Source organism: Papio anubis, chromosome 17, assembly GCF_008728515.1.
Source record: "Papio anubis isolate 15944 chromosome 17, Panubis1.0, whole genome shotgun sequence".
NCBI lineage: Eukaryota > Metazoa > Chordata > Mammalia > Primates > Cercopithecidae > Papio > Papio anubis.
In genome coordinates this window covers 67,714,392-67,988,399 of record NC_044992.1, presented here as the reverse complement: position 1 = coordinate 67,988,399, position 274,008 = coordinate 67,714,392, and the positions used below count along the sequence as shown (strand labels likewise).

The 274,008-nt window shown below is 48.7% G+C and overlaps 7 protein-coding genes, 1 long non-coding RNA gene and 1 other non-coding gene across 32 annotated transcripts; 6 read left to right on the top strand and 3 right to left on the bottom strand.

The window, feature by feature from the left end:
- Positions 1-27,078: 27,078 nt before the first annotated feature.
- PRPSAP1 (phosphoribosyl pyrophosphate synthetase associated protein 1) lies at positions 27,079-76,864 on the top strand. 5 transcript variants are annotated; one of them, XM_031657786.1, is made up of 10 exons: positions 27,079-27,741; positions 33,303-33,355; positions 39,666-39,732; positions 54,876-55,048; positions 56,664-56,779; positions 57,230-57,285; positions 58,497-58,642; positions 73,914-73,984; positions 74,794-74,940; positions 76,095-76,864. In XM_031657786.1, exons 1-10 carry the CDS (start codon positions 27,572-27,574, stop codon positions 76,251-76,253), a joined length of 1,158 nt encoding a protein of 385 aa, XP_031513646.1. In that variant the 5' UTR covers positions 27,079-27,571; the 3' UTR covers positions 76,254-76,864. The 5 variants fall into 5 exon arrangements, with proteins under 5 accessions (XP_031513646.1, XP_031513650.1, XP_031513649.1 ...); XM_031657789.1 differs by lacking the exon at positions 27,079-27,741 and adding an exon at positions 27,828-28,213; XM_031657788.1 differs by lacking the exon at positions 27,079-27,741 and adding an exon at positions 27,858-28,253.
- LOC116271166 lies at positions 62,391-62,494 on the bottom strand. The gene has a single exon (XR_004179601.1). It is a non-coding gene; the product is annotated as a small nucleolar RNA U13 (small nucleolar RNA).
- Positions 76,865-78,826: 1,962 nt separating the features above from the next.
- LOC116270973 lies at positions 78,827-83,297 on the top strand. The gene is made up of 2 exons (XM_031656975.1): positions 78,827-80,157; positions 82,998-83,297. Exons 1-2 carry the CDS (start codon positions 79,624-79,626, stop codon positions 83,295-83,297), a joined length of 834 nt encoding a protein of 277 aa, XP_031512835.1. The 5' UTR covers positions 78,827-79,623.
- A 124-nt stretch (positions 83,298-83,421) lies between these two features.
- On the top strand, positions 83,422-96,246 carry LOC116270972 (glutamine-rich protein 2-like). Its single transcript, XM_031656974.1, has 4 exons — positions 83,422-83,464; positions 93,402-95,288; positions 95,402-95,590; positions 95,674-96,246. The coding sequence occupies exons 2-4, from the start codon at positions 93,417-93,419 to the stop codon at positions 96,244-96,246; spliced, it is 2,634 nt and encodes an 877-aa protein (XP_031512834.1). The 5' UTR covers positions 83,422-83,464; positions 93,402-93,416.
- Positions 96,247-96,370: 124 nt separating this feature from the next.
- Positions 96,371-115,036, top strand: LOC101019600 (glutamine-rich protein 2). 3 transcript variants are annotated; one of them, XM_031657783.1, is made up of 17 exons: positions 96,371-96,746; positions 96,846-97,208; positions 98,385-98,470; positions 100,531-100,628; positions 101,133-101,247; positions 106,379-106,630; positions 107,857-107,979; positions 108,082-108,156; positions 108,359-108,523; positions 108,656-108,777; positions 109,388-109,453; positions 109,665-109,766; positions 110,613-110,813; positions 111,455-111,602; positions 112,269-112,356; positions 113,102-113,230; positions 114,820-115,036. In XM_031657783.1, exons 1-17 carry the CDS (start codon positions 96,392-96,394, stop codon positions 114,999-115,001), a joined length of 2,670 nt encoding a protein of 889 aa, XP_031513643.1. In that variant the 5' UTR covers positions 96,371-96,391; the 3' UTR covers positions 115,002-115,036. The 3 variants fall into 3 exon arrangements, with proteins under 3 accessions (XP_031513643.1, XP_031513644.1, XP_031513645.1); XM_031657784.1 differs by lacking the exon at positions 111,455-111,602; XM_031657785.1 differs by lacking the exons at positions 96,371-96,746; positions 98,385-98,470 and having other exon boundaries at positions 97,042-97,208.
- A 2,711-nt stretch (positions 115,037-117,747) lies between these two features.
- Positions 117,748-124,198, bottom strand: UBALD2 (UBA like domain containing 2). The gene is made up of 3 exons (XM_003913472.4): positions 123,777-124,198; positions 123,428-123,490; positions 117,748-118,838 (listed from the first exon to the last, which is right to left on the bottom strand). Exons 1-3 carry the CDS (start codon positions 123,894-123,896, stop codon positions 118,527-118,529), a joined length of 495 nt encoding a protein of 164 aa, XP_003913521.1. The 5' UTR covers positions 123,897-124,198; the 3' UTR covers positions 117,748-118,526.
- Positions 124,199-148,345: 24,147 nt separating this feature from the next.
- RNF157 (ring finger protein 157) lies at positions 148,346-245,549 on the top strand. Of its 12 annotated transcripts, none has more exons than XR_004179508.1 (20): positions 148,346-148,576; positions 174,285-174,403; positions 215,615-215,703; positions 221,285-221,431; positions 221,862-221,979; positions 222,600-222,666; positions 223,584-223,627; positions 224,661-224,708; positions 226,849-226,920; positions 227,775-227,934; positions 228,130-228,242; positions 230,566-230,804; positions 231,633-231,741; positions 233,488-233,599; positions 234,074-234,246; positions 234,492-234,557; positions 235,663-235,711; positions 237,533-237,643; positions 244,236-244,884; positions 245,399-245,549. XR_004179508.1 is itself a non-coding variant. In XM_031657779.1 (20 exons), exons 1-19 carry the CDS (start codon positions 148,489-148,491, stop codon positions 242,323-242,325), a joined length of 1,965 nt encoding a protein of 654 aa, XP_031513639.1. In that variant the 5' UTR covers positions 148,346-148,488; the 3' UTR covers positions 244,236-244,333. The 12 variants fall into 12 exon arrangements, 7 of the variants coding, with proteins under 7 accessions (XP_031513639.1, XP_031513636.1, XP_031513640.1 ...); XM_031657779.1 differs by lacking the exon at positions 245,399-245,549 and adding an exon at positions 242,285-242,325 and having other exon boundaries at positions 244,236-244,333; XR_004179509.1 differs by lacking the exon at positions 233,488-233,599 and adding an exon at positions 236,306-236,398 and having other exon boundaries at positions 244,236-245,549.
- LOC103878991 lies at positions 235,382-244,587 on the bottom strand. 7 transcript variants are annotated; one of them, XR_004179514.1, is made up of 6 exons: positions 244,504-244,582; positions 244,056-244,167; positions 243,254-243,317; positions 242,658-242,795; positions 242,001-242,300; positions 240,151-240,888 (listed from the first exon to the last, which is right to left on the bottom strand). It is a non-coding gene; the product is annotated as an uncharacterized LOC103878991 (long non-coding RNA). The 7 variants fall into 7 exon arrangements; XR_002517799.2 differs by lacking the exons at positions 240,151-240,888; positions 244,056-244,167 and adding an exon at positions 235,382-236,868 and having other exon boundaries at positions 242,658-242,826; positions 244,504-244,587; XR_002517798.2 differs by lacking the exons at positions 240,151-240,888; positions 244,056-244,167 and adding an exon at positions 237,375-238,623 and having other exon boundaries at positions 242,658-242,826; positions 244,504-244,587.
- A 412-nt stretch (positions 245,550-245,961) lies between the features above and the next one.
- Positions 245,962-253,434, top strand: FOXJ1 (forkhead box J1). Its single transcript, XM_003913471.5, has 3 exons — positions 245,962-248,703; positions 249,257-249,923; positions 251,680-253,434. Exons 2-3 carry the CDS (start codon positions 249,426-249,428, stop codon positions 252,445-252,447), a joined length of 1,266 nt encoding a protein of 421 aa, XP_003913520.3. The 5' UTR covers positions 245,962-248,703; positions 249,257-249,425; the 3' UTR covers positions 252,448-253,434.
- The last annotated feature ends 20,574 nt before the right edge of the window (positions 253,435-274,008 follow it).

Sequence of the window (274,008 nt, the reverse complement as noted above, 5' to 3'; positions counted from 1 at the left end):
CTCCCACTTCCATCCCCTTTAGTAGCTGAGACTATAGGTGCATGCCACCAAGCCCAGCCAATTTTTTGTTTTTTGTAGAGACACGGTCTCCCTGTGTTGCCCAGGCTGATCTCAAACACCTGGGCTTAAGTAATCGTCCCACCTCAGATGCCCAAAGCGCTGGGATTACAGGCATGAGCCACTGCACCTGGCCAGCGTTTCATGTTTTGAATGAAAAGATGTAACAATACCAGGTGTCTTGATAAAGGATAGTGTAGTCTCCTAAGGGTATAGGAGGAAAGGGGTTTCTGGCTGCCAGGCCTCCATCCTCCCAGGCTTGCCAAGGTGTGATTTACTTGGAGGAGTTGTTTATGCGTGTGCTGGCAGCCGGACTTCCTGTGCTCCCGCTCCCTTGACTTTCAGATGTTATCTTACACCTTGCGTATGGCATTCTCAGCTTCCTGAGCAGATGGGTTTCTTGCCCAGTCTTTGGAAGAGCAAAGCTGAGTGTTGTGTTGGATGGTGTATTAGGTTCCTATTGCTACACACAATTGAAACAACACAGATTTTTTATCTTGCATTTCTGGAGGTCAGAAGTATTAGGATGGTTGCTAATACCATTACTTTTAATGCCAAAAACCGCAATTTCCCCAGGCCAGGCGCGGTGGCTCACGCCTGTAATCCCAGCACTTTGGGAGGTCAAGGTGGGTGGATCATCTGAGGTCAGGAGTTCGAGACCAACCTGGCCAACATAGTGACACCTCCTCTCTGCTAAAAACTACAAAAATTAGCTGGGTGTGGTGGTGCACACCTGTAGTCCCAGCTATTTGGGAGGCTGAGGCAAGAAAATAGCTTGAACCTGGGAGGCGGAGGTTGCCATGAGCCTGAGATCACGCCACTGCACTCCAGCCTGGGCAGCAGAGTGAGACTGTGTCTCAAAAAAACAAACAGGCCGGGCACAGTGGCTCGCTCGGTAATCCCAGCACTTTGGGAGGCCAAGGCAGGTGGATCACCTGAGGTCAGGAGTTTGAGACCAGCCTGGCCAACATAGTGAGTGAAACCCCATCTCTACTAAAAATAAAAAATTAGCTGGGCATGATGGCATGTGCCTGTAGTCCCAGCTACTCGGGAAACTGAGGCAGGAGAATCTCTTGAACCCAGGAGGCGGAGGTTGCAGTGAGCTGAGATCGCGCCACTGCACTCCAGCCTGGGCGACAGAGTGAGACTCCGTCAAAAAATAAAAATAAAATTTAAGGCCGGGCGCGGTGGCTCAAGCCTGTAATCCCAGCACTTTGGGAGGCCGAGACGGGCGGATCACAAGGTCAGGAGATCGAGACCATCCTGGCTAACACGGTGAAACCCCGTCTCTACTAAAAAATACAAAAAACTAGCCGGGCGCAGTGGCGGGCGCCTGTAGTCCCAGCTACTCGGGAGGCTGAGGCAGGAGAATGGCGTGAACCCGGGAGGCGGAGCTTGCAGTGAGCTGAGATCCGGCCACTGCACTCCAGCCTGGGCGACAGAGTGAGACTCCGTCAAAAAATAAAAATAAAATTAAAAAAACCCCGCAGTTCCTTGTGCACCAGCCTAATATAAAATGAACTGCAGGGCTGTGTTCCCCTGACTTTTCTAGCTTCTAGAAGCCACCTGCATCCCTTGACTCAGGGCCCCTTCGTTTACCTCCAGAGCCGGCAACGTAGCGTCTTCTAGTCTATTTCTGTGTGACCTCTGCTCCCATTGACACAACTCCTCTGACTCTGACCTTCCTGCCTTCCTCATATAAGGACCCTGTGATGACATTCACCCCACCTAGAGAACCCAGGACAATCTCCCCTTCTCAAAATCCGTAATCACATCTGCAAAATCCCTCTTGCCATAGAGGGTAACGCGCACTCACAAGTTCCAGTGATGATGACATGGACATCTTCGAGGGGTTTTGCCAACCACAGATGAGTAGGGAAATTTAGCCTGGGAACAGTGGCTTTTGGGCTCCAGAACCTTCATTTCTGACTCCTACCCCCTCCCCAGCTCTACCCAAATGAACACAAACCAGGAACCTGCCTTCCACCAAAGAAGCATTTGTGGAGTGAGGCTGGGGTGGAGACATGTTCCTGTAGACTTTGTGGTGGTTGGTTTATCCAGCAGAAGCCCCTACAAAGAAAATTGGTTTCCATTTTTGAAAATGACCCTAAAGGGAGAAATTGGCAACTTTGCTAAACGTAGTAATTACAGGATCGCAAAACCCCAACTTTGCACCTGAGGAAGGGGTGGAAGCAGAGCAGCCCATCCATCTGCAGCCTGGGAGAATTCCCCACACTACCTTGCAGGAAGGGCTTGCTGTTGGCACAGGCCCCCTGGGCACGAAATGGAGGTGGGAAGTGTGTGGCCCTCCCAGGTCCTGTCCTGTGCCAGGCTGGACCAGGCCGGCCACACTGAGAACCACAGCCAGCAGAAAGAGCCATTCACTGGGAACGGTTCACAGGCCCCCGCTGACATTAACTCCCATGTGGGCCCAAAGTGGGCTCTGGTCTGGTCAATATCCAATCCCACATCCTGGATACTGATGAGGGGTGAGGCGGGTCCCCTTCTGCTGAGGCTACAGCCAGCACCCCCATTCCACCCCACTCCGCTTTTGTGTTTACCCCCGTGGGTGTCCTGGTTCAGAGACCTCAAGGGAAGAGAAGCCCAACAGCTGTGTGTCAGAATACCTCAGGCAGTTCCCAAAAGGAAAGCTAGGAAGCAGGAGCCAGCACCTCTGCACAGGGAGCAGGAAGGCGGAGCTGCGTTGATCTCTTAGCAGCCAAGCTGGAGCATCAGGCTGACGGGATGGGTGTGTGCAGTTTTCCAGGGGCTTTTTGTTCTGCAATGTTTTCCACTTTCACATTTCTGAAAAGCTAAAATGTAACCTTGGGTGGGTCCCAAAGCAAACAGACAGTGGGCTGAATGTGGCCCCGGGCCAGGCAGGGGATTTGCACTAACGGCCTGGGTTGTTTCCACCCACCTGAGGGTGGACCCCCATCTGCGCTAAGGGATGGTGAAGTCCTTTGTCACCCTGGTCACAAACAAGCCCAAGCTTCCTTTGGAGACACCCAGTTGAGGCGCCCGGCTGGCCACCCAGGGGGTTCACTCCTTTCCTCTATTTTTTTTTCCCCCCGAGATGGAGTCTTGCTCTGTCACCCAGGCTGGAGTGCAGTGGTGCAGTTTTGGCTCACTGCAACCTCCGTCTCCTGGGTTCAAGCAATTCTGCTGCCTTAGCCTCCTTAGTAGCTGGGATTATAGGCACACGCGGCGCCCGGCTAATTTTTATATTTTTAGTAGAGACGGTGTTTCACCATGTTGGTCAGGCTGGTCTCGAACTCCTGACCTTGTGATCCGCCCGCCTTGGCCTCCCAAAGTGCTGGGATTACAGGCATGAGCCACCGCCCCCCACCCCACCCCTTTCCTCTTTTACCTAAACATGCAGCCGCTCGGATTGATGCCAATTGGTGGAGGGACTTGGGGGCAAGGGAGGGTGTGGACGTCCTATTTCGACAAGCTGGAAAAAGACATGGAGCCTGGAGCAGGGATTGCCCTCCCCTGTGCTCATTACCACAAAAAATAGAAATTCCCCTTCCCTGGAGGCTTGTCTTCTGAAGGTCAAACCCTTCAATTTTTTCCAGACACAACCCTGGTAATTTAAGTAATGATTAGACAGGATGGGCTGGAGAGCTGGGGCTGGGGAGGGGCGCTTAGGACAAGGGACGCCTAATTCCAGGCTGGTGCCCATGAGCCTTTGTGCAGCTACAGGAGTGACGTTAGGCTGATCTGACAGGAGAGCTGTTTGAGACAGCAGAGTTCCTTGTTCTCTTTGCTCATTGCCCTAAAGTCCCGATCACGGCAACGTGACTGGCATCTTGAGAATGAGTTAAGATGTCATTTTTCCTTCAAGGCACCATTTGATGATCCTAGCAGTCCCTGAAACTCACCATTTTGAAACTGAATGGGTAACCAAGTGATTACCTTTATAGGTGCTGGGAAGTTTGATTTTTTTTTGTTATATATATATATATGAAAAACATATATAATAGATTTTATATAATAGATTATATATATTATGTATCTATTATATATGTTATAAGATATAATAGATACGTAATATATAACATGACATATATAACATATTATATAATATATAACATATATATGCATGCCTTGAGGTATCAGAGACATTAAAAAATTAAACTTGCTGGTCCCCTGAGGTCAGGAGTTCAAGACTAGCCTGACCAACAGGGAGAAACCCTGTATCTACTAGAAATACAAAAATTAGTTGGAAGTGGTGGCAGCCACCTGTAATCTCAGCTACTTGGGAGGCTGAGGCTGGAGAATCGCTTGAATCCAGGAGCTGGAGGTTGCAGTGAGTCAAAATCGCACCACTGCACTCCAGCCTGGACGACAGAGTGAGACTCTGTCTCAAAAAATATATATATAATGGCCGGGTGCGGTGGCTCATGCCTGTAATCCCAGCACTTTGGGAGGCCAAGGCGGGTGGATCACGAGGTCAGGAGATCGATACCATCCTGGCTAACATGGTGAAACCCCATCTCTACTAAAAATACAAAAAAAAAAAAAACAACCCAGCAGTGGTGGCGGGTGCCTGTAGTCCCAGCTACTCGGGAGGCTGAGGCAGGAGAAGTGCTTGAACCCAGGAGGTGGAGGTTGTGGTGAGCCGAGATCGCGCCATTGCACTCCAGCCTGGGCAACAAGAGCAAAACTCTATCTCAAAAAAATAAAATTGAAAGGGCCGGGAGAGTGCCCCTTCCTGAGCAATGAGGAGCATACAAGCAGCTGGAGGACATACCTTTTCTCTTCTCTTTTTGCATCTTCCCTAGAACTGTAATCAGGAAGGTTCTGCACACAAAAATCCTCAAGAAATGCCCGCAGGTGGCCGGGCGCGGTGGCTCAAGCCTGTAATCCCAGCACTTTGGGAGCCCGAGATGGGCGGATCACGAGGTCAGGAGATCGAGACCATCCTGGCTAACACGGTGAAACCCCGTCTCTACTAAGAAATACAAAAAATAGCCAGGCGAGGTGGCAGCGCCTGTAGTCCCAGCTACTCGGGAGGCTGAGGCCGGAGAATGGCGTGAACCCGGGAGGCGGAGCTTGCAGTGAGCTGAGATCCGGCCACTGCACTCCAGCCTGGGCTACAGAGTGAGACTCCGTCTCAAAAAAAAAAAAAAAAAAAAAAGAAATGCCCGCAGGCTGACCTCTTCCATCTGAATCGCTGGCAGATGCAGCAGAGCACCCCAGGGAGGGAGCCGGGTGCACTGCAGCAATGGAGAGCCAGGAAGGGCAGTGTCCCACACTCCAGCTCCTCCTGATGGGTCCCTTGAGGGACAGATGGTCCCGATGCAGAGTTAAAAAGACACATCAGTCTTCCGAATGACTCTGCATGGCCTAGAAAAGTCTATAGCGTCAGAACTTGCGGCATTTGCAAACAAGCACAAACCATTGAAGACTGGGTGTGGTGGCTCACACCTATAATCCCAGCACTTTGGGAGGCCGAGGCAGGTGGATCACCTGAGGTCAGGAGTTCGAGACCAGCCTGGCCAACATGGAGAAACCCCGTCTCTACTAAAAATACAAAATTAACTGGGTGTGGTGGCACATGCCTGTAACCCCAGCTACTCGGGAGGCTGCGGCAGGAGAATCGCTTGAACCCGGGAAGTGGAGGTTGAAGTGAGCCAAGATTGCGCCAGTGCACTCCAGCCTGGGCAACAAGAGCGAAACTCCGCCTTAAAAATTAAAAAAAAAGACTGAGTTCCGATTGCCGTGTGACAAGTATCTGCCATTACTTGACTCTCAGATTGAGAACTTTGAGCTTCTAAAGAAAGAAAACACCTAATAACTGCAAAAGATGATAAACTCAGGGTTGGCTCTGCCTCCTTTCAGCTCTTGGCAGGCGTTAAGTGTCATTCCTAAGGGGAGAGGCAGGCGCAGTCTCACTAGCCGATCTGTTACCTCAATTTGCAGCCTTTAGTAGTGTAGGAGCCACACTGCCTGGGAAAGGCTGAGCGGGAGCCGGGAGCCACAGCCAAGCCCAGGACACAGTGGCCTGAGTCTTTTTTTTTTTTTTTTTTTGAGACAGGGTCTTGCTCTGTCACCCCAGGCTGGAGTGCAGTGGCGCCATCTCAGCTCACTGCAACCTCCACCTCAAATCCCTTTTTTTTCTTCAGATGGGGTCTCACTCTGTCACCCAGGCTGGAGTGCAGTAGCGCGATCTCAGCTCACTGCAACTTCCACCTCCCGGGCCCAGGCAATCCTTCCACCTCAGCTTCCTGAGTAGCTGGGACTACAGTCACGCACCACAACCCCCAGCTACTTTTTTGTAATTTTGTCTTTTTTCTAGAGACTGGGTCTCACTCTGTTATCCAGACTAGTCTCGAACTCCTGGACTCAAGCAATCTGCCCACTTGGGCCTCCCAAAGTGCTGGGATGACAGGCATGAGTCATACCTGATCAATTTAGTTTTTAAAAGCATGGTTGGAGCCGGGCGCAGTGGCTCACGCCTGTAATCCCAGCACTTTGGGAGGCCAAGGCGGGCAGATCACGAGGTCAGGAGTTTGAGACCAGCCTGGCCAACATGGTGAAACCCCGTCTCTACTAAAAATACAAAAATTAGCTGGGCATAGTGGTGCGCGCCTGTAGTCGCAGCTACTTGGGAGGCCGAGGCAGGAGAATTGCTTGAACCCAGAAGTCGGAGCTCGTGGTGAGCTGAGATCGTGCCACTGCACTCCATCCTGGGCAACAGAGCGAGACTCTCTCAAAAAAAAAAAAAAAAGCATGGTTGGGTGGCTGTCTGGGTGATGGCTGCTGCGGAGGGCAGTGTGGTAGGAGGTTTCTCATCTGCAAGGACCCTCAGCAGAACAGCAGGAGCCTAATTCTAGTTCGAAACCAACAGCGTGCATGTCATGCATGTTCAAAGAAGGCTGGCTGGCATGTCACCCGTGAAAATGGTCTTCACAGACGTGGAAAACTAAGCCAGTTTTACCAACCAGTGCTTGAGAAAAATGTCTTTCAGAATGAGAGACTCAGATTCCTTAAAAAATTAAACATAGGATTACTATATGACCTAATAATTCCACTTCTAGTTCTGGTCTGTACCTAAGAGAGATAAAAACATGTCCCCACAAAAACTTGTCCAGGAACGTTCACAGAAGCATCATTCACAATAGTCGAGAGGTGGAAACAACCCAAATGTTGATGGATGACTGGATAAAGAAAATGTGGCCTATTCACACAGTGGAATATTATTTGTCCATAGAAAAGAATGAGGTTCTGACACATGCTACAGCATGAATGAACCTCAAAAACATGATGCAGAGTGAGAGTCCAGATGCAAAAGGTCACCTATTGTATGAGTCAATTTATACGAAATGTCCAGAATAAGCAAATTTATAGACAGAAGGCAAGTTGGTGGTTGCCAGAGACTGGGGAGAGGGAGAATGAGGTAGAACTGCTTACAGGGTATGGAATTTCCTTTTGGGGTGATGAAGATGTTTCGAAACTACATAGACGTAGTGGTTTCACAACATTGTGAGTGTACTTAATGCCACTGATTGCGCACTTTAAGATGTTACGTGAATTTCACCACAGATTTTCTTTTTCTTTTGTTTTATGTTTATTTTCTTTTTTTTTTTTGTTTTTTTTTTTTTGTTTGAGGAGGAGTCTTCACTCTGTCGCCCAGGCTGGAGTGCAGTGGCGCGATCTCGGCTCACTGCAAGCTCCGCCTCCCGGGTCCGCACCATTCTCCTGCCTCAGCCTCCCAAGTAGCTGGGACTACAGGCGCCCGCCACCGCGCCCGGCTAATTTTTTGTGTTTTAGTAGAGACGGGGTTTCACCGTGTTAGCCAGGATGGTCTCGATCTCCTGACCTCGTGATCCACCCGCCTCGGCCTCCCAAAGTGCTGGGATTACAGGCGTGAGCCACCGCGCCCGGCCTGTTTATTTTCATTTATTTATTTATTTATTTTTGAGACGGAGTCTCGCTCTGTTGCCCAGGCTGGAGTGCAGCGGCAACATCTCGGCTCACTGCCAGCTCCGCTTCTTGGGTTCACGCCATTCTCCTGCCTCAGCCTCCTGAGCAGCTGGGACTACAGTCGTCCACCACCACGCCCGGCTAATTTTTTGTGTTTTTAGTAGAGACAGGGTTTCACTGTGCTAGCCAGGATGGTCTTGATCTCCTGACCCCGTGATCCACCCGCCTCGGCCTCCCAAAGTGCTGGAATTACAGGCGTGAGCCACCACGCCCGGCTTTATTTATTTATTTTTTTTGAGATGTAGTTTCGCTCTTGTTACCCAGGCTGGAGTGCAGTGGCTCAATTTCGGCTCACTTAAACCTCCACCTCCCGGGTTCAAGCAATTCTCCCACCTCAGCCTCCTGAGTAGCTGGGATTTTAGGCGTGCGCCACCATGCCCAGCTAATTCTGGATTTTTAGTAGAGGTGGGGTTTCATCATGTTGGCCAAGCTGGTCTCGAACTCCTGACCTCAAGTGATCTGCCTACATGGCCTCCCAAAGTGCTAGGATTACAGGTGTGAGCCACTGCGCCCCCTTTTTTTTTTTTTAAAGACAGAAAAGAAAAAAAGAAAGAAATTGGTTTGGTAATAAATGGCTTCTGGTCAAAAAAAAAAAAAAAAAAAGAGTCTCATTCTTTCCCCAGGCTGGAGTGCAGTGGCATGATCACGGCTCACTGCAACCTCGGCCTCCCAGGTTCAAGTGATTCTCCTGCCTCATTTTCCCAAATAGCTGGGACTACAGGCTGTGTGTCACCATGCCCGGCTAATTTTTATATTTTTAGTAGAGACTAAAACTGGTCTCAAACTCCTGAACTCAGGCGATCTAGCCGCCTCGGCCTCCCGAAGTGCTGGGATTACAGGTGTGAACCGCCTCGCCCAGCCCATTTCTTTGTTTTTATTATTATTATTATTTTTTTACTGCTCCATAGACAGAGCTGTGGCTCACGCCTATAATCCCAGCACTTTGGGAGTCCAAGGCAGGCGGATCACCTGACGTTAAGAGTTTGAGACCAGCCTGGCCAACATGGTGAAACCCTGTCTCTACAAAAATACAAAAATCAGCTGGGCATGGTGGCATATACCTGTAATCCCAGCTACTCCAGAGGCTGAGGAAGAAGAATCGCTGGAACCTGGGAAGCGGACGTTGCAGTGAGCCAAGATCGTGCCATTCCACTCCAGCCTGAGCGACAGAGCAAGACTCCATCTAAAAAAAAAAAACAAGGCCGGGCGCGGTGGCTCAACCCTGTAATCCCAGCACCTTGGGAGGCCGAGACGGGTGGATCACGAGGTCAGGAGATCGAGACCATCCTGGCTAACATGGTGAAACCCCGTCTCTACTAAAAGATACAAAAAATTAGCCGGGCGAGGTGGTGGTCGCCTGTAGTCCCAGCTACTCGGGAGGCTGAGGCAGGAGAATGGCGTAAACCCGGGAGGCGGAGCTTAGAGTGAGCTGAGATTGTGCCACTGCACCCCAGCCTGGGCAACAGAGCGAGACTCTGTCTCAAAAAAAAAAAAAACACAAAAAACAATGCATCCTAGAAACCTCTCGTGCCCCCTACCAGTTACTCCCCACTGCCACAAGGGTAACCACTTATGTTATGTATTATTATATTTGGGGGAAAAAAGACTTACTTAATCAGCCTATAGTCCCAGCTACTCAGGAGGTGGAGGCAGGAGGATTGCTTGAGCCTGGGAGGTCGAGGTTTCAGTGAGCTATGATCCTGCCACTGCACTCCAGCCTGGGCAACAGAGGGAGACCCTGTCTTAAAACAAAACAAAACAAAAAAGTAAAAATAAGCCGGCTGTGGTAACTCACGCCTGTAACCCCAGCACTTTGGGAGGCTGAGGCGGGAGGATCACCTGAGGTGGGGAGTTCAAGACCAGCCTGACCAACATGGAGAAACCCCCGTCTCTACTAAAAATACAAAATTAGCTGGGCGTGGTAGCACATGGCTGTAATCCCAGCTACCCAGGAGGATGAGGCAGGAGAATCACTTGAACCTAGGAGGTGGAGGTTGCGGTGAGCCAAGATCGCGCCATTGTACTCCAGCCTGGGCAACAAGAGTGACACTCCGTCTCAAAAAGAAAAAAATTAAAAAAGTAGAAATGTTGAAAAGCCTTCTTTTCTTTGTGGCTCGGACACGGTAAGTACTAAGAGGACGCCTAAGTGAGTTTGGCCTCGGGCTATTCCTTAAGAAAGCTGCTTTCTGGGGAGAAGGCAACAGGGGGATCAAGCAAGGGTGCCTGCCTAGGGAACGGCTGAGGGCCACATCTACTTCCGGGGTCATTTAGCACTGAGGTTCCCAACTAGGGAGCACGGCAGGAATCACCTGCAGAGCCTGTGCCCCACTGCCAATGACTATGACTTCACTGCTCTGGAATTTTTCATTTTCTTTTTTTTTTTTTTTTTTTTTTGAGACAGGGTCTCTGTCACCCAGGCAGGAGTGCAGAGGCACAAACACAGTTCACTGCAGCCTCAACCTCCTGGGCTCAAGTGATCCTCCCACCTCAGCTTCCCGAGTAGCTGGGACCACAGGGTCATGCCACTGTGCCCTTTTTTTTTTTTTTTTCGTAGAGACAGAGTCTCATTATGTGGCCCAGGCTGGCCTTGAACTCTTGAGCTCAAGTGATCCTCCCACCACAGCCTCCCAAAGTACTGGGATTATAGGCATGAGCCACTGTACTCAGCCTGGTCTGGAATTTTCCAGAGTTCCCCAGTGATTCTAATGCGTAGACAAGTTTGGGAACTACTGACTTAGTATAAAGGAAGGCTGTTTTCCAAGTAGGTGAACAAACTAAATAAGGACTCAGGGAGATTTCTGTAATTGCCTCAGAAAACTTCTTGAAAGGCATCAGGCCGTGCACAGTGGCTCACACCTGTAATCCCAACACTTTGGGAGGCTGAGGTGGGCGGATCACCTGAGATCGGGAGTTCGAGACCAGCCTGGCCAACATGGCGAAACCCCGTCTCTACTAAAAATACAAAACTTAGCCCAGCGTGGTGGTGGGCGCCTGTAATCCCTCCTATTCAGGAGGCTGAGGCAGGAGAATTGCCTGAATCTGGGAGGTGGAGGCTGCAGTCAGCTCAGATGGCACCACTGTACTCCAGCCTGGGTGACAAGAGCAAAACTCTTGTCTTAAAAAAAGAAAAAAATTTTGGCCGGGCGCAGTGGCTCAAGCCTGTAATCCCAGCACTTTGGGAGGCCGAGACGGGCGGATCACAAGGTCAGGAGATCGAGACCATCCTGGCTAACATGGTGAAACCCCGTCTCTACTAAAAAATACAAAAACCTAGCCGGGCGAGGTGGCGGGCATCTGTAGTCCCAGCTACTCGGGAGGCTGAGGCAGGAGAATGGTGTGAACCCGGGAGGCGGAGCTTGCAGTGAGCTGAGATCCGGCCACTGCGCTCCAGTCTGGGCGACAAAGTGAAACTCTGTCTCAACAAAAAAAAAAGAAAAAAAAAGAAAAAAAAAAGAAAGGCATTAGGAACTATAGTGATCCCAGTGACTATTTCACATCTGGAAATGAACCAGGCATAGTGCAGAAATGACACGTACTATTATAATCTCTCCCCACATCCTCCCGGACACCGACGTGGGAATGTGGGAACAGTGACAGCGCTGGCTGCCACCCAGGCTTTACGAGGAGCGAGGCCAGGCCTGGCTTTGCTGTTCCTACAGTGGCTCCCGCTAGGTGGTGTCAAAGCAGGTGCTCTTGTGAATTAAAAAAAAAAAAACTAAATTAAATCCTATTTCCCTGTTGAACAGTAATACAATTTTGAAAATGCATTTTTCTTAAGAGCCAATTGGTATTTAATTACTGGGGGATTCTATTTTCCCTGGTGTGTAAAATGAAGATAAACTTATCTTCCTACCATGAGGACTTTGAGACCGCACCCTGGTGGCCAGCTAGGATGTGAGCCTGGAATTTTCCTGCTGCCTCCGCCTCTTGCCGCACTGTTATTTTCCAATATGGGTTAAGTTTCTAAAAACCTGACCGTGTTTCCATGGTGGTGGTTTTGGAATAGCAGCTTGAAATGTGTGAAGGAATGGGAAAGACAAGAGGAGAATGAAGGAGGAAGGCATGGGCCAGTGGGGAAGGGGAAGGAGGTGCTGGGAAGCTCTTAGGTCAGGGTGACCTGGCTTAGGAGTTGACTCTATGCACAGTCTGGAACTTGGGCTCATAACAGTGTCCGACTTGTGTCTTTCCACCAGCCCTGATATCCCATTTGTGTGAACCCTTCCTGGATAATCACTAGAAAGACAATTTTTCATCCAAGAAAAGAGCATATGTTTCTGAAAGCACTTGACTCCCTGGGGAAGCGTTCACATTATCTGCTTCTGAGTAATGAACTATCCTAAAGTGCAGTGGCCTGAAGCAGTAATTTACTAACCCCCACTGTGGGCTGCTGGCTGATGGGTCTCAGCTGGGTGGCTCTCACTTGGGGTCTCTGGTGGTTGCGGCGTCAGCAGGGTGAAACATCTGAGACGGGTTGCTGGCCAGAGTGTGGCCCCCCGTGTGACATGGCGGCAAGGCTCCAGGAGGGAATGTCCCAGGAGCAGTCAGTCCAGGAGACCCAGGCCGAAGCTGCGAGGCTTCTCATGCCTGAGGTTCAGTCATCCCAGAATGTCCCTTCTGCCACATTTTGGTGAAGCAAGTCACTGAGACCAACCCAGATTTCAGGGACAGGAATTAGAACCCCCATCGCCTTGTGAGGAGCAGTTCATGCTCTGTCGCCCAGGCTAGAGTGCAGTGGCACAGTCTTAGCTCACTGTAACCTCCAACTCCTGGGCTCAAGCAATCCTCCTGCCTCACCTCCTCAGAAGTTGGGACTACAGGCATGCACCACCACCCCCAGCTCACTCCTCTCTCAATACAAGCGGCTAACGTTTATCCAGCTCTTGTTTTGTGCCGGCACTGGCCTAAGCAATGCACATATGTAGCCAGTTTCGTGAAGGACACACGTCCTGTTAAAGTGAACATTAAGAAAAGGTTTAGTTTTCTCTGATAAACACCACCAGCTTTGTTTGTTTGTTCGAAATCCCCATTTCCACGGAGCATAAGATTCCCCGCGAGGGCACTCAGTATGATTCCACATTTTTCTAGTCATGTTTTGCTATTAAGACAGCCAGTCGCAGTGGCTCACGCCTGTAATCCCAGCACTTCGGGATGCCAAGGTGGGTAGATCACTTGAGGTCAGGAGTTCGAGACCAGCCTGGCCAACATGGTGAAACCCCATCGCTACTGAAAAGACAAAAATTAGCACAGGGTGTGGAGGTGCATACGTGTAATTCCAGCTACTCAGGAGGCTGAAGCATGAGAATCACTTGAACCAGAGAGACGGAGGTTGCAGTGAGCCAAGATCGCACCACTGCACTCCAGCCTGAACAACAGAGTGAGACTCTGTCTCAAAAAAAAAATGAAAAAAAAAAAAAAGTCAATCCTGTCTCAAAAGACCCTGATCCCCTCCCAGCACAGGCGCCAACACTGGGGTGAGGACACCGCACGTCTCTGCCCTACCACCCTGTCCCTGTGCTGATTCTGTGAGGCTGTGTCAGGAAGGAGAGAAATGGAAAGTAGACGTGTTTCCCGCGGTTCCTGGTGGGTGGTGGCTCTGCTTTCCCCTTGCTGGGGGCTTTGTTGCAGAGACCAGGCTTATCTCCAGTTCAGCACTGTTGATGTTTGGGGCCGGCTCATTCTCTGCAGCAGGGGCCTGTGCGTGCACTGTTCCTCAGCGTCCCTGGCTTCTGCTCACCAGATGCCAGTAGCAGCCCCCAAGTTGTGACAACCAAAAATGTCTCTGGACCTTGCCAAATGCCCCTGCAGGACACACTTACCACTGATTGAGAGCCAGGCCTCTACTGATTTGTCGTGGCCAAGGGACAGCTGCTCAGGCCTGCTGATGAGAGGCTGTCTCCTAAGCGGCTCCCCTGGGTGACGCGTTCTGCTGACTCCAGGAGGTGGCCTCACACCATATTGCTCTGAGAGGGTACCCCCACCCCCAGTCCCGTAATCCGCAGGACTGGGACTCCCATACTCTGGATTCGACCATACTCTAGACTCAACTCTGGGCCGGAAGGTACAGCGTCCATCTTCTGAAGGGGACCAGGTGCGGTGGCTCATGCCTGTAATCCCAGCACTTTGGGAGGCCGAGGTGGGCCGATCATTTGAGGTCAGGAGTTCAAGACCAGCCTGACCAACAGGATGAAAACCTGTCTCCACTAAAAATACAAAAATTAGCCAGGCGTCATGGCCCACACCTGTAATCCCAGCTGCTTAGGAGGCTGAGGCAGGAGAATAATTTGAACCTGGGAGGTGGAGTGCGGGGTGGGGGGAGGGGGGTCTGTCCCGCAGACCCTGACCCAACGATGGATGAATAATGTACACTGACACAGATATTCTGCTTGTCAGTCCGGCTAAGGGTCCAGGCCAAGGAAGGTGCTGTAAAGAATAGCAGCCATGGTCTCGACTCACTGACCCTCCTGGCATTTATTCAGGACACATTAAATGACCAAGTAAACACCACTAGAAGGTAATTACCGTTGCTGACCCCCCAAGTAGAGAGCAATCTTGCACCCATAGATGGTCAAAGGTTAGTCTTAGGACCACAAGAGTAAACAAGCTATTTAGATAGACTCCTCTACATTCCTATGTTAATTGCCCTTGCTATAGCTCAAAGAGGATTAGGCTGCCTTCAGCCATAACTCTATTTTGAGGCTTTTGCAAAAACCTGCAGGCCTTCCAAGAAAGTTTGTGTTTATTTTACAATTTCTCCCACCATCCTGACTGAACCCCTACAGTGCAGGTTGCAGTGAACGGAGATTGTGCCACTGCACTCCAGCCTGAGCTACAGAGTGAGACTGGTCTCAAAAAACAAACAAACAAACAAACAAACAAACAAAAATATCTTCTGAAGGGATGGGTGGTCCCAGCTCAGTGCTTTCCAAACCTCAGGAGCCCCAGGGCAGAACAGCCAGTGCACAGCCAAGAAGACAGCCAGCTGGGACAGAGGTGTGCTTCCTTGCCCTCCCACACACTCGACAGACAGTGATTCCACTGTGTCCCCAACTCCCACAACCTCCATCTGGTTTCAAGAGAAACCAGTCAAGTCCTCTCAAAAGAGTGAGGCTTCACCGGGCACGGTGACTCACGCCTGTAATCCTAGCACTTTGGGAGGCCAAGGCAAACAGATCACTTTAGATCAGGAGTTGGAGACCAACCTGACCAACATGGTGAAACCCCGTCTCTACTAAAAATACAAAAATTAGTTGGGTGTAGTGGCGGGCACCTGTAATCCCAGCTGCTCAGGAGGCTGAGGCAGGAGAATCACTTGAAACTGGGAGGTGGAGGTTGCAGTGAGTCGAGATCACGCCATTGGACTCCAGCCTGGGTGATAGACCAAGACCCTGTCTAAAAAAAAAAAAGGCCGGGTGCGGTGGCTCACACCTGTAAATCTCAGCATCCCAGCACTTTGGGAGGCCGAGGCAGGCGGATTACGAGGTGAGGAGATCGAGACCATCCTGGCTAACGCGGTGAAACCCTGTATCCACTAAAAATACAAAAAATTAGCCAGATATGGTGCCGGACGCCTGTAGTCCCAGCTACTCGAGAGGCTGAGGCAGGAGAATGGCATGAACCCGGGAGGCAGAGCTTGCAGTGAGCTGAGATCGCACCACTGCACTCCAGCCTGGGCGACAGAGTGAGACTCTGTCTCAAAAAAAAAAAAACAAAACAGTGAGGCTTGCTTGGGCATGGTGGCTCACACCTGTAATCCTAGTACTTTGGGAAGCCGAGGAAGGCTGATCACCCTAGATCAGGTGAGAGAGAGAAAGAGAAAAATGAGGGGCTTGGGCGGGGTGGCTCACATCTGTAATCCCAGCACTTTGGAAGGTCGAGGTGGGTGGATCACCTGAGGTCAGAAGTTCAAGACCAGCCTGACCAACATGGTGAAACGCCGTCTCTACTAAAATTACAAATATTAGTCAGGTGTGGTGGCAGGTGCCTACAATCCCAGCTACCCAGGAGGATGAGCAGGAGAATCACTTGAATCTGCGGGGTGGAGGTTGCAGTGAGTTAAGATCGCGCCATTCATTCCAGCCTGGGTGAAAGAGTGAAACTCCATCTCAAAAAAAAAAAAAAAAAGATTGAGACCTTTTGTCACAGACACTGGCTGTCTCCAAAAGGGGGCCCCTTCCCTCACTTCCCTCCCTCCTTCTTTCAGGGCAGGTGCAATGACATTTGACACCAACTACCTGGGGTTCGGCCGCAGGTGACAGGTGGCAGCCACCTTCCTCCACAGGACAGCCCTCACTTCAGACACCAGCTATAAGTTCAGGGTCCTCACTTTTGACCAGATGACCTCAAATTCAGAGGTTCCCGCCACCCCCTCAGATTCATAATTGATTAGAATGACTCACAGCACTCAGGTAAATGCTGAAGTTTATTTACAGTTTTATTACAGCGAAAGAACACGAATCAGAACCAGCCACAGCTAGGAAGCACTGGGCCAGGGCTGGGTGGGTCCCCGGTGCAAAGCGCTGTTATCCTCAGGGACACTTTAACCCTCCTGGTACCTCCACGTGTGACAATACACAGAGCATCGCTAACCAGGGAAGTCCACCCGAGCCTCTGTGTAGAGTCATCCTTGGGGTTTTATATGCAGGCATGATGGAGGAATCATTCACTACCCACTGAACTCAAACTCCAGCCCCTCTGTCCCCGGAAGCCAGGCTGATAACAAGTGGCTCAAAGACCCAACCTTCTAATTTTTTTGTCTTCTTCTTTCTGCTATTTGTTTGTTTGTTTGTTTGTTTGAGACAGGTTGTTGCTCTGTTGTTCAGGCTGGAGTGCAGTGGTGGGATCACGGCTCACTGCAGCCTCAAACTCCTGGGCTCAAGTGATCCTCCCTTATGATCCCTCTTATGGGACCATAAACGTGTACCACCACACCCAGCTAATTAAAAAAATTTTTTTGAGACAAGGGCTCTTTTGTTTTGAGACAAGGGCTCCCTCTGTCGCCCAGGCTGGAGTGCAGTGGCAGGATCATAGCTCACTGTAGCCTCAATCACCTTCCATCACCCAGGCTCCAGAGCCACAGCCTTCTATTCTCGCAGTTGGTCTTCCTGGACCTTGAGTCATTTGCATAAACGACTGAGTGTCCTCCAAGGCCCGATCATGACTAACACAGACACTACTGTCACTCAGGAAATTCCGAGGATTTAGAAGTTACCTCCAAGGAACCAGGGACAAAAGCCAGTGGAATTCTCAATTCCACACAGGATTGACAGTGTCAGGGCTGAGAGGTACCTCCCAGTCAGCCCCCTCAGTGGGTGGTTCCCTGAACCAATAATTGGGGGTGCATTTTATTCTCAGCAGTGAGCTCTCATAATTCCTGGAAAACATGAAGGACCACACAGGGCACCTCACTCCTCCTTGTCATCCACTCTCCATCTCATTTAGCTCTCACAGCAACCTCCAGGCAGGCTCAGGCATAAGCCACTGTACCCAGCTTTTTTTTTTTTTTTTTTGAGACAGAGTCTCGATCTGTTGCCCAGGCTAGAGTGCAGTGGTGTGATCTCTGCAACCTCTACTTCCTGGGTTCAAGCGATTCTCCTGCCTCAGCCTCCCAGGTAGCTGGGATTACAGGCTCACACCACCACACCCAGCTAATTTTTTGTATTTTTAGTAGAGATGGGGTTTCGCCATGTTGTCCCGGCTGGTCTCAAACTCCTGACCTCAAGTGATCTGCCCGCCTCGGCCTCCCAAAGTGCTGGGATTACAGGCGTGAGCCATTGTGCCCGGCCTAAGGCTTGATTTTATACATTTTAGGAAGACAAGTTACAGGAAAAGACATAAATGGACAGAGGTAAGGTATACTTTGGCTGGGCCCAGAAAGGTGGGACATCTTGAAGCGGGGGGTGGTTTCCAGGTCATAGGTAGATTTAAACATTTGCTAATTGGCAATTGGTTGAAAAGGTTAAGCTCTGCCTGAAGAGCTGAAATCAGCTTGAGTTATGGTAAGTGGCGGGCAGTTGAGGATGCCAAAGTTCTTCTCTTGTAGATGAAGCCTTCAGGTAGCAGGCTTCCGAGAGAAGAGATGTGAATGTCACAGGTGCCAGTCTCTCCGGAGAGACCTGAGAAGGGAAGGGGATTCTCTACAGAATACAGATTTCCCCCATAAAAGAAAGCTTTGCAGGGCCATTTCAAAATATGTCAAAGAAATGTATTTTGGGAGACCAGGCGAGGTGGCTCAGGCCTGTAATCCTAGCACTTTGGGAGGCCAAGGTGGGTGGATCACCTGAGGTCAAGAGTTCAAGACTAGCCTGGCCATCATGGTGAAACCCCGTCTCTACTAAAAATACAAAAATTAGCTGGGCATGGTGGCGGGTGCCTGTAATCCCACTACTAGGGTGGCTGAGGCAGGAGGCCAAGTTTACAGTGAGCTGAGATCGCGCCATTGCACTCCAGTCTAGACGACAAGAGTGAAGCTCCATCCCCCCAAAAAAAAGAAAGAAAGAAATATATTTTGGGATAAAATCCTTTTGTTACTGGTGGAGGGTGTCCAGGTTCTTGGTGTCTTAAAGAATTGTACAAAACTCACAAAAAAAAGAAAAGAATAAAGCAACAAAAGCAGAGACTTATTGAAAACAAAAGTACAGGCCGGGCATGGTGGCTCATGCCTGTAATCCCTGCAGCACTTTGGGAGGCCAAGGCAGGAGGATCACTTGGGGCCAGGAGTTCAAGACCAGCCTGGCCAAAATGGTGAAACCCTGTCTCTACTAAAAATACAAAAATTAGGCCAGGTGCAGTGGCTCACACCAGTAATCCCAGCACTTTGGGAGGCCAAGGAAGGCAGATCACGAGATCAGGAGTTCAAAACCAGCCTGGCCAATATGGTGAAACCCCATCTCTACTAAAAATACAAAAATTAGCTGGGCATGGTGGCGGGCGCCTGTAGTTCCAGCTACTCCGGAGGCTGAGGCAGAAGAATTGCTTGAACCCAAGAGGTGGAGGTCAGCATTGAGCTGAGATTATGCAACTACACTCCACCCTGGGCAACAGACCGAGACTCTGTCTCAAAAACAAAACAAAACAAAATAAAACAAAAATTATCCGGGAGTGGTGGCGATGCCTATAATTCCAGCTACTCAGGAGGCTGAGACATGAGAATACTCTGTCTCAAAAAAAAAGAAAAGAAAAGAGGCCAGGTGCCGTAGCTCAAGCCTGTAATCCCAGCACTTTGGGAGGCCGAGACGGGCGGATCACCAGGTCAGGAGATCGAGACCATCTTGGCTAACATGGTGAAACCCCGTCTCTACTAAAAAATACAAAAAAACTAGCCGGGTGAGGTGGCGAGCTGTAGGCCCAGCTACTCGGGAGGCTGAGGCAGGAGAATGGCGTGAACCCGGGATGCGGAGCTTGCAGTGAGCCGAGATCCGGCCACTGCATTCCAGCCTGGGCAACAGAGCGAGACTCCGTCTCAAAAAAAAAAAAAAAAAAAAAGAAAGAAAAGAAAAAAAAGAAAATACACTCCACAGGGTGGGAGCAGCCCGAGCATAGGGGCTAATTTTTAGGGGTTTAAATAACCTCTAGCAGTTTCCATTGGTTACTTGGTGTACGCCCTATGTAAATGAAGGGATTAAGTAAAGTTACAAAGTCATTCACTCGGTGAGCACCCTTTGTAAATGGAGAGGATATTTCCTGTCATAGCTGAAGTGTTTCCATTTGATTCATTTCTAGGAAGTCCTTAGATTCTCTGCTTCCAGATCCTATTCTCCTGTCTCACTTTTATTGCCCTTTTTTTAAAAAAAAAAAAAAAGAGACAGTGTCACAGCTCACGGCATCCTCAACCTCCTGCGCTCAAGGGATCCTCCCACCTCAGCTTCCCAATTAGCTGGGAATACAGGCATGAACCACCAGCCCGGCTAACTTTTGTATTTTTTGTAGAGATGGGGTTTCACCATGTTGCCCAGGTTGGTCTTGAATTCTGGGCTCAAGCCATCCACTTGCCTTGGCCTCCCAAAGTGCTGGGATTGCAGGCGTGAACCACCATGCCCGGCCTTTATTTATTTATTTTTATTATTTTATTTATTTTATTTTTTTTGAGACAGGGTTTTGCTCTTGTTGCCCAGGCTGGAATACAGTGGCGCCATCTCAGCTCACTGCAACCTCCGCCTCCCGGCTTCAAGCAGTTCTCCTGCCTCAGCCTCAGCCTCCCAAGTAGCTGGAATTGCAGGCATCCACTACCACGCCCAGCTAATTTTTTGTATTTTTAATAAAGATAGGTTTCACCATGTTGGCCAGGCTGGTCTTAAACTTCTGACATCAGGTGATCTACCTGCCTCGGCCTCCCAAGGGAGGCTGGGATTACAGATGTGAGCCACCATGCCCAGCCCATAGCTACCTTTGGACATTTGCATTGTTTGGGGGTTTTTAGCTCTCGTAGTCCTGGACCCCCTTGAACTGACAAATTTGGCACACTTGAGCCAAGAACCTTGTGAGTTCCTGAATCATTTGCCTCCTGAGTTGTTATAATGTCTCCTTAGTGTTTGCCTTCTGCCTTCTCAGCCCCTACGGCCCTGGCCTTTTTCCTTGCTCCATTTCTGCCACTTCCACCCCATCTTGCCAGTGCCGCTATGAATCTGGCCACAGGGGCAAGGAAGCATGTCATTTGACAGGAGCTTCTGCGATGCACAGAGAGAAGGCACTAGAAGCCCCTCGAGGGTTTCCACTTGAACCAAAGTCTTCAGTGATGTTCGGGCATTTCAGACACCCTCAAATGCCTCCAAAGACTCTCACCAAGAGCTACTGAAACTGAGGCATAGGTGAGGTTGAGGGCTCAGTGCCTTGCGATTCCATTTCGGATTTTCCAGCGACCAGCCCAGCAGCTGCTGCCTACCACTGTCCTTGTTGAAGCTGGGAAGGGTCACTCCCAGCAGGCTTGGCTCTGTCTGCCTGTTTTTTGCTCCTGCCCCCAGCATGGTTTCTGGTACCCTATAGAGAGAATCAGCTTAGAGATCCAAGTTGGTATTATTTTTAGAAATAAAGATCACTCAGTCCCAGCTTGCTGAGGCTTGTTTGGAGAATGAAAACAGGGAAAGGCCTCATATTTTTCCAAAGTTCAAGTTCAAGTGGTGCAACGTGGATGCAAGACTTCTGAATTATTGCCTGAAATGTTCCCTTTCCTTGCAAAGACTGACCTTGTCTTCCAATTAGTTCCTCCCTTGGGGACAGGGCTGAGCAACCCTAAACACACCCCTCTTTGTCTTGTCCTGTTTGTTCCTGGACAATATTTCATGCCAAATCTGTACTTATGCCACCGTTTGTCTTCTAGTTTCTAGTACAGAGGAGATCTTTCCATAATTCATGCTGAAACTGGCCCGGTTAACCAGCAGCTCATTTTTTAAAACTGGAAAACTGAAATCGGGTTGGAGATGCAAAATGTCACTTTGTGGAGGCACAGCTGTCTTCAATCTTGCGGGAGGTGTCCAGCGGGTCTGGAGCCTCAAGAGTCAGCCTAGTCTTATAAAGACAAACGGTAAAAAAACAAAACTGGTCAAGTGAAGTCTCACTTCAAACGTCAAAAAAGACATGTTAAGGCTGGGCACGGTGGCTCACACCTGTAATCCCAGCACTTTGGGAGGCTGAGGTGGGCGGATCACAAGGTCAGGAGTTGGACCAGCCTGCCCAATATGGTGAAACTCCGTGTCTACTAAAAATACAAAAATTACCCAGGCGTGGTGGCGCACGCCCGTAATCCCAGCTACTTGGGAGGCTGAGGCAGGAGAATTGCTTGAACCCAGGAGGCGGAGGTTGTAGTGAGCCGAGATCGTGCCATTGCACTCCAGCCTGGGCGACAAGAGCAAAACTTCGTTTCAAAAAAAGAAAAAAATCCCTCACCCATCAGTAAAAATGAAGACTCTGTGAAAGTTGTCAGAAGCAAAATTGAATCACTTGTGTTAAAACAAAACAAAATACTCTGACAAATAGAGCTAGGAAGGCTATAAAGAGAAGATTCTTATGCATCAATGCCAGATAACAAAAACTATCACAGAAGACGCAGCAAAAATCACAACCTTGCACAAAGGCCACTGAAATCTTACACAAAAAATACTTCTGCGAGGACATCTGCCCAGCAACTGCCTGTACGACCTGGCACTGGGTCACACTTGTTGCTGATCCTTGTAGCCAAGGAAAATTATCCCCAAACAATTGTGTAATCCCCCTCAATCTTCCTCTGAAAACGTTTGTCCTCCTTTACCTCGTTGGATACACACATAGTTTACTATGGCACACATATTCCCATTGTCATGCCCAATCCCAGATAAATGTTGCTTTATTTCAGAGAGTCTCTCTCTCTCTCTTTTTTTTTTTTTTTTGAGACAGAGTCTCACTCTGTCGCCCAGGCTGGAGTGCAATGGGGCGATCTTGGCTCACCGCGACCTCAGCCTCCCGGATTCAAGCGATTCTCCTGCCCCAGTCTCACTAGCAGCTGGGATTACAGGCGGATGCCACGACACCCAGCTAATTTTTGTGTTTTTAGTAGAGACAGGCTTTCACCATGTTGGTCAGGCTGGTCTCGAACTCCTGACCTCAGGTTATCTGCCTGCCTCAGCCTCCCAAAGTGCTGGAATTACAGGCGTGAGCCACCATGCCGGGCCATAAATTCTGTTTAACAAGATCAAATCTGACTCCAAGTCCTCTGCCGGGACTGGTACATAAAAGAGCCCCAGGGCCTTCCCCAGTTCCTGAGCTTCAAGGAGAGCCTCTGGTCTTCATTCTTTCCTCATCTTTATGAGAGTCCCCAGGGCACTTGCTAGAGTCCCCACCTCCTCTCCAACTGTCCCTTCAACTTGTGAGGACTCCTTTTCTCCAAAGCTGGGGCACTCAGGGACACTCCAGTTCTTGCCTTTGGGAATTTAGGCCTTCAATAATAAAAGCCTCAATTCCAGCTGCTTGGGAGCGTCATTTGAGCCCAGGAGTTTGAGTTCAGCCTGGGCAACATAGTGAGACCCTGTCTCTTAAAAAATAAATAAATAAAAATAATAAAAGCCTCTTAAGGGAGTTTCAGGTCCTCAGAACATGATCCTGTGGGCCTTCTTTCTCTTCAGACATGCAGGAAAATATGACTCAGATAATGCCTAAGTCAGGTTATTTTGCCACTTTCTTCATGAACATTTCCCCATCATCAATGATTCTTTTAAAATCAAACCTTTTTTTCTTTCTTTCTTTCTTTTTTTTTTTTTTTGAGACAGTCTTGCTCTGTTCCAGGCTGGAGTACAATGGTGTGGTCTCGGCTCACTGCAACCTCCACCTCCCAGGTTCAAGTGATTCTTGTGCCTCAGCCTTCTGAGTAGCTGGGACTACAGGCGCGCAACAGCACACCAAGCTAATTTTTGTATTTTTAGTAGAGATGAGGTTTCACTATGTTGGCCAGGATGGTCTAAATCTCCTGACCTTGTGATCTGCCCACCTCGGCCTCCCAAAGTGCTGGGATTACAGGTGTGAGCCACTGTGCCCAACCTGGTTTTTTTTTGTTTTTTTTTTTTGAGACGTAGACTCACTCTGTCACCCAGGCTGGAGTGCAGTGGCACGATCTCGGCTCACTGCAACCCTGCCTCCTAGGTTCACGCCATTCTCCTGCCTCAGCCTCCCAAGTAGCTGGGACTACAGGCACCCACCACCACGCCTGGCTAATTTTTTTTTTTGTATTTTTAGTAGAGACGGGGTTTCACTGTGTTAGCCAGGATGGCCTCCATCTCCTGACCTCGCTACCCGCCCAACTCGGCCTCCCAAAGTGCTGGGATTACAGGTGTGAGCGACCGCACCCGGCCTGTTTTTTGTTTTTTTTTTGAGACGAGGTCTCACTCTGTTGCCCAGGCTGGAGTGCAGTGGCACAATCTTGGTTCACTGCAACCCCCACCTCCCAGGTTCAAGCGATTCTCCTGCCTCAGCCTCCCAAGTAGCTGGGATTACAGGTGCTTGCCACCACACCTGGCTAATTGTGTGTGTGTGTGTGTGTGTGGAGAGAGAGAGAGAGAGAGAGAGAGAGACGGAGTCTTGCTCTGTTGCCAGGATGGAGTGCAGTGGCATGATCTCGGCTCACTGTAACCTCCACCTCCTGAGCTCAAGCGATTCTCCTGCCTCAGCCTCCTGAGTAGGTGGGATTACAGGTGTGCGCCACAACGTCTGGCTAATTTTTTGTATTATTAGTAGAGATGGGGTTTCACAGCTACCTTGCCGGCCATAGAGTCAGGGTTTCACCATGTTGGCCAGGCTGGTCTTGAATTCCTGACCTCGTGATCCACCCACCACAGCCTCCCAAAGTGCTGGGATTACAGGCGTAAACCACCATGCCCAGCGCGATTTTTGTATTTTTAGTAGAGACAGTGTTTCGCCACATTGGCCAGGCTTGTCTCAAACTCTTGACCTCAGGTGATCCACCCACCTCAGCCTCCCGAAGTGCTGGGATTAGAGGAGTGAGCCACCACACTCAGCCAACACCTGGCTAATTTTTGTATTTTTAGTAGAGATTGGGTTTCACCATGTTGCCCAGGCTGGTCATGAACTACTGACCTCAAATTATCCATCCGCCTCGGCCTCCCAAAGTGCTGGGATTACAGGCATGAGCTACTGCACCCAGCCTGTTCCCCCTGGCTTTTCTTTTTTGAGACAGAGTCTCACTCTGTCGCCCAGGCTGCAGTGCAGTGGCAAGGTCTCAGCTCACTGCAAGGTCTGCCTCCCGGGTTCATGCCATTCTCCTGCCTCAGCCTCTCGAGTAGCTGGGACTACAGGCGCACGCCACCACGCCCAGCTAATTTTTTGTATTTTTAGTAGAGACGGGGTTTTACCATGTTAGCCAGGATGGTCTCGATCTCCTGACCTCGTGATCTGCCCGCCTTGGCCTCCCAAAGTGTTGGGATTACAGGCATGAGCCACCGCGCCTGGCCCGTTCCCCACTTTGAAGAAGGTATCAAGATTTTTGTCAGGGTCCATAAGCTGGACATGTGTGCAGTAGTTAAATAATTCGACCTAGGCTGTGTACACACTGTCCTTCTTTTTTTTTTTTTTTTTGAGACAGAGTCTCGCTCTGTCGCCCAGGCTGGAGTGCAGTGGCGCGATCTCGGCTCACTGCAAGCTCCGCCTCCCGGGTTCACGCCATTCTCCTGCCTCAGCCTCCCGAGTAGCTGGGACTACAGGCGCCCACAACCGCGCCCGGCTAATTTTTTGTATTTTTAGTTGAGACGGGGTTTCACCGTGGTCTTGATCTCCTGACCTCGTGATCCGCCCGTCTCGGCCTCCCAAAGTGCTGGGATTACAGGCTTGAGCCACCGCGCCCGGCCTGTCCTTCTTTTTTTTTGAGACGGAGTCTCACTCTGTCCCCCAGGCTGGAGTGCAGTGGCACCATCTCGGCTCACTGCAAGCTCCGCCTCCTTGGTTCACACCATTCTCCTGCCTCAGCCCCCAGTAGCTGGGACTACAGGTGCCCACCACCACACCCGGCTAATGTTTTTTGTTTTTAGTAGAGAGGCTAATGTTTTTGTGTTTTTAGTAGAGACGGGGTTTCACAGTGTTAGCCAGGATGGTCTCGATCTCCTGACCTCATGATCTGCCCGCCTCGGCCTCCCACAGTGCTGGGATTACAGGTTTGAGCCAACGCGCCCGGCCTTTTTTTTTTTTCTAGAGAGCTATTGGAATAGGGACCAGGCTGCTGCAGGCTCAGGGCAGCTCAACTTCCAAATCCTGTAGCTTCAGGCTTGTGGCCCTTCATGACATGCTGAGTCACAATCTACTGCTCCCTCAAACCCAATGTCACTACAAGCAGAGTCTCTAAAGGACATTCTCAGATGATGGTACTGTAAATGTGTGAGGCACCTCTCCTCCCCTCAATTTCTGGTGCAGCTGATAACTAGAGACCTCAAATGCTTCCCTGGGCTTTACTTTCTACTTCAACAAGTACTGATTGGGGGCCTCTGGAGCCCACACACTGCCCTAGACACTGGGAAACACGGAGCACTCAGGAATACACGATCTTGGCGGGGCCTGATGGCTAAGGCCTGTAATGTCGGCATTTTGAATGACTGAGGCGGGAGGATGGCTTGAGCCCGGGAGGTAGAGGCTGCAGTGAGCCGTGATCACGCCACTGCACTCCAGCCTGGACGACAGAGCGAGACCCTATTTCAAAAAATAAATAAATAAATAAAAATAATAATTTAAAAAAAGGAACTCACAATGTGGCCGTAAAAGGGGTTACATCCTAGTTGGGAAAACAGATGTTTGCAAAGGTGAATAAATATGCAAGAATCAAAATAACAACAACAACAACAAATATTTAAAAAATGCAAGCACCTACTTGTGGCACAGTCCCGCGGGCCGGGCGGCTTCTATGGTTGAGGTCACCCAGAAAGATTGTGGAGCAGACGCATCGCGAGTGGGTCTTGGAGGGGTGGTGCATATGGAAAGAGGGGAAGGAGGGCTTTTTTTTTTTTTTTTCGAGACGGAGTCTCGTTCTGTCGCCCAGGCTGGAGTGCAGTGGTGCGGTCTCTGCTCACTGCAACCTCCGCCTACCGGGTTCAAGCAACTCTCCTGCCTCAGCCTCCTGAGTAGCTGGGATTACAGGTGCGCGCCACCACGCCCAGCTAATTTTTGTATTTTTAGTAGAGACGGGGGTTTCACCATGGTGGTCAGGCTGGTCTCGAACCCCTGACCTCGTGATCCACCCACCTCGGCCTCCCAAAGTGCTAGGATTACAAGCGTGAGCCACCGCGCCTGGCCCAAAGGAGGGCTTTTATGATTGAAAGCGAATACCGGCAAGAGGGCCTTTGGCACGTTCAGGGAATCTTGCCTTACACGCAGACACAGGGTTGGGGATCTGTTCGGAAACGCCTGAAAGATCAAGCTCAGCAGAAGACCACCTTTCAGTATTCAGTACTGACGCTTCAGTACTGCGGTCAACCAGCTGGAAAGAACCCCGCCCTCCACTTTTCAAATTAATCTCAGGCCGGCGCACGCGCCTCGGGGGTCGGGCACTGTGCTACCATAGACATGCAGAGCTAGATCGTCTACCTCCTCGGAGGCGGACATGTTGGGTCCTGGCCAAAAAAGTTGGAAACAGCTGGAGCCACTAACGAGGTAGGAAGCTCCTCCCAAGAAGGTGAGACCGAAAGAGCTCCCGTGGAAGCGGTCAAAGCAGGGGTGGAGCGAACCTGTGACACGCCCCATCGGCGGAACAGGCTTTTAGAGAGTCGCCCGGCTCCCTGCCCTCATCCGAGATGGCTGCCTGAGGGCGCTCTAGCCGACGCTCCTCGGATGCCCGGAGGGGGCGGTGGCCTTGTCTCTGGCTCTCAGGCGGCGGCGCGGGGCGCAGCAAAAGCTCGGCAGCTGCAGTCCGTGGTGTGGGGTACGCAAGGGTGCGGACCTCGGAGCTCTCCCAGCCTGCGCCGTTTCTCAGCGCCTTCCCCACCCGAACCGGGGTCTCGCGGTTGGAAACGCTCCGGGTGCAGCCCCGCGCGGGGCCGGCCGTAACCGCGCCGCGGGCCGGACGATGCCCAAGAAGCTGCTGCTGTTGCCCCCACTCTCCGCGTCCTCGGCTTTCCGTGTCCCGCGCGCCCGCCCCGCTCCCCCGCCGGCCATGAACGCCGCTCGCACCGGCTACCGAGTGTTCTCGGCCAACTCCACGGCCGCCTGCACGGAGCTGGCCAAGCGCATCACAGAGTAAGGGGGCGGCGGGAGGGCCGGGCCAGGGGCGGCGGCGCCTCGCTCGCCTTGGCGCCCCGAGGTACCCACTCTCCTCCACCCGCCCCACCTCCTGCACCTGGGCGGGAGGCGCGGGCCTGTCCTTTCCCAGCCGGACAAACCTTGGAGGTGACGGAAACCAGAACCCGCCTCCCGGTTTTGCAGCTGGGAGGCTTGGGGCGGACTCTCGGTGACCTCAGCCCCCGCCCCGTGACTGGGTCCGCGGCCTACCTGCCTTTCGTCTCCGCACTCCCACACTCCGGGGCGGGCCGAGCTTTCTGGAGCTCCCAAAGTGCGTGCCTTGGGGAGAGGGGCTCTGGTCTTGGCTCCCTTTCCCACGGCTGGAGTTGACCTGGGAATCTGACCGCCGCCACTCTCGAGTCTCCCTGCAGTGAGACTCGTGGTTGTGACTTGGGGGACCCGACGCGGCGGGTGCGGCCGCAGAGCAAAGGTGTGGGGACTGGCAGTGTGAAGAAGGCAATTCCAGGGAGGTAGGTGGGCCGGAGCTGGTGGTAGAAATGACAGGCCTGACCCTGCTTTGCAAATCAGCTCGGGATAAGATCAGTCATGTGTGTCTTTAACCCAAGGAAGGCCCTGGTCTCAAGTCGCCTTTGGGGTCTGACAGCTCTGAGATGCCTTCCCAGCCTTGCAGCTTACTAGCTCTGTCACTGGGCAAGAGACTTGATTTCCCCGAACCTCATCTGTGAAATGGGCATGATTCTGTCTGTTGGCCAAGAATGTTGTGAGTATGACCGGGATAATGTAGTAGTAGTGTTTGGTTCTAGCAGAGCAGGGCTCATAGTGGCCCTCTGAATACCTGTTTATTAAATGGCCTCTTTTCTTTTTATTTATTTCTTTAGTTTGAGATGGAGTCTTGCTCTGTCGCCCAGGCTGGGTGCAGTGGCACTATCTCGCTCCCTGCAACCTCTGCTTCCCAGGTTCAAGGGATTTTCCTGCCTCAGCCTCCCAAGTAGGTGGGACTACAGACGCGTGCCACCACGCCCGGCTAATTTTTGTATTTTTAGTAGAGGTGGAGTTTCACCATATTGGCCAGGCTGGTCTCGAACTCCCCCTGACCTTGTGATCCGCCCGCCTCGGCCTCCCAAAGTGCTGGGATTACAGGCGTGAGCCACTGTGCCCGGTTAAATGGCCTCTTTTCTAGTTGGCTCTTTTGGAGAATCCCAGAGCTCTGATATAAAGGAGGAGCCTTATATGTCCTTTTCACATACACTTGTTAGAAATCAAAGACAAAATGAATAGCTCGTCTTTTAATATTTAAAGTCATTTTCACATCTTAAACAGTTTTTATAGAGTTACTTCATTAAATTTTTAGGGTTGATAAATAATTGCAGGGATATATTTTAAACTTCTGGGGGGAAATGTAGAAGAAAGGGAAAACTTTAGTCATTTTTTTCAGCTCTGCCTGTTTTTTTAATAGTTGGAGTTTGGAGATTGGAAGAATGTTAAAAAAAAAAAATCAATCCTTTTGCAGTCTACTGCCTAGTTTCTATTTCTAACCCCTGATTATTTGTCTTTCTTTTTGAGGCCAGTGAAAACACTGACTTTAAAGGAAGCTTCTGTGTGTATCTAGTGGTTCAGATTTACCCCACCTGACCTCGAGGGAGAGCAGAGGGGAGCAGGGCACATTTTAAAAGTCAGTGAGGGTTTTTTTTTGTTTGTTTTAGATTATTTCCTGGCAAATTCCAGAAAGGTTTTGAATTACTATCAATGATACATATTCATAAATACTTCCCTTATTTTATCTGTTTTATTTATTTTGAGACAATCTTGCTGTGTCACCCAGGCTGGAGTGCAGTGGTGCCATCTTGGCTCAGTGCAACCTCCACCTCCCAAGTTCCAGCGATTCTCCTGCCTCAGCCTCCCAAGTAGCTGGGATTACAGGTGCCGACAGCACACGTGGCTAATTTTCGTATTTTTAGTAGAGACCGGTTGGTTTCATCTTGTTGGCCAGGCTGGTCTCAAACTCCTGACCTCAGGCGATCTGGGATTATAGGCATGAGCCACTATGCGCGGCCAGTAAGATTTTATTTTAAAAGAAGATTGTTTGCCCCTGAACAAAGTTTGATCAGTAGCTTACTTAACCCCTGAAGTTATGATATGGTATTTCCATGATTTTTTTCAGACTGTCTAAACTTCAAGCAAGGATCTTCAGACTTTTTTGATTATGAACTTTAATCAATAAAATAGTTAGATACATGACCTTCCCAGGATATGTGAAAGTTACATGTATTTTGTTACCTGCCCCGCCCCAACCTCGTATCCGTAATCCAGCTTCCACACTTAGCAACTTTTTGGTAATCTTGTCTCTATCGTGCTTTTTTTTGAGGTGGGGGAGATGCTGGAGTATTGTTTGTTTTTGAGAAGAGTCTCCCTCTGTTGCCAAGCTGGATTGCAGTGGCGTGATCTCAGCTCACTGCAGCCTCCACCTCCCGGGTTCAAGTGATTCTTTTGCCTCAGCCTCAGCCTCTCAAGTAGCTGGCACTACAGGCGCGTGCCATTATGTCCAGCTAATTTTTTTTTTTTTGTATTTTTAATGGAGATAGGGTTTCACCATGTTGGCCAGGATGGTCTCGATCTCTTGACCTCGTGATCCACCCGCCTTGGCCTCCCAAAGTGCTGGGATTACAGGCATGAGCCACTGTGCCTGGCCTGCAGTATTTTTAAAAATTGTTATATACAGGCCGGGCGCGGTGGCTCAAGCCTGTAATCCCAGCACTTTGGGAGGCCGAGACGGGCGGATCACGAGGTCAGGAGATCGAGACCATCCTGGCGAACACGGTGAAACCCCGTCTCTACTAAAAAATACAAAAAACTAGCCGGGCGAGGTGGTGGGCGCCTGTGGTCCCAGCTACTCGGGAGGCTGAGGCAGGAGAATGGCGTAAGCCCGGGAGGCGGAGCTTGCAGTGAGCCGAGATTGCGCCACTGCACTCCAGCCTGGGCGACAGAGCGAGACTCCGTCTCAAAAAAAAAAAAAAAAAAAATTGTTATATACATAACATAAAGTTTACTGGTTTTTTTGTTTTTTGTTTTTTTTTGAGACGGAGTTTTGCTCTTGTTGCCCAGACTGGAGTGCAATGGCGCCGTCTTGGCTTACCCACAATCTCTGCCTCCTGGGTTACAAGTGATTCTCCTGCCTCAACCTCCCAAGTAACTGGGATTACAGACATGCGCCACCACGCCTGGCTAATTTTGCATTTTTAGTAGAGATAGGGTTTCTCTGTGTTAGTCAGGCTGGTCTCGAACTCCCAACCTCAGGTGATCCACCTACCTTGGCCTCCTGAAGTGCTGGGATTAGAGACATGAGCCACTGCGCCTGGCCTACCTTTTTAACCATTTTCAAGGGTACACTTCAGTGGCATTAACTACATTCACAGTGTTGCACAACCATCACCACTATTCATTTCCAGAACTTTTCATCATCCCAAACAGAAACTCTGTACCCATTAAATACTAACTCCCCATTCTCCCCTCCCCGCATTCCCTGGTAGCCTCTGTTCTACTTTGTCTTTATGAATTGCCTATTCTCTGGACTTCATACAAAAGGAATCATACAGCATTCCTCTGTTTGTGTCTAGCTTATTTTCCTCAGCATACGTTTTCCAAGGCTCACTCGTGTCATAGCACATACCAGAATTTATTCTTTTTTTAAGGCCAAATAATATTCCATTGTATGTGTATACCTGGCTGAAGTTTTGTTTTTTGTTTTTTTTTGAGATGCTTTGTCACCCAGGCTGGAGTGCAGTGGCACAATCTTGGCTCACTGCAGTCCCCGCCTCCCGGTTCAAGTGATTCTCGTGCCTCAGCTCCCAAGTAGCTGGGATTACAGGCACTCACCACCACACTCAGCTAATTTTTATATTTTTGGTAGAGACGGGGTTTTTCCATGTTGCCCAGGTGGGTCTTGAACTCCGGGCCTCAAGTGATCCGCCCACCTTGGCCTCCCAAAATGCTGGGATTACAATCATTGAACCACTGAGCCTGGCCTGACTGGAGATTTTTTATTTTATTTTTATTATTATTATTTTTTGGAGATGGAGTTTCACTCCTGTTGCCCGGGCTGGAGTGCGATGGTGCGATCTTGGCTCACTGCAACCTCTGCCTCCTGGATTCCGGCAATTCTCCTGTTTCAGCCTCCTGAGTAGCTGGGATTATAGGCGCCCGCCACCACACCCAGCTAATTTTTCTATTTTTTGTAAAGATGGGGTTTTATTATATTGGTCAGGCTGATCTCGAACTCCTGACTTCAGGTGATCTGTCTGCCTCCCAAAGTGCTGGGATTACAGACGTGAGCCACCGCGCCCGGCCTGGAGTATTTTTAAATAGATTCCCTTACATCATATCATTTCTCTTGTAAAAATAGTAATGCTTACTAATCAGGACTTAAAAACTTCACACTACTATTAATTCCTTAATATTACGTAGTATCTAGTCTTTGTCCATATTTCTCTGATTATTTTTTAAAATGGCTTTTTTTTTTTTGAGATGGAGTTTCGCTCTTGTTGCCCAGGCTGCAATGGTGTGATCTTGGCTCACTGCAACCTCCGCCTCCCAGGTTCAAGCAATTCTCCTGCCTCAGCCTCCCTAGTAGCTGGGATTACAGGCATGTGCCACCAGGCCCAGCTGATTTTGTATTTTTAGCAGAGACAGAGTTTCTCCATGTTGATCAGGCTGGTCTCGAACTCCCAACCTCAGGTTATCCACCCGCCTCGGTCTCCCAAAGTGCTGGGATTACAGGCATGAGCCACTGTGCCTGGCCAAAAATGGGTTTTCATACTTGGTTTATTCTAAGCAGGATCCAAACAAGATCCACACCACATTTGGTCAGTGGTGCTGAAGCCTCTTTCCTTCTCTATGCTTTTGATAATTGAGGCATTTATCTCTGGCGTGTGTTACTGAAATCGTTGCTAGTAACCAAGTACTTGGAAGTGATTTTCCAAGAAAATTACTATTCAAAGAACAATGGACCAGACATTAACCATGGGTTGTGAGCTCCGTCTGGTAAAGCAGTATGTATGTTACAACGTGGTGAGCTGCTTATGGAGTGACAGCAGAATTTTAGTTCAATGAATTAGATTTTCTTTTTTTTTTTTTTTTTTTTTTTTTGAGACGGAGTCTCGCTGTGCTCCCAGGCTGGAGTGCAGTGGCGTGATCTCGGCTCACTGCAAGCTCCGCCTCCCGGGTTCACGCCATTCTCCCACCTCAGCCTCCCAAGTAGCTGAGACTACAGGCGCCCGCCACCACGCCCGGCTAGTTTTTTGTATTTTTAGTAGAGACAGGGTTTCACCATGTTAGCCAGGATAGTCTCGATCTCCTGACCTCGTGATCCGCCCGCCTCGGCCTCCCAAAGTGCTGGGATTACAGGCGTGAGCCACCACGCCCGGCATGAATTAGATTTTCTAAATTATTTTTTGGAAAGAGTGCCAGCTTAGTTGAGTCTTTTTGTTAGACATATGCATATAAACTGGAATTTTTTTAAAGAGAAATCTTAATTTCCCTTTTTTGTTCTTTTTGGTCTATAGGCGCCTTGGTGCTGAATTGGGGAAGTCTGTTGTATATCAAGAGACCAATGGAGGTAAGTTAAAATTATTTCTTTTTTTAAAAATTTTTTATTTATTTAGTTTTTTCGAGACAGAGCCTCACTGTGTCGCCAAGGCTGGAGTGCAGTGGCACGATCTTGGCTCACTGCAACCTCCGCCTCCCAGGTTCAAGCAATTCTTTTGCCTCAGCCTCCTAAGTAGCTGGGTTTACAGACACCCGCCACCACACCCGGCTAATTTTTATGTTTTTAGTAGAGATGGGGTTTCACCATGTTGGCCAGGCTGGTCTTGAACTCCTTACCTCAAGTGATCTGCCCACCTCGGCGTCTCAAAGTACTGGGATTACAGGCATGAGCCACTGTGCCCAGCCTTTATTTATTTGTTTATTTTTATTAAGATGGGGTCTCACTGTGTTGGCCAGGCTGGTCTTGAACTCCTGAGCTCAAGCAGTCTTCCCGCCCCAGCTTCCCAAAGTGCTGGGATTACAGGCGTGAGCCACTGTGCTCGGCTTCCACCATGGTATTTCTAAAATGCAAGTATTTTTTCTTACTACTGCTTCCTTACTCCTGCCCTCTAGGCTGGAGTCCAGTCTTTTTAGCAATTACATGGGGCCCTTTGGGAATCCAGATTCTACCCCTTTACCTGCCTCGTCTTTGATCCATCCATTACCACATCTTGTGTGCTCTGACTTGGGAATACTTGTTAAATCTAACCTCTTCTCACAGCCTCTGCTGCTCCCACTCCAGTCCAGCCTGCCATTTGCTGCTTGCTAGACATCTTCCAAAACAGCTGCCGTGGCCTCCCCGTGGCCACTCCTGCCCTGCCATGGTTTTCTTCACACAGTAGCCAGTAGTCTTTTTAAAACAAGTAGATGAAACCCTTCCCAAACTCAAATCTTCCAGTGGGTTTCCTATCACTGTTAGAATAAATTCCATTCTTTAGTGAATAGGAAATGAAATCCAAAGTCCTGCAAGTCCTGGTCCCTTGGCTCACTGACTTCCTGTCTCTCTCTTTCCCCTCAGTCTCTCTACTTTCTAAGTAGACTAACTGCCTGCGCCTCTGCTTGGCACGCTCGGATCCACATCTTCCTGAGTCCTGAACCCCCTTCTGCACTGCTCGTTCTGGATTGCAGTGAGGCCCTTGTTTCCAGCCCCATTGTTCTCTCTCCTTCATCACAGCTATAGCATCTCCGGCATACTGGGCCTGAGGGTTTGCTGGCCTTGGTGTCGTATCATGTCTCTTGAGTCAGTCTTTGTCCTTTCGTCCAAGTCCTGCATTTTGTGGTTCCCAGTACAGTTCCCGACATGGAGGAGGCCTCAGCATTTGTTTAAAAAATAATAAGGATGGCCCGGGCGCGGTGGCTCAAGCCTGTAATCCCAGCACTTTGGGAGGCTGAGACGGGCGGATCATGAGGTCAGGAGATCGAGACCATTCTGGCTAACATGGTGAAACCCCGTCTCTACTAAAAAATACAAAAATCTAGCCGGGCGAGGTGGCGGGAGCCTGTAGTCCCAGCTACTCCGGAGGCTGAGGCAGGAGAATGGCATAAACCTGGGAGGCGGAACTTGCAGTGAGTCTCTCAAGCCAGCCGTACCGTGCCTACTATATTAGATTCGCCCAAAAATAATAATGTAATAATAATAAGGATGTTAATCTTGGCCTCTTTGTTTAAATTTCTTTTATTTTATTTTACATGGTCTCGTACTGCCTAGTGCCGGAGTGCAGTGCCCAGTCTAGGCTCACTGTAAGCTCCATCCCCTCAGCTCAGTCGCCTATTCTTCTGCTCTCCGCTTCTCCCGAGAAGGCTGGGACTACAGGCACTCCACCACCTCGGCCTCGCTACTCCTTGTGGCTTTTTGGGCAGAGACAGAGTTTCACCGTGAGCAGCCAGGTGATGGTCTCTGGACCTCTTGGTCTTCGTGATGGCACGCTTCCCAAAGTGCCGGGATTACAGGCGTGAGCCACCGGCGCTGCCTGCCTTATTTTGATAACATGTTGTTGTTTTATTGTTGCTTTTGGACCCTGAGACTTTATGCTGAACTGTTGGTTAGTTTTGTCTCTATTTTGGGGACTTATTTTCCTCGAAGTTTGATCTATTTTTTTTTGAGACAGTCTTGCCTGTTGCTCCTGCCGGATGCATGAAAACCATCTTTGCTCACTGCAACCTTCAGCCCCCGGGTTCAAGCAATTCTTGCCTGGCCTTCCAAGTAGCTGGGATTACAGATGTTTCACCAAAGACTGCTAGTTTTGCATTTTAGTAGAGACAGGGTTTCAATTCTGTTGGCCAGGCTGGTCTTGAACTCCTAACCTCAAATGATCTCTGCTCGACCTCCGGCGCTGGGATTACAGGTGTGAGCCACCACATCTGGCCCTTATTTTTTTTCAAGTCAAACTGTGTTCAGTTTTTTTCTTTTTTGAGACGGAGTTTTGTTTGTTGCCCCAGGCTAGAGTGCAATGGTGCCATCTCGCTCACTCTGCAACCCTCCACTGCCTGTTCTAGCTGAGCCTCCTGTCTCAGCCTTTCCCCAAGTAGCTGGGATTACAGGCATGTGCCAATGCACCCAGCTAATTTTATTTTAGTACACAGGGTTTCTCCATGTTGGTCAGCTTGCCCCAACCTCGGACCTCAGTGATCTGCCTGCCTTGGCCTCCCAAAGTGCTGGGATTGCATGAGCCACCGCGCCTAGCTGGTCTAGTTTTTGACGGAGTCTTCGGCTCTGTCAGCCTCGGCTGGAGGCAGTGCCGATCTCGCAGCCTGCCTGCAAGCCCTCCCGGCTTACGCCATTCTCCTGCCTCAGCCTCCCCAGGCTGGACTATAGGCTCACCCTGCCCTGCCAATTTTTGTATTTTTCAGTAGAGACAGGGGTTTCACCGCAGTTAGCCAGGATGGTCTCACCTCCTGACCTCCTGATCCCACCTTGGCCTCCCAAAGTGCTGGGATTACAGGCTTCGAGCCACCGCCACCGCCTGTGGCCCGCTCTTCTTAAAGATATTTTCTGTCGGCCGGGTGGGTTCTATATCTCTGCACTGGGAGGATGGCGGACTGAGCTGAGGCCTGTGGCATCATCCTGAGCACCTGGGAAACCGCCTCACAACATAAAAATTGGGGCCGCCAGGGGAGATGCCAGGTCCCAGCCGGGAGGGGCTAGTGAGCCTGCAGTGAGTGCCAGATGGTGCCACTGCACTGCCCTGGGCTGCGGACTCGTTTCAAAAAAAGATATTTTTTTTTTTGGCACTGAGTTCCCTTCTGTCACTCCAGGCTGGAGGTGCAGTGGCACTATCTCGGCTCACTGTAAGCTCACCCGGTTCAAGGCCATTCTCCTGCCTCAGCCTCCCAAGTAGCTGGGACTACAGGCACCCGCCACCATGCCCAGCTAATTTTGTTTTTATTTGTATTTTTAGTAGAGACGGTGTTTCACCGTGTCAGCCAGGATGGTCTCGATCTCCTGACCTCGTGATCCGCCCTCCTTGGCCTCCCAAAGTGCTGGGATTACAGGCATGAGCCACACTGCCTGGCCTTTAAAGATACTTTCAATATACAGTCATGGTATTTCAGGCAGGACATGGGCAGACAATCATTAACAGCATATAATAACTTTTTTTTTTTCTTTTTGAGATAGAGTCTTGCTGTGTCCCCTGGGCTGGAGTGCAGTGGCGTGATCTCAGCTTACTGCAGTCTCCACCTCCCAGGTTCGAGCAATTCTCCTGCCTTAGCCTCTCGAACAGCTGGGATTACAGGCATGTGCAGCCACGCCTGGCTAATTTTTGTATTTTTAGTAGAGACAGGGTTTCGCCATGTTGGTCAGGTTGGTCTTGAACTCCTGACCACAGGTGATCCGCCCACCTCAGTCTCCCCAAGTGCTGGGATTACAGGCACGAGCCACTACGCCTGGCCCAATAACTTTCAAACTCCCCTTTTCAATGAACTACCAAAAATCAGAAAGTCACTGTAAAACCCAGTGAACATTTAGCATGTTTAACAACTTTTCACGAACTGACCCTGACTTTCAGGAAGTGAAATGAAAATGGCAGAATTTATCTGAAGATCCACAGTGTAGAAACGGAACCACTGCTCTTTTGAAGGGCACCATGTCAGTGGCATCACTGGAAGGTGCAGATTGCCTGACACACTGGAAATCAATTATGGGGGGTCAGGTCCCAGCAGTGTCTGGCTTTAAGGGATTTAAGTCTATGCTGAAAGGTGGAAAGGGAGAAGAGGACATAGACACGAATTTGTCTTTTCAGACCACGAGGCTTTTGTGTGCTGAGGTGGCCATGTGTGTCAAACTCAGGGGACCCCTCTTCCTGGGAGCCGAGAGGAAGTCTCAAAACTAGAAGGGGCCGGGCGTGGTGGCTTACGCCTGTAATCCCAGCACTTTGGGAGGCCGAGGCGGGTGGATCACCTGAGGTCGGGAGTTCGAGACCAGCCTGACCAACATGGAGAAACCCCATCTCTACTAAAAATGGAAAATTAGCCGGGCATGGTGGCACATGCCTGTAATCCCAGTTACTAGGGAGGCCGAGGCAGGAGAATCGCTTGGAGCTGGGAGGCAGAGGCTGCGGTGAGCCGAGATTGCGCCATTGCACTCCAGCCTGGGCAACAAAAGCAAAACTCTGTCTCAAAAAAACCAAAACAACAACAACAACAGAAAAACTGGAAGGGAAAGGTGCTTTCCCCACATCAATCCAGCTTCGGAGACATTCTATTCATGACATGTGCCCCTTCCCCCAAAACAACAATGAAGTGTTCTGTGTGCTAACAACATAGCTTAGAAAAAAAAAATTCTGCATTTTTATAAAACTTGATAAAAAATAGTATTTCAAAGTGTACAGTCACCAGACGTACACAGTTGTCAAAAATGCACTCACTTCCCTCGGCATCTCCAGCAGGTGCCTGGTCTGTTCAGGCGTCTCCACTTTGTGTAGAGTCATTCCCCTCCTTGCCAGCGTCAGCTTTTCCCTTTTTCCCTTTGGGTACCTTCTCTCCCTTCTTTGCAGCGGCCTCTTTAGGCCTGGGCTCTGTCTTTGGAGGAGCAGGTTTAGCAGACAGCCTCACGGATCTTCTCTGTGGTTCGTCCTTCACCTTGGCCTCACCTTCCTTAGCATCCCCTTCAGCCTTTCTCTTGGGCATGGTGGCAGCAAAGGCGGCCAGATGCAGGCACTGGGAGCGGAATGCAGTGGCAGTGCACGGACTGCGGTCAGTCTGGGAGTCGTTCTTGCTTCCTCTTCTTCATACTGCTCCGAGATTTATTGTTTTGCACCAGATGAAATGTTGGTTTAGATTAATCTTTACTCCCTTCAAATGTTATCTAACTGTTGCATCATGAGCGCTTTGCTTTTCTGCTTGCTTTCTTTTTTTTTTTTCCAGACAAGGTCTCTGTTGCCCAGGCTGGAGTGCAGTGGCACAGTTTCAGCTCATGCTGCAGCCACGACCTTCTCTGGCTCAGGTGATCCTCCCATTGGGACTACAGGCACCTGCCACCATGCCGGCTAATTGTTTTTTTTTTGAGATAGAATCTTGCTCTGTCGCCCAGACTGAAGTGCAGTGGCACGATTACGGCTCACTGCAACCTCCGCCTCCCGGGTTCAAGTGATTCTCCTGCCTCAGCCTCCTGAGTAGCTGGGACTACAGTCACGTGCCGCCACGCCTGGCTAATTTTTGTATTTTTAGTAGAGATGGTTTTTCACCATATTGGCCAGGCTGGTCTTGAAGAACTCTTGACCTTGTGATCCACCCACCTCGGCCTCCCAAAGTGCTGGGATTACAGGCATGAACCACTGCGCCTGGCCCTTGCTAATTCTTGTATTTTTTATATTTTTTATTTATGTATTTATTTATTTTTGAGACAGAGTCTTGCTCTGTTGTCCAGGTTGGAGTGCAATGGCACGATCTTGGCTCACTGCAACCTCCGCCTCCCAGGTTCAAGCAGTTCTTCCGCTCAGCCTCTTGAGTAGCTGGGATTCCAGGCGCCCGCCACCACGCCCAGCTAATTTTTGTATTTTTAGTAGAGATGGGGTTTCACCATGTTGACCAGGCTGGTTTCAAACTCCTGACCTCAAGTGATCCGCCCACCTTGGCCTCCCAAGGTGCTGGGATTACAGGCGTAAGCCACCATGCCCAGCTAATTCTTGTATTTTTTGTAGAGACAGGATTTTGTCATGTTGCTTAGGCTGTTCTTGAACTCTGGTGCTCAAGTGATCTCCTTTCCTTGGCCCTCCCAAAGTGCTAGGATTACAGGCATGTGCCACTGTGCCCGGCATGAAGTGCTTTTTTTTTTTTTTCTTTTTTCTCCTTTTTACACATAGGAGCTTTTCTTAAAACTTTAGAACATTTTTATTTTTCAGAAACAAGAGTTGAAATAAAAGAATCTGTTCGTGGCCAAGATATTTTCATTATACAGACAATACCCAGGTAAGAGGACTGACTACTTTATCTCTTTTCTGTAAAAACCTTAACAATATAATTGATTATCTTTTCATATGAACAACAACTTAGTGTTTTTAAAAAGTTATACATTCAGACTGGGCATGGTAATCCCAGCACTTTGGGAGGCCAAGGCGGGTGAATCATGAAGTCAGGAGATCGAGACCATCCTGGCTAACACGGTGAAACCCCGTCTCTACTAAAAAATACAAAAAAAGGCCGGGCGCGGTGGCTCACTGTGTAATCCCAGCCAGCACTTTGGAGGCCCGAGGCAGGCGGATCGCAGTCCCAGGAGAATTCGAGACCATCCTAGCTAACACGGTGGAAACCTGGGTCTCTACTAAAAATGCAAAAATTAGCCGGTGGGGTGCTGAAGCCTGTAATCCCAGCTACTCGGGAGGCTAGAGGCAGGAGAATGGTGTGAACCGGGAGGTGGAGCTTGCAGTGAGCCGAGATGTCCTTTCCCTGCACTCCCAACCTGGCTGACAGAGCAAGACTCCGTCTCAAAAATAAATAAGTAAATAAAATAAAAATAAAATACAAAAAAAATTAGCCGAGTGAGGTGGTGGGGTGCCTGTAGTCCCAGCTACTCGGGGAGGAGCTGAGGCAGAGGAGAATGGCATGAACCTGGGAGGTGTGGAGCTTGCAGTGAGCTGAGGTCGGCACCACTGCACTCCCAGCCTGGGCGACAGAGTGAGACTCATCTCAAAAAAAAAAAAAAAAGAAAAAAGTTATACACTCAAGCCGGGCATGTGGCTCCGCCTGTAATCCCATCACTTTGGGAGGCGAGGTGGGTGAATCCGCGATGTCGGGAGTTCGAGACCAGCCTGACCAATATGTTGAAACCCGTCTCCGTTAAAATACAAAAGAAGAAATTAGGCTGGCGGTGGCTCAAGCCTGTAATCCCAGCACTTTGGGAGGCGAGGCGAGGCGGATCCGCGAGGTGGTATCTGGCTAACAAGGTGAAAACCCGTCTCTACTAAAATACAAAAAAAAACTAGCGAGGCCGAAGTGGCGAGCCTGTAGTCCCAGCTTCTTTCGGGGAGGCTGAGGCAGAGAATGGCGTGAACCGGGCCGGAGCTTGCAGTGAGCTGAGATCCGGCCACCGCACTCAGCCTGGGGACAGAGCCAGACTCAGTCTCAAAAAAAAAAAAAAAAAAAAAAATACAAAAATTAGCCGGGCATGGTGGTGTGTACCTATAGTCCCAGGTGTTTGAGAGGCTAAGGCAGGAGAAGTGCTTGAACCCAGGAGGCGGAGGTGAGCTGAGATCGCACCACTGCACTCCAGCCTGGGCGACAGAGTGAGACTCGTCTCATCAAAGGAAAAAAAAAAGTTATACATTCATTTGTATGTGAAACTAAATGCTTCCCCAAATACAATTACTGTCTTCTGGAATTCCTGCCGTTTGTCACGCTGTACTGTTACCTGTGTACTTCTCTGCAGGCTTTTTTTTTTTGAGACAGCGTCTTACTCTGTCGCCCAGACTGGAGTGCAGTGGCACAGTCTTGGCTCACTGTAGTCTCTACCTCCTGGGTTCAAGTGATTCTCCTGCCTCAGCCTCCCCCGTAGGTGGGATTACAGGTGCCGACCACCATGTCTGGTTAATTTTTGTATTTTAGTAGAGACATGGTTTTACTATGTTGGCCAGGCTAGTCTTGAACTACTGGCCTTGAGTGATCCGCCCACCTCAGCCTCCCAAAGTTTTGGGATTACAGGCGTGAGCCACCACTCCCCAACCTTTAAACTCCTCAAGGACAAAGTGTTTTCCCATGGTTTGCACTGACCCTAGGCCAGTGTCTGTCAGCTCAGCTCTGCTGAAAAGCTTCTAGTTGTTAAGTGTGGTGCATAACTGCTCCTGGTTCATGCCCGTCAAGACAGGTTTTTGCACTGCATTTTATCTTGCACTGTGGCCTGTTTCTAGCCTATCTCTGTTTCAGAGAGCATCGTCCTTGCTTCCCTGAGGGCAGGGGACTGACGCCTGGGGAATCCTGGCCTGGGAGCGTCCATGCTTCTATATGGGACTATCTCCTCATCGCCTCACAGGGAGTGGGCAATTACACCATCTGTGTCTCTGAAAAATCCAGACCTTCATGTCCTGATCAGTTTACATTGCCCAGACCATATTAGTCATAAGAATGGCACTGAGTGCCACTAGTGTGCTGGATGCTTTTTATGTTTCGTTTTTGTTTGTTTTGTTTTTTTGAGACGGAGTCTCACTCTGTTGCCTAGGCTGGAGGGCAGTGGTGTGATCTTGACTCACTGCAACCTCCACCTCCTGGGTTCAAGTGATTCTACCTCAGCCTTCTGAGTATCTGGGATTACAGGCACCTACCACCATGCCCAGGTAATTTTTTGTATTTTTAGTAGTGATGGGGTTTTACCATGTTGGCCAGGCTGGTCTCAAACTCCTGGCCTCAAGTGATCCATCTGCCTCAGTCTCCCAAAGTGCTGAGATTACAGGCATGAGCCACTGCGCCTGGCCCTATTCAGTCTTCTTTAGTTTGGAGCAGTTCCTCACAGCCTTTCCTTGACTTTTTTTTTTTTTTTTGAGACAGGGTCTTGCTCTGTCACTCATGTAGGAATGCAGTTGCATGATCATGACTCACTGTAGCCTTAAGCTCCTGAACTCAAGCGATCCTCCCACCTCAGCCTCACCAGTAGCTGGGACCATAAGCGTGTGCCACCATCCTGGGCTAATTTTTGTATTTTTAGTAGAGATGAGGTTTTGCCATGTTGCCCAGGCTAGTCTTGAACTACTGGACTCAGAAGTGATCCACTCACCTCAGCCTCCCAAAGTGCTAGGATTACAGACATGAGCCACCACACCCGGCTTTGACTTTGAAAACTTTGACACATTTGAAGACCGTGACATTTTACCAATTAGTTTGTCGAATGTCCCTCAATTTGGGTTTCACCATGATGGCTCTTTCACTATGATGAGATTCATGTACCTTGGAAGGAAGATGTGTTTCCATTGTCTTCTTGCTGCTTCATGGCAACTTGTGTGGATGCATCGGTTTATTCATTGTCTCGTGTGTCAGTTTCTAGTCTTCTGCTGACACAATAGAGGCTCTTGTGAGCCTCATCGTATGTACATCACGTTGTCCGTGTTTCAGGTATATCTGTAGGAAGATCCTAAGGAATTTCTGATTGTGAGGGTCCATTCCCTGTGGTATTGAGGGAAGGGGCTGCATTGCCCTCATTGAGGATGTACTAATTCACATTTTCTTCAGCAGTTTTGGTTTTATATTGTTTGCCTCCTGGTGACTGGAGTCTTTTTTGCCCAGTGGTTTTGTTTGACTCTCCATCTTTTTTTTTTGTTTGTTTGTTTTTGTTTTTTTTTTTTTTGAGATGGAGTCTTGCTCTGTTGCCCGAGCTGGAGTGCAGTGGCACGATCTCGGCTCACTGCAAGCTCTGCCTCCCGGGTTCACTCCATTTTCCTCCCTTGGCCTCCCGAGTAGCTGGGACTACAGGCGCCCGCCACCACGCTCAGCTAATTTTTTGTATTTTTAGTAGAGACGAGGTTTCACTGTGTTAGCCAGGATGGTCTTGATCTCCTGACATCGTGATCCACCCACCTCGGCCTCCCAAAGTGCTGGGATTACAGGCGTGAGCCACTGCACCTGGTCTGACTCTCCATCTTATAAATAAGGGGAAGACCTGAGGGGCTTGCCCAGGGGTATGGTGCCTGTCGGAAGGGAGCTTTGGCACACCACATAGCTGTTCCCTGGCCGTCTGTGATTATCCTGGGTTTTGTTGGTAGTGAATAGTAAGGTTACTTTGTCATCGCTATTTTTCCTGCATTCTTGAGTTCCTTAGGGCATAGGAAAGGGCCACATGTGACCCTAGGTCCATGGTTTGGCCACCTTAGATGACTGAGAGCTCTCTACTAGTTGGTGGAAGGGTGCAGAGTAATAGACCATGGTCTTTGTAGCCATGGGTTGGCCAGGTTTGTCACTAATCCTCCAAGAAATATTGGGGTCTGATTCTAAAAGCAGTATTGATTGGTGAAGTCTCTTTACTACCCTAATCGAATTTGTGATAACGAAAGGATTTGTCATGTGAAGAGTTATCATTAAGAAATCTCAGGCCGGGCGTGGTGGCATAAGCCTGTAATCCCAGCACTTTGGGAGGCCGAGACGGGCGGATCACGAGGTCAGGAGATCGAGACCATTCTGGCTAACACGGTGAAACCCCGTCTCTACTAAAAAATACAAAAAACTAGCCGGGCACGGTGGCGGGCGCCTGTAGTCCCAGCTACTCGGGAGGCTGAGGCAGGAGAATGGCGAGGACCCAGGAGGCGGAGCTTGCAGTGAGCTGAGATCCGGCCACTGCACTCCAGCCTGGGTGACAGAGCGAGACTCCGTCTCAAAAAAAAAAAAAAGAAATCTCGTTGGCCAGGTACAGTGACTCACGCTTGTAATTCCAGAACGTTGAGACACTAAAGGCGGGAAGGTCACTTGAGTCCGAGATGGCTTGAGAACAGCCTGGGCAACATAGTGAGACTCCATCTCTACAAATAAAATTTGAAAATTAGCCAGGTATGGTGGTGTGCACCTATAGTCCCAGCTACTCCGGAGGTTGAGTTGGGAGGATCACTTGAGCCTGGGCAGTCAGGGCTACAGTGAGCTGTAATTGCACTACTGCACTCCAGTCTGGGCAACAGAGCCAGATCTTAGCTCAAAAAAAAAAAAAAAAAAAAAAAAAGTCAAATTGTTAACACTCACTAGTTTGTCGGTCTGCATTGTAACCTGGAATTTCAGTCAGACTTCTCCAGGAAAAGACTGAACTGAGTCAGTGCCTGATCAGAGCAGTTCTCCTCTGGCACATGAGCAGCTGTGCTCTTGGCACTTTTGTTTTGTTACGTGTATTTAGAGATCGTCTATGAGTCAGGAGAAGCTAAGAGGTTAGAACCTCCTCACGTCTGATACCCCATTTTGTTAGATAGTCCAATAGTCCCCAACCTTTTTGGCACCAGGGACTAGTTTTGTGAAAGACAGTTTTTCTTTCTTTTTTTTTTTTTTTGAGACAGAGTCTCACTCTGTCACCCAGGCTGGAGTGCAATGGCGCACTCTCGGTTCACTGCGAACCCCACCACAACCCCCGCCTCCCGGATTCAAGCGATTGTCCTGCCTCAGCCTCCTGAGGAGCTGGGATTACAGGTATGCGCCACCATGCCTGGCTAATTTTGTATTTTTAGTAGTGACGGGGTTTCTCCATGTTGCTCGGGCTGGTCTTGAACTCCCAACCTCAAGTGATCTGCCCGCCTCGGCCTGCCAAAGTGCTGGGATTACGGGCTTGAGCCACCGCGCTGGGCCATTCGTGGTTATCTCAAACTAGTCAAGCATAGAAACAGCATATTGTTAATGTCCTTTGTGATAAAAAGTTGAATTTTATAAAATTCTTGACTTTGATATTACATGGTAACCAAGAGTGCTCAATATAAGTATTTAATACATGCAATCTAGAGTGATGCTGGGGGCAGTAAAGACTGAACTTGACAAATGAAGGATCATCAGTGTGCAAGTGTCTTCCAGGGAAGGGACAAAAGAAGCATGAAAAAATGAGCTAGTTAATAGCAAATTGGGAAGCACAGTTTTTCTCACTCGTACCTTGAGTATGAGAAAATTCGACCATGGTCAGGTATGGTGACTCATGCCTGTAATCTTAGCACTTCAGGAGGCCAAGGTGAAAGGATAGCTTGAGGCCAGGAGTTTGAGACCAGCCTAAGCAATATACTAAGACCTTGTGTCTATTTTTTTTTGTTTGTTTGTTTTTGAGACAAGGCGTTGCTCTGTTACACAGGCTGGAGTGCAGTGGCACGATCTCGGCTCACTGCAGCCTCCACCTCCCAGGCTCAAGTGATTCTCCTGTCTTAGCACCCACCGTCTTATCCTGCCAAGTTGCTGGGGCTATAGGCACATGCCACCACACATGGCAAATTTTGTATTTTTGGTAGAGACAGGATTTTGCCATGTTGCCCAGGCTGGTCTCGATCTCCTGAGCTCAGGTGATCCACTTGCCCCAACCTCCCAAGGTGCTTGGATTACATGCATGAGGCACTGTGCTCGACTTTTATTTATTTATTTATTTATTTATTTTATTTTATTTTATTTTTTTTGAGAAGGAGTCTGGCTCTGTGGCCCGGGCTGGAGTGCAGTGGCCGGATCTCAGTTCACTGCAAGCTCTGCCTTCCGGGTTTACGCCATTCTCCTGCCTCAGCCTCCCGAGTAGCTGGGAACACAGACGCCCGCCACCTCGCCCGGCTAGTTTTTTGTATTTTTTTAGTAGAGACGGGGTTTCACCGTGTTAGCCAGGATGGTCTCGATCTCCTGACCTCGTGATCCGCCCGTCTCAGCCTCCCAAAGTGCTGGGATTACAGGCTTGAGCCACCGCGCCCGGCCGCTAGGCTTTTATTTAAAAGAAAAAAGGGCCAGGTACGGTGGCTCACGCCTGTAATTCCAGCACTTTGGGAGGCCGAGGAGGGCGGATCACGAGGTCAGGAGATCAAGACCATCCTGACTAATACAGTGAAACCCCGCCTCTACTAAAAATACAAAAAATTAGCCGAGCATAGTGGCGGGAGCCTGTAGTCCCAGCTACTGGGGAGGCTGAGGCAGGAGAATGGCATGAACCCAGGAGGTGGAGCTTGAGGTGAGCCCAGATCGCGCCACTGCACTCCAGCCTGGGCGAAAGGGCGAGACTCCGTCTCAAAAAAAAAAAAAAGAAGAAAAAGGAAATTTTGACCAAAGGAAGAAGTAGTGAGCACTTCATGGAGTTGCAGCAAAGAGACAGTCTTGTATAATAACAATGACAATTTTACATGCATGTCAACATGGAAAGGCACCTTTCCTGTTGAAAAAGGCACATAGGTATAAATGAGTACTTCTGAAAACCAGAACCCTGTCCTGAAGATGGTGAAGTTCCTTTATGTGTATTTGGTGTTGAGATTATTTAAAAGCCGCAAGTCTCTTCCCAGTGGTTCAGTTTAAGAGCATCAAAGCAAAAATATCACCGGGCATTTCCTCTGTCTTTTAAGCTGATAGGGATGGAAGAAGAAAGGAAAAATTTGGAAAAAAGACAGAGGATGGATGTGTTGTTTTGTGTGCGTGTGCAGCCCATAGAGAAGGTTATTAGGTTTGTCACAATAAACTAGTTCTTCTTTGTTGTTGTTTTGAGACGGAGGCTTGCTGTGTTGCCCAGGCTGGGGTGCAATGGCGCAATCTCAGCCCACTGCAACCTCTGCCTCCCAGGTTCAAGCAATTCTCCTGCCTCAGCCTCCGGAGTAGCTGGGATTATAGGCGTGCACCACCACAGTCAGCTGATTTTTGTATTTTTAGTAGAGACGGGGTTTCGCCATGTTACCCAGGCTGGTCTCAAACTCCTGACCTCAGGTGATCCACCCGCCTTGGCCTCCCAAAGTACTCACAGACGTAAGCCACCATGCCCAGCCAATAAACTAGTTCTTGTAGTGCTTGAGTACTGGATACTTTAGTACCAACTAAAGAACAGAGATAATTTAATTTAATTTAATTTAATTTAATTTAATTTTTTTTTTTGAGACGAGTTTCTCTCTTGTTGCCCAGGCTGGAGTGCAGTGGTATGACCTCGGCTTACTGCAAACTCCGCCTCCCAGGTTCAAGTGATTCTCCTGCCTGAGCCTCACGAGTAGCTGGGATTACAGGCATGCACCACCATGCCCAGCTAATTTTGTATTTTTAGTAGAGATGGGGTTTCACCATATTGGCCAGGCTGGTTTTGAACCCCTGACCTCAGGTGATCCACCCACCTTGGCCTCCCAAAGTGCTGGGACTACAGGCATGAGCCACTGTGCCTGGCCCAATTTTTTATTTTATTTTATTTTATATTTTATATTTTGTTTTATTAATTTATTTTTTGAGACAGAATCTTGCTCTGTTGCCCAGGTTGGAGTGCAGTGGCACAATCTCAGCTTACTGCAATTTCCGCCTCCTGGGTTCAAGCAATTCTCCTGTCTCAGCTTCCCAAGTAGCTGGGATTACAGATGCACACCACCACACCCAGCTAATTTTTGTATTTTTAGTAGAGATGGGGTTTCTCCATGTTGCCTAGGCTGGTCTCGAACTCCTGACCTCAGGTGATTCACCTGCCTCGGCCTCCCAAAATGTTAGGATTATAGGCGTGAGCCGCTGTGCCCGATCTGGTTTTTTTTTTTGTTTTTTTTTTTTTTTTGAGACGGAGTCTTGCTCTGTCCCCCAGGCTGGAGTGCAGTGGCGCGATCTCGGCCCACTGCAAGCTTCGGCTCACTTCAAGCTCCGCCTCGTGGGTTCACACCATTCTTCTGCCTCAGCCTCCCGAGTAGCTGGGACTACAGGCGCCGGCCACCACACCCGGCTAATTTTTTTGTATTTTTAGTAGAGATGGGGTTTCACCGTGTTAGCCAGGATGGTCTCGATCTCCTGACCTCGTGATCCGCCCGCCTTGGCCTCCCAAAGTGCTGGGATTACAGGCTTGAGCCACCGCGCCCGGCCTCGATCTGGTTTTTTAATATTATCTGCAGTTACATTGATGAAGGAATATATTTTACAGGTTTTTCTGTTGTTAGGAGGAAGGGGGCATTGCCTAAAGTAATAAGGCTAATTTTAGGCAAACAGACCAAAGCTTAGTCATTAAGCTTATTGCCTTCGGAGCTGTTGTTCTAAAATAACATAGATCCCTTTTTTTGGTTCTGTTTTTGCTTGGAATAACTTTGGAACTACCGCTTCCAAACTTGCAGCATATTTCTTTTGACTGTTCTAATAATAGCAAAGTTTTGGTCTTTGACGATAGGTTTAATTTTTGGAAATGGCAAAAAGCCATTCAGAACAAAATGATTATTTTGGGTAATTGAACTGTGTGATACTCGGAGATTTTCCAGATATACCAAGCAACGGAACTGAGTAAAATATGAAGCTTATAAAGTATATTTTAAAGGATAATTTTTATGTTTACGTACAAGTTCTAGTGTGTTGATTATGAAGCTTATAAAGTACATTTTAAAAGATAATTTTTGTGTTTATGTACAACTTCTAGTGTGTTGATGTAAAGTAAGAAGACTCATTAACATAACATTTACAGCTGGGCACGGAGGCCCACGCCTGTAATCTCAGCACTTTGGGAGGCCGAGGCAGGCGGATCAGTTGAGGTCAGGAGTTTGAGACCAGCCTAGCCAACACGGTGAAACCACGTCTCTACTGAAAACACAAAAAAATTAGCCAGGCATGGTGGCGGGTGCCTGTAATCCCAGATATTCAGAAGGCTGAGGTGGGAGAATCGATTGAACCTGGAAGGCAGAGGTTGCAGTGAGCCAAGATGGTGCTACTGCACTCTAGCCTTCCAGCCTGGGTGACAGTGACCCAGTTTCAAAACAACAACAACAAATTTACAACTGCTGCAGATGATTAATTGTTACAGTTGGGAGGAGGGTAAATTCTCCCCCATTACTTCCAGCTATGGTGTTGGTCTCTCTTTTGCAAGCTTGGCTAGTTTAATGAATGCGTATACATACCATGCCTGTTTCCTCACCTCAGGTTAGTTTTTGCCTATCCAAAATGCTAGAGCAGCAAGGTCTGGGCTTAATCTAGGATATGGTTTTCTTAGGGGAAAGAAAAGTAGTTGATTGGCTGGGCATAGTGGCTTAAGCTGTACTGCCAGCACTTTGGGAAGCCAAGGCAGGAGAATCGCCTGAGCCCAGGAGTACGTCTGCTCAACATGGCAGGAGACCTTTCTATTTAAAAAAAGAAAGGCCAGGCTGTGGCTCACTGTAATCCCAGCACTCTGGGAGGCTGAGGCAGGCGGATCACAGTCAGGAGATCGGTGACCACGGTGAAACCCCGCCTCTACTAAAAATACAAAACAGTCAAAAGCGGTGGCAGGTGCCTGTAGTCCCAGCTACTGAGGCTGAGTGGAGAATGGCTCTGAACCCAGGAGACCTGAGCTTGCAGTGAGCCAGATTGTGCCACTGCACTCCAGGCCTGGGGACAGATGACTCTGTCTCCAAAAAAAAAAAAAAAAAAAAAAAAAGAAAGTAGTTGGTAAAAACAATTGGTGAATGCTACTTAGAGATAAAGACTACAAGAGCTAGCCAGGGTGTACTTGGAACATTCTCAGGGAACAGATAAACAAAGCAGAGACTGCCAGCCAATTTCTCTTCACCCTGCTAGTTCACAGGGTAACTGCCTAGTGTCTGATTTGTCCGTGTCTCTCAGTGAAGCCAGTGTGACAAAGCCCCTTTTGTCACCTTTCTGACCAATAAGGGGTGAGGTGTGGGGCTTTCTTTAGCCTTGGGCTGGAGGATGTTGAATTTTCCCTTGGAAAATGGAAAGTAAAAACCTCATGGGAAATTGCTCTTTTTTTTTTTTTTGAGATGGAGTTTTGCTCTTGTTGCACAGGCTGGAGTGCAATGGCATGATGTTGGCTCACCACAACCTCCATCTCCCAGGTTCAAGCTGTTCTCCTGCCTCAGCCTCCTGAGTAGCTGGGATTACAGACACCCAGGCCCAAGCATTTTAGGCTTAGTGAGGATGGGCTGCTTCTCCATAAGCTGGCTTCAGCTGTCCAACTCCTGACCCAGGTGATCTTCAGCCTGCTCTCCAAAGTGTTGGGATTACAGGTGAGCCACTGCACCTGGCTTTTTTTTTTTTTTTTTTTTTTGAGAAGGATTCTTGCTCTGTAGCACAGGCTGGAGTGCAGTGGTATGATGTCGGCTCACTGCAACCTCCGCCTCCCAGGTTCAAACAATTCTCCTGCCTCAGCCTCTCAAGTAGCTGGGATTACAGGCACCTGCAACCATGCCCAGCTATTTAATTTTTAGTAGAGACGGGCTTTCACCATGTTGGTCAGGCTGGTCTCCAACTCCTGACCTCAGGTAATCCACCTGCCTTGGCCTCTCAAAGTGTTGGGATTACAGGCGTGAGCCACTGTGTCCAGCCCAGAAATTGCTTATTAATGAAAGAAACATTACCCTGAAATCAAGACTTCTCAAAAATTGTTTATCTTGTTCATTAATGTTTTACTATCTGGGCCTCCCTTGTGCTTTGTTCTCCAAAACTCATGGTATCATACACTTGGGTATTTTACTTGATTTTGTTTTTATTTTTTTGTGTGTGTTTTTTGAGAGATGGTATCTCACTCTGTTGCCCAGGTTGGAATGCAGTGGCACAGTCACGGCTCATTATAGCCTTTAACTCCTGGGCTTGAGGGATCCTCCCACCTTAGCCTCCCGAATAGCTAGGACTACAGGTGAGCACCACTGTGCCTGGCTGATTTTTAAATTTTATTTTATTTGTAGAGACAAGGTCTTGCTGTGTTGCCCAGGCTGGTATCAAACTTCTGGCTTCAAGCAATACTCCTGCCTTGGCCTCCCAAAGTGCTGGGATTACAAGCATAAGCTACTGCCCTTGGTCCACTTGTGTATTGTCTATGACAAAGCCAGCTAAAAACCCACTACTTGAGGCTGGGTGCGGTGGCTCATGCCTATAATCCCAGCACTTTGGGAGGCTGAGGTGGGTGGGTCACCTGAGGTCAGGAGTTCGAGACCAGCCTGGCCAACATGGTGAAACCCCATCTCTACTAAAAATACAAAAATTAGCTGGGCGTGGTGGCGGGTGCCTCTAATCTCCACTTCTTGAGAGGCTGAGGCAGGAGAATTGCTTGAACCCGGGAGGCAGAGGTTGCAGTCAGCCGAGATTGTACCATTGTACTCCATTCTGGGTGACAAAAATGAATTTCCATCTCCAAAACAAAACAAACAAACAAAAAAACGCACTACTTGAACAGATAACGCTTACAGAAGCTACTAAATTAACTGACTCCAAACACATTGTGGGTATTGGGATCTGGTTTATGAAGCCACAGCAAGCCTGGGTATGGTGGCTCATGGCTGTAATCCCAATACTTTGGGAGGCTGAGATGGGAAGATTACATGAACCCAGGAGTTCAGCACCAGCCGGGGCAATATATTGAGACCCTGTCTCTTACAAAAAAGAAAAGAAAAGAAAATCTTTTAAACAAAAAAGTCTCGGCCGGGCGCGGTGGCTCAAGCCTGTAATCCCAGCACTTTGGGAGGCTGAGACGGGTGGATCACGAGGTCAGGAGATCGAGACCATCCTGGCGAACACGGTGAAACCCCGTCTCTACTAAAAAATACAAAAAACTAGCCGGGGAGGTGGCGGGCGCCTGTAGTCCCAGCTACTTGGAGGCTGAGGCAGGAGAATGGCGTGAACCCGGGAGGTGGAGCTTGCAGTGAGCTGAGATCTGGCCACTGCACTCCAGCCTGGGCCACAGAGCGAGACTCCGTCTCAAAAAAAAAAAAAAAAAAAAAAGTCTCTGGGAAGGGGACCACACATTCTTACATGAGTCAGATGTGCTCCTTCTTGGGAAGAATGATTACCTCGAGAGTGGTCCCAGATGGCCTCTGGCGTTCCCTAGAGGTGGTTTGCCTTGTTTACCTACCACAGTGCTTGACTGAAGTTGCCCATTAAATATGTGTTGCATGGATGATGAACTAAAATTGACTATTATGAATTCCCAAGTTCCTCGAAAGTGTTTGATAATTGCTTTGATTCTACCAAAGATTATCTGACCTTTTGATGCCAGACTTGGCATTATTAATTTGGAAGGCTGAAGGAGAAAAATGCTCCAATTTATTGAGAGGGGGAAAAAAAAGGTAACTGGAAAATAATGGAATGGATTAGCAGTCTCAAAGGAATATCTTAGTTGTCTTGAAGTTGAGCCCTGCATCAGTCTCCTCAGGGAGAAATGTTTTTTGTTTGTTTTTGGTTTTTTTGTTTTTGTTTTTTTAAATCACAGAATGCTTGCAATTGTTAAGAAAAATCTAAATTACAAGGGTGAAATTGGAAGTTCCAGGAGTTGAACCTGGAAGTGGAAAACATTGTCAGAATAAAAGGATGTCCTTGAAATCGCTCACTCCCACTCTGCCTTAGAAGTGTCAACATAAATTGTAAGAGACTGGGAGGAAATGGCTCGATTAGCCTTCAAGCTAGAAGGCATCGCTTGCTGAGTATTTCATTCAGTCACCTATTCAGCAAACGTTAACTCTGTGTATGGCAGGCTTTCCACTTTGCTGTAATGAGGGCAGCATCACCTACATGTCAGTGTAGAGCTGATAATTGTTCAAGAACGGGTGCCTGAAGAACCTGCTGCCATGGGTATGAACTGAGGACATGGGGAAGGGAAAGGAGATACAGTCTTGACCCCCACCCCCACCCCAAGATGGGGATGTTTGAGGATGCGTGGATAGTCCAGGGAAGAGCAGGAGGAAGCTAACGTGAGAAGTGAATACTGAGAGAGCGTCCTGGAAGGATTTCAAGGCTCTCTCACCCGTTTTTAAAGGCAGAGCCTGACTGGGAATGGTGGTGCATGCCTATAATCCCAGTGCTTTGATAGGCTGAGGTGGGAGCATCACTTGAGCCCAGGAGAGTCACTGCTGCAGTGAGCGATTGGAAATGCCTGCACTCCAGCCTGGGTGACAGGGGTGAGACCATTTCTTTTTTTTTTTTTTTTTTTTTTTTTTGAGACGAGTCTCAGCTTCTGTCACCCAGGCTGAGTGCAGTGGCCGGATCTCAGCCCACGGTAAGCCCACCTCCGGGTTCACGCCTATCTTCTGCCTCAGCCCGAGTAGCTGGGGACTACAGGCGCCTCACATGCCCGGGCTAGTTTTTTTGTATTTTTTAGGTAGAGACGGGGTTTCACCGCGGTTAGCCAGGATGGTCTTGATCTCCTGACTCAGATTCCCATCTCCTGCCTCCCTGGAAGTGCTGGGATTACAGGCGTGAGCCACCACCGCCGGACCATATTTCCTTTTAATAAGTGAGTAAGTGAGTGAATCAATGAATGAATACAGAGCCTGGCTATTTGAAGTTGATTATCTCACAAAGTTAACAATCCAAATTTATAATCACTGGAAGTAGCCTTTCCTTCTACTATCTTTCAGATTCATGTTTCATTTTTTGTCTCTCAGGGTAATCTTTGTCAGGAATTTATATGTCAGGGAAGGAAGGGTCCAGGGAGTTTTGTTTTGTTTTTTGAGACAGAGTCTCACTCTGTCGTCCAGGCTGGAGTGCAGTGGCGCGATCTCGTCTCACTGCAACCTCCACCTCCCAGGGTCAAGTGATTCTCCTGCCTCAGCCTCCCCAGTAGCTGGGACTACAGGCGTGTGCCACTACGCCCAGCTAATTTTTGTATTTTTAGTAGAGACAGGGTTTCATAATGTTGGCCAGGCTGGTCTCAAACTCATGACCTCAGGTAATCTGCCTGCCTCAGCCTCCGAAAGTGCTGGGATTACAGGCGTGAGTCACTGTGTCCAGCATCTAGGGAGGTTTTTGAAAATTAAGTTCTCACTGGGCACAGTGGCTCATGCCTGTAATCCCAGCACTTTGGGAGGCTGAGGCAGGTGGATCACCTGAGGTCCAGAGTTTGAGACCAGCCTGGCCAACATGGTAAAACCCCGTGTCTACTAAAAATAAAAAAGTAGCTGCGTGTGGTGGTGCACGCCTGTAATCCTAGTTACTTGGGAGGCTGAGACAGGAGAATTGCTTGAACCTGGGAGGCGGAGGTTGCAGTGAGCTGAGATCATGCCACTGCACTCCAGCCTGGGCGACAGAGTGAGACTCCGTCTCAAAAAAAGAAAAAAATTATGTTCCAAGACCTCACCACACCCAATGAGAAGAAAGACCAAATCTTTCTGTTAATGGCAGCTAAATGGAAGGGCAGGTGGGTTCTTGGCGTTCATGCTGGCCTAAGCCCAAATCCCTGGGAGGCTGCCAGCAGGTGTTGGGTAACTCTGGTCACCAGCAGTTGCTTCAGATGCCACTGCAGTAACCCGGTATGACACATGAGAGACCCAGGCAAATGTGAGAGTGGGTTAACTGTGCTGTGAATAGGAGTAACCTCAGATGAAAACTGGGGCTTACTCAGCTACAAAAAGTTGGAAAGCTTCCCCTGCCTTCATGAGGTCCCATTGTAAGCTAGTGTGATGGTAAAATTCCCATAACACCCGTCTGGCTGCCCATGTTAAGTTGATAAAGTCAAGATCTTTTCTAAGGGTTAATAAATTGAGTTAATCCCCAAATACAAATTTGGACTGTTTCAGAGATGTGAATACAGCTGTGATGGAGTTGCTCATCATGGCTTACGCACTGAAGACTGCCTGTGCCAGGAATATTATTGGGGTCATCCCCTACTTCCCCTACAGCAAGCAGAGCAAGATGAGGAAGAGAGGTTCCATTGTGTGCAAGCTGCTAGCATCCATGCTGGCAAAAGCAGGTGAGTGTGCGCCGGGGCCCTGGGGTTCCAGCATGATCCTTTAGGGCTCTTTCCTAGTCGGGCTTAGTTCATACCTCAGATACCCAATTTGGGATCTGAGTGTTTGTTTCCTTTTGAACAGTTTTGGCTAAGGATATGTGAGCTTGGTTAGAAATTCTGTTTTTTCCCTTATTCGCTTCGTCTTACTTTAGAATACCATTGCTTTAGTGTCTTCTCTTCTCTGTCATCTGTCACGTATCTTCTGTTTCATCTTGTCATCGTTAAATTCTTAGCTGGCAGTCTTGGCATTCTTATGTGATCTTTTGATCTTCAGGTCTGGATTTCTGTACCTGCTTTGTTAGCTAAATTCCATTTTTGTTCATAGTATTCAAGCTGGATTTTCTTTTACTACCTCTCCCCTACCTTTGCCTTTCTACATAGCAGCTCATTTTCATTGCTTTATTCTCCTTATGTAGCGGGGGCACACTTTCTGGCCTGTAAATCAATGTAGTATTTTACATTTGGGTTTCTATTCATCTGATGTCTATTCTGAAACTTTAACATGTATTTATGTCCTCAGAATGAAATGTATGGTCCTCCCTCGATATCCTTGTAGGATTGTTTCCAGGAACCTATCTCCCCCTTCCCCGGCTCCTCAGCAGATACCAAAACCCAAAGATACTCAAGTCTTTCATATAAAATACCATAGTATTTGCATATAACCAACACAATCATCTGGAGATTATTTATAAATACCAAATACAGTATAAATACTATGTAAATTGTTGTTATAACTGTCATTATTTAGGGAATAATGACGAGAAAAAAAATTTCATACCTGCTCAGTACAGACACAACCATTGTAGGCCTAACTACATTTTCAGTCTGTGTTTGGTTGAATCCCCACGTGGAACTCGTAGATCCAGATGGTCAACTGTATGTGAATTTCCTTCTGTCCAAAAAAGTATAATATTTCTGGAAAGAACAAGTAATACTGGTTCTATGCTCTGGAAGTTTTGCTGTGACCTTTGACCATTTGCAATGTGTTTATATATGTACCTTTTCCTCTTCAGTACTCTTGATTATAAGAGTATCTCTTCACTGTTTTTCTATAAGAGTACTTGAAACATTCTTTATCACATACAGAAATTATTCTAAACTTCAATATCTTTGTGTTATATGAGTTTCTTTTCTTCTAACATGTATATTTGTTTTTGTGTTCTTACTACTTTTGCCTTCGCTGCAGTTCTTTATCCTTTCAAGATTCTTTAATAAAGGCCTTACTGTTTTTTACATCTCTTTGATATTAATTCCATATTCATAGTTTTGCTTCTGCCACATTATTCTTTTCTCAATTTTCTGGACCAAGCCAATAGTCAATAATTCCCACTTTCTCAGCTTTAGTTCTTTGTCCATGTGGAAGGTTGTAGCCTTCTCTACATTGGAAAGTTGTAGTCTTCTCCACATTAAGGCTTTATTAAAGTTAACAATCAAGCCTGTGATTGTAGTGCTTAATCACAGCACCCCCTGCCTTCAGTCTGCTGGCAGGAAGCAGGAGTTGAGCATCTAGTTTAGGTCCACTGTAGCCATTAACCTGTAGGGGTGAACTTTGTAATTTTTTGTTTTAAAATTTCAGGTTTAACTCACATTATCACTATGGATCTTCATCAAAAGGAAATACAAGGCTTTTTCAGCTTTCCCGTGGACAACCTTAGAGCCTCACCTTTCCTGCTTCAGTATATCCAGGAAGAAGTGAGGAACCACCAGCAAACACCCCATTGTCCTCAAAAGAGATCTTATTTAGTTTTTCTCTGGTATCAGATTTCGATATTGAAAGGCGCATCAAATGAGCTCTCCCTTAAGTCGCAATGCCTGAGGCAGCAGACAGGGTCAGCTTTAGTCGTGGAGGATCATAGCTTTAAAAGACACTAAAAATGGATTTTTTTTCCTACGTATCTTTAGCAATTTGCTTATGTTTTCTAAAATGAAGGTTTTAATAAGAATTATTTTTTAAAAATTCTTGATGGAGTGCTTTTTGCAATGATGTTAATTGATAAATATTGAAAAATCTAAAACTTGTGGCTAAAATTCTAGCATATTTGATGACTAGTTTGGATCATTGTTATAAGAACTTGAATACCAGCATCCAGGTGTTATTTTCTGATAACTTTTCAGTATTTTCTATTTTTCCTTCAAATCTAGATTCCAAATTACAGAAATGCAGTCATTGTAGCTAAGTCTCCTGATGCTGCAAAGAGGTAAGTAAGCTAGACATGGGTCCTGATCCCTCCTGAGCGCTCCCAAAGCCAGAATGAGCTGCTTTGGAATCCAGAGGCTGTCACTTGTGGCCTGTGAAAACCCATTGGCTCTCATGTTAACCCCTCCCTCGTTGCCATGTCCCATGCCACACACAGCTTTATCTCCAGCCTCCAGACAACACATATGATTGCTGAGTTGCTCAGCTTTCCTCTGGGAAAACAAAGTTCCTTCAAGTTCCCAGAGAAAGGAAATCAATGAGGCTATGAGCATTTTTCAGCGAATAGTTTTTTTGTTTTGTTTTGTTTTGTTTTTTGTTTTGTTTTGTTTTGAGACGGAGTCTCATTCTGTCGCCCAGGCTGGAGTGCAATGGCTTGATCTCAGCTCACTGCAACCTCTGCCTCCTGGGTTCAAGCACATCTCCTGCCCCAGCCTCCCCAGTAGCTGGGATTACAGGCACCTGCCACCACTCCTGGCTCATTTTTTGTATTTTTAGTAGAGACGGGGTTTCACCATGTTCACCAGACTAGTCTTGAACTCCTGACCTCAGGTGATCTGTCCACCTCGGTCTCTCAAAGTACTGGGATTACAGGCGTGAGCCACTGTGCCCGGCCCAGGCAATGGTTTTTAACGTTGTTCTCTCTTCTGAAGATGACTATTAAGAATATTGGACAAAGGATAGAATCAAAATTATCTAGAATCAGGTCTGGGCGGGGTGGCTTACGCCTGTAATTCCAGCACTTTGGGAGGCCAAAGCGGGAGATCGCTTGAGCCCAGGGGTTCAAGACTGGCCTGGGTAACATAGTGAGACCCTGTCTCTACAAAAATACAAAAATTAGCCAGTTGTGATAACATATTCCTGTGGTCCCAGCTACTTGGGAGGTTGAGCTGGGAGGATCACCTGAGCCCCAGGAGGTTGAGGCTGCAGTGAGCCATGTTGACGCCACTGCACTCCAGCCTGGGTGACAGTGAGACTTTGTCTCAAAAAAAAAAAAAAAAAGTGTCTAGAATCAGATACAATCCCAGATGCTAATTCATGTGCCCTTTGAGGCATTTACATTCTGACTTGGGCCTCACATCCTCATTTATATAAATAATGCCTTTGCATGTCCCTGAAATGTTACATATTTTCATTTTGTGGTTAAAAAGTGATGCAGTAGTGATATGTGGGATTTCTTCCTGTCAGTTTCACCATTTCCCTTTGTCCTTCTAGGGCCCAGTCCTATGCGGAGAGACTGCGTCTGGGTTTGGCTGTCATCCACGGGGAAGCTCAGTGCACGGAACTGGACATGGACGATGGTCGTCACTCCCCACCTATGGTCAAAAATGCGACTGTGCACCCGGGCCTGGAGTTGCCATGTAAGATGAGCTCTGTGTTTTTATTTTAGTTGTAAATTGAAGAAAGTTTTTTTTTGTTTTTACTGTTGTTTTGTTTTGTTTTGTTTTTGAGACGGAGTCTCACTCTGTCGCCCAGGCTGGAGTGCGGTGGCGTGATCTCGGCTCACTGCAACCTCTGCCTCCTGGGTTCAAGCAATTCTCCTGCCTCAGCCTCCTGAGTGGCTGGGATTACAGGTGTGTGCCACCACCCCCAGCTAAAAATGTGTTTTTAGTAGAGACAGAGTTTCACCATGTTGACCAGGCTAGTCTCAAACTCCAGACCTCATGATCTGCTTGCCTTGGCCTCCAGAGTGGTGGAATTACAGGCATGATCCTCTGCGCCTGGCCCTGAAGAAAGTTTTAAGTAGTCTGAATGACTAGGAGTTACCGACTATGTAGATATATGCTGCCTTGTTGTTTTTAAATAATGGAATGGTATTTGCTATCCTCCGCCTTTTTTATGTTTTGAGAAAGGATCTCACTCTGTTGCTCAGCCTGGAGTACAGTGGCACAGTCATGGCTCACTGCAGCCTCGACCTCCTGGGCACAAGTGATTCTCCCACCTCCACCTCCTGGGTAGCTGGGACTCTAGGGGTACACTACCATGCCTGGATAGTTTTCTTTTTTTTTTAATAGAGACGGGGTCTCCCTACATTACCCAGGCTGGTTTGGAACTTCTGTGCTCAAACAGTCTTGCTGTCTTGACCTCCCAAAATGCCAAGATTACATAAGATTATGGATGTGAGCCACCATACCAGGCCCGATTTCCTCTTTTGTAAAAGGGAGTTGTGTTGTACGCATTTGTAGACTGTGTATGGACAGTTCTGCATAGCACTCAGCATTCAGACAATATTCGATAATTTTTGCTTTAGTAAAAAAGTTGTATGTGATGGTGTGAAATCTTAAGCTTTTATATTATGGTAAGCTGGGTGACATCTGTTGATCAAATACCAGGCTTTGGGGATCAGGTAACTTTTATTTGTATTTATTTATTTATTTATTTATTTATTTTGAGACAGAGTCTTGCTCTGTCGCCAGGCTGGAGTGCAGTGGTGCAATCTTGGCTCACTACAACCTCCTCCTCTTGGGTTCAAGTGCTTCTCCTGCCTCAGTCTCCCCAGTAGCTGGAACTATAGGTGCGTGCCAACACGCCCAGCTAATTTTTGTGTTTTTATTATTTATTTATTTATTTATTTTTCGAGACGGAGTCTCGCTTTCTCGCCCAGGCTGGAGTGCAGTGACGCGATCTCGGCTCACTGCAAGCTCCACCTCCCAGGTTCATGCCATTCTCCTGCCTCAGCCTCCCGAGTAGCTGGGACTACAGGCGCCCACCACCACGCCTAGCTAATTTTTTGTATTTTTAGTAGAGACGGGGCTTCACCGTGTTAGCCAGGATGGTCTTGATCTCCTAACCTCGTGATCCACCCACCTTGGCATCCCAAAGTGCTGGGATTACAGGCTTGGGCCACCGCGCCTGGCCTATTTATTTATTTTTTTGAGAAGGAGTCTCTCTCTGTTGCCCAGGCTGGAGTGCAGTGATGCGATTTTGGCTCACTGCAGGCTCCACCTCCCCGGTTTAGGCCATTCTCCTGCCTCAGCCTCCCGAGTAGCTGGGACTACAGGCGCCTGCCACCACGCCCAGCTAATTTTTTGTATTTTTAGTAGAGATGGGGCTTCACCGTGTTAGCCAGTATGGTCTCGATCTCCTGACCTCGTGATCCACCCGCCTCGGCCTCCCAAAGTGCTGGGATTACAGGCATGAGCCACTGCGCCCGGCTGATTTTTGTATTTTTAGTAGAGACGAAGTTTCACCTTATTGGCCAGGATGTTCTCTATCTCTTGACATTGTGATCCGCCCGCCTTGGCCTCCCAAAGTGCTGGGATTACAGGCGTGAGCCACTGCACCTGGCCTATTTTTATTTTTTTTAATTTTGTTTAAGACTGAACTCGTAGGCCGGGCGCGGTGGCTCAAGCCTGTAATCCCAGCACTTTGGGAGGCCGAGGCGGGCGGATCACGAGGTCAGGAGATCGAGACTATGCTGGCTAACACGGTGAAACCCCGTCTCTATTAAAAAATACAAAAAACTAGCCGGGCGAGGTGGCGGGCTCCTGTAGTCCCAGCTACTCGGGAGGCTGAGGCAGGAGAATGGCGTGAACCTGGGAGGTGGAGCTTGCAGTGAGCTGAGATCCGGCCACTGCACTCCAGCCTGGGCGACAGAGCGAGACTCCGTCTCCATAAAAAAAAAAAAAGACTGAACTCGTTCTGTCGCCCAGGCTGTAGTACAGTGGCATGATCTTGGCTCACTGCAGCCTCCGCCTCTTGGGTTCAAGCAGTTCTCTTGTCTCAGCCTCCGGAGTAGCTGTGACTTCAGGCACACACCACCATACCCGGCTAATTTTTGTATTTTTAGTAGAGACAGGGTTTTACCATGTTGGTCAGGCAGGTCTTGAACTGCTAACCTCAGGTCATCCACCTACCTCAGCCTCCCAGTGTGCTGGGATTACAGGTGTGAGCCACCATGCCAAGCCATAGTCTGCTTTTTTAGCTTTTTATTTTAAACTGACTTTAGACTTAAAGTTGAAAGAATAGTACAGATTTCCAGCATATGCTCTTCACTCAGAGTCCCCAAATTTAACGTTTATATACTTGGGTTTTTTTTCACCATTTGAGGGTGAGTAGCAGACGTAATGTCCCTTCATTCTTCAATACCTACATGTATATATATAAAGACAAAAGACTCTCTTATATAACCAGAGTATCATTGTCAGACCCAGGAAGCTAACATTGCTATAACAGTGTAATTTACAGACTTAGGTTTCACCAGTGGTCCCAGCAGTGTCCTTTAGAGCAAAAGAATAAACTTGTTTTCTTGTCTAAGACCTAACCCAGGATCACACATTGCATTTTACTTGTCATTTCTTTTTAGTCTCATTTAATCTGGAATGGCTGCTCTATTCTTTGTTTTTCTTATGACCTTGATACTTTTGAACAGTGCGATCAAGTGATTTTGTAGACTATCCCTTAATTGGGGCTTGTTTATGTCCTCAGGATTAGATTCAGGTTATGTATTTTTGGCAGAAAATCACAGAAAACATGTGATGTGTCCCGTTACTGGTGACGTGCATTCTGATAAGTTGGTTAAGGTTTCTGTGGCAGGTTTCTCCACTGTAAAGTCATTCTTTTTTTTTCCCCCCTTTTTATTAAGACTATGTTTTAACTGTAAATATTCCATTCAAAAAAAAAAATTAGCCGGGCGTGGTGGTGGGCGCTGTAGTCCCAGCTACACGGGAGGCTGAGGCAGGAGAATGGTGTGAACCTGGAGGGGCGGAGCTTGCAGTGAGCCGAGATCGCACCACTGCACTCCAACCTGGGCGACAGAGCGAGACTCCGTCTCAAAAAAAAAAAAAAATGTCAAGCAGGTAATGTGCTGATGTTCTTTTTTTTTTTTTTTTTTTTTGAGACGGAGTCTCGCTCTGCCACCCAGGCTGGAGTGCAGTGGCCGGATCTCTGCTCACTGCAAGCTCCGCCTCCCGGGTTCACGCCATTCTCCTGCCTCAGCCTCCCGAGTAGCTGGGACTACAGGCGCCCGCCACCACGCCCGGCTAGTTTTTTGTATTTTTTTTTTAGTAGAGACGGGGTTTCACCGTGTTAGCCAGGATGGTCTCGATCTCCTGACCTCGTGATCCGCCCGTCTCGGCCTCCCAAAGTGCTGGGATTACAGGCTTGAGCCACCGCGCCCGGCCTGTGCTGATGTTCTAACAAGGTTCAAGGGTAGCACATCTCACGTGTGAGCGTGAACACCCAATGATCACACTTAGGAACTATAAAAGGATCTGTCTGATAGCATTTTACCCAGAAGAAAGAACTACTTTCTCTCTCTCTCTTTTTTTTTTTTAGACAAGAATCTCACTCTGTCGCCCAGGCTGGAGTGCAGTCACCATTTCGGCTCACTGCAACCTCTGCCTCCTGGGTTCAAGCAATTCTCCTGCCTCGGCCTCCTGAGTAGATGGGATTACAGATGATTACAGATGTGTGTCACCATGCCTAGCTAATTTTTGTATTATTAGTAGAGATGGGGTTTCACCATGTCAGCCAGGCTGGTCTCGATCTCCTGACCTCAGATGATCTACCCGGCTTTGGCCTCCAAAAGTGCTGGGATTACAGGTGTGAGCCACCATGCCTGGCCGAAAGAACTACTTTCAAAATTGTAGTTGCTTTTCTCAAACCCTGCCACTGTGTTACCAAATAATTTTTGTAATACTTCTAAATCCTTGTTTTCATTTCAGCAGTGTTCACAGCATCTTCGCCAGCAGTAGATTCATCTCAAAAAAAAAAAAAAAAAACCCACTTTCTTTGCTTATCCATAAAAGCAACTCCTTCTCCATTACAGTTTTATCATAAGATTGAAGCAGCCCAGTCACAGCTTCAGGTTCCATTTCTAATTCTAGTTCTTTTGCTATTTCCACCACATCTGCAGTTACTTCTACCATGGAGGCCCTAAGCTCCTCAGAGTCATCCATGAGGGTTAGAACCAACTTCTTCCAAACTCCTGTTAATGTTGATATTTTGACCTCCTCCCCTGAATCACAAATATTCTTCATGGCATCTAGAATGGTGCATCCTTTCCAGAGATTTTCAATTTACTTTGTCTGGATCCTTCAGAGGAATCACTATCTATGGCATCTATTGTCTTAAAAAATGCATTTCTTTTTTTTCTTTCTTTTTTTTTTTTGATACAGAGTCTTACTCTGTCACCCAGGTACAGTGGTACGACCTTGGCTCACTGCAACCTCCGCTTTCCTGGTTCAAGTGATTCTTGTGCCTCATTCTCTCGAATTTCTGGGATTGCAGGTGTGCCCCACCATGCCCAGCTGATTTTTGTATTTTTAATAGAGACAGGGTGTCACCATGTTGGCCAGGCTGGTCTCAAACTCCTGACCTCAGGTGATCCGCCTGCCTCGGCCTCCCAAAGTGCTGGGATTATAGGAGTGAGACACCACGCCCAGCCAAATGTATTTCTTTTTATTTTATTTTAGAGGCGGGGTCTCTGTCTGCTCTCCGGGCTGGAGTACAGTGACAGGGTCTCCCTCTGTCGCCCAGACATGGAGTGCAGTGGTGCGACCACTGCTCACTGCAGCTTCTATCTCCTTAGGCTTAGGTGATCCTCCCACCTCAGCCTCCCGAGTAGCTTGGAAGCTGGGACAACAGGTGCGTGCCACCACACCTGACTAATTTTTGTAGAAATGGGGTTTTGCCATGTTGTCCAGGCTGGTCTTGAACTCCTGGGCTCAAGCAATCAACCCACCTTGGCCTCCCAAAGTGCTAGGAGTAGAGGTATGAGCCACTGTGCCTAGCACACAGCTAATTTTTAGAAATTTTTAGTAGAGGCGGGGTCTTGTCTTGTTGTCCAGGCTGGTATCGAATTCATTGGCTCAAGTAATCCTCCCGCCTCAGCCTATATTCTTGACAGTGTGGGAGGGTGAGGTGCGAGGACCACCTTACTATTATTACTTTTTTTTTTTTTTTTTTTTTGAGATGGAGTCTCGCTCTGTTGCCCAGGCTGGAGTGCAGTGGCACAGTCTTGGCTCACTGCAACCTCCTCATCCCGGGTTCATGCCATTCTCCTGCCTCAGCCTCCTGAGTAGCTGGGACTACAGGCGCCTGTCACCACGCCGGCTAATTTTTTGTATTTTTAGTAGAGACGGGGTTTCACTGTGTTAGCCAGGATAGTCTCAATCTCCTGACCTTGTGATCCGCCTGCCTCGGCCTCCTCCCAAAGTGCTAGAATTACAGGCGTGAGCCACCGCGCCTGGCCTATTATTACTGCTAATAATAAGACTTGAAAGTTGAAATTACTCCTTGATCAATGGGCAGCAGAATGGATGTTGTATTAGTGGGCATGAAAACAATGCAAATCTCCTTGTATATCTCCGTCAGAGCTGTTGAAAGACTATTGTTTGAGATATATATATACATATATATATATGTTTTGAGATGGAGTCTTGCTGTGTTGTCCAGGCTGGAGTGCAGTGGCACAATCTTGGCTCACCACAACCTTCACCTCCCAGTTTCAAGCAATTCTCCTGCCTCAGCCTCCTGAGTAACTGGGATTACAGGCATGCACCACCATGGCTGGCTAATTTTGTATTTTTAGTAGAGATGAGGTTTCACCATGTTGGTCAGGCTGGTCATTAACTCCTGACCTCAAGTGATCTTTTATCAATTATCTTGGTTAGATCTTGTGAGTAACTTATTGCAGCTTCTACATGAGCACTTACTGCTTCACCTTGCACTCTCTTAGGTTACGGAAATGGCTTCTTTCCTTAAACTTCACGAACCAACCTTGCTCTGGATTAGGCTTTGGCTTAAGGGAATTTTGTGGCTGGTTTGATCTTCTATCCAGATCACTCAGATTTCTCTGGTTCCGTAATAAGGCTGTTTTGTTTTCTCATCATTCGTGTGTTCCCTGGAGTCAAATTTTTAATGTCCTTCATGAACTTTTCCTTTGCATTCACAACCTGGCTGTTTGACTAAAGAGGTTTAGCTTTTGGCTCTCGACACACTAAGCTTGATTATTTGTAGCTTTTGATTTAAAGTGAGAGACATGGGGCTCTTCCTTTCACTTGAACACTTACAGGCCATTGGAGGGTTATTGGCCTAATTTCAATATATTGTATCTCAGGGAATAGGGAGGTCCAAAAACAGGAAGAGAGACGGGAACAGCAGGTCAGTGGAGCAGTCAGAATACACATTTACTAAGTTTGCTGTCTTTTTTTTTTTTTTTTCAGTGACAGAATTTTGCTCTGGATCTCAGCTCACTGCAACCTCCGCCTCCCGGGTCCAAGTAATTCTCCTGCCTCAGCCTCCTGAGTAACTGGGATTACAGGCGCGCTCTACCACACCTGGCTAATTTTTGTATTTTTAGTAAAGACAGGGTTTCACCATGTTGGTCAGGCTGGTCTTGAACTCCTGACCTCATGATCCACCTGCCTCGGCCTCCCAAAGTGCTGGGATTACAGGTGTGAGCCGCCACTGCACCCAGCCAGTTTGCTGTCTTATGTGATCTTGGTTCATGCTGCCCCAAAACAATTGCAGTAGTAATATCAAAGGTCACTGGTTACAGATACCAGAAAAAAACGTAACAATAATGAAAAAAGTGGAAATACTGCAAGAATTACCCAAATGTGACACAGAAACATGAAATGAGCACATACTGTTAGAAAAATGGCTCCCAGGCTGGGCACGGTGGCTCATGCTTGTAGTCCCAACACTTTGGGAGGCCAGAGTGGCAGGATCACTTGAGCCCAGGAGTTCGAGACCAGCCTGGGCAACATGGCGAAACCTCGTCTCTACAAAAAGTACAAAAAATTAGCCAGGTGTTGCATGCACCTGTGGTCCCAGCTATTCGGCAGGCTGAGGTGGGAGGTTCCCTTGAGCCCAGGAGGCAGAGGTTGCAGTGAGACAAGATCGAACCACTGCCTGGGTTATAGAGCGAGACCCTGTCTTTAAAAAAAGGAAAAAAAAAGAGAGAGAGAAAAATGGCACCTGTAGACTTGCTTGACACAGGGTTGCCACAAACTTCAATTTGTAAAAATTGTATTATCTGGTAATATAGCACTTTGGGAGGCCGAGGTGGGCGCATCAACTGAGGTCAGGAGCTCGAGACCAACCTGGCCAACATGGTGAAACCCTGTCTCTACTAGAAATACAAAAAAAAAAATTAGCCAGGCATGGTGGTGTGTGCCTGTAGTCCCAGCTACTTGGGAGGCTGAATCAGGAGAATCACTTGAACCTGGGAGGCAGAGGTTGGAGTGAACCGAGATCGTGCCACTGCACTCCAACCTGGGCAACAAAGAGCCCTGCTCTGCCCTGCCCTGCGCGCAGTGCAGCGTTTGCTTTCCAGGTTCAAGTGATTCTTGTGACTCAGTCTCTCAAGTTTCTGGGATTATGGGCGTGCCCCACCATGCCCGGCTAATTTTTGTGTTTTTAGTAGAGACAGGGTTTCGCCATATTGGCCAGACTGGTCTGCAACTCCTGACCTCAGGTGATCCGCCTGCCTTGGCCTCCCAAAGTGCTGGGATTGCAGATGTGAGCCTCCACACCCAGCCTACTTTTATTTTAATGCTCAGTTTGTCTCATATTTGGCCAGAGAGAACTCCTTCCAGCTGCCTCCTGTGTTCTTTTGGCATGTCCCCATCACTTTTGGAGACTCCCTTACTTTTCTGCTGTAACTACGCCCCGTGTTCATCTTGTAATTTCTTAGTACTGTACTTGGCCATTTCTCCAAGGAGCCCTTATACCTTTAGTTGGAGAATGGTATTTATTTATTTTTAAAAATCAGTCAGGCCAGGCACAGTGGCTCACGCCTGTAATCCCAGCACTTTGGGAGGCCGAGGAGGGCGGATCACGAGGTCAGCCTGGCCAACATGGTGAAACCCCATCTCTACTAAAAATACAAAAATTAGCCAAGCATGGTGGTGGTCACCTGTAATCCCAGCTACTTAGGAGGCTGAGGCAGGAGAATCGCTTGAACCCAGGAGGCGGAGGTTGCAGTGAGCCAAGATGGTGCCACTGTATTCCAGCCTGGGTGACAGAGCAAGACTCGGTCTAGGAAAAAAAATAAATCGGTCAGGTTTAGCAGTGCTGTAATGTATGCCAACTTTTTAGTAACACTAATATTAATAAGTATTGATAACCCATTAGCATCAGACCAGCTGAGAATGGTATTTAGAAACCAAGATTTGGGGCCGGGCGTGGTGGCTCATGCCTATAATCCCAACCTTTGGGAGGCCGAGGCAGGCGGATCACGAGGTCAGGAGATCAAGACCATCCTGGCTGACACGGTGAAACCCCATCTCTACTAAAAATACAAAAAATTAGCCGGGTGTGGTGGCGGGCGCCTGTAGTCCCAGCTACTCGGGAGACTGAGGCAGAAGAATGGCATGAACCCGGAGGCAGAGCATGCAGTGAGCGGAGATCGCGCCACTGCACTCCAGCCTGGGCGACAGAGCGAGACTCCGTCTCAAAAAAAAAAAAAAAGAAAAGAAACCAAGATTTGGGCTCAGGGTGGACATGCTCAGTTGCCAAATGTTACTACCTGTGAGTAACCTTGACTTAATGTCCTTTTGTAAGCGGCTGAGTATGTTGTAGGATAATGACCAAGAAATAGGCTGGTTGTGGTGGCTCACACCTGTAATCCCAGCACTTTGGGAGGCCTAAGCAGACAGATCACGAGGTCAGGAGTTCGAGACCAGCCTGACCAACATGGTGAAACTTGTCTCTACTAAAAATACAAAAATTAGCCAGGCGTGGTGGCACACATCTGTAATCCCAGCTGCTTGGAAGGCTGAAGCAGGAGAATTGCTTGAACCTGGGAGACGGAGGTTGCAGTGAGCTGAGATCACGCCACTGTACTCCAGCCTGGGTGACAGAGTGATACTCCTATCTCAAAAGAAAAAAAAAAAAAAAGACTGAGAAATAAAATTACTGGGTCAGAGGTTACTTTGATAGATGTTGTATTATCAGAGTATTTTATATGGTGAGATTATTTATTCTGAGGATGTTGCTTTGTTGCTTAATGGTCGTAACCATGGTTTCCCTGGCAGTCATCTTTATGAGTCATAGGAAAAGAATGCATTACTTCTAGACATACTGGTGTGTTTACATTGCAGCTTCCACAGTTATCATCACATTGTTTTGTGTGACTCTAATAGGCTTAGCCAAGAAAATTCTGAAAAAATTATTTATTGTATGTGTAATAAATTGCACCTCCTAAATTAAATATGCTTTACATCTGTATGTCAGTTATCCAGTGTGTTCCAGTGGTTCATTTGTTGGTAATTTAGTTTAAGATCTTAGAATGGTTATGACAGAATAAATATTCAACCTGAGAACCTTTGCATTTTTTAGGGAGATGAACTATTTTATTTTCCTCAAATCCATTCTTTTTTTTTTTGAGATAGAGTCTTGCTCTGTCACCCAGACTAGAGTGCAGTGGTGCGATTCCAGCTCACTGCCACCTCCACCTCCCGGGTTCAAGTGATTCCCCTGCCTCATCCTCCCAAGTAGGTGGGATTACAGGTGCCTGACACTGCCCCCAGCTAATTTTTTTGTATTTTTAGTAGAGACGGGGTTTCACCATCTTGGCCAGGCTGGTCTCGAACTGCTGACCTCGTGATCCCCCTGCCTTGGCCTCTCAAAGTGCTGGGATTACAGGCGTGAGCCACCGCACCTGGCCAAACCCATTATTTAGAGCACTACTTCTTGCCCACGGGTGAGTTTTGCCTCACAGTGGATATTTGGCAATGTCTGGAGATGTTTCTGGTTGTCACAACCATGGGAGCTGGGGTGCTGCTGGCATCTCGTAGGTAAAGGCCATGATGCTCAGCATCCTACAGTGCGATAATCACCTAGTCCAAAATGTCAGAAGTGCTAAGGCTGAGAAGCTCATTTTAGAGTAATTTGTTAAAAGAGAAGTTGTATGAATGAAGGAGTGAAACCTTAAATCTTTTCCATCTTATAGGTAGGCTTGGTACAGATGATGGGCAAGGGCATCTAACAAACTTGAAAAGATTTTATGTTGGGGGTTCTGCTAAAGAAGACTACATTTGCCACAGGGGTGAAAAGTAAGAGTTTGGATCACAAAAGTGAGAGGAGGTGACTTTTTGTGGCTTGCTTTTCCTGGCTTGTTAATTTCACAAGTGAAGATGCGGTTTTCACCACTGAAGTGAAAACAGACATTGGCACCTCTTGAGCATCTGTTAAATGTAAATTTTGATTTGTTTGCATGTAGATAGGGGTTGTGAGCTTGAAATCAGTTCATTTCTGTTCTACAGAAGACCTCATTTTATTTCCTCATCTAATTTATTTGTTTATTTTTCTGAGATGGAGTCTCATTCTGTCACCCAGACTGGAGTGCAGTGGGCGATCTCAGCCCACTGCAACCTCTGCTTCCCGGGTTCAAGCAATTCTCCTGCCTCAGCCTCCCAAGTAGCTGGGTTTATGAGCGTGAGCCACCACACTCAGCTAATTTTTGTATTTGTTTTGTTTTGTTCTTGTTTTGAGACGGAGTTTTGCTTTTGTTGCCCAGGCTGGAGTGCAGTGGTGTGAACTTGGCTCACTGCAACCTCTGCCTTTGGGGTTCAAGTGATTCTCCTACCTTAGCCTCCCGAGTAGCTGGGATTACAGGCATTCACCACCACGCCTGACTAATTTTGTATTTTTAGTAGAGATGGAGTTTCTCTGTGTTGGTCAGGCTGGTCTCGAACACCTGACCTCAGGGTGATCCACCTGGCTTGGCCTCCCAAAGTGCTGGGATTACAGGCATGAGCCACCACGCCTGACTGTTTTTTTTTTTTTTTCTTTTCTTTTTTCTTTGAGACAGAGTCTTGCTCTGTCGGCCAGGCTGGAGTGCAGTGGCACGATGTCAGCTCACTCCAACCTCCACCTCCTAGGCTCAAGCAGTTCTTCTGCCTCAGCCTCCCAAGTAGCTGGGATTACAGGTGTGTGCCACCACGCCCAGCTAATTTTTGTATTTTTAGTAGAGACAGAGTTTCACCATGTTGACCAGGCTGGTCTCAAACTCCTGATCTCAGGTAATCCGCCCGTCTCGACCTCCAAAAGTGCTGGGATTACAGGCATGAGCCACCATGCCCGGCCTCTTGTTTTTTTTGAGATGGAGTCTCGCCCTGTCACCTAGGCTGGAGTGTAGTGGTACAATCTCGGCTCACTGCAACCTCTGGCTCCTGGGCTCAAGGGAACCTCCCACCTCAGCCTCCCTAGTAGCGGGGATTACAGGTGTGCACCACCACGCCTGGCTAATTTTTGTATTTTTAGTAGAGAAGTGGTTTTGCCATGTTGCCAGGCTGGTCTTCAACTCCTGACCTCAGGTGATCTGCTCGCTTCAGCCTCCCAAAGTGTTACGTTCACGGGCATGAGCCACCATGCCCAGCCACTCATCTCTTTCTAATGTCAGTTTGTTGATATGGTTTGCCATTTCATTGAACTAGAAATAGACAAAGGTCAAAATGGGTAAGGAATGAATTTGCTCATAGTTCTTTTTTGCTGTTTACTTTAGCAGAGGAAGGTTTAGTTAATTGGCTCCCAGGAAAGAGTAAACGTGTGCACATGTGTGCAGGTGCTTGTACTTGTGATGGAAGCGTTTTCGTAAGGTAAGGAGGGTTGTCAGTGCAGCTTTATTTTACTTGGAAAATGCTACCTTTAAAAGCAAAAGACAACTTCCTGCTTCCTTCATAAAAACATTGGAAATCATTTGATGAATTGGAGACATTTTCACTGCAGTTGATGTAGTTTTCACAGTGATTTCTGGCCACAAGTAAGGTTGCACAATTCATTTTATTCATGGATTAGATTTTGTTTGATAAAACGGACAGAGAGAGCAGAATCTAAACTTAGGGTAGTTTTAGCACTCTATTCTTGACCTTGTATGAAAACTGGAATTTTTAATGTTTTATTTTTTGGGTAAGCTATTCAGAAACTGTTGGCCTGTGAGGTACCAGTCATTTTTTTCTACCCTGTAGTAATAAAGTCTGTCTCTGTTTTGTGGCAGCCACTAAATTATGTGTTCACTTTTATCCAGAACCTAAAGGCAGTTTCAGCAGGGAATGAGTATACTGGGCAGGAAGCCTTTCTTTTTAGCCTTTTTTAGCCTCCCTCCTAGCTGTGCTTAGGTTTTTCGTACAAAACTAACAATAGTTCTTTGCAGGAGGTAGGGTTGCAAAAAAGTAAACACAAATACTGTGATGTTTTCTGTATCAAACTAGAGCTGAATTTCCATTGATATTTGATGGAGGGGTATTGGCTTGCAATATTTCTTTTTTTTTTTTTTTTTTTTTTTTGAGACAGGAGTCTTGCCCTGTTTCCCAGGCTGGTGTGCAGTGGTGTGATCTCAGTTCACTGCAACCTTTGCCTCCTGGGTTCAAGCAAGTCTTGTCTCAGTCTCCCGAGTAGCTAGGATTACAGGCATGTGCCACCATGCCTGGCTAATTTTTATATTTTTATTAGAGACAGAGTTTCACCATGTTGGCCAGGCTGGTCTAGAACTCCTGACCTCAGGTGATATGCCTGCCTTAGCCTCTCCAAAGTGCTGAGATTACAGGCATGAGCCACCACGCCCAGCTGAAAAGGAACCACATCTCTTTAAGAAGCGGGTAGGTTGGTCAGGCACGGTGGTTCATGCCTGTAATCCCAGCACTTTGGGAGGCCGAGACAGGTCAATCAGTTGAGGTCAGGAGTTTGAGACCAGCCTGGCCAACATGGTGAAACCCCATCTCTGCTAAAAATACAAAAAATTACCCAGCTGGTGGCGTGCTCTGTAATCCCAGCTACTCAGGGGGCTAAAGCAGGAGAATCACTTGAGCCCGGGAGGCGGAGGTTGCAGTGAGCTGATATCATGCCACTGCACTCCAGCCTGGGAGACAGAGTGAGAATCTGTCTCAAAAAAAAAAAAAAAACAAAACGGATAGGTCAACATAACTGTCTATTTACATGGTTTAAAAACAGAATCTCAGGAAGCTGCTCCTAATGGTGGTGGTTTGAAACCCCCCTCCCCCCCATTTTAAGTGATTTTATATACAAAGTCTTCTTTTCTTGCCCAAATTCAAGAAGTTGTCTTTGTTTCTACGATGTGAAATCAGGAAATACACGTCTGTCGAGATGTATAAAGTAGTGCTGAATTTCAGCTCAGCTGATTTGCCAATATACAGAGAAAAACACCTGTTCTTTGAGGTACACAGTGCCTACTGGTGGAAATCAGCCAAAATTGTTTTTTGGTAGTTACTAAACTCTGTTACCGTGGATTTTATTCTCTTTCGCTTCCCCCACTACTAGCCTAATAAATATTTCAGAATAATAACAAAGTTTAAAGGAGGAATACTTAGCCTATTCTTCTGAAATAGTCTTTGTTTTTCTTCTCTGTTTACTGACCTCCTTTTGAGGATAAAATCTTATTTCCTTTCTTTATCCTGTAGTTTCCTTTGTACACTCATAGCCTTTCTTCAGATGCAGATTTTGTAGTCAGATAAGAGTCTCTACTTTAAGCACTAATTAAATCAGGAAAAGATGATGGGCCTGGAGTTATTGTCTTCAAGTTCCTGATTTTGAGGAAACTCTGATTATGTCAGTAGTGCAGTTATCTGATAGTAAGGTTACACTGTCCAAATAAGGTGACTTTGGAAGAAAGTAACATAAAGCCATCTCATGATCTGGCAGCCTTTCGCAGTTTCGCTTTCTGCAGAGCAGCATTCCTTCTGACTGTCTCCGCCAGCCTCCATGAGAGTGGGGTTTCTGTCTGCACGGCATTGCGGTGCAGCCTCTCCGTGGTGGCAGAATCTTCCATGCTGTGCTGGTTCATTGTCTTCCCAGCTGTGCTGTGCACTGTGCTGGTTGCTGAGCTCCTGAGACCGGGCTCGTCTCAACTGAGAAGTGCTGTGTGTATAAAACACACACCAAGTAGAGAAGACTTGATAGGAAAAAAGTGTAAGGCTGGGTGTGGTGGCTCATGCCTGTAATCCTAGCACTTTTGGGAGGCTGAGGTAGGAGGATTATTTGCGTCCAGTTTGAGACAAGCCTGGGCAATATAGCAAGATCCCCTCTGGAAAAAAAAAAGTGTAAAACATCTCATTAATAAATTTTTATATCAGGCTGGGTGTGGTGACTCACGCCTGTAATCCCAGCGCTTCGGGAGGCTGAGGCAGGTGGATCACCTGAGGTCAGGAGTTTGAGACCAACCTGACCAACATGGAGAAACCCCGTTTCTACTAAAAATACAAAACTCAGCTGGGTGTGGTGGCGGATGCCTGTAATCCCAGCTACTTGGGAGGCTGAGGCAGAATTGCTTGAACCCAGGAGGCAGAGGTTGCAGTGAGCCAAGATCGTGCCATTGCACTCCAGCCTGGGCAACAAGAGCGAAACTCCATCTCAATACATACATACATACATACATTTTTATATCAGTTACATGTTGAAATTATAATATTTTGGGAATTACATAATCTGTTTTTAATGTGGCTACTAGAAAATTCAAAGTAACATGTATGGCGTGCCTTCTATTTCTTTTGGCCAATGCTGCTGTTTCTGAGAGATTGCAGATTCATGGAGGGGGAATCTGCGTGGTTGGTTTGTTTTTTGCCTGTATAGTGGTTGTGCCACCATTTCCAGGGAATGAGGTTATGATTACATTTCTCTAGTGATACATGAATGACTGAGATCTTGTAATTTGTTTTGTTTTGCTAGTGATGATGGCCAAAGAGAAGCCACCGATAACTGTAGTTGGAGATGTTGGAGGCCGCATCGCAATCATCGTGGTATGGTTATGTGTCATCCATTTGTAGAGGTGACACTCCTGGCTCTTGGTCAGTAGGTTGTCCACTCTGGGACTCTATTTCTAGGAACGATGATCTAAATGGATCCACATATCCTTTCTCACCCAAACTCCCTTGTGCCAAGTGGCAGAACCCTCTATCCAGGTGAACACACATCAAAGTATAACCTACAGATAGGAAATGAGCACAGTACTCCCATGAGAAAATTCAGCACCTTCACCTTCATCATGTGGATTCTAGGTTCTTTAAACCAGCTCACCTAATCATGCTTGAGCATTAGAGCCGAAAGATGAACCGAAGATGAGCTGTTCCATTTTCACGACTAAGAATGGATGTCCCCGTGCAGACTCGTTCTGCATGTTGACATAGTTTTTTTTTTCCCAGCTCTAAATATCTGCTGACTAGTGGGTCACGAGTCCTTTGCTGTAGCACACTTTATTTCAGTTTTCTTCTCATGTCACGTTCTATTTGGAAAAAAAAATAAATGGAACGCTGGCTATGTGGGATTCACCAGAAATGTGAAACAGGAAAGTGAGTGTTGGCAGTCCTCAGCTCCAGCCGTGACGTCACAGGCGCTTGGCTGCGCCCTCCTCTGACAGACACACAAGGTACTGTCAGGTACTTCTGTTACCATTTCTGGATGCTCAGTCTTTGACCTAGGCACACAGCTCTGAATTTCCATCGGAAATCCTCTGAAACTGAGTGCAGGAAAGAGGAGAGCAGTGTGTGCATTGACAGTCTGGGCTAGAGGGTGTTTTCTTGCCTACCAGCTCACTCTGTTCTCCTCCCAGGATGACATTATTGACGACGTGGAGAGTTTTGTTGCTGCCGCGGAGATCCTGAAAGAGAGAGGCGCCTACAAGATCTATGTCATGGCCACCCACGGCATCCTGTCTGCAGAGGCCCCCCGCCTGATTGAGGAATCCTCCGTAGATGAGGTTGGGCTGCTTCTAAATCTTGAGCCAAGATTTGCTGCTGTGTTTTCTGGGAATAAGATTCAGTCAATACTAAATTGCTTAATCTGTCTATAGCTTTTCTAACTTTTGCCAGCTAGCAGTTTGTTGGGACAGATACATGTTTAGGAATACAGATAGTCTGCGACTTACCATGGTTCAACTTAGAATTTTTTGACTTTATGATGATGCAAAACCATCGCAATTACAATGTAATGTGTAGTATTCGTTAAATTACTTGAGGTATTCAACACTTTATTTTAAAATAGTAGCTTTTATTATAAAATGAAAGCCTTTGCCCTAGATGATTTTGCCAACTACAGTCTAATGTAACTGTTCTGGGCATATTTAAGTTAATGATGTTCAGTAGGTTAGGTGTATTAAATGCATTTTTTTTTTTTTTTTTTGAGATGGAGTCTTTGTCACCCAGGCTGGAGTGCAGTGTTCCAATCTCGACTCGCTGCAACCTCTGCCTCCCGGGTTCAAGTGATTCTCTTGCCTCAGTCTCCCAAGTAACTGGGATTACATGCGCCCGCCACCAGGCCTGATTAATCTTTGTATTTTTAGTAGAAACGGGGTTTCACTATGTTGGCCAGGCTGGTGTCAAACTCCTGACCTCAGGTGATCCGCCCGCCTCGGCCTCCCAAAGTGCTAGGATTACAAGCATGAGCCACTGTGCCCGGCCTAAATGCATTTTCTACTTAAAATATTTTCAACTTATAATGATGTGTTTATCCAGACGTAACCCTATCATAAGTTGAGGGTTATGTTGAGAGTCTGTGTGTGTCTATTTGCATAACAATTTGCCTGGGTACTTTAATTTGACACCCTAGGAGCGTTTCTCTTGAGGCTGGAATTCTTCCCTTATGATCTGAGAGTTCTGCATAGCACTGGGGCTCACTGTTTCTGTGTGGAGACCATGTCATTCCTGAGATTTTCGTCTTTTGTTCTGAGGCCATGTAACTTTTCCTTTGCATAAAATTAGTTAAGTTTGGTTTATAAAAACTATACTCAGTGGAACAAGGTTTTGTAGTTTGGAGCTTAGGCTGTGGGGACTCAGTGTTAGATAAACTTTTCTGTGTAACCAGTTTGAAACACACTTCAGTAACAGTGTTTGTTTTCCATCACTGTGTGACTAGGTGGTGGTGACGAATACTGTCCCTCATGAGGTTCAGAAGCTGCAGTGTCCCAAGATAAAGACTGTGGATATCAGTTTGATTCTTTCTGAAGCCATTCGGAGAATCCACAACGGAGAGTCCATGGCCTACCTTTTCCGAAACATCACTGTGGATGACTAACTTTCACGAGGGTCTGGACCCTGGGCCTCCTGAGGGGAACATGGAAAAAGCGGTGCCATGAGTGATACAGTGTTTCCTTGCAAGGGAGGACTGGAAACAGCCTGGAGTTAGATAGTCTCTCCTGCCCGGATTGATGGGTGGGAGGGATTGAAAGAGTCAGGAAGAAGACAGAGCTAATGGATAAATGTCATAACATGGCCTTATATCTCTGCTGTCATCAGCCCTGATCCTTAAAAGTTCTAGCTGCTTTCCTGAAAATAATCTGAAAATCTTATTGATACTAAAGAGGAGTTAAAGGCACATAAAATCTTAACTCTATAATGTTCATTTAGTTGTTTCAGCTCCAGGGAAATGGAGGTATTGATGTTGAACCTGGTTAGGGAAGCTGAGCGCCTGTGGCTCTGTTACTATCCAGTTGGCCTCTCCCAAATCAACTTCAAGTCTTTTATAGAGAATCGTATTTTTCTTTCAGAAATTGTTATGCCTACAGCCATTGAAAAATGAAGCATTCATGTTGTTACATCTTCCAAGGATGTCAGATTAGAAAATAGCATCCCACCTCTGGAAATCTGAGTGGCTCTGAAGTTGCAAATAAAATAATTTGTTGTCTTGCTGGTCTTTTCATTAGATGGCAGTGACAGAACAGCAGTCAGGTCTGTGGCTGGACATACTGTCCCAGGTTCTGCCCTCTTCCTAAGTGTTGAAGCTGAATCCTTGTTGAATACTATATTTTACATCTAAATTAAAAAAAAAAAAAAAATAGGCTGGGTGTGGTGGCTCACACCTATAATCTGAACACTTTGGGAGGCTGAGGCAAGAAGGATTGCTTGAGCCCAGGAGTTTGAGACCAGCCGGGGAAACATGGCGAAACTCCCCCATCTCTACAAAAAGTACAAAAATTAGCCAGGCATAGGTAGTGTGTACCTGTAGTTCCAGCTACCTTGAGAGGCTGAGGTGGGAGGATTGCCTGAGTCAAGGAGGCTGAAGCTGCAGTGAACTATGATTGTACCACTGCCGTCCATCGTGGGTGACAGAGCAACACCCTGTCTCAAAAAAAAAAAAAAGGCCAGGGATGGTGTCTTAACGCCTGTAATCCCTGCACTTTGGGAGGCTGAGGCAAGTAGATCACCTGAGGTCAGGAGTTTGAGACCAGCCTGGCCAACATGGCAAAACCCCATCTCTACTAAAAATACAAAAATTAGCCCAGCTAAGTTAAAAGCGTAAGTGCATAAAAGACTGCAAAGAGGCCGGGCGTGGTGGCTCACGCCTGTAATCCCAGCACTTTGGGAGGCTGAGGCGGGCGGATCACGTGAGGTCAGGAGTTTGAGACCAGTCTGCCAGTCTGGCCAATATGGTGAAACCTCGTCTCTACTAAAAATACAAAAATTAGCCGGGTGTTGGCAGGGAGGTACACACCTGTAATCCCAGCTACTCGGGAGGGTGAGGCAGGAGAATTAATTGGTTGAACCCGAGAGGCGGAGATTGCAGTGAGCTGAGATTGTGCCACTGCATTCCAGCCCAAGCGACAGAGCAAGATTCCATCTCAAAAAAAAAAAAAAAAACTGCAAAGAACTAGTTATTTTGATAACCCTTTAAAGGCCTACTGTGTACCAAGTTACTGGAATATGATGATTGAAAATCCTTCAATTAAATAAACTACTACTCAGGCTGAAGTAAAAAATCTGAACTTGAACAGTAGTTAAAGTAGTACAGTTATTCCTTCCAATCCATGGGGGATTGGTTTCAGGACTCAGCCTCCTGCCCATGGATGTGCAAGTCCCTGATAGAAAATGGTGTAGTATCTGCATATAAGCTATGCACATCCTGGATGATGTATAATACCTACGGCAATATCCATCCTGTGTAAGTGGTTGTCATGCTGTATTGTTTAGAGAATCATGACAGGAATCTGTACGTGTTCAATCCTGGTTGGTTAAATCTGCAGATGCAGAGCTTTTGGAGGAGGCTGGCCGTGCATGGTACACGCTCATAGGTTCTCTTTAAGTAGCTTTGCTGTGCTTCTGTTAGGAAGTTTTATTTATATGTTTTTGGGAAGAATCTGGTACGGGGAAGTCATGCCTCGATTGTTAACACCAGATTTGTCTCGTGCTGTTTAATCCTGCTTTGTAAGGAGCTGAAGCATGGGTGCTTGACCAGGTGAGTTTTTAAAAATTAATTAATTTATTTATTTATTTATTTATTTTATTTTTGAGAAGGAGTCTCGCACTGTCACCCAGGCTGGAGTGCAATGGCGCAATCTCGGCTCGGCTCACTGCAACCTCTGCCTCTCGGGTTCATGCCCAGTCTGCCATATATTAATTGATCTCAAAAAACGGCCAGGCTTGGTGGCTCACACCTGTAATTCCAGCACTTTGGCAGACCGAGGCGGGTGGATCACCTGAGGTCAGGAGTTCAAGACCAGCCTGGCCAACATAGTGAAACCCCGCCTCTGCTTAAAATACAAAAAATTAGCCGGGCATGGTACCACGTGTCTGTAACCCCAGCTACTCGGGAGGCTGAAGCAGGAGAACTGCGTGAACCCAGGAGGCAGAGGTTGCAGTGAGCCGAGATCGGCCATTGCACTCCAGCCTGGGCGACAGTGCGAAACTCTGTCTCAAAAGTAAAAAAAAAAATTATGGCAGCACAGAAAAAAATGGCCACCAAATAGTCGTCCGGTGGCTAATTTGAACTGCCTGAGTAGCAGGTTGTCTTTTCCAAGTTGCTTCGCCTTTGATTGAAGGAAATATGTGGACTGTCTGCAGGGGAACAAGGCCCCAGGACTGCATCCCTTAGACACGGGGTCACCACTGTGGAATGGACGCAGCTGATGACACAAAGCATGGTTGCCAGGAAACCCTCAAGTCTTTCTGTCCTTATGTGGCCCCGCCAAGAGTGAGTGAATCCTGGCCTTTCTAGGTTAAGAGGATGGATGGGGTCGAGCTGGATCTTGGGAGGCCTCCTCGGCCCTTGTTGCCGAGGCTCCCCTTGTGACCCCTGTGGTGGCCTTTGCTTCCTCTCTGGGGCTCGCAGCGAGGACGTGTTCTTAGTGGAATCTTCAGGGCACGCGGGGACCCCCACGTTTCAGACGTCCGCCGGCACGGGGACTGGGAGTCCAGGGCTCCAGCTGGGGGACCCGAGGCCGGCGACAGACAGCGGAGGGGTGGCCATCGCGGACCCCGCTGGGGAACGGAGGCGCGGATTCCTCGGAGGCAGGGGCTCCGCCCAGTGACTCGCCCAGCGCCGCTGGACCCGGGGCAGGGGCGCCCCGAGGACCTCGCAGGGCCCCTGAAAGGCCCCAAGGCGCAGCGCGCAGTGAGCGGGAAGTGGTGGGTCGGCGCCCCGCGGCAGCGCACAGCTCTTGACAGCCACGATGCCGCCCGCGACCACGGTCTCCCTCCGGGAGCTGGCGGACCTCTCCATCGGCACCCCGGAGGTGGGCGCCGTCAACTTCACGGCCCTGCACACGCTCATCGTGGCCATGCTCAAGAACCTCGATCTCCAAAATACCCGGATCGACTTCCAGGCCCCGTCGCCAGAGCCCAGCCGCTCGCTGCTGTCCGCCCGGAGCTCGCTGAGCACCCCACACCTGCCCGCGCCCAAGGAGGCTCCCAAGGGGGCGCCCCGGGAGAAGCGCAGGGGCGTAGGTCGGGTGCCTCCATCAGCACTGGAGAGCCAAGTGAAGGACCTGGGTGGCCAGGTGGAGGACCTGAGCAAGCAGCTCAAGCGCGTGGACAGCCAGATGCAGGGCATTGTCACGCACGTGCAGCGCTTCTCTCAGGCCAGTGGGCTCGATCTGGCCTCGCAAGAGTGGCCGGAGGAGCAGGAGGTGGCCATGCAGGTGCTCGATAGGGTGCGGACTGGGAGTATCTTGAAGGACGCCGCTGAGGAGCTCAGCTTTGCCAGGGTGAGGGCGCACGTGGAGGCACGCGCAGGCCGTCTCTCTCCTCCAGGCCGCTTCTCTCCTCCAGGCCGCTTCCCTCCTCCAGGCCGCCCTCCAGGCCTAGCCGAGTCCCCACCCATCGTGGAGGGGCCAGCGGTGGTTTGGACGGAGGGGATGGGGACCGAGAAGGTGCTAGGCCCCAGTGCGACTGGCTAGATAGAGTGGCCCATGCTCTATCTTGCAGTCCATGGGGCTGCTTTAAGATGTCATGCGCCGGGCGTGGTGGCTCAAGCCTGTAATCCCAGCACTTTGGGAGGCCGAGACGGGCGGATCACGAGGTCAGGAGATCGAGACCATACTGGCTAACACAGTGAAACCCCGTCTCTACTAAAAAATACAAAAAACTAGCCGGGCGAGGTGGCGGGCGCCTGTAGTCCCAGCTACTCGGGAGGCTGAGGCAGGAGAATCACTTGAACCCGGGAGGCGGAGCTTGCAGTGAGCTGAGATCCAGCCACTGCACTCCAGCCTGGGTGACAGAGTGAGACTCCGTCTGAAAAAAAAAAAAGATGTCATGCAAGACCTGAAAACCCTAAAAGAAAGCCACCGAAAGGCGCAGGGCCTCCCCGAGCTGGAGGGGCCTGAGGACCCCACCTCTCCAGCCTAGTGGCCCCATCCCACCCCACTCCTTCCTAGCCCCTGTTTACAAGAGAGGTTTGCCCACCACTTATCAGACATCCAAGGATCAGAGCTGGCCCACAGTGGGGCCCACAACTTCTCAGAAGATTGTTAGAGTGAATTCCCTTTTTAAAAAGAATAAAGACATAAAGAGATAGGCACTGAGGACAAAGGCTCCCAGAGAAGGGGAGTCAGGATGGAGAGTTGGACCTCAGCTCCATGTGGCCATGACACAAGCTACAGCAGGCAGGGGACAGTTTCACTTGGACTTTTTTGTTTTCTTTTTTTTTGAGACAGAGTCTCACTCTGTCACCCAGGCTGAAGTGCAGTGGTGCAGTCTCGGCTCACTGCAACCTCCGCCTACCGGACTCAAGTGATTCTCCTGCCTCAGCCTCCCGAGTAGCTAGGATTATAGGCGCGTGCCACCATGCCCGGCTAATTTTTGTAGTTTTAGTAGAGATGGGGTTTCACCATGTTGGCAGGGTTGGTCTCAAACTCCTGACCTCAAGTGATCTGCCCGCCTTGGCCTCCCAAAGTGCTGGGATTACAGGCATGAGCCACTGAGCCCTACTTTCAACTGGACTTTTGTTTTCTTGGAGGGACAAGTGCATATAATCATTGAGCACAAGTATTATCCAGTGAACAGCAGGAAGCAACGCAGGTCAGCACCGGGAGGTAATAGACACGTGCATGTCTCAGAGCCACCTTAGGTTGGTCCTGAAAGAAAAAGCAGAAGCAACTAGGAAGGCAGCTGGACAGGGAGGCCAAGAGACAGGAGGGGAAAAAGGCTGGGAAGAGGCAGGAGGAAGAGGCCAAGCCCCAGCAGGGGAGCCCTGGCCGCTCATGCCCTCCTGCCATATCACCCCAGGTCTCGAGACCCCAGCACCAATTCACTTTTGCTCTGGGAAGCAAGTTTGCTTTCCTTTTCAAACTTTAAAGTGTGGTAGGGTTTTTTTTTGTTTTCTTTTTCTTTTTCTTTTTTTTTTTGAGACAGTCTCACTCTGTCACCCAGATGGAGTCCAGTGGCGCGTTGTTGGCTCACTGCAACTCCATCTCCTGGGTTCAAGGAATTCTCCTGCCTCAGTCTCCCTAGTAGCTAGGATTATAGGTGCACACCACCACACCCAGCTAATTTTTGTACTTTTAGTAGAGATGGGGTTTTACCATGTTGGCCAGGCTGGTCTCGAACTCCTGACCTAAAGTGATCCTCCTGCCTCGGCCTCCCAAAGTGCTGGGATTACAGGCAAGAGCTGCTGCTCCTGGCCTTTTAATTTTTAGCTAATCTTAGATTCTACAAGTTTGCAAAAGTTATAAAAAACAAGTTTTATTTTTATTAATATATTCTTTCTTAACCCCAAATAAGATAGTAAGCACCTTATGTTATAGCGATTTGCTTTGGTTCTTTTGAGGTGCTTTTCTCTTTAGATAGCACCCATGTTCAGCTACTGCTGAGGTACCTGGCACCACCTGCAAGGCAAGGTGGGCCTCATCCTACAGGCTTTCATGAGTGGATTGGAGCAAACTGAATCCCAGGACCAGAGGATCCCGTCCCTGCAACAGCACTTACTCTTACTATGCTACCAGCCAGGCCCCCCACTGCATCTCACTTCCCTTCCTGCACTTGGCTGGGGAAAGACCCAGGAGCCTGGGCTGACTGGCCAGGTAAAAACCAGGTAGAAGGCAGGGGCTCCTGCCTGTAATCCCAGCACTGTGGGAGGCCGAGGCTGGAGGATTGCTTGGACCCAGGAGTTCGAGACCAGCTTGGGCAACATGGCAAGATCTTATCTCTACAAAAAAGTGTTTAAAATTAGCTGGTTGTGGTGGTGCATGCCTGAAGTACCAGCTACTCAGGAGGCTGAGGTGGGAGGATTGCTTGAGCCTGAGAGGTCAAGGCTGCAGTGAGCTGTGGTGGCACCATTGCACTGCAGCCTGGGTGACAGAGCGAGACCCTGTCTCAAAAAAAAAAAAGGAAACCAAAAAAATCCCCAAAAACTCAAGTAGAAGAAACCCTCCCTTTCCATAAGAGCCACACGCATTCCCCCTTTCCTTGTCTCCTGGCACTGAGTCACTGTGTGTGCGAGTGAGTGTGAGAGTGTATGTGTGTGTGAGTGTGAGAGTGTGTGTGTGCACATGTGAGTGTGCATGGGTAGGGGCCGCTGTCATTCTCCTTTCCTGAACTCTTCTTCTAGGTAATTTTACAGCGGGTTGATGAACTAGAGAAGCTATTCAAAGATCGGGAACAATTCCTGGTAATACCAGCCAGTTCCTGGGAAGGGGCTCTCCAGGGGGCTGGCCCTCTCTCAGCCTGGCCCTCTTTCCAGGGCTTGTCCATCCGGGGCAGGCAGTGTGTGCCTTCTGCCTCTCAAGTCTCTGCCCCTGGGTTGGAGGGGAATCTGTCTCATCCCTGCCCAGCCTATGGTGCCTCACATGCACAGAGACTGTCTCCCTCTACCTGGCTCACCCTGAAGGGTGGATGGACCCTTAAATAAGGAAGGAAGGACCACCAGATCTGACCAAGTTCAACCCTAAAGCTTGGGGACACCCAGGGGGTGGAAACTTGTTCAACAATGGGAACAAATGGAAGCCGGAGCCGGAAGAAAGAACAACGGAAGAGCTGGAGCAGGCAATTACGGACGGCTGGAGAGCCTCACAAGCGGTGAACTAGTGGGGGCCTGGGCCGGGGGCTCCCAGAACCTCTCCTCAAGGCACAGTTGCACGAATTTGCCTCACGGATGTTCATACTTGCACAAGCTTCATTGATAAGGTATTTTAAATGGTTTTTTCCAATCTTAAGAATCATAGAAGCCAAGGGCTCAAGCCTCATCTCTGAGCACTTTGGGAGGTCGAGACGGGTGGGATCACTGAGAAAGAGATCGAGACATCCTGGTTGGTCAGAAACCCGCTCACTAAAAAATACAAATTAAGCCGGGCGGGCACCTGTAGTTCAGCAGGCCGGGAGGTTTAGGCATAATGGCTGGAAATTCTCAGGAGGCTGGAGCCTGCAGTGAGCGAGATCCGTCATTGCACTCCAGCCTGGCGACAGAGCGAGACTCCGCCTCAAAAAAAAAAAAAAAAAAGAACAAGGTGTAACATTCACGTGAATAACATGTATCCCTAGAACGATCGGCGCATCGATTTGCTAGCCATTAGCAAATTGCCTCCATGGCTGCTGTTCCACATAGACCCCTCTACACCAGCAATGGGAGAGAGAGCTTATTCCCTGACATTCCCCCAGCCCTGTATATTGGCACCCAATTTTTTGCGCTATGCCACAACCCACTGATCAACAGAGCAGCTGAAAAGAGTGTAGTTGTTATTTGCTTTTGTAGCTTTTCAAACTTTCTTTACAGTCTGTCTTGAAATGCAGGGATCTTTCTTATTAGTTGGCCATGTGGTGACAGATCCTGGAAATAAAACCTCTGTAGGGGGGCCCTTGCTGGTGGCGATATTTTTTTTTTTTTTTGAGAGACAGAGTCTTGCTCTCCATTGCCCAGGCTGGAGTTCAGTGGCACTTATCCGGGTTCACTGCAGCCTCCCTCCCAGGTTCATGCCATCTCCCGCCTCAGCCTCCCAAGCAGTTGGGATCACAGGCGCCTCACCACTCGTCGCTCGCTAATTTCTTGTATTTTTAGTAGAGACGGGTTTCACCTAGCTGGTGGAAGGTCTCGAGATCCTGACTGCGGATCTCATTTCCTGGGCTTTACTTCTCCCAAAGTATTGGGATTACAGACGGAGCCAAGACCCCGGCCAGCTGGTGGTGACTTTGTGCATCTGGTTCACTTTGAGACTGTACAGATGACCAAATTGTTTTCCAGTCCCCAATCTACCTTCACCTGAATAAAATCAAGCTGGATATGTTCAAATGGCCCTCAAAGATGAGGCTTAACTTCCCTTTTGGTCTTGACATCCATCCCTCCTGCTGGCTTCTTGGGCCATGGTTATCAAACAATCAAGTCAACTTTGACGGCCATTTGAAAATGTAGACAGAAGCGAGGTGAAGAGTAAAGCTTTTGGTGCCACCAAATGGCCATCTTGAGGAGCGCCAAATATCTGGGGACAAAAAGACAACCTGGGATCTCCAGGACGTTTCCTGATTTCAAGGCTCATTCTCAGAGGAAAGTGGCATCAGAAAGATGCTGGGTGGGCAGGGTAACTGGATGGCTCCAGCCTGTAATCCCAGCACTGGGAACTCAAGGCAGATCACTTAAGGGCCCAGAGTTCTAGCCCAGCCTGGACAACATGGTGAAACCCTGTTGATACCAAAAATACAAAAATTAGCTGGGCGTGGTGGTGCACACCTGTAATCTCAGTTACTCGGGAGCTTGAGGCAGGAGAATCGCTTGAACCTGGGAGGCGGAGGTTGCAGTGAGCTAAGATTGCATCACTGCACTCTAGACTGGGTCACAAGAGCGAGAACTCCATCTCAAAAAAGAAAAGTAGGTAAACTGGAATGCAGTGCCTAAGGAGGAAAAAGGGGACAGTGTCCGCTTCCTGTGGCTGTTCCAACAAATGACGAGAGACTGATCTGTGTGGCTTAAATAAAACCACACAGATCTGTTATCTTACAGTTCGGGAGGACACAAGGCCAGTACCAGTTTCACTGAGCAGAAGTCAAGGTGTTGGCAGGGCTGGTTTCCTCTGGCAGCTCTAGGGGGAGAATCCATTTCCTGGTCATTTTCAGCCTCTGAGTGTGGCCGGCAGCCCCTGGTTCTGGCCACATCAGCTTCAGCCTCCTTCTTGTAAGGACCTTTGTGACTTCATCACTGCATCCACCTGGATAATCCGGGATACTCCCTTCGTCTCAAGATCCTTAATTGTACCTGCAAAGTCCCTTTTGCCATGTAAGGTAATGCTCCCAGGTTCAGGGGATGGGCATATGGATATCTTTGGGAGCTCATATTCAGCACACCATAATGACTAAAACCAAAATAATGGTTTTTCAGAACAAACACCTTAAAGTTCTAGACAAATGGACATGACAGCTACAGAGGTTGGCGGGGGGGAACGGGGTCCTAGAAAGGTCGGTACAGTTTTCATTAAGGGTATCAGATGAGACTCCTGTCATTTCTGAGGATGACAGGAATTAGAAATAATGAGTACCCTCATTATGAGCTCAAGTGATCCATCCATCTCGGCCTCCCAAAGGGCTGGGATTACAGGCATGAGCTACCGCCCTGGCCTATCATATACTTTTGTTCAAGATTTTGGCTCATTTGTTGTAATGTTAGGGCATGTTAAAGAAAAAAAAATTATTTTTGAGACAGTCTTGCTCTGCTGCCCAGGCTGGAGTGCCGTGGCACCATAGGGGCTTACTGCAACCTCCATCTCCTGGACTCAAGTGATCCTCCCACCTCAGCCTCCTGAGTACCTGGGACTACAGGTGCATGCCACCACACCTGGCTAATATTTTGTATTTTTGAGACAGAGTCTTGCTCTGTTGCCCAGGCTGGAGTGCAGTGGCATGATCTTGGCTCACTGCAACCTCCACCTCCCGAGCTCAACTGATTCTCCTGCCTCAGCCTCCTGAATAGCTGGAATTACAGGTACCCACCACCGCGCCTGGCTAATTTTTTGTATTTTTAGTAAAGATGGGGTTTCACCGTGTTGGCCAGGCTGGTCTTGAACTCCTGACCTCAGGTGATCCACCCACCTTGGCCTCCCAAAGTGCTGGGATTACAGGTGTGAGCAACTATGCCCAGCCATATTTTGTAGAGAGTTTTCGCCATGTTGCCCAGGCTGGTCTCAAACTCCTGGTCTCGAGCAGTCTGACAGCCTTGGCTTCCCACAGTGCTGGGATTGAGCCACTGCACCCAGTCTCAGTCCTGGCCCTCCACTCATGATGCAGGCACACCGCACAGTTTCCATAAAGTCACCACTGTCTGCCAAAACCCATAACTGTCTTTAACACCCAGTTTCAAAATCCTTATTTTACGTTTCTGCTAAAGGACTCCACCAACCATGCAGGCAGGTCAAATTGGTCTCAGGTCAAATTGGTCTCAGGTGTGCTGTATGTGCTTAACTGGGGCTAGTGGCACTCCCCCACTGCTTTCATCCTGGTCTGTGCGAGGGCTGAACTGGCCACTACCAGAGAGCTTGTTCTCTTGCTTCTCAACAATCTTTTAATATTTATAGTTATCCTCAATTGCTTTTGGAGTTGTTCAGAACATGGTAATGAATCAAACGAGATGCTTTCACTCCGGAGAAGCAAAATGAAGGTGCTTTATGCTATGTGTGCAAGCCTCAAGGTGTCTGCTGCCTGGACCCCGAGAAGATGTACTGCTCAGGTAAAATAGTATGATAGGTCACGCTGCGGCTCACGCCTGTAATCCCCAGCACTTTGGGGAGGCCGAGACGGGCTGATCATGAGGTCAGGAGATCGAGAACATAGTGAAACTCCGCTCTACTGTGGCAACACAGTAATTAGCTGCATGGGCAGTGGCTTCGTGTGTCCCAGCTACTTGGGAGGCCGAGGCAGGAGAATGGCGTGAACTGAGGCGGAGCTTGCAGTGAGATCCCGCCACTGCACTCCAGCCTGGCTGACAGAGCAAGACCGCCTCAAAAAAAAAAACAGTATGATAGTGGCATGCAAAAGTTTGCTTGAAAAAAAGCAGCAGAGACTAATTTTTTCTGAAACGCATTCCTTTTGTGTTCAGGGTCCTCTTGCAATATCGTCTAGTTTTGTTTTTTGAGACAGTGTCTTGCTTTGTTGCCCAGGCTGGAGTGCCGTGGCTCAATCTTGGCTCACTGCAACGTTCACCCACTCTCTGGTTCAAACGATTCTCCTGCCTCAGTCTCCCGAGTAGCCGAGATTACAGGCTCACCACCACTGGCTAATTTTGCATTTTACTAGGGACAGGGTTTCACCATGTTGTCCAGGCTGGGCTCGATCTCCTGACCTCAGGTGATCCGCCCGCCTCGGCTTCCCAAAGAGGTTGCCCGGCCCCTCTTGCAACATCTTTCTGATGCCGCTTTCCTCTGAGAATGAGCCCTGAAATCAGCAAACGTCCTGGAGATCCCAGGTTGTCTTTTGTCCCCAGATATTTGCGTTCTCAAGATGGTTGTTTTGGTGGCGCCAAAAGCTTTACTCTTCACCTCGCTTCTGTCTACATTTTCAAATGGCCCTCAAAGTTGACTTGATTGTTTTGATAACCCACTTGGCCAAAGCCAGCAGGAGGGATGGATGTCAAGACCAAAAGGGAAGTTAAGCCTCATCTTTGAGGGCCATTTGAACATATCCAGCTTGATTTTATTCAGGTGAAGGTAGGTTGGGGATCGGAAAAACAATTAGTCTTCCGCGACCAGACAGACACAGATGCATGCCCAGCCAACGCCACCAGCAAAGGGCCCCCTACAGAGGTTTTATTTCCAGGGTCTTCGTCACCACGGCCTACCACAAGGGAAAGATCCCTGCATTTTAGACAGACTGTAAAGAAAGTTTGAAAAGTTACGTGCCAAATAAAACTACACTCAGGTCAGGTGGCTCACACCTATAATTCCAGCACTTTGGGAGGCCGAGGCAAGGGATCACTTGAGGTCAGGAGTTTGAGACTAACCTGACCAATATGATGAAGCCCCATCTCTACTAAAAATACAAAATTACCTGGGCGCAGGCACGCCTGTAATCCCAGGTACTCGGGAGGCTGAGGCAGGAGAAATCACCTTGAATCCAGGAGGCAGAGGTTGCAGTAAGCCGAGACTGCCACTGAACTCCGGCCTGGGCAACAGAGGGAGACTGTCTTAAAAAAAAAAAAAAAAAAAAAAAGACCAAGAAGTCGGACATGGTTGCTCCTGCCTTAATCCTAGCGCTTTGGGAGGCTTCTAAGGTGGAGAAGTGCTTGAGGTCAGGAGTTTGAGACCAGCCTGGGCACACATGGCTGAGACCCCATCTGCAGCTTGAGACTGAGTTCTAGCCGCTTAGGCTGGAGTGCAGTGGCCGATTCAGCTCACTGCAAGTTTCTCGCTTCCGTCATTCTCCCTGCCTCAGCCTCCCGGAAGTAGCTGGGACTTACAGGCGCCCGCCACCTCGCCCAAGTTAGTTTTGTATTTTAGAGACGGGAGCCTGTCAGACAGCCAGGATGGTCTTGATTTCGACCGTGATCCCACCATCTCGGCCTCCCAAAGTGCTGGGATAGGTTTGACCACCGCGCCCTGCCTACAAAAAATTTTGGTATTAGTTATGGCTAGGTGCAGTGGTACGCCTGTAATCCTGTTACTACTGGGAGTGGGCCGAGGCAGCAGATCACGAGGTTGTGAGGATCGAGATCATCCTGGCTAAGACGGAAACCCTATCTCTACTAAAATAAAAAAATTAGCTGGGTGTGGTGGCGGTGCTCAGGTCCTGCTACTTGGGAAGCTGAGGCAGGGAGAAAGGTGAACCCCGGGAGGCGGAGTTGCGAGTCAAGATCATGCACTGCACTCCAGCCTGGCTACAGAGCCACTCATCTCAAAAAAAAAAAAAAAGGCTGGCTTCCATGGCTCACCAATCAAAGTTCTTGGGAGGCTTGAAGGGCAGGATCACTTGAGGTCAGGAGTCTCGAGACCACCTGGCCAACACATGGTGAAAAAACCCATCTCACCAAAAAAAAAAATACAAAAATTAGTTTGCCCAGGCTGGAGTCCAGTGGCATGATCATGGCTCACTTGGAGCCTGTGCCTGTCCACCTACTAGTTCAATTCAGACTTTAAAAAATATATGTCCCTACCTTGAACATAAGAAGAGAGATATTATTAGCTGCGGGCTCATGATTGTAATTTGAACCCTTTGGGAAGGCATGAGGTCAGAGTTTCATCGAAGCCTGACTAACACAGAAACCGCCTTATCATGAAAATACAAAATTAACTGGCATAGGGAGCAAAATTGTAATCCCAGTTACTCAGGAGGTTGGAGGCAGGAGAATGCTGACTCAGGAGGCAGAGGCTGCAAACCGAAGATCAAGTCATTGCATTCCAGCCTGGGTGACACTGCAAGACTCATCTCAAAAAAAAAAAAGAAAGAAAGAAAGAATTCTAGCTATATCTGTGGGTAGCAGCTCACGTCCCCAATCCCAGTGCTTGGGAGACTGAGGAGGGAAGACTGCTGGAGATCGGTGAGTTTGAGGTCAGCCTGGGCACATAGCAAAGACTCTTTCTCATAAAAATATTTTAAAAAATTAGCCAGTAGGAAGGACCAGGCATGGAATATACCAGAATCCCAGCACTTGAGGCACAGAGCGGCAGATCACAAGGTCAGGAGATCACATCTGATCTTGAGCACGATGGTGAACTCATCTCTACTAAAATACAAAAAATAGCCGGGCATAGTGGGAGGGCGCTAGTTCATTTTCAGGAAGCCGAGGCAGGAGAATGAGAGCCGGGAGACAGAGCTGCAGTAACAGATCACGCTACTGCATCTGTACCATGACAGAGTGACCCGCCCCGCAAAATTAGCCAGAAGGCCGTGGGCACGGTCATGCCTGTAATCCCAGCACTTTGAACAGGCGGGATGGGATCACCGAAGTCAGGAGTTCAAGACCAGCCTGGCCTACGCAGAAACCTCATTGTTGTTAAAACAAAATTAGCCAGGCATGGTGGCGCGGCTCCGTGATCCCAACCATCAGGAGGCTGAGTACTTAACCTTGAGGTTTGGGCGAGTCGGAGATCAGTTACTGCATCTCCAGCTCAAGCAACAGAAGACTTGTCTCCAAAAAAAAAAAAATGGAGACTCCTGGGTAGTCCTGCTACTTGGGAGGCTGAAGGGTGAGGCTTCTGCTTGAGCCCAGGAGTTAAAGGTTGCAGGAGCTGTGATTTCAGCTGCACTCCAGACTGAGTGACAGCGAGACCCTGTGTTTAAAGGCAAAGCCAGTGTGTGGAGCCATAATAACTGTTTCTTTTTTTTTTTTTTTGAGACTGAGTCTGGCCTGTGTCGCCCAGGCTGAGTGCAGTGGTCGGATTCAGCTCACTGCCTGCCTCCGGGCCTCCGGTTTACTTCAGCCATTCTGCCCTCAGCCTCCCAGGGCTGGGACCAGGCTCACCATCACTCGCTAAGTTTTTGTATTTTTTAGTAGAGACGGGGTTTCACCGTGTTAGCCAGGATGGTCTCGATCTCCTGACCTCGTGATCTGCCCGTCTCGGCCTCCCAAAGTGCTGGGATTACAGGCTTGAGCCACCGCGCCCGGCCCAATAACTGTTTTAATAGCCATCTATGTTAATTCTAACACAGATGCCAGTGCTGAGTTGGTCTCAATTGGTTGAGTTATCTCCTCATTATGGGTCATGTCTTCCTGCCTCTTTGTATGCCTGGCAATCTTTGATTGAGTGCCAGCCATTGTGACTTTTCCTTTCCTGCATCGGATGTTAGCTATTTTTGTATTTTTTTTTTCTTTTGAGATGGAGTCTTGCTCTGTCCCCCAGGCTGGAGCGCAGTGGCACAATCTCGGCTCACTACAAACTCCGCCTCCCGGGTTCAAGCGATTTTCCTACCTCAGCCTCCTGAGTAGCTGGGATTACAGGTGTGCGCCACCATGCCTGGCTAATTTTTGTATTTTTAGTAGAGACAGGGTTTCACCATGTTGGCCAGGCTGGTCCCGAACTCCTACACTCAGGTGATCCGCCCACGTTGGTCTCCCAAAGTGTTGAGATTACAGGTGTGAGCCACATTTTCTTGAGCCTTTTTCCCCAAGTACACAGCTACTTAAAAACAGTTTGATTGTTTCAGGCCTTGCTTTTATGATTTCATGATTTGTTAGGTGGGCCCTTAGGTGTGTTCAGTCTAGGGCTGATTATTCTCCACTTCTGAGGCAACACTTTTCTGAGTACACTCTGCTCTGTGCTACTTGAATGATGAGTTTTGCCAAACTGGTTGATCAAAACAGGCACTATTCCCAGCCCCATGGCAGTCGGGGCACTGCTTCTTCAAGCCCTGCAGATGGTTCTTTCCCCAATCTTGGGACGTCTTCCCACATGCATGTGCCCATCAAATGTGTGCCAATCACTCGGAGGGGAACCTCCACAGAGCTCTGGAGTGGGCTTTCTGTCGTCTCCCTTCTTTCTGATTAATTTTTCTTTTTGAGACAGAGCCATGCTCTGTCACCCAGGCTGGAGTGCAGTGGCATGATCTCAGCTCACTGCAACCTCCACCTCCTGGGTTCAAGTGATTCTCCTGCCTCAGCCTCCCAAGTAGCTGTGACTACAGGCATGTGCGACCATGCCTGGCTAATTTTTGTATTTTTAGTAGAGATAGGGTTTCGCCTTGTTGGCCAGGCTGGTCTCAAACGCCTAACCTCAGGTAATCCACCTGCCTCAGCCTCCCAAAGTTCTGGGATTACAGGCATGAGCCACCACGCCTGGATAACTCGTTTCTTTCTGGTACTCTATCCTGTGACCTTCAGTTGCCTGAATCTCCCTGAATGCTCAGTTCTGTCTCCTCAACTCAGAGAGTCTGCTGGGCTCCACCTCAATTCCCCCTCCCTGCACTGCAGTCTGGAAGCGCCAGCGAGGCAGAAAGCCGGGGTGATGCAGGGTTCCCAGTTTTCATGTCTCCACCTCTTGGGGATTACTGTCCTTCATAACTTGATATCCGGTGTCTAGGAAACCACTGTTTCACAGCTGTTGTTGGGGTTTTTTTGGTTTTTGTTTTTGTGTTTTTGAGACAGAGTCTCGCTCTGTCACCCAGGCTGGAGTACAGTGGCGCTATCTCGGCTCGCTGCAACCTCCACCTCCCGGGTTCAAGCAGTTCTCCTGCCTTAGCCTCCTAAGTAGCTGGGATTACAGGCATGTGCTGCTACACCCAGCTAGTTTTTATATTATTAGTAGAGATGGGGCTTCACCATGTTGGTCAGGCTGGTCTTGAACTCCTGACCTCATGATCCACCCACATTGGCCTCCCAAAGTGCTGGGATTACAGGCGTGAGCCACTGCACCCAGCCTCAGTTTTGTTTTTTCTTGTTACGGACAGGAGGGTAAATCCAGCCCCTGTTACTTCATCTTGGCTGGAAACGGAAGTGGTTCATTCTTTTCATGGATTAATAGCATCTACTGTATTGGTGACCAGAAATATCTCAGTCCCTTATTGATGATATAGCTTATCAACGATGCTGCAGACCCCATCATTGTATGTAAAGCTTGGCATCCTTTGGTGAGGATTCAGAGAAAATTCCTATCTGTGGAGTTTCTGGGTCCATCGGTTTGCATGTTTACATTTTATTTATTTATTCTTTTATTTTTGAGATGGTGTCTTGCTGTGTTGCACGGGCTGGAGTGCAGTGGCATGATCTCGGCTCACTGCACCCTCTGCCTTTTGGGTTCAAGGGATTCTCCTGAGTAGCTGGGATTACAGGTGTGCAGTACCAAGCCTGGCTAATATTTTTGTATTTTCAGTAGAGACCAGGTTTTACCATGTTGGTCAGGCTGGTCTCGAACTCCTGATCTCAAGTGATCCACCCGCCTCGGCCTCCTGTCAGTGTGTTTCTTTATGTCAAGCTTAGCTTTTAGGACCAGAGGGCTTTTTTCTCCAGGGTCCCTAAATCATCCTAGTCAGAACTTCCAGATTTCCTTTCTTCCCGCTCTGATAGTGAATATTTTGACTGTTATTGATTTCCTTCTTCCTCTCCAACCAGGGCTCAGAAACGCTTATGGGATTTTCTAAGCGCAGAGGGTTCACTTCCTTAACATCACCTGATGGGACTCTAAGCGGAGCCTCTACCAAGCAACCAAGTATTGACCAGGCTCTGGATTCTGCCGGTGGTCTTGGCCCGGATCAGACTGCATCAGGATCTGGTGGCGCAGCACACCCCTCTGAGGGCGTTATCAGTAGGGAACAAAGCAGGGGCCCCTCTGGCACTGGTAGACAGCAGCAGCCGAGGACCCGTGATGAAGCTGGCATGCCACGACTCCATCAGTCTTCTGTACTGCAATTCAAACCAGACTCAGATCGTCGCAGGAGTAGAGAGAAGCTTACCTCGACACTTCCAAAAAGAGATGAACAAGATGCACGTCCTGGTCCAGTTCAACAGGACTTAACCTCAGCCAGGGAGCAGCCCAGTAGGGTGCCTGCTAGCCAGAGTCAGGTCCATCTAAGGTCAGATCGCCGTGGGTTAGAACCAACTGGCATGGATCAGCCGGGATTAGTGCATGCTGGCACTTACCTACATGGTGTGGTACCCCTCAGCATGGGTCAGCTTCGTGTGCCACCACCTGAAATGGATGATCAGGAATGGGGACGACTTGTCATGGATGAGCAACGTATGTTGCCACCATCAGTACCTGGCAGAGACCAGCAAGGATTGGAACTACCTAGCACAGACCAACATGGTCTGGTTTCAGTCGGTGCATATCAGCATGGTATGGTACTTCCTGGCATAGACCAACGCAGTATGGAACCACTTGGCATGGATCAGCGTGGATTTATAATATCAGGCATGGATCAGCAAGGACTGGTAGCCCCTGGAGTGGACCAGCAAGGATTGATATTGCCTGTCATAGATCAACATGGACTGATTCTACCTTTTACAGACCAGCATGGTTTGGTATCACCTGGTTTGATGCCAATTAGTGCAGATCAGCAAGGTTTTGTGCAGCCCAGTTTGGAAGCAACTGGCTTCATACAACCTGGCACAGAACAGCATGATTTGATCCAGTCTGGCAGATTTCAGCATGCTGTGGTGCAGCCTGGTGCGTATCAGCCTGGCTTGGTCCAACCTGGTGCAGATCAGCGTGGTTTGGTCCGGCCTGGAATGGATCAGTCTGGTTTGGCCCAACCTGGTAGAGATCAGCATCGTTTGATCCAGCCTGGCACAGGTCAGCATGATTTGGTCCAATCTGGCACAGGTCAGGGTGGCTTGGTACAGCCTGGTGTAGATCAGCTTGGCATGGTCCAACCTGGTGCAGATCTGCATGGTTTGGTCCAGCCTGGAATGGATCAGTCTGGTTTGGCCCAACCTGGTAGAGATCAGTATAGTTTGGTCCAATCTGGCACAGGTCAGGGTGGCTTGGTACAGCCTGGTGTAGATCAGCCTGGCATGGTCCAACCTGGTGCAGATCAGCATGGTTTGGTGCAGATTAGTGCATATCCACCTGGTTTGGTACAGCCTGGCATGGATCAGCATGGTTTAATACAATCTGGTGCATTTCCCAGTGGCTGGATACAGCCTGATGTGTATCTACCTGGACTGGTACAGCCTGGTACATATCCACATGGTTTAGTACAGCCTGGTGCAGATCCACGTAGTTTGGTCCAACCTGGTATAGATCAACGTGGTTTGGTTCAGCTAGGAGCTGACCAATATGGTTTTGTGCAGCCTGGCATAGATCAGCTTGGTTTGGTGCAACGTGGTGCAGATCAGCAAGGTTTAGTCCAGTCTGGTGCAGTTCAGTATGGTGTGGTCCAACCTGGAATGGATCAGCATGGTTTGGCACAACCTGGTGCACTTCAGAGTAGTTTGGGGCAACCTGGTGCAGTTCAGCATGGTTTAGATCAGCCTGGAGTGGATCCAGGCGTGGTTTTGGTACAGCCTGAGGTTTAGCACAAGTGTCTTGAGTACAACCTGGTGCAGTTCAGCCTGGTCTTGAAAGTCCCAACCTGGAGTGGATCAGCGTGGTTTGGTACAACCTGGTGCAGTTCAGCCTGGTCTCGTCCAACCTGGAGTGGATCAGCGTGGTTTGGTACAACCTGGTGCAGTTCGGCCTGGTCTGGTCCAACCTGGAGTGGATCAGCGTGGTTTGGTGCAACCTGATTCACTTCAGCATGCCTTGGCAAAACCTGGTGCAGTTCAGCCTGGTCTGGTCCAACCTGGAGTGGATCAGCATGGTTTGGTACAACCTGGTGCAGATCAGCCTGGTCTGGTCCAACCTGGAGTGGATCAGCGTGGTTTGTTTCAGCCTGAATTGCAGATCAAGCGTGGTTTTGAGTACAACCTGGTGCAGATCAGAGTGGTTTGGCACAAGTTGGTGCAGTTCAGCATAGTTTGGTGCAACCTGGTGCGGATCAGCGTGGTTTGGGCCAACCTGGTGCGGATCAGCATGGTTTGGGCCAACCCGGAGCAGATCAGCGTGGTTTGGGCCAACCTGGTATGGATGAGCGTGGTTTGGTCCAACCTGGTGAAGTTCAGCGTGGTTTGGTCCAACCTGGAGTGGATCAGCGTGGTTTGGTCCAACCTGGTGCAGATCAGCGTGGTTTGGTGCAACCTGGTGCAGATCAGCGTGGTTTGGTGCAACCTGGAGTGGATCAGCGTGGTTTGGTGCAACCTGGAGTGGGTCAGCGTGGTTTGGTCCCATCTGGTGCAGTTCAGCGTGGTTTGGTCCAACCTGGAGTGGATCAGCATGGTTTGGTCCAACCCGGAGTGGATCAGCGTGGTTTGGTCCAACCCGGAGTGGATCAGCGTGGCTTGGTCCAACCTGGTGCAGGTCAGCCTGGTTTGGTCCAGCCTGGTGCAGGTCAACTTGGTATGGTGCAGCCTGGAATAGATCAGCAAGGTTTGGTGCAACCTCAGGCAGATCCACGTGGCTAGGTACAGCCTGGTGCTATCCTCTTGGTTTCGTCCAACCTGGTGTATATTTGCATGATTTGTCTCAACCTGGGACATATCCACATGGTTTGGTGCAGCCTGGAATGGAGCGGTATGGTTTGAGACAATCTGGTACATATCAGCCAGGCTTGACAGCACCAGGCACAAAGCTTCGTGGCTCTTCAACATTCCAGGCAGATTCTACAGGTTTTATATCAGCACGTCCATATCAACATGGTATGGTACCTCCTGGCAGAGAACAATATGGCCAGATGTCACCACTTCTAGCCAGTCAAGGTTTGGCATCACCTGGTATAGACCAAAGGAGTTTGGTACCACCAGAAACTTATCAGCAAGGTTTGATGCATCCTGGCACAGACCAGCATGGCCCAATACCATTGAGTACAGGTTTGGGATCTACACACCCAGATCAACAGCATTTGGCATCACTTGACCCAGGTAAGCATGAGCAGGTACATCCAGATGCAGCTCAGCACGGCTGTGCTTTCTCTCTCTCTCTCAGTCCTGATTCAATGTGTCCTGGTTATGGTGGCCCAGGTTACCTCAGTGCTGATCAGCATGGCCAGGAAGGTTTGGATCCAAATAGAACACAAGCCTCGGACCAACCTGGAATTCCTGCCCAGAAGGCCCCAGGCCAAGATGTCACCCTTTTCAGGAGTCCAGACTCCCTCCACCGAGTCTCATCAGAAAGGAGCGAAGTCTCAAGTGAAGTCCTGAGTGAGCGACGCGATTCACTGTATAGAATGAGTTCTAGTTTCCCCACGGCAGTGGAGACATTTCGTCTGCTGGGAGAGCTCAGTGGCCTCTATATGGGGCTGAAGGAGAGTATGAAGGATCTGGATGAGGAGCAGGCCGGCCAAACCGACATGGAGAAGATCCAGTTCCTGCTGGCACAGATGGGTGGGTGCTGCTTGCCGAGAGAGGAGAAACCACTGTCTCTGTTTTCTGCTGGTTTCATCCTTTTCTTTCCCTGGTCTCAACTCCTGGCTGCTACATGTCTCCCTGAGTCTCTGAAAACAGCATGTCATTCAGAGCATGTCCCACAGCCTCCAGAGTCCAAAAAAATGGGTGGGCAAAGGAGAGAACTAAGCCCCAGGAGAGGAGTGGAATGGGTTCTTGTGGCTTTGTCAGGCTCTCTGCACAGCAGCTGGGGAAAGTGTCTGGTTATAGAAAGCAGTAGCATTCGGAGGTGGGCAGGAGAGAATGTTGAAGAATTAAACTTAACATTTTGACTGGGAGCAATGGCTCACACCTGTAATCCCAGCACCTTGGGAAGCAGAGCCGGGTGGATAGCTTGAGGCCAAGAGTTCAAGACCAGCCTGGGCAACATGGCAAAATCCCATCTCTTAAAAAAAAAAAAAAAAAGGGCCTGGTGCGGTGGCTCAAGCCTGTAATCCCAGCACTTTGGGAGGCCGACACGGGCAGATCATGAGGTCAGGAGATCGAGACCATCCTGGCTAACACGGTGAAACCCTGTCTCTACTAAAAATTACAAAAAACTAGCCGGGCGGCCGGGCGTGGTCGAGACGGGCGGATCACGAGGTCAGGTGATCGAGACCATCCTGGCTAACACGGTGAAACCCCGTAAAAAAAAAAAAAAAAAAAAAAAATAGCCAGGCGTGGTAGCACACACCTGTAGTCCCAGCTACTCGGGAAGCTGAGGTGGGAAGATTGTTTGAGCCAGGGAGGCAGAGGTTGCAGTGAACTGTGATTGCATCACTGCACTCCAGCCTGGGTGACAGAGCAAGACCCGGTCTCAAATAAAAACTTAACATTTGCCTGTTCCCAACTCCAAGCCCAGAGAGTAATTAAGATTGTTTGCAGTGGGTGGAATTCGTGAGTCAGTTGTCCCAGAGCCCTTTAGGATGTCAGGCATTAGGTGGATGTTTCATGGGCTAAGGACGGCTCTCTCTCCCTTCTTCCCACCCCGCTTTCCCAGTCACCAGGAGACACAGGATACAGTGATAGGTCCTGCTGTCCTCTAGGGTAGCTTCAGTGTTGCAGGGGCTGGAAATGGAGATTGGGAGCCCATTAGAAATCTAACCCCTCTGATCATAAGGCCTCTGCTTTCCATAGTCAAAAGGACCGTACCTTCTGAACTGCAGGAGCAGCTGAAGACCATAAAGACGCTAGCCAAAGAAGTTCGGCAGGAAAAAGTAAAAGTAAGGAAGAGTCAACCCACTTTTTTTTTTTTTTTTTTTTTGAGACGGATTTGCGCTCTTGTTGCCCTGGCTGGAGTGCAGTGGCACCATCTTGGCACACCGCAACCTCCACCTCCCGGGTTCAAGCGATTCTCATGCCTCAGCCTCCCGAGTAGCTGGGATTATAGGCATGTGCCACCATGCCCAGCTAATTTTGTATTATTTGTATTATTAGTAGAGATGGGGTTTCTCCATGTTGGTCAGGCTGGTCTTGAACTCCCGACCTCAGATGATCCGCCCACCTTGGCCTCCCAAAGTGCTGGGATTACAGGCGTGAGCCACTGCGCCCAGCCCCCACTTTGTCTTTTAATGCTAATAATAGCACTTTCCATTTGTATTTTATGGATTAAATAGTCCTTTCTCTTACATTATTATCTAATTGGATCTTTGCAATCCTATCAGATAGGAAATGCCCCTTGGGTATCATCATGCTCATTTCCTGGATCTAAAACCTGAAGCTCAGGCTGGGCGCAGTGGCTCATGCCTATAATCCCAGCACTTTGGGAGGCCAAGGCAGGAGGATCACTTGAGCCCAGGAGCTCGAGACCAGCCTGGGCAACACAGCAAGGCCTTATCTCTACAAAAAATTTAAAAATTAGCCAGACATGGTGGTACATGCCTGTAGTCTCAGCTATTTGGGAGGCTGAGGCAGGAGGATCACTTGAGCCTGAGTTTGAGGCTGCAGTAAGCTATGATCACGCCACAGCACTCTAGGCTGAGTGGGAGGGCAAGACCCTGTCTCTAAAAAAAAATTTTTTTTAAACTGATGCTCAAAGCTATTATGATTCAGCTGAGCCAAATAATGATGGCTTTGCTCTTTTCATTATCTGTGGCAGCCTTGGAGTCCAGTTTGTGAGATTTTCTGGGGCCAGAGGTCATTGCAAGGGACTGCCAGATCCCTTCAGACATTCTCCTTTTTTTTTTTTTTTTTTTTTTTTTTTAATTGAGACAGAGTCTTGCCCTGTTGCCCAGGCTAGAGTGCAGTGATGTGATCTCGGCTCACTGCAACCTCTGCCCTCTGGGTTCAAGCTATTCTAGTGCCTCAGCCTCCCAAGTAGCTGGGATTACAGGCATATATGTTCATGCCCAGCTAAGTTTTGTATTTTTAGTAGAGACAGGTTTCACCATGTTGGTCAGGCTTGTCTGGAACTCCTGACCTCAGGTGATCCTCCCACCTCAGCCTCCCAAAGTGCTGGGATTACAGGTGTGACCCACCACGCCCGGCCCAGTCATTCTTTTTTTTTTTTTCTTGCTCTGTCGCCCAGGCTGGAGTGCAGTGGTGCAATCTCAGCTCACTGCAAGCTCCGCCTCCCGGGTTCACGCCATTCTCCTGCCTCAGCCTCCCGAGCAGCTGGGACTACGGGCGCCCACCACCATACCCGGCTAATTTTTTGTATTTTTAGTAGAGACGGGGTTTCACCGTGTTAGCCAGGATGGTCTCGATCTCCTGACCTCATGATCTGCCCGCCTTGGCCTCCCAAAGTGCTGGGATTACAGGTGTGAGCCACTGCGCCCCGCCTTTTTTTTTTTTTTTTTTTTAAAGACTGATTCTTGCTCTATTGCCCAGGCTGGAGTGCAGTGTCACAATCTCACCTCACTGCAACCTCTGCCTCCTGGATTCAAATGATTCTCGTGTCTTAGCCTCCTGAGTAGCTGGTATTACAGGCGCCAGCTACCACGCCTGGCTAATTTTTGTATTTTTTAGTAGAGACAGGTTTCCCCTTGTTGGCAAGGCTGGTCTCGAACTCCTGACCTCAGGTGATCTGCCCACCTCAGCCTCTCAAAGTGCTGGGATTACAGGCGTGAGCCATTGTGCCTGGCCCAGTCATCCTCTTAATGCCAGCTTTCTACATCCATGGGATGGATGAATGGGCGGATGGATGTCCACAAGGGCTCCTGGCTTTTGTCGGAGAGGGTTAGGTTAGTAGAGGGAATGGGGAGGGCTGGCATGAGCTGCAAGGGCACACTTGGGAAGCGGGAGCTCAGGCCTGCCTGACCCTCCTCATTCACTGGGTTTGTAGGTGGAAAGGCTGCAAAGGATCCTGGAGGGGGAAGGGACTCAAGAAGCAGGGAAGGAACTGAAAGCTGGAGAGCTGAGATTACAGCTGGGCGTCCTCAGGTAAAATACCCCAGCTAAGAGCAGCTGGTCCCCTGGAATCGTGAGTCTCAGCCAAGGAGATGATGGTGGCCAGTGGCTCCCTCCTGCCCCTGAATGGACCACTGTCTTTGGCCCGGATTGTGTCTGCTCTTCAGATTGTCCATGTCTAGTTCAAGGAACTAGTAGAAGCTCCCCAGGTTTTCAAAACAACTCGGGACCAGGTCTTGGAAAAGCAAAAATAAGCTTCTCAGACTCTGTCCCCAGTCGGAGGCTGAAGGAGACCACTTCTGATGACCCCTCTGAGCTCTCCCTTTGCAGTGCCCAGTCCCACCGCCCAGAAGCCTCCCAGGGCAGAGGCAGAGCCCGAGACTCCCTAGACAAAATCCAGGGGAGCGGGGTGGAGGGCGAGAGACCTCCAGCTGTGTCTGCATCCCCCTGCGTCCCTGATGGTCCAGGCTCTGCATGGGTGGGCTCGGGTCTCTGGCCTGACTGTGGAGTCTGGCAGTCTCTTGTCGTGCACCACAGAGTCACCGTGGCTGACATTGAGAAGGAGCTGGCCGAGTTGAGGGAGAGCCAAGACAGGGGCAAGGCCGCCATGGAAAATTCTGTCTCCGAAGCCTCCCTTTACCTGCAGGACCAGGTGAGGATTCCCCACTCTTCAGCTCCAGGGACCAAGGGCCCTTCTCAGAGCTGGTTTGTCCCTGCCCTCCCACCTCTCATCAAAAACCAGGTCCCTCCCGTCCCCTGCGTGTGTGTGTGTGTGTGTGTGGTGTGTGTGTGTGTGTGTCTGTGTGTGTGTGTGGTGTGTGTGTGTCTGTGGTGTGTGTGGTGTGTGTGTGGTGTGTGTGTGTGTCTGTGTGTGTGTGTATGGTGTGTGTGTGGTGTGTGGGTGTGTGGTGTGTGTGTCTGTGTGTCTGTGTGTGTGTGTATGCGTGTGTGTGTGTGTGTGGTGTGTGTGTGTGTGTGTGTATGGTGTGTGTGTGGTGTGTGGTGTGTGTGTCTGTGTGTCTGCTGTGTGTGTGTGTATGCATGTGTGTATGCGTGTGTGTGTGTGTGTGTGTGTGTGGTGTGTGGGCAGGGGGTGGGGGGGCCATGGCGAATGTGTCCAGGATCCAGATCCCTCCTTATCCAAAGCCAGCTCTGAGTCCACAGGGGCAAGTGGCAAGGGAAAGGAACCCTTACAACACCTGTCTACCTCCCATTCGATCTTTCCCTATCTTTCTTTCTTTTTTTTTTTTTTTTGAGATGGAATTTCACTCTTGTCGTCCAGGCTGGAGTGCAGTGTCGCGATCTTGGCTCACTGCAACCTCTGCCTCCCAGGTTCAAGCGATTCTCCTGCCTAAGCATCCTGAGTAGCCAGGACTACAGGCATGTGCTACCACGCTCAGCTAATTTTTGTATTTTTGGTAGAGATGGGGTTTCACCATGTCGGCCAAGCTGGTCACGATCTTTGCTATCTTCTTTATGATATAATTCATATATCAATACATTCACCCTTTTAAATTGAATAAGGTAGTTTTTAGTACATTCACAAAGTTGTGCAGCTATCACCACAATCTAATTCCAAAACATTTAATCACCCCAGAAAGAAACCCTGTGACTCTTAGCAATCTCTCCCCATGCCCTTCTATCCCTCAGCCCCTGACAACCACGAATCTGCTTTCTGCCACTATGGATTTGTCTATTCTGGACATTTCATATAAATGGAATCATACAACATACGACTTTTGTATCTGGCTTCTTGCACTTAGCATGATGTTTTCAAGGCTCATCCACGTTGTAGCATGTGTCAATACTCCGTTCTTTTTTGTGGCTTCATAGCATTCCATTCTGTGTCTGTGCCACAGTTTGTTTATCTGGTCATCAGTTGAAAGACATCTGGGTTGTTTCCATCCTTTGGCTATTATGAATAATGCTGCTGTGCACATTCATGTATAAGTTTTTTTTTTTTTTTTTTGAGACGGAGTCTCACTGTGTCACTCAGACTGGAATGCAGTGACTCGATCTTGGCTCACTGCAAGCTCCGCCTCCTGGGTTCACACCATTCTCCTGCCTCAGCCTCCCCAGTGGCTGGGACTACAGGTGCCCACCACCATGCCTGGATAATTTTAAAAAATATTTTTAGTAGAGACGGGGTTTCACCGCATTAGCCAGGATGATCTCGATCTCCTGACCTTGTGATCTGCCCACCTCAGCCTCCCGAAGTGCTGGGATTATAGGCGTGAGCCACTGCACCTGGCCATAATAAGTTGTTTTTTTTGTTGTTGTTGTTTTGTTTTGTTTTTGGAGATGGAGTTTTGCTCTTGTTATCCAGGCTGGAGGGCAATGGCGTGATCTTGGCTCACTGCAATCTCCAACTCCTGGGTTCAAGTGATTCTCTTGCCTCAGCCTCCCAAGTAGCTGGGATTACAGGTGCCCGCTACCACGCCCAGGTAATTTTGTATTTTTAGGAGAGATGGGGTTTCACCATGTTGGCCAGGCTTGTCTCGAACTCCTAACCTCAGGTGATCCACCCGCCTCAGTCTCCCAAAGTGCTGGCCTGGCCTCATGTATAAGTTTTTGTGTGGGGCCAGATGCGGGGACTCACACCTGTAATCCCAGCACTTTGGGAGGACGAGGCAAGTAGATCACTTGAGGTCAGGAGTTGGAGAGCAGCCTGGCCAACAATGTGAAACCCCATCTCTACTAAAAATACAGAAAATAGGCCGGGCGTGGTGGGTCACGCCTGTAATCCCAGCACTTTGGGAGGCCGAGATGGGCGGATCACGAGGTCAGGAGTTCGAGACCAGCCTGACCAACATGGTGAAACCCCATCTCTACTAAAAAAATACAAAAATTAGCCGGGCATGGTGGCGCGTGCCTGTAATCCCAGCTACTCTGGAGGCTGAAGCAGGAGAATTGCTTGAATCTGGGGGGTGGAGGTTGCAGTGAGCAGAGATCACACCACTGCACTCCAGCCTGGGCGACAGGGTGAGGTGAGACTCCATCTCAAAAAAACAAAAACAAAAACAGAAAATAGCTGGGTGTGGTTGTGCACACCTGTAATCCCAGCTTCTTGGGAGGCTGAGGCAGGAGAATCACTTGAACCTGGGAGGCGGAGGTTGCAGTGAGCCATGATCATGCCACTGGATGCCAGCCTGGGTGACAGCAAGACCCTGTCTCAAAAAAAAAAAAAAAAATTTTAGCCACCCTAGTGGGTGTGAGGTGGGATCTCATTAGAGTTTTGATTTGCATTTCCCTAGTGACCAAAGATGCTGAGCATCTTTTCGTGTGCTTTTTGGCCATTTGTATACTTTCTTTTTTTTTTTTTTTTTTTGAGACAGAGTCATGCTCTGTCACCCAGGCTGGAGTGCGGTGGCCGGATCTCAGCTCACTGAAAGCTCCGCCTCCCGGGTTCACGCCATTCTCCTGCCTCAGCCTCCCGAGTAGCTGGGACTATAGGCACCCGCCACCTCGCCCGGCTAGTTTTTTTGTATTTTTTAGTAGAGACGGGGTTTCACCGTGTTAGCCAGGATGGTCTCGATCTCCTGACCTCGTGTTCCGCCCGTCTCGGCCTCCCAAAGTGCTGGGATTACAGGCTTGAGCTACCGCGCCCGGCCTCTGTATACTTTCTTTAGAGATAAAATATACATATCTGTTCAAATCCTTCATCCATTTTTTCAGGTGAGTTATTTGTCATTTTATTATTGAGTTGAAAGAGTTCTTTACATGTTCTGGATGCTAGGCTCTTATTTGATAGATGACTTGCAAATATTTTCTCCCATTCTGTGGGTCATCTTTTCATTTTCTTGACAGTGTCTGCCTTTAAGCCTTGCAATGCAATTCTTGGTCATTTTCTCACTAAGGAGTGTCTGAACCAGCAGCAGCCCTCTGAGTGCCCACAGAAGGACCACCTAGGAAAAGCCACTGGGCCAAGGGGGTTCATGTCAGGAACCTCTTTGTGCATTTTTTTTTTTTCTTGAGAAAGAGTTTTGCTCTGTTGCCCAGGCTGGAGTGCAGTGGCACCATCTCAGCTCACTGCATCTCCACCTCCTGGGTTCAAGTGATTCTCCTGTCTCGGACTCCTGGGTAGCTGGGACTACAGGTGCGCACTGCCACGCCCAGCTAATTTTTTTTGGATTTTTAGTAGAGACGGGGTTTCACCACATTGGTCAGGCCGGTCTTGAACTCCTGACCTCAGGCCATTCACCTGCCTCTGCCTCCCAAAGTGCTTGGATTATAGGCATGAGCCACTGCACCCCACTTTTTTTTTTTTTTTTTTTTGAGACAGAGTTTCGCTCTTGTTGCCCGGGCTGGAGTCCAATGGCATAATTTCAGCTCAGTGAAACCTCTGTCTCCCGGGTTCAAGTGATTCTCCTGCCTCAGCCTCCCAAGCAGCTGAGGTTACAGGTGCCTGCCAGCACACCTGGCTAATTTTTGTATTTTTAGTAGAGATGGGGTTCACCATGTTGATCAGGCTGGTCTTGAACTCCTGACCTCAGGTGATCCACCCACCTTGGCCTCCCAAAGTGCTCGGATTACAGGCGTGAGCCACGTGCCTGCCCACTTTGTGCTTTGAGCCACATTCCAGGCTCCCAAGTTGCTGGAACTGTGGTGTGCATCATGTCATGACCCCAGGCCAGGTGTCCTGCCCGAAGAGCAGCTGGGAGTGTTTAAGAGTCACCTGTCAGTCCAAGCTCATGTCTGGCTGTCCCAGGACCACACTCAGGAGAGAATCCACTTCCTGTTGGGCTGGCCTAGCCTCCTTTTGCAGGCTTTTTTTGGAGGCCCCTGCTTCTACATGCTGCATCTTTAGCCACCTTGGCCTCCTGCCTCTCTCTGAACGCACTCTTATCTTTCCTGCTGTTCTTTACACAGATAGCTGTGGCTTAGTCTTAAGACTCCACTGAAATGTCCATGTTTCTGAGAGGCCTCTTCCACTTTTCCAGAGAGAACTGGCCAGTCCCTCTGCATCCGGGGCCCTCAGAGGTGCCTGCCTCCAGGCAGGCTCTTCTGGTTGTAAGTGGCAGCATCGCTGTGAGCCCACACAAGAGGGTGCTGCCCTGGGGATGTGCAGCTGTAGGAAGTGGAGGAAAAGGGAACTTCCAGGCCATGGGGGAAGGGCATGTCCGCCTGTCCCTCTGCATCTGCTTTTGTGGGTACCCGTGTCCCTCTCCTGACCCATCCTCTGAGCCCCCATGTCTCTCTCCCGTTCCACTCTCAATCCACCTTGCTCTCCTTTGTGCTCCACAGTGGCTGCCCCAGCCCTGCAGAGTCCTTTCTGCTCCATTACCCACTCCCAAGAGAGGAGCCTAGGTTGGCCCAGCCTCTCTTTTTGGACGGAGCATGTCCATTCCCCCGGCATGTGAGCAGGAGCATGTGCAAGCCCCACCCCTCACAGCCCCAGATCCCGGGGCGGGGCCTGTGTGTCATTAGGGTCCTCTGTATGTTTACGGCCCAGCTAACTGGCAGCAGCACTTTACGATTTAGCTAAAGAAGAGATGTTCTCACACTAAGCCAAGCCGGTGGGCTGGCTGGAGAAAGCTCCAGAGGCCTTCCTCTGGCAAGGGCTTGGCTCAGCATTGACACTGTGCTCCCAGAGAACTCTCTCAACTCACCGTTTACTGGATAGATGCCCATGATGGCACATGCTCTGGGAGGCACTGAGGATGCAGCGACTGCCCAGGGCGCAACAGGGAAGAGGCACACAGGCTAGGAGCAGTGCCAGCATGGGCAGAACGTGGCCATGACTGGCCTCACTGCCCTGCTGCTGCCGTCTCTCCTGCATGCAGTTGGACAAGCTCAGGATGATCATTGAGAGCATGCTGACCTCCTCCTCCACGCTCCTGTCCATGAGCATGGCCCCGCACAAGGCCCACACCTTGGCTCCTGGCCAGATCGACCCTGAGGCCACCTGTCCAGCCTGCAGCCTGGATGTGGGCCATCAGGTCAGCATGCTGGTGCAGCGCTATGAGCAACTCCAAGACATGGTCAACAGCCTGGTCGTCTCCCGACCCTCCAAGAAGGCCAAGCTTCAGAGACAGGTGGGGCTCTGCTCGCCTCCCTCCTGCTGCAACTGGACATGGCCCCACAGGGGAGGGTCACCCTGCTGCAGACCCACGGAAGTGGGGCGGGTGTTTGGACCTCAAGTTCAGCTCTCCATGGTGGAGCCCTTTAGCCAGATCCTACAAGAGTCCCTGGTCTTTCTGCAGGTCCACAGCAAGGGTAGCAGCAGAACTAGCTTTGGGGATAGGAGACCGTGGGGAAGAGCTGGCTTGATGGGGTGGGACAGCACATGCTGGCTGAGGACAGATCAGTGCCCTTCGTGTGCCCTGGAAACACAGGCCCAACTGTAGGAGATGTTGGCTCCCTGGCACACGGGTCTTCCGACCCCTTCTCAATTTCCCTCCAAAGGGCAGGCTTGCTGGTGGGGGTGGGCACAGCCACAAGCCCTGGGTCCTGCCTCTTGGGCTGAGGAACTCAGATTTGGGCCAGGAGCATGGGAGAATAAAGCGTGCAGCCCAGCTCTCCAGTGCCCCGGGACAGCACATCACTCCTGAGCCTCCGTCACCTCTACTGACCCCCCACTGGCAAGCCAGGGTCCCGAGGCTAGTCCGTGGGGATGTAGGTGACTGACGCTTGTGTCCTGTGGGGGTGGACACCCAGAAAGGGCAGGCAGAGGGCCTTCTGCACTGTTAGTGGGAAATTGTTTTCCATTTATTTATTTATTTATTTATTTTTTTGAGACAGAGTCTTGCTCTGTCACCCAGGCTGGAGTGCAGTGGCCGTATCTCAGCTAATCGCAAGCTCTGCCTCCCGGGTTTAGGCCATTCTCTTGCCTCAGCCTCCCGAGTAGCTGGGACTACAGGCGCCCGCCACCTCGCCTGGCTAATTTTTTTGTATTTTTTTGGTAGAGACGGGGTTTCACCGTGTTAGCCAGGATGGTCTCGATCTCCTGACCTCGTGATCCGCCCGTCTCAGCCTCCCAAAGTGCTGGGATTACAGGCTTGAGCCACCGCGCCCGGCCCCATTGTTGTTTTTGAGACAGGGTCTCCCTATGTTGCCCAGGCTGTTCTCGAACTCCTGGGCTCAAGTGATCCTCTTGCCTCGCCCCAGCTTCCCAAAGTGCCAGGATTACAGGCATGAGCCACCGCTCCCAGCCTTGGAGATGTTTTAAGGGCCAACTTACCTGGGGGCAGCAATACTAAGGCAGCAGGGGGTGGGATCGCGCCAGCAGCCTCCGAGAGCCTTCCCATCCCTCCTGCCGCAGGACGAGGAGCTGCTGGGCCGCGTGCAGAGTGCCATCCTGCAGGTGCAGGGCGACTGCGAGAAGCTTAACATCACCACCAGCAACCTTATCGAGGACCATCGGCAGAAACAGAAGGACATTGCTGTGAGTGGCCGCAGGGTGGCCGGGATGGGGCTGGGGCTCAGTGTGGTGCTGCAGCCCCGTAGCTGCTGGCTCTTTTTTCCTCTGTTCACTTGGCCTCCCCAGATGCTGTACCAGGGTCTGGAGAAGCTCGAAAAGGAAAAGGCCAACAGGGAGCACTTGGAGATGGAGATTGATGTGGTGGGTGCCAGGCCCCAGGGGCCACGCTGTGTCCCAGGGCAGTCTCGCCGGCTGTTCTTTGAGAGACTGAGTGGAGGGAAGCTGGCAAGAGGAGTGTGGGCACTCAGAAACCTGCCTGGTGTTAGGGGTTGACACCCCCAGGGAATGGGGCCCCTCCATGGCCATCTCCCAGATGCGGGGACCTCTGTCTGTCTCTGGGCAGAAAGCCGACAAGAGTGCTCTGGCCACCAAAGTGAGCCGTATCCAGTTTGATGCCACCACGGAGCAGCTGAACCACATGATGCAGGAGCTGGTGGCCAAGATGAGCGGGCAGGAGCAGGACTGGCAGAAGATGCTGGACAAGCTGCTCACAGAGATGGACAACAAGGTAAGGCAGGGGCATGGCGGGGCTCTCCATCCCACAGCCCTGCCTCCAGGATTGGGACAGCACCACCTTCTCCTGGGTCAGCCCCCTACCTGCTTCCTTAGAGGTCCCCTGGGCCCCCTTTCCCTGCCACAGCTGGACCGCCTGGAGCTGGACCCAGTGAAGCAGTTGCTGGAGGATCGGTGGAAATCACTGCGACAGCAGCTCAGGGAGCGCCCCCCACTCTACCAGGCAGATGAGGCGGCTGCCATGCGGAGGTGACACCTGGGAGGCAGGGGAGGAGGCTGGCACGCTCTTCGGAGGGTGAGGGCAGAGGGGGCTGGGGGTCCCCAGACAAAGAGCTCCTGCCGGCACACAGCGGATCCTGCCCAGGACTGTCCCATGGTTGGAGGGACAGAATTTTAAGAGCTTGAAACACTCTTCTAGCTCAGGCCCCTTTGTATTACAGCAGAGAAAGGGAGGAGGGGAGGCTTAAGGCTCTCTGGGTTTGGCTGAGCTAAGCTGGGCCTTTGGGACAGGGAGAGGTCCTCAATACCCAGAGCTGAGACAGCTCCTGGGGGCCTGGCCTATAGGACCTGGCCCATGGTAGGCTTGAATTCCAGGATTCCCATTCGTGGCCGCCAGGGGGCCCCCGAGACTTGTACAGGGCACCCTCAGGGGCCCAAGGAAGCCTGCTGGCTTTGGGTTAGGGCAGGGAGGTCTGGGATGTGAGCCCGGAGGTGGGAGCAGATGGATTCTCGGGGAGCAGGGACAAGATCTGCACCCTGGTGGGCTGAGCTTCCAGCCTGCCTGGCCTGCAGGGTCACAAGCCCTTCTGGGACTTCTGGGCAGAGCACTCACCCTGTGTGTACGTCCCATTCCTAACAGGCAGCTCCTGGCACATTTCCACTGCCTTTCATGTGACCGGCCCTTGGAGACACCTGTGACCGGACAGTGAGTGCCCACACCACTGGCACACGGCCTTGCACGGCAGGGCTGTGTCTCCTCCCTTCTCCACCTGTGTCCACCTTTCTTTCATGCGTCTACTTTCAGCCCTTGCTCCCTCCCAGGCTGGGGGCGGTGGGAAGGTTCTTTAGGCAGGTGGATTTGGGGGACAGGACTTGTCCCACTCTGACCCGTCCCTTCTCCCTCTGTCCCTGCCCAGTGCCATCCCTGTGACCCCCGCGGGTCCAGGCCTACCTGGCCACCATTCCATCCGCCCCTACACGGTGTTTGAACTGGAGCAGGTCCGGCAGCATAGCCGCAAGTATGGGACAGCAGGGTCTGGGGCCAGGGCTCTGGATGGGGAAGGCAGAGGACAGGGGTGACTCCGGAGGGCCCGGCGGAACGTGACAGAAGGCAGCGCTGTGGCATAGTGTGGAGAGCCTCCTCCTTGGAGTGGGACAGTGGGGGCCGCAGGCCAATTTCTGAACTAGCTCCCTGGCAGTTCCCAGAGCATAAGAGTAGGAGGCAGACCTAGTCACACCTGCCTTTGGGAGTTACGGTGGGACTTTGTCAAGGTCACCAGCTGCCTCTGAGAGCTCCTCTACTTCTCGACCTCTTCCCCAGCCTTCAGCTGTCTCAGCAACCCCGGGATTAGAGCGGTCGGGGGAGGGTCCAGCATAGCTCAGCTGGAGGGTGGGCTCAGCCAACAAAGGAGGCTGGCGGCAGGCATCTCATGCTCCCTCCGGCTCCTGCCCGCCTCTCTGCTGCTCCCCTTCTCCTAAGGATGGGAGTCCATAGTTCGGAGGACTTCAGGCTGCTCTTTGAAGCCCTACGGGTTCCAGGTATGCGGGGCCAGGTGCGCCGAGATGGGAAGGCCCGGGGCTGCCCTCAGCTCCTCCACCTGCAGGCAGTAGGGCTTTCGTCCATTTGGCTGGCCTGCACTTTCCCATCTGAGGAAAGCCTTCCCGGCAAGTCTGGCCCTCAGATGCTGTGGAAAGGGCTACTGCTGAGGGGTCAAGCTGCCCAGCGACCCCCACCCTCGGCCAAGAGCCCATGAGACTAGCTGGGTCCTGCACAAAAGGGACCCGGAACTGAAGGATTCGGCTTACACAAGGTCAAGGCCCCCTCCATGGGCCAACCCTCCCTCTGTTCTGCTCACACCCTGCAGCCTCAAGCTGGGCAGTGCCTTCCCTCGGGGTGACCTGGCACAGATGGAGCAAAGCGTGGGGCGCCTGCGCTCCATGCACTCCAAGATGCTGATGAATATCGAGAAGGTGCAGATCCACTTCGGGGGCTCCACCAAGGCCAGCAGCCAGATAATCCGCGAGCTGCTGCACTCCCAGTGCCTGGGCTCCCCCTGCTACAAACGGTACAGGAGAGGGGCGAGGCCATGGGGAGCAGGCGCCCAGCGACCAGGCTTGGCTTCTGCCCATGCACGGCTGTGCAGACAAACGCCTTGCCCCACTGCTGGGGAAGAAAAGAGAGTGTGTGTGTGTGAAAGTGTGGGCGAGGGGTGTCAGTGTGTAATGTGTGTAAGCCATGTGTCTATGGGTGTCAGTGTATGAGTGTGTGTAAGGGTGTGTATGAGTGCATGTGTGTGAGTGTGGGTGTTTATGTGTGTGCATGTATGGGTACGTGTGTATGAGTATGTGTGTGTATGTGTGTGTGCATGTATATGAGTATGCGCGTGAGTACTTATCTTCATATGTACATGTGTGTGTGAGGACCTGTGTGTATGTGTGTGTGAGACTGTGTGTATGAGTACGTGTGTATGTGTGTGAGTGTATGGGTGTGTGTGCACACCTGCCCATGTGCACAGTCACTGGGGTGGCCCGGCCTCGCGGCTGCTCTGCCCCCGCCCGCCTGTTCCTGGGCCCCGGCTGCCCTGCCTCCCAGCAGCCCCTGAAGAGAAGCTGCCCCACTTCCCTCTGGTCAGCCCCATCGTGGGTGAGTTCCAGGCCACATCCCTGGCAGTCTTCTCCCAATGACTCCATCCTGTTTTCATCACAGGGTGACAGATATGGCCGATTACACCTACTCAACTGTGCCCCGGCGCTGCGGGGGCAGCCACACCCTCACCTACCCCTACCACCGCAGCCGCCCGCAGCACCTACCCCGGGGCCTGTATCCCACCGAAGAGATCCAGATTGCCATGAAGGTCAGGGCTCTGCCTGGAGCCACCAGGGAGGGAGGCCCTGACAGGGCTCCAGATTCCTCACAGTCATTCTCTAAAGCCACCAGAAGTCATCTCAGCCAGCCCTCTGCCTTGAGGCAATTCCTTAATCAGACCCAGTGAAAGCCTCAGGTTCTTACCCTTTTCTGGGAAGAAAGATTTATCCCGGCTGCCTGCCTGCCTTCCCAGCAGCATTCCGGCCTCCCAGGCCTCCCACCATGGCCCAGATACCATTTCACCTCCCTCTACCTTCTCGCTCCACTCTAGTGGAGGTGGGAAGAGAAAGCCGAAGGAGGTGTGGAAAAGAGAAAGCCTGAGTGACTGAGTGATTTGTGCCCCTTCTGGGAGGTGGGTAGGTGCTGTTACTGTCCCATTCCACAGAAGATGAAATAGGGACAGGGTTGCCACCCACATCTCTGGCTCCGGGTCCATGCCCTTGCCCTGCTCACGTGCGCCGTCATGGAGCTTGTGCGCCTGGCCTCTGCATGGTGGCTGCTGGGCACAGGCCATGTCCGGGTCCCCAAGGGGCTCCCAGAGCCCCCCAGGAGGGTTCTGAGACCACAGTGCTCTGTGCTTCAGGCCTGTGTGGATGGGCCGGGGCCAGGGGGCTGTGGCCGCTACAATGGTGATGGTATCTGTCCACTTCTACAGCGTGATGAGGTGGACATCTTGGGCCTGGATGGCCACATTTACAAGGGACGGATGGACACAAGGCTGCCGGGCATCCTCAGCAAAGACAGTGAGTGGAGTCCAGAGGCCCCCAGGCGCCGCACTCGGGTCCAACAGGGTGTGCATCCATTGTGGGACCTGGCACTTTTATGGGCCACTGGACCCTGGGTGTCTTCCTTCTCCACTCCCCTCACTCCAAATGTTCAGGTCTCTCGAGAAGCCACCAGGTAAATGTTCACAGGTGGAGGACAGCTGTCCAGCCTCAGCCATCAGCTGGGATGGGGTGGCCCCGTGTTTTCTTGCCAGCCTCCATCCCGGCTGCACTGCTGGGCTCTCCTGTCTTGGCCTCTGTCCACGGCATCATCAGGGCCTCCTCCTCCTTCAAAACTCAGCACAGTGCCCTCTGCTGAGCCCCACCACTTCAGCCCCCGAATGCCCGCCTCCCGTGGCAACGCCCGAAACCTGCTGTTGGTCACTTTCCATCATGCATTTAGCTGTGTATGCGCCTTTCTAGATGCCTCCCCTCCTGCCCTGGAAACCCCAGGTCAGAACTCACCCCTCACCTGGCACAGGGCTGACGTGTGCAGGTCCTCCCCTGCACACTCCTCTGTGTGAGTGGGTGGGTTGGGTGGGTGGCCACGAGAATGAATGAAGACTGCTTCTCTGGGGCATAGCCACAAATTCAGAATGACGAGGACCCCACTCAGCTGAGGCTGGCCATGACCAGCAGCCCTGCAGCCCTCTCCCCACGCCCAGGGGTTCCCAGAGCTCTTACCGCTGCCTCAGCACTGACCCTTGCCTCCTGCCCCCATCAGGCTCAGGGACCTCAAAGCGCAAGTCCCAGCAGCCCAGGCCCCACGTGCACAGGCCGCCATCACTCGGCGGCAATGGCCACCTGCCCTCCCGGCCACAGAGTGCCCAGATGTCAGCTGGCAACATCTCAGGTAGCTTCCCTCTGGGTGGGGCATCCTGCCAGGCCTCCCTGCTGGCCCTGCTGGTCCCCCTTCCTGCCATGTAGGGCCACACCTTTATCTCCCCGGAGAGGGGAGGGCCTGGGAGCCGAAGGAGGTGTAGAAAAGAGAAAGCTGGGTGTGGAAAAGAGGACCCTGAGTGACTGAGTGATTCGTGCCCCTTCTGGGAGGTGGGTAGGTGCTGTTACTGTCCCATTCCACAGAAGATGAAATAGGGACAAGGTCGCCACCCACATCTCTGGCTCCAGGTCCATGCCCTTGCCCTGCTCACGTGCGCTGTCATGGAGCTCATGCGCCTGGCCTCTGCATGGTGGCTTCTGGGCACAGGCCATGCCCGGGACCCCAAGGGGCCCCTGACCCTGTCATGGAGGAACCTCTCTCTGCCGCCCGGCCTGGAAGATCCCTTGGGTCCTTGAGCTCCCCAGGAGTTAAGTTGGGCCTGAAGGTCAGGGAGCTGTGGACCCCCAAGCTACGGGGCCATACAAGGCCCTGCAACCAGGAGGCTGGATCACTGCCAAGTGACCCTGGGCAAGGTCACTCTTGACAAGGGCTGTCCCCTCTCCAGACCTCAGTTTCCTCATCTGTCATCAAGGGGGTGCTGGGTTAGTGCTGCTTGGAGTTAGGGCCCCCCTGAGAATCTAGTGAAAGCTGCCGACCTTCCTCCTGTAAAACAGTATGCACCCACATTCCTTGTGAATGCCTGCGGGAGGTTCAGGGACCCCCCGCCCAGAGCCTGCACCCTCCCCTGCCCCTCAGCTAGATGCTCTCCAGCATCACTCCAGCCCTCAGTGAGGGCATGTGGCTGAGGGAGGAGGAAATCACAACAGAATAAGTGGCTGTGGTGGTCATGGCACCTCGCCATCATCTAGGGCCCCCCACAGGCCAGGTAGTTTAGGAGCTTTATATGGACGGATGAACCACTTTTAATCCACGTACCAGCACTAAGAGGTAGGGACCATCGTTAGCACCACTTACAGCTGAGAAAACTGAGGCACAGAGAGGTGAAGGTCCTTGCTCCAGGTCACACAGCCAGGAAGCGGCAGAGCTGGAGTTCAAAGCCAAGCCCTCTGGCCCAGAGGCTATTCTGGGAACGACAGGTCTCAGTGGTGGACGGTGAGCACAGAACTGTCACCCTGGCTCCCAGAACTCTGTTTTCTTGGGAATACTTAGCTCACTTCTCCCAGTGTCTACTCTAAGGGCACTGAAAATGCTCTGGAAGCAGGAGAGAGGGACTGGTAGTCTCGGGAAAATTCCTGTGCCTATTGGTGTGGATGTCTAGTGTCTGTATTAACAGGAAACAGTACCAAAGAGGCAGCTCTTGGCCCCTGCAGAAGGACATGTTTGCTTATTTTTCATTCACAAAGATCATGAAGGGTGCTTCATGACTGCTTAGGAGCTCAGATGGGCCTGCACCGTGCCCCCCGGCCCCGGCAGCTCCCCTCCAGCCTGCCCGGCCTGGTGAACAGAACTGCTGTCAACCTCCCTGGGCTTTGGGCAGGCTGGGGTGACCCCTGGTGGGTTTGGGAAATGTGTTGAGCAACCTCAGCCCCTCTGTCTTGCAGTTTCTTCGCGTCAACAGAAAGACAGACCTTCCTCCGAGGGCCGTCTCTCCCAGCCGAACACAGCCCACCCACCCAGCTCTGCCACGGTGGCAAACAGGGGGCTGGAGAGGCACATGGACATGCCTCCTGGGGAGGGGCTCGAGGAGCCCACGCGGGGGCCACGGTCCAGCACTACTCAGTGAGCGGAGGTGTAAATAAATGTTCAGGAGGAAGTTTAGGTGCGGCGAGTCTTCTCTGACAGTCCTGGCTCAGGAAGATGGAGGGAAGGGGAAGTACCTGCTGCTGGCCAGGCAGCCCCGCCACGTGCCTCCAGACCACCCCCAGGCCTGCCCACTCAGTAGACCTTCTCTTGGACAGTGGATCTGGTTTGTAGCCTGAAAGTGAGTCCTCAGCTTCTGTTCTCCAAGGGCGCCAGGGCTTCAGGAGAGCTGGACACTGCACTGGAGACAGGGAGACTCCTGGCCCTGGGACCAGCTGGGCCAACGCTCACCCAACCAGCTCTCTCCTGGCCTCGGCTAGACCCGGGGTGCTCTGCCTTCTGGCCCTAGACCTGCCTTCTAGCCTGGGGGGCTGGGGCCCGAGCTGTCAGTGTCCAGCACTCTGGGCGTGAGGGTGGCAGCCGCCTGCTGCGCTCTTGCTGCTGGCTCAGGGTGGTTCCTGACCCCTGGCGTGGGATTCCAGGGAAGCAGTGCCAATGGCTGGAGGCTGGGCAGGTTTCTGTTTGCCGCCCTCTGCTGCTCTCCCTTGAGTGGGCTGCTGCAGAGACAGCGGGGGCCTGAAAGCTCAGACCAGGGGCTGCTGTGGCTGTGATGCAGTTTCCCCGTTCCCCTCCTGGAAAAAGACATCCAGGTGGTGGGTGGAGAGGTGGTGCGAGCCCGGTGCTTGTCGCTTGTCGTGATTTGCTTCCCTCTGCCCTAGCTCCGACACTTGCAGGCAAGGGACTCACTAAAGGTCTTGGCAGGTGAAGGGACAGAGGCATGCAGGTGGGACTGGGCTCCGGCCGGTGCAGCAGCTGCTAGAGATGAGCCCCCATCACTGCTGCAACCCACTGGAAGCTCCTGGGACCAAGGAGTCCCCTGACCTCCTGAGCTTGGACTCCAGCCAGATTCTAGGGGTCCCCCAGTAGATGAGAGTGGCCCCCCCACCCTGAGGTTTATAAAGCCCTGAAGTCACCAAAGCCTTTCTGCCTCAGAGGCTCCCCCCTCAGAGAAAAGGAAGTGCTCAGAGTTGAGAACGGGGCTCCCCCCACCCCCAGTTCCCATCTCCCCAGTATGGGAAAGGGATGTCTGGGGCAAGAGGCCTGCTTTGGGGTGTGAGGAGACAAAATCACACAGGAAAGGAAAATGTGGCGACAAACAGCCCAGAAAAACGCTTCTGCCCCTGACCCCGGTGTGGGCAAAGTGGGGCAGGCTTGGCTGGGATGGGTGGGCGCTTCCTCCTGGCCTGTTCTGCGGAGACCCAGGGAGTCTTCACGTAATGATGTCATGCTCAGAGCTGGACAGAAGAGAGGAGCTGCTCAGACAGCAGGCACCCCTGGACCCCAGCCCCTTTCTCCCCAGGCAGGAGGTAGAGGCAGGGCCGCCCCTCCCCGGCTCCAGCTGGGCTCCTGTTGCTCTCGGCCCCACCCTGGCTGTGAAATGTCAGAAGGTCGGCTCAGTTTCCCGGGTCTAGAAGCCAAATTCACCAGCTTGGCAGGGAGGCGCAGCCCAGCCCTCCTCACCCAGGCCTTCCCCACACCCACAGAAGGGCCCGGAGCGACATTCCCTAAGCCAGCCAGGCCAACCCCCACCATTCCCGCACCTGGCATGGCCCACACCTGGGTGGACCCCGGCTCTGGCCCAGGCGGCCTGGGGACGTCGCGGCCTGGGGACGTCACAGCCTAACCACCCACGTGCTGAGAGGGGCTGCCCCTTCCAGCCTGGGAAAGCACAGGTGGGCAGGGGCGGGGGGAGGGGGAGGAGTCTCAGGGGTTTCCAACCAGGAAACAAAACTGAAAGGACGAACCCAGCTTCCAAGTACGTCCGTGTCACGCAGGGGTGGAGGGGCAGTGGGGCCCGCCGTTCCGCTCCATTGGAGGAGGGGCTGCCCCACCGTGTGAGGGGCCCGAGGAGGCCCGGAGGCAGGATGCGGTGGGTGCCGGGCCTGGCCTCTCTTGACTTTCACTTCACTTCCGGCCTGAACCTCCAGAACCCTGTGTTCCAGCAGGACTTGGGCCCCGCAGACCCCAGCAGAGGGCGAGGTGGGAGGACAGGACAGGAAGGGGCTGCCTGGACAGTGTGTGGCGGCAAAGGGCAGGGCTGGAGGAGGAATCCCAGCCACGCGGCCATCACCCCCATTAGCCAGGTGGACAGGCTCCCCACGCAGCTGACCTCCCGCGCCTCAGGACCAGCTGAGGACGAGCTGCTAGGCCAGGAACTGGTAGCCGTGTCCCATGCTGACACCTACGGGGCTCTGGGTAAGGGGGAATGGAAGCAGGCCCCTCTGGGGACCCGCCAGCCTTAACTGACATTTGGGTCATGGCCCTCGATCCAAACGGACATACTGCCCTGGGAAGCTGAGGGGAGGAATATCAGAGATGAGCCCAGCTGGAAGATGCCTCCTGGGAGGGCCTGGGGGGCCATCAGGAGGCCCCCAGCTAGAAGGAAGCTCTCCCCACTGCAGATGGAAATGACTTCCAGCGCTCCTCCCTAGGACTCTGTGGGTGGGGGCTACACCGATGGGGCCAAGAAGGGACGGTCACAGCAACTCAGGATGGACCCCGGCCCCTCCCCATCCCCACAGCAACCTGGACCATGCTGTCAAGAGCCCCTGGTGTGACCACCCCCCAGTAAAAAACATCCAGACCGGCCCAATGGCAAGAGACCCCCACCACCCCTTCTGAGGAGACTGCTTTTCCCACCAACGGAAATAAAAGCACCGCAAACCAGGGAAGTTAGAAAAGTCTCTTTTTAAGTTTTTAAATTAAAATTTCACCCTGGTGAGATGGGATTCTGATTTGGGAACTAAACCCAAACCCAAAGGCAGGCTCTCCGCAGTGGGAGGGGCAGGGCGCCCAGGGCAGTCAAGTCCCCTGCTGGGCAGAGCCTGACCTTTGACCTAAGTCAGCTCCTCAGTGCCACATCAGCCCTGCATTCAGCAGGAGACAGGTGACAAGAGCTATGGGGCCACAACCAGCAATCAGAGGTGGGGAAGAGGCCATGGGGAGAGAGAGCCCTGATACCAAGAGGGCCTTCCACAACTTTGGCTTCAGGCCCTCCTGGGACCTGCAGCCGCTATGTGGCTGCCCGGTGACTGTGGGAGTGGGGTCCGCTTCCAGATTCCAGAAGGCATGGCTGTTAAACGAAGCAGCTGAGACACCTTGTGCCACATCATTACTCCATCGGCTCTGCAGCATGGCAGCCCTAGCCCCAAGCACCGCAGGTGTGCCAGGCCCATTCTCACGCACATTAGTTATATTTATATATTCATATATATTATAGTTATATATTAAAAACAGAGGAAAAACTTGCCTGAAAAACTCCTGAAGGACCCAAGTGGCCCAGGAAGTTTACTATCCCCCCCACCCACAAAAATTCTTTTATAAAATCTTCCAGTGCGATCTTCGGGAAACCCCCTGCCCTCCCTGGCTCCCCCCTCCCTGGCCCTCCTGTGTCCCCACAACCCTGGGCTGCCCCCAGCTCCAGCCCAGCGCCCGGCGGCGTCCAGTCTCATCTCTGGCCGTCCATGGCCGCCATGGCTTTCTGCTGGGTGCCCCCCTGCTGTGCTCCTGGGGGCCACGTGGGCTGTGGGCGGTGGAGGTGGTGGAAGGTGGTGGGGGAGGAGGGCGGGATCCAGGGTGCCTGGTGGCTGGGCGGGGACGAGGCCCAGAAGGGGCTGAAGTTTGCAGGTGGGGAGCAGGCTGCTGCCGTCATGGGGCTGTTGCTGCTCTGCAGGCCCTCGGAGGCGCGGAGCTTGGAGAACATGGCCAGCGCGTCGGGGAAGTTGGGCGGCGTGGCAGGGGTGTTGCTGGGAGTGCACATCTGTGGGGAGAGAACACGGGTGTGGGGAGGCTGCCTCGAGGGTCCCCGAGCCACTGGATGGGGCTTACCCAGGTCAGCCACTCCTTTACTGCCATTTTTCAGCTTCATTCATTTTTGCACAAGCAGCTTCCATAGGACAAAAGCACCCTCTCCCCGAGCCAATACAAACAAAACCCAAGAACCTTATCAAAACCAATGGTGTTTCACGAAATGACACCCTGAGGAGCATCCAAAGTGAATGGTTAATTGCACCCAGGAGCTAAGGTGTCAGATTCAAGTGAGAGGGCAGGGGGCAGCCCAGGACACCGCTGCTCCGCGCCTTCCCTGGCCAGGGAGAGCAGCTGGCTGCCCCACCAGCCACCCTCAGATGCTCCCAGGCTGCTGGGCAAGGGAGAGCGGCCAGCAGGGAGGCTCTCCCTCCTGTGCCAACTCTGGAAAAGTTAAACCACCTTGGTGGATGGATTCACACCATACTAAGGGTGACAGCCACCAGGCCTTGAAGGCTTTGCCTCCCTTATCTTTTTTTTTTTTTTTTTTTTTGAGACGGAGTCTCGCTGTGTCTCCCAGGCTGGAGTGCAGTGGCGCGATCTCGGCTCACTGCAAGCTCCGCCTCCCGGGTTTACGCCATTCTTCTGCCTCAGCCTCCCAAGTAGCTGGGACTACAGGCGCCCACCACCTCGCCCGGCTAGTTTTTTGTATTTTTAGTAGAGATGGGGTTTCACCATGTTAGCCAGGATAGTCTCGATCTCCTGACCTTGTGATCCACCCGCCTCGGCCTCCCAAAGTGCTGGGATTACAGGCTTGAGCCACCGCACCCGGTCAGCCTCCCTTATCTTTTAACAATGATACTTAATGGCTTCAATTATCCTCTCTTTATGACAAATTAGGAAAGTGAGGCCCAGAAGTCAGTTGCCCGAAAATGCACCCACCACCCACAACAGAGGGCAAGTTGAGAAGACGGACCTCCCCAGCTCCCAAGTCTGCAGGCCCAAGTTCTTAACATCTACTGGGCCACACTGCACAGACAGAGTCAAGAGCCCCTTTATATCTGGGCCCCCTGAGGACAGAAACCAGGGATTTCAGTGTCCTGTGTCTGTAGCCTCAGGCCGAACACACAGCTGGCCTGCCCTTGGCTGCAGGCTGGCAGTTTCTGTCTGTCCAGCCCCTCAGTCCTCTTCCTGGGGGTAGCTACAGTCCCCCATCTGCTGTCTTCTGCCACTACCCTGGGGGCAGGGGCTGGAGTGCCATCCAGGAGTACCTTGCCAGCAGCATGGGCAAGAGGCAACACAGAGAACAAGACCACACAAAACTGACTGGGACCTCAAAGCTGCTTTCTCCCTTTCCCAGGAAGCTACAGGAGTCCTTCTTCGAATTTCTCCTCATTTTAGCAACACTGGCCACTCCCCCAAGCACAGGAGTCAGGGGAACAAGACTTGAGGGCTCTTCACCTTGAAAGAGGGAGCGTTGGCAAGGCACAGTGGCTCACGTCTGTAATCCCAGCACTTTGGGAGGCTGAGGTGGGAGGATCACCTGAGGTTAGGAGTTCAAGACCAGCCTGACCAACATGGTGAACCCCCGTCTCTATTAAAAATACAAAAATTAGCTAGGTGTGGTGATGGGTGTCTGTAATCCCAGCCACTTGGGAGGCTGAGGCAGGAGAATCACTTGAACCTGGGAGGTGGAGGTTGTAGTGAGCCCAGTTTGCGTCACTGCACTCCAGCCTGGGTGGCAGAGCAAAACTCCATCTCAAAAAAAAAAAAAAAAAAAAAGAGGGAGCTTTCACAGCCAGAAACCGGGGGCTGTGCGTGGGGGGGTGTAAGCTACATTGAAGGGGGCCACTCGTACACCCTGTCCACTGAGCCCAACACCATGTCAGCACCCAAGGCACCAAGGGAGCTCTGACCCTTGCCTTTCTAGGGGCCCTCAGGGGAGGCTGAAGGACTCAATGCAGAGGCCTGGCCCCACCCAGACCTTTCCCCTCCTCCCTCCACGACTCCCTGCCCCCCGCCTCTGGGGACGGCTTCTCGGCAGCAGGAAACAATGAATGAAGGGTGGGGGTGGAGGCCAATTGCATCACAGCATCGTGACCGACTTCCCCAGTTCCCTGAGCCAGCGAGGCCTGTCTCCTCAAACAGCCACCAGAGAACAGCAGGGGTGATGGTGTCGGCCTGCCTGTGTGAGCTTGGGCAAGTTCCTGAACCTCTCTGGAGGTTCTCTCTGCTTCTGTAAAATCGGAGTTTTGAACCAGATGCGCCCCCTCGGCCAGTTCTCAAGAGAACCCAGTGTCCCCTGCACCCGCCTTGTCCTCTCACTTAAAGTCTGTGGTGCCTTTCTCTACTTCCAACTGGGAAACCCTCCTTATCAACTGGGAAGGTTCCAACTATGGGAATCTACAGTAATGTATGCGACAATCATTTATCAGTTACTCATGACTTCTGGTTTTGCCATTTTGCTGTTACTGGTCTCTAGTGTTTTTTTGTTTTGTTTTGTTTTTTGCTTTTAATCTTTTTCCTTTGACTTACTTTGTCTAAAAGAAATTGCCAGGCCGGGCGTGGTGGCTCATGCCTGTAATCCCTGCACTTTGGGAGGCTGAGGCAGATGAGCCACCTGAGGTTGGGAGTTGGAGACTAGCCTGACCAACATGGAGAAACCCCATCTCTACTAAAAATACAAAATTAGCCAGGTGTGGTGGCGTGTGCCTGTAATCCCAGCTACTTGGGAGGCTGAGGCAGGAGAATAGCTTGAACCTGGGAGGTGAAGGTTGCAGTGAGCCAAGATCACATCACTGTACTCCAGCCTAGTCAATAAGAGTAAATCTCCATCTCAAAAAAAAAAAAAAAAAAAAAAAAAGAAAAGAAAAAGAAAAAATAGAAAAGAAATTGCCAGCTGGGTGCGGTGGCTCACTCCTATAATCCCAGCACTTTGGGAGGCTGAGGTGGGAGGATAGCTTGAGGCCAGGAGTTTGAGACCAGCCTGGGCCACACAGAGAGACTTCTCCTGCCCCCCACTTTCTCAAAATCAAAACTAGAAAAAAAAAAAAAAAAAAAAAAAAAGAGAAACCACGAACTTTCCGAGAGCAGGGATGGTATCCTCCGCTCTGCCGCTAAGGCACTCAGACTTGGGCACTGATGGACACGCTGGTCACGTGTGTTACAAAACCTGCTGCCTTCCTTGAGGGATGCTTCAAAAGAGACTTACCATCTCCTTGGGATTTGCAGAGGAGGGGCAATAGGAACTAAACAGGATGCCATAGCAGCTCTTCCTGGGGAGCCTCCCTGTTCTCAGCCCCTCAGAATGGCTGTAGTATCTGGAAGTTCTGAGCTTTTTGGGATGGCCACAGCTGGTGAGAGGACACCTCAAGGATCCTCTGACAGGAGATGGCAGGGAGCTCCAAGGCTCAAGCACAGGCGGGTGCTTGGCCACTTCTCATGGTCAAGTGCAGGGGAGCGTGTCTCCTGGAGATGAAACCCTCTGGGGTTTCTAAGAGCCCTGTGGCCAGTACCATGCTCCCATCATACTCAAATGCCATTTTTGCTTGATTTATATACAGCATCAGCCATTCTGAGAAAAACTAGTTAAAAAGATCAAGACAGACCCCTCTACTTGTCCTCTGTGACTAGATGAAAACAGAGAGCCAAAGGCAAGGGCACCAAGTGTTAAAAATCCCAAAAATGTACCTAGAAGCCACAACAGCTCTCCTGGGGAACAATGTTTTAAGATCCCTATCGCTGAGCCCAGCCCCTCCTCCCCCAGCAGGTCCAATAGGTAACTAGCAGGGAAGGGTAGAGGAGGGATGTCCTGGGCCTCTAAGAAAGCAGGGTACCCCATGGCCAGGAGGGCAAAGGCTCAGGTCTGGGCCAGAATGATAAAGAAAGCAAATCCAGACCCAGACCACTTCTCGGTGTGCTGGGCTGGTAGAACTCAACACAGAAATTAAAGACACACTCCTGGCCTTATCTTGGGCCAAAATCTGTGTGTCCTCCTGGCTTGGGGGATGTATGTCCTTCCAACTTCCCAGTCCCCTTGGGCTTCGGAAGGGTGAACAGATCTTTGTGGCTAGAGCCCGAAGCCCGGCTTCCTGAGCCAGGGTGGATTCATGCCTTTCCTGTTCCCTGTAGCGCTGGGTGTGTGTGTGTGGAGGGGGAGGGGGAAAACCACTCAACAGCACGAGGGGGTCCCTATAAACGCAAGCACCCCCAGTGCCCTCCCTGGGCCCTTCGCACGGGCTTCCCAGTGTCCCAGACGTCCGGGCATCACCCGAGCCCCCTCCTCATCCCCTGGCTCTGGGGTCCCCCAGCTCCTGAGCTCCTCGCCAGGCCCCCGGCCTTCTCCCCCTCCCTCCTACCCCCAACTTTGGCACCCCTTCCCCCCAGGGACCAGTGCCGGGCACCAGTCCCGAGGCCAAGCAGCAGCAGCCCGGGAGGCGGGCCTCAAAGTTGGAGGCGCCAGCGCCGGCCCGGGAGCCGCTCTTTCCTGGAAGACATTTTGGCTCTTTGTTTACATTCGCGGCGCGGCGCTCCCCGGCAACATGGCTGTCACCGTCGCGCTGACAGCGGCCCCGGCCCGCGCCCCTGCCCGCCGCCGCTTACCATCTGGTGGTGGTGGTGGCTGTTGGGAATGTTGGTTTCTTGGAAGAACGTGCTCAGCGCGGTCTGCGGACAAACAGGGCAGTGACACCGCGGGCCCGGCGGAGGCAGGAAACGCAGCGGCCGGGCCCCCCACCGGCTCCCCCCGCCTCCGCGCCCGGTCCGCGGCCCCCGACCCTCGACTGCCCCACGTGCAGGGGGAGCCGGTCCCGGCCCCAGCCCCGGTCCTGCTTAAGACCCGCTAGCGGGCGCCGATCGCCTTCCGGGCCAACGACAGGAGCGCTCCCCGCCCCCGCCGCCGCCCGGCGTCTCCGACCCCCGCGGCCCGGCCCCGCGGCAGCCAGGTTCGCACCTCGAACTGCCAGTGGGCGGCCTGCAGCAGCTGCTTCGCCTGGTCGGCCGCGCAGCCCGCGGCCAGCACGAACTGGTTGATCATGACCTGGTGCCGCAGCTCGTCCATGTTCACCGACATGGCGCGGCGCGGGGCCCGGCGGCTCCGGCCGGACGCAGACGCGGGGCTGCGCGGGCGGGGGAGGCCGGCCGCCCAGGGCTCCGGGGCTCGCGCTCACCGCCGCCGCCGCCGCCGCTCCGCCGCCTGCTCCGCCGCCGCCCGCCCGGCGAATGTTGTGGTTCGGCTCCCGCGGCCCGGCCGACACCACAAACAACAGCGCGGGGCGGGGCTGGGCCGGCCCAACGTTCGGGGACCGCCGCTGATTGGCCGGGGCGCCGCTCCGCCAGCGCCCGGCTCTCGTAAGGACGTTCGATTCGAATCCTGCGGCCTGTGGGGCCCTCACTGTTTCTCTTTTCGCCCGGCCGCGCCCATTGGCGGAGCTCGGCGCCGTGGGGCTCCTCAGCATTGGCCGGCCGCTGTGTTTTGGCTCATCCGGCCTCGTGGTTGGTCACGGCCGGGCGTTCGGGGCGGGGCCGGGCGTTCGGGGCGGGGCCGCGCGCGCTGATTGGCCTCCGTTGGTCCTGTTTGAACTCAACTTGAAAACCCGGAGTGCCTGCTGATTGGCCGAGGGCCCTCTGTTTGCTGTTGTAGGCTTGGGGGTGGTGCGGCCAAGTTCATTCATTACTTCATTGAAACAGAACATGCTCAGCTGGAAAAGCAAGACAGAGTGGCTTTGACTCATTTCCTCTGAAAGATGTGGTCATCTCGAGAAACAGAATGATCAAAATAGAAAACAGAGTCTTTGCAGCTGCTCAAGTCTCAAAAGCATGTAATTTTTAAAAATAACTTTCAAGCAGCCTAATTTTTCAAAAAAATCTTTTATTGAGACATAACGTACATTAGGAAAGTGCGATGTCGCAGGTACAGCTCCCAGACTTTTCACCAAGTGAACACCCAGATCAATTAACAGAACGTTACTTGCACCCTAAGAACCCGCATCCTGCGCTCTTCTAATCACTACCCACCGCAAGGATCGAGCAGTCTTTTCTTAGTTTTTAGACCAAAGACTTTGCTCTCTGAAGATGGAAGCCAAGATTTATGTACAATAAATATGATATGCAAGGAAATATGCAAGGAAAAAAGTGAGACTTCCTCAGTGACCAATATCCCAAGCCAAGAATTTTTTCTTGTTAAATCGGTTGACCTAACTGAAGCTTTAATTTCTTTTTTTTTAATCTGGCTTGTCACGAAAACTAAGATGAAGCTTTAATTTCTACCACGTTTTAAAAAAACAATGGGTGGCAGTAGGAGTGGAGTCTGGGGTTGGGGTGGCTTACACCTATAGTCCCAGCACTTTGGGAGGCCGAGACAGGAGGATAACTTGAGGCCAGGAGTTCAACACCAGCTTGGGCAACATAGCACAGACTCCATCTCTACCAAATAAAAACAAATAATAAACAGTGAGTGTTTCTGCAGAGATACTGTGTCTCAGTTGTAGCCCTTTAAAGCCCAACATTTGGTGGTGGTTGTTAGATAGGGCTAGAGTGACATGATCATGGCTCACTGTAACCTCAAGCGATCCTCTTGCCTCAGCCTCTTGAGTAGCTGGGACTACAGGCACACACCACCATGCCTGACTAATTTTTGAATTTTTAGTAGAGATGAGATCTCACTATGTTGCCCAGGCCGGTCTTGAACTCCTGGACTAAAGTAATCCTCCTGCCTCAGCCTCCCAAAGCGCCGGGATTACAGGTGTGAGCCACCATACCCGGCCCCAAATTTGTTTATATGTGCTGAGCTTCCATCTTTTGGATTAGGGTTTGATCTTCAGGGCTGTGTTTGAGAATTGTGGGGGTAGGAAAAGAACTAGGAGTTTAAGCAGATTGGGGAAGGGGCAGAAGAGATTGGGAAGATAAATATTGTTAGGGATTGGCTGCTAAGAGTTTCTGTTTCAGGAGAACTTAGTGAGTTTTTATCTGAACTACTAATTACAGAGTGTATTTTAACTAAAGGTCTGCAGAACAGAAGGAGGCTTATAATAAGAAAGCATGCCGTGGTTCTATCTTGACTTTGCCTACATTGGATTTAACTCCCTATCTAAGAAAACTTGACAATATGTGTTTTTAAAGTTTACAAAGAAGAAGATTACAACTAATGTTAATGTTTCTGTACTGATGAAAAACAAATTCAGGTACTACAATGAGCTCATTCCATTTGGTTCGTTTTTTGTTTGTTTGTTTGTTTGTTTTGAAGGAGTAGGAGTCAGCTTTTTCCTGGGAATTGCCCTGAAGTACACATGGGCTGGGACCTGGTGTGTGGCTGGAGAGTCCAGTACAGCTTGCAGCCTTCCCGTCCAGTAACTGCAAGGTAAAAACAAAAGTGAGCAGCCGGCAGCATACATTGCCAGGGAGCTCAGGCCACAAGCAGCCCAGAAGAAGGAAGTACTGTCACTGTGGAGCTCCAGGTTTTCACAAGTACATGCGGGTGTCAAACATGTCAGGGCCGTGAGTAGGAGGGTCTACTCTGGGGAGAGACATTTCTGGATGTAGTGGAATGTCCCCTATGAGCCCGTAGGTCTTAATTCAGAAGTAAGTTCCCAAGGAAAGCAAGAGTCCAAAATTGCCAAACCTGTTATTTCCTGGATATGAAGGCAGTTTATCCAGTTTATGTAATGTTTAACAGTTGCAGGGCCCAGCTGTGGGTACCTGGGCGAGGCATGGAGGGCAAGGCCCCCAAGCCAGAGACTCAGGTTCTAGTTATCTTCTGTGGGCCTAAGGTCACTCAGGAAGAGGGAAGGAGAGCAACAGAGCCCGTGATTTGTGGTCCTGAGATGTGGAAGTGCTTAATCCACATTTTGGCTTCTGAGAATCTGGTTGGAGATGACTAGCTGGGACACCTAGAACTGCCCCACACCTGGGAGAATGAATGAGGTCATGTTTGTAGAGGGCTTTGAGCTCATGGGATGAAAGCAACTTCCTAAATGCGAGGTATTATTAACTGAAGGTACTATTATTTTAATCTGAGAGGACAATGTATGGTAGGTAAAACAGAGCAATAAAAATATGCCATGGGCCGGGTGCGGTCGCCAGCGCCTGTAATCCCAGCACTTTGGGAGGCCAAGGCGGGTGGATCACGAGGTCAGGAGATCGAGACCATCCTGACTAACACGGTGAAACATCATCTCTGCTAAAAATACAAAAAATTAGCCAGGCATGGTGGCGGGCGCCTGTAGTCCAGCTACTCGGGAGGCTGAGGCAGGAGAATGGTGTGAACCTGGGAGGTGGAGGTTGCAGTGGGCCGATTTTGTGCCACTGCCCTCCAGTCTGGGCAACAGAGTGAGACTCCATTTCAAAAAAAAAAAAAAAAAAAAAAGGCTTGAATCACAAATAAAACATGGTATCCTCAGAAAGAAAATCCTTGTTACATCAATGGTCTGGGCTTCAGGACAAGCGGTGAGGCAGCAACCAAGAAGAGAAACAATCTTAGCAGTATTTCCTCTGTTCCGGATAACAAGGTTGTTGTGAATGCAAGTCATTGAATCAGTCCTGAAACAGGCACACAATAGCCGGACCATAACAAACAGCTGCCAGTTACCAAGCACTTCCTGTGAGCCAGGCAGCTCTCTAAGACTTGAATGTCTATTAACTCATTTCAATCCTCCCCCAAATCCAGAATCTCATTTCACAGATGGGGCCTCTGAGGGACGGTGGAGGGGAAGAGTGTCCAGTTGTGGAGTGAGGCAGTGGTTAGCTCACCCATGCTACCTCCGTTCCTGTTGCAGCTGTCACTTCCGTGGGACTCTCAAAGGGCCCCCTCCCTAAAAGATCTATGGAGGGCACTGAGAGTTCTGCTGGAGATGCCTGAAATGAGCGAACCCTTCCCGCCTCTGTGGGGATGGGGAGAAAAGGACACCAGCTCTCTTGGGTAATGGGTTTGGGGGAAGGGTGGCGAACTGGCATTCCCAACCTCCATCTCTGCAATGCATTAAATTCTTTTTCCGGCCGGGCACAGTGGCTCACACATGTAATCCTAGCACTTTGGGAAGCTGAGGCAGGCGGATCACTTGAGGTCAGGGATTCAAGACCAGCCTGGCCTATATGGTGAAACCCCTCTCTCTACTAAAAAAAAAAAAAATGCAAAAATTAGCCGGGCGTGGTGGTGCATGCCTGTAATCTGTAATCCCAGCTACTCAGGAGGCTGAGGCACAAGAATTGCTTGAACCCTGTAGGTGGAGGTTGCAATAGGCTGAGATCATGCCACTGCACTCCAGCCTGGGCGACAGAGCAAGACTCTGTCTCAAAAATAATGACAATAAAAAATAAAAATAGGCTGGGCGCGGTGGCTCAAGCCTGTAATCCCAGCACTTTGGGAGGCCGAGACGGGTGGATCACAAGGTCAGGAGATTGAGACCATCCTGGCTAACATGGTGAAACCCCATCTCTACTGAAAAATACAAAAAACTAGCCGGGTGAGGTGACGGGCGCCTGTAGTCCCAGCTACTCAGGAGGCTGAGGCCGGAAAATGGCGTGAACCCGGGAGGCGGAGCTTGCAGTGAGCTGAGATCCGGCCACTGCACTCCAGCCTGGGCGACAGAGCAAGACTCCGTCTCAAAAAAAAAATAATAATAAATAAATAAATTTAAAAATAAATAAATAAATAAATAAATAAATAAATTATTGTTCCTTTCTTCCTCCTTTCCACCTCTTATTTCCCTAAATCCAAACAGATCCAACAAAGCTGAAAGATGGAACTTGAGGGCTCTCAGAAATCCCAATAGGCCTAAGGCTCAGAGAGGGCACAAAATCCACTCAAGGTCATGAACGCTCCCTTTCCTCCGACTGACTGATGGCAGCACTGGGATTAGATTCAGGTTCGGTTGATCAAAAAGCTCATTTCCTTTCTCCCTTCCTTTTCTTTCCTTTCTTCCTTTCTTTTTTCCATCCTCTAATTTTTATTTCTTGCTTCCCTCCTGTTTCTTCAAGATGCCAGGACAAAAGGACAAGGTGGCCAGGAGAAGCAGAAAGGTGTTGAGAGGAGAAGGAGAATGGGAAAGGGTCAATAAGAATACAGTGAAAATTAGGCCGGGCGCGGTGGCTCAAGCCTGTAATCCCAGCACTTTGGGAGGCCGAGACGGGCGGATCACGAGGTCAGGAGATCGAGACCATCCTGGCTAACACGGTGAAACTCCGTCTCTACTAAAAAATACAAAAAACTAGCCGGGCGAGGTGGCGGGCGCCTGTAGTCCCAGCTACTCGGGAGGCTGAGGCAGGAGAATGGCGGGAACCCGGGAGGCGGAGCTTGCAGTGAGCTGAGATCCGGCCACAGCACTCCAGCCTGGGTGACAGAGCGAGACTCAGTCTCAAAAAAAAAAAAAAAAAAAAGAATACAGTGAAAACAAGCAGCACCAAGGCAGCTGGGCAAGGCTGGACTCACACACTCCCTGAAGGCTCGGGTCCAGGAGGCACTGGTGGTACGATAAGTTTTCTTCTCCTTTTGTGGATTTCCAATGCTATTGCTAGCCTTTGTTTGTTTAACATAACCTATTTTTTGCTGCTCTTTTTCATTGCAAATTTATGCTTTTTGTTTCTTTTTTTGGAGACAACTTCTCGCTCTATCACCCAGGCTGGAGTGCAGTGGTATGACTTCGGCTACTACAACCTCTGCCTCCTGGGTTCGAGCGATTCTTGTGCCTCAGCCTCCCTAGTAGCTGGAACTACTGGCATGCTCTGCCACACCCGGCTAATTTTTGTGTTTTCAGTAGAGACAAGGTTTTGTCATGTTTTCCAGGCTAGTCTCGAACTACTGGCCTCAAGCGATCTGACCGCCTCAGCTTCCAGTTTTGTTTTTTTTTTTTTTTTGCGACACGGTCTTGCTCTGTTGCCCAGGCTAGAGTGCAGTAGCTCACTGCAGCAACCCTCAACTCCCCTGGGCTCAAGCAATCCTCCAGCCCAGCCTCCTAAGAATCTAGGACTACAAGCACACAACACTACACGTGGCTGGTTTTTATTTTTATTTTTATTTTTTGCCCAGGCTAGTCTTGAACTCCTGGCCTCAAGCGATCCTCCCACCTTGACCTCACAAAGTTCTGGGATTACAGGCATGAACCACTGCGCTTGGCCATTTTTTTTTTCCCTACTCTTTTGCCTTAAAGAGGAAGGAGACTGTGCAGAAGGATTTCTCCTACTCCAGGCACATCCCAGTCTTCCTGGGCGATGAGAACAGCTCTGTCTATTGGGAACACACTAAGAGCCCAACTCTGTGCTAAATTCTTTATTTGGATTTTACATCATTTAATACTTTTTTTTTTTTTTGAGACAAGGTCTCGCTATGTTGCCCAGGCTGGTCTTAAACTCCTGGGCTCAAGCAGTCCACCTGCCTCAGCCTCCTAAAATGGTAGGATTACAGGTGTGAGCCACCACGCCTGGTCTGGGTTACATCATTTAATACTCACAACTACTCAATTAGGTGGGACTCTGCCTATCCCCAGTTAACAAATGGGAAAATGAAGGAGGTCAAGGTGGCTAAGTGATTTGCCCAACATCACTCGCTAGCTCAAGGAGCTGAGATTTGAGCCCAGATACTTGGTGTCTGCTTCCAGAGCTGGCTCTCTTAATTATCACATTCGACTTTTTAAGCCCTGTCCACCCCTTGGAATCCCCCTTAGCTCTCCCTCAATGATACTGAAAAGATAGAAAAGCTTATCTGTGCTGTTGGAAGCAGCAGGAAGGTGAAAGCCAATTCCCTAGTGACGAATTCATTGCTGGCTTATGCCAGATTACATTTTTCACCAAATGTCACATGTCCCACAAGGGACAAAGGCTGCACCACTCCCAGCACAGTTAATGGCATTTCCTAAAAGCAGCACTCTGACTGGTGAGTACTTTCTGTCCTGTACCTGCCAGCCCAGTGATAAGGTGGCCCTGCCTCTGCTTGCTAGGTGTGTCTAATGGTAGGTGAGTCCCCGGCAGTCTTTTTTTTTTTTTTTTTTTCTTCTTTATTTGAGACACTTGCTCTGTCGCCCAGGCTGGAATACAGTGGTGTGATCTCAGCTTACTGCGAGCTCCGCCTCCCAGATTCAAGCGATTCTTCTGCCTCAGCCTCGCCTCCTGAGTAGCTGGGATTACAGGCGCCCACCACCACGCCTGGCTAATTTTTGTATTTTTAGTAGAGACAGGGTTTCACCATGTTGGCCAGGCTGGTCTCAAACTCCCGACCCCAGGTGATCCACCTGCCTCGGCCTCCCAAAGTGCTGGGATTACAGGCACGAGTCACCACGCCCAGCACTGGCAATCTTTTCAAAGAGACACTTGGCTGGACACAGGAGGTTGCCTCTCTGCTAAGGAAAAGACAAAGAGTAAAAGCTTTCTAAGGAAGGTCCTCCTTCTCAGGGGTCCTTAGTTATCTGCCCGGACTCAGGACTCCCAGCCACTTTCTCTGGGGAGGACAGAAACGGATGGGCCTGGAGCTAGGCCACTATAGCTTCACGTCCAAAACGCAAGAGGCCTGTTGTTGTGGCAGGCCTGACTTCAGACGTGAGGCAGCTTCCCACCTGGCCCGCCCTTTTTTTTTTTTTTTTTGAGACAGTGTCTCAGTGTCATTTCAGCTGGAGTGCAGTGCTGCAATGCAGCCCACTGCAGCTTCGACTTCCTGGGTCAAGTGATCCTTCTGCCTTAGCTTCCTGGGCAGCTGGGACTATGAACATGTACCAGTGCCCCAGGAGGCCCCCAGCTGCCCAGGCCAGGTCTTAGCCCATCTCCGTGGGTGCGCCCTGCAGGATGGTGGGTGGGAAGCAGATGTAGAGGTAGCGGTTTTAAGTATGTAAACATTGATCTACTGTAATTGAAAGTACATAATTTCTAAAATTGATAAATCAAGAAAGAACAGTATAATCATTCAGGCCAAGGTGGACAGATCACTTGAGCCCAGGAGTTCAATACCAGCCTGCGCAACATAGTGGGACCCTGTCTTTACTACAAAACAAAAAATTTTAATTTGGGGCCGAGTGCGGTGACTCATGCCTGTAATCCCAGCACTTTGGGAGGCTGAGGCGGGCGAATCACCTAGGGTCAGGAGTTCGAGACCAGCCTGGTTAACATGGTGAAACCCTGTATCTATTTAAAATTAGCCGGGCGTGGTTGCAGGCACCTGTAATGGCAGCTACTTGGGAGGCTGAGGCAGGAGAATTGCTTGAACCTGGGAGACAGAGGTTGTAGTGAGCCGAGATAGCGCCATTGCACTCCAGCCTGGGCGACAGAGTATGACTCAGTCTCAAAAAAAAAAAAAAAAAAAAAAAAAATTGGTATAGCTGTGTTCCAGTAAAAAAATTTTTTAAGAGACAGGGTCTCAATCTGTCACCCAGGCTGGAATGCAGTGGCTCCATCTTACCTCATTGCAGCCTTGACCTCCCAGGCTCAAGCCATCCTCTTGCCTCAGCTTCCTGAGTACCTGGGACCACAGGGGAGCACCAGCATGCCTGGCTAATTTTCAACAAAACTTTATTTACAAAAACAGGCAGCAGCCTCAGGCTAGTTTGCCAACTCATAGCTAGGAGAGGATGGAAGATTCCCCATTTGGGTCATGATAATACTGCCCCAAGGGGAGATTTTCTTGAGTCACTGCAGCCGCCTTTGTATGGGTGAGAAGGAAAACAGTCTGTTACCCCAGTATGGCTGAGCCTTACCTGATGAATCTGAGGCGTCTCTGGGCCAACCTGACAGCATGTGCTACTTTTCATGGATGAAGGATATGACCCCCACCCCTTTTCCTTCACTGCCCAGAGCATGTTCATTCCAGCCATTGCCTGTCCAAGCTTAGCACCTCCCCAGGCCCCACTGGCTCCCAACGGATGCCCTGAATGGGCGTGGCTATGAACTTGCTTTGGTTTGCACTCTTCTCTCTTCCAAAAATTCCCTTTCTTCCCCTTCCTGTTTATCCAAATCCTTTCCAGGTTCAATTTTCCCTGCTCTAAGGAGCCTTCTTGGATTATCTCCTTATGACCTATGGCTGCTTGTTTGGGTCAGAGTCACTGTCTCAGGTCACAGAAAAGAGAAAAAGAGCCAGCCCTTGCTTGGAGGACTCTACCTTGGTAAGAGAACTCCACTGAGCTCACTCACCAGAAGTTGGGGAGAGGGACTGGGTCACATAGGCAGTGGAATCAATGTGTCAACCCAGAATGCATTGCTCAGGGATACACACATATAGGATTAAATGACAATGAAAAGCAAGGGACTGATTAATGCAAATTGGAGGATACTGAGTCTCTGGTGAAGAAAGGAGGATATCCATCTGGGAAAGGTCATTCAAGGGTTTCAAAGGTCTTGGACTTCTTAAATTCCTGTGTCGGGTACATGGGTGATTGCTTATTATTCTTTAAATTGTGCATATTCTAGCTTGGCCAATATGGTAAAACCCCGTCTCTACTAAAAATACAAAAATTAGGTGTGGTGGCACGCACCTGTAATTCCAGCTACTTGGAAGGCTGAGGCATGAGAATTGCTTGAACCCGAGAGGCACAAGTTAAATTAACTTGTGAGTTAAATTAACTTGTGAGTGCAGTAAGCCGAGATCTCCACAGCACTCCAACTTGGGTGACAAAGCGAGATTCTGGTTTTTTTACTTTTTATTTTTTGAGACGGAGTCTCGCTCTATCGCCCAGGCTGGAGTGCAATGGTGCGATCTCGGCTCACTGTAACCTCCACCTCCTGGGTTCAAGCGATTCTTCTGCCTCAGCCTCCCAAGTAGCTGGGATTACAGGCATTAGCCACCATGCCTGGCTAGTTTTTGTATTTTGAGTAGGGACAGGGTTTCACCATGTTGGTCAGGCTGGTCTCGAACTCCAGACCTCAGGTGATCCACCTGCCTCAGCCTCCCAAAGTGCTGAGATTACAGGCATGAGCCACCGTGCTTGGCCTCTGGTTTTTTTTTTTTTTAATTGTGCATGTAAATTATAAACACACTTTGGGTGTATGATTGTTTTTCCTCAAATTAAAAAATAAAACGCAGAGCTGGCCATGGTGGCTCACACCCATAGTCCCAGCACTTTGGGAGGCCGAGGCGAGTGGGTGGATGGATTGCTGGAGCCCAGGAGTCTGAGACCAGCCTGGGCAAAAAAGCAAGAACCCATTTCTACAAAAAATAAAAAATTAGCCGAATGTAGTTCACACTTCTCAAGAGGACCTCAGATATTCTTCCACAGTGTAGAGAAAAATACTCTGTCCACGGTCAAGGCCTGCCAGCTATTGTGTGTGCCTGCTAGTGTGCTGACAGTCAGTGCCATTGTGTGTGTGTGTGTGTGTGTGTGTGAATGCACAAAGGGTCAGTCCACCTACTGCGAGCCTGCTAGTGCACTGTCATTACACCTATTGCGTGTAATGCCTTGTGATGGCACGTTCCAAAGAGGGAAGGGTCTGACAACCACTCTGAGGCCGCCAAGGAACCCACAAATTCCCCCAAGTCCTCATCCTCCTCTGAAGATGTCTCCTAGCTCACTGTTTCCCAGCCACTGGTGAAATCCTCAATACAGCCCCCTTCACAGCCCGTGCAGTCTCTCCACTGCTCCCACTGTGTGTGACCCTGGGGCCAACCTCTCCTCCTTTGAAACCTCGATCTCCCAGTTTATCTCCCAAATTAATAATTTTTTTTATTTGAGTAGCTGCAATATACAAACCATAAAACCATAAAGATGTCCTCTCTGGCACTTTGCACCATATGGAACATGCCAGCAGACAACGAGAGGGCTGGAGAGCTAAGCATCGGCAATTAAATGCTTAGCCTGGAAGCACAGCACACGCCGCATAACGACCTTTCTGTCAATGATGGGCTGCGTCTGTGAAGGTGGGCCCACTCAATTAGAATGCCGTATTTCTACTGTATCTTTTCTATGTTTATTTTATTTTATTTTATTTTATTTATTTATTTTTTGAGACGGAGTCTTATTCTGTCCCTCAGGCTAGGGTGCAGTGGCCTGATCTCGGCTCACTGAAACCTCTGCCTCCCCAGTTCAAGTGATTCTCCTGCCTCAGCCTCCTGAGTAGCTGGGATTACAGGCACCTGCCACCATGCCTAGCTAATTTTTGTATTTTTAGTAGAGACAGGGTTTCACCATGTTAGCCAGGCTGGTCTCAAACTCCTGACCTCAAGTCATCTGCCCGCCTTGGCCTCCCAAACTGCTTTTCTATGTTTAGATGCGCAAATACTTAACCACTGTGTTACAATTCCCTACCATATTTAGTATAGTAACATGCTGTATAGGTTTGTAGCCTGGGAGCAATAGGCTATGCCACATGGCCTAGGTGTGTAGTAGGCTAGACCATTTAGGTGTGTGTAAGTACACTCCAGGACGTTCACACGACAGAATCGCCTAATGACGCATTTCTCGGAGCGTATACGGGTCTTTAAGCAACACATGACTGCAGTACACGTTTGTTCATGGTTCACTGTCCTGAAGAATCATGTGGCCTCTTCTAACTCGAAGCAGGCAGCAAAAGAGAGCCTCTGCGTACCCAAAAGTAGAAGATGGGGGTCAGGTGAATGTTAGCGCCTCATTGCCTCCACAGGCAGCCAGGCTGTGAGTCAAAGAGGATGAACCTATTTTCACTTGGTTATCTTTAAATCCCAGAGTCTGGCCGGGTGCGGTGGCTCATGCCTGTAATCTCAGCACTTTGGGAGGCCGAGGTGGGTGAATCATTTGAGGTCAGGAGTTTGAGGCCAGTCTGACCAACATGGCGAAACCCCATCTCTGCTAAAAATACAAAATTAGCTGGGCATGGTGGCACGCGCCTGTAGTCCCAGCTACTTGTGAGGCTGAGGCAGGAGAATCGCTTGAATTCGGGAGGCAGAGGTTGCAGTGAGCCAAGATCAGCCCATTGCACTTCCAGCTGGAACAACAAGAGTGAGACTCCATCTCAAGGAAAAAAAAAATCCCAGAGTCACCGAGGAAATTTAAATGGACCAGGACTCAGCAGAACGGAGAGAAATGTTAAAAGAAGCCAGAGTTTCTGATGAGATCATGCTTGAGACTTTAGAAATTGTCAGGACCACAGGAAGCCCGGGTATAGTGGAAAAAAAAAAAAGTGAAAGAGAGAGAAAATAAAAAAGAGAGCAAGAAACAAATGCTGGGGCGAGAAGAGTTTGTTTTCCATAAAGCCCCTCATCTTTTTGCTGGGATAGGTACCCTTCTCCTTCAGAAACACTGCACCTCCAGAGTGAATGATGGATGAATGCTATTTCCTGACCCCACCAGCCCAAGCCACACAAATCATTCTTTGGGCCAGGCATGAGGTGCTGTTAATAAAACACAGAGCCAGTGTTCTGCATAAAGAGGAAGGAAGTATTTACTGAACACTAGAGCACTGGGTTGTACACAACCGAATTGGGAAACCACCAGAATATGCCTCATCACCAACAACATCCATGCCACACTCTCCCGTGCCCAACACGCCCTGGGGCCTGGGAACAGTCAGAGAAACTCTTGTGTCCTGCCTTTGGGAGCTTCCAGATCAGATCTGACCCACTGACCACACTGTGTACACAGTCCAGTCATCAGAAGGGATTGAGCAAGGAAACAGGGTGTCCATCCAGCCCTGAAGGCAGGCAGCTGCCTACGCACAGGCTTCAATTGGCAGTGTTTGCAGGAGGGCAGGTTACTCATCTGCTAGAGGTCTTAGAGGGAAGCTTAGGACCAAAAAGGCCTTCCACAGATAAGAGTTTCCCAGGGCCTATTGAGGAAATAGTCCCAATACAGGCAAGGAGATTGGTAATACAGAGGGAAGCGAGGAGGAAAAGGAAGAAAGATTAAACCTGGAGAGAGGCACGGTGAAGTTGGCGGTGGTGGTGTGACAATGATGGAGATGTCCCCATGCATTGCCCTTTGTCACTGGTACTACCCCAGGAGAATCACTCTGTTAGCTTGGTGGGCAGTAAGGCTGGCATCAGGGCAGGCTTTCCCCATGGAGGCTGGTGAGATGGGTGATCTATGGGTAAAATGTAGGGCTTTGAACCTGGAAGAACCTGGAGCCAGTTCCTGCTCCCTGTGCCTACCTGAGTTGCAGTTTCCTCATCTGGGAAGTAGGAACAATAATACTTATCTCTTAGGGTTGTTTTGGAGATTAAATGAGGCTCAGGTGGGAGGATCGCTTGAGCCCAGGAGGTCAAGACTGCAGTGAACTGTGATCACACCACTGCACTCCAGCTCGGGTGACAACACATTCCAAAGTGCTTGGACAGAGTCATTGCTCAAAAATGACTATTCTTGGCTGGGCTCGGTGGTTCACACCTGTAATCCCAGCACTTTGGAAGGCCGAGGTGGGTGGATCACCCGAGGTTAGGAGTTCAAGACCAGCCTTTGCCAACATGGTGAAACCCTGACTCTACCAAAAATACAAAAATTAGCTGGGCGTGGTGGCATCCACCTGTAATCCTAGCTATTCAGAAGGCTGAGACAGGAGAATCGCTTAAACCTGGGAGGCAGAGCTTGCAGTGAGCCGAGATGGCGCCACTGCACACCGGCCTAGGCTACAGAGCGAGACTCTATCTCAAAACAACAACAACAACTAAATAGTCGTTCATTTAGTGAACACTTTCTATATGGGAAGCAATGTGCCCAGCCCTTCTGGGGGATGAGAAGAAACCTGAGACCAGGGGTGTGCTGGTAAACTGGCTCTGGAGAATGGGAGGAAGCTGTGATTCGCAGCATCTGATGGTTTCTGTTGTAAATACTCCCATTACGCTACCAACAATTTAACAACTGGCTGGCAAAATTCCGGAACCATGAGCCCTGGAGAGCTGGCCCCAACTCAGTGAACTTGAACGTCCTCTCTAGTTAGCAAATGGCACTTACGTGAGAAGTTAACAATGGCAGAAGGCCGGGCCAGTGGCTCACGCCTATAATTCCAGCACTTTGGGAGGCCGAGGCGGGAGGATCGCTTGAGCCCAGGAGTTCGAGACCAACCTGGGCAACATAGTGAGACCCTAGCTCTTAAAAAAAAAAAATAGCTGGCTGTGGTGGCACACTTTACTCTCAGCTACTCAGGAGGCTGAGGTGGGAGCATCGCTTAAGCACAGGAGGCTGCTGTGGGTCATGCATGCCCCCGCATTCCAGCCTGGGTGACAGAGCAAGACCCTATCTCAAAACAAAAAACCAAACCCCCAAAACAATGGCAGACAAACTCTGACCTGCAAATACACACACCCGCACATACACACACCACACACGTCCACAGATGGCTAATCCAGACAACAGGGCAAGAGGGCCAATTAGGGGCCCTGCTTTCTTCTAGTGCAGTGACTTGGTGGCAGTACTTTGTTAAGAAGGAGCAGGGCCAGGCTATCTTTTTCTCTGACCCTTTAGCAGCCACCACACATGTGATAGGGGAGACGTGTCCCTGGCATTTTGAGTTTCAACGAACACAGAAAGGTGAAGTCTCAGGAAATCAAAACCCCTGGACTCTGCCTTCACCTGGTGTGGGAAGTGCATGGGCCTCGGTTTCATCCTGGGCAGACTCTCAAATACATATCCTGACTTGGAAATCCAGAAACTCTGACTTAAAAATTCTTTTTTAGGAAGCTAATCTCTTTGTTAAAAAAGGTTTTTTGTTTGTTTGTTTTTGCTTTTGAAATGGAGTCTCGCTCTGTCACCCAGGCTGGAGTGCAGTGGTGCAATCTCAGCTCACTGCAACCTCTGCCTTCAGGGTTCATGCAATTCTCCTGCCTCAGCCTCCCGAGTAGCTGGGATTACAGGCACCCGTCACTACACCCAGCTAATTTTTGTATTTTTAGTAGAGAAGGGGTTTCACCATGTTGGCCAGGCTGGTCTTGAACTCCTGGCCTCAAGTGATCTGCCTGCCTCAGTCTCCCAAAGTGCTGGGATTACAGGCATGAGCCATCATGCCTGTTTTTTTTTTGTTTTTTTTTTTTTAATTAAAAAAGTTAGCATTCATTGAGCACCTGCTGTCAGGAACTTTGTGAGGGCTGCACATGCTTTGGCTAACTCAATGTTCAAACAGCTCTTAGATGTTCTCATGGATGAAGCATAAATGAACCCAGAGAAGCCAAAGAACTTTCCCAGATACACAACCGATAATGGAAAACCTGGGTTTTGAACCTTGCTCTGTTTGACTCTAGAGCTTTATGAAGTTGATTCTTCAAGTCCATGAGTTCCATATCCATGGATCCAATCAACCATGGATCAAAAATACTAGAAAAGAGGCTGGGCGCAGTGGCTCACATATGTAATCCCAGCACTTTGGGAGGCCGAGGTGGGTGGATCACCTAAGGTCAGGAGTTTGAGACCAGCCTGGCCAACATGATGAAACCCCATCTCTACCAAAAATATAAAAATTAGTTGGGTGTGGTGGCGCATGTCTGTAATCCCAGCTACTCGGGAGGCTGAGGCAGGAGAATCGCTTGAACCCAGGAGGCAGAGGTTGCAGGGAGCCGAGAGTGTGCCACTGCATTCCAGACTGGGTGACAGAGCGAGACTCTGTTTCAAAAAAAAAAAAACAAAAAAAAACCAATTAGAAAAGAAGCAATGAAAAATAACAATACAACAATAAAAGATAATACAACTATTTGAATTGTATTTGGTATTATAAGTAATCCAGAGATGATTTAAAGCATACCCAACATTGTGCATAGTAGGTTGTATGCAAATACTATGCCACTTCGTATCAGGGACTTGAGCATCCAAGGGTTTTGGTATCTGGAGCCAATGCCCCATAGATACAGAGGGACAACTGTTTATGTCTTTTGCCTTTGTAGGCTGGGGGCATCTTGCACATAAATATCAAGTTATACAGAAAATAATTCATGCAATAGAACTTCTGAGAAAGAAGAGCCACCTATTGGCAGCAGTTCTCAGAGGCGGCATCATGGAAGAGGTAGGATTTCAGCTGAGTGGAATTCACCTTGGCAGATAGGAATGGAAAGGGCATAAGTGGAAGGGTTTTTTTTTGTGAGCAAAAACATGAGCAGGAGCCACATGCAGTGGTTCATGCCTGTAATCCCAGCACTTTGGGAGGCTAAGGTAGGCGGGTCACTTGAGCCCAGGAGTTTGAGACCAGCCTGGGCAACATGGTGAAACTCCTTCTACAAAAGGGGTTTTGTATCTACAAAAAATACAAAAAATAGCCGGGAGTGGTTCTGTATGCTGGTAGTTCCAACTACTCAGGAGGCTGAAGTGCGAGGATCGCTTGAGCGTGGGAGGTGGAGGCTGCAGTGAGCCGTGATTGCATCACTGTACTCCAGCCTGGGTGACAGAGCAAGACCTTGTCTCAAAACAAAACAAAACAAAACAAAACAAAAACAAAACACTCATGCATGAGCCGGACTGATAAGCTGCATTTGGGGTACAAGCAGGGGTTTATTGGGAAGCAGAGAGAGGAAAGGGCTCAGGGATGAAGCATCTGTCTTCTGTAAGATAATAGGGAGTCACTGAAGGTATATAGGTAAGGGAGTAACATGATGACAGCTGTATACTGGTGAAGCTAACCTGAGAATAATTTAGAGAATGGATAAGGGGAAGGAAGACCAAGAGGTAGGAAGACCAGAGAGGAAGCTAATGAAATTGCCAGACCTCTTTTCACACACAGATTTCATCTTCGAATATAAAGGATAACAGGGCCTAGGCACGGTGGCTAACTCATGTAATCCCAGCACTTTGAGAGACCGAGGCAGGTGGATCACTTGAGGCTAGGAGTTTGAGCCTGGCCTGGCCAACACAGTGAAACCCCATCTCTACTAAAAATATAAAAAGTTAGCTGGGCGTGGTGGCGCATGCCTGTAATCCTAGCTAGCTACTTGGGAGGCTGAGGCACGAGTGTCTCTTGAATCAGGGAGGCAGAGATTGCAGTGAGCCGAGATCATGCCACTTTACTCCAGCCTGGGTGACAGAATGAGACTCTGTCTCAACAACAACAAAAAATAATAATAATAAATAAAATAAAGATATGTATTTATTTATATCTTTATAAACAAAGATATTTATTACATATTTATTATTATATATTATTATTATAAAAAAATAATAAAATATAACAGGGCCTGGCATGGTGGCTCACGCCTGTAATCCAAGTACACTGGGAGGTTGAGGTAGGAGGATCACTTGAGGTCAGGAGTTCGAGACCAGCCTCGCTAACATGGTGAAACCTCGTCTCTACTAAAAATACAGAAATTAGCTGGGCATGGTGGCATGCGCCTGTAGCCCCAGCTACTCAGGAGGCTGAGGGAAGAGAATCGCTTGAACCTGGGAGGTGGAGGTTGCAGTGAGCCGAGATCAGGCCAGTGCACTCTAGCCTGTGTGACAGAGCGAGACTCCGTTTCAAGAAAAAAAAAAAAAGAAAAAAATGGGCCAGGCACGGTGGCTCATGCCTGTAATTCCAGCACTTTGGAAGGCCGAGGCGGGCAGATCACAAGGTCAAGAGATCGAGACCATCCTGGCTAACACAGTGAAACCGCGTCTCTACTAAAAATACAAAAAATTAGCCGGGCGTGGTGGCGGGCGCCTGTAGTCCCAGCTACTCGGGAGTCTGAGGCAGGAGAATGGCGTGAACCCGGGAGGTGGAGCTGGCAGTGAGCAGAGATCACGCCACTGCACTCTAACCTGGGTGACAGAGCAAGACTCTGTCTCAAACAAACAAACAAACAAACAAACAAACAAAATGATAAGATAACAGGATACGGCTAACAATGTAATAAATATATACCTCATGGTGCATAAAAAAGATCTAAGGCTTCCAATAGCTTACTGTGAGAACCACAACAGTGAGTGGTATCTCTGTTTATTACTTTGTCAGGCTCAACACACAGTCTTTGAAATACCCTAATAGGATAGTAGTTATCACATAAATAAACAAGCAATTAGCTCAGAAATAAATGTGTCATTGTAAACAAATTGCTTGTCTGTGGTGGACTTTGGCTGGCACTCAGACTTTAGCTGGACACACTATTAGCATGCATATGGCACTTCTAACCTACTTGCTAAGAATCTGATCTCCTTCTCATTTCTCTTTTCTCAGCAGCCCTTTGGTTCCTGTGCCTGGGAGGAGTTAGGTGACCGGTTGATCAGTTCAGTTCTGCAGCCCTGACCTCAGCTCCAGTTTCAGAGGAGCAGAGGGAGGGTGCAGGGAGTCTCCAACTGAGATGAGCTCAGTGGTTTTCTGATTCCGACTTGAGCACAGTTACAGACAAATTTCCTGTAAGTGCAGTTGATTGCATGCTCACACTGGTATTGCAACAGTTGAACATGTATGTGCACTTGTGTTGAGCTTCAGAGCTCAACCTCAAGTCAGCTTGTCCTCTTATGCCAGCTGTAGGAGATGGCTCACCAAGGAGAGAGAGAGAGAGATAAAACCAGCATAGCACCAGCTTCCCATATCAAGACCCAGTGCACAGGGAGCCAGGGATCCTTGGGTTCTGAGCCATGGCTACCACTTGTATGGTCTTGAGCAAGCCGCTTAGCCTGTAGAGGCTGCATCTTCCTCATCTGTCAGGGGAGGGGCTGCACCTTTAAGATTCCTTCCAAATCTGACCATCTAGCCAGGACAGGCATTTTCAAGAAACCCTGTTTGTTATTTTCTTCTTTTGATCTAAGTAACCGCAGCTGAGTATTTGTTTTGTTAAAGAAAGGTTTGGGGCTGTCACCACGCTGCCTCTTCCACATTCTACCTTCTCTAGGTAGCAAGAGGCAGATGCTGGGCTTTGTGCCTGCTTAGTCTGCTCTGTTTCTCCAAGAAGGGCAGCTGGAGTCCATACTAGGCTGAAATGTTCTTTTTTTTTTTTTTTTTTTTTTTGAGACAGGGTCTTGCTCTGTCACCCAGGCTGGAGTGCAGTGGTGCAATCCAGCTCCTGGAATCCTCCTGCCTCAGCCTCTTGAGTAGCTGGTACTACTAATTTTGCACAGCTAATTTTTTTTTTTCCCCAAGATGGCGTCTTGCTCTGTCACCCAGGCTGGAGTGCAATGGTGCCATCTTGGCTCACTGCTACCTCTACCTACCAGTTCAAACAATTCTCTTGCCTCAGCCTCCTGAGTAGCTGGGATTACACGCACGCGCCATCACGCCCGGCTAAGTTTTGTATTTGTAGTAGAGACGGGGTTTCACCATGTTGGGCAGGCTGCTCTTGAGCTACTGACCTGGTGATCCACCCGCATCAGCCTCCCAAAGTGCTGGGATTATAGGCATGAGCCACTGCGCCCGGCCTGCACAGATAATTTTAAAATATTTTTTTGTAGAGATAAGATCTATGTTGCCCAGGCTGGTGTCAAACTCCTGGGCTCAGGCAATCCTCCCACCTCAGCCTCCCAAAGCACTGGGATTACAGGTGTGAGCCACCAGGCCTGCCCTGTTGAGCTGAAATGTTAGCCTCACATTCTATTTTTATTTTATTATTATTATTATTATTTTTGAGACGGAGTCTCCCTTTGTGGCCCCAGGCTGGAGTGCAGTGACGCAATCTGGGCTCACTTCAACCTCCACCTCCCTCGTTCAAGTGATTCTCCTGCCTCAGCCTCCCGAGTAGCTGGGATTACAGGCGTAAGCCACCACACCTGGCTAATTTTTGTATTTTTAGTAGAGATGGGGTTTCACCACGTTGGCCAGGATGGTCTCAAACTCCTGACCTCAGGTGATCCATCCGCCTCGGCCTCCCAAAGCGCTGGGATTACAGGCGTGGGCCACTATACCCGGCCCGCACATTCTTTTTACACCAACTTTAGGATGCAGAATGTGTAGTCCCAAGTGGAATGAGCTCAAAGCCAAAAGAAGGGCAGGACCAACGAGGAAAAGAATGAAGGCAGAAGTGAACATGTAGAACCCAGCTTACAAGGTCTGGTATTTGATAGAAACAACAAAAAAATAGAACAGGCTCTCCCAATTTCTTCAAACTAGTCTGTAAACATAAATAGTGTCTTGGGCCCCTCATTTCTCCAATGCCAGATGCCTCAGCAACAAGGCCAGAACCAGAGTGAGGCAGGTGAGGCAGTTGCATGACACTGAGAGTGAGAACTTTTTTTTTTTTTTTGAGACGGTGTCCTGCTCTGTCACCAGGCTGCAGTGCAGTGGCATGATCTCAGCTCGCTGCAACCTCCGCCTCCCCGGTCCAAGCGATTCTTCTGCCTCAGCCTCCCACCTGGGACTACAGGTGCATGCCAGTATACCCAGCTAATTTTTGTATTTTTAGTAGAGATGGGGTTTCACCATGTTGGCCAGGATGGTCTCGATCTCTTGACCTCGTGATCTGCCCGTCTCGGCCTCCCAAAGTGCTGAGATTACAGGCGTGAGCCACTGCGCCCAGCTGAGAGTGAGAACTTCTTCAAGTTGACATTCTGGGTGCTCCACTCACCTCCCCTTATCCCCACCACGTTGGGCAGTGTAAACATCATCTTTCATTTTAGTCTTAACTTGAAAAATAGATTAAGAGGCTACAAATTGGACTGGAGTCTGCATCCATTTGAACAACTCTTCTTTGTTGGCAGCCCAGAATGGAGGATGAAATTAACAATGAGGAATTCACACTTGGTAAAAAGCAAAATATGAAAGCCTGATTGTGGATTTCCTAACGGACAAGATTATTTTCCTCTACAGAGAGCCTTAGGTTGCCAGAGGAACCGTCTGCAGGGCCCCAAAGCATTTAGGATCAGACTATTCTGTCGACGTTAGCCTAGCCCACTGATCTGGAGCAGGATGTGACATTCTCTGCTGGTGGTTTTGGCTTCAATCCACCGAAGCCACATGTCGAGGACTAAAAGAGGGATTGGGCCCATGTGTGGCTGATTGGGCCCTATCTTCTGGAGAGAGCTGGTACTCATTAAGAACAGCCAAGACTCTCATCTTCCTGTCCCAAAGGCAGCGACCTTTCTTAGCTCTTTCAGGTCACCGGAGATACTGGTTTGCCTCCCCAACCCTGCTGCCTCAGGAATGCTGTGCTGCAGGGCTGTGTCTGTCAGTTTCCACCTGCAGGCTCCCTCACTCCTTTCCTGTACTAAGCTAATCTTTGCATATGTTACAAGGGTAAAAATGGTACATCTGGGCTGAAACCAGGACAGCAACATTAACAAAATGAAAAGTTCAAAGGGACAAGCTCACCTAAAAATTACTTGTCCCCATGCTTCCCCCACCCTTCTCCTTTCTCCCTTAGACCCAACTTACAGAAGAAGTGCTTGAATGTGATAAAAATACTTGGCTTGGCCCCTTGCCTTCCAGGGTTGTTTAGAGAAAACCCCTGAGACCCTTGGATGTTGTATTGTCTGCTGGGATTCTCCCAAGGGCTGCATCCACCGTGTGGAAATGGATAGGGTCCTGCAAGGCTATTTCCACAAAGCACGTGTGGTATTTGCATGTGATTTCCCTAGGCACACTGTGCAACTCCTCCCCAGACCATTTTTCAAGTTGAAAACATTTTTATGGCTCTCTTGATGTCAGTCACTTCTGGATTTTTCCTCCTATCTGAACTGCCTTCTCCCTCGGGCACTCTCCCTGGTCCAGATCTTTGGCAAGGGAGCCAAGTGGAGTGAGGGAAGAACCATAGAGGAATGCAGGACTCAGCCCCTCTAGAGTCGGCTGCTCCCAGGGCTTAGCTGCTTATCTCATCCTTGCCCCGGGGTGTTTCCAAAATTGTTCACACTAGGTGATTACACTGTAGACTGTGGAACTCTAGCTCAATTAATTCACAAAAAGTCTCTTAGATCTAGAAGTTTCTAAACTACCTTCTATCCCTTTCTCTTCTGCCTCTGGTCAACATTATTTTAAAAATGAGTCTTGGTCGGGTGTGGTGGCTCACGCCTGTAATCCCACCACTTTGGGAGGCCAAGGCAAGCAGATCACCTGTGGTCAGGAGTTGGAGACCAGCCTGGCCAACATGGTGAAACTCTGTCTCTACTAAAAATACAAAAATTACCTGAGTGTGGTGGCTGGTGCCAGTAGTCCCAGCTACTCAGGATGCTGAGGCAGGAGAATCGCTTGAACCCGGGAGGTGGAGGTTGCAGTGAGCTGAGATGGCACCATTGCACTCCAACCTAGGCGGCAGAGTGAGACTCCGTCTCAAAAACAAAACAGACAAAAGAGTCTTGATTCACTTATTGCATCTTTGCAATAACCACTGGAGACTGGGCTATTTTCGAGGAGGAAACGGAGACAGTTTCTAAGGGCTTAGTTCAAAGTTACATAGCTGCTTAGGGTTTTGATTTGTCCAACTCAAAGTCGAGTGCTCTTTCTGTGCCTCAGTCTCTTAAACTGTAAAATTGGGGTGTAAATAGCATGTATGTGATAGGGTTGTTGGGAGGGTTGAATGCTTTAATATGTGTGAAGTGTTTAAAACAGCCTGGCACATAGAGTGTTCCATAAATATCCACTAATTTTATTGTGCTATGCCTTGTTTTTCTTTACCATTCTAAGCATCCGACTCATGACTCCTTCGTGGAAGGAGGAACCAACTTCTAGGCTTGGGGAGTATTATTCAAGATGGAGAAGCTGGCTTCCCAGGGTCAGGCCAAGGTGGGACCAGAACAGACACCCCATAACCAACAGGACTGGGCTGCCTGACTGAGCCACATCCCTGCCTGGCCCTGGCTAAGCAGAATAAACTCTCAGACATGGCTAAACCCCCAAAGGGAAACGATGTCCCATTTACAAAATGCTGAGGGCAGGACGAACCAAGGCTTCTGAACAGAGCCAAGGAGCATAAGGCAATATTTTACTCTGTGATGTGTCAAAGGCCTTGTGTTTTGAGGCGGTTCTAGATTCTTCATGACTTGTATCTTACCTTTACCCCGCAGTTACAAGGTAGGGCTTGTGTGTGCTGAAAGGAGTATGGAGGAGGACAACAGTTCCCTCCCACAGGGATGACTGAAAGCCTTGGAGTAGTTAGGACCAGGGACTGGAGAGAGGGCTTTGAACTCTGCCAGAGAGTTCTGGTGCTTGGGAGAAGCTGCCCGGGCAGGGACTTCCCCTGTAACCCAAGCCTTCCTTAGCAGCAGCCAATATAAATGACAGGGATGGGTTCCTACCATCCTGGGGACCCTGGAGGAAACCAAGGCAATCACCATCAGGTCTGTTGGCTGCTGCTGAAAATACGGCAATGAAAAATACAGTATGTGCTGGGTGTAGTGGCTCACGTCTGCAATCCCAGCGCTTTGGGGGCTGAGGTCAGGAATTCGAGACCAGTCTGGCCAGCATGCCGAAACCCCATCTCTACTAAAACTACAAAAATTAGCCGGGTGTGGTGGTACATGCCTGTAGTCTCAGCTACTCGGGAGGCTGAGGCAGGAGAATCCCCTGAACCCAGGAGGCGGAGAGGTTGCAGTGAGCTGAGATAGCGCCACTGCACTCCAGCCTGGGCGACAGAGTGAGACTCCGTCTCAAAAACAAAACACAAAAAACAAAAACAAAATATAACCAGGAAAGACCTAGACTCCGTAAAATAGCTTTACAAACCTAATCAAGGGAACCAGACACCCCAAACTGTACTTCGAACCCTGCTGAAAAGTTGTGAAAGTCATGTTCTAGCAGTTGAAATTTTCGCTGATCAGTCCACTCTCTCAGGAAAAAAAACACCAGACCTACAAAGAAAATAGAAGGTTTAAAACACAAATGTCTGTAATTAAGCAATGGAATGACGTCTTCCGCCGGCCCAAGCTTTCCACTGTTGTGTGTGTTTTTATCAAGAGAACCCTCGACACTCAGGCCTTTCCAAAGTTTCCAGGGTGCCGTTTCCAAGATACAGACAGAGGCTGAATGTCTTGATCTTATCCTGAGTCGATGTTCTCCTAACTTTAGGGCTACAAGGAGCCATAAACAGCACGTATAGAGTTGGGAGCGCTTTGAACAGACGCACGTGAGAGGGAGGCGGCATCTTCCTAGCCGGTCACCAGCATTAACATGGGGCAGGAGAGAAGCGAACGCATCGTGAGACCCCTCTCCTCGCCCCCACTGCATGAAGTTTCCGACGACCGCCGCCTGCAGATGCTGAGGGGAGGGGCTGGGAAGGCCTCCTCCAGGCACGGGAGCTGCGGAGCGGGGACCGCCCGCTTTGGGACGCCCTGGACAATGGCGAGCGAGTTCCCGGCCAGGCCTCGCGGACCGCGGGAGGGGGCGGCTCCCTGCAAGGTAATCCGAGCCGGGATAAACAGGCGTGGACGAGCGACGCGTCCCGGCCAGGCGAGGCGCTCGCCTCGCGGGGTCCCAGCTCCGGCCGGTCCCGCCCCGCCACGAGCCCCCGGCCGCGCCCCGCCCCCACCGCGAGCCCCTGGGCTCCGTCCCCGCGCGCAGAGTCCAGCCGCGGCTCCCCGCGCGAGGCACGCGCCGCCGGCTCCTGCTGCAGCCCCGCGCTCATTGGCTGCTCCGGCGCGGGCGCTCCCGCCCCGCCTCGCCATTGGCTGGGGCCGCGGCGGTCCCCGCGCGGAGCCGCCGCTGACATCACGCGGCCTGAGGCGGCGGAGGCGCCCCCGGCCCAGCCTCGCAGCCCCCTCGGTAGAGGCGGCGCCGCTGCCGCTGTGCCGGGCGGAGGATGGTGCGCGGCGCGCCGGGGGCTCCCTGCCACCAGGAGCTGCAGCGCCGCAGCTGAGCCGGCCGCGGCGGGCGGGGTCGGCCCCCGCACCGGGCGCGGGCGGGCGGCCGCGGTGAGGCGCGGAGGGCGGCGCGGGCACCGGGGCCGGGCCGGGGCTGCAGCTGCAGTGGCCGCGGCCATGGGGGCCCTGACGAGCCGGCAGCACGCGGGCGTGGAGGAGGTGGACATCCCGTCCAATTCCGTGTACCGCTACCCGCCCAAGTCCGGTGAGGGGAGGGAGGGCGGGCGGGCGGGCGCCGCAGCCGCGAGGAGGGAGAGGGGCATGGGCAGGGGCAGGGGTCCGGGTCGGGACGGCCTGAAAGGGCCCCGAGGGTCTTCTGGGACCCAGTGGTCGCGGCCGCTCCAAAACGGTCTTCGAGCGCGGGAGGTCTTCGAGAAGGCCGAGGTTTCCCCCGCCCCGGGCGAATTAGCTCAGGGGGCGTCCTGCGGGGCCTGGCAGGGTCACCGAGGGCACTGAGCCCCTCCACCGGAGGACGGGAGTGGCCTCCATTGTAATCGGCCCCGTGACGGGGACGCGTGCCCGCAGGGACTGCGGCTTCTGGGGAGCGGGGCTGCGGCGTCGCAGGCGAGGTCAGCGCCCCGCACGGACCCGGCCCACAGCCCGCTTGCCTCGCGGGGTCCGAGGGCCGCGGGGGAGGCGACCTCGGCATCCCAAACAGGTATCTGCGCCAGGTGCTATCCTTGCGCTGCCGTCTCCGGGCCTCTGGAAAGGTTAGAATTAGGTTTCTCCTGGAAAAGCTTCCATTGCTTGCTAGAGGATGGAAGCCAAACATGTATTTGGAGTGCGGGTGCTTTTTGCAGAGGCTGTCAGAAGCGGGGGGGAAAGAAAGTAACAGTAATGTTTGGTAACCTGAATATCAGAGTCACTCGGATTGCCCCTTTGCTAGCGTAGTAGCAAGCCTGGGTTTTGGAGTGGGACCAGCTCTGGGACGGAGCAGAGGTATTGGAAACGTATAGAAGTATTATGTTTGTTATTAGAATCATTCCTTCACTTAGAAAGATAAATGTCTCCAGCCTCTGGGTTGTGGTATCAGCATTGGAGGTGGAGGAGGATTTTGACAGCAAAACAGAGAATCACAAAAAGGTAGTTCAGTTATGTGAGCACCGGCCAGTGTGAATTGCATGACCTAGCTGGTGTTTACTTTTAATTGCAAGTAATTTTACTTTAATTAATTAATTTTAATTTTATTCTCAAGACGTATGGGGATGAATGGCTGCCACATTCTCTCTGGCTTAGGACCTGATGGAGATTTTGGTGATCTCGGAATAAGGTGTCAGAATTGGAGCAGAGCCTCGTCTCTTTTTGGTAGAATAGAGACATACTAATGAGATGAGCTGGTTTCTCAGCAGTGTGTCCGGTGTCTGCCAGGTGAAAGCAGGGGCCAGACGATGAACCTGCCCGCATCCCTGCAGAGTGTCTGCCAGAGCTGTGTTTCTCACTGCTTTTGTGCCAAAGAATGAATCTTTGCAAAGATTAATGTAATAATTGTTTTAGAAAGGTCTAAGATAAAGCTGTGGGTCATTAGTATTTTAATCAAGCTCTGACTGATTATGACTACATAAAATCAATGCTAAACAAGGCATAGATTTTGTTTTTTAATAGACAAAAATATTCTTAGGGTGGCATGAGGAAAACTTTTTAAAATAGACAAAAATATGCAGCAGTATTTGTGGGCTCTGTTTTTCTTAAACCACATGGCTTTTATTGATCAGAATATGCAGCATACTTTGCTGAGCTTGGAATTTCCAATAGTGTTTGCTGCCTCAGGAAAGTATTCACTGCTCCTTCACATGTGGGACTTAACGTAGGTAAACCTCTGGAAGGCTGTTCCCCAAAGCATATTTGTACAAGTATGAATCTTGGGTGATGATAATAAAAAGATAATAGACCAAACCAAAACTTTTGTTAATTAGCACACTCAACACTTTGTCTTAAATAATCTTCTCCACTCTACCAATCTTTTAACAGTTTAACTGTAAAACTGTAATTCATGTTAAATCAGAAGTTATCTGTGAGAGAAGTCTTTACAGCAAGTGGACCAAATTATTTATGTTGAAGCTAAAACACAGAAAGACGATCAGAATATCCACATGGATGTAAACCTTTGTGTATTTGAAACCTTACATGAACTTGCATACATGCTGTAGATAGAGGCATCGCCTTTCTTCTGATCTTTGAATTGACCTGCCTCTTTATGGGATTACAGTGTTAGTCCTGACAAGAACCTTCAAGAGAGTTTGGCCATGACCACCATGCCTAGCTAATGTTTAATATTGTGTGTGTGTGTGTGTCAGAGTCTCCCTCTGTCACACCCAGGCTGGAATGAAGTGGAGCGATCTTGGTTCACTGCAACCTCTGCCTCTAGGGTTCGAGCAATTCTCCTGCCTCAGTCTCACAAGTAGCTGGGATTACAGGTGCTCGCCACTACACCGGCTAATTGTTTATATTTTTAGTAGAGATGAGGTTTCACCATATTGGCCAGGCTGGTCTTGAACTCGTGACCTCAGGTGATCTACCTGCCTCAGCCTCCCAAAGTGCTGGGATTACAGGCGTAAGCTACCATGCCCAGGCAAATTTTTTGTAGAGACAGTATCTCACTATGTTTCCCAGGCTGGTCTTGAACTCCTGGTCTCAAGCAATCCTTCCGCCTTGGCCTCCCATTCATTTCACTGATAAGAAAATGGAGACCCAGAGAAATGAATTGGTATGGCCAGGGTCTCTCAGGCAGTTAGTGTTCTTCATACTATACCATCTGCCTCTACCTCTCAAGGAATTGGGTTTTGAACTTCTACTCAAAAAACAAGACTTAAAACAATCATTCCGGCCGGGCGCGGTGGCTCAAGCCTGTAATCCCAGCACTTTGGGAGGCTGAGACGGGCGGATCACGAGGTCAGGAGATCGAGACCATCCTGGCTAACATGGTGAAACCCCGTCTCTACTAAAAAATACAAAAAAAAAAAACCTAGCCGGGCGCGGTGGCGGGCGCCTGTAGTCCCAGCTACTCAGGAGGCTGAGGCAGGAGAATGGCGTGAACCCGGGAGGCGGAGCTTGCAGTGAGCAGAGATCCGACCACTGCACTCCAGCCTGGGCGGCAGAGCGAGACTCCGTCTCAAAAAAAAAAAAAAAAAAAAATCATTCCATGATTATGGAATGAAGGCTATTTCGTGTCATAACTGAAGTCCCTGTAGAGAAATCAGCCTGGGTTGATTTTGAGAAGTCTCCTTATCCTGAGTACTAATAGTGGAACAAAGCAAGTAGCAGAGTCAGCTTTCTCCAGATGACATACCTTGTAGTTTGGGCATTAAGTTGAGACCACTGTCTGGCTCACTGGAAAGCGGCTAGAACTGCACTGCCTGTGGAACAGTTGTTTCAGAAAGAAACACCATCATCTGTCCTTGTAATGATGGTCACAGTGTCCAGCGGAAATTGCTTTTTACTTAGTATTTTTAATGGAACTTCTTAGTTTTGTATGCACATTGAAATAGAAGCATTTAAATCCTATGAAGAATGGCTGATTTCAAGTTGAGACTTGGGTTTGTAGCTTTTTTCTATCCTTAAATAGAGGAATAGAGGTAGATAGAAATAAATAGCCTAAATTATTTGGAATTATTTATTTTTGAATAGGTAATATGGTCACATGATTCAAAATTTAAAAGAGTGAAAACACATACCATGAAAGCCTTGTTCTCCCCGCTGTTGTCCATCCACCTGGTTCTCCTGCCTCCCTCTAAACCTCTCATCCCATGTAACCACTTTTGGTTTCTTTGGAATTCTTTTAGAGTTTCTTGTGTAAATGCAAGCATAGCATGCTATTAGACTGTTCTACAGCTTGCTCTTTTTGCTTTCAGAGATATTGGAGATCTTTTTATATTGTCTCATATTTGATAAGTTTCTCTGTGCTTTTTAACTATATAGTATTCTTCTGTATGCATATGCCATCTTTTTTTTTTTTTTTTACATAGTCTCCTATTGATAAACATCTGTGAGTTTTTTTTTCGGTATCTTACTATTGCAAACAGTGCAACAATGAATAATGTCATGCATTAGGTGATTTTTAGATTTATTAATAATTGTGTGAATATTAATCATTTAAGTAATAGAAAGTATGGTGGGAGTTTCTGTATAGCATTTCTATATTAGCATAGAAAGCAATTTAGAGCATGATTCTACGTTCGGATGTACTTTTGTAATTTTTGAGTTAGAGGTCATATATCCTTCTCTAAGATCTTTGCATCTTTAAAAGCCCAAGATCATTCGTTTAGCAAAGAAAGGTATGACTTTGCAGAGATGGTTGCTTTTATGAAAGCTCATCTTTTGACAGAAGTATCCACCTTGATAAAAGTCCACATTGATAAAAGCCTGTTTTCTCTATCCAGGAAGAAACAGGCATACTATAAAGACAATTTGATTTATAGAAACCAGTACCTCATAAATCTAGTTTGTTTCCCTCCACATATTTGGGCAAGTTGGAAAATAGGAATAATTTGTTTTGCTGAAGTCTTTAAGAAGTAAACCTACTACAAAAATTCAGAATGGTAATCAAAGTCCTGACCAGCTAGCTTGGTTAAACCTGGGTTTTTGCTTTTAAGGCCTTCAACTGATTAGACAAGGCCCACCCACACAATCAAGGATAATCTCCTTTACTTAAAGTCAACTGATTGTAGATTTTTAAAAATTAAATTATTTTTAGAGACAGCGTCTCACTCTGGCACCCAGGCTGGAGTGCAGTGGTGTTATCAAAGCTCACTGTAACCTCAAACTCCTGGGCTCAAGTGATCTTCCTGCCTCAGCCTCCTCAGTAGCTGGGATTACAGGCATATACCACCATGCCTGGCTAACGTTTAAAGTTCTTGTAGAGACAGTATCTCACTATTTTGCCCAGGCTGGTCTTGAACTCCTGGTCTCAAGCAGTCTTTCCACCTCAGGGTCCCAAAGCACTGGGATTACAGGAGTGATCTACTGCACCCAGCTGTAGATGTATCACATCTGTCTACATCATCATTCTCCAAATTTTCGTTATTTTAGAGTACATATATTTTGGTCAAATGGGTCTTTCCTATTGCAAGAACAGTTTTTAAAGGCATGGGTAATAAGTCTTTGTCAAATAACTATAAAAGTTTTTATGTAAGTTTCTCCTAGCTTTAGGAGTATCAATTTAATATTAGATTTGAAACCATACACTTAAAAATATGTAACTTATGACTGGGTGTGGTGGCTCACACCTGTAATCCCAGCATTTTGGGAGGCCGAGGCGGGTGGAGCACGAGGTCAGGAGATCAAGACCATCCTGGCTAACACGGTGAAACCCTGTCTCTACTAAAAATACAAAAAAATTAGCCAGCATGGTGACAGGAGCCTGTAGTCCCAGCTACTCAGGAGGCTGAGGCAGGAGAATGACGTGAACTTGGGAGGTGGAACTTGCAGTGAGCCGAGTTCGCGCCACTGCACTCCAGCCTGGGCAACAGAGCGAGACTCTGTCTCAAAAAAAAAAAAAAAAAAAGTAACTTACTACAAAATAAGGAATTATTTGGTTGGCACAGTTTAACACTTTAACTAAAATATCCAAAACAGTTTAGAAAAAGAACAAAGTTGGAGGACTATCACTACCCTATTTTAAAAGTTACTATGCGTATAATTACTATAATGCCACAGTGATCAAGATAGTGTGGTATTGGCACAACGAAGAGCATATAGATCAGTGGAACAGAGTTTTGAACCAGAAATCCTTACATTTATTGTCAGTTGATTTTGACAGAAGGACCGAGACAATTCAGTGGGGAAAAGATAGTGGTTTCAACAAATGATGCTGGGATGAGCAAAAAAGAAAATGAACTCAGACCTATTCTTTACATCACCAAAATTAACTCAAAATGGATTATAGAGTTAAAAGAGAACCCAGAGAATGGGAGAAGATATTTATAAATCATAGGTATGACAAGAATTTGTATCTAGAATATGTAAGGAACTCTTATGCTCAATAATAAAAAGACAACCCAATTAAAAATGGTCACAGCACTTGAATAGACATTTCTCCAAAAAAGATATACAGTGGACAATAAGCACATGAAGAGATGATCATTATTAACTTTCAAGGAAATACAAAACTACAATTAGATACCACTTCACACCCATTAGGATGGCTATAATTTTAAAAAATGATAATGACAGGTACTGGTGAGGATATGGAGAGATCGAAACCCTCATACCCAGCCAGTGTGAATGTAAAATGGGGCAGCCACTTTGGAAAACGGTTTGACAGTTTCTCAGATGGTTAGTTACTAGATGACTCAGCAGTTCTACTTCTAGGTATACGCCCAAGAAAAATGAAGAAAATACATTCACATAAAAACTTGCACATGAATTACTCATAATAGCTAAAAGGTGGGAATAACCCAAATGTTCATCAACTGATGAAAATAACTACTGATAAATAAAATATGGTAGGTCTGCACAATAGAATATATTTGGCAATAAAAAGGAATGAAGATTTGATATGTGCTACAACCTGGATGAACCTTGAAAATGTTATACTCAGTGAAAGAAGCCAGGTGCAAAAGGCAATCTATTGAATCACCTTGTTTACAAGAAATGCCCAGAAGAGGCAAATCCACAGAGACAGAAAGTAGATTCGTGGCAGTGGCGCAGTGGCTGCGCCTGCAGCTGCCAGCGGCTGGGGAGTGGGAGAAATGAGCTATGACTGCTAATGGATTTCTTTTTGGGGTAATGGCAGTGTTCTAAAATTAGATAGTGGTGAATAGCTGTATAACACGGTCAATATACTAAAAACCACTGGACTGTACACACTAAATAGGTGAATTCTGTGGTATATAAATTGTATCTCCACAAAGCTATTTTCAAAATGGGGCCAGGTATGGCGGCTCATGCCTCTAATCCCAGCACTTTGGTAGGCCAAGGTTGAAGGATGGCTTGAGCCTAGAGTTCAAGACCAGCCTGGGCAACAGAGTGAGACCCTGTCTCTACAAAAAAATTCTTTTCTAAATTAGCTGGGCATGGTGGCATGATATCAGCTACTCGGGAGGCTGAGGTAGAGGATTGCTTGTGCCTAGGAGTTCAAGGCTGCAGTGAGCTACGATTGTGCCACTGTGCTTCAGCTTGGGTGACAGATTGAGAACCTGTCACTAGCAAAAAAAAATAAAAATGCATCATAGGCCTAAATGCAAAGTGAAAACGATGAAACTCCTAGAAGAAGACATAGGAGAAAAATTTTATTTGATTTGGATTGGGCAAAGAGTTCTTAGGACACCAAAAGCAAAATCCATACAAATAAAAAATAATAATTGGATTTCTTCAAAATTAAAAATATTACCACCTCCAAAGACAGTAAAAAGTCGAGAAGACAAGCCACTTTCTGAAAGAAAATATTTGCAAATCACATAAAGGATGTGTATCGATATTAAGAACTCTTACAAATCAATATTATGGTGACAAACCACCCAATTAAAAAATGTGCAAGAGGCCAGGCACTGTGCCTCACACCTGTAATCCCAGCACTTTGGGAGGCTGAGGCGGGCGGATCATGAGGTCGGGAGATTAAGACCATCCTGGCTAACACGGTGAAACCCCGTCTCTACTAAAAATACAAAAAATTAGCTGAGCGTGGTGGCTGGTGCCTGTAGTTGCAGCTGCTCGGGAGGCTGAGACAGGAGAATTGCTTGAACCCGGGAGGCAGAGGTTGCAGTGAGTGGAGACTGGGCCACTGCACTCCAGCCTGGGTGACAGAGCAAGACTGTCTCAAAAAAAAAAAAAAAAAAAAAAAAGTGCAAGATTCGAATAGATATTTCACTGAAAAAGATGTAGGAATGGCTGATGAACACATGGAAAGATGCTCAACATCAGCAGCCATTAGGGAAATATAATTAAAACTGTGATGAGATACCATTTCACACCCGTTAGGGTTAGGATAACTAAAATAGAAAAGGCAGACATTGTCAAATGTTGAGAATGCAGAGAAATTGGAATCTTCATGAAGTGCTGTGGGAAATGTAAAATAGTACAGCCACCTTGGAAAGTTGGGCAATGTCTTAAACAGTGGAACATAAATTTGCCCTATGATTCAGCAGTTCCACTCCTATGAATCTGTCCAAAAAATGAAAACATATGTACACTCAAAGACATGGATGCAGATGTTCATAGCAGCATTGCTCATAATAGCCAAGAAACTGGAAATAATCCAAGTGTACATCAGCTGGTGAATGGATAAACAAAATCCATTGTTTATTTCATGGTACAGTCATATGATGAAACACTGCTCAGCAATTTAGTTTTTTGTTTGTTTTTGCTTTAGAAACAGGGTCTTGCTCTCGTACCCAGGCTGGAGTGCGGTGGTGTGATCATAGCTCCCTGCAGCATTGACCCCCTGGGCTCAGGCACTCCTCCAGCCTCAGTCTCCCAAGTAGCTGGGACTACAGGCACATGCCACCACTCCCAGCTAATTTTTTAAATTTATGTTTTGTAAAGACAGGGTCCCACTCTGTTGCCCAGGCTGGTCTTGAATTCCTAGTCTTGAGCCATCCTCCAGCCTCGGCCTCCCAAAGTGCAGGAATTACAGGCATGAGACAACACGGCTGGCCATATTCACTAATTTAAAAGGATGAACTACTGATACATGCTACACAACATGATTTAACTTCAAAAACATGCTAAGGGAAAGAAACCAGATGCAAGACTATATATCATACGAGTTTTGTTTATACGAAATGGCTAGAAGACGCACATTTATAGAGATAGCAGAATAGCGTTTGCCTAAGGCTGATAATAAGAGTAGGAATTAATTGTTAATGGGCATGATGGAACATTTTGGGGTGATGGAAATATTTTCAGCTGGATTGTGATGACAGTTGCCAAAATCATTGGATTGTTCAATGGATGAATTTTACACCATGTTTATTATACTTCAAAAAACCTCTTAAACATAACAGCACAGAGGGGTTTATGCCTTTTGGATAAAATGAATACAAGAGCTTGATAACTGAAAGGGTGGGGTTCTTGATAGCAAAAGGCATTGAACGTAGGCTTTTTTTTTTTTTTCTTTTTTAAATAAATGGAGATGGGGTCTCGCTATGTTATCCAGGCTGATCTTATACTCCTGGGCTTAAGCAGTCCTTCCACTTTGGGAGGCCAAGGCTGGAAGATCACCTGAGGTTAGGAGTTTGAGACCAGCCCAGTCAACATGGTGAGATCTCATCTCTACAAACAATTTTAAAAATTAGCCAGGCATGGTGGCGGGCACCTGTAGTCCCAGCTACTCAGAAGGTAGAAACAAGAGGATCGCCTCAGCCCAGGAGGTCAAGGCTGCAGTGAGCTATGATCTGGTCGCTGCACTCCAGCCTGGGTGACAGAGTGAGACCCTAACTTTAAAAAAGAAAAAAAAAATGGATTAAATCTTTTTTTTTTTTTGAGACAGAGTCTTGCTTTGTTGCCCAGGCTAGAGTGCAATGGCATGATCTCAGCTCACTTTGCAAGCTCCACTTCCCGGGTTCGTGCCATTCTCCTGCCTCAGCCTCCTGAGTAGCTGGGACTACAGGCACCCACCACCACACATGGCTATTTTTTTTTTTTCTTTTTCTTTTTCTTGTATTTTTAGTAGAGATGGGGTTTCACCATGTTGGTCATGCTGGTCTCGAACTCCTGGCCTCGTGATCCACCCACCTCAGCCTCCCAAAATGCTGGGATTATAGGTATGAGCCACCATGCCAGGCTGAATATCTCTTTTTAAGAAATATGAGTGATTAGGAGGAGAGACTGAAAGCGTAGAGATTTGGTAGGAGACTCTTACAAGATAACCCACTGTAATTGAACTTGGAAAGGGCTAAAGTCTTGACCCAGAATGCTTTGCATAGAGCACATGTTCAATGTTTTTGTTTCTTTGATGACTGACGTTTTTAGCCTGGGTGACCAGGGAAGTGAGATACCATTGACAGAAATTGGAATTCTGGAGCAGAAACTGCTTTTGAAGTGAGTCCTAAATGTCGGCTGGTTGCTTTACTTTGCCTCAAGATCTGGGGAAATTAGACAAAAACCCACTAATTTCCCAAAACCACAGAACAGAGGATTCTAATGCCCCATCGAAGGGTTCTGTGGATTCCCAAGGGACTCACGTTATGATCATTTTGACTCCTGTGATCCAGTTGGCTGCCTTTGCCCCATTACAGATGTGATATCAGTCCATTCTTCAATTTCTCCAAAAAATTCCATTCACATGATCTATTCAAAATATAGATTGTACTAATGATTTGTGGGGAATGATGAGTTGGGGTGTACGTTATAGAAATGCAAACAACTCCAGAGGAATCATAAGCATCGTTACCCTAAACTGTACTTGAGAGTTTTACTGACTCTTTAAGTTCTCCAACCCCAGCCTTTCTTTGTCCTAATGTCTCCTTCCTCTTTCCCTTTTTTTTTTTTTTTTTTTTTTTGACTTTTCATTCTTATGTCTTAGAAGAAAAACAAATTACAAGCAGTTTAGGTTCCATCAAGAAGCAACAAAAGCACCCATACATACCCTTAGTGTGCTGCTCTCTATTCTAAGTAGCTCTTTAAGGTATATCCTCCAAAAAGATAGTGCCTTCCCTAAGAGGAGTTCTGCTGCCAGCTCTTCAGATAAAGTGCTCTTGATTCCTCCTCCTTTCAGAAGAAAAGATTATTGAGTTTGAGGCAAAGATGGGCTATCTGGATGAAAAGATATAGCAGATGATTGAAGATTTGGCCTGAAATGCTGAGGATCAGAGACAAAGGTTTGGGAGTTGAGTATGGGAAGGGAGAAGCCAAAATTTATCAGTTGCCCACTGGACTTAGCCAGCTTCTATACACATGTGATCTTACTTGATCTCAACAATAATCTGTTGAAAGAAGTGTTATTGTCTCTATTTTACAAATAAACCAAAGCTCAAAAAGTTTAAATAATTTGTTCTAGGGCACAAAGCTGATAGCAGCATCAGGATAAAATCCAGCTCTCTCATAAGTCAAAACGTTTGCTTCGATTCTGTGAAGAAGAGAGAAAGTGTGAAGGAAGAGAAGAGGGCTGAACCCTTAAGATATGTCCATGTTTATGGTGAAAAGTGAAACAAGTGAGAGGCAGAAGAGACACAAACTATCCGGGGTTTTGAGGAAAGAGAACCTCAGAAATGAGTGTTGAATTCTGCAGAGGTAAATGAAGTGTGAGACAAGACTTAATTTGGTTGGTGTTCCAGAGAACAGTTTCAGTAGAGGGGTGGAAACTATTGTAAAAATTTGAGGAATTACTGGATGTGTCGTATGAAGGGACAGGATGAATCGGTGAATGGATGAGTGGTTGGATGGGTGAGTGGTTTTTTTTTTTTTTGTATTATTATTATTTTTATTCTTTTGAAATGGCGTCTCACTCTGTTGCCCAGGCTGGAATCCAGTGGTGCAGTCTCAGCTCACTGCAACCTCTGCTGCCCAGATTCAGGCGATTCTCCTCCTGCCTCAGCCTCTTGAGTAGCTGGGGTTACAGGCGCCCGCCACCACACCCAGCTAAGTTTGTATTTTAGTAGAGATGGGATTTCACCATGCTGGCCCAGGCTGGTCTTGAACTCCTGACCTCAGGTGATCCACCTGCCTCAGCCTCCCAAAGTGCTGGGATTACAGGTGTGAGCCACTGTGCCTGGCCTGAGTGACTGGTTATTAAGCCATGGCAGATGGAACTTTTTTGGTATTTTTATTTAAGTTGGGGAGACCAGTATGTGCTTATAGGATGAGGTAAGTAAGAAGCCAGTGGAGAGAGAGGAACACAAGTGTTAAACAGAAGGATGGTTACTGATGTCGTCTCAGGTGAGGTAGACGCAGTTGGGAATGAGAACTCAGGTGAAGAAGTTAACCTTGGAAAGGAGGAATGCCTCCTTGAGACTGGAAGAAAGTATGGATAGAAATACGGGGAAGTTGTTAGGTGTTGAAACTTTTGTAATGCATAAGAGTTTTGAGAGAGTGCCACAAAGAAGGAAGAAGGGTACAGGATTGGGGTTGGGATGTGAGAAAGTGGGAAGGGTTTAGATGCATTGATGTGTGTCTTTCTCTAAATGCTGTGAAGCTACCATTGTTAAGACTATGTTGTGCTGGTTCAGAATAGAAGAGTCCAGATCTAAGTATATTTAGCATGATAAGAATAGAATTTAAATTAGTGGGGGGAAATGGAATAGTCAATAAATTTAAAAAAATTTCTTTTTAGAAAAAAAACCCCACAAAGTCTACATCTATGAATTCCATTTGTAAAAAACAGGAAGCAACATAAACTGTAAAGAGAATGTTTATCAGTAGGGAAACAGTTAATTAAATCTGGACATTCAATGGGAATACAGTATTATGGTTAAGAGCACAGGTTCTGGAAAGAATATAGCTGAATCTGGGGACCTGACACTACCTCTTTTTTTTTTTTTTTTTTTTTGAGGTGGAGGTTAGCTCTTGCTGCCCAGGCTGGAGTGCAATGGTGTGATCTCAGCTCATAGCAACCTCTGTCTCCCAGGTTCAAGCAGTTCTCCTGCCTCAGCCTCCTGAGTAGCTGGGACTACAGGCATGCACCACCACACCTGGCTAATTTTGTATTTTTAGTAGAGACGGGGTTTCTCCATGTTGGTCAGGCTGGTCTCAAACTCCCGACCTCAGGTGATCCGCCCGCCTTGGCTTGCCAAAGTGCTGGGATTACAGGCATGAGCCACTGCGCCCGGCCACTACCTCTTACTATCTGTGTGATCTTGGACAAATTATTTAACCTCTGTACATTAGTTTCCTCTTCTATAAAATGAAAAGAAAATAGCAACATCTTCATAGGGTTGTGAAGAATAACCCATGTAGTACTTTCTAGTACAGTGCTGGTATAGAGTCAGTCCTCTGAAGAGGTTATAGGCCCGGCACAGTGACTCACGCCTGTAATCCCAGCACTCTGGGAGGCCAAGGCAGTTGGATCACCTGAGGTCAGGAGTTCGAGACCAGTCTGGACAACATGGTAAAACCCTGTCTCTATTAAAAATACAAAAATTAGCTGAGTGTGGTGGCGGGTGCCCATAGTCCCAGCTACTTGGGAGGCTGAGGCAGGAGAACAGGCGTAAACCCGGGAGGCAGAGCTTGCAGTGAGCTGAGATCCAGCCACTGCACTCCAGCCTGGGCGACAGAGCGAGACTCCGTCTCAAAAAAAAAAAGAAAAAAAAAGAAGAGCTTATTAGTATTATTTGGCCACTGAAAACAATGAGGTCAGGCCATAAATAGAGACATAGAAAGATGCCTATAGTATATTAGGTGAAAGCAACTTGCAGATCAATATGTGCAACAAACAGTCCATCTGACAAAAAAATAACGAATAGCCCAGGGCTGACGCTAATCTCAGTACTTTGGGAGGTCAAAATGAGATCACGAGAAGTCAGAGATCACCATCCTGGTTAACATAGAAAAACTCCTGTTTCTACTAAAAATACAAAAATTAGGTAGAGAGGAGCATTGTAGTCCCAGTTACTACAGAAGGAGGTAGGAGATACCGATGTTGGTTCTGGGAGGCAGAGGCCAGAGTGAGTCGAGATCAAGATTGACAGACTTCCAGCCTGGTGATGAGCGAGACTCCATTCAAAAAAAAAAAAAAAAAAAAAGGACAAACAGAACACCTGATATATTTGTATATGTATAAAACAATCTGGAAGGTCAGCTAATCTGAATAGTAAAAGCTACTTCTTATGAGTAGGTTAGATTAGTCACTTTTACCAAACTTCTGTATACTAATTTTTTGGCAAAGCATATGTGGCTGTATTTTTTTCTTTTTGTGGAGATGAGCCTTACTGTGTTGCCCAGGCTGGTCTTGGAATCTCTGGGCTCAAATGATCCTCCCTCAGCCTCCCAAAGTGCCGGGATTACAGTGTGAGCCATTGCACCCAACATAATTTTGTTTTTATTTTGTATTTTTTTTTTGAGACAGAGTCTCACTTTGTCGCCTAGGCTGAGTGCAGTGGCCGGATCTCAGCTCACCAAGTGAAGCTCCGCCTCCCAGGTTTACACCATTCTTCCTTGCCTCAGCCTCCGAGTAGCTGGGACTACAGGCTTCACCACTCCTCAGCCTGATTTTTTGTATTTTAGTAGAGACGGGGTTTCATCACGGTGTTAGCCAGGATGGCCTTGATCTCTGACCTCGTGATCTGCCCGCCTCGGGCCTCCCAAAATGCTGGGATTACAGGTTGAGCCAATCAGGCCCGCCTAGATTCCCTAGAATTGCAGAATGTCAGCCCAACGTCCTTACAGTCGCTGCCACAATTCATAGTGGTTTGGTAACAAATGTCACAATATCTCATTGAGGCAGACATAATTTAGGGAACCCATTGCTCAATATTTAATTTCACTGTGGTGTTAGGAATATGCCCCCAAAACTTAAATTCAAAATGATTAGGCAAATTATTTAATACAATGAATTTTATAAGATTTTTCTTTTTGGATCACATTATGAGGAACAAATAGTTGATTTTCCCTTGTTGAAGTCAATTTATTGATTTTGGGCTCTTGCTTCAAAAACTGCCATTGATAGGGTAGGGCTCCCTCAGTGTAACACAAATTCCCTTTGCATTGCCCTGAGATCTTGTAGAGCCAGAAAGTACTGATCGTGACTAAGATAAAGTCAGATGTTAAGGATAGTGTCTGGAGCTGCTCTGGCCAGTGTGGGCCTTGCCCTGTGTTATTATACTTACTTCTTTCTGATAGTGCTCTGCAAAGTTGTACATGAATTGTGTATGTGTTGAAAACACTGCGTGTTCTAACATTTTTACCAAGGTTCAGAGTTATTTTGCTTTTGTTTGCAAAAATATAAAGTTGGGCAGTGTAGTCCATTTGGTTTTTTGTTTCATTATTTCCATATTTTATTCTGAATGGGGAGGCTATACGTTGAACTTGTTGTTTCTTCCACTAGATATGTAAAACACAACATTTAAAGTTGATGTGGAAAACAAAATGTTTTTGAGACTAAGGGGTTTGATGTACAATTCCTGTTTGTAAGAAAGAAAAGAATTTGAGCTTTATATGGTTGAGCATTTTATCATCAAATTCATTATCCCTCTTTCTTTTTTCCTATTACAGTACAGGAAAAGGAAAAGTCAGGTATTATGTTGTAAAGAACCTTGGCCGGGCATGGTAGCTCATGCCTGTAATCCCAGCACTTTGGGAGGCCGAGGCGGGTGGATCACCTGAGGTCGGGAGTTTGAGACCAGCCTGGCCAACATGGTGAAACCCCGTCTCTACTAAAAATACAAAAATTAGCCAGGTGTGATGGCTCATGCTTGTAATCCCAGCTACTTGGGAGACTGAGGCAAAATAATCACTTGACTCCAGGAGGCGGATGTTGCATCGAGCAGAGATCAGACCACTGCACTCTAGCCTGGGTGACAGAGTGAGACTATGTCTCAAAAAAAAAAAAAAAAAGAGAACGTTAAACACTTGACTCTTCTTCCACTTATATATGAAATAATAGACATTACATTTACACACACACACACACAAAGTTGTTTTCATTTCTCTCACACACACTCTATTCTTTGCCACTGTCAGATGAACAGACAGGTGCAGAGTTGAGATGTGGAGTTAGCCAGACCTTCGGTTCAAAACTTGTATCTCAGTCTCTGCTATTTCTTAACTGTGGGACGTTGTGCGAGTCACTGATCCTTAGTTTCCTCAACTGAAAAATGGGCATAAGAGAATATCTTTTTTTTTTTTTTTTTTTTTGAGACGGAGTCTCGCTCTGCCGCCCAGGCTGGAGTGCAGTGGCCGGATCTCTGCTCACTGCAAGCTCCGCCTCCCGGGTTCATGCCATTCTCCTGCCTCAGTCTCCCGAGTAGCTGGGACTACAGGCGCCCGCCACCGCGCCCGGCTAGTTTTTTGTATTTTTTTAGTAGAGACGGGGTTTCAACGTGTTAGCCAGGATGGTCTCGATCTCCTGACCTCGTGATCCGCCCGTCTCGGCCTCCCAAAGTGCTGGGATTACAGGCTTGAGCCACCGTGCCCGGCCGAGAATATCTTACAGATGAAAATCAGGGATAATTTTGGTAAACTTCTGTGTCTTGCTTGCAATACATGCTCAGAAGTTAAAATAAAAATTCAAATGACAGCATTATAACCTGACTTGTGCTAAATTATTCCTCCCCATATGACTTTTTAAAATTGAGGTGAAGTTCACATAACATAAAATTATCTTAAAGTGAACAACTCAGTGGCATTTTGAACATTCACAATGTTGCGCAATCCACTACCTCTATTCTAGAACTTTTTTTTTTCTTTTTTTTTTTTTTTTAAGACGGGGTCTTGCTCTGTCACCCAGGCTGGAGTACAGTGACACGATCCTCAGCTCACTGCAACCTCTGCCTCCCAGGTTCAAGCTGTTCTTGTGCCTCAGCCTCCCAAGTAGCTGGGATTACAGGCATGCACCACCACACCCGGCTAATTTTTGTATTTTTAGCAGAGACAGGGTTTTTCCATGTTGGCCAGACTGGTCTTGAACTCCTGATCTTAAGTGATCTGCCCGCCTCAGCCTCCCAAAGTGCTGGGATTACAGATGTGAGCTACTGCACCAGGCCTCTGTAACATTTTTATCACCTCAAAATAAAACCCATTAAACAGTTTGTCCCCACTCTCCCCTGCCCCATCCTCTGGCAATCACCAGTCCACTTTCTGTCTCTGTGGATTTACCTATCTGGATATTTCATATACATGGAATCATACTACAGTATGTGACCTTTCGTGTTTGGCTTCTTTCTCTCAGCATGATGTTTTGGAGGTTCATCCATGTTGTAGCATGTATCAGAACTTCACTTCTTTTTATGGCTGAATAATATTCCGTTGTATGGACATATGTTGGACATACTATATATCACATTTTGTTTACCCATTCATCTGTTGTTCGACATTTGTTTGCACCTTTTGATTATTATAAATAGTACTTCTGTGAACCCATATGATTTGAACATCTATTATTTCCTTGTATTTTATTTCTTATAGTTATTTTAGAAGAACCAGTGAAGGAACATGAACAATAGCTGGGACCAAGAAAGTCCTGGTTTTTGTTGATTGTATACAGTAAAATATGTGGAAATTAAAGGGTTTAATAAAATAAAATCTGTACTTTGGATTTTCTGTTGCCATACTTTCCCCCCTTACAATGTATTCATTGAGGAAACCTGGTCATTTGTCTTGTTTGAGTTTTCTGCAGCCTGAGTTTTGCCAGTTGCCTCCCTGAACTGTCATTAATCATGTTCTGTTTTATTCCTTATAAGCTGGTGGTTGGGTTCAGCAGCTTGATCAAGTTCATTTTTTTTTAAAGCTTTAAAATTTGAAGCTACTTACTTTGGTAAGACTACTTTGTTGCGTTTTCTGTCACTAGCATGTATCTGGTTGTCTTTTTTGTGGGGGAGAAGTTTGGTAATGAATGATTTATTAATTTATTAAGACTTACATTCTAATCCTATCATTCCTTCTTTGTTTATTAGCTAGAACATTTCTGTAAAGAGAAACTTTCCCTCATCCATCTTTTTTTTTTTCTTTTGAAATAGGGTCTCTGTTGCCTAGGCTGGAGTGCAGTGGTGCAAACACGGTTCACTGCAGCCTTGACCTACTGAGTTTAAGTAATTCTCCTGCCTCTGCCTCCTGAACAGCTAGGACCAAGGCCCTTGCCACCAAGCCAGCTAATTTTTTTTTTTTTTTTTTTTTTTTGAGACGGAGTCTCACTTTATTGCCCAAGTTGGAATACAATGGCGTGATCTTGGCTCACTGCAACCTCTGCCTCCCCAGTTCAAGTGATTCTCCTGTCTCAGCCTCCTGAGTAGCTGGGATTACAGGCGCACACCACCACGCCTGGCTAATTTTTGTATTTTTAGTAGAGATGGGGTTTCACTGTGTTGGCCAGGCTGGTCTCAAACTGCTGACCTCATGATCCACCCACCTCTGCCTCCCAAAAGTGCTGGGATTACAGGTGTGAGCCACTGCACCTGGCCCAGCTAACTTAAAAAAAAATTTTTTTTTGTAGAGCCAGTGTCTTGCCACGTTGCCTCGGCTGGTCTCAAACTTCTGGGCTGAAGGCCTTCCCAAGTGCTGGGATTACAGGTGTGAGCCACAGCACCCAGCCTCCCCTCCTCTATTAATTATTCACTGCCCCAGAGGTACAGTTCATATAGGAAAGGCAAGATAAATGCTTGAGGCTTTCCCTTTAATCGCCAGTTTCCAAAATAGTGAATTGGTTTACTAGAATCCTTCAATGGTAACCTTTTTTTTTTTTTTTTTTTTTAGATATCATTATGAACTCATTGACTTATACTTATTTTATGGCTTGCCCTTATTATCCTGATGAAGTTTAATATATTCCATCTTTGCTCTGTGGGAACCTCTTTAAGTCAGCTCTTGAATTCCTTGGATATGACCCTAGCAGGTTTAGAGAGCGTCCTTTTTATCTGGTATGACAAGATGTTCTTTCCCATCTTGTGTATTTCCTGCCACAGACTTGGAATGTGGCCTCCAAAGAGCCCTTGTTCCTGTTAGTGGGAATGATGTTTGGAGACTACAGGCTGGGTGCTAGAGGCACCCCTCCTACTTTGTTGGTCTTTGTTTCTAGGCCTTTTCAGTGGCCCGAGTTAGGAAACATTGTTTATAAAGATAAAATACACATCATGCATTTTTATTGAAATTTCTAATACAAATTCAGGACTGTATGGTTTTTATTTAACCTTGGCTTTCTTTAACTTTCTCTCTGATTCTCAATACACTAGGTATGATAAAATTGAAATATCATATAATTACAGGTGTGAGCCACTGCGCCCAGCTGTATTCAGTTTTCTTAAAGATATTTTCTTTTTTTCTTTTTTTTTTTTTTGAGACGGAGTCTCGCTCTCTCGTCCAGGCTGGAGTGCAGTGGCCGGATCTCGGCTCACTGCAAGCTCCGCCTCCCAGGTTCACGCCATTCTCCTGCCTCAGCCTCCCGAGTAGCTGGGACTACAGGCGCCTGCCACCTCGCCCGGCTAGTTTTTTGTATTTTTTAGTAGAGACGGGGTTTCACCATGTTAGCCAGGATGGTCTCGATCTCCTGACCTCGTGATCCGCCCGCCTCGGCCTCCCAAAGTGCTGGGATTACAGGCGTGAGCCACCGCGCCCGGCGGCAGCTTGTTCTTTAGTAGACTCCTCAGATCAGCTCAGGGGCTTTTCTTTCTTTGAGTACCTTAAAATGTTACTTGTCTTCTGACATAAAGTGTTTCTGTTGAAAAGTCTGATGACACCGATTTTCTCCCTGTCTAGAATTTTGACTTTTTGCCTGGATGCCTTTCTTTCTTTAAAGGTCAGTCGTTTTACCGAACTTGTCTTAGTGTTGATCATTCTGGCTCATACCTTTTTTTTTTTTTCCTTGATATTTATATGTTTATAATTGTGGCAAAAAAAACACCACATGACATTAAATTTAATCATAGCAACCATTTTTAAGCATACAGTTTATTAGTGTTACATATATTCACACTGTTTTGCAACAGATGTTTAGAACTTTTTTATTTTGTGAAACTAAAACTATATACTTGTTAAACATTAATTTCCCCTTTCTCCTTCCCACTCATACCTTATGGTTTACGTATAATCTTGGAGATACGTGTATGATGTGACTTCTTAAAGCCTGCAAAGAATTCTGAATATGAGTTTTGCTTAAGAAATTGTAGCTCACTAATAATGGAACACTCGAAGTTTATCTACTAGTGACATGTTTTTTTCCCATTAGCAAATAGGAATGGTGTATTTTAGTTGAGTTCTGCAGTTTATCTGTGAGTGACATGTTTTTCCTAGTAACAGATAGGCAAAGAAGTACTTTAGTAGAGTTCTTTTCCCCTACCACTTCTGATTTTGAAGCACAGTTCATTGTGTTAAGAAGTAAAACTATGGCCGGGCGCGGTGGCTCAAGCCTGTAATCCCAGCACTTTGGGAGGCCGAGACGGGCGGATCACAAGGTCAAGAGACCGAGACCATCCTGGCTAACACGGTGAAACCCCGTCTCTACTAAAAAATACAAAAAAAACTAGCCGGGCGAGGTGGCGGGCGCCTGTAGTCCCAGCTACTCAGGAGGCTGAGGCAGGAGAATGGCGTAAACCCGGGAGGCGGAGCTTGCAGTGAGCTGAGATCCGGCCACTGTGCAGTGGGACAGAGCGAGACTCCGTCTCAAAAAAAAAAAAAAAAAAAAAACTAGTAAAACTATACATAAGTTGTCTAGCAGTCATCTTGTTTGGGGACTGTTGATGTGTTTGGTGTTGGTATCTGATGATCTAGTAGCTGTACATAGTTGTGCACCAATTTGTCCCTCTAGAAGGACTGAGCAAATAGAAAGCTTTATTCAGTCTGAAAAAGACTGATTTGCTTTTCTCACTTGTCTAAATGAAAGCAAGTTGCTACAGGGGTTCATTTCAAAGAAAGAAAAAAGCACATTTTTGGTTTTAAAATAAAATACAAATAAATTTATTTTTCCTTTTAACAGATGAGGATGTCTGGGCTCAGTGGCTCACACCTGTAATCCCAACACTCTGGGGGCTGAGGCGGGCAGATCTCTTGACCCAGGAGTTTGAGACCAGCCTGGCCAACATGGTGAAACCCCATCTCTACAGAAAAACAAAAACAAACAAATAAAAAATAGATGAAGGTGTGGGGAACTCTTTTTAATTCATACAATCTTGCACATTTTATGCATCTTCCCCTTAATAACCAAAAGTTTAGAAATTAATATTGCCAAAGAATTATTAAATGAGTGATTGAACAGGTGTTCAAGCTAATTTTAAGTAAAAGTAAGAACAGTTTTGCCAACTATGTGATTTTGAGGAAATCATTCCCAGTTATAAGGATACAACTGATATAGCTTTTGTGGGGTTTTTTTCTTTTTTTTTTTTTTTGACAGGGTCTTGCTCTTTTACCCAGGCTGGAATGTAATGGTGCAATCATGGCTCATTGCAGGCCTAACCTCCTGGGCTCAAGTGATCCTCCCACCTCAGCCTATTGAGTAGCTGGGACCACAGGCTTGGGCCATCATACCCAGCTAATTTTTTAATTTTTTTGTAGAGACAAGGGTCTAATTGTAATATATTGTGAACATTTTTAATGTCAGTGGATATAGATTTACAACACCACTTTGAATGGCTTCATAATACTCTACTGACTGAATATACCATATTATTATTATTATTATTATTATTATTATTTTTAAATATACAGAGACAGAGCCTCACCATGTTGCCTAGGCTGGTCTTGAGCTCCTGGGCTCAAGTGATCCTCCCACCTTGGCCTCCCAAAGTGCTGGGATTACAGGTGTGAGCCACCACACCCAGACTATTCTTGATTTTAACGCAAGGCAAAACTACAATTAGCTCTACACATCTTTTGTGGTCATTTCTTTTCTTTTAATATTATGGCATACAAGGTCATTTCTAATCGAACCCTGTTGCCTGCTTTAACTCTAAAATTTAGCCCCCAAATCATTAGTGGTCCTCTCTCACTAGGTTCAATCACAACCACCTCTAAGCCAATCATCCGTGGATTTTTACTGCCCCAGATCCCTCCCCTGAGCTCTCACAAGTACTGGAAATTCAGTGGTCCCACACTGAGGTCAACCTAGACAACTCCAGACATCAAACTCTCTTCTCCCCTTTATTCATGATTTGGGCAAGCCATCCATCCATGTAACATCTTTAACTTTTCCAATTTTTACCTAATATATGATAAATGTATAATTCCTGATGCATAGAAAATATACCTACTAAAGTTCATCAGTAAATGACTTAAATTATTTGGGATTGCTGCTTCTACTTAAGGCAACTAGGTACCTCCCCTTCCATAAATTATGCATTTGGAAAATAGGGCTAGCAAGTGCTAGACATAAATAATTAATAACTAAGCTTTGCTAAATGATGAATTCCACTGCTGTATCACTGCAGATGGCTGCCCTTTGTCTTTTTAAGTTTTGATGGGTGACTTTCAGGAGTTCCTCAGTGATTGCTTTGATTTGGGCTGCATTATTACTCTCAAAGCATGTTTTTCTGCTTGTTTAATTCAGTAGTTGCCTCACTTTGTGGTGAGTGATTTTATCCATATTGTTTTGTTTAATAGATGTTTCTAGATTAAAGCTTCTTGTGTAGAAAGTTTTAAAAAATCAATGTTTGGTTCAGTTTTTGCTAGAATTTTCTTCTCTGTCTTCCTTCCTATGGCTTCTCCACAGGCTCAAAGTGCTGAATCTCCTTTTTTTTTTTTTCAGTTTGCTATAAATCTTTTTTTCCTTTTTTCTTTTCTTTTCTTTTTTTTTTTTTTTCCTTAGAGTCTCACTCTGTCACCCAGGCTGGAATGCAGTGGCAATCATAGCTCGCTGCAACCTTGAACTCCTGAACTCAAGCGACCCTTCTGCCTCAGCCTTCTGAGTAGCTAGAACTACAGGCACGTGCTACCATGCCCAACTAATTTTTGTATTTTAAATTTTTTTTGTTGTTTGTTTTCAGTAGAGACAAGATCTTGCTAAGTTTGCTAAGTTGCCCGAGCTGGTCTTGAGCTCCTGGCCTAAAGCAATCCTCCTGCCTCAGCCATCCAGAGTTTTAGGATTACAGGCAAGACCCATCACACCCTGCCTGCTACATATCAACAAAAATTGCAACTGATTTAAGGAGTTTGTGTATATCCTCACTGTATTATACACAAGCAAGCCTTTTTTTTTTTTTTTGAGACGGAGTCTCGCTCTGTCCCCCAGGCTGGAGTGCAATGGCAGGATCTCGGCTCACTGCAAGCCCCGCCTCCCGGGTTCACGCCATTCTCCTGCCTCAGCCTCTACAGGGGCCCGCCACCACGCCCGGCTAATTTTTTGTATTTCCTTTTTTTTTTTTTTTTTTTTAGTAGAGACAGGGTTTCACCGTGTTAGCCAGGATGGTCGCGATCTCCTGATCTCATGATCTGCCCACCTCCACCTCCCAAAGTGCTGGGATTATAGGCGTGAGTCACCGCGCCTGGCCAAGCCTTTTGCCACTTAATAAGTTCCCGGTATTAATTTCAGAAATGGGGTATATGAGAGTATTGATAAAGGTATATTGTGGGCTACGTCCTTTACTTTGGACAGCTTACCTTCATGGGAGAATTAGATAATAGAAATCAGGGCTGAGAGGCATTCATTTAATCATCAAACTTCAAATGGATTCCCAGATGGAATTTTTAGCATAACCTAAGCCTGCTTTGGTGACTTCTCACTTCCATCGTATCCTGTCAGTTCCTTGGTTTGTCTGGATGAGGCTGATGGGAATTTTGGCCCCTGACTGCTGATTTCATTTGGTTATTATATGGTACTGAAAATATTTCTGCCTCATGGCTGATTAAGAAGGGGCAGAGGGGCCCTGCCAGGACTGATGTCCCAGCAGTTCTGGCAATTAGCACAGTTAATGAATTTGAGGTGGAGAGGGTATGTGTGTAGCCTTCTTTCATAGCATTAAATTGTCCCCTTATTTTACACCATAGTCTGTGTAGTCATTGGTAGGGAAAGCCAGGGATAGCTGTATTATTTAAATTCATATTTTCCTATGAAACAATCATGTTTTGCAGCAAGTTAAAGTGTGAAGAACATTCATCATAGAAGATTATGGAGGTATAGCAGTAGTGGTAGGTGGGAACTGAGACTTCTATGTGTAGCTATAAGCTGGCTTATGAAAATCTAGGCAAAGAAATGTATGTGTCTGTGGACATAGGAAAAAACTCAGTTTCTCCTATACACTCACAACACAAGCAGCACAGAAAACTTCTGTGACCTCTGGTCAGCGAAATGTGTGGGGATTCTCTCCGCCAGCAACCACTCAGTTCTGCAGAGGACACCAGCTGGGTGTCCTCCAATTCATTTCAATTCTGATACTACTTGAAGATAGTGTCCAATCCCACAGGTTGAAGGTACAATCTCACAAGACTGCCCCCCACTTCTGATCCCCATTGCAAGCCCCAGGATGTTTTACCTGTGCTCCCGACTAACCAACCAGAAAGCAGGATTCCCATAACCCCCTCCTTGGGTTTGATTAACTTGCTAGAGAGACTCACAGAACTAGGGAAGCACATTTACGAGTTTATTATCAAGGATATTACGAAGGATACAGAGAGAGAGACATAGGGTGAGGTTATGTGGGAAGGGGCACAGAGCTTCTATGCCGTCTCTGGGCACGTTACCCTCCAGAAACCGCCAAGTATTCCCCTGTTTGGAAGCTCTTCAAACCCACTCCTTTGGATATTTATGGAAGCTTCAGTATATAGCATGATTGATTACATCATTGGACATTGATGATCAGCTTAACTTTCAGCTCCTCTCCCTTCTTCAGTGGTTAGGGGATAGGCTGAAAGTCCCAACCCTCTAATCCTGCCTTTTCTTTCCAGTGACAAGCACCCATCCTGAGGCTACCTAAGGGCTGCCAGGCACTGGTTAATTCATTAGCATATGTAAAGACCAAAAAAAGACATTGCTTTGGATACTCCAAGGATTTTTTTTTTTTTTTTCCCCCAAGATGGAGTCTCGCTCTGTCACCTAGGCTGGAGTGTAGTGGCGTGATCTCGACTCACTGCAGCCTCTGCCTTCCGGGTTCAAGTGATTCTCCTGCCTCAGCCTCCTGAGTACCTGGGACTGCAGGTGCGCGCCACCACACCTGGCTAATTTTTTTTTTTTTTTGAGACAGAGTCTCCCTCTGTCGCCTGGGCTGGAGTGCAGTGGCTGGATCTCAGCTCACTGCAAGCTCCGCCTCCCAGGTTTATGCCATTCTCCCGCCTCAGCCTCCCGAGTAGCTGGGACTACAGGCACCCGCCACCTCGCCCAGCTAGTTTTTTGTATTTTTTTTTTAGTAGAGACGGGGTTTCACCGTGTTAGCCAGGATGGTCTCAATCTCCTGACATTGTGATCCACCCGTCTCAGCCTCCCAAAGTGCTGGGATTACAGGCTTGAGCCACCACGCCCGGCCTAATTTTTGTATTTTTAGTAGAGACAGGGTTTCACCGTGTTGGCCAGACTGGTCTCTAACTCCTGACCTCAAGTGATCCGCCCCCCTCGATCTCCCAAAGTGCTGGGATTACAGACATGAGCCACCGCGCCCGCCTGGATATTCCAAAGATTTTAAGAGTTGTGTTCCAGGAAATAGGGTTGAAGATCAAACATATATTTTACAATATCACAGTGTATGTATATGATGATACCTGTAGCTGAGATTCTTCAATACATGGAATAACTATAAAGGCAAAAGTCAGGAACCAAAATATATATATATATGATCATTATTGTGCATTGTAGGACCTTTTGGTCTTTTGGCTGGAGGTATTTTAAACAGATCATTAGAAGAATTTAATTAAGAATGTTAAAAGGAAAACTGATCTATTCTATGTTTGGTATCTTGGGTTTTCCCTGCTATGATTTTGCTTATTTTGTGCCATTGTCCCAAATCAGAAAAAGAAAACACTCTTGGGATTAGAAATTGCTCTAATGATTCATTCAGAGGGTTAACTTTTTTGTTTTTGTTTGTTTGAAACGGAGTCTTGCTCTGTTGTCCAGACTGGAGTGCAGTGGTAGGATCTCGACTCACTGCATCTCTGTCTCCCGGGTTCAAGCCATCCTCCTGCCTCAGCTTCCTGAGTAGCTGGGACTACAGGCATGTGCCACCACACCCGGCTAATTTTTACATTTTTAGCAGAGACAGGGTTTTGCCATGTTGGCCAGGCTGGTCTTGAACTCCTGATCTCAGGTGATCTGCCTGCCTCAGCCTCTCACCCAAAGTGCTGGGATTACAGGTGTGAGCCACCACGCACGTCCCAAAAGGTTAACATTTTTAAAAATCAGCTTTTTTTTGTTTTTTTTAACTAGATTTAGGTTGACTGTTTTCTGCTTGTTTGATTTTTTTCTGTTTGTTCTTCTCTAGGAAGCTATTTTGCCAGCCACTTCATTATGGGAGGAGAGAAGTTTGACTCAGCTCATCCTGAAGGTTACCTGTTTGGAGAGAACAGCGATCTGAACTTTCTGGGGAACAGACCAGTTGCGGTATGGCTGTAATCAGTTTACTCCCACTTGGAGCTTAAGTGCCCAGTTCAAAAAGTGTAACAAAAATACGTTTGCAGTTGCTTGTTCAGCAGTTTGTAGCTTGGTCTGAGTTGAGAGAGACGCACTAGAAGGCAAACTGCAGCCTCCTTGGTTGTATGGGGTCTCTTGTTGCTAGAGGACTGGAAGAGCTCCTGGTGTCTTGTGAGAGAGAGGATGAGTCTCACAAATTAAACTTTCTTGAGGATCCAGATCTCTCCCTAAATGCCACCTCTTCAGGCAGCCCTTTTCCAAGGGCTTACCTTTTTTTTTTCTTCACAGCACTTAACACCAACTTTTTATTGATTTGTCTCTTTCTCTGCTTATTGTCTGCCTCCCCCTTTAGAATGTAAGTTTCATAAGGCAAGAACTGTTTTTACTGTAGTATCCCAAACCTAGAACAAAGCCTGGCACGTAATGTTAAGCCCTTAATAAATGATTGTTGAATGAATGACTGAAAGTTTTTCTTTTGATATGCGAGTTGCTAAGATAATACATTTCTCTCAGTTGTTCCTTCAGTTCATCTCATAAAGTTCTATTGAGCACCTTCTCTGCATCCAGCAGGAGGCTTTGTAATAATAGCTGCCAGATGGCTATTGAGTGGCTACTGTGTGCTAGGAAGGTCCTAGAGACCCCTGTTCCATATGAAGACCACTTGACATAGGACTTATCACTCCATTTTTTTTTTTTTTTGGAGACAGAATCTCGAACTCTTGCCCAGGTTGGAGTGCGGTGGCGTGATCTTGGCTCACTGCAAGCTCTTTCTCCCAGGTTCACGCCATTCTTCTGCCTCAGCCTCCCGAGTAACTGGGACTACAGGCGCCCACCACCATGCTCGGCTAATTTTTTGTATTTTTAGTAGAGATGAGTTTCACCATTTTTTAGCCAGGATGGTCTCGATCTCCTGGCCTCGTGATCCACCCACCTCAGCCTCCCAAAGTGCTGGGTTTACAGGCGGGAGCCACTGCACCTGGCTATCACTTCATTTTATAAGCAAGAGAACTGAGGTGTTCAGAGAGATGAATAATGATAGAAGCTAGGAAGTGCACACTATGTTCTAAGCACTGTTCTAAGGGTTTTATATACATTTTTCTCAAAGTCATATAACTAGGTTTGCCTGGTCACACATCAATAATCTTTCCAGTGCTCCTCACTGCCTTGAAATATTCTGCCTTCCCCAAGAAACTCCCAGTTTGGTGGAGCAGACAAACACGGAAACAGAAAATGTTTAAATAACAATAAAGATCAGAAGTGATTGAATTTGGTGGGAATTGAGAGTGAGAGAAGACAATGGCAAGGGCAGGTTGCTTCAGTGTTATGCTGGGAAGAGGTGCAGGGAGTTGAACTGGCCTTTGAAAAATGGTGGGTTGGATGAGGCCTTTCCAGGGGTACAGCACAGCCCAGGCCTTAGAGCATTCAAGTTGTTGAATTGACAAACATTTACCAAGCAACTACTGTGTGTCAGGTACTGTGATAGGTGTTGTGGATACACAGCTGAAATGAGCATGGTTTGTTCTTCCCTGGAACAAATACGGAAACCAGTCTGGCCCGATGGGAAAGGTGGGCCGGGCGCAGTGGCTCACGCCTGTAATCCCAGCACTTTGGGAGGCCGAGGCGGACAGATCACCTGAGGTTGGGAGTTTGAGACCAGCCTGGCCAACATGGCGAAACCCCATCTCTACTAAAAACACAAAAATTAGCCCGGGGTGGTGGCACACCCCTATAATCCCAGCTGCTCCAGAGACTGAAGCAGGAGAATCGCTTGAACCCGGGAGGTGCAGGTTGCAGTGAGCTGAGGTTGCCCCACTGCACTCCAGCCTAGGGGACAGAGTGAGACTCTGTTTAAAAAAACAAGGTCAAGAGATTGAGACCATCCTGGCTAACATGGTGAAACCCCATCTCTACTAAAAATACAAAAATTAGCTGGGTGTGGTGGTGTGCGCCTGTAGTCCCAGCTACTCGGGAGGCTGAGGCGGGAGAATCGCTTGAACCCAGGAGGAGGAGCTTGCAGTGAGCCGAGATCACTCTTTTCTACTCCAGCCTGGGCAACAGAGTGAGACTCCATCTCAAAAAAACAAAAACAAAACCGAAAATGCCCTTTCTTCTATTAATAACATGAACTTGATGTTTGCATCTGTTTCTTTTTCCTTTCATCTGATGTAAAGATAGTTTATATATTTTAAAAAGTTTTGGCCTTTTCAGTCCATAAAGATGATATAAAAATAAGTAAATCAGGGATGTCCAATCTTTTGGGTTCCCTGGGCCACATTGGAAGAAGAGGAATTGTCACATTGGGCCACACACGAAATACACTAGCAGTAACAATGGCTGATGAGCTTAAAAAAAAAAAATTGCAAAAAAATCTTTTTTTTTTTTTTGAGATGGAGTCTCGCTCTGTCTCCCAGGCTGGAGTGCAGTGGCCGGATCTTGGCTCACTGCAAGCTCCGCCTCCCGGGTTTACGCCATTCTCCTGCCTCAGCCTCCTGAGTAGCTGGGACTACAGGCGCCCGCCACCTCACCTGGCTAGATTTTTTGTATTTTTTTAGTAGAGACGGGGTTTCACCGTGTTAGCCAGGATGGTCTTGATCTCCTGACCTCGTGATCCGCCTGTCTCGGCCTCCCAAAGTGCTGGGATTACAGGCTTGAGCCACCGCGCCCAGCCGCAAAAATATCTTACAATGTTTTAAGAAAGTTTACGAGTTTCTGTCGGGCCACATTAAAAGCCGTCTACCCTTGGGCCGCAGGTTGGACAAGCTTGAAGTAAATTCTACTTTAGGTTCAACTTGCAATTTATGTTGTCTGGCAAACTTTTCCCAAGTTTGCCTGTGCCGACCTATGAATGTCTGAGCTCTTCCTGAAATGCTGGGTAGCAGCCTTGACCTTAAAGTTGAGGCTTTTTCCCAAAGAAGATCAAGTTGGGCACAGTGGCATGTGCCTGTGGTCCCAGCTACTCAGGAGGCTGAGGCTGAGATGGGAGGATCACCTGAGCCCAGGAGAATTCGAGTCCAGTTGGAGCAACATAGCAAGACCCCCATCTTAATCAATCAATCAGTAAATGCCACTTTAAAAAAAAAAGGGACATCAGCATTGGAGTTTTTGTTGTTGCTTTTGTGTAGTAATCATTAAGTATGTTTAATGTTGCACAGAGCAAATGTTTTTTTTTTTTTTTTTTTGAGACAGAGTCTCACTCTGTTGCCCAAGCTGGAGTGCGGTGGCATGATCTTGGCTCACTGCAACCACAGTCTCCCAGGCTCAAGTGATTTTCCTGCCTCAGCCTCCTGAGTAGCTGGGATTACAGGCGCCTGCCACCACACCTGGCTAATTTTTGTGTTTTTTTTAATAGAGATGGGGTCTCACCATGTTGGCCAGGTTGATCTTGAACTCCTGACCTCAGGTGATCCACCCATCTCGGCCTCCCAAAGTGCTAGGATTACAGGTGTGAGCCACCGTGCTGGTGAATGTTTTTAAAAGACATAATCTTATATTAGGAAAGCAAATCAGAGTAACTTCATATAGCTACATAAAAATGTAGTATAGAGAATAAATGCAGTATGTTTTTCTTCTCTTTTCCCCGTGGGTTATTTGATAATAATAATAATGGCTAACATTTGAACACTTAGTTTTTGCCAGGGCTGATTGTTCTAAGCTTTTCTTCTGTGTTATCTCATTTTGTCCTCACATTATAATGAGAAAGGTCCTCGTTCAACAGGTGAAGAACATGTGGCACACAGAGTTTAAAGACTGCACAGCCTGTCAGGGATAGGATTGGAACCTAGCCGTCTGGCTTCAGAGCCTGATCCACTCTGCCATTTTGGCTAATTAGGCCTGGTGTACTCAGGAACTCTGCCCACAACCTGTTTGTGAGTCCATTGTGTAGATCTTCAAGTGCAATTTCTGAAATATTGATATCTGAAAGTGGAATGAGGCCAGCACAGTGGCTCACGCCTGTAGTCCCAGCTGCTCAAGAGGCCGAGGTCCATGGATCTCTTGAGCCTAGAAATTGAAAACCAGCCAGGGCAACATAGCGAGACTCTTGTCTCTACAAAATTTAAAATAAAAAAAATTAGCCAGGCATGGTGGTGCATGCCTCTAGTCCCAGCTACTCAGGAGGCTGAGGTGGGAGGATTGCTTGAGCCCAAGATGCGAAGGCTTCAGTGAGCTATGATCACTGCAGCCTGGGCAACAGAACAGGAACCTGTCTCAATAAATAAATAAATGAATAAAAGTAGATGAGTGGCAGTGATGTGTTCTCTTGGAGCGCCTCTTCAGAGTTCATGTTCCATGTGTAATTCCATCTGCTGAGCTGACCTCTGGGTTTTGCCATTACTGCACAACATGCTTGTTTAGGGGAAGGCCCAGAGATTGAAGATTGACGTGTAGCTTGAGTTCTAAACAGCTGACTTCCACTTTCTAGCAAAAGATCTTGGGTGTCAGCACATGAGTGTTAGGTTACAGGGGAACAAGAAAGAGAACAACCTTTTAAAGCCATCCAGCAGCATGCAGTAAGAGCGGCTCCTCTTTGCAGAGAGAATGAATATGGGCAGTGAAATATGTTAAAATTAATTGTTATATTAAGGTATAAATGCCATAGACTTCCTGACTTTCTGCAATTTCCTGTCATTTCTGAATGAGCAGACTAAAAAGTGTATCATTTGACTGAGCTGTACTTCGCACCACAGATCTACCACTTAGGATAACCCATCAAAGCCATTTTTTTTTTTCCTCTAGAGATAGGGTCTTGCTCTGTCGTCCAGGCTGGAGTGCCGTGGCGTGATCATAACTCACTGCAGCCTCAAACTCCTGGGCTCAAATGATCTGCCTGCCTCAGTCTCCTGAGTGGTGGGGAATAAAGGTGCATGCTACTACACTGGGCTAATTTTAAAAATTTTTTTGTAGAGACAGGGTCTTGCTTTATTGCCCAGGCCGATCTCAATCTCCTGGCTTCAAGCAGTCCTCCTGCCTCAGCCTTCCAAAGTTTTGGGATTGCAGGTGTGAGCCACCAAGCCCGGCCCAAAGCCAAATTTATTATCAAGTCTTAAGGGTCAGATTTTTTAATCAGTTATTTTATTTATTTATTTATTTATTTATTTTTATTTATTATACTTTATGTTCTAGGGTACATGTGCACAACCTGCAGGTTTGTTACATATGTGTAAAGAAACTAGAGTGTATGAATATACAGAAAGATGGTGGAAGAGAGTTGGAATCTAGATAGCAAGTTTTATTTATATCTTACCATTAAACTCTTTGCAACCTTGGCAAATGTATCACTCAGGCGCTCAAATTACCTGCTTGTAACATGGAGATAGCTCTGACTTTAGGATAACGTAATGCTTGGAAGATTCCTTGGAATTGCTGGACAAAAAGCAGCATGCAGCAATGTTAGCTATACTTGCTACCTTTCCAGTTGGTTCTTTCTACAGCTACTTGTCGTTCTACATAGAGGGATCTTCACTGTTTTGTTTGTTTGTTTTTTGAGGCAAGGTTCACTCTTGTTGCCCAGGCTGGAGTGAGCCAATTGCAGTGAGCCGATTGCAGTGAGCCGAGATCCTGAGATCACACCATTGCACTCTAGCCTGGGCAACAAGAGTGAACCACCATGCCCAGGTAATTTTTTGTATTTTTAGTAGAGACAGAGTTTCACTATTTTGTTCCAGGCTGGTCTCAAACTCCTGACCTCAGGCAGTCCACCTGCCTCGGCCTCCCAAAGTGCTAGGATTACAGGCATGAGCCACCTTGCCCGGCCTCTTCACTGGTTTTTAAATACTGTCTTAAGTAGTAAATTGGGCTTCCGAAGGTCTTTCTGCTCTGGTCCCCTATATAAAGGAACTAAATTGTCTGTAAATCAGTTTTAAAATGTTAAATAAAGACCATCCCTTCCCTTTTTAGGTGGTGGAAGAACTGGTGTTGCTTTTCTGCTCCTTTATTGAGTTAGATCTTGTTTTGTTGGGATAATTACTGCCAAAACTCTTAAGTTATTAGAGGCTTAGAAATTAGTCAAGTAATGCCTTGACTCCTACCTGCCCTTTTTTTTCCTTTTGAGACAAGGTCTTGCCCTGTTGCCCAAGCTGAGGTACAGTGGCACAACTACAGCTCACTGCAGCCTTGACTTCCTAGGCTTAAGTGATCCTCCCACCTCAGATTCTCCAGTAGCTGGGACTACAAGCACGCACCACCACGCCTGGCTTTAAAAAAAAAAAACTTTTTATAGATAGAATGTCTTACTGTATAGCCCAGGCTGGTCTCTAACTCCTTTGCTCAAGTAGTCTTCCTGCCTTGGCCTCCCAGAGTGCTGGGATTATAGCTATAAGCCACTATGCCCCACCTCTACCTGCCTTTTTTTTTTTTTTTTTTTTGAGACGGAGTCTTGCTCTGTCACCCAGGCTGGAGTGCAGTGGCCGGATCTCAGCTCACTGCAAGCTCCGCCTCCCAGGTTCACGCCATTCTCCTGCCTCAGCCTCCCGAGTAGCTGGAACTACAGGCGCCCGCCACCTCACCCGGCTAGTTTTTTTGTATTTTTTAGTAGAGACGGGGTTTCACTGTGTTAGCCAGGATGATCTCGATCTCCTGACCTCATGATCTGCCGTCTCGGCCTCCCAAAGTGCTGGGATTACAGGCTTGAGCCACCGCGCCCGGCCTCTACCTGCCGTTTGTAGACAGGATTTCAAACCGCTCCTCTCATTTTATTTTATTTTATTCATTCATTCATTCATTCATTCATTCATTCATTCATTTTTGAGACAGAGTCTCACTCTGTCACCTAGGCTGGAGTGCAGTGGCCAGATCTCAGCTCACTGCAAGTTCCGCCTCCTGGGTTTATGCCATTCTCCTGCCTCAGCCTCCCGTGTAGCTGGGACTACAGGCGCCCGCCACCTCGCCCGGCTAGTTTTTTTGTATTTTTTAGTAGAGACGAGGTTTTACCGTGTTAGCCAGGATGGTCTCGATCTCCTGACCTCGTGATCCGCCCGTCTTGGCCTCCCAAAGTGCTGGGATTACAGGCTTGAGCCACCGCGCCCAGCCCGGTCCTCTCGTTTTATAAGGAAAGTAGTTGAGTTTTAGCCTAGCTCCTAATAGTCTGTATCCTCTTGTGTGTTCTGTAGCTGGGCCCCATTGACACAGTTTCTTCTTCCTCATGCTCCCTGCAACCAGGGCTACACAGCTGGCGTTATTATTTTTGTTTATTTATTCATTTATTTAGAGATGGAGTCTTGCTCTGTCGCCAGGCTAGAGTGCAGTGGCACAATCTTGGCTCACTGCAACCTCTGCCCCCCAGGTTCAAACGATTCTCTTGCTTCAGCCTCCGGAGTAGCTGGGACTACAAGCATGCCCACCACGCTCAGTTAATTTTTGTATTTTTAGTAGAGACGGGGTTTCACCATCTTGACCAGGATGGTCTCAATCTCTTGACCTCGTGATCCACCCGCCTCGGCCTCCCAAAGGGCTGAGCTACCACACTCAGCCACTGGCATTACTTTAAGAACTAAAATGTGCCAGGCATGGCGGCTTATCCCTATTCCCAGCACTTTGGGAGGCTGAGGCGGGAGGATCACTTGAGGTCAGAAGTTTGGGACCAGCCTGAGCAACATAGCAAAACCCTGACTCTACAACAACAACAACAAAATTAGCCAGGGGTGGTGGTACACACCTATATTCCTAGCTACTTGGGTGGCTGAGGCTAGAGGATTGCTTGAGCCCAGGAGGTCAAAGCTGCAGTGAGCTATGATTTGTGCCACTGCATTCTAGCCTGGGCGACAGAGCATGACCCTGTCAAAAAAAAAAAAAGAAAGAAAGAGAAGAGAGAAGAGAAGAGAAAAAGGAAAGGAGGGAGGAAGGAAGGAGGCTGGGCACAGTGGCTCACGCCTGTAACCCCAGCACTTTGGGAGGCCAAGGCAGGTGGATCACTTGAGGTCAGGAGATCAAGACCAGCCTGGCCAACATGGTGAAACCCTGCCTCTACTAAAAATACAAAAATTAGCTGGGCGTGGTGGCGGGTGCCTGTAATCCCAGCTACTAGGGAGGTGGGGCAGGATAATCGCTTGAACCCAGGATGCAGAGGTTTCAGTGAGCTGAGATCGCACCACTGTACTCCAGCCTGGGTAATAGACTGAGACACAGTCTCAAAAGAAAAGAAATAAGATGCATACAGTGTACTTTTCTTCTTTCTCTAGTATAGATATACCAAAAGTTCTACTCAAATCCAGTTTCTGTAAATTGAACCCTTTTATCACATGTGTCAGGAAGAGCAAGTTATTTAAAGGAACTTGATAGTATATCCATTTGTGACATACAGTTTTGCATATATAGAGCTTTGTGGCAAAAAAGAGAATATGATTCTGTTAGTCCTGGTGCTATTCATTCATTTAACAAATATTTATGAGTCAGATACTGTGCTGGGAACTAGGAATGCAGAGATGAAAAGACAGGACCCCTGACCTGAAGATGCTTGCTGCAGAGTGGGGCAACTGATGTGCCCCCACTGCGAGGTACTGTGCTATCACGAGAGAGGACCAGAGTGTCCCTGGAGCACAGAGCATTGGGGATGCCCTCTCTCCAGGGTAGGGGCTTCTGGGAGGTGACTCCTTTAACCTGGAGGGATAACTAGGATTTCCCAGGTAGGGGAGATGAGGAGAGATGTCTGAAGCAGAATTAATGAATAAGCAATACAAGGAAGTATAAAGACACAAAAGTGTGCTTTTGGTGCTCAGAGTGGTGAGTAGTCAATAAGGATTGGACTGTGAGGGATGCTGGATGGAGTTGAGGCTAGAAAGACAAATTGGATTCCTATCTGAAGAGCCTTGAATATTATATTAAGAAGTTTTTATGGGCCAGGCGTGGTGGCTCACACCTGTAATCCCAGCACTTTGGGAGGCCGAGGCGGGCAGATTACGAGGTCAGGAGATCGAGACCATCCGGGCTAACACGGTGAAACCCCGTCGCTACTAAAAATACAAAAAATTAGCCAGGCATGGTGGCAGGCGCCTGTAGTCCCAGCTACTCAGGAGGCTGGGGCAGGAGAATGGCGTGAACCCAGGAGGCGGAGCTTGCAGTGAGATTGCGCCTCTGCACTCCAGCCTCAGCAGCGACAGAGCATGGCCTCCATCTCAAAAAAACAAACAAACAAAAAAAACCTTTTTACAGACCAGGAGTGGTGGGTCACGCTTGTAATCCCAGCACTTTGGGAGGCTGAGGCAGGGAGGTCACCTTAGGTCAGGAGTTTAAGATCAGCCTGACCATGAAACCCCGTCTCCACAAAAATACAAAAATTAGCCAGGCATGATGGCGGGTTCCCGTAATCCCAACTACTCGGGAGGCTGAGGCAAGAGAATCGCTTGAACCCAGGAGGCAGGGGTTGCAGTGAGCCGAGATTGTGCCATTGCACTCCAGCCTGGGTGACAAGAGTGAGACTCCATCTCAAAAAAAAAAAATTTTTTTTTTACTTTTCCTTCTATGGCAGTAGAGGTCATAGTCATGAATGGCTTTGCTACTGACTGACTTTGTCGTGTTGGTTAAGGTGCTGGCCAATCAGTGAGCCTCAGTTTCCCCATCTATAAAATTACCTTGCAGGAATATTTTAAGGACTGAAAAAATGATGGCGGGACTTGATGGCTCACACCTGTAGTCCCAGCGCTTTGGGAGGCTGAGGTGGGTGGATTTCTTGAGGCCAGGAGTTTGAGACCAGCCTGGCCAACATGGTGAAATCCTGTCTCTACTAAAAATACAAAAATTAGCTGGGCATGGTGGTGCATGCCTGTAATCCCAGCCACTTGGGAGGCTGAGGCATAAGAATTGCTTGAACCCAGAAGGCGGAGGTTGCAACAAGCCGAGATCATGCCACTGCATTCCAGCCTGGGCTGGAAGAGACCCTCTCTCAAAAAAAAAAAAAAAGATAACTATTACAATCTAATTTGCATTTTAGAAAATTAACTCTATAAATTAATTCACAGTGTAGGTAATGAATCAGAAAGACAGGAAATAAGAAGACCAGTTAGGAAGTAATTTATTTTAAGAAAAAATATATGAAATACCTGAATAGGATTAACAGCATTGCAAATAAACATGGTGCAGACTTTCTACCCTAGAACCATGGACCAGTTTGTAACCTTGCAGGGAAACCCCCAGGGCTGATGATCGTTGCTGTGACTTATTTGAAGCGTTGATTGGCCACATTTTGGTACTATGCCAAGGCTAAGCTGCTTCCTCCAACCCCTGGTGAGATCCCTAGAACTATTCAGAGCCTGAAAAAAAATAGTATTGCTCTAATAGCTCACAGTTAAGGAAGCTTTGCTGAATGATGTGGTGGCCACTGAGGTGTGGACGTGATTTTATGTCAGAGAGCTCATAGACAAGTGTGGCATCATTGCTGTAACCTTTGAAGACCCATCTTTAACATCTGATTTCATCTGATTTATGACTTGTGTGTTCTTGGACCATGTGTGATCAGACTAAAATAAGATGTGTCTAAAAAACAGTAAAATAAAATGAATACAGTGCAGATTAGAGAATTGTAGGCAGTGTGAGTTAAGGCAAAGGATACTCTAAGGAACAGCCTCTGTGAGAGGCCACCACTTACCCCAGATGCTGTGCACGTGTTATGTTTGGAGATTTATTTGTGCCCTGGACTTGGAGTAACTGGCCTAATAGGTCACAGAACAAGGACCCTGGCATTTACTGCCCTACAGGCCTAAAGCCCGTGGTGGGATCGGGCATCTTTCTCCTGCACACTCATGCACGTGTGTGTGTGTGTGTGTGTGTGTGAGAGAGAGAGAGAGAGAGAGAAACAGAGATTGGGTTATTTGCCTTTTGCATGCTACCTTCTTTCCTTCTTTCTTCTTTTATAGTTGTACTACAATTGTTTCTGTCCTTTAGCCTGGAAATATTGATTACATTTTTAGCTGTGCATACCCTTTGGCCCAACTGTTTCACCTCTCTGAATCTCTCCTACAGAAATATTTTGAAGAGTGTGAAATGATTCCTATTTACAATGTATATTGTAGCATTACTTGTAGTAGTGCAAAATTAGAAAATATCTAATTGCCATTATAGTGGAATGGTTAAATAAATTATAATGTGCCTGTGCCATGAACTGTTATTCAGCAAAAATGAGATGGATCTGTGTCCACTGAGATGACAATATGTCCACAACCACATCACTTACTGAATAAAGCAAGTTGCAGTATATAATGTAGAGTCTAATTTCATTTCGGATAAAAATAATATATATGTACATGTGTGCATTTATGTACGTATACTTATAGCTATAAAAATATACTATTATAATGCATTTTGAACTGTTACAGTGGTAACTCTTGGGATATATCAAGAAGGGGGGTATTCACTTCTTAATTCATATTCTTTACTAAAATTTTCTTTATATTTTTTTGAGAAATAAGCTTGTTCCTACACCCAGGCTGGAGTACAGTGGTGCAATCATAGCTCACTGTAACCTGGAACTCCTGGGCTCAAGCAATCCTCCTGCCTCAGCCTTCCTGGTAGCTGGGACTACAGATGCATGACACCATGCACAGCTAATTTAAAACTTTTTCTTTTTCTTTTCTTTTTTTGTTAGAGACCAGGATCTCACTATGTTGCCAAGGCTGGTCTTGAACTCTTGGGCTCAAACAATCCTTCTGCCTTGGCCTCCCAAAGTGCTGGGATTACAGGTGTGAGCCACTGTGCCTGACTCTTCATATTCTTCTATGTTGTTTGAATTTTTTTCAGTGAACATGTTTTCATTTTTAAATGAAAAATATTTTAATTTTCTTTAAAAATAGAGGTGGGAATACTTCTAAGTGGAGGAAGGAAATAGGTTTAGAAGAATATTTAGAAGTAGGAAAATTAAGAGAGTTCGAAAAATAATGATTTTAATTTTTTAGTGAACTACAGGAAAGGTAGGGTCTGCTCAGTGGGGTTGGGATGTGTGCCAGGAAGTGTCTGGGGGCTTGTGGAGAAAGACGGAAAACCAGAGTAAGCATGGGGAGGAGCAGAGCCAGGGAGCTCGGTCCTCTTGATGCCAACATGAAGTAATTCACCTTTAGAAACATTTGATTCGAAATGGTATGAGATTCAGTATGGATGTGGCCTGCTTTTCAGCAACCTGACAGTAAAAGAACTAGAGGATGAATATTCATACTTTTAAAATGGTTTAGAGCTTTAAAGAGTTTCACTTAAGGCATTCTTATAATACATGTCTCCCTACTTCCAGGCCCTCCCCAGGGGTGACCACCCTGCTCATCAGACATTGTTGTACAGTCTCCAGAACTCCTTTCATCTCACAAAACAAACTCTCTCCCTATTGGACACTGACTTCTCATTTCCCTCTCCTACCAGCCCCTGGCCTCCACCATTCTGTTTTCTGCCTCTATGAGTTTGACTACTCTAGGTACCTCATATGAGTTGAATCATAGAATATTTGTTCTTTTGTAACTGGCTTATTTCGCTTGGCATGTCCTTGGTTCATCCATGTTGTAGCATGTGTCAGAATTTCCTTTTTAAGGCTGAATAATATTCCATTATATAGATACACTGTATATCCATTCATCCATCAATAGACACTTGGGTTGCTTCTGCCTTTTGGCTATTGGGCTAGGGAAAAAATGCCTAGTTTTTTGTTTTTTTGACGAGACGGAGCCTCGCTCTGTCTCCCAGGCTGGAGTGGAGTGGCGCAATCTTGGCTCACTGCAAGCTCCGCCTCCCAGGTTCACGGCATTCTCCTGCCTCAGCCTCCCAAGTAGCTGGAACTACAGGTGCCTGCCACTATCCCTGGCTAATTTTTTTTTTTGTATTTTTAGTACAGACGGGGTTTCACCGTGTTAGCCAGGATGGTCTCGATCTGCTGACCTCGTGATCCGCCTGCCTCGGCCTCCCAAAGTGCTGGGATTACAGGCGTGAGCCACCGCGCCCGGCCTGAAGTGCCTAGTTTTATGAAATTATATAGGCTTATTGTAGGTTCAGTTTTGAAATTTAACTTGTTTTTATGTTCTTATAAAAAAAGGTTTATTCCATTTATATTACTTTATGTCCTTAATAAAGATGAGGACATTATTTCAAATGCCCCCTTCTAGGGAAAGTAGCTCCCAGTCACTTAATAAATGAATATTGAATACACAAAGACTATTTTGCCTTGTATAGGTACCATCATAGTCATATTTTCAAATACCAAGAAAGTATAACCAGATTGTAGATTTTATTCAAGAGTTAGTTTTAACTCTCTCATGATTCCAGAGATGACATGAAAAAAACTGGTTGCTTTTATAGAGAATAGTATAGGGTTGCGTTTTTTTACGTATATAAGAGCATAAAATATGAGGCCTAACAGTATGTGGAAGGTTAACTATACCTTTGGAAAATAGGTAGCAAAAGAAAGAGAACTTTGGAAAACTATTAACTAATAGGTCCAGGCATTTGCTTCATGGCCCTATAAAGGGGATTTTATGGGGCTTCCGTTCCAGGAGTTTCCTGCCCTGAGACCTCTGTTTTATGGAGTTGGATTTCTGTGGTAGGTGGATCTTCAGAGGGACAGGAGTCTCAGTAGCTTGAGCAGGTGGCAGTGGGATGGAGGCCAGTGAGCTGCGTCACCAAGTACAGTCACATTTCACGCTAAGATCACCAGTGATAAAAGGGGCACTCCCAGAGAAGTTGAATCAGTGTTTATACCAATTAGTATTGATATGGCTGTTCCTGCCAGCTGTTCTTTTTTTTTTTTTAACTTTCTGTTTTGAATACAAAAACAGCTGCTTTTGGCTGGGCACAGTGGCTCACATCTATAATTCCAGCACTTTGGGAGGCCAGAGTGGGAGGATCACTTGAGCCCAGGAGTTCAAGACCAGCCTGGGCAACATAGTGAGACCCTCTCTACAAAAAATAAAGGAAATAGGCTATGTATGATGGAGTGTGCCTGTAGTCCCAGCTATTCAAGAGGCTGAGGTGGAAGGATCACTTGAGCCTGGGAGGTTGAGGCCACAGTGAGCTGTGATCAAGCCACTGCACTCTAGCCAAAACCAATTTGAAATATAAGTGCACTGGGAGAAGGAGGAAGAGAAAGTAGAGGAAGGAATAGTTTCTTCTTTGTTCATGTTTTAATCTGGTCTCTGTACTAGTTGAGAAGATAGTTTTCTTTAAAGATCATTACACGTTGCCAACTTTGATCTTCTTTCCCCTCTCTGTTACACAAATCACTGACTGACTGCCTCACTCCTTCTTTCCCTCAATCATTTACATTCCGTTGAATACCCATTGTCCTCCAGGCTGATGTTAGACGCTAGAAATACCGATGAAATGCAATCCCTGCCTGAAGGAGTTGTACAGCTAGGAAACATGAACACGTTGGAGGAAGGCCCATGAGCAGAGGCACAGAGACATCTAACCAACAAGTGGTCTGTGCATGCAGATGATTCTGCATAAGCAGGTATAGCGTCCAGAGGGTGGGAGGAGACTTCGCAAGAGATAAGGCTGAGATGCCAGGCCTGGACCAAGGGGTCTGGTATGCCTCCCTGTGAGCTTCGGATTTTTGTCCTGTAGGTGTGGGGAACTACTAATGGGCTTTAAACTGGAGCTCACAGAAGACACATTTTAAAAGATCTCTCAGATGAAATGTGGAAGGTAGAGAGTCATGAGAATGGATACAGGGTAAACCAGTTGTCCAAATGAGATTTGATGGAGGTTTGACCTCAGGCTGCAGTAGGAATGAAGAGGACACTGATGCATAAGGCAGAACCTATGCTGGTAACCAATGTGGGACAGAATCTGGGGTGTGGTAATTAGAGTATGTTCAGGCCCCTGCAAAGGACACAGCCCAGCAGTGCTAGTGGATTTTCCCACTTTATGTGGCAGACCCATTCTCGTGGAGTAGACGCTAAGCCTTTTGAACTTTTCCTCTAAAGACCTCTGTGGCAGTTCTGGAATCATTTAGTGTGGTGCATCATTTTTCCAGGCTCCCAAGAACCCCCATCCCCCAGCACATATCAGACCCAAGGCTCTTGCCAAGATGTTTATTCTGTGTCATAAGAGAATGTCCCCATATCAACAGGCTCTCCCTCATCCAACTTTCTATTCCATCACCGTCAGGAACCCATCCCACACATCCTCCAGGTCCTGCTAGTGCCTTTGTTGGCCAGTTGCCAAGCACCTCTGGCATGATAAGTCCCCTCCTCTCTTTGCAGGTCCAGCAGGCCCCAGTTGAGTGATACTCAGATAATGGCCCTAATTATGGTTGGGTGACCAGGAAGGAAGGTGGGGGCAGATTCTCTGTAGGGTAAGCATTGTCTTGTAAGGTACTCAACTCATTTGAGACCTCTGTGTAATCATGAGGGCTGGAGGAGCAGGTTCTTCCCATCTTCAAGGGAGAGGGAGTGGGCTATTTGCAAGCCTAGGAAATCTGGGGTTCATGTTCCTCAAATAAATATACACAGACATTCCCATCTCAAGTCTTAAGAGTTCACTCCTTCCCTACCAGGGCCTGAATCTGGCACAGTAGACTAGTATAGGCTGAAAGTTAATCTTTCTTTTTGATTCTGCCCCTCTTTTTTTTTTTTTTTTTTGAGACAGAGTCTCACTCTGTCGCCCAGGCTGGAGTGCAGTGGCCAGATCTCAGCTCACTACAAGCTCCGCCTCCCGGGTTTACGCCATTCTCCTGCTACAGGCGCCCGCCACCTCGCCTGGCTAGTTTTTTGTATTTTTTAGTAGAGACGGGGTTTCACCGTGTTAGCCAGGATGATCTCTATCTCCTGACCTCGTGATCCGCCTGTCTCGGCCTCCCAAAGTGCTGGGATTACGGGCTTGAGCCACCGCACCCGGCCCGATTCTGCCACTTCTAAAATTAGGTCTTGTGCCTGTGGGAAATGATTGTCTTTAAATGCTGCCAAAGTAGCCTGGCATGGTGGCACATCTGTAATCCCAGCACTTGGGAGGCTGAGGTGGGAGGATGGCTTGAGACAGGAATTTGAGGCTGCAGTGAACTATGTTCACACCACTGCACTCCAAGCCTGGGTGCCACATTGAGACCCTATCTCAAATAAATTAATAAATAAGTAAAAGTTGCCAAAGGAAGCTTATTGACTATCGTAGCTGGCTTTATTTCTTTATTTTTAGTTTTTCTTATAAAGATGGAGTCTCGCTATGTTGCCCAGGGTGGTCTCAAATTCCTGGCCTCAAGTGATCTTCCCGCCTCAGCCTTCCAAATTTCTGGGATTACAGGCATGAGCCACCACATCCAGCCTCATAGTTGGCTTTACATTTTTTATTGCTGCACCTGAATCTCATTTTCCCTTTTCAATGAACCAGTCCTCTTAATAACAGTCACCCAATTTCACAGTCCTTACTGTAACTGTTTCTCCCATACCTCCTGTACCAAAGACATCAGATTAGCCTGGATATTATACAGCCCCGTGTCTCCTGTTCCCCTTCCCCACAGGGGAATGTCTGTAATATGCTGGGGACCATCCACATTCCACCCACCTCAGTGATGGGTCCTCATTGCCGTCTGGCTGGTGGGTGATCCACCCCCAAATTCCATCCATAGACAACATCTGATACCAACTGGTTTAGGTTGGGTTCTCTGGGAGCAAAGCCTAAGATTGAGATCTTTGTGAAAGCTATTTATTGAGGGAATGCTCTCTAGAGATGAGGAAGACAGATGGGGCAGTGGAGCAAAACCAAACATGAGTGCGGTCTTAGCCAAGACCCGTTTTGGCCTGGTCCCACGGGAAAGCTTTGGAGTACAGCTTGTACCACAGAGTTGCTTCATCTCAAGGTAAAGGGGCCAGCTTTTTGTACAGCCCTGTCAATCAGTCACTGACTGTTGGTGGCTGCCCTGGAGTGAGAGAGGGAATCAGGAAGACTCTCTTGGATCAGGTGGCTCTGGTTCCCAGTTCTTGGAGAAGGGGTAGCTATGGCTGTTTGTAGCCAACACTCTCCACAGTAGGGGTACAGAGACCTGGGGAGGGGATTGGGAAAGGTTGGGACGCCAGCACATGACTATACTCCCATACATACTTCGGCCCTTGCTTTTTAATTTAATGGTATATCATATTGGAGATCATTCTAGATTCATTTACCTAGGGCTGACTTGTCCTCTTTAAAAGTACTTATTGAGGTATAATATACACACAGAAAGATGACAAGTCATCCATGCACAGTTGATTTTCAAAGTGAGCCCTCCGCTGTGGCCAGCATTCAGATCAAGAAGTAGCACATGGCTGGCACCCCCAGAAGCTCCCCTTCTGCCCCTTTCCTGTCATTACCTCTAGCCTAAGGTAACCGCAATCCTAACTTCTGCCCTGGTTTGAACTTTATATAAGTGGAACTGTGTTCAATGTGCTCTTTAATGTCTGGCTCCTTTCACTCAGCATCTTTGTGACATTTATTTATCTCATGGTAGCTTAGCCCAGGAGGGTCCTTGGCTTTGCTCAGGAAATAATTTAAGAGAGTGGTGGAAGAAAACAGCTTGATTGAGGTGGCAATGTTACAGCTCCGTGACTGCTCCTGCAGAGCAGGGCTACCCAAACGCAGTGTGTTGAGAGTAGCAGCTCAGAGCAGGTTTGTAATCATATTTATACCCACTTTTAATTACGTGCAAATTAAGGGACAAATTATGTAGAAATTTCTAGAAGAATAGTACCTTCTGGGTCATTGGGTTGTTGCCATGGAAAGGGGTGGTAACTTCCAGGTGTTGCCGTGGCAATAGTAAACTGACATGGCACACACTGACTGACAGGTACAGGAGGTACGGGCTATCTTATGGAAAGCTGCTTCTGCCCAGTCCCTGTTTCAGCTTGTCCTCAATTTAGTCCAATGTCCGAGCCCCACCTCTGGAGTTGAGTCTCACTTCCTGAGTCAAGTCCTGCATCCCCTACCTCAATGGTGTACAGCAACAAGAAGGAACAAACTATTCCTGTGCTGTGTATGGTTCATTTCCATTGCTGTATAGTATTTCATTGTGTGAATACACCATTATTTATCCACTCTGTTGTTTGCGGGCATTGAGCTTTTTTGGGCATTTTGGCTATTACACATAGTGCTGCTATGAACGTTCTATTATTACGTGCATTTTGTTGCATATATGTGTGCATACCTGTTAAGGCTATAGCTAGGAGAATTGCTGAGTCATAGAATATGCTGTAGTAGATACCGCTAACCACTTTTCAAAGTGATTGTACCAATTTTTTTTTCCCACTAGCAGTGTTTAGAATTCCCAGCACCTAGTATTTTACATCTTTTTAATCTTAGCCAGTGTGGTAGGTTTGTAGAATTTATTTTCATTTTCCCAATAACCGATGAAATTGGAGAGACAGGTGATCTCCTGGTTACATGATATCTGGAAAAAGATCTAGGGGTCTAAATGCTTTTCATACCAACTTTCCCAGTCTCCTTTTTCCAGCCTTAGTATACCTCACTTTTAGGAGGACGCACACCTCCATTTCCTAAGCCTGTCTCCCATTCCCTCTGCTCTTGTGGGTTTTTTTGTTTGTTTTTTTCGTTTTGTTTTGTTTTTGAGACAGAGTCTTGCTCTGTTTCTCAGGCTGGAGTGCAGTGGTGCCATCTCGGCTCACTGCAAGCTCCACCTCCTGAGTTCATGCCATTCTCCTGCCTCAGCCTCCCGAGTAGCTGGGACTACAGGCACCCGCCACCACGCCCGGATAATTTTTTATATTTTTAGTAGAGACGGGTTTCACCATTTTTTAGCCAGGATGGTCTCAATCTCCTGACCTTGTGATCCTCCTGGCCTCCCAAAGTGCTGGGATTACAGGCGTGAGCCCAGCCTGCTCTTGTGATTTTATATTTTGTTCTCTTTTTAAATCTCTTTACTATTGTTTCAGTAGCAATTCAGAAAAAAGCAGAGGTATCTAAACTGGAAGGAAACCTAATCGTGTCTGGTACTGTATTATACAATCAGGGAAGAGGACATAGGCCATTTCTATAGAGACAATTTTAAATGAGTTCTTTGTCTTTGGGTTTAAATTATCCACTTCACAGCCCACTAAGAAGCGTCCTGCTTTCGGGGGTCTTTCAGCAGAGCCTGCAGAGTCATCTCAGGCTGTAGTGAATTTACCGCCCTTCCCACCATCAGACCCTGGCTTCACCATTTCTGATGTATTTGAAAGTCTTCTATGGTGGCTGAGTGCATGGTGTTCCATGCGAACTGAATGAGGCCTTTGGCTATTTTACTTAAGCATTGTAAAGAGTGTTGTGTCATTTTGGAAAGAACAAAACAATAGGGGTAGGAAATAGATCCATGGTTGCCCGGGACTGGGGTGCATCGAGGAGTTGGGACTGGGGTGCATGGAGGAGTTGACTAGAGAGGGCACAAGGGAATGTGGGGGTAGTGGAAATGTTCTTTATTTTGTTTGTAATGGTGGTTACACTTTTGTGTGTTTTTGTCAAAATTCACAGAAGTGTACACTAAAAACACTGAATTTTACTGTATATAAATTATACCTTGATAAACAAACAAACAAACAGAATGTGCCTTGGAAAGAGGTGATTAATAGAAATGCGATTGCCTTCTCTGTGGCCTGGTTCCCGTGTAGTCCAGGGAGTCCCTGTTTGTGGACGTGTACCACTGAGAAGTGGTAGCCGTGTCCCCCGAGGCTGTCTGTGGATGTGGAGGTGAGAGGGATAGCAGGGCAGCATTGCTCCTGCATCAGCTGCCCTCAACCAGGCGCTAAACTCAGATCTGAAACTGTGGGTGTGGCAGCCTCACTGCAGGATGCAGGAGAGCCTGCCCAGGAGCTGTGCCTCAGACCTGTGCTTTGTTTTCTCGCTCAGCTCCTCATTGTTTCGGATCAGGCTTCAGAAGTCACGTTTGTTTGTTAGACAATCAGGGTCACAACAGACAAAAGGAGAACTTGCTTAACTCTCAAGTTACCTTAGACAGTGTCTTCCATTTCCCTTGTGATCATAAACCGAGAATCTCAGAGAGCCTTTTAGTCACTGTGGTAGAAACTTATATGTGTCCGTGGGTGGGGGGTGGTGGGGTTAACTGTTTCCAAGAGGTTAAATTCCATTAGAATATGGGGCAGATCTACAATAATTCTTCTGGGTCACAACCAAGTGAGATATATCCTAGTTGTATTTACTTCAAGTGCTTTGGGATTTATAGATGAGATACTTATCTAATTGCTTATGTTTCATTTGTGCATTACTTTTTCCAAGCATTCAAAATAGCATTACAAGTTCTTTAATGAAGATGTTATCACTAATGCTAATCACTAAGGATCCCTAATGATAACATATTTTCATAGCACTGTATGGTTTTCAAAACATTTTTATTTGATCTTAACGACCCTATGAGATAGACAGAAGCTATAAATCTCATTTTATAGATAAGAACATTGATGCTTAGAGATGTTAAGTTATTTGCCCAAAGTCTTGTGTATCAAGTGAGAGAAGGTTGAGTGCTGTGGCTCACGCCTGTAATCCCAGCATGCTGGGAGGCTGAGGCAGGAGGATCACTTGAACTCTGAGTTTGAGACCAGCCTGGGAAACAGAGCAAGGTCCTGTCTGTACAAAAAATCAAAAATTAGCTAGATGTGGTGGCGGCAGCTGCTACTCGTGTGGCTGAAGTGGGAGAATCACTTGAGCCTGAGAGATTGAGACTGCAGTAATGGCCTTTGCAGTCGCCCTGGGCAACAGAGCGGACACTGTCTCAAAAAAAAAAAAAAAGGTGGGAGAGCTGAAGCAAGAACCTGTGTCTCCTGGCTCTTGATGTCATACTTGTTTTATTAAATCATTTCGTCTTCATTTTCCAGTCTTTCATGCAACTCATTGGCAGAACCAGAGGGTTTCAGCTCCTAGTCAAGCTTACTCAGTATTACTCCACAAACCCTTAATTTAAAAACACATGGTGGGCTGTGTTTTTCAGTTATTTTGTGAGCATTAATTGTACCAGTCTGCCGTTTAGTCTGAGGGGCAAATACTCAAAATGTATAGAGTCACCATGGGCACATGCTGTACTCTTCTGAAGATCTTGTTGTTCGTGTATTCATTTTACAGACGTCTCTTTCTGCCTTCTGCGTGGGCTGGTCTAATTACTAGGGGTAACACGAAGATGATTCCTACATGGATTTTGCCCTCAAGTTTATAATTTCATGGAGAAGATCAGACATGGACATACATAGCTATAACATAGAGCAGGGAGTGAAAAATGAAGTATAGAAATAGTCATATAAAAGCTTGAAGAAAGGAGCTTTATAATGTAAATTTTGCTGACTTGAGAAGTGCCACTAAATGCTTGAACTTTTGGTTCGTTGTTTGATGCCATATTTCTTAACAAACCAGAGTACAAAGAACTGCTGTGGTATTCAGTAGTGGAACTAAAGCATCTGTGTTGTAGGAATTTCCTCGAAATTTCTTTGAAACATATTGAAACCAAGTGTGCACACTCTCACCTCTGTTTCCTGTTGTCATTGTGCACCCCATCTGACGGGAAACTATACTTACTGGTTTTGCATTTCAAAGAAAAATCTGGTTAACTTTTTCAGCTCTTAAAGAGATGCATAGTGGCCTAAACTGTTAATGAAACTGTTATATAAAAGTCTGCATTGTACTGTCAAAGACTTATGAGTCAAATAGCTTAACAGTTGATTACACATAAATTGTGTCCCTAAGCAGCACACTTCATTCTCCAAGATGGTCTTTCCAGGGCAATCAAATAAAATAGTAGCCCTGATTATTACAGAAATTAATCAGGCATACACTTTTTCTTTAAATTTTAATTTTTTTTTTTAGACAGGGTCTCCCTCTGTCACCCAGGCTGGAGTGCAGTGGTGCAATTATAGCTCATTGTAGCTTTAACCTCCCAGGCTCAAGCAATCCTCCCACCTCAGCCTTTCTAGGAGCTGGGACTACAGGCACATACCACTACACGTGGCTAATTTTTTATTTTTTTGTAGAGACGGGGTCTCACTATGTTGCCCAAACTGATCTCGAACTCCTGGGCTCCAGCAATCCTCCCACCTCAGCTTCCCAAAGTGCTGGGATTACAGACATAAGCCACCACACCCAGCCCACTTTATCTATAGAAGGCAGCACTGAACTTTAGGATAAAGGTTGGTATAATTATAGAATAGAATGTAGTCCTTAGCCATATTTTCCTCTTATTAAAATCTTAGGCCGGGCGCGGTGGCTCAAGCCTATAATCCCAGCACTTTGGGAGGCCGAGATGGGCGGATCACGAGGTCAGGAGATTGAGACCATCCTGGCTAACCCGGTGAAACCCCGTCTCTACTAAAAAATACAAAAAACTAGCCGGGCGAGGTGGTGGGCGCCTGTAGTCCCAGCTACTCGGGAGGCTGAGGCAGGAGAATGGCGTAAACCCGGGAGGCGGAGCTTGCAGTGAGCTGAGATCCGGCCACTGCACTCCAGCCTGGGTGACAGAGTGAGACTCCGTCTCAAAAAAAAAAAAAAAAAAAAGGTCTTAAATGCTGGTAACATCAGATGTTTATGTCCTCTGCTAATCCATATTGTAACTTTTGTTTTTCTTTTTGTAGAAACAGTCCCACTATGTTGCCCAGGCTGGTCTTGAACTCCTGGCCTCCCAAAGTGCTGGGATTACAGGTGTGAACCACTGCATTCAGCTGTGTAAACTATTTTTTAATTTTTTTTAATTTATTTATTCGTTTATTTATTTGTTTTTTTGAGATAGTGTCTCACTCTGTCACCCAGGCTGGAGTGCAGTGGTATGATCATGGCTCACTGCAGCTTTGACTTCCCTGGACTCAAGCAATTTCCCTGGACACCGTGCCCGGTATAAACTATTTTTAAAAGAAAGAGTGGCCAGGCATGGTGGCTCACGCCTATAATCCCAGCACTTTGGGAGGCTGAGGCAGGCAGATCACTCGGGGCCAGGAGTTTGAGACCAGCCTGGCCAACATGGCAAAACTCTGTCTCTACTAAAAATATAAAAATTAGCTGGGCGTGGTGGCACGTGCCTGTGGACCCAGCTATTCAGGAGGCTGAGGCAAGGGAATCACTTGAATCCAGGAGGTGGAAATCGCAGTGAGCCGAAATTGCGCCACTGCACTCCAGCCTGGTTGACGGTGAGAATCTATTTCAAAAAAAAAAAAGAGGGAGAGAGAGCAAGCAGTTAGCCTGAGTACTTGACAGCAGTAATGGTAATAAGTATCAGTGGGTCACATCTACCCTTTACAAAGTTATTTGTCTCCACAATTCCACTGTGAACACTGGGGCTGGGACTCTGCAGCTCCCTCCATTGCTTGCTGCACTTGGCCACCTGCTGCCAGTGGAGGGTGCTGGAAGGTCTACAGGGCGGGAGGAGAAGGACCCACTGCTTCTTGCGCCTGGCTGTTCCTATGACCACCATCCCAGCAATGCCTTTTCATTCCACCAGCTGCAGTTTGTTACAACCTTCAGTTGTTTTTATTTGTTTGTTTGTGTTCTCCCCCCAACAAACCCAGAACCAACTGGGCAGTACCCTCACCTCAGAAGTCTGAGTCCCAGCTTCAGAGGGTCCCTTCTCCAGGCTTTCAGGATCTCAGAACCCAACCTCTCTCCCCTTTGTTCCCTCAGCCATGGGGATGGAAACTGTTTCCTGCAGTTTCTCTCTGTCAGCTCCGTGCCCCCTTTTCGTGTTTTGGTTCTTTGATATCCATTTAACCAGTTTCTTGTATTTAATTCTGCCTCTTAAAATAGCTTGTGTAGTACCTGTTTTCCTGACTAAACCATGATTAATACAACTTTTACTCTGACAAATTTTGAGGTCGCTGTTATGGAGCTCATTTCACTGATAAGGAAATGGAGGCTTAGTAGGGCAAAGCAGGTTGTCTAAAGTCACCGTAACCAGCAGCATAGGAGCTGAGACCCACGCCTTCTGCTCGTAGATCCTGGGCTCTTTCCATTTCATCTTTGCATTTCTCTTGCTGAATTAATTTTTTTAATAATTTATTCTTACAGAAGAATCACAGAAGATAATAGAGTTGCCATATAGCCTTTACCCAGCTCCACCTAAGGTTAACATCTTACATAACCGCGACACATTTATCCAAACTGAAAATTAACACAGTTACATTACTATTTTTAGAACTAGACTTTATTAGGATTTTACCAGCTTTTCTACTATTGTCCTTTTTTAGTTCTAGGATCTAGTCCAGGATACTTTTGGTTCTCATGTTTCCTTCATCTCCTCCAATCTGTGCTAGTTTCTCAATTTTTCCTTGCTCTTCATGACCTTGACAATTTTTAGATGTACTGGCTAGGTATTTTGTAGAACTTCCCTTGATGTGGGTTTTTCTAATGTTTTCTTCTGTAATATCAAAAGACCAGGGTTATAGACTTTGGGAAAGAAAACCACAGATGTAGTTGCATCATATCAGAGGTACATAATATCACATGACTTATTACTGTTGGTATCAGCCCTGTTTACTTGGTCCGGGTGGTACAGGTTTATCCACTGTAAATCTTCCCCTTTCCATGATGTATTCATTAGAAGCCAGTCACTAAATCCCCTTGCTGAACTTTTGACTTACCACTTAATTATGGAGCCATGCTTTCTTTATAGACTATTAACTAGCATAAAATAATTTTTGTATTAATGACCAGACTGAGAATTATAAACTTAGGAGCCAAACTAACACTATTGGAAGATACTAGCATGCATTGCTTTGGGGGGGAATTATCTGTTGCATCTCTTGCACCATCTTTGCTTGCACCTTGTTTAAACTTGAACTTGGCTATTTTTAGTCTCAGAAAGCTTGTGGTTAATGCTAAGACACCTATTTATTCTTCAGGGACTGTAATCACCTCTGACAAGCCCTGAAGGATGTTCAGAAGCCCAGGGTCTTAATGAAATGCAGGAAATAAGTAAAAAGAAGAAGAACCACAGAGAAGAGGTTGCTGAGAATAAGGAAAATTGGAGGTGATGAAGGATGTGGCTCAAGGAGTGGAGATTTACAAGGATGGGCTGAGAAGTGATGGGTGACCACATTGGGCAGTGGAGTGATCCCAGGTAGGAGGCCGTGGGATGCAGTACAAGAGAACATAAGTCACCTTGAAGTTGGAGAATGATAGAGTATGGGTGTTCACCATCTAGAACCTAAAGTTCTAGTCACTGCGTTTCATTATATCTGGTCTTTAAATGAGTTTAGACTTTCATAAAAGCCAAAGTAAGTAGTTCACTTGGTTTACAGAACCTTGGCTGCCCACTGCTATTGAGGGGTGACTGAAGAATAATCAGAGCTCTCACGACTCTTAGAAGCTTAGCAATGCAAAATGGAACAAGTGCCACCTTATTAAACTAGCTGCAGAATAGGTTTTTCCATTAGGGTTTCCACACATCTTTACATTAATAACTCAGAAAATAAAACTGTCAGGGCTGGGCACGGTGGCTCACACTTGTAATCTCAGCAATTTGGGAGGCTAAGGCAGGCAGATCATTTGAGGTTAGGAGTTCAAGAATAGCCTGACCAACATGGCAAAACCCCATCTCTACTAAAAGTTACAAAAAAATTAGCTGGTTGTGGTGGTGAGCACCTGTAATCCCAGCTACTTGAGAAGCTGAGGCAGGAGAGTCTCTTGAACCCAGGTTGTGGAGGTTGCAGTGAGCTGAGATTGCCACACTGCACTCCAGCCTGGGCGACAGAGTGAGACACTGTCTCAAAAAAAAAATTAATTAAAAATAAAAAGAAAATAAAACTATCAGGTACATGCTATGGATTTTTATTTTATGCTATTTTGTTCTAATTACCTAGGGCTTCTATGCCACAGGATTAGCTAAAGAAAATAAAATCCTGGCTGGGCACCGTGGCTCACGCCTGTAATCCCAGCACTTTGGGTGGCCGAGGTGAATGGATCACGAGGTCAGGAGTTCAAGACCAGCCTGGCCAACATGATGAAACCTCGTCTCTACTCAAAATACAAAAAATTAGCTGGATGTGGTGGCAGGCACCTGTAATCCCAGCTACTCGGGAGGCTGAGGCAGGAGAATGGCTTGAACCCGGGAGGTGGAGGTTGTGGTGAGCCGATATTGCGCCACTGCATTCCAGCCTGGGTGATAGAGCGAGACTCCATCTCAAGGAAAAAAAAAGAAGAAAAGAAAATCCTATTAGAGTTACTGATTGAGTAGTGGCTTTCTTCCCAGGGCTGTATCTGCAAATACATAGCCTAGCCAGAGTAACCAGACCTTGCCAGGGCTTTGAATTCCATGTCTGTTTGGCTTATAAACTTGACTGTTTCTATTGATATATTTCATACTATTATTCTTTTTCTCAAACCAGAGTTGAGATTTTATTTATTTATTTATTTATTTTGAGTTGGAGTCTCATTCTGTCGTCCAGGCTGGAGTGCAGTGGCGCGATCTCAGCTCACTGCAACCTCCGCCTCCTGGGTTCAAGCAATTCTCCTGCCTCAGCCTCTCAAGTAGCTGTGATTACAGATGTGCACCACCATGCCCAGCGAATTTTTGTGTTTTTAACAGAGATGGGGTTTCACCAGTTTGGCCAGGCTGGTCTCAAACTCCTGACCTCAGGTGATCTGCCCACCTCAGCCTCCCAAAGTGCTGGGATTACAGGCGTGTGCCACTGCCCCCGGCCCAGAACTGAGATTTATAGCCTAGTAGACTTCAGAGCATATTTTCCTTCCAGGAATATGAGAGAAGTCTTGACAACTCTTGTAATTAATCTTGAATCTTACGTAAGTAGTTTTTTGTTTCGTTTTGTTTTTTGTTTTGAGATGGGGTCTCACTCTTGTTGCTCAGGCTGGAGTGCAATGGTGTGATCTGGGCTCACTGCAACTCTGTCTCCTGAGTTCAAGTGATTCTCCTGCTTCAGCTTCCCGAGTAGCTAGGATTACAGGCACCCGCCACCATGCCCAGCTAATTTTTTTGTATTTTTAGTAGAGATGGGGTTTCATAGTGTTGGCCAGGCTGATCTCAAACTCCTGACCTCAGGTGATCCACCTGCCTCAGCCTCCCAAAGTGCTGGGATTACAAGCATGAGTCACTGCGCCTGGCCCATAAATAGTTTTAGAGTCGATGTATTTTAATGGGACATGAAAGGACAGCTTGGAGTTTTTCGGCTTGAAGACCAGTTTACAGTTTCTTATTTTTTGTTTTTGAAATAGAGACCGGGGAGGATTTTGGTCCTCTTGCCCATCTTAGTAATTGGCCTATCAAAAATGCCTCTGTTTTAAAATATCTGGAAAACTTCATACTTGGCATTAGAACATTCAAATACTTGTTTGGGAAGAAATATATGTATGTTTTATATATATATATATATATATATATATTTTTTTTTTTTTTTTTGAGATGGAGTCTCGCTCTGTCGCCCAGGCTAGAGTGCAGTGGCGCGATCTCGGCTCACTGCAAGCTCCACCTCCCGGGTTCACGCCATCCTCCTGCCTCAGCCTCCTGAGTAGCTGGGACTACAGGCGCCCACCACCCCGCCTGGCTAATTTTTTGTATTTTTAATAGAGACAGGGTTTCACCGTGTTTGCCAGGATGGTCTCGATCTCCTGACCTCGTGATCCGCCCGCCTCAGCCTCCCAAAGTGCTGGGATTACAGGCGTGAGCCACCGTGCCCGGCCTTGTTTTATATTTTTAAATGCCTATTTAGATTGATATTGGTGCTTGCTTCTCTAAGCATATTCTTCACATACATACAGTGTCAAGGCATCTCAAAACCTGCTGCTTAAAAGTGTATTCTTATTTGTGAGCTGGGTTATGAGTCTCCTGACCAAATGAAATCAGGAAGTGAGGCAGTGAGGATGGGTTGCTCGTCTGAAAGGAGTAATCTCTGACCACTAGTCATTATTTACCAACTCACTGGAGGGGAAAAGATGACTGTGTTGGCTTTATTAAAAGCACTCCTTTCTCCTTTTAACTCAACTTAAAATTAGCTGGTTTTAGGCAAAATCTTTTGCAACTCAAAACAACTCGTCTTCTAGAAGGTAGTTTTATTTTAGAAGCACAACATGATTGGGTAGAAGGTTTTAGCCTGCTGGGAAGGGAGGCTTCCTCTCTATGGGGGCCTGGAAGTCAAGTAGGTTCGTTTGTCATCTTAGCAGTTCATATAGCCATGTAGGTGTGTTTAATGACAGAGTGGTACTGAGCTTGTTGCCTGGTCTCAGTATTCTCGAACAATGAGTCAAGACCTAAAACATAAGGAGAGATACAGAATGGATTTGTGATGGTCATTACCAAGATCTGTGCAATTTTATGATGTGTTCTTTACTCTGAGGTAGGTTTTTCATACTCATCACCTGTTAGGGTGAACAGAGAGAATTGCTTAACTTGGCAATTGCTTAATTAAATATTTTGGAAAAGGTCAACATTAGGTGGGAAGTCGTATAGCCATGACATTGATCTTGTGTACTTCCCGCCAAGAGACCTAGCAGAGGAGTTCAAAGACTATAAATGGAGTGCTTTCTTGGATCGATTTCTTTGATAGCCAAATCTGAATACAAAGCATATTTGTGTTCAGGGTCATCTTGTGACACTCTCTTGCTGTCTCCCTCATATCTTTGATTTGAGTACAAAGAATGTCTTGTATCTTGTCAGCTTTGTAATTACCATTCATTCTAAGCTGGTGATTGGCTCCCCGTGAGAATTGGATGGAAAATTAGTGAAAAGGGTTTACTGCAGTTAATATAGATCATTGTTGTTCTGGTCTACAGCAGGCACATCAGTCTGTCTCAGGGATGCATCTGGCTAAATAGGCAAATTTGTATTCACTTCACAGCATTCAAGCAAATACTAAGCTGCTCTCCCCAACACCGATCTAAGAAAATGTTCTAGAGCATCACCAGTCTAAAAATATCTGCTGGTAAGCCTTGGACACGTTATGTATCTCAGAAGAGGGGAAGCAGAGAAAGCTGGGAAAATAACCAGGCATCAAATAAAAATGAAATAGAATTTAAACACAAAAACCCTATAAAAGAAAGAGATTATGTTAGTACCATAAATGCGTTTTTGATATGACCCCAGGCGTTGGTTTCTATAGTAATTATTATTTGATTCTTTGACATAAATATTAAATGTCTGCCCAATATATAAAATGTGTACTTTGCTTTTTTTTTTTTTTTTTTTTTTGAGATGGAGTCTCACTTTGTCGCCCAGGCTGGAGTGCAGTGGCACTATCTTGGCTCACTGCAACCCCTGCCTCCCAGGTTCAAGCGATTGTCCTGCCTCAGCCTCCTGAGTAGCTAGGATTACAGGCACGTACCACTGCTCCTGGCTAATTTTTTGTGTTTTTAGTAGATACGGGGTTTCCCCATGCTGGCCAGGCTGATCTTGAGCTCCTGGCCTCAACCAACCCGCCCACCTCAGCCTCCCAAAGTGCTGGGATTACAGGCGTCAGGCGTGAGCCACCGCTCCCAGCCTGTACTTTGCTATTTTAATTATAAATTGTCTAAAATGATTTCCTGTCTTTGGAAGCATATTTTTGGTATTTTGGATTTTTTTGTTTTTACTTAAGTAGAAAATTAATATAATATAAATTACATAAATAAATACATAATTTATAATTAAGTAAATGAAAAAATAATTGAATAAATGAATGATAAAAGACAGCTCTTCCTTACAGTAGAATCCCAGCTAATAAATGTAGAAAGCTGTTATTATTCTATATCCATAAATGTTTTTTAATGTAGAAGAAATGATAGAAATTAGCCAGCTGTGATGACTTGCTTGTAGTCCCAGCTACTCGGGAAACTGAGGCAGGAGGATCACTTGAGCCTAGTAGTTCAAGGCTGTAGTGCACTATATGGTCACAGTGAATAGCCACTGCACTCCAGCCTGGAAACATACCAAGACCCTACCTCTAAAAAACAAAACAAAACAAAAAAATGTGTGTGCATTTATTTTGGTACATAATTAAATATTATTAGCTGCAGAAGACCAGCATTTTTTCTTTCAGTGTGGTCTCTAACCTACCTGCATCAGAATTGGTTGGAATGTTTATTAAAATACAGATTCCTAGTTCCTACCCCAAACTAGCTGAATCAGAATTCTAGTGACAGGGCCCTGGGATCTGCAGTTTTTAAAAATACTCCCATGTGAGGCCGGGCGCGGTGGCTCACACCTGGAATCCCAGCACTTTGGGAGGCCCAGGCAGGCGGATAACCTGAGGTCAGGAGTTCGAGACCAGTCTGACCAACAGGAGAAACCCTGTCTCTACTAAAAATACAAGAAAATTAGTTGGGCATGGTGGCAGGCACCTGTAATCCCAGCTACTCAGGAGGCAAGGGTGAGACAGGGGAATCGCTTGAACCTGGGAGGCGGAGGTTGCAGTGAGCCAAGATCGCACCATTGCACTCCAGCCAGGGCAACAAGAGCGAAACTCCATCTCAAAAAAAAAAAGTACTCCCATGTGATTCTTGGCCCCTCTCAAGTTTGAGAATCACTGAGTTAGAAGTTCACGGGCTAAGTAGTGGACAGAGAATCAGATGCAAACTCTGTTACTGCCTCCCTACATGGTCATTAACAGACTTTACATACTTTCTTAGTGCCTCATCTTGAAATCTTTCATTATTTCTAGAGTTGCCCAAACTGTTAATTATTTTAATAAACCTGACCTATCTCCCAAGGAAGTGTTGGTTAGGTGGACTAAAAATTATTATTTGAATAATTTATGTTAATTGAAGAAAAGCCAGAGTATTATGATTAATATGAAGTAGTCAGAAAAAGAAAATGCACACACACAATAACCAACAGAAGCAGGCCAGGTGCGGTGGCTCACGCCACAGCGCTTTGGGAGGCTTGAGACCAGCCTAGACAACATACTGACATCTAGTCTCCACTAAAAATAAAAAAAATTAGGCCAGGCACAGTGGCTCATGCCTGTAATCCCAGCACTTTGGAAGGCCGAGGCAGGTGGATCACGAAGTCAGGAGTTCGAGACCAGCCTGGCCAACATGGTGAAACACCATCTCTACTAAAAATACAAAAATTAGCCGGGTATGGTGGCAGGCATCTGTAATCCCAGCTACTCAGGAGGCTGAGGCAGGAGAATTGCTTGAACCTGGGAGGCGGAGGTTGCAGTGAGCCAAGATTGTACCACTTCACTCCAGCTTGGGCAACAGAGCAAGACTCCATCTTGGGAAAAAAAAAATTAGCTGGGCATGGTGGCACACACCTGTGACCCCAGCTACTCAGGAGGCTGATGCAGGAGGATCACTTGCGCCCAGGAGGTCTAGGCGGCAGTGAGCCATGATCGGGCCACTGCACTCCAACCTGGGTGACAGAACAAGACCCTGTCTCAAAAAAAAATAAAAATAGGCCGGGCACGGTGGCTCACGCCTGTAATCCTAGCACTTTGGGAGGCCAAGGCGGGTGGATCACCTGAGGTCAGGAGTTCAAGACCAGCCTGGCCAACATGGTGAAACCCCATCTCTACTAAAAATACAAAAGTTAGCTGTGCGTGGTGGCATGTGCCTGTAATCCCAACTACTTGGGAGGCTGCAGCAGGAGAATCACTTGAGCCCAGGGACGGGGGAGGTTGCAGTGAGCTAGGATCACGCCACTGCACTGCTACCTGGGCGACAAGAGTGAAACTCCATCTCAAAAAATTAAAATAAAAATAAATAAAAATTAAAAAATAAAAGTAACCAACAGAAGTATACAGTATCAATACTTTCTTTACCTGAGAATTGATGGGGATAATATAGTTTTCACTTATTTATGCCATATATATATATAAAACGAGGCCTGAATCTAATAGCAAATGAAAACAAAGTATATACTTTAAAAAAAAAGATTTATATTGAAGTTAACTTTACTTTTATGGATGGGATGAATGCATTATTGTGTTCCCAGACTACTGGGAATTGCCTAATAATTTACACACACAATAAGATGTCCTTTCACATGTACTGTGACCATTTTTTTTACAGCAAAAATAGTACAACTGTAGGGGTAGTGTAATATTTGAAATCAGAATGGTAAAAAAACAAATCTAGGACATGTGGTTGATATACACACACACAGACTAAATGTGTGTGTGCCCATGTGTATGTGAATGCATGTGCACCCTTCTGCCTGCATTTAGGCCTGGTCTGGCAGTTTCATCTTTTGTCACCAGGTGGCACTTTGCCGATGTGATGTGCACGTAAAAGGAAACTGATGAGCACCAGGGTAAAAAGCCAAAGAGGAGCTGCTCACATACACACAGAGCCTTCGTCAGCAAACACCTGAGGTCCACCAAAAGAGGTCTTCTGACTGAGCCAAACTCTACTTCCATTCTGGGCTTGAGATGTTTGGGATTTAAGTTATTCTCAGATTCAGGCTTACTTCAGTACAGACACAGCAGCCCAGTCCCAGGAGGATGCTGTATCCAAGCATGCAGGGCACCAGATGCAAGCCTGACACCCCTTTACAGATGGAACTAAGAGAGGTTTGCTTGACTCTTCACTGTGTCCCCCGGGCCTAGTTCAGTACTCAGGATACAGTGAGAGTGCTGAATGAATGGGTAAATGTCTTTGTTTTTTGAAAATTATTTATTTAATCTTTTTTTTTTTTTTTTTTTTTTTTAGACAGACTCTCACTCTGTCACCCAGGCTGGAGTGCAATGGTGCAATCTCAGCTCACTGCAACCTCTGCTTCCTGGGTTCAAGCGATTCTTCTGCCTCAGCCTCTTGAGTAACTGGGAGTACAGGCATGCGCCACCACACCCAACTGATTTTTGTATTTTTAGTGGAGACGAGGTTTCACCATGTTGGCCAGCCTGGTCTCGAACTCCAGACCTCAGGTGATCTGCCTGCCTCGGCCTCCCAAAGTGCTGGGATTACAGGTGTGAGCCACCGCACCCGACTGGTTTTTGAAAATAATTTAGTGGAGAAGTCGCCATATTTTAGAACTATCTGGCAGTAACACATCTTTGAGCATCTTGGGTGGAAGGTAAACACTGACTGACATGTCCCTTGCTGCTGTGGCTGCTGGCAGTGTTCTCTGACATCACCCTGCCCTCAGTGTACCATTGTATCTTCTGCCAGTACTGTTAGATCTTACAGATAAAGATTTTGTCATACTGTGCTCCAAGAAACCTCTTCTAAGAAGACCTTAGATACTCCTGTAAAAGATGGAAAGGAGTGTGGTGTGTGGTGTACTTTTGTACATATTGCCACCTAAGCATAGGGCACCATTGGAGATTTTTGGCTAGCTTCCAGAACCTTCATAGAATTCATACTGTTTGCCATGATAGTATAACTTTCGGACTCCCCAAACTCTGCTCAGGTCCCTAGAACACTCCTAGGATTAGAAGAGCCTGCAGACTTGCCCTGCAGTAGCTGAAGCAATGCAATAGAGTATGGCTTTCGGAGTCAGATGTACCTGGGTTCAAATTGTGTTTCTGCTATTCATTAGCTCTGGGACCCTGGATGATTACGTGAGTCTTTTGAGTCTCAGTTTCTTTATCTGTAGAATGTCAGTTTCTTTAACAGACATTCTTCATTTTTTAGTCAGCTACTGTATTTCTTCTGCATGTTAGACCGTCCTCCAGCATACACACAGAACTTACAGGCTGGTGAGAGTGGCAGGCATGTTGTTCCTGTCAAGAATATGAAACAAGAAAATACCTAAACTGGAGCTGGATGGCGGTCTTGGCCACACGATAATGCAAATGTGAATGTTACATAATGCCACTAGGGTGGCAGATGTGGTTGAGATAGTAAATTTCATGTGTATTTTACAAAATAAAAGACCAGGGCTTGAGCCGCGGTGAAGCCAGCTATCCCAGCACTTGGGAGGCTGAGGCGAGTGAGGATCCACGAGATGGTGAGACCATCACACAAGCTAACACGGTGAAACCCATCTCTACCCAAAGTACAAAAATCTAGCGGGTGAGGTGAGGGTGCCTGTGGTCCCAGCTACTCGGGAGAGCTGAGGCAGAAGAAGAATGGCGTGAACCGAGGCGGAGCTTGCAGTGAGCTGAGATCCGGCCACTGCACTCCCAGCCTGAAGCGACAAGCCCGAGAGACTCCGTCTCAAAAAAAAAAAAAAAAAAGACCGAGGCGTGGTGGCTTACCTCATCCCCTCACTTTGGGAAGCTGAGGTGAAAGATCCGCAGGCCTAAGAGTTTGAGGTCAGCCTAGACGTATAATAAACCATCTCTACAAAAATTTAAAAATAAAGATAAAAAATATGTAAAGTAAAATGAGGGACAAAAATAATCCATCTAAAGAACCTAGCATAATGCCTGGCACATAATATATACTCAGTTAAATATTTCCTTACATTCTCTTTTTTCATGATTTGCCAAGCTGTAATTCCTGGTTACCCAAATTTTACCCCATGAAAGGGGCTTTCTTTTGGCAGTTTTCTGGTTAGATGAATAGATTAGGGGGATCTGTGCCTTGCTTTTCCGTCGTAAAGATACTCACACGTTTGGTCCTCAAATCCCTGAGCAGACCAAATTTCATTCTTTGTTCATGGGTCTTGATCTGAGGCCTGTTTTCATTATAAAAAGTGAAATAGGATTCTAGAAACTGCATTAAGTTATCCTTCATAAAGCTGTTAAAGGTTTATTTACTCCAGAATGATACCTGAGAAACAGGAAGCCATTCTATAAATCCATGTTGAGCTTGAGGTAAGAGATCAGAAAGCTTCTCAGTCTCCCTCTGTCTGTGGACCTGGGGCATGTTGTGTGCAAGACAGAAAAGGAAGCTCTTTCTGTTTCCAGATATGCCAGGATGCTTACATCAGAAAAACTTTATCTGGTCTTCCTAGTCACTGTGCACTCCCTTACTCAGTAGACCTAGGGCTGAGAAAATTACCCTTTGCAGACTCTAAAAAAGAAAAACAGAAACTCTGTGGATATGAACTGAGAAAACGATCGCTAATGCTGGTACAGTGGACTGGTGCATGAGTACTTCAGAAAAATGCTTGTCCCCGAATCTGTTCTGAGCTTCATCTTTCTTGGTCCCAAGAAGGCATTAGTTTGCTTTCCTTTCATACTTACCTGTTAGCATATGAGTGAGATCTCTGGTTTTAGGTTGAAATAAGATACTTTTTGTTTTTGTGTTTTTGAGAGAGTCTCACTCTGTTGCCCAGGCTGGAGTACAGTGGCATGAGCTCAGCTCACTGCAACCTCCACCTCCTGGGTTCTAGCGATTCTTCTGCCTCAGCCTCCCGAGTAGCTGGGACTATAGGCCCGCACCACCACACCCGGCTAATTTTTGTATTTTTAGTAGAGATGGGGTTTCTCTGTGTTGACCAGGCTGGTCTCAAAACTCCTGACCTCAAGTGATCTGCCAACCTTGACCTCCCAAAGTGCTGGGATTACAGGCATGAATCACCATGCTTGGCCTCTTTTTTTTTTCTTTTTTGAAGCAGTCTCACTCTCTCCCCCAAGCTGGAGTGCAGTGATGCTATCATAGCTCACTGCAGCCTCAATCTTCTGGGCTCAAGTGATCCTCTTGCATCAGCCTCCTGAGTAGCTGGGACTACAGGTTTGTGCCACCATGCTGACTAAGTTCTTTATTTTTTTGTAGGGACACAGTCTCGCCATGTTGCCCAGGCTGGTCTCAAACTCCTGAGCTCAAGCGATCCTTCTGCCTCAGGCTCCCAAAGTGCTGGAATTACAAGCGTGAGATACTGTGCCCAGCCAGGATACATCTTTTGTCTTAAATATAACTTAGTAATGGTGTATGTATTGAGGAGATAGTGTGGACAAACACAAACATTTATTTGGTGTCTTGACTTTAGAAAGAAATGAGGTAATAGATAAATTTGTGTCTTCAGATCTTTTAATAACCAGCACTTTAATCCTTGGAAATCTCATCTCTAGATTAAGAAGCTGCTTCCAGAGCATCTTGGGAAAAGATAAAGGTAGAACATGTTCAAACCTCAACTCTGCTCCCTTTAACACATGTTAGTTACTGGAAAAAAAAAAGAGAAAAATAACCTCTGCTCCCTAAAATTTGGGGGACTTTAGAGAATTTATTCAACCTCTTTGCAACCTCTATTTTCTTACCTGCAAAAATGGGAACAACCATGCCTATTTCACAGGATTCCTCCAGAGATTAAATAAGATAATATAAATAAAGAGCTCAGCATAGTGCCTGGCACACAGTATTATGGGATCTTTGGGGTGTCACTTTTCTGGCTGGAAACCTGTGGCCAGTGGTGCCTTGCACAGGTTCGGCTCAGGCACATTGGACTTTTTCCACCCACTTGGCCTGACAGACTGCACTCAGCTCACACTACCAGCCTATATCCCACGCCTCCAAGGGAGACTGCAAATCAGGCATGGAACAGGAAGGGGTGTGTGAGCGAGAGTAGGGTCCGGCCACTGTGCAGTCAGACATGCCAGCTGCTGCTGTGGGGCTGGCAGCCCCAGGTGCCAGCGTGGGTGCCAGCGGTCTGCGAGGCTGTGGCTGGACCAGGTGTACTGCAGGCAGCTCTCCTGGTTGGCACCAGGGAATGTGGTGGCACCTGGAATCTTGGAGATGCCAGGAACCACAGGGCCATAAAGAGGAAGTCACAGCCCTGGCTTAGGCAGCTCCCAGGTCTGGGGTTCCCGAAGGGCCACAGCTCTTCTTTCCTCTTTGCCCACAACATAACAAGCAAGGAGCATGTTTCAGTTCTGTTTGTGTTACAGCAATTTTAGTCCCACCATTCCATGGGTCCAAAATTCTTGTCCTGCAACCAGGAAGAATGAGGTACACAGACAAACGTAGGGTGAGCAAGATGAAGAGGAGCCTTATTGAGTGATAGAACAGCTCATACCCGCAGTGGGTAGCTCCTTTCCGCAACCAGGGTGTCCTGACAAGTGTCCTAGCATAGAGACCCTGGAGTGGGAAGCTCTTTTCTGCAGGAAGGTCATCCTGTCTTCTCTGCAGCTCTCAGCAGAGAGGAGGCCCTGGAGTGCATAGCTCCTCTCTGCAGCTGGTCTTATGGACATCTCTGAAGCTGTCAGCAGAGAGGGGGCACTGGAGTAGATTGCTCCTCTCTGCAGCTGATGGTCCCAACCTCTGCCCTGTTCTGCCTGAGCCTGGGGCTGTTAATGGGCCTCAGAAGGGAGGAAGTGCAAGTAGACTGGTCCCTGGGCAGCCATGGGCAGGCCTAGAAAAGGCACCACAAGTTCCCACTCCGGTGGGCAGGACTGGCAGCCAGGGCCCCAGCCTTCACGCCCTCCCTGAAGACCAGCACCAAGCTGCCCTCAGCGCCCCCACCTTCCCCCATGCTCATCAGTGCCCAAAGTCTGGAAGGGGCCGAGGCAGCAGGGGGCTGGGGCTGGCTTATCAGCACTACCCCGAGCATGTGCACTCCCAGCCTGACTGTGACAGCACCTGGGCTTGGCCCCACATTGCTCTAAGATCAGAGCCAGCACCAACAGCAGGCAGAAGCCAGGCGGCAGGAGCAGGCACTTCTGAGCCTGCTGGGATGGGAGGGCAGAGGGGGGTGCTTTTCCGTGTCTCCAAGAGTTTATGGAGGCCCAGGTCCACAGCCCTGACTTGGATGGCTGCAGCCCCACGCCTGTTCCTGGCTTCCACCAGCTCTATGGAGCATGCAGCCCCTATAGCACCCCCTTGCAGCCTAGGGCAGGGGCTCCAGGTCCTCACTGGGCCTGGGCCAGTGTCCGGGGCAGGGTGACATCACCATGAGCTCTGCCTGTTGCCCCGGCGCTTCAGGGGTAGCCAGGGGCAGAGTGGATCCTGGGCCTGGGCCTTGGCTGGGTCATCTGGCCAGGAGTGTCAGGCTCAGTGGTCACTCCAGTGTGGGGCAGACCTAGGGACACAGCCCCGGACAGGCTGCACAGAGCCTCCTCCTGAGGCACAGGAATCTGGCACCCTCGGCAGAGTGGGCACAATGGCTGCGCCAATGGCCAAGTGCCCGAAGTGGAAGCTGCTCCCACTTCCTGTCTGGGGCCCCTGAAGCACGGCCCCAGCTCTGCGCCCAGGCCTGGCCTTGGTGCTCCATGTGCAAGCGGAACACTGCCCAAGGCCCAGCTCCTTCTCGGGACTCCTCTCTGCCCTATCGCGCTGCTTTTCTGCCACACTGCTCCTCTGCTGGCAGGCAACCCGGCCAGCCCCATGGGGTGGCCTCCGGGGTGGCAAGCTGTGGAGGGACTGTTGGTCTGCTCCCTGCGACCTCCCCGCAGCGGCCGTTGTGATGGCAGCGGCTGCTCCAGACGGCCCACCACTGTCATCAATAGTAAGCACTCAATAAATGGTAATTTTTGAAAGGAAGATAACTAAGAAATTTAGAGAATAATGGTGGGCAAAATCGATTTACAGAAGAATGGGAGACAACTCTAAGAGCAGAAAAATATTTTCTTCAATTTGCCTCTGATCCTACTGTCCCCTCTATCTTCTCTGTCATCTCTGAATTTGCAGATTTCATTTATCCTTTAAGATCCCAGATCAACTACCACCTCCTCCATGAAGCCTTCAGATTACCTCAGCCAGAAATGATCACTTCCTTTATTTTTGCCTTTTGTGGCAAAAAATACTAATATGTTTAATCTCTTTAATATTACAATTACTATGTCAGCTGCCTTATAATGCAGCTTCCTGAAAGGGCAGGGCCTTATCTTCTTGGTTTTCAGTCTCTCCTTATTCCTAGCATGGAGTATTGCATGTAGACTCTGATTGCATGAATGAAAGGCCAGCAAGGCACAAACTTTGGTAGGTAGCAGCCCACGAACAAGGTTCTCCTGAACAGATTTGTCGTTGTTGTCTTGTGCGGGTATGTGTGTGTATAGGGAGAGCCTAAAGTGTAGGGGTGGGTTTATTAACAATTGAACTCATTGATACCTTTCCTTAAGAGCCAGATAGCTTATGTTTCATTGCCACAGTTATCAAATATAATATTCAAAATGGAGGATGAAGAGTGCCAGGATTTTTTTTCTTTCTTTTTATTTTTCTCTCTTTTGTGGCAGGGGGTGGCTATGGAGGAGAAAGAGTAAAGAATAAGGGAAAAGATGCATCTTTTATTTGAAATGCAGGTAGGAGTTATGGATAACGCCCAAGTACCTGTACAAATGAAAATGATTAACTTTGCTACTCCAGAAAAAAATTTTAATCCCGAAGTCATTTATTTTGGCTTTAGAATAGACTAGTGTTTGTGTCGGATTTTCCTGCCTAATTACTTTTTGCTTAAGCTTATTTAAAAATTGTTTTAAATTCCTTTAGTATGACAGCCTAGGAAAGTTGGGGGAGGAGAAACAGGCCACAGATGGGATCTGAACTAGAATTTCAGTTTTCCCATGTCAAGGCCTCCTGATGCACTGCTTGCAGGAGGGCAAAGTTGGAGTCAGCTTTGTGGAAAACAATTTGGCAAAATAATTTTTAAAGTCTTAAAAATATGCTTACTCTTTGATCCAGTAATTCCACTTCTAGGAATTTGTCCTAAGGAAATAATCAAACAAGCATGCAGAAATATAGAGACAAAGATATTCACCATGACATTTATAGCTGTGAAAAAAAGTAAAACCAACATAAAGTATTGAGTAATATGGAATTGATTAAAGTATGCTGTTATCTGCACATGTTATCAAAATTATAGACTTTAAAAATGTTTGCCACATCTTTTTATGTGAAAAAGAAACTGCAAAATAGTATGTTCAGTTTGAAACAACACATGGATATAGAGGTGGATGGATGGATGGATAGATGGACGGATGGAGATACATATTCCAAAGTGTTAATTTTGGTGTTGCTGAATAGTAAAATTAGGGATAGTTTTATACTTTTTTGTGTTTTTCAAATTTTCTGCTTAAACATGTATTACTTTGTAATTAGAAAAAACTATCATTTTTTAAAGAATGTATGGTTTGGCCGGGCGCGGTGGCTCAAGCCTGTAATCCCAGCACTTTGGGAGGCCGAGGCGGGTGGATCACGAGGTCAGGAGATCGAGACCATCCTGGCTAACATGGTGAAACCCCGTCTCTACTAAAAATACAAAAAAAAAAACTAGCCGGGCGTGGTGGCGGGCGCCTGTAGTCCCAGCTACTCGGAGGCTGAGGCAGGAGAATGGCGTGAACCTGGGAGGCGGAGCTTGCAGTGAGCCGAGATCGCGCCACTGCACTCCAGCCTGGGTGACACAGCGCGAGACACTGTCTCAAAAAAAAAAAAAAAAAAAAAAAAAAAAAAGAATGTATGGTTAATATATCAACGAAAAGGTAAGTTACTAAATAATGCCCACAAAGTAGGTAATCTGAATGCAAATAATTTCTATTGAGTATAAGCGTCACATTCATACATGTGAATTATAAGCAATCATACTGCATACATAAAGTCAGATGCACCTTGACTATGGTTTAACTATATTGTTTCCCAAGTAAAATAACCATATTCAGTAAAAACCTGTGAAGGCACAATTCAATTATAACTTGGGTGTCCTGTTTTGTGATACCACACTATGGAGGCAGACTTTTCTTGAGCCAAGAGAACCACAGTTTTGCAAAGCTGCAGAGACCAGTAGGTTTTTTGGGAATTATATGTTAAAACATTTGATTGCCCAAATAACATTTTAAAAATACTGGGAACATTTGAAATCATTCTTGATCCTCAGAAGGCAATTCCCAGTGAAATTTTTGGCTGTTTCCCCTTTGTTTATCTCTTTATTATCAACAACTCAGAACTTCATATCCAAAGGTCTAAAAGGGCAAAGCGGAAGAAAGTAGATGGTAAATGATGAAGACAATCATAAACCTTTGGTGACCCCAAAATAACTCTTGGCTCACGTGCTAACTCTGCTTTATATGATCAGCTGCAGGGGAAATTTGTTCTTTACTGTTTGCAAACTTCAGCTCTGTACACATGATGGGGTTCTCTTTTATTTGCAGTCCCTAAATTCCTGGGATACCATATGGCCTCACTGAAGGAAAGGGCTTGCAGGTCTGACTCCCTGTCGTCTGAGGTCAGATGGAAAAGCCTTTTGTGATTAACTCGGCCACAGTGTGTCCTTTGGTATTTGGAACTTCAGTGGTTTTTTATTAATTCTCAAAGTTTTGAACACTGACCCAAATAAGCTTCATATAATGGAAAAAGAAGATAAATCTAGCTCTTTGGGCCCCAAATTGAATCCCATTTTCCCACTAGCTGTAACCTTGAGCAGGTTGACTCAGTATGTCAGAATTTCAGTTTCCTCACTTAATTAGGAGAGTTGTGCCTTCCTGCCTCACCTCTTAGGGCTATTCTTGGTGAACTGTAAAGCCCTATAACAGCGAGGGACAGCTGTGGGTCTTTATAAACACACCACCTTCTCCTACTTTGTTTCTGACACAGTTCCCTTACGCCGCCCCACCTCCCCAAGAACCTGTGAAGACTCTGAGAAGCCTGGTCAATATCCGAAAGGACACGCTGAGGCTTGTCAAGTAAGTTCCCAGAGGCTGGGGCCAGGTCCCAGGCACCTTCCTTTGGGGAGGTTGGGGGCTGGGGGACAGACTCCCCAAGGAACTCACACAGCAGTTTCTGGCAGCCCCAGAGCCTACTTCTCCAGGTCTCAGACAGGAGTGCGGGCGCTTCTTTCTGCTGAGATCAGGCCATCCACCCCTATGTTGTTCAGCACTGGATGCAATGGACTGTGTTTGTGAATAACTTTCACTTGCCTAGAAATGCTCAGTATCCTTATTTTATGGATATTTTTTAAAAGGGAAGAAGAATTATTAAGGGAAAGTGAGAATTTTTACAGCTACTCCAACAAGCCAATGTAAAAATAGGAAATTTGAACTTAGAACATAAAATCCTTTATTTTATTGCTATATTTTCTTTTTCTTCTTTATTCCCTATCTCAATGTGTCTGTTCTTTTTTTTTTTTTTTTTTTTTTTTTTTTTTTTTTTTTTTTTTTTGAGATGGAGTCACAAGCTCTGTCACCCAGGCTGGAGTGCAGTGGCTATCTCGGCTCGCGCAAGCTCAGCCTCCCGGGTTGGCATGCATTCTCCTGCCTCAGCCTCCCGGTAGCTGGGACTACAGGCGCCGCCACCTGGCCAGTAATTTTTGTATTTAAGTAGAGGCGGGGTTTCACCGTGTTAGCCAGGATGGTCTCGATCTCCTGACCTGCATTGATCCAGCCCGTCTCAGCCTCCCCAAAAGTGCTGGGATTACAGGCTTGAGCCACCGCAGCGCCCGGCCCTCATGTGTCTGTTCTCTAAGGAACTCATAGTGCCCTTGGTTGGTTGTTTAATCCTCATCATCAATGTTAATTATTGTCATTTTGCCTTCTTGGTGCCATCCTCAGAACAGTGTAATTTTAATCTGATACATTCCACACTTCCGCCACCCCTAGACAGTATGTCTACCAAAGGCTCCTGATTCCCTGGTGAAAAACTTTGGTTAGAGCAAATCAAGTCCCAAGATTTTTCTGAAGATAGGCAAGAAAGATGACTCAGAGACCATCTCATGCTTGTATAGATCAGCCTTATTAGCATTACGATGTTTCTGTCTGATATATATATAGATATAGAGAGAGAGACAGAGTCTGGCTTTTTTTTTTTTTTTTTTTTGAGACAGAGTCTCACTCTTGTTGCCCAGGCTGGAGTGCAATGGCACAATCTCGGCTCACCGCACCCTACGCCTCCCGGGTTCAAGCGATTCTTCTGCCTCATCCTCCTAAGTAGCTGGGATTACAGGCATGCACCACCATGCCTGGTTAATTTTGTAATTTTAGTAGAGATGGTGTTTCTCCATGTTGGTCAGGCTGATCTCAAACTCCCGACCTCAGGTGATCCACCTGTCTCGGCTTCCCAAAGTGCTGGGATTAAAGGCATGAGCCACCGCCCAGAGTTTTGCTTTGTCACCCAGGCTGCAGTACAGTGGCGCGATCTCAGCTCACTGCAGCCTTGACTTCCTGGGCTCAAGCAGTCCTTCCAGCCCTAAGTAACCACTAATCTATTTTCAGTCTGTCTCTCTTAATTTTTTATATTTTATTTGTCCCTGAAGTTTCTACTGGTTCCCCAGCTATGCTTCTCTCCACCCCAGGGTCATCTCTGGGGAGGAGAGAGCCAAGGAGGTACCTGTCTGCTGAACAGTCCCCCCACCTGACCCAGGGGAGTTCATCCAGCAGAAGAGCAGACTAACGAGGCCTCTGGGGCCTGCCAGTTGCCAGCTACTCTGTCCACTTGGTTTCTCTCATCACATATGGCACATTCATACATTTGATGGAGACCATTCAAGGGCCTGAGCTGCTGCGAGGTCATGGCCTCTGCCGTGGCAGCCTGGCTGCAGCTCTAGAATAGGATGAAGCAGCTGTCTTGCGCTAAAAGAACCAGACTTGGAAGCAGCAGAGCAATTTGCTTCCCAGGTCCACAGATGCTTGCTTGAATGAGTGTCTGAGCTTCAGGGTTTTTTTAATCTGTAAAATGGTGATAATCAACTTTACCTTTCATGGTGGTTGTCAAAATTAAGGTAACAGAAGGGAAAACACCTGGTGTTCAATAAATGTTAATTTGAAGAGTGTTCTTTGTTTTGTTTTTCTGTGATTATGGGAATAAATTCTGATTCTCAGATTTCCAGGTAAAGATGGAGGATTGAACACCTACTTTTGCTTCCTCTGAAAACCCCATCAAGTAATTATAAACATGTATTTAAAAGGCATAAATCTGGCCGGGGACAATGGCTCACGCCTGTAATCCCAGCACTTTGGGAGACCAAGGCGGGTGGATCACCTGATCCTGGCCAACATGGTAAAACCCTGTCTCTACTACAAAACAAAAATTAGCCAGACATGGTGGCATGCACCTGTAGTCCCAGCTGCTCCAGAAGCTGAAGCAGGAGAATTGCTTGAACCCAGGAGGCAGAGGTTGCAGTAAGCCAAGATTGTTCCACTGCACTGCACTCTGGGTGAGAGTGAGACTCCATCTAAAAAATCAAAAATAAGGCCGGGTGCGGTGGCTCTTGCCTGTAATCCCAGCACTTTGGGAGGCCAAGGTGGGCAGATCACAAGGTCAGGAAATCGAGACCATCCTGGCTAACACGGTGAAACCCTGTCTCCACTAAAATTACAAAAAATTAGCCAGCCGCCTGTAGTCCCAGCTACTTGGGAGGCTGAGGCAGGAGAATGGCGTGAACCCAGGAGACGGAGGTTGCAGTGAGGCGAGATTGCGCCACTGCACTCCAGCCTGGGCAACAGAGTGAGACTCTGTCTCAATAAAATAAATAAATAAAATAAAAATTAAAAAATTTTAAAAAGGCATAAATCTGTAAGTATTTGGAGAATGGGAAGAGAGCAGCAGCAACAAAATTTTAGAAGCTGGAAACACATAGTGAATATTAAATGACTTAGTAGACCCAGGATATCAGAATCCTGAACTAGCGGAAAGAAAAGCTGAGAATCAACCAATTTATACTGTGGTATTATCCCCCAAGGGGTTCAGAAATTAGCAGTGCCAGGTCTCTCTAGAAGTTGAGGTGGGAGGCTAAAATGAAGAGGATTGGTAGAAAGTCTGCCCTCAAGGTAGGCAGATCCCCTCCGTTATACCACACAGCCAGAACTACGTTACTACAACCTGGCCAAAGGCAGGCAGATGACTGTCCCTGGAAAGGTAAAAACAAAGAATCTCTGGACAAGAGAGACCCAGGCACAGCTAATGGCCAGTACTAAAAACAGGCTAACCAGCCTGGGCAATATGGTAAAGCCCTGTCTCTACAAGAAATACAAAAATTAACCAAGCATGGTAGTGTACACCTATAGTCCCAGCTATTGGGAGGCTGAAGTGGGAGGATCACCTGAGCCCAGGGAGGTCGAGGCTGCAATGAGTCACAATCACACCGCTGCACTCCAGCCTGGGCAAGAGTGAGACCCTGTGTCAAAACAAAACGGGGGGTGAGTGGATCCTGGCAAACTGGGTGTTGAGCCCTCGAGCTGCCTCTCCACTCTGCCCCTAGAATGCTGGCAGCCAGGCCTTTGTCAAGAGAGAGAAAAACTGTTTTCTGGAAATTGGACCTGCCTGGATAGGAAAACCTAGGAGACTAGAGTTGGAGGTTCCTCAGCAGATCCAGATCAGCCCACAGTGAAGCCCGGGATCCCCAAGTCCTGCTGTGCACTCAGAGCTCTAATCAGCAGTTTAAATATCTTAAATACAAGCAGACAGCCACAGATTCTTAGATGTGTAAGGAATGCCTATAATAGGAAAGACAGTAGCAAAACAAACCAACATTTTAAAACAACCTAACTAGGCCGGGTGTGCTGGCTCACACATTTAATCCCAGAACTTTGGGAGGCCAAAGCAGGAGGATCGCTTAAGCCCAGGAGTTTGAGACCAGCCTGGGCAACATAGTGAGACCCCATCTCTATATAAAATAATAATAAAGTAAAAAAAAAAATATCTAATTGGAAACAAAAGCTATGCAGAAAGAAGAAAACTTCATTAATAGTCTCAAAGACATGAGAGAAGATATCTTTTTCTTTCATAGCCACAATGACACGAAGTTTATGAAACCAAAAAAAATTGCTTTTAGAAATTAAAAACAAGGAGCATAAATGAAAATTTCAATAGAATTATAGGAAGAAAACTTGAAATATTCTAGAAAGCAGAGCAAAAATCCAGAGAGAAGGAAAATAGAAGAAGAAAGATACAAGTAATAGAGCACCCATTTAGAAGGTCTGACATCCAACTAACGGGTTCTACAGAGAACGGAGGATATAAAAGGAAGGAAATCATCAGTGACATAGAATTTAAGAAAATTTCTCAGAAGCAGAGGGTACAAGTTTCTAAATGGAAAGGACCACCAAGTGCCCACACAGTGGATGAGAAAGAGGACTGTCTGTAAGCTTTCAGAAGAAGGATCAGCAGTTGGAACGACTTCAGACTTCTTGGGAACAATGCTGGGAGGTGAAAAATAAGGCAGCGAAAAGGCTTTCAGTGTCTTTTAGAAATTATTTATAATCTAGAATACTTTGCTCAGCCAAACTTTGAATGAAGTGTGAATGTTGAATAAAAGCTCTCAAAAGTTTATTTCCCAACACACCCTTTTTCAGGAAGCTGGTAGAACACATGCTCCACCGATACAAAAGAATAACCCAAGACAGAGGAAGACATGAGATACAGGAAACATGAGCTTCTACAGGAGGACAGAGGCAAAAGGGATCCACCAGGATGATGGAGGGGGAGAGATTCCAGGGTGGCGGCTGGGAGCCAGGTGCAGAGGGCCAAGTACAGATGGGAGCAAGTCCAAGGGACCTCCTCAATAAGATGAAATGAATAGACCACTTGGTGCATCTGAACGTCTTGAGAGATTTAGACAGCCCCAGAGAGCTTGGGTTGGAATTTGTGATGAGTACATAAAAAACTATGCAACTGGAAAAAAAGAAAAAGAAAAAAAAGGATGAGCACTAATTAAGAAAAAGTTAGGCAGGAAAAGAAAAATAATCATAGATTATATTTATATAATCACAGTAATACAGACACAAATGTACTGGACTATTATAAAAAAATTATGATGTAGCTATACTGTGGGGATGGGGGAGTTCCTATATGGAGCAGAATGAGTAAAGAGAAAGAAATCCTTGTTTCTACAGTAGGAAACCCATAGATAGTGCCTGAAACTGAAAAATCAAGAAGTAGTAACCCAAATATATTTTTTAGAAATGTGGGTAAATGCCAAAATGATCACTAAAAGCAGTGTCCTCTGAAGAGAAGGAAAGGGAAGAAGTAAGGCCTGCTATTTTTTGCCTTGAAGAAACTATTTAAACTACGTGATTAATAACTTTTATTAAAATAAAAACAAAACTGCCAAATGCACAATGATGTAGTGGTAGCACTATGAAATATCAGAAGTAACCTGAGTGCCCAGCAATATTGGTCATGAAGCACTCTGTGATCATTCAGAATGAAGAGGTAGACCTATGCTTATGATCACTCAGAGAAGCCCACAATATATTGCTAAAATTTTTTTAAAAGGTAAATTTAAAAATATTGATATGCTACCCTGCAAATGCTGAGTCTCTGGTTTTCTAGATGTGCTGAGGAAGTGAAGAGCCCTGGAGAAGAGGCCAGCAAAGCTAAAGTCCACTACAATGTTGAGTTCACCTTTGACACAGATGCTAGGGTAGCCATCACCATCTATTACCAGGCCATGGAAGAGTTCCAGAATGGTATTGCCAGGTAAGATCAGGAGACCACTTCCTTCCCAGATGGGTAGAGTCCATGTCTTATCCACTCAGCAAAGGTGGAAAACATTCTTTTTCTGCAACCAGATGAGATCTGGTTCCTGAATAGATTTTCTTCTACAAAGCCCTACCCTTTACCTTTTCCCTTCAAATTGTGCCATCTTGGTATAGTGGCAAATGGTGGTATAGTCCTTCAGGTCCTTAAGGACTGTTAAAAATCTAGTAAGCTACCTTTCTTTGGATGTGTGGGTTGAATAGAAAAGTCAACATTGCCAAGCAAGAGCAAAGGAAATGGATTATAAAGGACCCTTTCTTCTCTTCGCTAGAGCCTGTTGATAATTGAGAACAGGCATGAGCAGAGGAAGTTGTCAGACCCATCTGTGCCAGATACTGACTTTTGCTTTGCCTCCCACTTGTATCAATAGCTACATTCCCAAAGACAACAGCCTCCAGTCGGAGACTGTGCACTACAAGCGAGGAGTGTGTCAGCAGTTCTGCCTGCCCTCCCACACCGTGGATCCCTCCGAGTGGGCCGAAGAGGAGGTGAGCTACCTTTGGGGAGGGTTTCCCACATCGACTCAGAAGGGCCTAGGGGCTACTTAGGACCCCGGCCAACAGCAAAGGGGCTGCTCAGACACTTGAAGGCCATGCTTACCTTTCAGTCTTGTGACTTCATCATGTCCTTTTAAAGCTCTGCTTATTTTGCATCAAGGATATACCTGACTTTGTTAATTTTTCCATTCCCTAGGAACGGAAATAGCCCATTAGCATAGGATACTTTGAGAAAGCCATGCTCAAAGAAAAAAAAAAAACAAACCTATAGGTGAGAAGGCCTTATTTACATCTATGAGATTTTTAAAAAGAAGCTGATTCGCCTAGGATACTTTGAGAAAGCCATGCTCAAAGAAAAAACAAACAAACAAACAAAAAAAACCTATAGGTTAGAAGGCCTTATTTACATCTATGAGATTTTTAAAAAGAAACTGATGGCCCTCATTTAACAAACTTGGGTAATTAACAAGGCTGACAAGGAGCCTTGTTAATGAGGAGCAGAAATGAGATTAATGCTTGACAGTATCGCCCTTTCTGAGATTAACTGTGCCATCTAAATGTGTTAAGTCCTCTTTTTTTTTTTTTTTTCCTTTCCTTTTCTTTCCCTTCAGCTTGGCTTTGATCTGGACAGAGAAGTTTACCCTCTAGTGGTACATGCCGTGGTGGATGAAGGAGACGGTAGGGGCGATTTCTGTCCTCTTTGGCTGTGCACACTGCTCTTTTGTGGCATATTCCTGGCAGCAGCTGTGGCCCCAGAACAACATGCCTTCTTTGTGGGTGTTTGTGACTGTGAGTCAGGCAGTCTCTGCATCCTCTCACATCTGTGACTCCAAGCTCCTGGGCGGATGTGAAGTGTGGGTTTGGCTGGGCACAGTGGCTCACACATGTAATCCCAGCAGTTGGGGAGGCCGAGGCAGGTTTGGATCACCTGAGGTCAGGAGTTCGAGACCAGCCTGGGCAACATGGTGAAACCCTTTCTCTGTTAAAACTACAAAAATCAGCTGGGCATGGCAGTGTGTGCCTGTAATCTCAACTACTTGGGAGGCTGAGGCAGGAGAATCGTTTGAACCCAGGAGGCAGAGGTTGCAGTGAGCTGAGATTGCGCCAATGCACTCCAGTCTGGGTGACAGAGTGAGACTCGGTCTCAAAAAATGTGGGTTAGCTGGGTGTGGTGGCTCATCCCTGTAATACTAGCACTTTGGGAGGCTGAGGCGGGCAGATCACCTGAGGTCAGGAGTTCGAGACCAGCCTGGCCAACGTAGTAAAACCCCATTTCTACTAAAAATACAGAACATTAGCCAGGCATGGTGGCTCATGTCTGTAATCCCAGATACTTGGGAAGCTGAGGCAGGAGAATTGCTGGAACCCGGGAGGTGGAGGCCACAGTGAACCAAGATCATGCCACCGCACTCCAGCCTGGGCAACAGAGCCAGACTTTGTCTCCAAAAAAAAAAAAAAAGTGAGGGTTATATAAAATGCCCCTTCTAGGGACAGACTGGCACATTTGGTTTGCCAGATTGCAGGGAATTGGGGAAGGTCATGGGCATCAAGGTGCTGTTTGGGCTTCTTCACTCACATGCCTTTGTTTCTTTCAGAGTATTTTGGCCATTGCCATATACTGCTGGGGACTTTTGAGAAGGTGAGTGACTTTAGAGGGCCTCGCTTTATTCCCTTTAGCCCTTTCTTTCATGTGAGACACATGTAACCCCTGTTTGCTGGGTCCCTGAGCTCAGCAGAATGGGTCTGGCTTTAGAGGCTATGATGGTGACAGAACATCGCTTTGGGGGCTACGTTTGGGTGTAGGTCCAGCCCTGCCATCAGCTTGCTACAGGACCTTCAACTCCTTAGGCCTCAGTCTCCTTAAAATGAAAGGGTTAGACTGAGTCAGACACGGTAGCTCACACCTGTAATCCCAGCACTTTGGGAGGCCAAGGTGGGTGAATCACTTGAGGCCAGGAGTTCGAGGCTAGCCTGGGAAACATGGCAAAACCCTGCCTCTGTTAAAAATATAAAAATTAGCCAGGCATGGTGGCGGGCACCTGTAATACCAGCTACTCAGGAGGCTGAGGCAGGAGAATTGCTTGAACCTGGGAGGCGGAGGTTGCAGTGAGCTGAGATGGCGCCACTGCACTCCAGCCTGGGCGATAAAGTGAGGCTCTGTCTCAAAAAGAAAGAAAGAAAGAAAGGGTTACACTGGATAGTTGTAAGATCTTTAAAGAATTAGGATTGTATAATTCTACTCTGAGAGCATCCAGGAACATGTGTACAGTAGTTCCCCCTTATCCTCAGGAGATACGTTCCAAGACCCCCAGTGGATGTCTGAAACTGCAGATCGTACAGAACCCTCATATACACTATGGTTTTTCGTAGACTTCATCCACACCTATGATAAAGTTTCATTCATAAATTAGGCAAAGTAAGAGATTAAGAATAATAGTAAACTAAAACAATTGTAACTATAAGGTAATAAAAGTCTGAAAGTCATCTTTCTCTCTCAAAATATCTTATTGTATGTAATATTTTCAGACAGTGGTTGATGGTGGGTAACTGAAACCATGGAAAATGAAACTGCAGATAAGGGAGGGTGACTGTAACTGGGAGATGTAACAGAAGAATACCTGGAGCTTTATTACCCTCCCTTCCTTGTCATAACTTTCATATTTTCATTCCAGCACACAGATGGAACTTTCTGTGTCAAGCCCCTCAAACAGAAACAAGTAGTAAGTATTTGAAGACCGCAGACTGTTGGTGTTAGGGTCCTTCCTTCCTTTTATTCTTTCCTTTCTTCTTCTCTCTCCCTCTTTTTTTTGTTTTTGTTTTTGTTTTTGTTTTACTTTTTGCTAAGTCTCTCCTTTTCTTTTTCTTCTTCTTTTTTTTAATCAAAAAAGAAAAGAAAAAAAGGGAGTGCTTTTGAATGTTACAAGCTATTACAAACGACTTGGGTGGCCTGAAAGGAATGCTGATTTTTGATGTCTTCATTGTTCCAGAAGTGTTGGTGTTGAGGGAGCCTTTATCTGAGTAAAGGACTTGAGAAATGAAAGAACAAGATTTATTTCCCAACACTGGGTTTAGGGAGAACTCTTTTTATTTTAAATGCCAGAGTGAGAACTATTTCAAGCGAAAGGATAAGCATTAGGGTCCAATTTGGGGTAATTAGAGTCATTGGCTTAATTTATCCATTCCTTTTCTAAAATTCAAAGTTGGCCATTCTTCCTCTTGCAGAATGATCAGCACCTTGTGCATATGTCTGCTAGAAGTCCCAGCCCCTGCCATGTGCCAGCACTTTTCTTTCCCCTCTTATAGAGGTAGGAGGAGACATCATTGGAAGGAGAGAGAGTGGTGCCAGTGGCATTGGCAAGGGAGGGTGGGTGAGGGGTAGGTCATCTCGAGGAGGGTGTAGAGCAGCTGGGTAGGAGGCAGGGCTGGGCTTCGTCAAGATGCAAAGAAAAGCCTCCCTGCAGATGGGTGATAGATATCTGAAATTCTATACTATCCATTCTTTTAGGTTAATTATTTGCCTCTCTTTTAATGAGGTCAGTAATAAGAATATCTTAGTATAAATTAGTTTTCCAATATAATCACTACACGAAATCAAGTTTTAAGAGCAGACGAGGAAACAGATCCTGAGTCCAGGGCACTACCTGGGCAGGCCAGGCCTTGGTGAGTTACCTCATGGGGGAAGGCCTGGTTCTCCAGGAGGCCTGGATGGGATGGAAAGGTTCGTGTAGCTAGAGGAAAATGGTTTGTCCATTTTCCTCTTGTTAGATTGGCATTAGCAACAGACTATCAAACTGGAGAGTGGGATATAAAATCAGAGACAGGCTATGTCTTAGAGGAAGGGATGGCTAAGAAACAGAGGTGAGGCAGAAGAGCGTGCTCCTAAACGTAAATGGGGCAGGGCCAACTTAGGCACTGACATGGGCCAGGTTAGTGGGAGTGGGATTGGGCCTTGGTAGTTGGGGTTTTAAGAAACAGGGCTGGCTGGGCTTGGTGGCTCATCCCTCTAATCCTAGCACTTTGGGAGGCTGAGGCAGGTGGATCACTTGAGGTCAGGAGTTTGAGACCAGCCTGGCCAACATGGTGAAACCCCATCTCTACCACAAAATACAAAAATTAGCCAGGCATGATGGTACATGCCTGTAATCCCAGCTACACAGGAGGCTGAGACAGGAGAATTGCTTGAACCCAGGAGGCAGAGGTTGCAGTGAGCCAAGATGGTACCACTGCACTCCAGCCAAGATGACAGAGCAAGACCCTGTCTCAAAAAAAAAAAAAAAAAAGAAAGAAAGAAAGAAAGAAAGAAACAGGGCCAAGCAGTGTAATTTTGCTGCATGTTGGGGATGGGGTGGCTTCATGGTGTGGGGTACACACCATTAGCCTCTCCCTCAAGATCTTGCTATCGCCCTTTGCTTTCATATTTTCCCTTCCCATCTTTTTCCTTGCCAATTTCTTCTTCTTTTTCTCCTTTCTATTCCTTTATTTTTATAATGTCTGAACTCAAATTGGATTACATAGCAAATGCCTATGTTTTAATGCATACCCTTCCTTCCTTTTTCTAGTCTATGCCTTCTTAATTGTCCATAATAGTAAGCTGCAGTGCAAGTATTATTATTGTATTTGTGAACTTTTGTGTTCCCTATTGTATATAATGATGGGTGAATTAAATATTTGATTTTCTTTCTCCTCTCAAATAGAAAACATAAGTAAATAAAAGCATCCTTTACTTATCTAGGCCTTTGATTTTTTTTCATTATGAATCAGTAGTCCTTGGTTACCGAAAGAGGTAAGAGGGGAGGGAGTTCCCACTCTTGTCTCTCAGTAGAGACAGCCTGTCCTTGAACCTTTCTATTTGCTGTTCAGGTAGACGGGGTCAGCTACCTCCTTCAGGAGATCTATGGAATTGAAAACAAGTACAACACACAAGATTCTAAGGTAAGTTTTATCCAAAATTCTGAAGGTACTCTTTCCAGGAGGCCAAGTGAGAAATTATAAGCCAGCGTCCAGGAATTTAGTATGCCAAACTCTGAAATCAGTTAGGTCTTAGAAGGGTATTTTCTTGTTCCTCATTTCAGATCATTATGCTTTTACCTCTTGGGAAATGAGAAAAGTAGGCTGGTTTGGCTTTGTTCTGCCACAGAGTTCTGTCCACCTCGGTTTCCACCAGGGTCCTTTCTTTGCTCCTTTTCTTTTATCTGTGTGGTCCCCTAGGTCCCTTCAGCTGAGACTTGAGAGGCCTAGCTCCAAGCCTCATAGGAGCTCGAGTGGTTAGTCTTGTCCTCTCAATTTTAGATAAACACTTCCCAGAAGCAGTGAAGCTAAGTGTGTGGACGCACTGGGTAAACGACAAAGTCCAATGTCAATGCAGATTTTGTTCTTATTACTTATCCTAGCTCTTTTTTTTTTTTTTTGAGACGGAGTCTCGCTGTGTCGCCCAGGCTGGAGTGCAGTGGCCGGATCTCGGCTCACTGCAAGCTCCGCCTCCCGGGTTCACGCCATTCTCCTGCCTCAGCCTCCCGAGTAGCTGGGACTACAGGCGCCCGCCACCTCGCCCGGCTAGTTTTTTGTATTTTTTAGTAGAGACGGGGTTTCACCATGTTAGCCAGGATGGTCTCGATCGCCTGACCTCGTGATCCGCCCGTCTCAGCCTCCCAAAGTGCTGGGATTACAGGCTTGAGCCACCGCGCCCGGCCTACTTATCCTAGCTCTTTAGCCACACTGCCTTGTCTGTAAAGTATGGGACAGGAAGGGCTTTGTGACACTGGCTAAATTGCTTTCTCCTCGACCAGGTGGCTGAAGACGAAGTGAGTGATAACAGTGCCGAGTGTGTGGTGTGTCTCTCAGATGTCCGGGACACCTTGATTCTGCCCTGTCGCCACCTCTGCCTCTGTAACACCTGTGCAGACACCCTGCGCTACCAGGCCAACAACTGCCCCATCTGCCGACTGCGTAAGCCCCAGAGCGGCAGGGGGACTGGTGGGTGGGAGAGAGGACAAGAGGACATTTACAAAACACTGAAGCATGTGCTGCTGCTGGATCTGATAAACGGATGCGCGCTGGGAGGGATCATGGTTTCTGTCTGGGCTCTTGTTCATCCTTAATCCTGCATCAGGATGTCCTGATTGCCTGTTTTCTTCTTCACAGCCTTCCGGGCACTGCTTCAGATCCGAGCCATGAGGAAAAAATTGGGCCCTTTGTCCCCAACCAGCTTTAACCCCATCATCTCTTCCCAGACATCTGACTCTGAAGAGCATTCAGTAAGTTGGGCTCGGAACCACGGCCCCTCTGAAGCAAATGCCTCATTGGCTTTTTTAAACCTTTCATGCTTTTCTATGTGGCATCGCAGCAAGGAATTAGACCTGGGTATGCTGCAGTATTTAGCAGCCCAGCTGAGAGCATGTGTTACAACCAAATTATTACTGTGGAAGATTGAGTACTGGTCATGAAAACCTCCCTTTTCCTCTTTGGGAACTTGGTGTCCAGTTAATATTTACCATTCCTAGAGCCATCTGCTTGCACTTTCACTCCAGCGAGGTTCAACTCCAACTCCCTCAGGCAGAAACAATGGGACGATTATTTTGGATTTAAATACAATTTATTATCTTTATTCAAATCCTCGAAGAAAGTAACTGTTTTTCTTTATCCTGTTTTGTGGCCTCAGTGCCTGAGATAAAGTGACCTCAGTATCCTAGTGTAAGTGCTGATATTAGAGTGAAACCTGAAAGCTTTGCAGTTAAAGAAGAGCAGATACTGTCTTTCTTTAGATTAACACACTGCTGGGAGAGATGATTATTCAGTGAATGGTATTGGGATAATTAGTTAGCTATTCCAGGAGGAAAAATCAGTTTAGCACTTTACTCCTTACCAAATAAATTCCAGCTGGAGTAACTAATTAACTATATTAAAAGCATTAAACCAAACAAACATTACAGCAAACCAAACAAAACAAAACATTCAAAACCTAGAATAAATTGGCCGGGCGCGGTGGTTCACGCCTATAATCCCAGCACTTTGGGAGGCCGAGGTGGGCGGATCACAAGGTCAGGAGATCGAGACCATCCTGGTTAACATGGTGAAACCCCGTCTCTACTAAAAAAAAAAATACAAAAAATTAGCTGGGTGTGGTGGCGAGCACCTGTAGTCCCAGCTCTTTGGGAGGCTGAGGCAGGAGAATGGCCTGAACCCGGGAGGCGGAGCTTGCAGTGAGCGGAAATTGCGCCACTGCACTCCATCCAGCCTGGGTGACAGAGCGAGACTCCGTCTCAAAAAAAACAAAACAAAACAAAAACCTAGAATAAATTATAGACGATTGTTTAGTTGACTTTAGATTGGAAAGGATTCTCTAAGCGTGAAAGCAAGAGCCATACATTTTACTACCTAAAAAGTTTAGCACGTCAGAGGTCTAATAGGTCACCAAAATTAAAAGTTAGACAACAAATAGTAGTTTTTTTAAAAAGTATTTACAATGTATGTATCAGAGGAAAAGCTAATGTCTTTGCCATAGTTCATATCGAATAATACAGTAGATTAATGGGCAAAGGGCATAAACAAAACATACTCAACATAGAGTTTTTTAAAAAGTTCAACCACATTAAAAATCAATGATATGCGAATATGAGAATACCATTTTCCAACTTTCAAATTTTAAAAACTTTTTTTTGTAGTGATTCTCCCCGCTTTCAGGGAAGCAGTCAGAATAGGTCTTCTGTATTACTTACAGGAGTGTAACTAGAAAAGGCACTGAAAGAAACAAAACAGTGGAAAACAGCAATATATATCAAGAGCCTTAAAAACATTTATACCTCATCATCTAAGAGCTAAGAATTTAACAAGAAGAAGATAATTTGAAAAAAAAAGGCATTCAAGGATGTTCATCAAAACTTGTTTACAATAGGATGTGCTAGACACAACTAGATACACAGCACTAGGAGAATAGTTAGAAAACTTAGGGGATCTGTAAGAAGGGGACATATATGAAGAGGCTTCAGAAACGAAGGAAAATATTTATGTTCTGGCCAGGCATGGTGGTTCACATCTGTAATCCTAGCATTTTGGGAGGCCAAGGCAGGCGGATCGATTGAGACCAGGAGTTCAAGACCAGCCTGGACAACATAGTGAGATCCCATCTCTATTTTTTAAAAAAGAGGAAAGTATAATAAAATAAGCAGAATATAAAATTGTTATTTACAGGTTGATCAAAACTGTGTAAATAGTACACAGAAAAAAATGGGAAGAAGAGACACCAGAATGCTAACAAAAGTCACTTTGGTGATTTGATTACTGGTGATTTTTTTTCCTAATTTTTTTCCTAATAATATCTTTTCCAAATTTCCTATAATTAACATATTTCCGTTATAATCAGAAAAAAAATAGAGATTATTAAGAAAAAGCTTACCAATAAGCAGGATCTACAATGTGTAGTTCTTTGATATTTTACCTCTGCCTCTAGTACAGTTGTTCTTACCAAACCCCCCAAGAACAGATAGAAAACATTTTTTTCTGTGTAGAGTAAGTAGCATAATCATGTCATAAAACAAAAAGGACCTAATTGATTTTTCAACCTGTCTCTGATTCCCCTAGTCCTCAGAGAATATTCCACCAGGCTATGAAGTAGTATCTCTTCTGGAGGCCCTCAATGGGCCCCTCACCCCATCCCCAGCAGTTCCTCCACTTCACGTGCTTGGAGATGGCCACCTCTCAGGAATGCTCCCTTCGTATGGCAGTGATGGCCACCTGCCCCCTGTCAGGACCATCTCACCTCTTGACCGCCTGTCTGACTGCAGCAGCCAGGGACTCAAACTCAAAAAGAGTCTCTCCAAGTGAGTAGCCAGTGCTCCACAGTATTGCCCCCAGAATCCATGATGAGATGTTTCAACTCTCCTTGGTGCTGGCCCACATCCTGGGGCCTTAGGGCAGAGTAACCCTCTGGGCTGTTCCCAGAGCTGCTTGTGGGAAGGTTATCCCATCCGTTAAGAGATGAAAATAAGATGGTATGTAGGCACTTAGGAAAATTCTGATGAGACAAATCTCTTATGTATTCTTTTTGTTTTCAAGGATAGGGGATGGGTTATAGGGAAGAGGACATTGAACACTGTGGATAGGGCCATCTAGGCCCCTGGCTTAGTCCAAAGACTGAAGGAACCTTGTGATCCATATCTCTTAAACATCTAAGTCCAGCTAGGTACAAATCGTGACAAGGTTTCTGTGGCAGAGTAAAGCAGAGGGTATTTTACAGATGAAAATATTGAGACCCTGTAAACGGCTGTGGTTTTTCCCAAGTTTAGACAGCAAGTCATCAAAGGAGCTAAAGGTAAAACTTAGCACTTCTGACACCCAAAAGAGGTCTACATCCCTCCCTGGTTCTCTTTTCTACCTCCCTAGTCCTACTTAAGATTTGGGTTTTGAGCCAGGAAAGTTAGCCCAGACCTACTCAGCTACTCAGGAGGCTGTACTCCTCCTCTGTTAAAGACGTCAACAAGAGGATCGCTGAAGCCCAGGAGTCTGAGTCCGGCCTGGGAAACATAATGAGACCCTGTCTCAAAAAATAAAGAAAAAAGATTTGGGTTTTCCCCTCAGCTCCCCTTGCAGTATGTACTGTTCTTTAAATGGACGTTGGATATAGCTGCTTTTCCACTGGACTCCTATAGATCCATTTCCCAAAACTCTTCCGTGCTGCATGAAGAGGAAGATGAGCATTCCTGCAGTGAGTCGGAGACACAGCTCTCTCAGAGACCATCGGCTCAGCATCTCGGAGAGGTAATTGATATTCCTCTCCTCTTCTTGGATGTTGAACTCCAGGGACTTTCCTCCTACCTGCATGGCTCATCAGGTCCCTCTGCTCTCATTCACTTATCAAACACCTTTTCAACGCCCCCTGAGGCAGTGGCAAAGATTTCACTGGATTCATGCATTCAACAGCATATGCAGCCTGTGTTAATTTGCCAGGCACTGTGCTATATGCTGAGTATAGTAGCTGGGACACAACAAAAGTCCCTACCCTCGTAACATATTCTTGCTAGCTGGGGTGAGGGTGGGGGACACAAAAGACAATAAGTAAAAAAATACACGTGTACCAGGTGGGGCTGTGGATCAGCGTGTATGACATGTGGGAAGGGAGTGTCACAGCTGGAAGTGGGGGCTGCCATTCTTAAAAAGCGGTCCAGGAGCCGAGACCAAGGGAAGTGTGAGAGCTAGCTATGCAGATATACGAGGAGAGAGGGCCCTAGGCCTGGGAACAGCAAGGAGAAAGCCCTGAGGGTAATTGGGGGGTGCCAGGAGGCCCACGTGGAGGAATGGAAGAGAAGGCTGGAATTTTCTACTCTGTGTGTCCCACAGAGACCTCACATACCAAAGGTTTATGCAGCTTCTCTCTGTAGGGCACTGAGCTAGGTAGAGTGGGGCATAGGAAGGTAAATAAAGTGGTCCCTGCCCTTAGGTGCTCGGGTCTGGCTGGGACAGGACATATACATGGGAATAGCATGTGCCTGGCACGTCATTGTTGCTCAGTAAGTATGTGTTAAATGACTGAGTAAACTTTATAGAAAAGCAGTGTGCCCAATACAGAGACGATAAATTGCTGTGTCAGAGATGGACAAGATCATTGTAAGTGGAGGAAATCAGAAAATGTGTTACGGCGGAGTAGCATTTTAGCTAAACGTTGAAGTTTTTTAGATATGAAAAAGGTGAGAGAAACATCTATGTGGAGAGGACAGTGCATGCAAAGGCACAGAGCAGGAAGTCAGGGCTCGGAGCAAGCCAGGGGCACGGTGAGCACTTCGTTTCCCAAAGGCCCACCTGACCGCAGCATGCAGCCTGGACTAGACAGGAGACAGACCCAGCCAGGAAAGGGCTTCGGTAGCCCAGGCAAGAAGGACTGCCTGAACTAAGACAAAAGAGAAGCGTCTGGAGGAAAGGGAAGGGTTTATGGAGACACAGTTCATAGAACTTTGCATCTGCCTCGGATGGGTGAGGCTCTGCACCCAGATGCCTGGCAGATGGGGGCTGGGATCAGAGATGGGGGCGTGGGAGGAGCAGCAGGCTGGGGAGCAAGGTGATGTTTGTATCAGAAAGCAGCTGGGCAGGAGTTAACTGGGGTCCGTGTGGAGATACTCTGCAGGCAGGAAGACCTCTGCTGTCTTTGTATGCTTTTGCCTCAGAAGGAAAGCTGATCATAATCCTGGGGAAACCTGGGGTGTCCCCATGTCACAGCTGCGGGGTGACCTGTGTCACCCGAGCTGCATCTTTGTATGGCCGCAGCAGATGGCTGTGCCCTGGGCAGGAGGTATTGACTGAAGTGTGCGCCTCCCCTGGGAGGCAGTCATTCCAGGCTTGGGCTGAGAAGTGAGGACGGAATAGAGAAGCTGCGGCCTCTGCATGCCACTCAGTCCCTCCCAGTGTCGCCTTTCCTCCTCATCTCTACCCAGACCTCCGCCCTGACCCCTTCCTCCAGCACAGGTGACTCGCACTTGCTCCATGTCCTGTTGTGTCCCCCACACCCCCCAGGAATGTGGTGTGACTCCAGAAAGTGAGAATCTCACCTTGTCGTCATCTGGAGCTATTGACCAGTCGTCTTGTACAGGGACGCCTCTGTCGTCCACTATTTCCTCCCCAGAAGGTACATGAGGAGCAGGGAGTGGCTGCATGTCCTTCCCCCTTACCCAGCCCACAGTGTCCTGGTGTTTCCTCTGGGAAGGGACATGGGAGTGGCAAGCTAATACCTGGACTGCATGACAAGTAGGCCCTGGCTTGAGAGGGAAGAGGACTTGCTTTCCTACCATGGGTTAGCGGGCTTGCCTGTAGCTAGCGGGGTGTTGGTTCTCTCAGCCCCAGTCCTGCTGTCATGAGGTTTCCTTTAGCATGATGACAGGGAAAAGCAAATGTCTTGTCCCCGAGGCTAAGTTCTGAGCTCTAAAATATAAAGGAACAGAATTTTGGAAAACCGTAAACCTAAAACCACTTTTAGGGGAGGGCAAGATAAGGCCACTTCACTCCTCACTGCCTGAGTGCAGGGAGAGGGTTCTGCTCCCCAGAAAGCTTGCAGAAGCCCTGCCTGACCTCCAGGCTCCTTCTCCATCCCCTGTCTCCAAAGGCCCTGCCAGCAGCAGCTTGGCCCAGTCTGTCATGTCCATGGCATCCTCCCAGATCAGCACCGACACCGTCTCCTCCATGTCTGGCTCCTACGTCGCCCCTGGCACTGAAGAGGAGGGAGAGGCTCTCCCTTCCCCCCAGTCTGCCAGCAGGGCCCCCTCAGAAGAAGGAGAGGTAAGGGAAGGGACGGGAACCGCCCTGGCTTCTCTGTTCTTTGCATACATGTCCAAAGTAGCATAACCAAAGGTCTGCCATGCATGGCTGCAAAATGCCCCAAAATGCCAGGAGTGCCACAGAAAACAAGGCATTCCCTTAGGTCTGACCCTCCTATTTGACACCAAGTTTGTACTGAAGAAGGTTTGGGTTTGCTGTCACGAGAGCTTGATGGAAGAGCCTGTAAAAACTGTGCTCTTCTGCAGGGGCTGCCAGCGGAGTCTCCAGACAGCAACTTTGCTGGCCTCCCAGCTGGAGAGCAGGATGCAGAGGTAACCCCAACAGCACGGAGTGGTGCCCCTTCGCATAGCCAGAGGAGTGCTGGCCTTGGCTGGGATGCCAATAAGGACCAGGGCCGGGAGGCTTTGCTGACGAAGTCTTCCTGGGGGACATGCCTAGATCAGTGAGAAGTAGAATATGGGTAGAGATGAGAGCGGCTGCACCAGGGCCTGTGGACTGTCCAGTGAGTGGGGCCACTGGTTCCCAGGGTCACTGGTGTAGAGTGAGTTCAAGAGGGAACTTTTCTTGCCAGCCCCTGGCCTTAAGAATGTATTGTCTGTCATTCCACTAGTATTTACATGGGGGACTGTGTCACAGGTGCTCATTGGTGCTGGGGCACATACAGACCTATACAGATCTGTGTGGCGAGGTTTCTGCCTACCCCCACCCACTGCACCTAGGAGCCCAGTCTAGCAGGCAGACAGGACCACAGTTCAGTGTGAGACAGCCCATGGTGTGCTGTGGAATGCCGGTTCACAGGGAGAGGTCTAGAACTCTTCTTGAGCCAGCTACTCTCAATGGAGGATCTGGATGGGGTTTGGGATCTTAAGGAATTTCTCAAAGTCTTATGATCTCACAGTTTGCTCTTTCATTTAGTAACTTTTACTTCTACCTTAGAGAAACGGTATCAGTTTGCCAGGCGTGGTGGCACATGCCTGTAATCCCAGCTACTAGGGAGGCTGAGGCAGGAGAATCACTTGCACCTGGGAGGTGGAGGTTGTGGTGAGCCGAGATCATGCCATTGCACTCTAGCCTGGGCAACAAGAGCAAAACTCTGTCTCAAAAAAAAAAAAAACACACACACACACACAAGAGAAACAGTATCAGCTAAACTATTAACAAGGGTGTTCCTGACAGACCATTCTGAGCATATATGGGTAATGTGGCTCGGATCTAATCCCTATAGGCAGACGGTGCCTCACCAAGCAAAATCTGCCTCTACTCAGCCTCTCAGGCATATTAAACACAGATGGAAGTATATGCTGTTAACGTAGGCCCTGGAGTTAGATACCATTAGGATGATTAGTTCTGTCTTCAGCCAATCAGTTTACTCATTTTGCTGCTTTATAGACTCACAGGACCTTCCTTCTGTCCTAGGGAAATGATGTTATGGAGGAAGAGGATGGATCACCCACGCAGGAAGATGGTAAAAGATCTGGTCCTTTACTTCCTTTAGTTATATTTCTTTCCTGGGTCTTCTTTAAGGGGTAAAGAAAAGGGTACCGGTGTGACTTGGTGGCACTGCTCAGTTGTGTGGGACTGTTAAGGGAAAGGTCGTCGTCTTAGTGGTACATCAAAGCAAGCAGGGCATTGATGACCTCTATGACCTCCTCAGCTCTTTCTGGGTCTCAGAGCCATGGATGTCAGGTGCGGGTGCTGCAGGAGATACGTACAGGTCCATATTTACCTCAAGTAGATTCGGAAGCTCTCTAAGCAGTTCCCATCATCAGCCTCCCTGCTGCAGGTTTTCAGTGGAGCCCCATAGAGCTCTTCTGGCAGTCTCAGTGTTGAACAACAGTAGCCATTTCTTCCACTGTGGGGAGGAGGAGGACTATTTGGCAGCTGGTCAGGTCTTGCTTTAGTTAGGAAAATGGTCGACATTACTGTAAAAGAGGACTCTCAGGAGCCAGCAGACATATTAAAGGCGTGGTCAAGGAAACAGGTCCAAGTTTCTTCAGGAGCTCAGCTTAGGCAAGTATTTTAAAGGCTATTGTAATGATCTTCCTTTACCATAATTCAGGCCTCAGTTATATCTTCAGTTGGAAGAATGTTGTTTCCAGGAAGGCTAGAAGAGAAGGAATGGCCCACAGAGCAAGGACATAGGAGGAAGAAGGTGGGCAGGAAAGTCTCCCCCAAGCAGCGAACACCACGTGTTCCAGGAGCCAGACTCTTCCTCCTGCTGCTCTGAGGCACCTCCCTTAGGGGCGCCTCCAGAGCACACATATGCCCGGCCTGGATGCAGAAGTGCCAGCAGATGTCATCCTATTGCTTCTGCTTTAGCGCTGGCCATCGCTTGGGAAGTGTTGGAGGTGCGCATGTGGACATGACAGGTCCCGCCTGGCCAAGGAGCTTGAAAGAGAAGGTGGCCACCAAGGCTGCCTCCGTCAGCTCTTGCACCCCAGCCCAAGGGGGTTTGGAGTGTCACCAACTCAGTTGATGACTTCAGTGCTTGAGGCTCTAGCGTTACCCCTTGTGATTATTTCTCCCATAGAATATTTGCTTCTAAGAAGTACAGTGTGGCCAGGTGGTTTCACCTGACATTCCCTAGCCCGTGGAATAGATTTGTTTTATTCTCTGTTTTCACTGAGAAAAAAAGAGGGGAGCTTGATTTTAAAAAAAGATACCTTTTAAAACTTTTCCCTTCCCTTCTTACATGTCCGTAGATTTCTGGTTAGCCACTTAAAACACACTGAAAATAACAACTGAGGTCTCGTAAGAAAGGAAATCATAATTTTGTGAATGTAGTCATTCTGATTTGATATGCAAAATTATGGACCCTAAGACCTTTAGTTGTTGTTTCATGTACTTATTTTGCAGAGCCATGTGGTCATAAACACACCCAGCTCGCACCCAAGGCAGACGCAGGCATGAGCAGGATGACCTCCCCACTGGCCCTCCCTAGCTTCTGCCGGCTGGTTGCAGCCTCACCAGCCTGGCCTCTGCCCAGCTCTGCTCGCTCTAGTGTTCTCTGTTGAGCCTGTGTCCCACAGCCCTCCTCAGTGATCTGACTTGTTAGGGAACAGCAGACAGAAAGGGCTCTAGGGAAACAGCAGGATAGTGTGAGAATACAGACATGCCACACAATGTGATTCCTTTCTTGTCCACTCTTTACCCACTAAATTATTGTCTTTTTTTAACACATCATTTGACTTTTTTTGGTCTCCATCCTTAAGATTTTTATTTTAAGGACAGCAATGCAGAGAAAAACACAGCCAGCACCTCTCTAACTGCATTAACTCCATTACAGGCCAGAGGACATGCGCATTTCTAGGTATGGAGTGTGACAATAACAATGACTTTGACATCGCAAGCGTGAAAGCACTGGACAATAAGCTGTGCTCTGAGGTCTGCTTACCTGGTGAGTGGCAGTCTGCTGAACATGAACTTGGTGGGGGATGATCCCTGTGCTCTTACCCCTGCTCTCACCCTGGTACACCCATCTCCTGCCCTGCAGTTCCTGCCAAGAAGGCCTGGGGTGTGCTAGTGCTGGAGACCAGTTGCTGAAAGGAAGTAAGAAGGCCTGGGAGAGTCCTTGAGTTTTTTGCAATGAGCCAGCCTTGCTCTGAGTGAGAATATTAGGATAGGAAGAAAGAAGCAAAACTTATGATTTGGCCTAACCACTCTCCACCCCACATCACGGCCTTGCAGGTGCCATGTCAGGTGGCCTGGTCTTGTTTTCATCAACAGGAAGTTTGAGCAGACAGACACCACCTCTCTACGAAGGTCTTGGAAGGATTGCCTGAACCCCTTAAAAGTGAAGCCGTAGCTCCTCAGAAGAAAAGTGTTTCAGCTAGGATTGGAGAGGGATGTGAAAGTCAGCATTTTAGAGGCTAGGGCATGGCTCTGTGATCCATGAGCTTTGGGTTACCAGTTGCATTGTACATACTACTGGATTTGGATCCCAGCGGAGAGGTCAAGTTAGGGCTCCTTTGTGCTCCCTGGAGCTGTAACTTCACAGGTGATCAGGTTGTCACTGTGCCCCTTATTCCTCCTTATGATGCTAAACTGAATCTAGCTAATGTCTTACACAGGATCAGGTTAATCACACGTTGAGCACCGAGCGCCTTTTTAGTTAATGTGCCCATTCAAGGGCTCTAAAAACTGCTTTTCTAAAATCCACATCTTGCCCAAGTGGACTCAGTCAGATGTCCCCTCCGGGTTTCACGACAGAGATTGTCCTTCACACCGTGTTGTTTGAATCCTCTTAAACATTCCCCGAACGAAGACTCACTTCAGCTTCAGAACAGCCACATCACGGGTCCAGTGCTTTACTCGCTCAGCGACGTGGCTGGAGGCGTTGGAGCCACACGACCTCTGTGGTTGCCACTCTCCATCAGCCTGTGCAAGACACAGTCCAAGCACGCTCTGGCCCCACACAAGCTTGTGGCAGGGGAAGCTGGAATTCCCTAGAGACACTTTCTCCAGCCCTTCAAAGGGCTTTCTTGAGTCATTTTCTATTTAGTTTGTTCTAAAGGCACTGCCCAGGCCTCTTCATCTTCAGTGAGACCAAAAGAGGCAGTATCGGTTTCCCTGCTTCTCCTGCACAGGCCCAGGGAAGACCCGCTTCCTGCCTGAGCATGGAGGAGGGGGCGCCGACCACGGGGCCAGACTCCTGCCAGTTAGGCCTGGACTGGAGCTGCTGGGGCCCAGGGGCTGCTTCACTCCCTGCCTTCCCACTCCTGGCCTGGCTTCCATCTGTCCATTTGTGTTCCACATCATTTTGGCAAATGTAAATCTGTCTGTCTGGTTTGTTTATTTTCTAAACTCATGTATGTTCTCTAGACTTGGTATGAAAGTTCCTGTTCACTCCGTGCCAGTACTGTCCTCCCTGCCAATGCTTTGCCCCGTCCAAGCTTGCTGGGCACGCACACACCTGGGAGGCGCTCGCTTGGGGTTGTGAGCAAGGCTCCCCATTCCTGATTGGCAAGGGCCTGTATTCAGGGTACTAAGATCTTCTGAGAAAAAAATATTTGTGAGACTGTATTTCTGTTTTACAAAAATGGGAATGCTTCTGTGGCAAGGGCTGTGGAAAGGATTTGGTTTTAATTGGCATCCTCCGTCAAGATGATGTCTCTGCCTTAACCGTGCCCTGTGTCTGAGGCAGCTCTACCCTGGTCAACCCCTTACTTGGCTTTAGGAGATAAATTTAGGTTCTTGCCTCCCTCAAGGGACTCCCTTACCCACCCCTATTTTTTTGGCAGAGGGAGCTGCTGGGAGTTGTTTTAGCCAATAGTGCTAGTGGAAACTGAGCTTATTCCTCCTCTTCCTGACTCCCCCCAGCTGACCTGCTTGTTGATAGTTACTCCATGGGATCACAGGAGAGTGAGGACTGGGAGGAAGAGAGAAGCCCTGGGGTTCCTTAGGGTGACTTGTGGAGCCAGCTATTTAGAGATTATGATGTGCTCACACTTTGTGCCAGACATGAAATCACATGCCTATGATGGCTCTTGGGAGAGGGCCTCAGGTATAGGCACTGTAAATGTCCCATTATATCCTCACCAGAGGCCTCAAGATGGGGGCCTGTATTCAATATACTAAGATTTTCCAAGAAAAAAATGTGTGAGACTATATTAATTTCTGTTCAATAAAAATGGGAATGCTTCTGTGGCAAGGACAGTGGAAAGGATTTGAGTTTTTTTGTTTTTGTTTTTTATTTTTATTGAGACAGAGTCTCGCTCTGTCACCCAGCCTGGAGTGCAGTGGCACGATCTCGGCTCACTGCAACCTCCGCCTCCTGGGTTCAAGTGATTTCGCCTGCCTCAGCCTCCTGAGTAGCTGGGACTACAGGCGCCTGCCACCATGCCCAGCTAATTTTTGTATTTTTAGTAGAGATGGGGTTTCACCATGTTGGTCAGGGTGGTCTCGAACTCCTGACCTCAGGTGATCCGCCCACCTTGGCCTCCCAAAGTGCTGAGATTACAGGTGTGAGCCACTGTGCCTGCCCATGATTTGTTTTTAATTGGCATCCTCGGTCAGTAGCTGGGTGAAAGTGATGTCTCAAAACCTCTGGTTCCCTTTTTACTTGAGAGGGAAAAGCACATCTCTCTAGGCAAAATGTGTCTCTGGTTCCACTGGTAGCAGATTTGCTGGAGAACTCTCTGGAAGTGTCTGCTAGGTTACAGACAGGAGTATCCACTTTGGTAGGTCTCATGGAGTAAATAAGCCTCTTCACACTCAGCTGTAAGTTCAGTTTTCTATCTTAGGGCTGAGATACCACTGGCTGTCTTAGCTCATCACTGTTCCTGCAGCCAGCTCTCTCCCCATCAGGACAGCTGCACATGCGCCTGGTCTCTGCTTGAGTCTGTTTCCCTCTTCAAGCGGGTGCCACTCCCTTCACAGAGGGCCAGTGGGAAATGGAACCCAGGGTGCCTCCCATGCTCTCCCTGTGCCCTGCGCCATGCTCACAGGCTCTGCCAGGAGACCTGGCTGGTGGCAAGAACTGAGAACCTTGTTGGTTCCTATCCTCACCACTCTGGTCACACTGGTGAGGGTTTAGAGGCACTTTTGTCATTCCAGCCCTGCTCCCCCTAAGAAACTTCTGGGTTTTCCTGAGCCCCAAGACCAAGGGTGGATTTTGGGGAGTGGTGTGTTCTGAGATTGCTTCTGAAAGGAATAAAGGAAGGAGATCTCAGTTGACGGGTGTGGCAGGTGGTAGTAAGACTAGAATTGTGAGACCATGCCAAGCAGATGTGGCTCTAGGGAGTTTGGTGGACTGTTACACAGGTGGCAGGATAGTCATCATGGCAAGTGACAGTTCTATGAAGGCCCTGGGGTAGTCAGTGATGGAAAAAGGCAAAGATAGGCCGGGCGCAGTGGCTCACGCCTGTAATCCCAGCACTTTGAGAGGCCGAGGCGAGTGATCACTTGAGCCCAGGAGCTGGAAACCAGCTGGGCAATGCAGTGAAACCCCATCTCTACAGAAAATACAAAAATTAGCCAGGTCCCAGCTACTCAAGAGGCTGAGGCGGGAGGATCGACTGAGCCTGGGAACCGGAGGTTGCAGTGAGTCAAGATCACACCACTGCACTCCAGCCTGGGAGGCTGAGATGGAGTGAGACTCCATCTTGAGGAAAAAAAAAAAAAAAACAAAGGCAAAGATAATTTGGGTCTTTTTAGTGGGAATACAAATATAATTTTTAAATGACTGCATTCCACTGGAATGAGCATATCCAGTGAAATCTAAAAAGGTTTGTGGAGACCTGAAATTGAATTATCTCCTCTTTTTGAGAGGCCTCAAAACCCAAGACTAAGATGCTACTTGCACTTTATGGGCACTAAGGAAAAATTCAAACTAAGTTCCTCCTTTCCCTGGAGAGCAACCCTACAAAGACAGTTGAACTATTACAGTCCTTACATTTAATAAGAGGCAGGAAAGGGGCTTGTGAAATTTTCCTAAATGTACTCCCAAAATCTACCTCTAGAGGTCTCTTTATACTCCCATTTTTGATATCCCAAAAAATGAGATGTGAATGGAAAGCACTGTTACCCATATCCCTCTAAGGATTTTAAATCTCTACGCTCCATTTTTTGGCTGGAGGGGCCTCCAGGCCAGACAAAATGGCGGCACCTGCTCTGGAAGGCCCCTCAGCACCTACACTGACTCTCCGCAGCCAGGCTCACCGTGAGAACGAGGCTAAGGAGAGAGCAGCAGCAGGGCCTTGCCAGGGGAAGGGCCCCCCCACTTGCTGCCGAATCTCCCTCACCACAGAGCTTACCAAGAGGCCAGGAGAGCAGACTTCAGATCTGATTCTTGAGTCTTCCACAAGTAACCAATGTTCTGCCCTGGCTAAGACTTCTATAGAATAGAAGGGTGGAGTTTGTAGCGAGGACTCCTGTGAATTCAGAGTCAGGACGGCTCTCTGGGCAGCCTCTCAGGCCCAGCGTTCCGTGGCTTGCTGGTGGTGGCGGTGGTGGTGATGGTGCTGCTGTTTTTATTTGTGCATGCATGTGTGTCTTCTCTCTTGTTTACCATTTGCTTTTGGTCTTTCCTACTGAACAGCCGCAGCTCCGGAGTCCTGCCCCATAAACATTGAGGAATAGGTATGAGATCTACCAAATTATATGAATGAACAAACAGCTCATTTTATTTTGGGTTCCTCACTTTAAAGGCAATATTAATATTGCCTTACATTCATCCTGCCACACTTAGACACATAGTGCCACCATTAGAGGTGAAAAAAACAGCTTGACTCATGTCCCAGGCTCCAGTACCCACCCCCAGGGAGTAAAGATCCCAAATTCAGTTTGGATGTGAGAGAGATCCAAGACTCTCCTGTTCTCACTGTTCCCCTGGGGTCAAGCACCAGAAACTGTTACTAGAGTCTGAGGTGGATTAGCACACCAAGGCATTGATGGAAATAAGCCATTTATACCTGCTGACTCCACGTGCCATTAAAGAGTTTCATGTCCTGGACTGGCCTGAGGCTGACCCTGGACACTTGTGAGTGGCCTCTCTCAACCTCACGGCCACACTCTACAGTTGGTCGGCCTCGTCCACTGAACAGGTCCTCCTGTGGGTCAGATGTTGTGCTGGGCTCTGGACTGCAACAGTGAAGAAGTCACAGCCCCTGCCCAGGAGGAGCTTCGTCCCATGGAGGAGCTCCGGGACCTAGCGTTTTCCACCATGTGAGGCATGCGTGGAGCAGTAGTTCAGGCTGCAGGGAGCACTTAGGAGCACACTGTGCCTTACCCTGCCAGAGGTGCCTTGTGAGGGGAGGGCACTGGGAGACATGCTTGGGAGGCCCACAGGGTCCGGAGGACAACATGCCTTCCCTACCCCAGGGAGCCAGGGGGCCCTGAGAGCGGAGGCAGCCAAGGCCCAAGGCAGGAGCGAGCGCTCTAGCCTCACCGGAGGGAGGGCACTGGAGGGAGTGAGCTCATCTGTGGGCGGGAGATGAAGAGGACTCTTAGGGGAGAGGCGAGATGGCCTGGAAGAGCCTGAGCACAGGCTGTTCTAGGAGTCACTCACCAACACTCGCATTCTCTCGTCTAGTCCTCAAAGCAAGCCTGTGAGGTCAGTACTCATCTCCCATCTGATGGATGAGAAAACCAAGGCCCACAGTAAATTGATGTGCCCCGGATCACACCATTGTAAACTGGGAGTGGAGCCCAGGTTAGTGTGACTACAGATGGAGTCACAACACCGCTAGGAAGTGAGCCCACAGGAGGTTGTGGAGGATTGGATCCAGAACACGAAAGAGAAGCACCAAGAATGGGTTTCCAGATGGGCACTGGCGCTCCTCACGTGGGGACAACAGCAGATTTGGGGAGAGGATGCGTTCAGTGGTGGTATCTGTGGGTCCCCGAGGCTCTCGGGCTGGCGTCTGCTGGGCTGATGGCACCAGCTAGTAGCAAACCTCAACAGCTGCGTAGGTGCAGGAGGAGAGGAAAACGGCGGGTGATGGGGGCTGGAGCCTCACACTGTCCTCCCTCCGGGCAGCCTTCTATCCCAGAAACCCTGCTGGGTGGCCAGTCCTTTCCTGCCCCCCGGGGCCCCCACAGAAAACATTTAACACTTCGGGCCAGAACGAACAGTCTTCTCACTTCCCCCCACCTCTTCCTGCCCCGATGAAAATAGCTCAGCGAGGCCCAATTTCCTTTTCCTGTCTATCGTAACATATAGGCAAACTTTAAAACCAAGTAATTAAAATACGAAAGTGGATCCCAGGGTAAGTTCACAAAACAAGGAACATCTTTCATGTCCCTCCCTGTCTGGGAGCCACAGTGGCAGTGACTGTACCTAGCCCAGGGGGCAGGAGCAGCCTCTGCACCTGTCAGCACCTGCTTCTCTCCGTTCTCACGCACGAGTGCTGTGGCTCGCACCCTCATCGGAGTCTCAGGTGACACGCATCCTGTTCCTTCCGTGCTGACTCCTGGGCTGCCCTGCTGGAGACACCATCTGGATCTGGCCAAAGGTCTGGCTCCTGTAATGTTCATTTTCTGTTCCCCAGGTGCCTGGCAGGCTGATGACAATGCCGTCAGTCGGAATGCCCAGCGCCGGCGCTTGTCATCCAGCAGCCTGGAGGACTCTGAGACGAGGCCCTGTGTGTGGGGCCCCTTGGCTGTCTGAGCCCCAGCCTCTGCACTTGGGCTCCTCTCCTGCCCCTGCATTCCATCCATCCTCACTCAGCTGCTGCCTCCTGGGCATCCTCAGCAAGATGCTGGAGACTTTTCACCCTCCTGTGACAGCTGTTACAACCTGTAACCACAATCCCTCACCTCTCAGAGGGAACTGGAGCTCTCCTTTCTCCCCGTGACCTAAAGCCACTCAATGAACTGCAGCTCACGAGACCCTTTGCAGGGACTCTGGAATGCCCCCACGGTATCTTGATGTTCAGGTGGAGCTGGGGTCCATGGGCTAATTTCTTACACATCTTTTTTCTCCTTAGGGGGTAGAACAAGAAGGCTTAGAGTTTTGGCAGCTTTGTTACAAACATCCCTCTGGCATTTCCTGGTCTCTGGCACATCATAACCAATTGGAAACCTGCAGTTTGGGGTAGGGCTGTGAAAAGGGAGAGCAATACTACACGGATATGGCATTTCCCTTCACAAGCACTAGGAGCACCTTTCTCAAGGACAAGAAATGGTAGCAACCAAAAGGTTGGTTGAAAGAAAAAATCCTTCCTTCTGGTAGCAGAGCCAGTCTCCTGGGCCTCACGTGCCTGTCTGCTTAAGAAGAAGCCCTTGAATCTGAGAATCCCCCAGTTAAGATGATTTCCCTTAAGGAGCATTTCTCCTGATCAGGTGCATTCAGGGAGGCCTGGGACTCCATCCTAAGGTGACATTTCAAGAAACGTGTTGACCACCTCTGTGTGCTAAGCACTGGGTGAGGAGTGGTCATATATTTCGTCTTCACTCACCCGGGAGGTGGCATTCTTGTCCCTATTGCCCCCATCTCTACCCCCTTTTGTTAATGGTTGAGAGAAATGTGAACCAGTGATTCTTAGTTTGGTGCCCAGGTCCCCAAAGGAAGTGGTGGAGAGCCTTGAACTAAGTTCAGGCAGCAGCATGTGGCCAGCAGCAGTGCGCTGGGAGCAGAGGTTGGAATCAGGGCTCAGGGCCTTCACCTCAAGGGCTCTCCCCATCCTCCATGTGTTCCTCCCTTGCCTTCCAGAGCTACTGAGCCTAATCACTGAAGAGGGAGACGGAGCCAGTCACATGCTGACTGGCAGTTCAGAAATAGTGTTCTGTTCGTGTGCACTCCCCGCCCCAGTCCAGTGTGAGGTCACAAATACAAGAGCTGAAACAGCACAGCTGGACTGTGAGGTGGTGGCTGCTCTGCCTTCCTCAGCGTGCGTGTCATCAGTGGATTCCCTGTGGCTCTTCCATGTGTCGTCTACTGGCCTTTGGAAAAGGTGGTGGTTTAGTAGGGCATGAGATTATTTGGAAAGCAAAGCTAGAAACAACTATTATTTGTGAGATTGAGATGTGGGAGAGCCTTATAGGCTATGCCCATTGTGGTGGACTTGTCTTAGGGTTTGGAATTGTTGCCCTAAAAGAGCTTTTTGGCGAGGCATGGTGGTTCATGCCTGTAATCCCAGCACTTTGGGAGGCCAAGGCGGGCGGATCACCTAAGGTCAGGAGTTTGAGACCAGCCTGAACAACGTGGAGAGACCCCTTCTCTACTAAAAGTACAAAATTAGCCAGGCGTGGTGGCGCATGCCTCGTAATCCCAAATACTTGGGAGGCTGAGGCAGGAGAATCGTTTGAACTCAGGAGGCGGAGGTTGCGGTGAGCCGAGATCGCGCCACTACACTCCAGCCTGGGTAACAAGATCAAAAAGATCGAAACTGTCTTAAAAAAAAAAAAAATGTCAAGGTGTTTCCAAGGCAGATAGCCTCAAAAAGAGCCTGGCGCCCAGGGGGTCCTTTGCTCCTGTGTGGCTGCAGAGGCCAGGAGTGCAGTGACAGTCTCACTGCCTAGTGATTGTGGCTTACATCCTGCCCTGATGGAGTGGAGCGCGTCCTCCACCCTCTCTGAAATACTGCAGTAGACTTTACCATTTCAGGCCCCACCTAATGTCCTTTCCTTCCCCCTACATTCTTCCCGCCCCTTTCATAGTTGAGATGCATAAGCTGAGCAATAACCCCACTTCCTGATTTCCCTGAAATATGAGCCCAGAAGCAGCAGGTGACAGGGAGCTTCCCTTACCCTGGGGTGGTGGCACACAGACCACCTCCTGTCCTGTCCCCTGCAGGTAGTATTCACAGTGTGGTGTTACCTGGGAGGAGGGAGGAAGGAGCTGAGATGAAGGAGATTGAGGTAAACAGTAACTGCAGTGGCCAGGACCCCCTTCCTGGAGGATCCATGTCCTTCCTCAGCAGGTGCTCAGTCCTCTCCTAGGGAGAAGCACAGAAAGATTCCTCAAGGCCTCAGCCCCATGTCCAAGGCATACCTAGGTTAGAAATGTCCTTTACTTGTTTCTTAGTAACTGTTTCTCCTCTTCCTCTGTCCCCCTGCCTTCTCTTGGCTGTCATTTAGCTCTGTGGCCCACAGAAATACTTCATCCAAGGAGTTGGTCCTCAGTCAGCCTGATGAGGACAGGTCAGTGGCCAACTCTTTTGCCCCAGTCCTTCATCTGGAGACAGTCACATAGTCACGTCAACAGTTCACCCAAAGAGAAGAGGTGGGCCTGGCTTCTCCCACAGGGCACAGCGTAACTATGGAGACCCAGGGCTCCTTCCTGCTGCACTAGGCCTGTACTCTCTCTATTGCGTTCAGGTAGTGTGATCCCGGCTTCCTCACAGAGCCCTTTTTTTCCTTCTGCCCAGTTCCATCCCACCAGAGTTTCTACCCCCGCTGAGGCATCTCCTAGGCATAGACCCCCCACACTCTAAGCCGTCTCACCTGGAGAGTTAGGATCCTGCCCACCTGGAGTTGGCACGCTGGTCACTTTGCTTTGGTCTGCACACCTGGTGTGTGCATGTGTATACTGCTTGTGCCATCTGTGTACCCCTCTCCCTGGAGTACACTTGTGGGCACACTACAGTGGGGACATCAAGAATGCAATATTTATGGATTGCTGCATGATTCTTAAAAATGAATAAAACTGTTTACAAGGGAAGGAGAGCTAACTGCAAAGTGAGCTTATCTGTGAAAGTTTGTCTTTCTCCAGCACTCTTTAATATTTTTACTCAAGAGGATCTGGAGTTGGAGGAGTGGGAGAGGCAAGGGCTAGGGAAAGGCACGTTGGCGGAGGAGTGATGGGCCATTGCGGGGCTTTCTTCATGGCCTGAGCACCAGGCTTCCCGACCCCAGCTCTCCAGCTCCTGGGCAGAGGCTAGGTAAGCAACCCAGCCCCCACCACTGCCTCTGCAGCCGCCTTAAACCGGAGAACGTCCAACCCTGCAGCTCCTCAATAATTAAAGAGCAGGAAAGCTGGTGACAGGAGGGAGGCCAGGGGAAGGGAGGAGGAAGGGCCACAGTCCCCAGAGTCCCTGTACTCTTAATCCCTGTCACTTAAAGGTTGGAGAAATTAATTGGGCAAATGACCCCGCTAGGAGAATTTGACAAGTCCGTGACTGCAGAGTTTTACCCACGGGCTCTGCTTCATCAGCTCTCTCCAAAAGGAGTGAGTGCGCTTCTGCGGAAGCCTCTGGAATGTCAGCTTCCTGGAACCTCGAGGATACGGGTGGGGAAAGAGCTGCTTACTGGGACACACTGGATTACCCTGCCTCCTGGGTGTGTCTGCCGCCTCTGTGGATGTAAGCGGCAGGTGGCATCGGAAAATCAGACCTGCCTGGGGCACCAGAGAAAGACCCTAAGAGTCAGGGGAGAGGGAAAGGCTGCGGAAACTTGAGAAAGCGCCATTCGTAGCGGAGAGGAAAGAAAATCTCAAGGATACGGTTCCCGAGCCTGAGTCCGCTCCCAGCCTTAGCTCCCCAACCGCAGGCTCCGTCCCAGGAGCAGTCGACGCCTCAGAGCGTCCGGGACAGAAAGGGGGTGGGGGCGAGAGTCGTAGTTCCCCAGGACGAACGGATCCATAGCGGTTCCTGGTGCCGCGGGCCGCGGGCTTTTCCGACCCCAGCGCGGGGCCCGCGGGCGGGAATGAGCCGAGCAGGGACGTAGCGGCGGGTAGGGGGTTGGGTGGCGCGGGAGAGGGCGGCAGAAGGAGGGAGTTCGAAGAGAGTTGCCGCCAGAGAGAGTGGCAAGTGCCCGCGGTCTCCTTGGAGACGTACTGACCAATAGCAGCGGCGGAAGCTGTTTATGGGGGCGGAGCGTCGCCATGGCAGCGGGAGAAGCCTTTGGAGCGGCTACTTAATGCCGGTCCCGGGGCCGCGGTAGCTCAGAGAAGCGCCGTCGGGCGGGGGGGCGGCAAGAGTCGCTGGCAGGGCCCCCGAGCTGGGGGCAGAGAGCCGCAGGGGGTGGGAGGAACTTCTTCCAGAACCTTCCTCTGGCCCCGGCTGCGCTCTGCGCCAGGTAAGGGACGGGGCAGGGGGACTGCAGGACAGGGGGAGGGTGGGCGACGGTACCAGCCCGCTCTCATTCGTCCTTGACGGAAGTGGTGGGACCAGGGACTGACATCGGAGAAGTCTGGGGGAGACTCGCCTCCTGCCCCGCATAACTGTTCCGTCCTCTTCCTTCCCGATGATCCCCTATCATAATATTCCTTTTCAAGGATCAAAGGACCTGCTCCGTCCCCGCCCCGTCGTACTGCCCTCCCAGACTTCTCGCCCCATTTCCATTTGTTGCGGGGAGGAAGGGGGTCCTGATTTCCTGCTCTTCGGGAGAAAAGGATAGCCTCGGATGCCCCTACCCTCTTCCTTTATTTGGCTAATAAAACCTCAAAGAGGAAAGGAAGAGGGAGGCGGATCTGGTGGGGTGGGACCCCAGGGCCTTGCTTCTGTTTCCCAGACCTCGGCATTAAAAGATCCTCCCCAGCTGCGGGGATGATGTTACAAGAGGCGTCCCCGTACACACACTGTCCCCTCGGGGGTGGGGTAGTGCTCAGTTCCCGCCGTGGTCCTCGCAGGCACCACATACTTATTCGGAGGAGGCGCCCCCGGGGTCGCGAGATGGAAGCGCGCGTCCGGGAGGCCGTGTAACCGGAGCTGCGGGACTCAGCGGGCCAGAGAGCGCGGCGGGCCACCCCCGGCTCAGCCCGTGGATGCTGACCGCCCCCTCGGAGAGTCCCCGCAGACATGGCGGAGAGCTGGCTGCGCCTCTCGGGAGCTGGGCCGGCGGAGGAGGCCGGGCCGGAGGGCGGCCTGGAGGAGCCCGACGCCCTGGATGACAGCCTGACCAGCCTGCAGTGGCTGCAGGAATTCTCCATTCTCAACGCCAAGGCCCCCGCCCTGCCCCCGGGGGGCACCGACACCCACGGCTACCACCAGGTGCCAGGTTCGGCGGCGCCCGGGTCCCCCCTGGCGGCCGACCCCGCCTGCCTGGGGCAGCCACACACGCCGGGCAAGCCCACGTCGTCGTGCACGTCGCGGAGCGCGCCCCCGGGGCTGCAGGCCCCGCCCCCCGACGACGTGGACTACGCCACCAACCCGCACGTGAAGCCTCCCTACTCGTATGCCACGCTCATCTGCATGGCCATGCAGGCCAGCAAGGCCACCAAGATCACCCTGTCGGCCATCTACAAGTGGATCACGGACAACTTCTGCTACTTCCGCCACGCAGATCCCACCTGGCAGGTAGAGTAGGCACGGGCGGCGGCGGCTCCCTCCCCATTCCCTCCTCGCTCCCCACACCGCACTGGATTCATATCCCAGATCTTCAGGCCAAGTAGGCTCGGTTCGGCCAGAAGGGAGCACTGCAAAGGAGCCCAGTTCTTGCAACTGCCCCTCCTTTGACTTCCAGAGAGAGAGAGAAGGGAGAATGTCTAGAGGTGGAGAGCATTAGGGGTGCAGAGGCTGAGATTCAAGGGGCAAGCACCTGCCATTCATCCAGCAGGCCCAGGCCAAAGACCACGGTTAGACTCTGCGTGGACAGAGTCTCCTTGGGGAGAGCGATGAACTGAAGGCACATTCTTGTCCCAAGTCCTGGAATTCCTAGACACTGCCCTGCCCCGGGATGGTTTGTCGGGCCGGGAGTCAGAAACGGAAACTGGAACGTGGCCTGCCTGCCAGGCTCTATGTCCTGCCCTTTTGCAGTTGGCTTGGGGAGGATGAAATGGAAGGGGTGCTGTAGCATGTGTCCCAGTGGAGGGTGAACGGAGTAAGGGGCCTTCCTAAAGCTGCTGTCCCAGCCCCCCCCGACCTCAACCTCTGCTCAGTTTCCTGCCTCCAACCCCCGCTCTCAGCCAACCTCCCTGGGGGGACAATTACCTGAGCCAGGTGCCTTCCACAGGGGCTCTGCCTACCACACTGGCATCATGTTCCACGTCTCCAGAACCAGGCACTGAGCAGCCAAGGGGCCCAGGCCACCATGTAAACATCCCAGCCTTGCTGCGGGGCACTATCCACCCATCTGCCCTGCCGTGCCAGCCCAGGACCCCTGTCCCCCAGCAATCTTTGGACACGATTAAGCACCTAAGAATAGACAAGGCAGGAGGATGGTGGATTTGAGGCTGGGTAGACAGTGCCCTAAGAGTCTTTAGCCATCACCATCAAGGGCTAGCTGGAGGCAGAGCCCCTCCAAGGACATCCAGACTCTTCCCTGAAGCACCCAAAGCAGGCAGGCCACAGGACCACAGTCCCAAGCCATTTCCAATGCCCCTGACCCTAGAGCAGTGTCATTTGTAGCTGCACCGAAAAAGCAGAGACCCTCAGCCCCACCCTACCCTAAGCCTGTGCAGCTTGCCTTTGGGAAACAGGCCCAAGGAATGAGTGCTATGCTCTTAGCTCTTGGCTGGGTAATAATCAACTGAGCCTGGAGTGGGGGGAGGGGGCCGTGGGGGGTGAAGGCCCAGGCCAGCAGCCGGCTCAACAAACAAGAAAAGTCATCAGATCCCCCACTCCTCATCCCTGCTCACTCGCTCACTCGCTCTCTCTCTCCCCCACCTCTCCATCCTCGGCTGCCCAGCCCCCTCCCTGGACCCACTCACTCACACAGAGGGCCAGCCAGGCCCAGGCAAAGGGAGATGGTGGTCCAGGCCGTGGGGGAGCCAAGGGCTTTGGCCAGAGGCTGTGAGCGGCAGGGTGAGGGAGGGAGGGTAGGCGACGGGGGTGGCACCGAGAGCCACCCTGCAGCTCAGAGCTCGGATGACTGAGCAGGCAGATATCCCGGCAACAGGGAACAAAAGCCCCCGACAGCACTCCAGGCTTCCAGTGCCCTGTGGCTGGTGTCCCAGAGCCGCAGCCGCCTGGGCAGAGCAGCGTGTCTGTCCCCACCTCCTCTCCCCTGCCAGAGAAAAGATGGGGGGCGTGCAGGAGCACCAGGTGCCACTTCGTCTCCCCATCCCCACTGACCCAGCGGTTCCTCTCTCTCTCACTCTCTCCCTGCACCCAGAATTCAATCCGCCACAATCTGTCTCTGAACAAGTGCTTCATCAAAGTGCCTCGGGAGAAGGACGAACCAGGCAAGGGCGGCTTCTGGCGCATCGACCCCCAGTACGCGGAGCGGCTGCTGAGCGGGGCTTTCAAGAAGCGGCGGCTGCCCCCTGTCCACATCCACCCAGCCTTTGCCCGCCAGGCTGCGCAGGAGCCCAGCGCTGTCCCCCGGGCCGGGCTGCTGACGGTGAACACCGAGGCCCAGCAGCTACTGCGGGAGTTCGAGGAGGCCACCGGGGAGGCAGGCTGGGGTGCAGGCGAGGGCAGGCTGGGGCATAAGCGCAAACAGCCGCTGCCCAAGCGGGTAGCCAAGGTCCCGCGGCCCCCCAGCACCCTGCTGCCCACCCCAGAGGAGCAGGGTGAGCTGGAACCCCTCAAAGGCAACTTTGACTGGGAGGCCATCTTCGACACCGGCACTCTGGGCGGGGAGCTGGGTGGGCTGGAGGCCCTGGAGCTGAGCCCACCTCTGAGCCCCGCCTCACACGTGGACGTGGACCTCACCATCCACGGTCGCCACATCGACTGCCCCGCCACCTGGGGGCCTTCGGTGGAGCAGGCTGCCGACAGCCTGGACTTCGACGAGACCTTCCTGGCCACATCCTTCCTGCAGCACCCCTGGGACGAGAGCGGCAGTGGCTGCCTGCCCCCGGAGCCCCTCTTTGAGGCCGGGGACGCCACCCTGGCCTCCGACCTGCAGGACTGGGCCAGCGTGGGGGCCTTCTTGTAAGAGGCCAGGCCCTGCCCCACCTCTGGACAGTGCCCAAGTCAGGGCCTAGAACTACCCCCCAACACAGGTCCACAGACACCCCACCACCCAGGCAGGGGCTGGGCCAGGGCTCCAAGGCTGGCCCCACAAGGCCACATGGCCACCAGCCCCAGCTGCCATCAGATTCAAGCCCAGGAGGCTGAGAACGAGGGCCCAGGACCAGAATCGCTGCCTCCTCTCCCCAGCCCCCCTTGTACACACAGTGTTTCATTGCTCCGCATCTTCCCAGCCCCAGAAACCAGCTAAAGGGCCCTTCGCCGTGAGAGCCTAGGCCTGGAGGGGCCCGGGTCAGGCTGGGGAGGAACAGAACCGGGCCCTCCCAGAGCACCTCCGCTTCCCCCCTGCTTCCCCAGGTCTCTATCCAGAGAGAATCCCCCGGTACCACAAATGCTAATTAGATGACAGCAAATTAACCCCCTGGAGGCTTCTCCCGGCAGAGCCTCCCTGGGGCCGGGGGCAGGCAGTGGATGGGGCAGAGCTGAGCAGAATATGGACTGGGGGAGGGGGCAGAGAGAGGAGATCAAAATGAGGTGGGGGCACAGGGTTGGGCAAGGAGATCCTCTGTAAGGCCTCTGGGATCTTTGCCTGGCCCCTAATCTTTAAGCCCAACTTGAAGCTGAGAGCAGCAGGAAGTTCGGATTTGGCGGTTTGGGGGCCGGGGCATCCAAGCTGTAGAGCGCAGGACAGACAGACTAATGTAGTGAGTGTAGCTGTAGCTGAGGCTTAACTGGGAGGGCCACCGAGCTTGCTGGAACTACTGGGACCAAGAAGGGGTAACCCCATGCCCCTGCCTGCATTCCTCGGGGGCGTGGGGCATGCCTTGCTCCACCTGGATCCCCTGGGCTGCATCCCACATCCACCCTCCTGCCCCTTGGGGCAATTTAACCTTTTTCATGGAAGTTATTTACAATGAAAAGTTTTTAAAAATAAAATTTTTAAAAATCTAAATATGGCTCCTCTCCAAACTTTCTCTGGGAACAGATGAGGGCTCAGTGTTCGGGAGGGGCAGCGCCTCTCTTTGCTGGAGTGAGGGATGACTGAGAGGAAGATGCGGGGGCAATTAGGGCCTGCAAAGAACACTGACGAACTCCCCATGACCTCAGCATCCCCAGGGAGGAAGAGACTGAGGGGTGGCTCTCGGATGTCCCCTGGAGCCTAGGCCTCGGTGGCTCCATCCGTGCAATGGGGAGACCAAGGCCCACAGCCCTGGGGGATCAGGAGACAAAGGGAGGAGGAGTGGCCCCCGCCCCCAGACCCGGGGAACTCAAAGGCTAAGTGTGTCCTGGGCTCGGCCCCTGCTGTCCCCCGCTGCGAGGGCTTGCCCAGGCCGGCCTGCCCTAGTCGGCCATCCCTGGCCTGGGCTGGTCTCCAGCACCTCCCTCACTTGGTCCTCTCCTGGAGGGACCCAGCCCCAGGGCACTCACTTCCCACACAACCTGGCCCAACACAGGTTTGGGGAGGAGGAAGGCCACCAGGGAAAGGAGTGAGCTCAGACCCGCCCCTCTCACCTACAGTGGCAGGAGCCAGACTACCAGAGTTCTGATGGGGAAACTGAGGCACGGGAAATTTGTGTCTGGGTGACAGCCAGCACCTTTCAATCCCCTTCCCCTTGCTTTGCCTGGGAGCCACCTCCCAACTCAGTCCTCGCCACATATACACCCTCACGGGTGCACGACACCTCCAGAGAGCCACTTCCTTGCACACGAGCTCGCACACGGGCGCACACACACAGGGGCACAAACAGGCAACGTCCCAAGCATTCCTGTCCAGCCTCCACGGACCCCTTTCTCCCAAAGCCCCTTTCTTTCTCCATCCTCGAGCTTGGCTCTAGGCCAACCTGGCATTCCCCTGCTAACTGGCTGCTTTCACTTGCTAATTATTCTAAATACTGCAGGAGGGCACGCAGCCTGCAGGTCCAGGAAGGCAGGCTGAGGGCTGCCTCAATTCCCTTCACCCCGCAAGCGACTCCTCCTCCTTCTCCCCACTGTCCACCCGCTTCCTCTTCATGGACCTCAGCATTGGGGAACAAGGTGGGCTCCAGCCTTTTCCCCACAGGATCAGCCTCCCGCTTTGGACTGACAGGCGGGGCGTGTAGCTGTGTGCCCCAGGCCTGTGCTGGGGGGAAGAGGGGCAATGTCTGGGGCAAGCAGGACCCCCTACTGGGGGAGCACCAGGCCTGAGAAGCAGATCAAGGTTTGCCCCAGCTTGACAGTTACCTGGAGGCTCCTGAAAAATCCCACTGCCATTCTCCTGCCTCAGCCTCCCGAGTAGCTGGGACTACAGGCGCCTGCCACCACGCCCGGCTAATTTTTTGGATTTTTAGTAGAGACGGGGTTTCACCATGTTAGCCAGGATGGTCTTGATCTCCTGACTTCGTGATCTGCCCGCCTCAGCCTCCCAAAGTGCTGGGATTACAGGCGTGAGCCACCGCACCCAGCCTCTCCAGATAATTTTTAAAATCAGCCAGGCATGGAGGTGTGCATCTGTGGTTCCAGCTACTCTCTACACAGGAGGCTGAGGCAGGAGAATTGCCTGAGCTGAGCCCACGAGGTCAAGGCTTCAGTGAACTGTGATTGCACCACTGCATTCCTGCATGGGTGGCAGAGTAACACTATGTCTCAAAAAAAAAAAATCAGGAAATTAACATTGGCCTGATAATCCCATCTAATCCACAGACCCCATTCAAACTCTGTAGATTGCCCCATCACGCTCCTCCCTGTGCCAGCATCCCAGTCCGAGATCACTGTTCATTCACTGTCCTATCTCTTTGGAGCTGTGTGGCTTTGAGCTCATAACTCAAGTTCCCTGGGCAGGTTCCTCATCTTTTTTCATTCTAACCTGCAACCCCCACTTTTGGGGTAACCAGCCCCTGCTGCATGTGACAGCCCCCGCCCCGAACCACCTCTTTTTGTTTTGCTTTGTTTTGAGACAGAGTCTTGCTTTGTCGCTCAGGCTGGAGTGCAGTGGCACAAACTCGGCTTACTGCAACCTCTACCTCCCAGGTTCAAGCGATTCTCCTGCCTCAGCCTTCTGAGTAGCTGGGATAACAGGCGTGCACCACCATGCCTGGATAATTTTGTATTTTTAGTAGAGACGGGGTTTCACCATGTTGGCCAGGCTGGATCCTCAAGTGATCCGCCCGCCTCGGGCTCCCAAAGTGCTGGGATGTCAGGAGTGAGCCATCGCGCCCAGCCCCACTTCACTTTAAGTGTTGGGGGAAGCCCATTCCCAAAGCACAGAGCCACCCTTCTGTCCCAGAATTTCCTGCCTCTTCCCCATTCTGTCTTCCCACTGTAACCCCCCGCTAGGAATGTGATGGAGAGGGTGGGGAGGGCCAGGATGTGGGAGGAAAGGCCAGGAGCTCAGACCTTGCACGGCTCCCCTTCCCTCCCCAGGGCACATCCTGTTCCATAGGACAGGCCACCCGGGGCCCAGTGACTCTCAGGTCTGGAAGGTCCCCAGGGATCCCCCTCAACCCCACACTTTATGCTCCGCTGGGACGAACTCTTCAGGCCCCCTGCAGAGCTGAGCTCCATCTGGGGCAGGAGCCAGGAATGGCTCTCCACCTCTTCCCCTGCCCCAGGACCCAGACTTGCTGGAAGAGGGTGAGCTGGAGGGCAGGAAGGAAGGCGGGGCGGTGGAGGGTCAGGTGCACCTCCCTCCTGGGCTGAAGTCCAAAGGTAAATAGGTGTAGGTGCGCTCCCGGCAGGGGGCAGTGGGCTGGTCCCTTGGGGCAGGCCTGGGCCTGTCGGGGGTAGGGACGTGGGGAGGGGCCGCCAAGCCAGCCTTGTTAACAATGGGGTGGGGGAGGAGCCTGGGTCCTGCTGACACTTTCTTGTTTGATGAGAAGGAAAACACAGGTGACAAGACGGCAGGCGGGGAGGTGCACTTCGAGCAGGGAGGGGCCAGGATTTCCATCCAAAGCCTCACTGACTGGTGTGAACTGAGGAGCAAGTGAAGCACAGGAGGCCCTCAGGGGCTGCCTTCTTCCCGGGGCACCTGTGTCTGCTCCACTCTGTGGCTCCCAGGTGGGCAGGTCAGAGCTACCGGGCGTGCTGGGGCTTGAACCTTCCCTGTCTGCGTCAGAAGTTGGCAGGAGCCACCTGGAAGGACATTGTCCCTCAGAAGCCAGCCAGCCTGAACTGCAGGGCAAGGAGAGGTGGGGGTACCATAACGGAGGGGGCTGTCAGGGCTGAGGGTCTCCCTACTGGCCCCTGATAGCCTTCCAGCACAGTCCTGAACTGACTCCCACCAGCCCCTCACCTGCCCTTGGGCCGCACCACCTTGTTCTGAGGACAGAGAGGTCTGAGCCCCAGGACCCGCGCTCCCAGGAAAGCAGGAGTTCCAGGAATTGGAGAGGTGTGCACACCTCCACGAAGCCCACCCCGCCCACAGCCCCCAGAGCCCTTTGAAGTCAGAGCCGCAGCGGGATTGAGGTGGGCAGCCCTCCCAATGCTGCTGTTTGCCCAGGGAATTAAGCTGAGGCGGGGCAGCTGCCCACAGCTCTCCCCTTGCCCAGCCAGCCGCAGGCTCCCTCTGCAGCCCCGCACCCCCACCAGCTGCCCTGCCTCTCTTCCTGCCTAACCTTGGGCACCAAGCCCTGTCCCCATCCCCACTGAGCAACAGAGTGCCTTCAGTTTCCTTTGAGTGAACTGTGTCCATGAGTTGGGCAGGGGGCAAGGAGGGGCAGACTGGGATACAGACCCTACCTCCTAAGCCCACAGGTCTGCAGACCCCTGTGGGAAGATGACCTGTCTTGCTCATTCCTACCTTCGAAGCATCACAGCCCCCAACGTGTTAAGTATTTTTTGAATAAGTGAATGAATAAATGTGCTGGCTGGCAGATCAACACAAGATAGAAAAGCAGCCGAGAAGCCAGATAGTCAACACCTAGGGGTTCTCCAGTCCCTGGGCTGGGAACACTCCTGAGGCCTCTGGAGGCAGTGGTTTGACCCAAGGGCGTGCAGAGGTAGAAGGCATTCTGGCCCAGGGAGAACTCTGAGGAAAGCCCCAAGGTGCCCGGTTCTGGAATTGAGCGAGGGGACAGACTGTTGACCCTGTGGATTTGGGGGCCTCTCATGTGGAAGTGAGAACAGAGGAAGGGGAGTGGCAAGGACCACCACTAGGAAACCAGGGGACCAGGGAGGAGGAGGCAAAGCCGAGAGGGAGTGGGGAGGACGCCTGGGAACTGTGGCAGGGGGAGCCCCTGCACTCGCACACCTGTTCCCCGCCGCCCTGAAGGGAGCACCCACAGTGCTGAGTGCCGCAGGGCAGCCTGAGTGGGGGCAGCGGAAGCCAGCATTGGCCCTGGAGGTCCCGGCGGCCTCCCACGGGGCCATTTCCTTAGTGCAGTTGGTGGGGTGCGGGGAAAGTGAGAGCAGGCAGCAAACTCCAGCTCCAAATGGGGAGAAAGGAAGGAGAGGGTGCGGACAGGGTGAGGGCAGACTCAAGGAGAACTTAGAGATGGGAGGCCTGAGGGCATTTGAAGGAAAGAAGGGGTACGGGTGCCCCCGAGGGGTTGGCAGTGCTGAGAGAGCTCCTGGTGGGAGCAGGAGGAAGAAGGTCTCAGAGGAGGCAGGAAGGATGAGCGCTGGCCCCTTTCCTGGAGAGGGAAGAGGAAGAGGATGGGCAGGGAGTGGGGCTGCGTCAGGGTGAACAGGAGGGTGTGGGGGGCTCTGGCTAGTGTGCGGAACTACAGGGTATAAGGGGCGGAAGTGCGGAGGAGCAGGTCTGGAGTAACTTGGAAGGGCACTGGGGAGCAAGGGGAGCAGAGAGGAGGGACAGGAGCTCTGAGGGGAGCAGGGGCCCCGGGAGGTCAGGGTGGCTGCCCTGCACCCAGCTCGCAGGGTGAGGCTGGAGGCTGGAGATTCTCAGCTGCAGGAGAGGAAGGCCAGGGTCCCAGGTGCTGCTGGACACTGGTCAGTCACTTACCTGGTGACCTGGTTCCTTACACCTTTGAGCTGAGTCAGGGAGGGGCAACAAAGAAGGAAGGAGACCCGGTCTTGGGGAGCCTTTCTAACCCACCGAGCTGGGAGGCCCACAGCCTTACGCATGGGACTCACAGACTCTGAGGCTAACATGTTTGGGCACTGCAGCTTCAGGGCAGGAATCCTGTTCTTGGAGCTTTGCTCATGAGGTATGGTTCCTTTTCCAAGACGAGTCTCCTAGAACCCTCCTTCATTACCCAGAAGCCTCTCAGGCGCCCCTCAAACATGCTATGGGCACCTCAACTCTCCGTATACCTGGCCAGATTCCCCTTCTCCCTGTGTGGGCCTTCCTCACGCAGCATTCCTTCACTCAGGACTGGAACCCCCAGCCAGTTGTCTCCCAGCCCACTGCCCTCGCTCCAGTATGTTCTCTACCTGACAGCCACCGGGCCTTTCTTTTTTCTTTTTCTATTCTTTTTTTTTTTTTTTTTTTAGTGGAGTCTTGCTCTGTCACCCAGGCTGGAGTGCAGTGGTGTGATCTCGGCTCACTGCAAACTCCACCTCCTGGGTTCAAACGATTATCTTGCCTCAGTCTTCCGAGTAGCTGGGATTATAGGCGTCCACCACCACACCCGGCTAATGTTTTGTATTTTCAGTAGAGATGGGGTTTCACCATGTTGGCCAGGCTGGTCTTGAACTCCTGACCTCAGGTGATCCACCCACCTCGGCCTCCCAAAGTGCTGGGATTACAAGTGTGAGCCACCGCACCCTGTCTCTTTTTCTATCTTTTTTTTTTTTTCTCTCACTCTTGTCCAGGCTGGAGTGCAGTGGCACAATCATAGGTCACTGCAGCCTCGACTTCCTGGGTTTAAGTGATCCTCCCAGCTCAGCCTCCCGAGTAGCTGGGACTAGAAGCACATGCCACCACGCCTGGCTGTTTTTAAATTTTTTGTGGAGATGAGGTCTCACCAGGTTGCCCAGGCTGGTCTCAAACTCCTGGGCTCAAGTGATCCTCCTGCCTCAGCCTCTGAAAGTGCTCAGATTACAGGTGTGAGCCAGCCACCTTGCCAGGCTTTTTTTTTTTTTTTTTTTTTTTTTGAGATGGAGTCTTGTTCTGTCCCCAGGCTGGAGTACAGTGGCTCGATCTCAGCTCACTGCAAGCTCCGCCTCCCGGGTTCACGCCATTCTCCTGCCTCAGCCTCCCGAGTAGCTAGGACTACAGGTGCCCTCCACCATGCCTGGCTAATTTTTTTTTTGTATTTTCAGTAGAGACAGGGTTTCACCATATTAGCCAGGTCTCAATCTCCTGACCTCGTGATCCGCCTGCCTCAGCCTCCCAAAGTGCTGGGATTACAGGCGTGAGCCACCACGCCCGGCCTTTTTTTCCTTTTTTTAAGGAAAAATTTTTACCTCATAACAGTACATGCACCTGGAATAAATATCAATCTTAAAAAGACTTAGTATGTTAAAAAGTTTTAAAAAAAACACATGGGCCGGGAGAGGCAGGAGAATGGCGTGAACCCGGGAGGCGGAGCTTGCAGTGAGCTGAGATCCGGCCACTGCACTCCAGCCTGGGTGACAGAGCGAGACCCCGTCTCAAAAAAAAAAAAAAAAACACAAAAGGTCACTAGCTGTTCCTTCAGGTCCTGCTCCTCTGGTAACTATAACCAACCACTTTCAGTTCTTCCACTGGTTCAAGTAATCCCTGCTGTTCTTTTATTGTGTGTGCGTGTGTGTGTGTGTGTGTGTATGTGTGTGTGTGACAGAGTCTCACTGTGTCACCCAGACTGGAGTGCAGTGACACGATCTTGGCTCACTGCAACCTCTGCCTCCTGGATTCAAGTGAGTCTCCTGCCTCAGCATCTCGAGTAGCTGGGATTACAGGTGTGCACCACCACACCTGGCTAATTTTTGTATTTTTGGTAGAGATGTGGTTTCGTCATGTTAGTCAGGCTGGTCTTGAACTCTGGACCTTGTGATCCACCTGTCTCAGCCTCCCACGGTCCTGGGGTTACAGGCGTGAGCCACTGCGCCCGGCCTATTTTGTTCTTATTGAGGTAAAATTCATGTACAATTAAATGAGCTGATTTTAAGTGTACTGTTCAAACCATTTTGACTAATATATATCAAAACACAGAAAATTTCCTCATGCCCCTTTCCAGGGGATCCCTACCATCACCCCATCCCTAAGCAACCACTCATTTGATTTCTATTGCCATCAGTCAATTTTGCCTGTTCTAGACTTTCCTAAGAATGTCACCAGACAGTTTGTACTTTGTGTTCAGCTTCTTTCACTCAGCATGTTATTTTTGGAATTTCACTATGTTGTTGCATGCATCAGTAGTTTGTTCCTCTTCATGGCTGAGTAGTATTTCATCAGCTGATGGTAGCTGTTTGTTTATCCAGTCTCCTCTTGATGGATATCTGGGTTGTTTCCAGTTTTGATCTATTGTGAATAAAGTTGCTATGAACAGTCTTGTACAAGGCTTTTTGTCATATAGCTTTGTTTAAAAACAATCCCTTTACTTTTCATTTGGATAGAGTTTGGGAAGTGAAGACATATATGTGTGTAACGTATCTGCCATGTCCAACAGGACTACCCTGAGTTGATTCTTTTTTTTTTTTTTTTTAAGACGGAGTCTCGCTCTGTCGCCCAGGCTGGAGTGCAGTGGCCGGATCTCAGCTCACTACAAGCTCTGCCTCCCGGGTTCATGCAATTCTCCTGCCTCAGCCTCCCGAGTAGCTGGGACTACAGGCACCTGCCAACTCGCCCAGCTAGTTTTTTGTAATTTTTTTTTTTTTTTTTTTTTAGTAGAGACGGGGTTTCACCGTGTTAGCCAGGATGGTCTCGATCTCCTGACCTCGTGATCCGCCCGTCTCGGCCTCCCAAAGTGCTGGGATTACAGGCTTGAGCCACGGCGCACGGCCTCTTTATTTTTTATTTTTGAGATGGAGTCTTGTTCTGTTGCCCAGGCTGCAGTGCAGTGGTGCGATCTCAACTCACTGCAACCTCCACTTGCCAGGTTCAAGTGATTCTCCTGCCTCAGCCTCCCCGGTAGCTGGGGACTACAGGTGCATGCCATCATGCCCGGCTAATTTCTGTATTTTTAGTAGAGACGAGACAGGCTTTCACCATGTTGCCTGGGCTGGTCTTGCACTCCTGATCTCAAGTGGTCTGCCCACCTCAGCCTCCCAAAGTGCTGGAATTGGAGGCCGAGCCACTGCACCCAGCCCCTGAGTTGATTCTTCAAAGAGGTGGCCCAGGTATCCAGCAGGAGTGCAGGGAGGAAAAGAGTTTCAGGCAGAAGGAGGGGAGTGAGCAAAGGCATGGAGGTGGGACGCTGCCAGTTTGCCCAGGGGGCTGCTAGCCTCTCAGTGCTAGGGAAGGTAAGGGGCCAGGGTGACCCTTTTCAAGTGCAGCTCTGGCCACATCACTCCTCTGCTAACAGTGCAGTGAGTTCCCTGGCCTGCAGAAGGAGCTTCAGTTCCCCTAAGCTCCATCAAGATCTGACTCCCGCTCACCCTTCATCTTCCACCTCCCCTGCCCTCTGTGACCAGTCACACTAAGGCACCACTCAGAATCACTATTTCCACTCTTCCTGTCCCAGTGCCTGCCCTCTACCTTGAATGACCACCCTCCCGCTCTCCCGCTTCACCTGGGTAACACTTTTCAGGACTTAGTTCCAGAGTCCCCAGTCCTGGTCTCCACCTGGGTTAGGTGTCGGCTCTGGGCTCCCACGGCATCCTCAACATACCCCACCTGCCAGAGCCCAGGACAGCAGGCGCATGATATTGATGACCATACAGTGGCCAGCGAGGTTGTCAGTCCCCTTCCCAAATGGTTCTCTTGGCCCCTCTCTGTGTCTAGCACCTGAAGGAGATGTGAAGAGGTGGGGGGGGGGGGGAAATAAACCAGCCCGCAGGGTGCACGTCACCATGCCATCCAAGCCCAGGTCTGAAAACCCAGGTGTGAGCCTTTTCTCTCAGTGTGGCTGGTGACACCTGCAGAGGGAGGGTTCTCCCTGCATCGCCATCCTGGCAGAACTTGTGCCAGCCTTTTTGGCCCTTCTCTTTGAGCAGGCAATTGGTAACACACATCGGGGTCCTCAGGTTGGTACCTGAATCAACGTCAGCTCTGGCAATGCCACCTCTCAGAAGAGTGGCCCTGGCTGGAGCAGAGTCGGGGCTGGGGGTCCCTGGACACTCGCTCTGCCCCTAGCTGGCCAGAGTTCCAGAAAACCCACATCTCACAGTCCACCCTTGACCCTGAGCCCTTTTATCTGGTGGGTCTAGAACACAGTTTGGGGGATGACCTCCATCACAATCCCTTTCCCTGCTTCACCCCTGCAGCCTGGTGAATGCCTCCAGGGCAGAGGACAAGTGCAGGGGGCTTCCATTCCTGCCTGCCCAGTACCCGTGCCCCTCGCCTGCTGCCAGCACAGACTGCCCACCGTGGGGCTCCTGGGTAGAGGACAAGTGTGGGGGCCTCTGTTCCTGCCTGCCCAGGACCTGTGCCCCTTGCCTGCTGCCAGCACAGACTGCCCACTGTGGCGCTCCTGGCTGCTTTCTGTGGTTCAGGTTTGTTGGGGGAAGCACCTGGGCTGGGTCCTGAGCTCTGCGAGGCACCATATCAGCTGGCTGGGCCTCTGGCAGACCCCAGCTCCAAGTCTGGTCCTGGGGAGCTGCAGGCCCAGATTTCTTGAGGGGTGCGGGTGGGAGGTAGGGGTTTGTCTGTTTGCCCTTTTGTGGGAGGCAGGAGCAGCTGGAGTAGCCCTCAATGACAACAGCAAACACCTGTCATCTGCAGGCGGCCTCAGGAGCCTTCTAGTGTCACCTATAGCTGAATAGAATGAGGCACAGAGAGGCACAGCTCTGAGGATGGTGGCACAGGAGAGGCTGGCTTCTCATGGGCACTGCCACGTCTCCACTCACCACATCAGCATCTGTGTCTCCCTGCTGGACTGGGAGCTCCGGGAGGGCAGAGGCAGTGTGCAGTTCTCTGTGGCACCTGGCCGGAGTCAGGTATGGCACACGCTTGGTGCTTAGCAGAGCATGGCAGCATGGATAGGGGGGCAGGATACACCCCAATTCTCACAATGACTTACTGGCAGAGCCAGATCCAAAAGTCGGATTTTTCAGCTGGGCAGATAGCGTGGAACCATCAGGAAGGCAGCTCAGGAGGCTGGGCGTGGTGGCTCTCGCCTGTAATCCCAGCACTTTGGGAGGCTGAGACGGGGTGGGGTGGGGTGGGGGATCACCTGAGGTCAGGAGTTCGAGATCAGCCTGGCCAACACAGTGAAACCCCATCTGTACTAAAAATAAAAAAATGAGCCGCATGCGGTGGTGCATGCCTGTAGTCCCAGCTACTTGGGAGGCTGAGGCAGGAGAATCGCTTGAACCCGAGAGGTGGAGGTTGTAGTGAGCTGAGATTGTGCCACTGCACTCCAGCCTGGGCTACAAGGGTGAAGCTCTGAAAAAGAAAAAGAAGGAAGGAAGGAGGGAGGGAGGGAGGGAAAGAAAGAGAGGAAGAGAAGAAAGAGAAAGAAAGAAAGAAGGAAGGAAGGGGGGGAGGAGAGAGAGAGAGAGAGAGGAGCAAAGCAAGGCCACTCAGGCCTGTCCCGCCTGTCCCTCTGCCCTCAGGGGCCCAGGCCTCACCTCCAGCCCAGCCTCCTCCCTGGCCTCATTAAAAAGCCCTTACTGAAGAAGAAGTGTGAGTGGAATCCCGCCAGGTAATACAAGCTGAGATATCTCTGCTCATTCATTCATTTATTTCAGGCAGACAGTAGGACCCTTCCGTGAGTGTGAAGGACACGCAAACCCACAGAGCAAGAGCACACTGGGGACTCCCTTCAGGGTTATCTCACTCAATCCCCTGCCTCAGGGCAGCTATCCACTCAGGGAATGAGGCCTCCTGGTTTCCAACCGCAGGGGCAGGATCTCAGTCCTGGGGCTGAGGGGAACGGTGGTGGAAACCTGACTCTCGGCTTGCTCCCGGGCAGGGCTTCCCTGTGCCCTCCCGCCCCCAGCCAGCAGCCTGTGTCTTCTCGTTTACCGCCCAAGGCACCGCACTCTCCTTATTTGAGGCCCTCAGGCCACTCCTGCCAGGCAGCTCACTCCTCCCAGGCTCCTCTCCAAACACAGTGCAACCTCAGCTGACGCGGGGGCCCCAGGGCCACTCTGCCTCCACTCCCGCCACACTCAGCCATCCTCTCCGACACCCCTGGCCCCCTCCCTACTTCCCAGCTTTCCTTCCATAAGGCCGGTCGCTGTCCTGAGGCCCCCTTCTCCCATCCTTCAAAATCCAGTCCATACGCCTGTGCCTCGGCCTCCCTGAAACGCCCCATAGCTGTGGCTGTTCCCCCAACCCTGGCCACAGCCTTGTGTCTCTCCTGTGGCCTGGATAACCGAGGCCTGCAGCGCACCCCAAATTCCCACGTTTCCAAGAAAACCATCTTCTTATTCGGGCTCTCCTCTCTCTTCCTGCTTCCTGCCTCGCTGAGTTCGTGAACAAATGAACGAACCTGCCCTACTCGGGAAAGATTCCGCCTGGCGGGGGCCTGTGAGGGGCCCTTCCTGAGGACAGCGCCACCCGCCGCTTCCGTCCCTCTCCCCACCGCAGCCCGGCACGGAGAAAGCGCTGAGTCACGTTCCGGGCACGCGGCCCCCGGGGAGCCAAGCCTCAGGGGCGCGCCTGGGCCTGTGGGGGCTCCTGGGCCTGCTGGGGCAGCGCCTGGGCCCGCGATGGGGGTCGCCTGCACCCGCTCCCGCTGCCCAGCGCAGCCCCCGCATCATCCCAGGTTGCCTGGAGCCACAGGCCGGGCAGCAGCGGGTGCCAGCGGCTAACGCCACCGCGGCTTGCCAGCCGAACCCCCCTTCCGGACTGGTTCAGAGGAATGGGGAATGGGGGGCGCGAGAAGCCCCCAGCAGGCTGCCCCGACCCCTGATTTCCTGCCCAATCCCCAGGTCGGGTTCCCGGGGGGCCTCTGGATGCCCCCTCGTTGTTTGCTTCCCCTCCCGTCTCCACGGTCCCTCCCTCTTCAGCGCCCCCTCTTGCCCCCGTTCTGTCCCCACCCATGCCCCCGGCCCCTAGGACTTTCCCTTCCCCTGCACCCTGGACCTTCTCAGAGGTTCCAGCTGCCCTAGCGCGGTGGAGGCCAAGGGTGGAGTGGGGCGCCCCCTCGCGGCCCGGCCCGGCCCGGGCTCGCCTCACCTCCCCGCCTGCCGAAGCCCTCCCGGAGTACTCCGGGTTCAAACCCTGAGCACGGCGGTAGGAGAGCGCCCCCCTGCGGCACAGCCACGTCCACGAAACCCCTCCCGGGGTTCTAGAAAGCGGAGGCCTCCGGTAATAGGGGCTAAGGCTGGGCCAGGGGGACAGGGACAGGCCCTCCCAGCTCCTCCCCTGCCGAGCCGGGAGGGTTGAGGGAGAGGGGGAGAGGGGGGTGAGTGTGTGTGTGTGGTGTGTGTCGTGCAGGTAAGGGGCCATGGCCTAGGACAGCTGGGCAGTGAGTGACAAGTGCCTGATGGGTTGCTCTTCCTTCATTTTACAGGCCAGGAAGTCTTCCTGCGGTGGGGTCTGCAGAACCAGTAGAATCCTTCCTGGGGCCACCACGTTCCTGGCACCATTCTGAGCCTTTGTAATGCTAATCTCCTGTCGTGAGTGCCTCGGGAGTGTTGGGGGACTGTAATATTGTTGTCCGTGCAGAAGGAAAGACCGAGGTGCAGAGAGACGTCTAGAAGGTGCTAGAGGGTGACTATCCAGCCCTGGTATCACTGCCTGGTGATTTCGTTTCATTCATCTTCACAAATGGCCTCACCGGGTGAGTCCAGGGGCCAGGAGGCTCAAGATGCTGTCAATGACTCGGGACTGTTTGGGGGCAGATAAGAGGAGGTGAGGGGTTCTGCAGGTTCTGGATAAATTGATCAGAACTCAGAACACATTTCTAAGCAGTGGTCATTAGCTGCAGAAGCTGATTTTGTTCCTAACATACTCCAACTACAGCTGGAAAGGCCAGGGAAGAACCAGAGTGGGCACCGGCTAACATTTCTTGAGCGCCTACTAGGTACCAGGCCCTTTATATGCGCCATGTCACTTAATTTACCTCAAATCCAAGGGGCCTTTGTGGCGTGTTATTCAGAAGTCACAGGGCTAATCAGGGCAGGGCTGGGATCAGACTGGGCCTGTCTGGCCTCTCACCTGGGTTATTTTTCCTCCACTCGGCGGTTCATAGCACCAGCTGTGATTTGGACAGAAATCAGCTGCCACGTGCAACATTCTCCCATGGGAACGTATGTCCGCAGCACCTATCTCAGGGCCCAAATCCCTCCTGCCCCACAGCCCTCTCCTGGGACCTGCCTTGGATAAGATGAGAAATTGGGATGGGAGGTGTGGGAGGCGGGGCAGGGTGTGCAGGTCTCTGGCCACACAGAGAAGCGTGAAGGGATACAGATTCCTCCCAACACATCTCCTGGCCTAGGTGTTTCTGCTGCCCACAAGTAGGTTGCTGTGATTCTCAGGTCAGAGAGGCTCTCGGTTGCCTCAAAAGCTGCACCCTCGGCTGGGCATGGTGGCTCACGCTTGTAATTCCAACACTTTGGGAGGCCAAGTCAGGTAGATCACCTGAGGTCAGGAGTTCGAGATCAGTCTGACCAATATGGTGAAAGTCTGTCTCCACTAAAAATACAAAAACAATTGGTCGGGCGTGGTAGCAGGTGCCTATAGTCCCAGCTTCTCAGGAGGCTGAGACAGGACAATTGCTTGAACCTGGGAGACAGAGATTGCAGTGAGCTGAGATCGTGCCACTGCACTCCAGCCTGGGCGACAGAGTGAGACTCTGTCTCAAAAAAAAAAAAAAAAAAGCTGCACTCTGACCTCCTTCACTTTGTCTTCCCTGGGACGTGTATGCCATCCCTTTGATCCTCCTTCCGCACCCCTGCGCCTCCTCCTGGAGTTAGCCTTCATGCACTTGTTTATTTGTTCATCATAGATTTACTGGGTACCCTGAACACCCTCTGGGTCGGGCCAAGGCCAGGTGCTGGGTAGGCACCCTTTAGAGGGCCCGCTGAGCCTTCTGGTCACGCCTGGCGATTCCATCAGCCCTGGCCCGGCACCCCTCTTGTTTGTGTCACTCAGGTGTGAAGACCTGTTGCCCGTGCCTGTATTTGATCTGCCCCCAGTGGGGCTCCTGCTGGCTTAGCCTTTCCTCTCTCCAGCTCTGCCTGTGAGGTCCAGGAATCCTTCTGGGCAGAGGACCCTGCTCTGCTGGGCACCTCGCAGGCTCCGCAGGAGGTTTCTGGCTTCCAGCACCTCTTCACCTTGCTCACACTTTGCCTTCACCCTTCAAGCAGGCATGATTCCTTGGTGATGCCCCAGACTCTATAAGGACTTGAATTCAAATCAGTTTGCTGGGGGGCAGGCGCAGTGACTCATGCCTGTAATCCCAGCACTTTGGGAGACTGAGGTGGGCGGATCACAAGGTCAAGAGATTGAGACCATCCCGGCCAAGGTGGCGAAACCCCGTCTCTACTAAAAATACAAAAATACAAAAATTTTTACAAATTACAAAAATTAAAAATACAAAAATTAGCTGGGCATGGTGGCGTGCACCTGTAGTCCCAACTACTCAGGAGGCTGAGGCGGGAGAATTGCTTGAACCCGGGAGGCGGAGTTGCAGTGAGCCGAGATTGCACCACTGCACTCCAGCCTGGGCAACAGAGTGAGACTCCATCTCAAAAAAAAAGAAAAAAGAAAAAAGAAAGAAAGTCTGATAAACATAAATCAAATATGAATAAATGAAAGAATTAAAACTCCAGTGGCATAAAATAGCAACAATAAATGAAATTAAACCACATATTTTAATTTTTTTCAAGACAGGGCCTTGCTCTGTCACCTGGGCTGCAGTGCAGTGGTACAATCAATGTTCATTGCAGCCTCAACCTTTCAGGTTCAAGTGATTCTCCCGCCTCAGCCTCCCAAGTAGCTGGGACCACAGGAGCGTGCCACCATGCCCAGCTAATTTTTGTATTTTTTGCAGAGATAGGGTTTTGCCATGTTGCCCTTGCTAATCTCAAACTCCTAAACTCAGGCAGTCCACCCAAATTGGCCTCCCAAAGTGCTGGGATTATAGGCATGAGTCACCATGCCTGGCCCACATGATAATGAAAACGGGAAAAAAAAAGAGATTTACATATAAATGATTAAATAATATTCTTTAATGTACAAAGAATTGGCTGGGTGCAGTGGCTCATGCCCGTAATCCTAACACTTTGGAAGGCTGAAGTGGGTGGATCACTTGAGATCAGGATTTCGAAACCAGCCTGGCCAACATGGTGAAACCCCATCTCTACTAAAATACAAAAAAAAAAAAAAAAATTAGCCATTCGTGGAGGCAGGTGCTTGCAATCCCAGCTACTCAGGAGGTTGAGGCAGGAGAATCGCTTAAACCTGGCTGAGGCAGGAGAATCGCTTAAACCTGGCTGAGGCAGGAGAATCGCTTAAACCTGGCTGAGGGCCGGGCGCGGTGGCTCAAGCCTGTAATCACAGCACTTTGGGAGGCCGAGACGGGTGGATCACGAGGTCAGGAGATCGAGACCATCCTGGCTAACCCGGTGAAACCCCGTCTCTACTAAAAAATGCAAAAAACTAGCCGGGTAGGGTGGCGGGCACCTGTAGTCCCAGCTGCTCGGGAGGCTGAGGTAGGAGAATCACTTAAACCAGGGAGGCGGAGGTTGCAGTAAGCCGAGATCGCGCCACTGCACTCCAGCCTGGGTGACAGAGCAAGACTGCCTCAAAAAAAATAAAATAAAATAAAATAGACCGGGCGCAGTGGCTCACGCCTGTAATCCCAGCACTTTGGGAGGCAAAGGCCGGCGGATCACCTGGGGTCAGGAGTTCGAGACCAGCTTGGCCAACATGGTGAAACCCCGTCTCTACTAAAAGTACAAACAGTAGCCGGGGGTGGTGGCAGGCACCTGTAATCCCAGCTACTCAGGAGGCTGAGGGAGGAGAAGCTTGAACCCAGGAGGCAGAGGTTGCAGTGAGCCGAGATCAGGCCACTGCACTCCAGCCTGGGTGACAAGAGCAAGACTCCGTCTCAAATAATAATAATAATAAAATTAAAAAATAATATACAAAGAATTCTGAAAATTTAGTAAGAAAATATGAACATCATTATATAAAATGGACAAAGGGCTGGGCATGGTGGCTCATGCCTATAATCCCAGCACTTTGGGAGGCTGAGGTGAAAGGATCTTTTGAGCCCAGGAGTTCTATACCAGCCTGGGCAACATGGTGAAACCCCATCTCTATAAAAAATACAGAAATTAGCCAGCCATGGTGGCACATGCCTGTAGTCCCAGATACTTGGGAGGGTGAGGTGGGAGGATGGCTTGAGCCTGGGAGGCAGAGGTTGTAGTGAGCCAAGACTGCACCACTGCACTCTAGTCTGGGCAACAGAGCTAGACCCTGTCTCAAAAACAAATAAACAAAAAAGGACAAAGTGCATTAAACAGGCAGTTTAAACCTGAAATGTTATTTTAAAAGATTTTTTTTTTTTTTTTTTTGGAGACAGAGTCTCTGTCTGTTGCCCAGGCTGGAGTGCAGTGGCAGGATTTCAGCTCACTGCAACCTGCTACCTCCCAGGTTCAAGCAATGCTCCGCCTTAGCCTCCCGAGTAGCTGGAACTACAGGCATGGGCCACCATGTCCAGCTAATTTTTGTATTTTTAGTAGAGACAGGGTTTCACCATGCTGGCCAGGCTGGTCTTGAACTCTTGACCTTGTGATCCGCCCGCCTTGGCTTCCCAAAGTTCTTGGATTATAGGTGTGAGCCACCATGCCTGGCCTAAAAAATTTTTTTAATACACATTTTTCATTTTTTTGAGACAGGGCTTTACTCCATCACCCAAGCTGAAGTGCAGTGGCAGAGTCATAGCTCACTGCCGCCTCCACCTCCTGGGCTCAAGCCACCCTCCTGCCTCATTCTCCTGAGTAGCTGGGACTACAGGCACATGCCACCATGCCTGGCTAATTTTTTATTTTTTGTAGAGATGAGGTCTCGCTATGTTGCCCAGGCTGGTCTCGAACTCCTGGCCTCAAGTGATCCTCCCACCTTGGCCTCCCAAAACACTGAGATTACAGGTATGAGTCATTGTGCCCAACAGACATTTTTTAAAGCAGCTTCAGGTTTACAGAAAAAAAATCATGCAGAAAGGACGGAGTTCTCATATATCTCCTCCGGCTCCCTATCTCTCAGTTTCCACTATTGTTAAGATCTAGCAAGGCCAGAAGTGGTGGCTTATGCCTGTAATCCCAGCGCTTTAAGAGGCTGAGGCGAGAGGATTACTTGAGCCCAGGAGTTTGTGACCAGCCTGGGCAATATAGCAAGACCCCATCTCTACAAAACAATTAAAAAATTAGCTGAGTGTGGTGGCACACACTCGAGGTTGCAGTGAGCTACAACTGGGCCACTGAACTCCAGCCTGGGTGACAGAGCTAGACCCTGCCTCTAAATAAATAAAAATTTGAATTAGTGTGGTACATTTACTACAACTGATGGACAAATTGATTGATATATTATTATTAACTAAAGCCCATAGTTTACTTTTTGTTTCTAAAAATATTTTTTTAATTTTTGTCAGTACATAGTAGGTATGTATATTTATGGGTTACATGAGATATCTTGATACAGGCGTAATCACATCAGGGTAAATGGAGTATCCATCACCTCAAGCACTTATCCTTGCTTTGTGTTACAAACAATCCAATTATACTCTTTTTTTCTTTCTTTCTTTTTTTTTTTTTTTGAGACGGAGTCTCGCTCTGCCGCCCAGGCTGGAGTGCAGTGGCTGGATCTCAGCTCACTGCAAGCTCCGCCTCCTGGGTTCACGCCATTCTCCTGCCTCAGCCTCCCGAGTAGCTGGGACTACAGGCGCCCGCCACTGCGCCCAGCTAGTTTTTTGGTTTTTTTTAGTAGAGACAGGGTTTCACCGTGTTAGCCAGGATGGTCTCAATCTCCTGACCTTGTGATCCGCCCGTCTCGGCCTCCCAAAGTGCTGTGATTACAGGCTTGAGCCACCGCGCCCGGCCCTTTTTTTTTTTTTTTTGAGACAGCATCTCAGTCTGTTGCCCAGGCTGGAGTGCAGTGGCACCATCTCAGATGCTCACTGCAACCTCCGCCTCCCGGGTTCAAGCAATTCTCCTGCCTCAGCCTCCCGAGTAGCTGGGACTACAGACGCCTGCCACCATGCCTGGCTAATTTTTGTATTTCTTAGTAGAGACATGGTTTTGCCATGTTGGTCAGGCTGGTCTTGAACTCCTAGCCTCAAGTGATCCGCCTGCCTCAGTCTTTCAATGTTGGGGTTACAGGCATGAGCCACTGCACCCAGCCCAATTATACTCTTTTAGTTATTTTTATTTTATTTTTTGAGATGGAGTCTCGCTCTGTCACCCAGGCTGGAGTGCAGTGGTAAGATCTCAGCTCACTGCAACCTCCACCTCCTGGGTTCAAGGAATTCTCCTGCCTTAACCTCCCGAAGTAGCTGGGATTACAGGTGCCCACCACCACGCCCGGCTAATTTTTATATTTTTAGTAGAGACAGCATTTCACCATGTTGGCCACACTGGTCTTGAACTCCTGACTTCAGGTGATCCACCTGCCTTGGCCTCCCAAAGTGCTGGGATTACAGGCATGAGCCACTGTGCCTGGCCCATAGTTATTTTTAATGTACAATAAATTATTGTTGACTGTAGTCACCCTGTTGTGCTATCAAATACTGGATCTTATTCATTCTAGCTAACTATATTTTTGTGCACGTTAACCATCCCCCCTTCTCCCTCTTTCACCACCATTACTCTTCCCAGCCTCTGCTCTCTATCTCCATGAGTTCAATTCTTTTAAGTTTTAGCTCCCACAAATAAGTGAGAACACATGAAGTTTGTCTTTCTGTACCTGGCTTATTTCATGTAACACAATGACCTCCCGCTCCATCCAAGTTATTGCAAATGACAGGGTCTCATATTTTTTTATGGGTGACTAGTACTCCCAGGTGTATATGAACCACATTTTCTTTATCCATTTGTTTGTTGATGGACACTTAGTGTATTAGTCCATTTCATAACACTGTGAAGAAATACCCAAGACTGGGTAATTTATAAAGAAAAAGAGGTTTAATGGACTCACAGTTTCACATGGCTGGGGAGGCCTCACAATCATAGAGGAAGGTGAAGGAGGAGAAAAGGCACATCTTACATGGTGGCAGGCAAGGAAACTGTGTGCAGGGGAACTGCCCTTTATGAAACCATCAGATCTCATGAGACTTATTCGCTATCATGAGAAGAGCACAGGAAAAACCGACCCCTAAAAAAATTAGCCAGGCATGGTGGTGGGCGCCTGCAATCCCAGCTATTCAGGAGGCTGAGGCAGAGAATTGCTTGAACCCAAGAGGTGGAGGTTGCAGTGAGCCAAGATCACACCACAGGACTCCAGCCTGGGTGACAGAGTAAGATTCTGTCTCAAAAAAAAAAACAAAAAACAAAACAGAAAAACCTGCCCCTATGATTCAATTACCTCCCGCTGGGTCCCTCCCATGACACATGGGGATTGTGGGAGCTATAATTCAAGATGAGATTTGAGTGGGGACACTGAGGTCGCTTCCAATTCTTAGCTATTGTGAACAGTGCTGCAATGAACAAGGGAGTATAGATATCTTTTCAATATACTGATTTCCTTCCTTTTGGGTATATACCTAGCAGTGGAATTGCTGGATCACCTGGTGCCTCTATTTTTAGTTTTTTGAGGAACCTTCATACTGTTCCATAGTAGTTATACTAATTCGCATTACCACCAACAGTGTAGGAGGGTTCCCTTTCCTCCACATCCTCTCCAGCATTTGTTATTGCCTGTCTTTTGGATAAGAGCCATTTTAACTGGGTTGAGAAAATACTTCATTATAGTTTTGATTTGCATTTCTCTGATGATCAATGATGTTGAGCACCTTTTCATATCTCTGTTTGCCATTTGTATGTCTCCTTTTAAGAAATGTCTGTTCAGATCTTTTGCCCATTTTTGATTGGATTATTAGATTTTTTTCCCATAGAATTGTTTGAGGTCCTTATATATTCCTGTTATTAAATCCCCTGTCAGATAGCTAGTTGGCAAATATTTCTCCCATTCTGTGAGTTGTCTCTTCACTTTGTTGATTGTTTCCTTAAAGTCCATAGTTTAAAATGGGGTTCATACTTTGTGTTATATAGTTCTGTGTGTTTTGCCAATTGCATAATGTCCATATCCACAATTACAGTATGATACAGCATGGTCAACCATCCTAAAAATCCTCTGTGCTCCACCAACTCATCCCTCCCTTCCTCCCTCTGTCTCCCTCCCGCAACCCCTCAAACCCTTGGCAATCATTGACCACTTCAATGTCTCTATAGTTTCGCTCTTTCCAGAATGTCACATAGTTGAAATCATACAGCATGTAGCCTTTTTGGATTGGCTTCTTCACTGATTAATATTCATTTGAGGTTTCTTCATGGCTTTTTGTGGCTTGCTAGCTCATTTCCTATCACTGAACAATATGTCTTTTTTTCTCTATTTTTT

Coding starts and splice junctions, on each gene's coding strand:
- PRPSAP1 (XM_031657786.1), top strand. CDS start 27,572: ATGCCCAAGAAGCTGCTGCTGTTGCCCCCACTCTCCGCGTCCTCGGCT. Junction 33,356..39,665: donor ATATCAAGAGACCAATGGAG/GTAAGTTAAAAT, acceptor TTTATTTTTCAG/AAACAAGAGTTGAAATAAAA. Junction 56,780..57,229: donor TTCAGTATATCCAGGAAGAA/GTGAGGAACCAC, acceptor CTTCAAATCTAG/ATTCCAAATTACAGAAATGC.
- LOC116270973 (XM_031656975.1), top strand. CDS start 79,624: ATGCCGCCCGCGACCACGGTCTCCCTCCGGGAGCTGGCGGACCTCTCC. Junction 80,158..82,997: donor AGGAGCTCAGCTTTGCCAGG/GTGAGGGCGCAC, acceptor CTCTTCTTCTAG/GTAATTTTACAGCGGGTTGA.
- LOC116270972 (XM_031656974.1), top strand. CDS start 93,417: ATGGGATTTTCTAAGCGCAGAGGGTTCACTTCCTTAACATCACCTGAT. Junction 95,289..95,401: donor TGGATCCAGGCGTGGTTTTG/GTACAGCCTGAG, acceptor AACCTGGTGCAG/TTCAGCCTGGTCTCGTCCAA. Junction 95,591..95,673: donor ACCTGGAGTGGATCAGCATG/GTTTGGTACAAC, acceptor CCTGAATTGCAG/ATCAAGCGTGGTTTTGAGTA.
- LOC101019600 (XM_031657783.1), top strand. CDS start 96,392: ATGGAGCGGTATGGTTTGAGACAATCTGGTACATATCAGCCAGGCTTG. Junction 96,747..96,845: donor TTTGGCATCACTTGACCCAG/GTAAGCATGAGC, acceptor ATGGTGGCCCAG/GTTACCTCAGTGCTGATCAG. Junction 112,357..113,101: donor GGGCATCCTCAGCAAAGACA/GTGAGTGGAGTC, acceptor TGCCCCCATCAG/GCTCAGGGACCTCAAAGCGC.
- UBALD2 (XM_003913472.4), bottom strand. CDS start 123,896: ATGTCGGTGAACATGGACGAGCTGCGGCACCAGGTCATGATCAACCAG. Junction 123,491..123,776: donor CCGCCCACTGGCAGTTCGAG/GTGCGAACCTGG, acceptor GTTTGTCCGCAG/ACCGCGCTGAGCACGTTCTT. Junction 118,839..123,427: donor GCCACCACCACCACCAGATG/GTAAGCGGCGGC, acceptor CTCTCCCCACAG/ATGTGCACTCCCAGCAACAC.
- RNF157 (XM_031657776.1), top strand. CDS start 148,489: ATGGGGGCCCTGACGAGCCGGCAGCACGCGGGCGTGGAGGAGGTGGAC. Junction 221,432..221,861: donor TTCCAGAATGGTATTGCCAG/GTAAGATCAGGA, acceptor TTGTATCAATAG/CTACATTCCCAAAGACAACA. Junction 233,600..234,073: donor CACTATTTCCTCCCCAGAAG/GTACATGAGGAG, acceptor CTGTCTCCAAAG/GCCCTGCCAGCAGCAGCTTG.
- FOXJ1 (XM_003913471.5), top strand. CDS start 249,426: ATGGCGGAGAGCTGGCTGCGCCTCTCGGGAGCTGGGCCGGCGGAGGAG. Junction 249,924..251,679: donor ACGCAGATCCCACCTGGCAG/GTAGAGTAGGCA, acceptor CCCTGCACCCAG/AATTCAATCCGCCACAATCT.